The 253,184-nt window shown below is 41.6% G+C and overlaps 3 protein-coding genes, 1 long non-coding RNA gene and 1 pseudogene across 15 annotated transcripts; 3 read left to right on the plus strand and 2 right to left on the minus strand.

Moving 5' to 3' along the window:
* Positions 1 to 6,040: 6,040 nt before the first annotated feature.
* PPIL4 (peptidylprolyl isomerase like 4) lies at positions 6,041 to 41,213 on the plus strand. Of its 2 annotated transcripts, XR_011434487.1 has the most exons (14): positions 6,041 to 6,208; positions 10,955 to 11,022; positions 11,109 to 11,173; positions 11,669 to 11,786; positions 12,428 to 12,570; positions 13,354 to 13,450; positions 14,167 to 14,283; positions 18,841 to 18,965; positions 20,560 to 20,626; positions 24,709 to 24,820; positions 28,787 to 28,883; positions 33,512 to 33,659; positions 37,404 to 38,436; positions 39,909 to 41,213. XR_011434487.1 is itself a non-coding variant. In XM_001915626.5 (13 exons), the coding sequence occupies exons 1-13, from the start codon at positions 6,139 to 6,141 to the stop codon at positions 37,653 to 37,655; spliced, it is 1,479 nt and encodes a 492-aa protein (XP_001915661.2). In that variant the 5' UTR covers positions 6,041 to 6,138; the 3' UTR covers positions 37,656 to 41,213. The 2 variants fall into 2 exon arrangements, 1 of the variants encoding a protein (XP_001915661.2); XM_001915626.5 differs by having other exon boundaries at positions 37,404 to 41,213.
* A 6,632-nt stretch (positions 41,214 to 47,845) lies between these two features.
* On the minus strand, positions 47,846 to 49,838 carry LOC102150643 (uncharacterized). The gene is made up of 3 exons (XR_289998.3): positions 49,702 to 49,838; positions 48,729 to 48,966; positions 47,846 to 47,916 (listed from the first exon to the last, which is right to left on the minus strand). It is a non-coding gene; the product is annotated as an uncharacterized lncRNA (long non-coding RNA).
* Positions 49,839 to 54,318: 4,480 nt separating this feature from the next.
* Positions 54,319 to 85,615, plus strand: ZC3H12D (zinc finger CCCH-type containing 12D). Of its 8 annotated transcripts, none has more exons than XM_023633065.2 (6): positions 54,319 to 54,624; positions 62,689 to 63,064; positions 73,767 to 73,906; positions 78,446 to 78,680; positions 81,693 to 81,799; positions 82,833 to 85,615. In XM_023633065.2, exons 2-6 carry the CDS (start codon positions 62,760 to 62,762, stop codon positions 83,672 to 83,674), a joined length of 1,629 nt encoding a protein of 542 aa, XP_023488833.2. In that variant the 5' UTR covers positions 54,319 to 54,624; positions 62,689 to 62,759; the 3' UTR covers positions 83,675 to 85,615. The 8 variants fall into 8 exon arrangements, with proteins under 8 accessions (XP_023488833.2, XP_070112616.1, XP_023488838.1 ...); XM_070256515.1 differs by having other exon boundaries at positions 78,451 to 78,680; XM_023633068.2 differs by lacking the exon at positions 54,319 to 54,624 and adding an exon at positions 56,070 to 56,329.
* Positions 85,616 to 115,849: 30,234 nt separating this feature from the next.
* Positions 115,850 to 194,678, minus strand: TAB2 (TGF-beta activated kinase 1 (MAP3K7) binding protein 2). Of its 4 annotated transcripts, XM_023632981.2 has the most exons (9): positions 194,541 to 194,677; positions 169,029 to 169,177; positions 163,323 to 163,431; positions 151,005 to 151,195; positions 142,173 to 143,673; positions 123,047 to 123,207; positions 122,746 to 122,839; positions 121,368 to 121,448; positions 115,850 to 117,884 (listed from the first exon to the last, which is right to left on the minus strand). In XM_023632981.2, the coding sequence occupies exons 4-9, from the start codon at positions 151,104 to 151,106 to the stop codon at positions 117,742 to 117,744; spliced, it is 2,082 nt and encodes a 693-aa protein (XP_023488749.1). In that variant the 5' UTR covers positions 151,107 to 151,195; positions 163,323 to 163,431; positions 169,029 to 169,177; positions 194,541 to 194,677; the 3' UTR covers positions 115,850 to 117,741. The 4 variants fall into 4 exon arrangements, with proteins under 4 accessions (XP_023488749.1, XP_001502204.1, XP_070112510.1 ...); XM_001502154.7 differs by lacking the exon at positions 163,323 to 163,431; XM_070256409.1 differs by lacking the exons at positions 163,323 to 163,431; positions 169,029 to 169,177 and having other exon boundaries at positions 194,541 to 194,678.
* LOC102150805 (large ribosomal subunit protein eL30 pseudogene) lies at positions 155,847 to 156,179 on the plus strand (annotated as a pseudogene).
* Positions 194,679 to 253,184: the final 58,506 nt, after the last annotated feature.

The raw sequence follows: 253,184 nt of genomic DNA on the forward strand, positions 1-253,184 counted from the left end.
ATGGAGAAAAGGTGTACAAAGAAAAATAAAAATGAGAGTGATGTCAGGATCTTGGCAAAGTGAGCTATTCCCTTAGTCTCTTCCCCTAAGCTACAACCAAATGGACATTCATTAACCAACAGAGGATTCCCTACAAAGCACAATAGGATGTCTGAGTGATCCATGCAACCATACATCTGAAGGTGGGGGTACTGGGGCACCAGATCTGCCAGTCCCTGGCCAAGACAGCGGTTCTGCACCAGAGCACATGCATGTGCATGTGTGACCCACCTGGCGGCTGCAGCCAATAAACAAACACAGATGAGACCTATCAGCACAACTTTCAGCATACAGGGCGGGTTCAGAAAACACAGCCCCTCCATGACCACCAGAGGTAGCAGGTGGAATCTGTGACCTGATACTACCACCATGCGCCAGCAAAGGATCACTTCTTCAAACAACATGATGAACTACATTAACACTCCAGAGCAGAAGGAAAATGACAAGTCTCCAGAAACCAATCCTGAACTCACAGAAATTTACAATCTAAATGACAGAGAATTCAAAATAGTTGTCATAAAGAAAATCAATGAATTACAAGAAAACTGAGAAAGACTGTTCAATGAAATCAGGAATAAAATTAACGAGCAGAAGGAATTCTTTACCAAAGAGATTGAAACTCTAAAAAAACCCAGAGAAATTCTAGAGATGAAGGACACAATGAATGAGATAAAAAAACAATCCAGAAACCTTAAAAAACAGCCAACATTATGAAGGACAGAATTAGTAATTTAGAAGACAAAAATAGAGAAATGCTTCAGGAGGAGGAGGAGAGAGAACTAAGATTTTTAAAAAATGAAGAAACACTTCAAGAAATATCTGACTTGATTAGGAAATGCAACATAAGGATTATAGGTATTCAAGAGGAAGAAGAGAGGGAGAAAGGAGCAGAAAGCTTGTTTAAAGAAAAAATACCTGAGAACTTCCCAAATCTGGGGAAAGAATTGGACTTATAAGTATATGAAACGATAGAACTCCTAATTACATCAATGCAAAAAGACCTTCTCCAAGGCATATAATACTAAAACTGGCAAAAGTCAATGACAAGGAAAAAATATTAAGGGCAGCAAGGCAGAAGAGAAGAATCCACAAAGGAACCCCTATCAGGCTTTCAGTGGATTTATCAGCAGAAACCTTACAGGCTAGGAGAGATTAGAATGATATATTCAAAATACTGAAAGACAAAAACCTTCAGCCAAGAATACTCTATCCAGCAAAATTATCCTTCAGATACGGTGGAGAAATAAAAGGTTTCCCAGATAAACAAAAGCTAAAGGAGTTCATCGCCACTAGACCTCCCTTACAAGAAATGATCAAGGATGCCCTCACACCTGAAACAAAAAGGCAAACGTTTACAAAGCATTAAGCAAGGGGATAAATAGACAGACAAAAATCAGAAAATTGCAGCTCTCTATCAGAACAGGTTAGCAAACAATAATAACATAAAAGATAAAGGGAAGGAAAGCATCAAAAATAACTATCAACACTTGATTTTAATCACAAACTCGCAACACAAAACAGAACAGTAACTTAGAAGGGGAAGAGGAAAGGGATGGAAACTACTTAGGCTAAGGAGATAAAGAGGCTATCAGAAAATGGACTATCTCATCTAGGAGGTCTTTTATACACACCTCACAGTAACCACTAAACGAAGAATCAGGAGAGAGACACAAATGATAAATAATGAGAAAACCATGATAGAAAGTCACCAAACTGAAATGGCAGTTGGAAAAACCTGGGAGGAGAAACAAGGGAAATATAGAACAACCGGAAAGCAAGAGATAAAATGGAAGTATTAAGTCCTAATATATCAATAATCACTCTAAATGTAAATATGGATTGAATTCTCCAATCAAAAGACACAGAGTAGTTGGATGGATTAGAAAACAAGATCCAACAATATGCTACCTCCAGGAAACACTTTTCAGCTTTAAAAGACAAACACAGGCTCAGAGTGAAGGGATGGAAGATGATACTCCAAGCAAAGGCAAGCAAAAGAAAGTAGGCGTCACCATCCTTATATCAGACAAAGCAGACTTCAAGATAAAAAAGGCAATGAGAGACATAGAGGGGCAGTATATAAGGATAAAAGGGACATTCCAACAAGAGGGCATAACACTTAATATATATGCACCTAACACAGGAGCACCAAAGTACACAAAGCAACTATTAACAGATCTAAAAGGAGAAATTAACAGCAACACAATAATAGTAGGGGACCTCAGCACCCAACTTACATCAATGATAGATCATCCAGACAGAAAGTCAAGAAGGAAATGGTGGACTTAAATGAAACGCTTGATCAGATGGACTTAATAGATAAATGTGGAACATTCTATCCCCAAACAGCAGAGTACACATTCTTCTCAGGTGCACATGGAACATTCTCATAGACCATATGTTGGGAAACAAGGCAAGCCTCAATAAATTTAAGAAGACTGAAATCATATCAAACATCATTTCCAAACACAATGCTATGAAACTAGAAATCAACTACAAGAGAAAAGCTGGGAAAGTGACAAATATATGGAGACTAAGGAACATGCTACTGAACAACCATTGGGTCAGTAAAGAAATCAAAAAATACCTGGAGACAAATGAAAATAAAAATACATCATACCAACTCGTACAGGATGCAGCAAAAGTGGTTCTAAGAGGGAAATTCATAGCAATAGAGGCCCACTTCAACAAACAAGAAAAATCTCAAATAAGTAGTCAAACGACACCTAACAGAACTGGAAAAATAAGAACAAACAAGGCCCAAAGTCAGCAGAAGGAGGGAAATAATAAAAATTAGAGCAGAAATAAATGCAATAGACATAATAAAAAAAAAAAAAAACCGGTAGAAAGCATCAATGGAACTAAGAGCTGGTCCTTTGGGAAGATAAACAACATTGACAAACTCTTAGCCAAACTCACTAAGAAAAAAAGAGAGAAGGCGCAAATAAATAAAATCAGAAATCAAAGAGGGGAAATTAGAATGGATACCACAGAAATACAAAAGATTATAAGAGAAAATTATGAAAGACTATATGCCCACAAATTGGAAAACCTAGAAGAAATGGATAAATTATTAGACTCATATAACTTCCCAAAAGTGAATCAAGAAGTAGAGAATGTGAATAGACCAATCACAAGAGATTAAAAGAGTAATCAAAAACTTACGAAAAAACGAAAGTCCAGGACCAGATTGCTTCTCTAGAGAATTTTACCAAACATTCAAAGAAGATTTAATACCTATCCTTCTCAAAGTATTCCACAAAATTCAAGAAGATGGAATGCTTCCTAACTCATTCCATGAGGCCAACATCAAACTGATATTAAAACCACAAAAGGACAACACAAGGAAGGAAAATTACAGGCCAATATTGCTGATGAACACATACAAAAATCCTCAACAAAATATTGGCAAACCGAATACAGCAATATGTTAGAAGGATCATACACCATGATTAAGTGGGACTTATACCAGGGACGCAGGGATGATTCAATATCCTCAAGTCGATCAATGTGATATACCACATTAAAAAAATGAAGAATAAAAACCACATGATCATCTTAACAGATGCAGAGAAAGCATTTGACGTGATCCAAAATCCATTTATGATAAAACTCTCAATAAAATGGGTATAGAAGGAAAGTACCTCAACATAATAAAGGCCATATATGACAAACCCACAGCCAACATTATATTCAGTGGTGAAAAGTTGAAAGCCATTCCTCTGAGAACAGGAACAAGACAAGGGTGCTCACTCTTGCCACTCCTATTCAACATAGAGGTTTTAGTCAGAGCAATTAGGCAAGAAAAAGAAATAAAAAGTATCCAAATTGGAAAGGAAGAAATGGAACTTTTGCTCTTTGCAGATGACATAATCCTATATATAGAAAACCCTAAAGAATCCACCAAAAAACTATTAGAAATAGCCAACTATAGCAAAGTTGCAAGGTACAAAATCAACTTAGAAAAATCAGTTCCATTTCTATACGCTAACAACAAAGTAGCAGAAAGAGAACTCAAGAGTACAATCCCATTTACCATCACAACAAAAAGAATAAAATATCTAGGAATAAATTTAACCAAGGAGGTGAAAGACCTATACAATGAAAACTATAAGATATTATTGAAAGAAACTGAAGAAGACATAAAGAAATGGAAAGATATTCCATGCACATGGATTGGAAGAATGAACATAATTAAAATGTTCATATTACTTAAAGCAATCTACACATTCAATGCAATATCAATCAAAATCCCAGTGACATTCTTTACGGAACTAGAACAAAGAATCCTAAAATTCATATGGAACAGCAAAAAACCCTGAAAAGCTAAAGCAATCCTGAGAAAAACAGAACAAAGCTGGAGGCATCACAATCCCTGACTTCAAAATATACCACAAAGCTATGGTAATCAAAACAATATGATATTGGCACAAAAACAGACACACAGTTCAATGATACAGAATTGAAAGCACAGAAATAAAACCATGCATCTATGGACAGCTAATCTTTGACAAAGGAGCTGAGAACATACAATGGAGAAAGGAAAATCTCTTCAATAAATGGTGTTGGGAAAACTGGACAGTTACATGCAAAAGAATGAAAGTAGACCCTTATCTTAACCATACACAAAAATTAACTAAAAATGGATTAAAGACTTGAATGTAAGACCTGAAACCATAAAACTACCAGAAGAAAATATAGGCAGTACACTCTTTGACATCGGTCTTAGCAGCATCTTTTTGAATACCATGTCTACTCAGGCATGGGAAACAAAGGAAAAAATAAACAAATGGGACTACATCAAACTAAAGAGCTTCTGCAAGGCAAAGGTTACCATGAACAAAATGAAAAAATAACCCGCCAACGGGGAGGAAATATTTGCAAATCATATATCCGACAAGGGGTTAATTTCCAAAGTATATAAAGAACTTGTACAACTTAATATCAAAAAACCAAACAACCTGATCAAAAATGGGCAGATGATATGAACATTTGTCCAAAGAAGATATATAGATGGCCAACAGGCACAAGAAAAGATGTCCTACATCACTAATCATCAAGGAAATGCAAATCAAAAACTACACTAAACTATCACCTTACACCTGTTAGAATGGCTATAATCACCAAGAAAAAAATAACAAACATTGGAGACATTGTGGGGAAAAGGAAACACTCATTCACTGCTGGTGGGAATGCAAACTGGTGCAGCCACTATGGAAAACAGTATGGAGATTTCTCAAAAAATTGAAAATAGAAATACCATACAATCCAGCTATCCCACTACTGGATATTTAACCAGAGAATATGAAATCAATGATTCAAAGAGGTTTATGCATCCCTACGTTCATTGCAGCATTATTCGCAATAGCCGGACTGAAGCAACCCAAGTGCCCCCAGCTGATGAATGGATAAAGAAGGTGTGGTATATACACAATGGACTACTACTCAACTATTGAAAAAAAGATGAAATCTTGCCATTTGCGACAGCATGGATTGTGCTTGAGGGTATTATGCTAAGCGAAATAAGTCAGGGAGAAAGATAAGCACTTCATGACTTCACTCACACGTGTAAGATAAGCACATAAGATAGGAGAACAGATTGTTGGTTACAGAGGGGAAGGGGCGGAAGGAGTAAGGAGGCACATATGTATGGTGAAGGATCCCAACTAGGCTTCTGGTGGCGAAAATGATGCAGTCGATGCGGAAGTCAAAATAAAATGATATACACCTGAAATTTATATAACGTTATAAACCAACGTGACCTCAATAAATTAAACTCAATAAAAAGTAAAAAAAGACAGGGCCTCTCCGTGCTCGAGATGGAGACCAAACGCTTTACAGAAGCCCTAACGAGCGCTAGGCTTCCGCGCCATCGCCCAGGGCGGAGGAGGATTTTTCAAAAGGGCCGCGCCCGACCTCCCACAACAGCGGGGCGGGCCGTGGCGCCAACCAGGGCGGCCCGCCGAAGCAACCCGGAAGAGGGCGGTGTCGCAGGAGGGATGATGTAAAAAGGCGTCGCGCCGAGCGTGACGCGTGGCGTCGACGTCTAGGAGCTGCGCCTGTCAGCCCGGCGCTGGTTGCGGGGGAGGAGCAGGCGCCATGGCGGTCCTGTTGGAGACCACTTTGGGCGACGTCGTCATCGACCTGTACACGGAGGAGCGGCCGCGCGGTGAGCCCCGGGCCCCTCTTGCCTCTTGCCGAGGCCGCCATCTCCCTTCCCCGCTCTCCCTTTCGCTGCCCAGTCGCCGGCGTCGACCGCTTCCAGCTCGGGGCTGCCGGTGCCCGCGACCTGGCTGTTTTATTCGCGGGCCTTGGTTAGAAAAGTTTTTGCGAGGAGCAGCCCTTCTCCGGTATCTGCTGCTGGCCGTTCGGGTGGCGGGTGCTTGTTGTCATTAAATGACTCTGTGTGTGTGTGTGTGTGAGTGTGTGAGTGTGTGAGCGATGCAGGTTGAATATACAATTCCCGTAGCTTTTCTTGCTTGTTGCACTTTACTCCTGGGAGGACCACAACTAGTATTCCTTGGTGTGTAATCAGTAAGACGTGATGAAAGCAGGGAGGATGTGCTTGGAGCAGCGAGGTGGGCATCCCGCCTGGATGGAGGAGGGGCTGTCTGGCGGCGTGCACCGAGCTCTGGCAAACACTCATCGATCGCCTGCTATGCAATCAAGACTCGGTGCCAGGCCCTGATAGGCGTCTTGCCTTTGAGAGTCTGATTTTCCATTGGGAGAAACAAACGCGGGAACCCGTTTCACTTTTCGAGTGTTGTGTTAGAAGAGTGTGTAAGTTGCCATGGAAACCAGAGGAGGGAGTAATTCTTCCTGGTTGGGGCCGGGGAGAAGGGAAGCAAGCGAAGAATGTGGAACACGAGCTAGCTCTTTCAAAGATGAGCGGGAATAAGTGTTTACTTAACAGCTTGCTTGGAATTTTCTGGAAACAGCAAGAAGTTCGGCGTGGCTTGACGGAATGGGATGTGACTTGGAATGGCAGACTGCGAGTCTGGTCGTATACGTTATATAGGTTGGGTCAGATGGTGAGTAGTCTTGTGTGCCCTACTGATGACCAGGGTCTTTGAAGGTTTGAAAAGCAGATTGAGGCATGGCACACCTGTTTTAGGAATAATAGGCAATAGTGTGGAGAATGTATCAGAGTAGGGAGAAACAGGAGGCCAGGAGAGATTAGTTATGATCAGGGTCCTCCTCCCGTGGAATGCAGAGTCTGCCAAAAAGGATGAAACAAATTACAATACCATACCGTGAGTGCCTCCTGCCAGAGTACACTTTCTTCCATACTCAGCTACACCCCACCCCAGACACTTACATCCATACCTTTCTCATACTGTTGCCTCTGCCCCACATTTCTCTCCACTGTTGTCCTTCTGCAGACTTCCTGCTTAACTATTCAAACTCAGATAAGCACGACCTCCTCCCTGAAGCTCTCCTTTCCTCCCTAAGCAGAGTTAGATATGTTTCTTCTGCTCTGTTTCATGTCTTTTTATAAATCACACACACATACTTTGTTATTGTCCTGGAGTTATTTGCAAGTCTTGTTTCCTCTCCAGAATGTAAACTCCAATAGAACAGGGACTGTGCCTTAATTATCTCTGTATCCTGAGCACCTCGTGCAATGGATCCACTCTGAGGGCTCACACTAAGGGCTTACTGTATTGACTAAAGCATATATATGCATTGTATTAGGACTCCTTGTGCAAGTGAAACTCAACTCGAACTGGCTTAAACCAAGAAAATAATTGATTGCCTCATGTTACTGGGGTAAGCTTGGCTTTAAGGTTGGCGGCATCTACAGATTCAAAAGATGATATAAGGAATTGTATTTTGCATCTCTTGGATTTGACACTGTCTCCACAGTGGAGCAGCACCTGGCAAATGAGTGGGCCTCTGTCTCCAGAGCTGTGAGGAACTAAACGGGAGGTAGGGTTATGCCGCCTGATTAACACAGACAGAATGGGCAAGCAGCGTTTCTGCAAAGAGAGTTTGGAACACTGAAAACAGAAGTCCACCTTGTTTGTGTATATTTGTAAGCCTGTGAGTGGATATCTATTTACATGCATAACTGCTTATCAGACTTATTTTCCTTCCTTCTTTCCTCTCTCTCTTCCTTATTTTTCTTCCCTTTTTTTTTTACTTTTTATTATAGAAAACTTGAAACCTATACAGAAGTAGAAAGAATCATGTAAATGAACCCTCATGTGCTGATGACCAGCTTCATTTAACAGTTGTCAACACTTAACCGATTTGTTTCAGTTATACCCCTGCCTCTGCTGGATTTTTTGTAATAAATCCCTTATCTGGGATTTATTTACTCTGCACTTACTTCAGTTTGTGTCTCTAAAAGATACTTAAAAATACCCCACAAATCATTATCACATCTGAAAAAATTAGCAATAATTCCTTAGTATCCTTCATATTTCCCTAATGTCTCATAAACATTTAAAAAATATTTGGTAATTTAAATTAGGATCCAGACAAGGGTCATATATTACATAATTTGGTATATCTCTTAAATATCTTTTAATCTGTAGATTCTCCCCCTCCCCTTTTTTGATTAAGACTTTATTTTTTTAGAGCAGTTTAAGGTTCATAGCAAAACTGAGGGGAAAGTACAGATATTTCCCATACTCTCCCTACCCCTACATGTGCACAGCCTCCCCCCATTGTCAGTATCCCCCATCAGAGTGGTACATTTGTTGTGCATTTGTATTGAGTGACATTGTACATGTTGACAATTGTCACTACACTGGTACATTTGATCAGTCTCCATTGACACAGCATCATCACCTAAAGTCCATGGTTTACATTAGGGTACATTCCTGTTGTACATTCTGTGGTTTTGGACAAATGTATAATGACATGTATCCACCATTACAGTATCATACAAAGTAGGTTTACTGTCCTGAAAGTCCCCTGTGCTCTGCCTGTTCATCCCTCCCACCCCTTAATTTCTGGTAACCAGTGATCTTTTACTGTCTCCATAGTTTTGCCTTTTCCAGAATGTTATATATTGCAGTCATACAGTATGTAGCCTTTTCAGATTGGCTTCTTTCACTTAGTAAGGCATTTGTTTCCTCCACATGTTTTCATGGCTTGATAGCTCATTTCTTTTCATGATTGAATAATATTCCATTTTCTGGATGTACCACAGTTTATTTATCTGTTCACGTACTGAAGGACATCTTGGCTGATGCCAAATTTTGGTAATTATGAATAAAGCTGCCATAAACATCCATGTGCAAGTTTTTGTGTGGGCATGTTTTCAACTCCTTTGATCATGATTGTTAGATTGTATGGTAAGGGTGTGTTTAGTTTTGTAAGAAACTGCCAAAGTCCATATATTATATTGGTTGGTAAATCTCTTAAATATCTTTTAATCTATAGGTTCTCCCTTCTCCCCTCTTTTTTCCTTGAAAATTTTTTGAAAAATAATATGGATCATTTATAGAATTCTCATTTTGGATTTGACTGATTTTATCCATGTTGTATCTTTTAATACATTCTTCTCTCTCTTCTTTTTCTCATAAATTGCTACTTAGATCTAGAGCCTTGATCAGGTTCAGGTTTAATGTTTTTGACAAGAGTATTTCATCTGAGGTCGTTTGTACTTTCAGCTGCATCACATTCAGGAGGCACTTGGTGTCTGGTTGGATCTTTTTGTGACATTAAAGTTGCTCGTGGGTTCAGGCTTGTCTACCTGATGTATCTGTTATAGTGTTCCCATTAGCTTTTCACCTAAAGAGTTTGGCGGCCATTGGTGATCACTGCTTAGATCCTTCTAGTTAAAAGACTACTCCTGTATGTTTAACTTTAAGCCCACAAATACATTTTTCTAGAAAAATTCTCGAAAGCCTGGTATTGAAGACCCTCTCCTAGCTTGGGGCCATCTTACCTCTCCAGCCTTTGTATCCTCTGTTCCTCTGTAGTGTTCCTCTGTAGTACTGGAGTATTACACAACTTAGCCTGGTCTTTTGGACCTCTCCAGAAGCATTTAAATTCCCACTTCCAAACTTTTTCATAATGTCCTCCTAGCTTGAGACGTTCACTCTCTACTCGCTGCCACTCCAACTCTTTTAATGCTCACCTTAAGCCTCCACAGGGTTTTCTAATTTCCCCAGCCAGAAACAATCTCTTTTTTCAACTCTTGAGGGGGTTTATTTAAGTGGCACAAAGGTGTCATGCCCAGTACCCTAACTCTTTGTGTTCAGGGTGAGGACCCTAGTTTGGTGTGAGCTCCTTGAGGGCAGGGGCAGCCCTATGTATCTTTCTGTCTGTCTGGTTTCTATTTTGGTGCCTTGAGAACTGGTTAACATGTCTCTCCACACGTATATTATCGACTTGTTGAGGGAAGGGACTATGGTTTAATGGCATTTGTGACAGCAGTGCCAAGTACCTAGAAGATAGTCATTGTTTATTGGGTGTGTAAGTGAATTTATGTGAGAAAGCTGGTACATGATGAGTTTATGGATTTTTGTGAAGTGCTATTTAATCATTAAAAAAAACAATCGTCACAGATATTTGGTTTTCCCTAATTAATAGAATCTGTACTCATTTTCAGATACTCTGCTAGATCCTTTCCCATTATGGTATCCTCTTTTTCTTTTTTGTCTCCTACAAAATCAATCCATCAGTAAATGATTGTTTATCCCAGATAAGTGTCAGTTTGCTGCATTAGCTCAGAGGCCCAAGAAATCCTAAGAAAAAGAGAATAAAAAGATAATTTAAACTTTATTGCCTTTTTCTGGGCTCACTACCTTTTTTTCTTTTTCTTTATGGCTTTGGACATTTGACCATTTTGGGGAGTTTTTGTATGGTAATTTAGAAATTAATTATACTAACTGCTTTTACTTGCTTAAAAATATATTCGTGAACTACTGTGATAAATTTAGCATTTACTTTCTTTCAGCCTGCTTGAATTTCCTGAAGTTGTGCAAAATAAAATATTACAATTATTGCCTTATTCACAATGTACAGGTGAGTTGGTGGATGTTAGTCTTTTTCTTTGTTATTGGAATCATCTGCCACAATTCTGAATTAACAAAGTATCTTATATATTATAGAGGGATTTTATCATACAAACGGGTGATCCTACAGGGACTGGTCGTGGAGGAGAGTCTGTTTTTGGGTAAGTTTTTTAATTTTTTTTTTTTAGATTTTTAAATTTATTTCCTTTTTCTCTCCAAAGCCCCCCGGTACATAGTTATATATTCTCAGTCGTGGATCCTTCTAGTTGTGGCATGTGGGATGCCACCTCACCATGACTTGATGAGTGGTGCCATGTCCGAGCCCAGGATCCCAACCGGCCAAACCCCGCGCCTCCCCAGCAGTGCGCGCGAACTCAACCACTCGGCCACGGGGCCGGCCCTAGTTCTTTTATTTTTAAAGGAGTAAAATAGAATTGCCTCTTAATGATGTTAACTACCATATTTCAATCTGCATTTTAAAATATGTTTCAAATATAGATTTTTTCCAAGTTCCTTAAATGTCTGTAGCAAAAAAAGAGGAATATTTTGAATCATAGCAGCATTTCTATAAAGAAATGGTAACCCTTTATATTACTAGAACTTCTATATTTCATGTTGAGAGTACTTATATTTTATAACCTTATTTGTATTTTCAGTCAACTGTATGGTGATCAAGCAAGCTTTTTCGAGGCAGAAAAAGTGCCAAGAATTAAGCATAAGAAGAAAGGCACTGTGTCCATGGTGAACAATGGCAGTGATCAGCATGGATCTCAGGTTAGGAAATGAGTGAGAAGATATTTTGCTTTGAAATGAAGGACTGGAAGGATACGATAAAGTTATCTTTTTAAACTATACAGTAAGAGAATTTCAGTCAAAAATATTGGTTAGAAGAAGAAAATTACACAGTTTTTTCTATATAGAAAAATTAATTTGTTCTCTTAAATGTAAGTCATGTCTATGTGAAGAATTTGAAAAATACACAAAAGTATGAAGAAGAAAACATTACAGCCATCCATGGATTGTCACTGCTCATGTTGTAGCCCATTTGCTTTCTGTGTTTATGACTTATTTCAGAACAGGTCACGTGCAGCGTCTTTCAGTCATTGCCTTGTTTAATCCTCTCTAAAACCCCATTTGGGGTAGTTGTGTTTTTTTCTCACAGTTTACATGTGAAGAAACTGAACCTTGGCTTGTCTAATATTTTAAACAGTCAGGGGAGCATCTGTGTATGTGTTGATGTTTTATGTATAAGCTTTGTACATTTTACTTAGTGCCAGCAACAAGTGGGTAAGAATCCATGCAGTTAAGGTAGAGTCTTTCTTTTGTGTGTTTTTGTCACTCTGTAACTGATTGCAGTATGAATTATATATATGTATGTATATATATTTGTGTTTATTCTGTACCTTTCTATATAGTTTCTTATCACCACAGGAGATAATCTAGATTACCTTGACGGTGTTCATACAGTTTTTGGTGAGGTGACAGAAGGCATGGATATAATTAAGAAAATTAATGAGACCTTTGTTGACAAGGACTTTGTACCATATCAGGATATCAGGTATGGTTCCAATTTACTATCTGAATGTACTAGAATCTTTTAATACGGTGATGTTTGACGTGTAGTGGTGATAGCACGAGTAGAATTGGTTTTTGGATGATTCCAAAATGTGAAGTAATACAAGATTAGAAGAATCCTTATGATTAAAAAAAGAACTTTTGTATTTTTACACCAATGCTAACCATTTGTTACTGCATATGTTGGGAAGAATTATTAATCCTTTAATTTAGTTCTTTTAAAAAGTGGAGATTAAGAAATGTGGCAAAAGTACTAAGATTTAGACATATGTATTTTACATCTTATTTATTTATTTATTTTTTGAGTAAGATTAGCCCTGAGCTAACTACTGCTAATCCTCCTCTTTTTGCTGAGGAAGACTGGCCCTGAGCTAACATCCATCCCCATCTTTCTCTACTTTATACATGGGACGCCTACCACAGCATGGCTTGCCAAGTGGTGCCATGTCTGCACCCAGGATCCAAACCGGTGAAACCCGGGCCGCCGAGAAGCGGAACGTGCGAACTTCACCGCTGCGCCACCGGGCCAGCCCCTATTTTACATCTTAGAGTAATGCAGAGTAATAAGTATAATATCAAACAATGAAAAACAGTAACACTAATTGTGAAAGTATGCTCTAGTAATATCTTTGTGCTATAAAATTTAACAGCTTATTTTTTTTGGCATTAGAAATACTTAAGACACTTGTTATAATCTTTATAAAAAGTAAAACATGAATTCTGAAATAACATAAATGTAACATTTGACTTGGATTTATTTTGTTAGGATAAATCATACAGTGATTTTAGATGATCCATTTGATGACCCTCCTGATTTATTAATTCCTGATCGATCACCAGAACCTACAAGGGAACAACTAGATGTAAGTAGAGTCCTCTGGTGATTGAATGTACATGCATATTTCAGTTGATCAATTATATGAGGACAGTTTAGAGTTCTTTCTCTCTTCCCTGGAGATAGTTATTTTTCTAGCTATCTTTTTATTTTCCTAATAGGCTTTCTTCAGTTTTGGTTCCACCGAAACGGCCTTACCTCTGGAAGCTTAAATGAACACCTTGGGAAAATGTTTTTCTTATCTTCTGACTCTAGATGGGAGTCTAGCTTTAAGGCTAAATTAAATTGTCATCTTGTGAGGGAACTTTTCACCTGGGGGTACTCGGGAGTCCAGTAATTTCTGTGGAATAATGCAGACTTTTCCATCAGATATTTTAAGATATAAATTTCTGCTTATGAGGCTTCCTCAAAGCTGAATTTATCTTTATAGTTGGGATCTGGTGCTTAATTTCTAAGATTATTTATCTTCTGGATTCAGCATTTAGTTGAATACCAGATAGTTTGTTTATAAACGTTTATTTTGATTTAACAATAAATTAGAAACCTAATCTGGCTAATATTATTGAATTAATTTAAATCGATTTTCAGAGGTTTGTAAGTTTGTTTCACATTTGTGACTTGTGTTCAAACACATTTTGGTGGAACAAAGAATAAAGCATAATGTGTCTCCCATGTTTCTCAGATTTTTCTGTTCTTTAAATACGCGTATGTGTATATATATGTGAGTGAATTTCTGCCTTACAGAGTGGTCGAATAGGAGCAGATGAAGAAATCGATGATTTCAAAGGAAGATCAGCTGAAGAAGTAGAAGAAATAAAGGCAGAAAAAGAGGCCAAAACTCAAGCTATTCTACTAGAAATGGTAAGATAATTATCTTGTTCACATAGTTGTTCAGCGATATATTTAGTACATACTTATTGTGAGTTTATCTATTTCTGGCTTTCTAGTAGTCTTAAAATATTAAAAATTTAGCTGAGGGTTCTTTTCTGGATTAAATTTTGTATGACATAATACATGAAAGTAAACAAATTTGATTCCATTATCAATATAGTGCCAAGTGCCTTTTTTTAGAAATGGGAAGTGGATATCCAAGTTACAAATGTTAATTTGATTTTGATTGTTTATTTTTGTTTCATTTTTAAAGCATGTTTCTTGGACTGAATTTTATGTATATTAAAGAATAATTCTTTGTACAACTCAAGTATTGAAATTAAAGAGCAGAATAGTAGTTACAGGATAAAATAAACCTGGGTAGAAATTGAGCACTCATCCTCTGTATTACTAACGATATAAAGCCATTTGGGGAGCAGTTATTCAGTAGATTATTAGTTGACCTACTAAGCATTTTTTCCATTTCTTTTCTTTGTGGAATGAGGATACCTTTCACACAGTACACCGTCAATAAATATTTGGATGGATAATAATCAAGTTTTTATTATTATAATTATTTTGTATAGTAGAGCTTTCAGATCCCTGGTCTGTTTTAAAATTTATGTTAGTATCACCAGTCTGAAGGAACAAATATTAAAAACTATAGTTTCAGAAAACTTTACTGAATTAAAAAAAAATGAAAATGCGCCTTTTAATGAGCACACTGTGTATCTGACAATATTGATGCAAAACAACCAACACCAAGACAAATTCTAAGAAAATTACTGGACTTAAAAGAGAACAAGTAAATGACTTAGTAGGGAAAGAACATTAGATTATCATCAGAATTTTCAACAGCAAAAGTACAGGAAGTTTATGCCAGAAGAAAATGGATTAACTTGTTTTTTAAACTTTTTACTTTCTGATAATAAAAAAATTTATGGAAAAATTACAAAATAGTGCAGAGAACTTCTATATACCTTTTACCTAGATTCACCAGTTTTTAACGTTTTGCCACATCTGCTTCATCAGTCGCTCTCTCTCTCTCTCTTTCTCTCTCCTCCCTGTCACCTCTCCTTCTCTTCTCTTTCCCTCTCTCTGTCTCTGATTATACGTGCACATGCACACACGTGTTCTCTGGACCGTTTGAAATTAAGTTGCAGACATCTTTCTTCTTTGCCTCTTAGATCAGGGTGCATTTCCTAGAGCAACAGCATTACTCTACGTAGTCACAGTACAGTTACCAAAACAGGAAATCTAAAACTGATGGAAATTACATCCATATTCCAATTTTGCTAGTTATTTCAATATCTTTTATAGCTTCCCCCCTACCCGCCCCCCCAGTCTAGAACCTAGCTCTTGATTGATTGCCTTTGCGTTTATTTGTCACGTTTCTCTAGTCTCTTTGATCTGGGAGAATTCCTTAACCTGTCTCTATTTTTCGTGACATTAACATTTTTGTGGAATACAGGTCATTTATTCTATAGAATGTTCTTCAGTTTAGGCTTATCTACTGTTGCCTCGTGAGTGGATTCAGGTTATGCACCCACAGCTGGAATGCTACATCACTGATGCATCCTCCTCAGATGTCACATCTGGAGGTATACAATAGCCAGCTGCCCCACATTAAAAAGTGGTTGTTTTGGTCACTTGGTCAAGGTAATCCACTGCCTGGTAATCCATTGCCTACTTTCTGTTATCCCCTTGCAACTAATAAGCAATCTGTAGCAAGACACTTTGAGACCTTTCATATATTTTATTCCTTATCAGACCGTCCCTCTAGATTTCTCAGCTGTTCATGGTTCTTTCGGAACCAGTCTTGACTCTGATGCCTGCAAGATGGTGATTTTCCAACTCTACCACTCCTCCCACGCTTCTCAGCCTGCGTTCTTGTAAGGAAGAGCCTTCCTTTATTCTCTACTTAGTGATTCATCATCACTATGGACTCATGGATTCCATGTTTGTTTTGTTTTTAATAAGTAGACTATTTTTTTTTCCTTTTTGTCCCCAAAGCCCCCTGGTACATAGTTGTATACTCTTCATTGTGGGCCCTTCTAGTTGTGGCATGTGGGACGCTGCCTCAGCGTGGTCTGATGAGCAGTGCCATGTCTGCGCCCAGGATTCCAACCAACGAAATACTGGGCCGCCTGCAGCGGAGCGCTCGAACTTAACCACTCGGCCATGGGGCCAGCCCCATAAGTAGACTCTTTTTTAAGAGCAGTTTTAGGTTTACAGCAAAATTGAACGGGAAGTAGAGAGTTCCTGTGTACCTCCTGCCCCCTCCACAACACTTTCTCTTTTTAATTAACATCTTGCATTAGTGTGATACATTGTTTCCAATTGATGAGCCAATATGGATACATTATTATTAACTAAAGTTCATAATTTACATTAGTATTCACTCTTTGTGGTGTTCTTCCTGTGGATTTTGACAAATGCCATGTATCCACCATTACAGTATCGTGTAGAATAGTTTCACTGCCCCCAAAATCTTCTGTGCTCCACCTGTCCGTAATACCCTCCCTCCCCTAACCCCTGGCAACCACTGATCTTTTTTAGTTGTCTGTATAGTTTTACCTTTTCCAGAGTGTCATTTGGTTGGAATCATACAGTATGTAGCCTTTTCACATTGGTTTCTTTCACTTAACAATATGCATTTAATGTTGCTCGTCTTTTTGTGGCTTGATAGCTCATGTCTTTTGATTGCTAGATAATATTCCATTGTACAGATGTACCACAGTTTGTTCATTCACCTATTAAAAAGAATCTTGGTTGCTTCCAAGTTTTGACAAGTATGAATAAAGTTGCCGTAAACATTTGTGTACAGATTTTTGTGTGGACATAGGTTTTTAACTTACTTGAGCAAAATACCTAGGAGTACAGTTGCTGGATTGTATGGTTTGGCTTTGTAAGAAACTACCAAATTGTCTTCCAACATTTTGCATTCCCACCAGCAATGAATGAGTTCCTGTTGTTCTTCATCCTTGTCAGCATTTGGTGGTGTCAGCGTTTTGGATTTTAGCCATTCTGATAGGTGATCCTGTGTCCTTTGGATTCTCACTATTAACAGGTTTCATCTTCTGTTTTCTAAGAACATCCATTTCTTTTGCTTTATTTCTGTGTAATATAATGATAATTCAACTTGTGTTTTGCATTATCAACTAGTGTTTTGAACCTTATAGCAGTTAGGAGTATTTTAAGTTTCCCTGTAGTATTTTAAGGTTATCTTTGACAAGTAGTATAGCAAGTTCTTTTTTAACTCAGCTTTTTTTCTCATTTGTGCTTCCTTTAGATGCAGTGTTTCTACCATTGTAGGTGCTTTTAGGGATTTTTACTGATTTGGTCTTTCCCTATGTGTTGTAATATTGCTTATTGGACATAGGTTATTGTCTTTTGATAGGCTTCAGAAACACTGAGCAGCTCTTAATGGCACTGTTGCTTCTTAATATTTCTGATTTTCAAGATTTCTTTTTTTTTTCCCAGCGTGTTTATCCAAGAGGAGATACTTTGTATGATAATCTTACCAGAAATCATCTCTGAGAGTTTTCGAACATAAGTGTAAAGGAATATTGTTTCCACCTCTAAAGGCCCATGGGAAATAAAGTTTTCCCACAGTGACACCAGTACCGTCATCGTGGTTTTCTCTCACTGTCGCTGTCTCTAGTTCTTTAGTAGGAAGCCGTGTGCTTTACTCGGTGCACTAGTTGACTGTGAAGTTTACTTCAGTTTGGCTGAAGTAGGTGATAGAGTAAAAAGCTGGAAACATTATGCAGGAACTGTTGCTTTTCTGTATTGAATAATAATGTGGAAAGAATTGGGTGTTACAAATCACAGAAGACTACATTCAGTATGATAATATTTTTCAAAAGTTTACAAACAAGCAGAACTAAACAATATATTGCTTAGGGATGCACATCTATGTGGTAACACTCTAAAGATATGGAAGGAAATGGCTAAAAAGGAAAGCCCAAAGGTAGGATATTTGTTATTTCTGGTGAGAGAGACAGAGGGATAGTGGGATGAGGGGACATTTTAGTTCTTAAGCCAATTGGTGACATCGTGGGTGTTTTTTATTTTCATGCTTCATAACTTAGATGTATTTTACATAAATTCTTTTTTTAATATATCAGATACTTGAAAAATGAAAAATTGGTGATAAAATTGGGGCTTTGAAGCCAGTTTCCAATCCCACCTCTGTTGTTTACTACTGTGTGGCCTTGGGCAAGTTAGTTATTTGAGCTTTTTGAATTCACTTTACTCATCTTTAAAACAGAAATTGCAGATTTATTTTAAGAATTGACAGTAATGTATATGAAGTGTAAAGCATGGTGTTCACACACAGTAGGAGTCAGGTAAATATTAACTATGAATATTGTTATTGCCAGGAACAATGTGGTGGCAAATTTTGAAATCTCATTTCTTTTCCTGAGGCTGTAGTTTATAATAGAAATTTAGATATTTTAGGGAAATCAGCGTTGTGGGTTGGATGGGGCATTTATAATGGAAACTAAAGGAACTGATTTATATTCTGGTTTGTTTATAATTTAGGTTGGAGATCTACCTGATGCAGATATTAAACCTCCAGAAAATGTGCTATTTGTGTGTAAATTGAATCCAGTGACCACAGATGAGGATCTGGAGATAATCTTCTCAAGATTTGGGCCAATAAGAAGGTAATTTCTAGAATTAGTGAGCAATTCAGAAAAACTCGGTATTGGTGGTTTTCTAATGACAAATTTTTGGTGAGTCTGTGAACTTTTTCTTGGTGAATTACAATATATACACAGACACACATACTTACATACAATTGAATGGTTCTCCCGCTCCCGACACGAACATCGTCACTCTGAAACAGGCAGTGATGGGGCATTTGTCTCGTTCTGTGGTGTACTCAGGAACCTTCTGTAATGTTTAAGATGTTTATCTCATTTAAGTTCTCCCTAGAATTACCAGCAATCTGTATTAATTTAATTTTGACTCTAAATTTTCCAGAATTTTTCTTTTGGCTAATTTCTCCTGCATTATTAATACAAAAGTTTAAGAAGCTAGTATTTCTGTGAGAAAGGGGAATATTTTGTAATTGATTAAAAAGTATTATTTTATGTTTAGAATTTCCTTTTACTTCATGTTTTTTTCCCACGAAGCCATTCTTTTTTTTTTTTTGGTTGTTTGTTTTTCTTTTTTCTTTTTTCTTTTTTAAAGATTTTATTTTTTTCCTTTTTCTCCCCAAAGCCCCCCGGTACATAGTTGTATATTCTTAGTTGTGGGTCCTTCTCGTTGTGGCATGTGGGACCACTCGGCCACGGGGCCAGCCCCCGATGAAGCCATTCTTTGTTATTCCTATTGAAAGAAATATCTTTCTGTAAATGGCTACCCAACTTTCTTACTCCACCCACTTATGTTAGATCATTTTTATAAAAAACACTTCTATACTGTTTTTTATTTTTGAATTTTAGACATTTTATACTGGCTTCCTGCTAAGGAAGTCAAGGGTTTACCTTTATTACTATCCTCCTCTCTTCATTCTCCCCTCCTGTTGCTTTGGTTGTGTCATAATTTTGGTTAGATCGTTGTTTAATATTTACATTTTAATGTAGATGTAAATATTGTAACAACTGAATCATGTGTTATAATGTGATTGCTTTTCTTGTACAATGTTTTATTTCCCTGTTGCATTTCATGTTTTTAAAATGAGGCTCATGATACATGAGGAAAGCGACAGGCAAGGGCTTTCAGCTCCACCGTATTGGCTTTTTCACTTGGTTCTTAAGATAGACTAGTTCTGTATAATAGATATTCTTAATGGGGTCAAATTTGAGCTTGGTTTATATTAAAATTCAAAAACTCCAAAGCATAAACTTAATAAACATCTATATATGTATGAATATGTATACATTATTCCACAGTAACATTAGATATTATATAATTCATCTATATTTGGGGTAGAAATTATGATTAAGACATTTTTTAGCAGTAGTTTACTTTTGCAAAAAGAAAATTAAACATTTTATCTTATTCTTCCTTCAGTACTTTGGGAATTTGGGATTGTAGGCCAAGATAGAAGATTTAGAGTAGAATCTAGAAAAATTGAATTACTAGATTGTGGACTATTTTTAAAAAAGAATTGTCATTGAAGAAATTTGGAGAAATATAGTTCCATGAGTTTAACTTTGCCTTTTAATAACTGCCTTATTCTCTTCTTCGCTTGTGAAGAGTGAGAGTGAATGCGTTTTCTTTAAAGTCACTTTTTTCCAAACTTTCTTTCAGTTGTGAAGTTATCCGGGATTGGAAGACAGGAGAATCCCTCTGTTATGCTTTTATTGAATTTGAAAAGGTAGGTCATAATATAGATGTATTAAGTTTGATATTTATTTTGTTCTTGTATGGTATTAAAATGTGAAAAATTATAGAACGTTTTCTAGTCTCTAAGATTAGAAAATTAGTTTGCCCTTTCTTTAGGCACCCAAGAAAAATAGCTGTTATATTCAAATAGGATAAATTCAACACCTGTTAATGTTAATATACATACCTTTACTTTAGATTCAAATGCCATCTGCACGAATGTATCTTTAAAACTTTAAAGTTTTAGGTAAGGTCCCTCAAGTTCTAGAAATGATTTTTCAGTGTTTTTAGGTAGGAATATAACTGAGTAATAGAGAGAACTGGACTGGAGTAAGATCTAGATGATAATCCAAGCTCTGTCACTGACCAGCCGTTAGATGATATTTAGTAGTTTATTTAGAACTGTTCTTTCTAGGCGTTACCTTATAAATAAAACTTGAGTATTGGATTAGATGGTACCTTCTAGATCTATGATAATAATGATAGTTTATGTTACTCAGATAGCTTTCTTTAAGCCAGGTGTTAGGTTAGTCGACCTGCATTTAATCCTCGCAGCTCTGAGAGAGGGACCGTCCTCCTGTTCCAGATAAGTGGACTGAGGCACGTAGTGGTGATGTGTCCTGTTTAAACTATGCGTCTAGTGAGTCTCCCGGCTGGGATTTGAGCTTAGACATGTCTGATTCTGTTCCCATTTCTTTTAGCCACTATGCTGGGCTGTGCTGTTTCGTCATGCAGCTTTGGGCTTATATGTATTCAGTAGTGGCTCATTCTGAGTTATGGTTGTTCTGAAGCATTTATCAGACACCTTCTATATTTCAGACACTGCGATAAGTCCTAGGGATACAAGATGAATAATGGAGGGTTGAGGAAGACAGACACATATCACATTTTACCTGGACACCGGGTCAGGTGTACCAGAAATGATATTTACAAGGTACATTGGTGCTAGCAAAAAGGAGATCTTTACCTTTAGTTTGCTATGAATACTTTTTGTAGACTCGACAGTGTCATTCCATCATTGACACTACAGGATATGTAGTTTATTTGCTCACAGATACAATTTCATCTTGTTTATAGCATATAGACTATGACTGCCCGTGTTTCTCAGACTTCTGCAGGTATACCATTTGCCATGAATACGTAGTTCAGTTCAACTTCAGAGCATAGGGTGGTTCTGGAATCTATGGCTTCTTTATCATGATTCAGTGATTTTTAGGTGGATCTTTTGAAGCTTTTCTCTTTTCTTGAAAATCATTAAGCTACCTTAGTCCACTTTATAATTCTCGTGGGTGGTAGCCTCTTTGTAAGTGTTCATCACTGAGTCTGTATTTTTTGCATGTTAGGCAAGTTTTGCATGTTTTGCATATCTATGCTTTGGATAATCTGATCCAAAATTTTTTTAAAACTGAAGAATAAAATACATAAAGAAAATGTATAGCTCCTGAGTGAACAGCTTGAAGAATTATCACAGTTAATACACTCATGTAAATCACCACCCAGGTCAAGAAATAAAATATTAATAGAAGAAAAAATTACTAGAATCCCAGAGGTCCTCCCTGTATCCCCTTCCAATAATTTCCCCATCACCACTACTTGTGACGTTACAGATTAGTTTTGTCTCATTTTAAACTTGATGTAAATGTAAACACAGTGTGTTTTTTTTTCATCTAGCTTCTTTTGCTCAGTGCTATATTTATAAGATGTATAGATGTTACTACAGGTGACTTGTTAACTTTTTTGTTAATTTTCAGTGACATACGGTATTTCATTGTGTGTATGTAAATTTTCATTGACATGTATTTCACTGTGTGTATGTAAAACAATTTAGATTTCCATTCTGCTGTTGATGGCCGCTTGGATCCTTTCCCAGTTTTTGGCTATTGTGAATGGTTCTACTGTGAATCATTTCGGTCATGTCTTTTGGTGTACATACGTATGCGTTTCTGTTGGGTATATATCCGGAATGATTTTATGTGTTATAGGGTAGGTGTAGCTTTAGAAGATAATTCCAATAACTTTACCAAAGTGGTTATACCAATTTTTACTTCCACTAGCAGTGTGTGGAATGGAATCCCTGTTATTTCATATCTCTATGAACTCTACCAGTCTTTTACATTTTATCCATTCTCATGGGCGCATAGTGGTATCTTATTGTGGTTTTATTTTGCATTTCCCTGGTTGAGCCCCTTTTCATATGTTTATTGCCATTTGAATGTCCATTTTTTATGTGTAACTGTTCAAGACTTGCACACTTTTTGATTGGCTGCCTTTTTATTGACTTGTAAGAATTCTTTACATTTTCTGGATACAAGCTCGTTTTTGATTATATATGTTGCAGCTATCTTCTCCTCTGTGTATTGCCTTTTCCCTTGTTTTAATGATGTCTTTGATAAGCAGAAATTTCTCACTTTTAGTTCAGTTTGTCAGTATTTTCCTTCCTTATTATCGTCTGTTTGAAAAATCTTTGCCGGGGGCTGGCCCAGTGGTGCAGGGGTTAAGTTCGCCCATTCTGCTTCGGCGGCCCGGGATTTGCCAGTTCGGATCCCAGATGTGGACCTACACACCACTTGTCAAGCCACGCTGTTATAGGCGTCCCACATAAAAAGTAGAGGAAGATGAGCATGAATGTTAGCTCAGGGCCAGTCTTCCTCAGCAAAAAGAGGAAGATTGGCGGAAGATGTTAGCTCAGGGTTAATCTTCCTCAAAAAAGAAAAAAAAAAATCTTTGCTTATGGCAAAGTCATGAAAATATTCTCCTGTGTTATCTTTAGAAGCTTTGTTGTGAAATTATCTTTCCCTTGTAGATCTGTAATTTCATTTTTGTGTGTTATGTGTATCATGTTAAATTTCATTTTTCTTATGTTGGATAGCCAGGTGACCCAACACACTTTACTAAAAAGTTGTCCTATCTGTACAGTCCTGAAGTGCCACCTTTGTCATAAATCAGGTGTCTACGTATGTGTAAAGTATCTGGGAACTTTTTCTTTGGGGAAATGGCACAGTGATAGAATTATGCCTGCCCAAGTGTAATCACTCAGATTCATCAAATGTAATGTTAATTGCCTACCATGCGCCAGATGATGTTCTAAATGATGTAGATAAAAGGATGAATAAAGCTTTGTCTATATCTTCATGGAGTCTATAATTCATTTAATTCTTGACATACATGGTAAATAAATAAGATTATAACTAGTTCTTTTATCTGTTTCTCTTTGAATGGTCTTTAGTGAGTAGTGAGCAGACTAAAGATTAAGTTTGTAGGAATATCAGAGAAAATTTATCAGTGCTGGATTGAAATCTGTCACTTCTAGTCTTCAGGTGTCAGCAATGGAGAGACAGGGTTTGTGAAGTTGCTGACAGGAAAAATCCTTACACAGCACAGACGTTGGTATCACAGTCCTGCAGTCTCTTATTCAAAACCCTTGGGAATAGCTGTGCTTCCAAATTCAGGCTTTTTCAGAATTTAGAAAGGTAATACTGTGTGTGTGTGTGTATACATATATATAAATACCTGTGGATTATGTAATACTCCTCTGGGTCAGGGTTCCATAATCAGTCACAAAAATATTTCTGCAGTGAAACAAATGAATATTCATACTAGGTGAGCAGATTAAGGCCGTAGCCTCCCATTAGGTCAGGTTTTGCTGTCAAATGGATTTTAACACCAAACTTATAAAGACAACTTTGAATTTTCAGGATATTTTTGAGTCTTGAGTAAAAGGGACTGTGGACTCCTACACCACGATTGATAAGTGTATCTACGTCCACTGCTATCAGACTGGCTTAGTTCGAATCCTGGCCCTCACCCTTGCCACCTGCGGGACCCTTGGCAACTTCTGTACCTTTCCAACTTCTGTTTTCTCTTTGAGAAAATGGAGACAATAATAGATAGTACCTCATAGGTATCAGAGTTAATTAAGGTAATAGATGCAAAACATTTAACAGCATTTGGTGCATAATAAGCATACAAATAATAGTTTAGTAACGATAAACTTTTTGTATTTTCAGTATTTATTCTAGCTGCAGTAATCTTTTACATAAAGATTTATGCTTGAGTTTTTATAATTACTGTCAGGAAGAAGATTGTGAGAAAGCATTCTTCAAAATGGACAACGTACTTATAGATGACAGAAGAATACATGTGGATTTTAGCCAGTCTGTTGCAAAGGTTAAGTGGAAAGGAAAAGGTATGTTGGTTCATCTTCCTTTGTTTCTGTTCTGCTTTGCATGCTTCTGTGTGTGTGTGTGTATCTCCTTTGACCTAGTGTTGTTAATTAGGAGAAATGTTCATTGATGTCATTCCTGCCATTTCTGGTTTTATGTAGCTGCCACCTAGAATATAAGATAGAGGGGTGGGTGTGTGAGTGTGTATATGTGTATTTTAAACTGATGATGAATATATTTTATATGTTTGACTGTGTTATAAATTACTTAGAATTACCCACTGCAGACATGACATGTGTCCAAAGTCATTATTATAAGGTTTGTGGTGGTTTGGTTCTTCTAGATGGGAAACTCTTAGCAAACTTTTTTTGAAAGTTTGTTTTAGTTGTCGTATTGTACAGGTTTGAAAGGTCCATGAAAAGGTGGTGGAAGAAAGTGTCCCTTCCACTCCTGCCCCTCGTCTACCCAATTCCCCTACTCAGAGGTAACCACTGTCACCTGTTTCTTTTATGACTTCCACCTACATTGTTTGAATATACATACGTATGTATTTGTTTTATCTTTAGAATTTCCTTTCATTTCATGTTTTTTTCCCATATATATTTTCTGTATATATGTTGTTTTCTCCTTTGGAAAAAGAAAGCACAACTGGATGCAGTCTCTACATACCGTTTCTGTTTGTCTTTTTTGTTTAATGATGTTTCTAAGAGATAGTTCATATCAGTATATAAAATGACAGTTTATTCTTTTCAGTGGCTGCACAGTGTTCTGTTGAACGTATGTATCATAATTTACTGAACCAGTCCTATTAATGCACAGTTGAGTTTCTAATCATTTATTCTTCTGTGTATTATCCCTGTACATACGACGTTTCCCACATATGTATATGTATGCGTCACATAAATCCCTGGTAGTAGCATGCCAAAACTAAGGTTGAATCTGTGGTATGCTGATTGAAATAATAGGGGTTTTGATTTTTGCTACAGTGTTTTTAAAAAGTTTCACTTTGGCAGTTATTCACCATGTGATGCTAAATTTTGCTAGCAATTCTAGGATTACTTTCTTTTTATATACCACTTTTCTTTATTTCCCATGAATTTTATGAACTCTTTCTTTTTTTTTCCACATGTGATAATTGCAACTGTGGGAATGAAAGAATCAAAGAAGTATATTCAGGGACTACAGACGAGCTGCTGGCTTAGTGCAACGCAGTTCTGGTCCTGTAGTCCTGCCAAGCAGTTGTGTGGGGCTCTCCTAGAGAGCTAACTTAGTGTTAGCATTTGGGTTATATGTGAAACAGACACTATTTTAATTCCTCATTACAGGGAAGGAACTTGACACATAATCTTATGAACTGATTTTCCCAGGGTCACATAAACTGATGATTTAAACAGGCCCTAAATCTAGTTTTTTTTTCCCTCTGGGTTCTGTCTTCCTAAGCCGTCTACTTACTGAAGAAATGATACTGCCTTCCTAAGCAGTTTCAATGTAGTTTATCTACAAGATGACTTTTAAGTGAATTTCTTCATGTTTTCTTCTAAAATAAAGTGTCACACAGGAGATATGCTTCAGTTTCACATATGCCATCATAAACATATAGTATTTTTTATTGCAGTAGCATTGGATTATAACATTATATGGCTTTCAGATGTAAATAGTTTGTTTTTAATCTCAGTTAATTTTGAGATTATTTTATATATTATGGATTCATGTTTAGTAAATTGAATATGTACTGTGTACCGTTCATAGTGCTAAGTACTTTCCCTTATAGCCTTATTTAATGATTCCAGCAGCTCTGTGAAATCTTGCTATTATTTTCAGTTCATAAATGAAGACAATGACTTTCAGAGAAATGAAATAAATGTCTTACCTGGGATTTTCCACTAGAGCCAGGATTTGAATCCAGAACTTCTCACTTTAATCCATTGTTCTTTCTGTCATACCGTAACTCCCTCATCCCTAGAGAGACTCCTAATGGCAAGCACATGGCAAATATTTTTTTTGTGATGGAATGATGTCTGTTTGTTACAGTTAAAAGTATTTTAACTCTTACAGTAGTTTATTTCACATTTATATGAAACATTGTCTATTGGCCATTTTTGTTCCCAGAGCCTCTGGTATTGCCAAGTAGATTCTTCTCATCTTTGATGCTTGCCCCCTTTTTTATTCCTGTTTTCTTCTTTCTTTAAAGGCCCCGATGACAAGATGTCTCTAGGATTCACAATCGAAACACCTCTCTGTCATAATGCTAATTTCAGTGAATAAATGACATTCATGCTGCAACTAAAACAAAAGCACAGCTCCTCTCTGTGTCCCTCCAGTTTGCTTTACTTGTGCATTCAGTCTTGGACTTTTCCCGCTAGAAGCATTTCCTCGTGGCAGCTGAGGGGAGAGGAAAGGCGGGTCAGTCAGCAGGTTCGGGACGTGGATAGGAACTGAGTCCTCATCTGGTCGGAGACCAGGCTTGAGAGTAGAGAGGGCACGTGAGTGCTCTCTCCTTTCCTGGCCCTGCCATTGGAGGCTAGCTAGGTATAACAGTAGGTCCTATTTTTCTGAAGGGATTGTTGATTTCATTTTTGGCACTTAGGAGGAATAAAGGTGCTCGTAAGCCAGAATTTCAGAGTAGAGACAGTTTATCTTTGGTGCTCTCACAGCCCTCCCCTCCCACGTCTCTTTAGTGAGCTTCTGCGCGCATCCTCCTCCCTTCAGTGAGCCTCTGCGCGCATCCTCCTCCCTTCAGTGAGCCTCTGCGCGCATGCTCCTCCCTTCAGTGAGCCTCTGCGCGCATCCTCCTCCCTTCAGTGAGCCTCTGCGCGCATGCTCCTCCCTTCAGTGAGCCTCTGCGCGCATCCTCCTCCCTTCAGTGAGCCTCTGCGCGCATGCTCCTCCCTTCAGTGAGCCTCTGCGCGCATGCTCCTCCCTTCAGTGAGCCTCTGCGCGCATGCTCCTCCCTTCAGTGAGCCTCTGCGCGCATCCTCCTCCCTTCAGTGAGCCTCTGCGCGCATCCTCCTCCCTTCAGTGAGCCTCTGCGCGCATCCTCCTCCCTTCAGTGAGCCTCTGCGCGCATGCTCCTCCCTTCAGTGAGCCTCTGCGCGCATCCTCCTCCCTTCAGTGAGCCTCTGCGCGCATGCTCCTCCCTTCAGTGAGCTTCTGCATCCTCCTCCCTTCAGTGAGCCTCTGCGCGCATGCTCCTCCCTTCAGTAAGCTTCTGCGCGCATGCTCCTCCCTTCAGTGAGCCTCTGCGCGCATGCTCCTCCCTTCAGTGAGCTTCTGCGCGCATCCTCCTCCCTTCAGTGAGCCTCTGCGCGCATGCTCCTCCCTTCAGTGAGCCTCTGCGCGCATGCTCCTCCCTTCAGTGAGCCTCTGCGCGCATCCTCCTCCCTTCAGTGAGCTTCTGCGCGCATCCTCCTCCCTTCAGTGAGCCTCTGCGCGCATGCTCCTCCCTTCAGTGAGCTTCTGCATGCATCCTCCTCCCTTTAGTGAGCTTCTGCACGCATCCTGCTCCCCTCTCTGCTTGGTGCTCTATTGAGATTTTGGGCAGTGTCTTTTTTGACAGATCACAGGTCGTTGAAGCCTCACTTCTTCCAAACTTACAAGCCTCTCAGATCTCAGACTCAGGTCCCAGGCCCTCAATTTCCCTTGAGCCTAATGTTCTCATGGACTTAGTGGCTCTGCTTCAACACTGCATTATTTTCCAGTGAATGGATTCACTGTGTAATTTGGGATTTGAAAGTCGGGTTGTAATATTCATGTATATCGTTAGGTGGCAGCATATAGCTACCTAACAAAATGGATATCTATTTCAGTTAAAATAATAATGGAGAATGCATTACTATGATTCTTTTGTTCTCTTCTCAGCCTTTTTCTATCCCCGGATATATATGTCACTTATAAAATAGCTCTTATATTACACCTCTTATAAAATAATGTTCTTGATTAATTAGATATTTTTCTTAACTAAATTTTTTTGTTCTTTTTTTAATAAATAGGTGGGAAATACACCAAGAGTGATTTCAAGGAGTATGAGAAGGAACAAGATAAACCATCTAATTTGGTTCTGAAAGATAAAGTAAAGCCCAAACAAGAGTATCCTTCACAAGAACCAGTCAGTCAGGCAGTATGCATTACCCCTGCGCTCTGTGTAGAGTCCTGTGTGATATGTTAGAACAAGGCACAAAGGCTGTAGGAGACGAAGTTCCTGAATCCAGACGGTTTGTGGAAAAATCATGTAGTTTATTGTTACCTTTTTTCATCGTCTCATGTTTACTTTGCTTTTTCAGTATCTTCTCTGTTGTGTGGAGAAAGTTAGGGCTGAAAGAATCTTTAGCCTAATTCTTTTACCTCCTTACTCTTAGGTTAAGGTTAACGTTTATTCTCAAAAGATCTTCAGGTAAGATTTGTATTTTCTGTACGTAATTGTAATGTCTTAAATTCCTCATAGTCAGAAATTTCTTGGTTATAGCTAAGATAAATCCTTTGTGCTAACCCTCCTCGAAGTTTTAACTTCTTTCAAGACGGTGAGTATGTAGATAACAAAATCCTGTCGTTCTCCTACGTGATTAGGTTGTTTCTTTCTGCATAATATGTTGTCAGTCTAGCAACAAATATTTCTTGGGCTCCTATTGTGTGCCAGAGTTGACTTTTATAGGATTAGAAAGAAATCAGTTGACTTGATCATTTTATTTAGGTTCTTCCGAGGTTTAGGTTGAGACAAGAAGCATTGAAACATACTGTTCATATTATATCATTTTAATTTGTTCATTGATATTCTCATCATAAATCTATCACTCCACACCTTGCAGAGGTTCTTTCTTTTGTGATTCTTTCTGGTAAATGGTTTCTTTGTTCCCTAGTTTCTGTTGGTGTTTTTGGGATTCTCTTTTCCCATACTGTATGGACATTTCTTTTCCAGGTGCTCATTAAGGAAAGGTGATATCGGGTTGACCTGTTACATACTCATTTTTTAAAATGTGTTGACTGTCTGCATTGCCTAAAGCATTGTAGGCTGTTAGAGCTGGATAAGTTCTGAAGGACACTGCCATAATCATCCTGAGAAGAGGCTTTCACATGCAGACAGACTGAGCAGTAAGCTAAGATTTAGTCTGAAAAGGTGAACATTAGGAAAAGATATGATTGAAATCTTATTATTTCTTTTTTGTTTTTTTAAGATTTTATTTTTTTTCCTTTTTCTCCCCAAAGCCCCCCAGTACATAGTTGTATATTCTTCGTCGTGGGTCCTTCTAGTTGTGGCATGTGGGACGCTGCCTCAGCGTGGTTTGATGAGCAGTGCCATGTCCGCGCCCAGGATTCGAACCAACGAAACACTGGGCTGCCTGCAGCGGAGCACACGAACTTAACTACTCGGCCACAGGGCCAACCCCTGATTGAAATCTTAAAATCATAAAAGGTGCGGGTGGAATATATGTGAGGTTTATTTACCAAAGCTTTGAAATGAAATTTAGGCTAACTACTAGTAACTGCAGCTGGAACAAGGGGAGTATGTTGGACAAGTAAAAAGAAGTACAGTGGTAGAGTATAAAGTAGAAGGAGGCGCCATTTCCCCATAGAGGTCGTTCAGGCTGAAAAGAAAGAATACGTAGGATTACACTGTTCTAAATTCAAAAGGATAGGTTACTAAGAATTAAGAAGGGAAACTAGGCATGTTTGAGAATCAGTGTCTGGCCCACTACTGTCCAATAGAACTTTCTGCAGTGATGGAAATCTGTATCTCCACTGTCCAGTATAGTTACTAATCACATGTGGTTTTGAGCATATGAGATGAACTGAGGAACTGAATTTTAAATTTTGCTTAATTTTAATGCATTTAAATTTAAACAAGCACATGTAGGTAGTATTGAACACTGCTTTTAGTCTTTTGAAGTTGATGGAGAAGACAGACATGTCCTGGTGCAAGTCACTGTTAACCATTCTCAAATAGAACCTTGAACGGGAGAAAGTAAATTCATGAATCTGATCCAGTAGCATAGTCTTTGTGTTCTTGGTAATTGATAGATTTCATCTTATCAAGGCATTTATAATCTCAGGTACAATGATAGAGGGATAGAACATGTGTTTATAATATGTAAGATACCTACCTACCTACCTACATACATACATACATATATATATATATTTCCCCATTGTATGTTATGTTACTTTGTAACTCTGGCAAGGGACGGGGATTCAGAAGATAAGCCAGTGTGTGTGTGAATTATCTTAAGTCAGTTCAAAAGTCATGGGGGGATATGCTTTATGGATCTTGAGAGAAAGAGAAATTGCTGTAAATGTAGACTACTAATAAGATTCAAAAATAGAAGTAGAAAGAGAGTCAAGTTTAACTTAGCTAGGCTAGACCTTGGGGAAGAAACTGGGGAAAAGAGGTCAGGGAGATCACAAATCTGTGTTTAATTCAAAGGATTTTGGAGAGATTTGACAGGTTCTGAAAGTGTTGATTGTAGTGGTGAGTAGAAGAGAGTGGCTAAGAGAGGAAGAAGAGAGATGCTGTAACAGGTATAGTGCTATATTCTTGGTGGTGCAACAGTGATCAACAGATACTAATTTGGCATCTGTGGCGTACCAAGTTTAGCAGTGAACCATGGCCCCTGCCTACATGGACCTTAGGTGTTATTGTTGGAGTCGGGGGAAGAACACGCATTAAATACTTACCATTGGTTCAATATGTCTAGAGTGTTGCAAAGTACATTTGTGGGATGTAAGACTTATCATGGAAGTGAGGGGTCAGGGAGGACTCAGGAGTAACACTAACGGAAGTGACATTAAAGCCGCAGCTTGAATATGGGGAGAGGCGGGCTGGGGTGGGGTGCTGTTTTCTTCCGCTGTGATGCGTCATTGAAGAAATACAGTTTAGGGGCCGGCCCCGTGGCCGAGTGATTAAGTTCGTGTGCTTCGCCTTCGGTGGCCCAGGGTTTCACCGGTTCGCATCCTGGGCGTGGACATGGCACCGATCATCAGGCCACATTGAGGCGGCATCCTACATGCCACAACTAGGAGGACCCACAACTAGAAGTATACAACTATGTACGGGGGGGATTGGGGGAGGAAAAAGCAGGGGGAAAAAAATACAGTTTATATCTTGGCTAAGCACAATCCCAGTGTAACCATTGCCATGCACGCATAACTGAAACAAAAATGTCATGGTATTTTTATTAGGTGCCATGCACTCCATTTTTTATCCTGTGTTGTTAAAAATGCTAGCTGAGACACAATAAATGGATTTTGCACCCCATTGAGGGATTATGATCAGCACTTTGAAAAAAACTGCTCCGAAGCATTTTGGACAGAGGGAGCAGCTTGTATAAAGCGCACACTAGGTGAGGGCTCTTGAATTTGTATCTGAAAAAGGAAGATCCAGAAGCTACTCTGGAAACTGGGTGACATGTTATCAGGAAGAAAAGAAGTTAGAGATAATGGAGTAATAAGAAGATGGAACAGGCTGACTAGCCTTGTAAAAAGCCAGAAGGTACAGTGTTTTCCTGTTTAATCTTATGTAGAGGCGAGACATCCCTGAGGAAAGCATAGAGCTTCAGCATCCTGAAAACAGACGTGAAACTCCAGTCCCGAGGGAAGTGTGTCTGCGATTACTCTAGTCCCACGTGCACTAAAATAGCCCTGCGTGTTGGGCTTCCTCATCAGCTTTCTTTTGAAAACCACTGTTCTAGCCCTTGTCAGCCTTCCGCAAAATCTATTTTAGAATTTGAGATTATTTTCAGCAGAGATTGTAATAGTGTTACATTCACTCTTATTCTAAGACAATAGTCTATTAGAGAAAATACTTAGCTCTTTGAGTCAAAATACATCACAATTTTTATAACACATTTATGTGAAATTAAAAAAAGATGCACCCATGGATCTACCACCTGGACAAACGATACTTTTTATTTCTCCTTATTCCTTTGAAGCCTTGATCTTTTCTAAAGTTTTCTAAAGTTATAATCAGTGTATGGTATATAACAGTTTTTGCTTCAAACTTTTTTCACTTTTAATTTCTCATAAACACCTTTCCAGGTTTTCCATAGCATTCGTCTATCATTATTAATAACTTCCTTTATAATATATTATGTTGAAGTACTACACTGTTTTTAAATACATCTTCATTATTGGGCTTTTGTTCTCAGTTTCTGTTATTAAAAATAATTCTATTCTGTATACCTTTGTCATTTAACTTATTTTAATGTTTTATAAATTCTTCAATTTAAACATAACTGTTAATATGCATTGCTAAATTTCCTCCTATAAGGGTGAGCTAATTTGCACTTCAAAAGAGTCAGTCCCATGAATGTACCTTTTACCTTATATACCTTCTCAGGCATTGGGGTTTGTAATAACTTAATTTTTTCTAGTTAAAGATATGCCTCATTTTCTAAGTTTAAGTTTCTTCATTATTGATAAATATGTTTCCTTATTTTTTATGCTACTTACATTTTCATGTATGGATAGAGTCCCCCCCTCCATATTTTTTGCACACTTAGTGATTGTTAACTGTTTATTTAAGATCAGGGTTCTTTCCATTTTTCCTCACTATGTAATGAAAAAAAATATGAGTTAGTTTTGTCTTAGAAATAAACCTCTGTTTGTGAGATGCTTTTTGCTTTAAAAAGTTACCTTTAGCCTCATGGTCTTTGTCTACCAGAATCTTATGTTTTGATGTGTTACCAGTATCACTTCTCACATTTGTCCTTAACTAGCTGCTGCAGTACAAAATATGATCTTGTACTAGATGAGCAGGCAGAAGATTCAAAATCAAGTCACTCCCATACAAGTAAAAAACACAAGAAGAAAACCCGTCACTGCTCTGAAGAAAAAGAAGATGAAGACTACATGCCAATCAAAAATACTAACCAGGTACTTCTAACGTCCAGCCTTAGCTGTGGAGGAATAAATATGTTATCCCTTTGTCAGTTACACCTCAGCAGTGTAATTTAGGGGGTAAGGTAGAGTTCTGAAGAGGGGTGGTGTGTTCCTAACTCTAAAACATGAGTGCTTTCACTGAGGTAATGAACTTTAATTTTCAAGAATGTGTATCAAATTGTAAAAGATTCTTTTTGAAATAACTTCATATATCATAAAGTTCCACATTGTGAAGCAAGAGTGATTTCCATACCTGTAGACAGTCACTTATTCCCATCAAAAACAAGTGTGGTTTTACTGAAAAAGTTCTTCTCGTTTATCATTTTACTTTATCACCAAGTGTTATGTACAGCACTTACAGCTCTTGAGGTTTTAAGACCTGTAAAACATTTATGCCTTCCATATTGTATATATGAAATAAAAACAGCACTCATAATTAACTTGATCATCCCGAAAGCTTTCCTGAACAATACATTTTCTAAGACAATGATAATAAAAATTCCCCAAAGAAAGTTGATTATAAAGAGAAGAAATCATTTCCAGCCTGCATTTTGGTTCTCAGTTAAATGCAAAGCAGGTTGCATTACAGCCCTTTGCTTTTTTGTTTTCCCACATGAGGACGTTTGAGCTGGGCCCTGCTGAATGCGGAGGATGTCAGTAGGCAGGGGTGAGAAGGAACTCAGGACGAGCATGTCAAGCAGAGACACAGATGGAGAGTATATAGCTGTACCAGTTTTCTCGTCTTTCTAATAGAACAGCATCCGTATTTAAGATTTCAGTGGGCCGAAATTTTTCCTATTACTCTGATTTTTATCCTTTTGATTTCATTCTCAAAAATAGAATCATTAAATGGAATTTTCAGCACTAGGTAATTTTCAGGTGTAGCTCAAATTTTCCTATTTCTTGGTATTTTGCTTAGTGAGCATAGTTTCCTAAGAACGTTTTAACTTATTTCTTCAAGTTCGTTGTTTCTTATTGAGTGACAGCCTTACTGTTCAATTCGAAAACTTCTCTGTTTAGTTTTTCCACCTCATGTCTTAATTCCAAAGATGGTTACTATGTTGTTGAGGTTTGGGTTTTACTGAGGTTACAGGAAATGAGTGCTCAGCTGTGGGTTGCCTGGCTGAGAAGCACTCGTACTGATTGTCAGTAATCCTCTGTGGTTTTCATGGGTGTTTAGTATTCTTATAATTTGAGACTCTCTTTTTGCTGTCATTTTAATCATTTAATGTTATTTGAGTGATTTAGATTTAACTAAATCTTTGATTTAGTCCCAGAGGCCTGAGCAAGGATAGCTTCTAGTTAGATTAGACTTTTTTTTGAGTGCTTTGTATGAAATCATTGGCTAGGTTAGGTTCATTGCTTTCAATTGGCTATTTCATGGTGTCTTTTTTCTTTCCTTTTTAGCCACATGCTAGTTTAATCATCTTATGTCTTACATGTGTAAAATGATAGAATTTTTAAGAGTTCATACTGGGAAGGACTGAGAGCTCATCTGATTCATTTCTTTCACCTTTGATATGAAGTTGTCCTGACCCCACAGGCCTGTGGGCTTTATAGTTTAGTGGGAGAGCTGGAACTTTAACGTTTATTTTGATTCAGTCAGGTGTGTGTTTTCTTTCCCCATTATTCTATACCACCTCCCTTTTGATTTTATGTGTCAAGTTACTCATCAACTAAATAATTATCTCCAGCCTGTGTAGGTTTCCTGAGTCTCAGTTTCCTTATTTTTAGAATGAGGATAGTTTTGTACTCCAGCAGCGCTCAGCACTGTGCTCGCACGTCCTCAGAGGCTCTCTTCTCCTATGGCTCAGTCCAGCCCCCTGAACTTTCCTCCTCCGTGCACACAGGGCTACTTCTTCCTGCTTTTCAGTTTTCACTTACGCTCCTCGCATTAGCCTTCTTACAGCTAATCCAAACCCAAAGCCACTCATTCTTTGAGGCTCACCTCAAGTCCTGACTTCTCTATGAAACCTTCCCTGATCGATCCAACCTCAAGAGTATTTCTTATTTGACACGTCTCCTAAAGGACAAAGACCATTTGAACCTAGAGCTGCCCAACTTCAAAGCTTGTGTAGCTTTGAAAACTACTCCAAGTAGGAGAGATTTTAAGGTTTCAGTCTATTTCAGATTTTCAGCTTCCTCAGTATTTTCAAAGAATTACGTTCTGCATAACCCTTTTATCTCTCTTATTTCAAACACTCAAGCACTCAAGTGCCTATTTGTATAGTAATGTGCTGAAGATTTTATAGAGTTACACATCAGCTAACAGTCTCTCCATTTTAAAAGTTTATTAAATGTGCTGGAGATTTTATAGAGTTATACATCAGCCTACAATCATTTTATGAGTTTATTATCTCAACTAATACAGAAATGAGTACTAGGTGTATAGACAGAATAGTGCATGGATATTTACATTTTGTGTATGTTCTAGGATGCACAAAAAATTCTTTTATCTAGGGATGTCATATTTTGCCAGAAAATAGTAAAGGGTTAAACTAAAATACTACTTTTTCTATGTCTAGGACTCTTATAGAATGACAAGAACTATTGGGATTGTGTGGGAAATCATGAGTCAGTTTATAATGTTGTATTCCACAAATACTGTGCTTATAACGGTCATGTTGTATCTGTTTTCACATACTGCAGTCTCTGCCAGCTATGATGTATAGTAGCTAGACAGTATATGGAACAATTACCAATCATTTGCTTCAAACCCAGTCCTTAACCATGGGTATCCATCACTCTGGATTTTAAACCTTGACATTTACATCTACTATAATAATGTCTGTGGTGGTAGAGTTGGAGCCTTGGGAGTTGAGTCCTTAGGATTTTGTCTTTCCTCTGAGAAATCTTTTAAGAAAGTTGAACTTTATAAACTATCTCTTGAAAGAGCATTAGCTCTGGTCTCCTTAGATTTTAGCCACTTGCTGAGATAGTCATTTTAATTAGGGATAGGACATGGGCAGAAATAGAATTGTTGTAACTAGCCCTCTTCTATGTGGGAAAATTACTACAGCTATTTAATTATTAAGAATGAAATTAAATGTACCCACTTTATTGTCTTTGGGGCAGTGGATTATTCCAGTGTTTCATAACTAGTTTTTAAGAAATATATAATTATTTAAGTAAAAACATATGTCAGCCTAAAGAAAGAAAATCTATTTGAAGATTTGGAGACGAGCTGTTATAAAATAAAACCTTTAAAAATTGTTGCTCAGACAAAAGTCTGCAGTTTGTGTTTTCTTTTCTTTTTAGACTAATTGAAATGTCTAAGACCTCTTTCAGCTATGTTATTTAAGTGATGTCTTTATAGGATTCTTACGGGACTTTTAGTAGTTTCATTGCAGCTCAGTGATGGGACCATAGTTTGGGGGCTCTGGAGAGGGGGGAGGTGGAAAGGTGACCACATACCACCAGAATTCTTAGTATTGCCATTTTTCTCTAAAGACTTGTTCTCATCTGCTTTGGGCTATTTTAGTTCCTTGTTTGGGGGTCTGATCTTCAGTTCAGCTGAAATAATAGATACAAAGCAGTGAGATTGATAAGAAAAATGCTTAAACCTTTTTCTGAATTATTTTTGCTTTGTAATTTATGAGATTCTTGGCGTTAGTGGTAGTGTTCAAATTTGAGCTGTTTCGACTGCTTGCTAATGGTGGACTAAGTTTTATTAATTGACAGGTGCCCACAAAATGATGATTTTACCAATTCACTTGTAACTCTCCATTCCTTTGACAGGATATCTACAGGGAGATGGGGTTTGGTCACTATGAAGAAGAAGAAAGCTGTTGGGAGAAACAAAAGAGTGAAAAGAGGGACCGACCTCAAAACCGAAGTCGTAGCCGATCTCGAGAAAGGGATGGTCACTATAGTAATAGTCACAAATCTAAATACCAGACTGATCCGTATGAACGAGAAAGGAGTAAGAAGAGAGACCGAAGCAGGAGTCCCAAGAAATCCAAAGATAAAGAAAAATCTAAGTACAGATGAACGATGAAGAATCAGACATGCGTGGCTAACAGATTCACCCTTGTCTGATTTAGAGTACCAGAAGTTCAGAGTTTGTGTCAAAGCAGTCAAAGACTCTGCTTGTTATTTTTTTCACACTAGGATTCTGGCCTTTTTAGATTAATATTGATTGTATAGGGAGCAGAAAGACAATAAAGAATCGAACATTTTCTTTGTATACTTTTTTATGCTAATTTTATTGTTATACATAAACAGTAGTCTTCATTTTTAAAGTCTTTCACATTTTCCACTCTTCTTTTTTTAAATGAAGTATTTCATAGCTACGAAAATATACAAATGTGTATATAAGGTATAAAGAAGAAGAACTGTCTGTGCATCCATCATCCAGCTTAGGAAATGAATGTTCCCTGCCTTTTAGAAGTCCCCCATGTGCCCTCTCCTTCTCAAGTAATTATTATTATGAATTTTGTGTTTGTTATTCTCTTGTTTATTGTAGTTTTACAACGTATGTGTGTATCCCTAAATGAAATGTTAAGTTTTGTATGTTTTGAATTTTATATAAATGATGTAAGGTATGTTTACCTCTATGACTTACTTTTTTCAACTTAGTATTTTTTGAGACTCACTCATTTTTATTGCTCTGTAGTTTTGTGAATAGACCGCAGTTTATCTGTTGCTCTGCTGATGGACTTGGGGGTTTATTTGTTTTATTTTTGCTGTTGCAAACGATGCTGCTGTGAACATTCTGTATCTAGGAGTGATGTGCTTGGTCCTGTGGTGTGGACATCTTCATCTTTACCAGGTACAGCCAAATTATAGTCTACGCTTTATACGCCTCCTGGCACTGTGTGGTTACCTCTGTTTCCCATCATCTCCAACACTTCTTAATTTTAGACTTTTTAATTTTGACAGTCTAGTGGATGTTAAGTGGTATTTTATTGTGGTTTCCAGCAAGAGGACTGCTATTATTCTTATCTTTATTCTTCTAAATGTGTTCTTTTTCTCTGGCTGCTTTTAAGGTTTTCTCTTTATCACTGCCTTTAAGCAATTTGATTATAATGTTTATGGTGTAGTTTTTTTCATGTTTCTTCTGCTGGGGCTGATTACCCGTGATTATGTGGTTTTCATCAAATCTGGAAAATTTTTGCCTAACATTTTTTCTGTCTCTCCTTTCCTCTCCCTCCTTTCCCTCTGGGACTCCAACTGGATGTTAGGCCACTTGAAATTGTCTCACAGCATGCTGATGCTCTGTTTGTTTTTTTAAGTCTCTTTTTCTCTCTGTGTTCCAAATGGGATAGTTTCCATTGCTATGTCCTCAAGTTCATTAATCCTTTGTCCTGAGGTATCTAATCTCCTGTTAATCCCGTCCAGGGTATTTTTCACCTCAGGCATTATGTTTTTAATCTTTAGACTTTCCATTTGGGTGTTTTCAATATCTTCCATGTCTTTCCTTACCATGCTCACACTTTTCTCTATTTTTTTGAACACCTGGAGTATATTTATAGTAGCTGTTTTAATGTGCTTGACTGTTCGGTCATCTGTGTCATTTTTGGTTTGTTTCTGTTGATTGACTTTTTTCCCCTCGTTATTGGGTTGTAATTTCCTTCTTTGCGTGTCTGGTAATTTTTAGATTTTACATTCTTGGGTGCTGGAGTTTCTTCTGTTCCTTTAAATATGTTGAGCTTTGTTCTGGGACATGATTAAGTTACTTGGAAGCGGTTTGATCCTTTCATAGCTTGCTTTTAAGCTTAATGAGATAGGACCAGAACAGCCTTTAATTGGGGCTCATTTGGCCCACTACTGAGGTAATGCCTTCTGAATAATCTTCCCTGTGTCTGGTCTGTTGTGAGATTTCTCCACTCTGGCTGTTGGGAAGACGTCTTCTGTGCCCTATGTGAACTCCCAAATTGTCCCGCCTGTTCCTTTCTGGTGGTTCGTTCTCACTCTTGGGCTGTCTCCTCATGTGCATACGCTGATTGGTATTTAGCTGACGACCTGGGGAACCCTGTGTAGATCTGGAACTCTTCCTCTGTGGCTCCCTCCTCGCTAGTACTCTGCCCTGTGGGTTTTACCGTGGCTCCCTCAGCTCTCTACACAGGGAGACTCCCAGGCTCTTTGGATTCATGTCCCTGTCCTAGTGCTACAGCCTGGAAACTGCACAGAGAGCTCGGGCAGCTGTAGGACTCTCCTTTGTTTTCCTTCTCTCAAGAGGCGCTGTCTTGCACTGGCTGTTGGCCAATGTCTGAAAAACTTTGTTGTGTGTCTTTTGTACAGGTGTTCAGTTGTTCAAGACGGGGAAGGTGGATCCTGCCTGTGTCACTCCATTTGGGCCAGAGTGGCAGTCCCATTGTTTGAATTTCCTAAATGCTAAGAAGATTGAGCATCTTTTCATATGCATTGTATTCATTCTTGAATGCTCTCTGTGAAAAGTTTGTTTCCTGTCTTTTGCCCATTTTATATTGTCTTTTTCTTACAGATATCTTTAAGGAGTTGTTTTATAGATTGTGAATGTCAGTCTGTTTTTACTATTAGATGTTGCAGACATCTCTTGGTTTATGGCTGTTTTTTCACCTTTCTGTTGATGACCTTGGAAGAGCACAAGTTTTAAATCCTCCCTTCCCTTTTTTTTTTTTTTTGAGGAGGATTAGCCCTGAGCTAACATCTGCTGCCAGTCCTCCTCTTTTTGCTGAGGAAGACTGGCCCTGAGCTCACATCCGTGCCCATCTTCCTCAACTTTATATGTGGGACGCCTACCACACCATGGCTTGCTAAGCAGTGCCATGTCTACACCCAGGATCTGAACCAGCGAACCCCAGCCTGCCAAAGAGGAAAGTGTGCACTTAACTGCTGCACCACCAGGCCAGCCCCTCCCTCAACTTTTTAATATGAAAATTTTCATACATATGTAGAAACACACAAAAACATAACCAACATCCGTATACACTCCATCCAGATTTAACAGTTAATAACAGTTTGTTGAAAAATTTGAAAGTAAATTGGAAACATCATTTCACCTTTCAATATTTTACCATGCATTTCCTAAAAAGCAAATGTCCTATATAACCACAATACTCTTATCACACTTAAGAAAATTAACAATAATTCCATAATATGTAATATATAGTCTATATTCAAATTTCCCTGATTGTCCTAATAATGTCGTTTTTAGGTGTTGATTTGTTTTTAAACCCAGACTCAATCAAGGTACATGCATTGTCTGTTGTTTTTTCATTTTATTCTCTTAATCTAGAAGAGTTTTCTACCCATCCATCCACCTCCACCCCCCCTTTTTTTGTGACATTGACTTTTGAAGAGTTCAGGTCAGTTGCTTTGTAGAATGTTCCACATTCTGGAATTATTTGATGGTATCTTCATGGTATCCTCCAGCCTCTCTGTTTCCTGTGAACGGGAAGCTAGGTCTAGACCATTGATTAGAATTAGATTATGCATTTTAGCCAGACATTTTTCAATTTAATGTCGAATTTATTAGCCTTTCCCTTTGTGTTTTGTGCTTTTTGTATTTTGTTTAAGAAATGCTTAATAAAGATATTCTCCTATATTCTAAAAGCTATAAATAAAGCTTTGTTTTTTAGATTTAAATCTTTAATCCGTATTCAGATGTATGTGTGTATGTATGTGTGTATGTATATGTGTATGATATAAAATCATCTCAACTTTATATTTCCTTTGTGAGAAAACTTAACTAATGATTAGATTTTCAGTGACTATAGAATTATTAGTCTTTCTGGTTCTCTTGAGTGTTTAGTCATTTTGTTATTACATTTTTCTTGGAATTTGTCATTTTAATTGAAGTTTGTTAATTTATTGACGTGAAGTTGCTCATGGAGTATCTAGTGCGTCTCTTACTGTCCTCTTAATTCTGTCTGACTCAGCGCTTAGGCTTTAGTGTGTCTCAGAAACAGCATCTAGTATAATGGATTATTTTCAATCCTAACTTTGATGGTTTAGTGCTGATTGTTTACTGATCTATTTGGATTTATTCCTGCCGTTTTATTTTGTGCTTTTTGTTTTGTTTTGTTCCCCCTCATTTTCTTTTGAATCAACTCAAAACATTTTTTAAAAATTCTACTCCACCATCTTTTTTGTTTTGGGGAATTGGCTTTGAATTTTACCGTCCATACTTACAATGCAGTGTCGGTATCTTCACTTTCCTCTCTAATTGAAGGTCTCGGAAACCTTTAGGTGTAAGTCACCCCCTTCCAACTTTTGTGCTGTAATCTTCCAATGTTTTAGTCTTAGCTTGTGATTTTTAACCTTATAACTTAGACTTTATTGTCATTATCGTTTTTATACGGTAATTGTTTAGATTTACCCACGCGTTAACCAGTTTCTGTACTCACCGTCCTTCTTGTACCTTGGATCTTCCACCTACGATAATTCTTCTTCCTGAAACGTGACCTTTGATGTTCCTTTAGTGACAGTCTGTTCAGGGTAAATCCTTAGTTTTTGTTTATCAAAAATGTTTTTAATTCACCCATGTTTTTTAAAGTTGGTTTTCTATGTATGCCATTCTAAGGTGACAGTCATTTTTCCTCAACACTTGGAAGCTGTTCCATCTTTTGACTTTGGTTACTGCCATGGAGAAGTCTATTGTCAATCCAGATGTCATTCCTTTGCAGGTAATGTATCTTTTCTTTTTGGTTGTTTTTTGGTTGTTGTTTCTGTTTTTTAGTATAAATAGGCTTTATTGAAGTTTATTGAGGTACTGAGACAGAAGATGTGTCCACATAAGCACAAGTTGTAACATTTCATAGTTCTGAAAGGAATGTCAACAGTTACAAAGACCATGCATGCCATGGGTTATAGTCACATTTTAGAAGAGTTTTCAACCATTTCTAAAGACATGCTTGTAACATTGTTGTGGTTTTTGTTGTTACACTTTTAATTTTGAAGATAATTGTAAATTCACATGCAATTGTAAGAAATAAGCAGAGAGAGCCCGTGTACCCTTTGCCCAGTTTGTCCCAGTGGTAACATCTTGTAGAACTGTAGCACAGTATCACAACCAGGATAGTGACACTGACACAGTGAGGACACAGAGCAGTCCCATCGCTACAAGTTGCACACGCACTTCCCTGCCTCTCCTGTTCCCTCCTAGTCTCTGGCGGCCAATTAATCTGGTCTCCATTTCTATAATGTTGTCATTTAAAGAATTTTATATGGATGGAAATACATAATATGTAGCCTTTTGAGATTGGCTTTTTTGTCACTCAGCTTGATTCTCTGGAGATTTTTCCAGGTTGTTACTCGTATCAATAGTTCATTTGTTTTTTTGTTTGTTTTTTGGGGATTTTTAAAGATTTTATTTTTCCTTTTTCTCCCCAAAGCCCCCAGTACATAGTTGTGTAGTTTTAGCTGTAGGTCCTTCTAGTTGTGGCATGTGGGATGTCACCTCAGTATGGCTTGCTGAGTGGTGCCATGAGTGGCCCGGGATCTGAACCAGTGAAACCCTGGGCCACTGACGCAGAGCGTGCGAACTTAACTATTTGGCCATGGGGCCGGCCTCAGTTCATTTGCTTCTATGGCTGAGTAGTATTTCATGGTATGAGCGTAGCACAGTTTAACTGTTCATCCATTGAAGGACACCTGGGTTGTTCAAGTTTGGGGCTAGCATGCATAAAGCAGCTACTGACTTTTGTGTGAACATACATCTTAATTTCTCTTGGTTAAATGCCCAGGAGTATAATTACTGAGTCAAATGATAATTGCATGTTTAGATTTTTAAGAATCTGCCAGACTGTGTTCCAGAGTGGTCATAATGTTTTACCTTCCCACCAGCAATGAATGAGTGATCCAGTTTCTCCACGTCCTTGCCAGTATGGTGTTTTCACTATGCTTTGTTGTGATAGATGTAGAGTGGTATCTCACTGTGGTTTTAATTTCCTCTATGCTAATTGTTAATGATGTTGAACATCTTTTCATGTCTTCATTTTGCCATCTTCATATCCTGTTTGGTAAAATGTCTCTTCATGTTCTTTGCCCATTTCTAATTGGATTTTTTTGTTTTTACTTTTGAGGTTTTTTTTTTTTAAAGATTTTATTTTATTTTTTTCCTTTTTCCTCCCCAAAGACCTCCAGTACATAGTTGTGTATTTTTAGTTGTAGGTCCCTCTAGTTGTGGTATGTGGGACGCCGCCTCAGCATGGCCTGATGAGCGGTGCCATGTCCATGCCCGGGATTTGAACCGGCGAAACCCTGGGCTGCCAAAGCCGAGTGCACGAACTTAACCACTCAGCCACGGGGCTGGCCCCCTTTACTTTTGAGTTTTGAGAGTTCTTTATATATTCTAGATACTAGTTCTTTGCTGGATATATTGTTTGCAAATATTTTCTGCCAGTGTGTAGCTTGTCTTTTCTTCTTCTTAACTGGGTCTTTGCAGGGCAAAAGATTTTACGAAAGTTCACTTCCTTTTATGGACCAAGCTTTTGGGGTCAAAAGTAAGAACACTTTGTCTAGTCCTAGATCCTGAAGTTTTTCTCCTACTTTTCTTTTTCGAAACTTTTTCTAAAAGTTTCGTAGTTTTCCATTTCAGGCTGTGATCCATTTTGAGTTACTTTTTGAGTAAGATGTGATACATAGGTCAAGGTTCTTTTTTTTTTTTTTTTCGCTTATGGACATCACTTGCTCTCACACCATTTGTTGAAAAGGCTCTAGCTGCTTTTAAGTTTTCTTAGTCTTTGGTGTTCTAGCATTGTTCTATGATGTATCTAAATATGGGTTTATTTCTCTTTCTTGGTATATCATTTCCTATGTCGACAGCCTCATATTTTTCGTTATTCTAGAACTTTCTCTACCATTTTCGCTTCAAATATTGCCTCTCCCCTATCCATTTTATTCTTTCCTTTTGCAGTCCTGATCAGTTTTATGTTAGGCCTCCCTCTTTATTCTGTTCTTTGTGTCTTCACTCTCCTGTTTTCCATATGGTGCATTCTGAATAATTCCTTCAGGTCTGTAGTCCAAGTCACCATTCTTTCTTTCTTCATATAAGCCCAATTTACTATTTAACCCATCCACTGAGTTTTTAATTTCAGTGATTCATTTTTAGCAGTTCTCTTTGATTCTTTGTCAAATTTATTTGGTTATTTTGATTTTCTTTTGTTCCTTGCTCATTTATTTCCACTCAATTTACATGGTTACTTTATGCAGTCATGCATCGCTGAACGACAGGGCTACATTCTGAGAAATGTTTTGTTAGGCAATTTTGTCATTGTGCAAAAATCACAGAATGCACTTACACAAACCTAGATCATATAGCCTACTACACATCTAGGCTGCATGGTACTAGTCTTATGGGACCGCTGTCGTACCTGTGGTCCATCGTTGACCAATACATCCTTATGTGGCACATGACTGTATTGTATTTTTTTTTTTTTTTAAAGATTTATTTTTTCCTTTTTCTCCCCAAAGCCCCCCCCTCCGGCACATAGTTGTATATTCTTCGTTGTGGGTCCTTCCAGTTGTGGCATGTGGGACGCTGCCTCAGCGTGGTCTGATGAGTAGTGCCATGTCCGCGCCCAGGATTCGAACCAATGAAACACTGGGCCGCCTGCAGCGGAGCGCGCGAACTTAACCACTCGGCCACGGGGCCAGCCCCGACTGTATTGTATTTTTAACAATTAAAATACCTTAATTCCTTTAGAATTAAAATCTTTAAATTTTTTTCTGCTAACTCTCGTGCATGGTGGCTTTTCTTCTTGTGTGTTTCTGATTTTTTTTTTTAATTGGGAATATATAATTTGGGACTCCTAAGGTACCTAAATTGAGGAGGCTTTTCTCCGAAGAGGATTTGTATTTGCCTTTCAGCTCCAGGTGGTGCTATCACTTGTGGCTACTTTGGTTTCTTGGCCGGGAGTTTCCATGTGCATGCACAGTGTACTTCTGAATCATAGGCCACAGTGAGGGTTAACAAGATATCGGGGGCACAAGTCTGTTAGTAAGTGGCCGTCTCCATTGCAGGCTGGGAAGATGCCCGCAGATGTGTTTTTCTAACCTCGTCTTTCTCTGATGGTGAGCGCTTATAGTCTCCTAGCTTCATGGGAAATCTTAGATTCAGCTTCCCAACTCTCAGGCTCAAAGTCTAGTCTTGAGCAACACCTCTTGTCACTGTGGCCTGAGACCCTCAGTCTGCAAAGCTTTATATTCAGGGCTGGTGGTTTGTTTACCATTTTATTAATGCATTGTTGGGTCTTGAGGAATTTCCCTAACTGTCTTGCAGTCTCATCAGTGCATAAAGTCATCGAACGTGTCTCTCAGTCATAAAGTAGTGACTGCTGTTATCTACCTGTCATGTGGATGTTTTACAGGGAGCCGGGTGGGGGATGGGAATGGTCACAATTCAGAATATCCAGTCCACCATACTGCTAAGAGCAGATGTCTCTCTACTGTTGTGCATAATTCTTAGCCATCCACAGGAAAAATTGTAATGGCATAAGAAACTCTCGCCCTGAACATAGACAAACAAGTATTGTCCATACAGATGATTCTAAAACGTGGTCTGAAAGAATGAATGAGCAAGAGAGAAATGATGGTTGAATGTGATAGGAATAATGAGAAGAAATTACCTACTGATAACAAACTTGAATGCAGTAGGTTCAGCGGGAAAAATAGAAGTCGTAGAAAGTTCTGAACCTAGCATTTCAAGGAAAAGATATCCTTAATTGCAAAAGCTGATATTTTAGGTATGAGAGACTGTAGTTTTAACAAAGGTGTGTGAATGGAAGCATGAGTTCTGTTAATCAGAAAGTCATCTTAAAGGCAGTGACCTCTGGTCTCAGTGTCCCTCAAGTGTCTTTGACTAGATCCAGGGCGGCCGTGGGGCTCTTACTGACATCTAGGGTAAATGGCCCTGTTTCCTGTGTCTTCTGTTTCGCTTCTCTGGGTTTTAGGTGACCTCTGAAAACCAGGCTCCAGTAATATGTCCTACCCACTTTTGCTCAAACTGAAAAATATTGAGTGAGCTGTAGATAGGTATTTTTGTATTAAAAGGAAAAGAATAGTTATTTTGAGACTAAAATTGCTCATTCATTATAACTTTATTTTAAAGTCTCAGGCGGACCTCTCTTACCAGTTGAATTTTCAAAGAGTTCGATCAGAACTCTTAAAGGCTCAAAGTAGAGAACTTTTAATAGATCCATACTTGTACTAATGTCTTTTAATAAATTGGTTACTTTTTACTTACTGAAAGATATATTTCATATCCGTGTTTTTCACTCCTCATAAAAACATTTTAATCTCCAGTTTGACATTTCTTACCCATCTAGATTGAGTCACAAAGAATGAATCATAGACAGTAAAATCGAAATCACTCCCCTTTCAGTAGTTGTTGCTATGAAACCGTGTTTTGATGGGAAATTTCAGAGAAGCTTTTGCTTCCTGTTGTTAAATGATAGAATATGGAGATCCCCTTAATTTTCAGAATTGCCTTTTTTTTAAAGCAAGTGATCTCAAGTATTCTTTCTAATGGGGCAATCTTTATTCTTCCCCTATCTCGCTCATATAGGACCACTAATTAGGTTGAATTTTGTGTTTGCCTCCTGTGCTATTCCTTGTGCATTGAATGGGCAGATGGGCAGTTTTTGAGAGATGTTTTTTGTGCAATTAAGAAGTTGTATTGCTGTTATTTATTTTGCCTAGGATACTAGGAATCTCGAGACTGATAAAGGATTGCAAATGCTGTAACATACTAGCAAGAGGGCTTGTGTAAAAAGAGAAGTTACAGAAATGCTGCTTTGTTGTCGTGAAACCAGAGCAAGACCGCAATGACCTCTGGTTCCTGAAAAAGGGAAAATTTTGTTTTGTTGCCTCCAAAGGCAGTTTGGTCTGGTGGGGAGAGCTTGGGATTCCTAGTCGGAAAACTCAAGTCAAGAACACAGGCAAGATATAGACGGGAGAGCAACATGATGGTCCAAGTAGAGCAGAGGACTATGAAGAGTAACGGGCATTGAAAGGGAGGAGCAAATGAGGAGAGGAGAGCGCTGGATGCAAAACCGAGGGGCTTGGATTTGATGTGCCAGGCAGCAGAAAGTTAGAACATATTCCTAAGAAGGAAGTGGCACTGGAGTAGTTGAGAAAAGTTACTCTGGGAGTTGTGTGTAAGATCTTCACCAAGGGTAGGCACCAAAGTCTTCAGATGGCATTGCATGCAATTCATTCAATACCTGTTGCACACGCAGCCCCAAATCCAGACTTACATTGAAGTAGGCTTCCTAGAGGAGATGATGTATAAGCCGAAACCTGCCCTTGATATCCACCTTGGTGCAGTCTAGAACAGAGAATGAGTATCACAACACTAAAAATTTTAAAAAGTCACATCATCCTTGCTACATAATCCCTCATTTGACATTACTGAAAATAACTCAAGTACCTTTGGAAAGGCCATGGATGGACATGCTTTTAGTAAAACTTTGATATGGTGTAGGTTCGGAATGGAGACCAGACCACCTGGTTACAGGTGCTCACCTTGTACTGTGTTGGTGGGACGTATGGCACAGGGCCAGCCTGGAATCATGCTGAGAGCAGGCTCCTTGTCTGATTCATCTTTGCACATTGGGCAGGCAGGAGGGTACCAGCCTCCCAAATTCTGCAATCTCAGCAGATGACAGTATTGTAGTTTTAACTTTATCATAAATGTTTCTTACGTTGATAATTATCTACCACTCATTCTCTGAAAACAAATCAAAGGCACACATTTGTGGCCTTTTCCCCTAGCATATGCTTATGGGAAATAATGTGATGGGCCTCAGCGTCAAACCTGCTTCATCTTCAGGTCTGTCCTAGACGTCTTGGTGCTGTCCAGCCTCCCGCATGTGTATATCTACAGCCCCACGCTGTTATCAAGTGCAGACAGCTGCTTCTTGGTCTGCCGCCCGACCCCCAGGCCACGGACTCCCTCTGTGGCTCCTCTTCCTGTCTTCTCATGCTGTAGTAGAGTGCGCTTAGCTGAGCAAATGCTTACCACAACTACGAGCTCTGAGGGGAGAAGGTTTCGGGGTTGGGAGGTATGTCAGTTTCCTAGGGCTGCCCTTAGAAATGACCACAAACTGGGGAGCTTAAAACAGCGGAAATTTGTCTCACAATTCTGGAGGCCGGAAGTCCAAAATCAACGTGGCGGCAGGGCCGGACCCTCACAGGCACAGGGAAGAATCCTCCCTAGCCTCTTCTGAGCTTCTGGGGTGTCCTGGGCCTACAGCTGCGTCACTGCAGTCGGCCTCCCCGTGCCTGGCCTTCTTCCCTTTGGCTCCTCGCTGTCTCTGTATCCACATCTTTCTCTCCTTTCTCGCATGAAGACACCAGTATTGGATTCAGGGCCCACCTGAAAACAATATGACAGCATCTTAGCTTGATTACACATGCAAAGACCCTATTTCCAAAAAAGGTCACCTTCACAGATACAGGAAGTTAGGACGTGAGCATGTCTTTTTGGAGGGCACAATTCAACCCACTACAAGGGGGAGGTGTTTGCAAAGTTCAAGAAAAGTCTCTGCAGCACTTTGGCCAGAGGCCAGCAGAGATGCTGTTGAAAGAATACTGAGTTGGGCCTTAGAGCCCCAGTTTCTAGACATAGGGTGTTGCACGTGCTCAACAGTGACACTTCGAATCCTCTGTCGTTAGCCCAGGAGTAGGCGCTTTACGTGATCATCACTCGTTCTTTGCCCTCAGCCTGGGTTCCTCTACCTGTTTCCCATAGCCCTCACGCCTTTAATTCATAGTCTTTCTTCCTAGCCACGGCTAGAGTGTTAGACCATCCTCTGTCTCCCTCGGGGCCTTTCGTGAGAGAACTGCAGACTCCAGAGAAGGTGGGTTCCCCCGAGTCAACTCCATAAGAGCTGTGTGTTGCAGCAGCTTCAGGGAGATTTTCCAAAATGCCCATGTATTTCGGTTATATGGACGGAACCTTACTATGTGAGTAGAGAATGTCTCCAGGAGCAAACACAAGGGCATCTGAGCCCTGGATTAGCAACTCAGATGCTGAACAATAGGGCAACAAATTCAGCAGCCAAGCTTGGAGAGAGAATAGAGCAAGTTGGAGGGTGCCCACTTTTCTTACCGTTAATTGATTGGAGAGTCTGAGATTCTTCAAAAGTTAGACACCTTTGGAAGGCCAGGCCCGTCCCTTGACTGGGGCCAGTTCATCAGCCTGGAGCACACTGAGACAGTGGGTTTTCCCAACCAGGTAGCTTCCTGGTGGCCCAGAAACAGAAATTGTTTTGTTTAAACAAACACCAGCCTGTGTGTGAAAGAAATATTAATGAATGATTCAATTAATTCTACTTTTAAAATGAAAATGCTTCTTTAAAAAAAGCTTTTTAAGTTTTTCCTGAGCTAATTTCACCTTGAGGTGGTGTCCCAGCCATGTGGACCATGTCACGCATCCGTGTGCCTCTGAATCTGTGCCTAGATTTTCCCTCCACCTGGAACGTCCCCGAGCCCCAGACTTCTCCTGGAACACGCCAACCTGTCCTCCAAAGTCAGCTGAGCCACCATTGCCTTCACAAGACCTCCCCTTCCTCTCACACAGAGTCGGTCCTTCCTCTTTGATGGAACCTCTAGTCTGGCGGTCCTCAATCGGGGACACTTGACAAGGTCTGGGAACATTTTTAGTTGTCACATTGTGGGGAGTTGTGCTACTGGTATCTAGTGAGTAGAGACCAGCGATGCTGCTGACCATCCTACTTTGCCCAGGACAGCTCCACAGCAAAGAATCGTCTGGCCCCAAATGTCAATAGAGCCGAGGTTAGGAAGCCCTGTGTCAGTCTCACATTTACTGTGTGGCTGTAACTTTGTTTATAATCATATCTCCACTCACTCAGGGGCAGAAACTTCATTCAGTTGGTGCTTATGTTCTCAGCCCAATACCTGGTGTGAAATGAAATTGAAATGTACTTGACATAGTTTTTATTGCCTTAATCCCTGTAGCTTTCTAAGACGGCGTCTCAGGTGGAACTCAGAGGAAGCGACACATAGATTTTGTTTAACAAACTAAAATTGTTATTTTAAATTAGATAATTGGGCTAAGCCAATAGCAACTGTGGTTTGATTATTGACTAGGCCAATATAACAGTGACAACTACTTCCCCACTTGCTTCTCTGTGTATCATGGGTGCACACATTCCTATCGATGACCGAGAGGGTTGTTTGGCTTGTCTCTAGAGCCCTCTTTTTCATTGTTTCCTGGGTGCTAGACTTTCCACAATAAATTTTAGTAATCTTGTCTTCATTTAAGTTTGTGCTTGTAATAATAATAGCCGTCTAATATATGCCAAGCCCTGATCAAAGCACCTTATATGCAGTGATTAATTTAATTTTCATAATCTCCTTATGAGATAGAGATGATGATTATCCCCATTTTACATAGGACACTGGGGCCCAGAGAGGTTAAATAATTTGCTCAAGGTTGCACAGCTAATAAGTGGTAGGGCAGACTGAACTTGAGTTATGACACCAAACTCCCTATCATAATAAGCTTAGATCTTTTCTCATACCATTCATTAAAATAAATTCCAGATGATGATTAAAGACCATAGTATAAAAAATAAAAACAACTTTAGGGAAAATATGGGAAAAGATCTTTACAATTTCAGGATGGGCAAGCGTTTCTTAAACAAGATTCAAAAAGCACAAATGATGAAGGAAAAACCAATAGTTTTGATGACACAAATGTAAAAACATTTGCAGGCCCCAAAACGTCATAAACCAAGCTAAAAGACAAGTGTTAGACTGGGAGAAGGTAGTACAAAACATAAAGGATTAGTATGAAGAATATATAAAGATTAATACTGATCAATAAGAAAAAGACTACACATAGGGAAATGGACTGTGGAGGAAACAAGGAGGAAAACTGTGCAGAAAATAAACATGAAAAGATCCTCAAGTTCACCAGTAATCAGGGCAATGAAAGTTACAATCACTAGGAGAATTGATATACAATTTCTCACGCATGGGCTTGGCAAAAAGCAAAATGTGTCGCACACATGAATGTTGGTGAGGAGACAGGAACAAGCACTCCCACCAGCTGCTGGTGCAAGAATCAGTGGAAAGCAACTGAGCTGCCCCTTCGCGTGTCCACACCACACTACAAATGCCAACACTGTTTTAGCTCACTGAGAACACAGATTATTCAATAGAAGTCTGTTGTTGGTGCTCACTGATGCTGTAGATGGAGGGGAGGCAGCCAAGCCAGGGGGCTGATGTGGGTCCACCCACGGGCTTCCAGGGCTCCATGAACCACTGAGACAGGAGCATGTGTCATCCGTCTCCACGTCTGTGCATTCCTCCCTGGGGAGGGTCTGGTCTCACATGTTTAGGTTCCACTGTTTCTACACCTCCAGGCCGCTTCCTGAAAACCCAGACCTCTGTCCCACCACAAGGGCCAGTGTGGGCAAGAATAGCCTCCGGGCAGATGCGACGCCAGTTTTAAACAGAGTGGAAGAGGGAAATGTGCAGGCCTGCGGTCCCTCTCTTTTCTCAGTACTCGATTGTTTTTTAGAGATGTGTGGACGTGTGCCAATTTCACGGCAAGCTGGGAGCTGCTGCCTTCTCCCAAGTCTCGTAGGTGGAGTCCAGCTTTGGGTCAGTGATAGTGTAACTACAGTTGTTACCTCTGGCAGACCTTACTTCTTGTTCAATTGGGAATAAATAGCTAACTAGGGCTTTCGTTCTTCCTGGTCCTGAGTCATAGCAGCTCAGTCAGTTTAGCTGAGGAGGAATCAGGATGAGGTTTCTCTCAACCAGATACTGTACAGGCACCACATGAGGGTTCTTTTCTTTGGGAGACAGCTGGGGAACAGTTTTTCTGGTCTAAATAATGTCTCTAAGATTTCAGACACAGAATTCTGGGGCCTCTGTCAAATCCTTACTTCTCTGATAGTTGAGCAGATTCAAACGCCTTTTTTGTGAAACAGCTTGGTGCTGGCCACCGAGGTCCTGTCCTGCACACAGGAGGTGCTAGTCGCCTGGGGCTGAACCCAAGGTGTAAGTTTAGCTAAGATTCATTGCTCAGGTTCGTCGTATGTTAGGTGCACAGCGTGGTGGCCCTCGGCAGTCTCCTCAGAGAATTCCTCCCTTGGTTGGGTGCTATTCTAGACCTAAAAAAATTGTGGCTCAGTCATCTAGTGTTTGGAAGAGATGGTCCAAAGAGCCGGTTGGCAGTCTGTCCCTCTGAGCTCTGTTGCTTTATTCTTCTAGGCCATCAGGGCACAAGGCTCCTGGACAACGTTGGCTCATTTCCCCGCAGAAACCCTCCCCTGAGTTCAGATGTAACAACTCACTTTTTACTGAGGCTCCTGGTGAAGAAGGGACATTGGAAAACGCCCCCCACCTCCGGCCCATCTTCTATGGGACTAGAGCTGAAGATATTGTCTGCTATATTACTCAACAGAGGATTTAGATTTCTCCTAAAATTTAATACTGGGAAAATATTTCTGTCTCCTAAAAACCTGACATGCTTTATTAGAAATTTGAGAGCTGAGAGGCCCCATGTGACCACGGAAAGAGTGTATTTTGGAGCCCCATGGCCCTGAGTTTCAGTCCTGACTCGACCAGTTACTGAGTGAGCTTGGACAGTATGGTTATCTTTTCTCAACCCTAATGAGCTCATCTCAAAAATGAGATAATATTTCCTATACCATAGACCTGTTATGGGGATCAGAACACTTTGACTGAAAGTACTGGATATACGGGAGGTGCTAAACCGATAGTCATTTTTATTAGAAAATTGGTTGTGCCAGGAAACTCAGAGCTGGAATTAGTGCTCTGATGAGGTGACCATTTTAATCTAGCTTCCAGCACAACATTCTTTTTTCTTCTAATGACTTCTGATTGTACTTCTAATGTTTATTTCAATGATCCCATTCTCTATGTGTTTTGATATTCTAGACTGCCTCCAATTTTCTGTGGGAGACAGATGGGGAATAAAGAAGAGGAGGAAATTCCAGTTAACTTGTATCTTTCTTATTTCCTCAGCACCAACTGCCAGATTCTAAACCAGCCTGACCAGCTGGCTCGCTGCGTGTCCTTGGGTACGTCGCTGTAGAGACACTGTCGTTTGTTGGGACGTGGGCTGCTATGTGGTTTGACTGTTCTTTCCTCTTCTTCTGACCCGAGAGGGATCCCCCAATGCAGGAAATCAGTGCAGAGTTTGGGGACTGTTGTCCATACTCGCTGAGGCTGGCAGCAGGTGGGCGGCAGAAGGCTGTGGTCAGTGGATCTAGGGTCAGGCTCTCTCTGCCACAGGGAGGGAGAAGCAGCCACCAACCCCACGCAGGGCTGCAGCAAGGAGAGCCCAGGGTCATGTTATCCCCAACAGAGGCGAGTGTCCTGGCTCCCCAGCCTGAAGACCTTTGTGACTTGCTTGGGACTCTTTGTAATGGGAGGTACAGGGTTCTCCTCCACGCCCACGCCCCTGTGCAGCCATTTCTGTTCGCTCCCTCCTCCTGAGGCTCTTCTCTCCTGCAGGCTGTGTTTTTGTTTACAAAGTTGGGAGCATCCCCTTAGGAGCATCTGGGGTCAGATGCTCTTCTCGGCTGGCGGCATGAGGGGGAACTTGGGACAGAGGCTTTCTCCTGGATGGTTAATGCTTTCTCTCTCTCTGACTCTCTCTGGCTTTCCTGTGCAGCCAGCCCTCGCCTTCGCGGAGAGGTCGTTTTGCATGTGGTTGTTGAACTTTGATTCGGTGACTCACGCTGAGGCACAGGCTTCAAGTCTCCCACCCTCAGTTGATTGCTTCTTCCTTTCCATTTTTTCAAACCCAAAGCAAAACTACCTTTGCAGCCGAACGTGACTCTGGCATCCAGGAAGTGGAGCGCTGGCATGAAGTGGCTCCTAACGGCCGTGTGGCCAGCCCCGGCTGCGCTCCCTGGCTTTGGTGACACCTGGCTAGCTGGGAGGAGAGCCGTGTGACAGCTGCGGGCAGCCAGGGAGCTGAAGGGAGTCCTGATATCCACTGTGAAGGCCTGAGGCACACGCCCTGCTGGTGAGTGCATGTCCCCTGGTCATTAGTCAGTGTGACAAACACTGTGGAGACTCGGTCCAGGGGTGGGAGGAGAGAGACAGAATATACGGGGGTGGGGGCAGGTCAGGGAGCATTGTGGGATGAGTGGTATCTTGAGCAACCTGATCTCCCACACCTTAAATTATTCGAAGTGCTCAGATAAAAAAAAAAATTAGGTAAGCATCTTTAATTTCCTTTAGGTGAAATCCTTGCTCGTTTTAGCAATGTATTTAATTTCAAGATGGTTTTTGTGGGAGAAGGGTTAAGCAGAGGAAGCACTTCAGTTTAAGTAAAAACTCCTGCTGGGGTCTTTGAAGGTCATTTAGTTTCATGAAATCAGAAGGATCAGGCCCGTGAGGCTCATTTTAAACCTGTCTCCACACTCCTGAAAGCACCTTCTGGACTCGATGTTGATGTGGGGGCGTCTAGTTTCCTGGCAGATCAGGGACATTTGGCAGCCCCCCCAAACACCATCTCTTCTAGAGGCTGGCTCTGTGGGCTTCCAGAAGGTCTATGGGGACATGGAAATCAGTCTTAATCTGATGGCAGTGAAGGCAATTTTGGCAAACTCCCTGCAGCCATTAGAAACCTCCGCCATGCCCCCGAGGGGATGAACTCCCCCCCAAGGCCAGGCGATACCCGCCCGGCCGTGCCAACACTGACATGGGAATAGGGTGGGAGTGGGATACGGCAGACCGTTTTGTTTGTTCCCAACTTTGTTTCACAGTTGCCTGGGATCTGGGCTGTAAATACTTGTATGTGTACCCAAACTAATACATAGCAGGACAGAGCCGGGGACCAGTTCCAAGGAGAAACAAAAGGCCAGGCCAGGCCACCCATGCTCACAGCAACACTGTTCACAACAGCCAAAAGGTGGCAGCAATTCAAGTGTCCGTGGACGTGAATGGATGAACAGAATGTGGTGTATACACCCAATGGAATATTAGTTATTCAGCCTCGCAAAGGAAGGAAGTTCTGACACAGGCCACAGCATGGATGAATCTTGGAGATATTACGCCAGGTGAAATAAGCCAGTCACAAAAGGACAAATACTGTATGATTCCACTTATGTGAGGTCCCTAGAGGAGTCAAATTCTTAGTGACAGAAAGTAGAAAGGTGGTTGTGGGGGGCTGGGGGGTGGGGGCGGGGGAGTGAGTGTTTAATGGGGACAGAGTTTCAGTTTTACAAAATGAAAAAGTTGTGGAAATGGAAGGTGTCAGTGGTTGCTTAATGCTGTTGAACTGCACTCTTAAAAATAGTTCAAATGGTAAATTTTGTTATATTTTACCACAACTTTAGAAATTATAATTCCCTTGAAGAAAAAAAAAGGGCCCGCCAAAAACACAGTCTTCGTGGGCCGAAGCCCTTGCCCCTCAGTGACTTCCCCAAAACCTAACTGTCAGCCCGGCTGAGGCGCTCCAGACCCGAGCTGAAGCAGGGCACTTCTGCACGGACGCTGTTTGGAAGAACTTCCTCCCCATCTCGCTGGGTGACCTCTGGCAGCTGTAACGTGCTGGATTGCTCTGGAGTTGGCAGAGATGACCCAGAACAGATGAGGGGGTCAGGGGCAAGGTGTGGAATGCTCTCGATCGGTGGCCCTGGGTAGCAGCCTCTGGCCTGGGCAACCTCAGGAATCGCCGCCCTTGGGAGTCTAGTCTCTCCCATTCATTAGCTGTGGGCTCCTGGGTAAGTCAGCAAAACCTCTCTTTTCCTCTGTTTTTTCACCTGCAACGTGAGTAATGAGGGAACCCTTTCCACCTCCCAGAGACGTTGGGATTTCCAAAGATGATGTACAAGGAAGCGCCTTACAACCACAGAATCCTGTGTGCTGTGAGCTACTCGGTCTCGCCACATCTTATCCGTCTTACCTTCTCCTCCTTCAGTTTCTCTTATTCTTTTCCTCAGGGGCTCTTCCAGTCAGGGGTTACAGATCTTTTGCCTGGGGGCCCTCAGCCTGGATTGGCTGATTCTAGAAGGACCAGGTCTGATCTGATCCCACCGTTCCATCTGTGAGGTCCGCCTTTCCTCCCCCCTTCCTTCCACGCTGTTGCGTTAGGCTCCCTCCAACTCTGGTTCAACCTGCACACATCTCCAGGTCGCCTTGACTACTAACCATAGCAGAGTGTTGCAATGCTGACCATGGTCAGAGCTCGTGCCGAGACGCTCAAGATTTCAAAGTGTTACTAGTCATCTGTGCTGTTTGTGACTTCCAGTCAAGATTGAGGAAGAAAACTGAAATTGTTCATACTTTCAGGTCTTAAAAATAGAAAGGAAAAAAAAGCTGCTGGCAGTGTTGCAGCTCGAAGGCCTCACATCTGAAAGGGAGGGTTGTGACCTGGGGGCCGGGGGAGGCTCCTGAGAACAGCTCCGCACCCCAGCTTTCTCCCTTATTTAGAACTTTTAAAAGGAAATGAAGTTCATTTTAAAGTCTCAAGGGGGGAAAAATAGCCTGTGAAGTAGGTGAATTCTTTCAGTTAATTTTGTGTAAAAACAGCTCTCCTGTCCCACGCGTAAGCTTTCAGAAGTCTCCTCAGAAAAGGAGCTCTGTCGGAACTTGAGGCTTCTGTGGACACCCGCAGGGGATGGGGGACAGGGCCTCACGCGCCCCCGCGCTCCCTCACCCCAGGTAAGGGCCCCAGGTTGTTTCATTTTGAAAATGTTCACGTTTCTGTCACACCAGGACGCAAAGTTACAAAACAACACAGACTCTCCCTGTAGCTGTTACTTTGTGACCAGAGAAGTCACCTGACCCAGTCGTGTTTTGGTTTTTCCATTCCTGCAATAACAGGACATGGCCTCCGTCCTGAACACAACTCAAGGCAGCACAGTATTTTTGGCGTCCGCTTATCGTCATTTACTAGCTGTATAGCCCTCACTCTGAGCCTTGGTTTCTTCACCTGTGAAGAGAGAATACTTTTATCGACCCTGTCTACCCACCAGTGAGGATAGGAGCTTCCGGTAAGAGTCTCCGGATGAACGATGTGGAAACAATGAAGGGCCCACGTGAACACGGACTCTGTGGTCATGTTGCCTGTGACTGTCTTTCTTCTCCTTCCTTCTCTCTCACTTTAGTTCCCTCTCTTTTCTTTCTCCCACTCCTCCTATCTCTTCCCTTCCCTCTCTTTCTTCCAAACCAAAATAAGTGCCACATAAGTGCGCACATAAGCAGGGAGGGGTGGAGGGGGAGTGGAGCTGGGCCCTCACGACTGGGAAGGCTTCTCGGAAGATGTGACAGTGGGGGTAGGCCTGGTGGAGGAGGGGTAGATGCTTCAGGCAGAGAGAGGAGCCCCCGTGAAGGCCTGCAGATCTTTTGGGGACAGCGAGCAACACCTGGTGTGAGGCTGGCCTGTCAGGCCGCGTAGGTGTCCTCTTCCTCCAAGAAGATTGGACCAAAGCTGGATCTCAGCGCGAGGGGACGACTGTCCTGAGAGAGAAGGCCTGGTCACTAGTCAAGGAGTAGAAGGTGGGGCTGGACTAGAGGCACGTGGCCAGTGAGACTGGAAGGTGGGCCAGGCCCAATGGTTAAAGGCTTTGACTCTCATACTGGAAAGTTGTGACACTTACTCTGCATGGGATGGAGGGACGTGGAAGTCTTTGATCAGTGGACTAACTTGATTAGAGTTGTTGGGGAGGAAATGCGGTGAGGAGGCCCCCAGGAGGCCCCAGGAGAGGTGCCGCCACCCTTCGGCCGCTTGCCCAGGTCTCTGAGGGCCTTTCTGGCCTCTCCTTCCCCCTCAGAGGAAGATAAGTCACTCCTCACCTGTGTTTTGAAAGCACGTTTTTCTAATCAAAAGTACTGTGTTTATCATCATGATTTATGGCTTGTTGTTCACATATTTTGGTCTGTGTTCCTGAATAGGTTGTGAAAGAATTGAAATTGGACTGTGTATTGTTTTGTTTTTTTTAACAGAAGTGAGTCCCAGCACAGTGCCTGGTGGCCAGTAGGTCACCAGTAAGTATTTGCCACACAAGTGAATGAATGAATGAATGAATGAACTAGGGTGGTGGTTGTGTGAGTGCAAAGGGGAGAGTGGTTATGGAAAATGTCCAGAGGGTAGAATTAATGACCAATTCGATGAAGAAGTGAGGGAAAGGGAGGCATCAAAGATGACTTTGCGATTCCTTCCTTGGGCCCTGGGGGATGCCGTTCAATGAGACTGGGAACCTGAGAAAAATGTTAGAGGAGGGAAGATAGTTTCAACTTTGGGTGTTAATTAAAGAAAAACCTATTCAAGTCCTCACATACACCAGGCTCTCTGCTAGGTGCTGGTGATTCCGAGGCAAACAGGTTGGAATGTAGTTCGCAGTTTCTTGAGAAATGGATAAGTGACTATTCAAATGCGTCATGACAGAGGTGTGAACAAAGTGCCGGTGGATGCCGTGACCAAGCTCCTGCTTATAGCTGTGGAGTCGGGGATGACTGCCTTGAGTGGCATTTGAGTTGAATCTTGAAGTTTAGCAAACAAAACAGAACACTACAGGTAGAGAGGAAAGGGTATGTGCACAGTGATAGAATGTTCTGGAATGCCTGGGGAGCCGGGAGAGATTCGGCATGGCTCTAGAAGAAGGGCCGGGAGGGCCTGGGATGGGCGGTGAGGTGGACAGAGGTCAGCCGCATTGTGACAGTTCAGCAGCCTGCTCAGGAATTTGGTCTCGTTCTTGTAGTTAACACAGGGTCAGAGGATATTTCTAAGTGGGGGGTGACATGGTACAACTTGTTCTGGAAATGCAATGCTGGCTACAAATGGGGGCTGGGCCCGATGAGATTGAGGAAGGAGATTCCTTAGGAGCCTGTTGCATTGTTACTACGTGTAGGATGAAGAAGGCGGGACTGGGGCTGGCCCCGTGGCGCGGCGGTTAAGTGGGCACATTCCGCTTCAGTGGCCTGGGCCTCGCCAGTTCAGATCCCGGGTGCGGACATGGCACTGGTTGGCAAGCCATGCTGTGGTAGGCGTCCCACATATAAAGTAGAGGAAGATGGGCACGGATGTTAGCTCAGGGCCAGTCCTCCTCGGCAAAAAGAGGAGGATTGGCAGCAGTTAGCTCAGGGCTCATCTTCCTTAAAAAAAAAGAAAAGAAGAATGTAGGACTGATGCTTGGGTGGGCAAGTGGGTAGTAGGTGATGGGTGTGAGAGGGGCCAGCCTAAGGGGGTGGAAAGACACCAGGCCTCTGTCCTGGGGCCCTGGGTGACACGTCTATAGGCCACATACTCGGAACCATCTACCTGGAAATACCTATTGGAGAGCTCTGGATTTAAGAAGAAACTTCTTGGTTTCAGAACCTCTTTTCACACTTAGAAACTGTTAAGGACCCCAAAGAGCTTTTGCTCATGTAGGTTGTATCTATCGGTATGTATCTTATTAGAAACTAACACTATGAAATTTAAAAATATTCATTTATTTTTAAATGATAATAAGCCAATTATGTTAATATACATGATATATTTTTATGAAAAACATATCCATTTTCAAAACCAAAAAATGTGTAAGAAGACTGGCACCGATTTACATTTTTACAAATCTTTTTAATATCTGGCTTAATAGAGGACAGCTGGATTCTCGTATCTGCTTCTGCATTTTGCAGTATCACGTGGCACGTGGTCTCTGGAATACTTCATGGTATACTCGTGAGAGGAAGAGAGTGAAAAAAAAGCACATTACGCCTTAGTATTATTATGAAAATAGGTTTTACCTTGCAGACTCCCTGAAAGGGTCTTGGGGCTCCCCCAAGTTTCCCTGGACCACACTTTGAGAACCACTGAAGTCGACTCAGCAAATTTCTGGTGAATGACAGCATCTGAGTTCCCATAGCCCTTTATTCAAACAGCTTGCGTGGTGTTCATCCCACGGTTATAACTGTGGGCCGGTGCTTAGCAAATGGTCTGAGCCGGAAGTACACTTGTGGGCTCATGGATACAAGAGCTGGTGGAGGGCGTGAGCAGGAGGGAAGATGGCCCAGGCGGGACCCCATCATTGAACAAAGGAGCAGAGACTAAGGAAAGAGCTGGAAAGACTTAGGAGGAGACTCAGGCCAAGCTGGACAACCTAAGGGAGAATAGAGTTTCAAGAAAGAGGTGATCCAAAATTTTTTGATTGAAAATAACAAGTAAGGGAGTGGTCCACAGTGTTGAAAGCAGCAGAGAGGTTGTATAAGGCGAGGAATGTGGAGATGCTGTTGGATTTGGCAGTTAGGAGGTCACTGGGAGTTTTGGTGTTTCTGCAGGCAGTGGGCCGAGGTGGAGTGGGGGGTGACAAGTGGGGGCTGCAGCAGAGGCCTGTCTCCCTAGAGGGTTGGCTGAGAAATGCCCTTCACCTGCCAGACCCAGTCATTGTTAGTTCTGTTCGGGTGCCAGCACTGTGGAGAGAGGCCCTGCAAGAGAATGGGAAGCCAAGCTGGGAAGCAAGAAGAGAGATGTAAATACTGCAGAAGATTCCAGTAGGAGACTAGGATCTGAAGATAAAGAACCTGTGATAGTGAGAAGGGCCAGAGTGAAGAGACAGGTGTGTAACCAATGTTCGTTGAGCATGATATGTAACAGGGAAAAATGAAAGACAGTCTGAATTTCCATCATCTGGCAAATGGTTAAACAGCACTCATTCATTCAACCAATATGCCTTGAGATTCAGCTGTGCCGGGCACCGTTCTAAAAGCTGGGGATACACTGGGCAGCAGAACAGATAAACTAGTGTGGAAAGATTTCTAAGATGCATTTTTATTAAGAAAAGCCAGTTGCTGAACAATAGATACAGTATGACACTATTTATGTAAAAACAAACCCCCCAAACAATACATGTGTGTATCTATTAGATATGCAAGTGGGTGCATGGAGAAAGCTCTGGAAGGGTGCAAACACTTAGCAATGGAGGCACGTGGGATTTTGGGTACGCATAGAGAGACATTACATCCTTCTATTCTTTACACTTCTGCGTTGTTTCCATTTTTTATAGGAAGTATATTTTCATGATTATTTCTGTAGTTTAAAATGTCTTTTGAAAAATGTAGGTCTTTGTGAGTAGAAAAGAGACAGGGACCCAGGCCGTCCAGGGTGTTCCTGTCGGTTTCATCATCTCTTTGTGAACGTCTGTCAGGCTGCAGCCCCCAGCGCCGCACCCCCCCCCCCCCCCCCCAGCCCCAGGGTGTAGACCAGCCAGTGACGCCCGGCTGGAAAGGATCAAGTCTGGGTTAGGACCTTCTATTTTAGAGGCTCAGTATGGTCTGAATTAATTGCTAGGGAAAGTTGCGCCAGTGCACAGAGCTGAATTTACATCTGAAGGTTGCGCTTCTTGCAATGGAATTCACCGGGGAGCAGTCTTCCCTATTTCAGCCGGGAGCTGTGCTAGTTTCCCAGGGCTGGAACTAGCCAAAACAAAAGACCACAGACTCGGTACTTATTACGTATATTTTTATTTTATTTATTATTGTTGTTGCCTCCCAGTTCTGGAGGCTAGAAGTCTGAGATCGAGGTGCTGGCAGGGTTGGCCTCTCCTTGGCTTGGCGGTGCCGTCTCCTCCCTGTGTCTTCACGTGGTCTCCCCCGTACCCATCTGTGTCCAGACCTCCTCTTCTTATAAAGGACACCGGTCGTATTAGGTCAGAGCCCACCTCAATGGCCTCATTTTAACTTAGTCACCTCTTTAAAGACCTGGCTCCAAATGCAGTCACATCCTGAGCTTGGGGGTTAGGCTTCAACATATGAGTCTGGGGACACAATTCAGCCCCTGACAGAGCGTCAGAAACATTGTTTTGGGCTGTGCACAAATGTCCCGAATTCTGGGTGGCCTGCTCAGCTGTCCTTGGTGCCTCTGGCGGGTGACCCCTGCGGGGCGCATGTCAGGTGAAGGCCTCTGGAGCTAGTAAAAGCAGCATGATTGCATCTGTGGCTCGCCAACCACACTGAGCAATGAAAATCCCCAAGGGGACCAGGCTCCGACACGATTTCCTGACAGATAAGGTGGGGCGGGAGCATGCGTAATTTGCCCACAGTAACCCGACAGCCTCCAGGCCAGGCTGCCAGAAAACACCTGATGGATGCTTTTTCTCTTTAGCTCATGCCAGTGGGGCTCTGCCAGGAGGAAGCCAGGGGCAAGACCCTCGCCAGGGGCCTGGCGGGCACAGCATGGAGCGCTCGAACAAGATGGAGTTCTTCCTGAAGCTGGGCTACCGCCGGGAGGACGTGGTCAAGGTGCTGGGCAAGCTGGGTGAGGATGCCCTGGTCAACGATGCACTGCAGGAGCTGATCCAGACTGGCAGCCGCCCAGGGGCCCAAGAGGCCAGCGCCGCGCCCCTTCTCGTCCCCAGGGGTTCCTGCGGACCCCCAGACTCCGCCCAGTTTGGGCTAGGGGCTGAGGTGGAAGAGGAGTGCGGAGGCCCAGCCAGTTCCTTGCGACCCATAGTGATCGACGGCAGCAACGTGGCAATGAGGTAGCTTTCTTCATCCTGTAGCAGTGGGATGGGAGGAGAACTGTTCCTCTTCTCGGTGGTTTGGTCCAAAGAACTTTGGGGCCAATGATTGGGGCTTTGAATCCCTGTTTCATCACTTAGTAGGCTCTGTGGCCTTAAGTAAGCCACTTAACCTCTCTGAGCCTCCCTTTTTCCAACTGTAATAAAGGTAGTTGTAAGAATTGGAATGGCACAAAATGCCCAGGACGGTGCTGGACACAGAGTAAGGGTTCCACAAGAGGTAGCTATTATCACAGTAACTCAGAGAGAGGCCCTCTCTGCGGAAGGCAGTGGATAATTGGGGAGGAGCCTAGGGTTGGGCCTTGGCAGATGTGGCTTCTTGTCTGGAGGCCGTCCCTGACCAGCTGCGTGACTCTGGAAAAGCCGTGGTATCTCAGTTTCCTCTTCCGTGACACAGCCAAGAGATACAGCTCTTCTACTTCCCTCGAGGTTATGAGAATCAGATGGGAAAGTGTACTTGAACTTGAATGCGCTGGAAGCCCTCTGCTGGGGTTGGTGGGGTTCCCGAGCCAGGTTTGAGAAGTGGGCCTGTGGCGCCCAAGCTGCAGACACAGTTGTAAATGTTTGTGTATTGACATCTTCGTGTGTTTCGGTGACGAGAGCATCGTGCCCCACCTTGTCATCCTTCCTGGCCTGACCGAGTTCAGCTGTGAGAGAATCTCTGCAGCCTCACCCACATGCCCCGCTGGGCGAGGAGAGGGCCTTGCCCAACCAAGGGCATTAATCTCCTACCTGGCTCCATTGCAGCCGAGCAAAGGGCAGCCCACAGGGAGTCGGTCTGTCCCTCACAGCTGTCAGTAGATGTGCTTCCCTTTTCGAAAGCTGAGCCGTGGGTGGCAATGGAGAGAAGCAGTGTTAGCAGCAGTCCTGAATGTGTCAACAGGGTGTCTTTTGGCTGACAGGCCGAGTGGTTTTCCCTGGGCATTTGGCTCACTTTGGATTGGGCACTGAGGGACGGAAGTTTCGGAGTGTTCAACCCAAGATGGCCCAGCCTTGGGGGCTGTTCCTACCTGCCCTGCTTGGTGTGTCCTGAGAGTGTTTGTTCAAGTGTCAGCCAGCTGGGTCTCCCTGGGCTTGATCATGTCAACCTTCCTACTCCCTGGGGCTTAGAGCTGGTCCTCAGGTCTCTACAACATTCTCGCATGTGCTCCAGTGTAGGCACCAGACAGGCCAGCCTATGAAATCCCACTTAATTCAAGATCTCTGGGGGAGTGAAACGGATTTTAAAGAATCCAGTAGGTCCTGAGGGTCCTGGAGAGAAGGTTTAATGGGTGTGAGAGGGAGCCTGTCCTCTATCTGACCTGGACGAGGCACTTCTTCTGGGCGTCAATGGAAAGAGGGCTTTGAATGTAGGATGATGTCGCTTAAATCGAAGACCTTTCCAGCCCTAAGATTATCCGAGGTCTGGGATTCCAGCAAAAGAGCAGATTGGCTGTAGGGTATAAAGACTACTTCAGGTGCTACAGGAAAGTGTAGGCATTCTCTCTTTGGGGACCAGATGCTTTTAAGGAATTGTGATACGATGGTGATGGAGGGTTTTCTTCTGGTGAAAGTCTCTGTTGTTACTTGGAATTCAAACTTAAACCACATCCTCTATTTGCACATGATGTGTTCTGGGTAAATCCATTTAGTCCCCCCTGCCTCCCCCAGCCTCCCACAACTGTAATTAGTTTAATCCCTTCATGCTCAATTTGTATGGGTTACAAATGGAAACCATCACTCAGGCTTATTATGAAGAATGTGCTGGAACATAAATGCTTTCGCACACTTGCTGCCTAAAAATCAGCTCAGTTAACCAGAACACGTGTATCCATGTGTATTCTCAGTGTGGGTGAGCATACATGTATGCATACAAATGTCTACACACACACAAACATCACCACTGCCCCCATCCCCTGGATTCCCCTCGTTAGCAAAAAGAGATGAATGACACAACCACAGCTTGATTGTGGGACTAAATTTGTTCAAGGGCAAGTCTGCAAGGGAGACGGGGTCTGAGGTTCAGCTCCATCCTCTGCTCCTTTGACAGTCATGCCTACTGTGTCCTCCAACCAGTGTTCCAACAGGACCCGTGACCCTCAGGCTCTGCTGGATCCTCCGTTGTGAAGGATGGATCTAAGTGTGGGGCTCACCCTTTAGAGAGGATGGATGGATGAAACCTAATGTGGTATCTAGTTATTATCTGTTGACATCAAAACTCAATTAACCTCAGAAACATGGTTTTAGAAACTCTCCTACGCTGAGGTTTTGTAGTATCGCAGACATTGCTGTTCTCTATTTTGAAGATGATACTGCTTCACGTGCTGTCTCGTCCTGGCAGGGGCAGAGGGGAGCTTGAAAGACAGATTGGGACACATGTCCTTTCTGCCCTGAGCAGGTGACAAGTGTCTTCTGTTGACAGCAGCATCGTCTAGGGTGCCCGTTGCCAACTGTGGCTCTGTCTCCTGGAGCCTGGGGCAGCGTCTGTCTTTGCTCACGGAGAACGACAGCCTGACTTTTCAGCAAATCTTTTCTCGTTGTCTTTGGGAAGCTGTGTTTCGGTGGACCTTTAAAGACCAGAATCTGTATTAGTTTCCTATTGCGGCAGTAACAAATGCCCACAAACACGATGGCTTAGCACAAATGTTATTGTCTCGTGATCCTGGCGATCAGAGTCCAGCATGGTCTTCCTGGGCTAAATCAAGGTGTTGGCAGAGCTGTGTTCCCTTCTGGATGCTCTAGGGGATGATAAGATAGATTCTAGGAGTCACCTGAATTCCTTGGCTCATGGCCCCTTCCGTCTTCAAAGCCTGCAATGGCCTGAAATGATATACAAAATGTGGAATGTGTAGACATATACGTATTTCTCTGGGGAGAAGATTCATAGCTTTCAATAGGTACTTGAAGGGTCTGTGATCTCCCAAATGTTGAGAACCACTGATGCAGAACGAGAAATTCTGTATGGGTAATGTCATGCTCTGTGGGAGGCACTAAGACACGTGTCCTCTGTTAGCTTAGAGAATGTTAGAGCTGGCCGTAGTCCTTGCATCTGACCCTCTTTGTTGAGAGAGGAAGAAGCACAGGAAGGGGCTAGGTGGGCTTGGCCAAGGTCGACACTGGCTCCATCAGACCTTGGCCTCCAGCCCTGTGTTCCCACCGTGCCACCCAGTGTAGAAGTTTCCATGGGCTTCTCTCCCCAGAGCTTCAGAATGTGTAGCCCAGTGCTGTTTGTCGTGGGTGAACCCAGTAGGCCTGGAGTGACTGCTGCTCTCTGGAGCTCACAGCATGGGTCCCTGGCCAAGTGCTTTCTCAAAGAAGTAGGAGGGTACTCGTTGGGAGCACACACGAGTGGGCCTGGGTCATGAGACACATCTGTCCTCAAGGCATTTGAATAGAACCACACCACCAAATTAAAAAAAGCCTTCTGTCTCCTCATTGTGACCTCAAAAGGAGTCCACTGGCTCTTACAAGGAAGACTGATGGCTTCGTTTATCAATTCATAACTGATGGATGCTTCACTGAGAACACTAAGTTGCAATGTGGGGAAATGCATGCTATAGGGACCTGGGGAGCCAGACCTTGGACTTGCCCCGTAGTTTTGCTGAATCTCTTGTTGTATTTCACATAGGAAACCAGGGAGGTCAGGGACAGGAGATGGAATGTGGGGCTTAAAGTCTGAAGTCCTGAGTGCTGACCTTTAGCTGGAGCTGCCCAACAGCGCTCTCTGCGATGATGGAAGGTTCCATCCCTGTGCTGTCCATTGCAGTGGCCACTTGCCATGTGGACCTACCGAGCACTTGAAATGTGGCTGGTGCTCCCGAGGAGTTGAATTTTAAATTGTATTTCTCTTGAATTAATTTGAATTTAAGTGTCAATAGCCACATGTGGTGAGAGTCTGCGTGCTGGTCTGTACAGCTCTACCTTTGCAGCTTACCAGCTGTGTGACCTCGGCGTGAGTCACCTGACTTTTTTGAGCCCCTGTTTATACAATTAAGAGGTTGGACTAAATAACAATGGTCTTAAATGGCTTTCCAAGTCTAACATGCTAGGATTCAAGGTGGTCATTTTATGCATGCATGAAAGAAATAAATGCATTTACTTCTGAAGGGATTTCTCTTCTTCTGCAGATGTTCAGAGAGAGTAACTTGCCCAAGGTCACAGAGCAGTAAGTGCAAGGCTCTGGATTCAGTGCCCTTTTCAAAGCCCTGCATTACCTCCAGCACCACGTACCTCTGAATTTCCCCCCAACCAGCCTTGAAAAGGGTCTCAAGGGGAGACCTGATGCCACATCCTGGGGCCAAAGCCTGCCTGTGCTGACCAGAGCCCTTCCCAAGCAGGATGAGCCCCGAACTTGGACTTGCCTGCTGCAGACAGGATGCGCTGGGCCCGCTCCCTCACCAGGGCCCTGGGTACTCTTTGCAGGACTGGTGCCCAGGATGCGCTCCTGCTGCTGCCAACTCTCAGGGCGTCACAGGTGCATGGAATGGTGGCTCTGATTGACTAGTGGCACAGAGATGATTTCCAAGCACGGTCCCCACACCTTCAAGGTGCATGCATGTGTGTGTGTGTGTGTGTGTACGTGAGAGAGGGAGATGTGAGCTGAATACACTTGGCCTTAAGAAAAAATGTCCAGGAGGTTTTAAACAGAAGGTGGCTCTCACTGAAGGTCGGTTAAAACCTGCATCCTGGTGTCTGGGAAGAACACTGACTCTCATGTGCCAGCTGTGGGCAGCGACCCCTTGCCGGGGGCAGGCGGACTCACCGGCGCCCCCCGTGGTGTGCTTTCTGTAGGCAAATATAGGAAAGGCGTGATTGGAAGGACTTCAGCTTGGGGAAAACCACCTGATAATTTCACATCCTCTTACTGCTCCAAACAAGGGTTTCATTTGAATGTGTCCTCATTTTGGGGTACAGGGGTTTTTGTTTGGGTGATTGTTGTTTACTTTTTAAAGTCTTAGGCACTTCAGCAGAATCTGGCTTATTCTGGGGGAACGGATCTTCAGTGGTGAGGGAGCTCAGGCTTACACTGGGAGTTTTCATCCGGCCCCTCTCAGGGGGTTATGGGCAGGAGGTGACCTCCTGGGATGGGATCAGACCTGCTTCTGAGCCTCTGAACTCCCTGTGACCAATGTTGGCCTTGGGCTCCTGCCCAAGTCAGTACCCATTTCTCCTTTGTAAGATGAGGGTGCCCAGGGCAGCCCCTGCTCACCCTCTCTCTTCCCCCAACTTGAGCTGGGGAGAGATCTCTTGGTGAGAAGGGCTATAAACTCCACTTTTGGAGCATTTGCAACTTAACCCTAAATAAGAAACAGTTGAAACAGTGGTGTCCCTTTATGTCTCAAACCCTGAAGGGGCTGCTTTGTGAGCCGCTAACTTCTGCAGAGACTTCTTGGGCAATAGTGGGGCTCCAATGAGATGGTTTAGTTACCGTAACTGCGGCGGCCCCATGTAGGCAAAATTTGCCTCGGGCACCCACCCACTTCCCCTTACCACCCTCTCTTTATTCAAAACCTCCCACTCCTGTTTCCTTTTCCCAGGGCTCGGTTCTCAGCTTGCTGCTTGATAAACTGGTTCTCAGGGACCGTTAATAAGGTCCCTGCCCAAGCTCGAGCTTTTAACGGCAGGTAACATGCTCCAAAGGAGCTGCCGTCTGGATCCAAGAGGCGGAGACTGGAGAGGAGCAGGAATAAATGGAACAAATGGAGATGAGGAGGGAGAGTTTGCAGCCCAAGAGATCGGGCTCTGCCGTCTGCTGCTGGATCAGCAAGCTGGGCACATTTCTTGGCGTTAGTTTCCTCAAGGGTAAAATGGGACAGAGGTCACTTCCTCAAGGGCTTGTTGTAATGATGAAATGGGGTACATGTACAAAGTGGCCTGGTACCCAGGATTCCAAAAATACGAAAAATGAGCTCCAAGAAGGGTGAGGTCTGCTCGCTGCCTGCTCTCTGAGTACCCAGCACAGAGCTTCACTGAAGCAGCATTCGTAACTTGAGGTCGGGAGATGGAGGGATGTGTGAGGGAAGGGATACATTTGCTTATGTATTTCCCTCCATGTGCCAGAGAGTAGGCTCCCAGGGTGCCCGTGGATGCTTTCTTCCTGGACTGGGAGCTCTGCTGGCCCCCAGAGACAGATCACCATGTGGTGAGGACTACCCCTGCCTGAGGCATCAATCCTGCCATCGCCTGGGGCTTTCTGGGGTCAGAAATGGCAGCCATGATGGGATTTTGAGGTTAGTAAAAAGATAGGACAAGGATTGAAAAAATAGACAATCTTCACATCTCAGAAGAGACTAGAAGGCTCATGAGAAGAGGCCGGGGTTGGATGTGTGGGAATCCAGTCCGGCAAAACAGTAGACCTGAATGAAAATCTTCCATTCTGGAGAGACCACCTTAGCAGTTCTGGGGGTCCGTCCCTGACCGCCCTGTGCCTGGAGTCCAAGCTGGAAGGGAGAGCATTTCTTAGGAAGAGAGGGAGGTATTGATTGTACCGAGGTGCTATGAGTGGTTGTGAGCTTGCTCTATCGTCTCGTCGTCTTAGTGGCACTTATCTCCCTTGGGAGATTCTTGGCCGAGTGTCCGCCACCTTGGAGTCTTGTGTCAGATAAGCCTTGGGGTCTGTTTTGTGTTGCATGAAGCTGATGGAGGCACCATTCCTCAGCTCTTCTTTTCCTGAATACCTGAATTTCCGACCCCCTCCCCTCCACACGCCCCTGGCCAGGGCTACTGCAGGCTGTGGCTCTCACCAGAGTCGTCAGAAGTCATCACCCTGCTCACCTTTGCCCCCTCGCAGGAATTGAGTTCAATTTCCCTCATCACTGAACGTGCTTCCTCTAGCCACACACCCATCAAAGGTCTTTGGGATGGAAAGTTGGCTTTTGAACAGCTAAAAACAGATGTGCAGTCACAGAAAAGAGAGGACTCAAGAAACAATTTTTAAAAGAATTGTGGTATATATATTTATTGAGAACCCCCTTAGGATAGACTTTGCTGCAGCCAAGAGATGCATGTGTTGGGGCGAGGGGTGGAGGTGGGGGTGTCATCCATTTTTCACATTACTGCTTCAACGTGCACAGAAAATAGACCTTATTTTCTAGGATAGATGTAGTCTCTTCCCTACTTTTTAAGGTAGTGGGGAGGGGCAGACCTCAATTTGCCAGTTTGTGGTATCTCAGTGTCTTCTTTCTTCTGGACGACTCCGGGTTCACGTTTCCTCTCCCTTCCCCTGCTCCTCTCCCAAATGGCATCTGGAGGCTTTGAGACCTGCTCTTGGCTGGGAGAGGGGTTCTAGGACCCTCCCTGGGCTCTGCTGCAGAGTGGCTGGGCTGGCCTGGCTTCTGGAATGGTGAACATAGAGGAGTCATTGGTCTCACTTGGCCTTTGAGAAGCCATGCTGGCCTAAAGTTCTGTCCTCCTCATGCGGATGTATTTGTTCATCCCGCGGCCTCAGACAAGCCTCCAGAACTGGGCACGCAAGGGAGCCAGGGCTCTTGCTGTTACCACGCCAGGTTCATTTTTGCTCGCCCCCAGGAAAGCCAAACACCGAGACGACAAGATTGCAGCAGAGAGAGGGTTTACTCACAAGCTAGCCATGCGAGGAAGTGAGAGCATGAGCCTCAAATTTGCTTCCCCAAAAATAGGGACTCAGGGGTATTTATGGGATGGGGGCAAGGTGGTCTGAACTGTGGAGAGAGGTGACTGGAGGTGAGGAGAGGTGAGGGAATTGATGATCTGTACTGCGTTGTCAGACTCCATGCCTCTTCAGAGGACCCGTGTTCACAAAGTGGCGGTGTGAGCATGATCTGAGGGTGCAGTTTTTAGCCTCTTGATGTCAAAAGGTTGCTTATTGGACATCTGTGTGGGCCGGGTTAATGAGCTGGTGGTCTCAACAGGCCTGAAGTGGACAAGGGGTTCTAATTCCTGAAAAACTGCTCACACACCCATTACCGTGGTGACCCAGGCTCCAGGGAGATGTTATCTGTAGGAGCCCAGTGAGAGTCAGAGAACATACTGCCTAAGGAGCACCGTTAACAACGGGCGAGTTAAACAGCTAAAAGCTATAATCAGTAATTGCGAAAAGGAAAAAACCTTTAGTTCCTAGCTACTTAATCATCATTGGCTAACTCTCTGCCGGTTTCATTGCTTCGGGTCACCTGTCTTGTGAGGCAGCCCTGCGGCCTGTGGGATGCTCCGCCCTCTGAAACCAGGATTTCTCTGAGAAGCTTGCAACCCACCCAGGCTGTGTGACGAGGACTCAGCCTCCTCTTCATGCCCATCTTGATGTTCTGCGTCTCCCCTCCCCTTACGGTGGAGCAGGGGTGGCACGCGGGCGACGTGGGGGTGGTGGTGGTAAGGACCCTGGGAATGACCTCCTCATTCTCCCTCCAGCTCCTTTTTTTTTCTGACTTCCACTGGGGAGGAAGGGGCTGGCTTTCCACTTCCTCTTCCTTTTACCACAGACAGCCCCATTGACATTCTCCCCTTCCTGTTTGCATGTGCCTCGCAGGCTCGGCCTCAAGGGCTGGAGGGATATTTTCTCTAAACTGGAAGACACTCCAGATCTGGGTGGCAAGGCCTGGTTCCTGATGGTTACGGAGGCTAAAGGAATTCAGAGTTCTCTTGTAGCCCCACAAAGCCTGGCTTCCAATACTACTCATCAGTGTTTCCCAAAACTCCCTTTTTCTCTTTGTTGACCCGGACCTGTCCTGATCCCCCCTGAGAAAACAGCAGGCGAGGCCACGTACAAAGCACGGTAACGACGATTGGAAGTGTTCTCCCCGGCCACAGGTGGGCCAGTGCTGTAGGCCGGGCTTCCCCAGAGAGGGGGAGTGCCATGGTGATCCCTGGGAGGAATGCCCTGGCCCTCCCACCTCACCTCATACAACTCGCCCCTTTGCTCACTCCACATGCTCCACTCGCACTGTTCTCTGTTTGGTCCCTCCGCACGCCAAGTCTTTCCTGCATCAGGGTCTTTCCAGCCAACTCTTCCCTTTGCTTGGAAAGTTCCTCCTCCAGCTGCTCTCGAGACCACTTTCTTCCCAGTCACTCATTTATTCAACACGTTGTTATTGAGCCCTTGCCTATTAGCAGACACCATGCTAGGTGCTGGGAATTCCGTGGGGAGCAAAAGAAACTTATGATTCAGAGAGAGGGAGACCTGATTCATCCCACAGCGGGTGTAAACATTCAACAGCGATAAGTGCCAGAAAAGAGTAGTCTGGTGTTGTGAGGACTCCGGACAGGGAGATCTGATGGGGTCTACGGGTCAGGGGCTGCTTTCCTGAGGATGTGGAGATGAAGCTGAGATTTGAAGGAGGAGGAGGAGCAGACTCAGCTGAGAGGAGAGGAAATAGCTGGTGCAAAGGCCCTGTGGTGGATGTGGAAGAAGGTGCATGGACAGGGTAAAGGACTGAGGGAAGTTCAGGTGCCTGGGTGGAAGCCGTGAGTGGAAAGATCTAATCTTGAGGCCAGGCTGCATCCCATTGGTGGCTAAGTCCAGTTGATTTTGCCTTCTCAATATCTCAAACCTGACCACTTGTCTCCCTCTCCAGCAAAACACCACCAACCTCCACTGACTAAGCCTGAGGGATGTTTCCAGGCTTCCCGGGTCCCTCAGAGCAGCGTACATGGCTGCTTCTGTGGCTTCCACGATGTAGCAGTCTTCCGGTTTACTTCCTTTTTCCCTGATAGATCCTTTCTGTCTCTTTTGTAAGATTGTGCTCATCCACTCGTAACCAGCTACTGAGTTCCAGAGTTTCCCAGGTCCCTCCTTGGGCCTCCTGCCATCTCCCAGGCAATCAGGCAGTGCTTTCCACACGGTGGGTTTACCCAGCTGACCCACACATTTCCTCACAGACCTCTTTTCTGAACCCTGGCTGTTTACTGAACATTTCTGCGTAGAGGTCACAAAGGCTCCCCAACTCAGTGACTGTCTGCCACCAAACTCGTCTCTTTCCCTCTAAACCCTGTCCTGCTCCAGAATCCCCTGACTCAACGAAGAGCCCACCTTCCAGTTACAGAAGCCGGAGGTCGGGAAGCATCCTCAAAGCTTCTCTTCTATCACCTCTGCATCCAGTCCTCACCATGTGCTGGAGATTTTACCTTCTAAATCTCTCTCAAGTTCAACCAACCTTCTCCCTTGTGCACCACCACCAGCTCCGGCCAGGCCACGGTCAGTTTCCGTCTCGACTACGACAGCTCCTTAACTGGTACCCCATGCCCACTCTTGCTCCCTCCCAATTTATTGTCCTCTGTGCTACCAGATTGAGCTTTTTGAAACCCACGTTGGATCACATCACATCACATCTACCCTCGATCTGAAAATCCGTCTATGGCTTCTCATTCCTCTTACAAGAAAGGAAGAATCTTCAAGAAGGCACTCAAGGCCCTGCCTGGTCCTGAGCCTCCTCTCACACCACACTCTCCTTCCTGTCTCTATGGTTGTCTTTTGTGGAATTTGTGGGGCACGTGGGCCTCCTTTCTTGGACTTGGGAAGCCCAATAACATTTCCCACCCTCTCTTAGAGAGTATTCAGCAGGTAGCTACTTGCCTTCATGTTATGCTGATCCTTATTAACTTGCCTGATTCCCTTTGGTTATGAGACTGTGAGCCAGGATATCCCCAGGGGAAATCACTCTTTGGGCCCCCTTTCTGTGTCTCTACAGATTTGTTTGTTTTCCCTTTGTAGCCATGGAAATAAAGAAGCCTTCTCTTGCCGGGGAATCCAGCTGGCTGTGGACTGGTTCAGGGACAGAGGACACACCTACATCAAAGTTTTTGTCCCCTCCTGGAGGAAAGACCCACCAAGGTCTGATACGCCTATTAGAGGTATGCTGGAGCAGATGCACACTCAAGAGGTACTGGGCACCTGTCCTCGGTCGCACCCCCCCGAGTACAATCAGTTATCTCCTCAGCTATTTGTGTGATGGTGTCTGTCTTCCTCGCTGCAATGTAAGCTCCACGGGGCCCTACGACTATGAATGTTCACTGCCACAGCCCTAGCACCGAGCATGACATCTGGCATGCAGTTGGTGCTCAATAAATAGTTGTTGACTAGATAAATGAGCAAATTACTTCATCCAATCTCTTATTAAAAAAAGGAAAACGTGGGGCTGGTCCAGTGGTGCAGTGGTTAAGTTTGTGTGTTCCACTTCGGTGGCCTGGGATTTGCTGGCTTGGGGTTCGCCAGTTCAGATCCCGGGCGTGGACATACGCACTAGTTGTCAAGCCATGCTGTGGTAGGCGTCCCACATGTAAAGTAGAGGAGGATGGGCACGGATGTTAGCTCAGGGCCAGTCTTCCTCAGCCAAAAAGAGGAGGACTGGTGGCAGATGTTAGCTCAGGGCTGATCTTCCTCAAGGAAAAAAAAAAAAGGAAAAGGAAACTGAGACCCAGGGAATTCTTTTACTTTATTTATTTATGTGTACTGAAGTATAGTTGTCATACAATATTATGTTAGTTTCAGGTGTACAACATAATGATTCGACGTTCATGTTAGTTATGAAATGATCACCGTGGTAAATCTCATAACCATCAATGACCATACAAAGTTATTACAGTATTATTGACTATAATCCCTGTGCTGTATATTACATGCCCATGGCTTATTTATTTTATAACTGGAGGTTTGTACCTTTTAGTCCCCTCACCTATTTCACCCAACCCCCCAGCAACCACCAGTTTGTTCTCTGTATCTATGAGTCTGTTTCTGTTTTGTTTTATTTGTTCATTTGTTTTGTTTTTTAGATTCCACATATAAGTGAAATCATATGGTATTTGTCTTTCTCTGTCTGACTTATTTCATTTAGCGTAATACCCTCTAGGTCCATCCATGTAGTCACGAATGGCAAGATTTCATTCTTTTCTATGGCTGAGTAGTATTCCGTCATTTGTATATACCACTTCTTTTTTATCCACTCATCCATCATTGGGCACTTACATTGTTTCCATATCTTGGCTATTGTAAATAATGCTGCAATGAACATAGGGGTGCATATATCTTTTCAAATCAGTGTTTTTGTTTTCTTTGGGTAAATACCCAGAAGTGGAATTGCTGGATCATATGATAGTTCTTTCTTTAGTTTCTTGTGGAACCTCCATAGTGTTTTCCACAGTGGCTGCACCAATTTACGTTCCCACCAACAGCGCACAAGGGTTCCCTTTTCTCCACGTCCTTGTCAACACTTGTTATGTCTTATCTTTTTGATGATAGCCATTCTGATGGGTGTGAGGTGATATCTCTTTGTGGTTTTGATTTGCATTTCCCTGATGATTAGTGATGTTGAGCATCTTTTCGTGTGCCTATTGGCCATCTGTATGTCTTTGGAAAAATGTCTATTCAGGTCTTCTGCCTATTTTTTAATAGCATTGTTTGTCTTTTTGAGGGATTTTTAAATTTTTAATTCCTGTATCAGCTAAGACTATTTTAAGCTACAAATAATGGAACATCGTGGTTTAAATAAAGAGGATTTTTCAGTTGTTGTTTTTCGTTTTTGCCTTTCTTGTAACAAGAAGTCAGATGCTAAGTCATGGCTGGCATTGTTTCAGCCAAGTCAGTGGTGGTAGGGCTGACCTCTTGGTGATTCTGGGAGATTTCTTTGACTTTTTCTTCCAGCCTTTTTAATCAAAAGTTTTGTTTTTAATTCTATCAGTGGTTACCATTTGCTGCTGCTTCTCTCTCTTTCTGTCTCTTTATTTTTGAAAAAAAAAATGCTATTTTCATCTTATGGATCAGTATCTTCTTGACTATTTCTATATGAATATAGATTTTTTAAAAAAGTTCTCTCAAGTTCCATGAATCATATTTATTTTTCCGAGGGTCAATTCTCTTTTTTAATCTCTCTCCCTCTCTTTTTGTGCTGTTAGATATTACTCTCAAAAGTCTGGTGACCCTTTGGTTGTCAGTTTTTATTTGTGAATAAAGAACTAGATTGGTTAAGTATATGTCTGTGCAATTGCCATGGGGTTTTGCTCCTAGTACGGGGCTCTTTCCCTGACTGGCAGGGCTGACCATTGGTGTTGACCACAAATGTCGCTTCAGCATACCCTGCATGGAGGGGCGGGCAGCTGGGCACCGCTGCCCACCACATATTCCAGTGCCACAAGGTTTTATTCTACGAGGTCAAAGGCCACATGGAAACCTCCTCCTTCCGAGTTCTATCTTCGTTCTCCACATGGGGCAGGAGTAGGAAGAGAGCGGGTGTAGCTGCCCCACGAGCAGCCCTCCCATTAGTCATCCCGCCTTCTGCCAACTTTCCCTCCCTCTCCCCGTGCCTGAATTCCTCGAGGACTTTTCAGGGAAAACGCTGCCACCTCCACTTCAGCCTTGTTCACACATCCTGGACGGTGGCTCCCTCCACACCGTAGGATCAATATGATCCTACCTGTTTCCTGTCTTCCTAAAATTTGTCAGAATCCCGAGTTTGCTGCTATCCCCAAGCCCATTTTAAATGTGATTATGGATCCCCTCCCCATTTTGTACTTCTTTACTGTCATTTCAATGGGATTATGGGAAGGACGGGGGATAGATCTTTGTGTTCAGTTATCCATTCTGAATTGGTTTCCCCAAATAATTCTTTATGGCCTGAACATGGGGAATGGTGGCTTTCAACAGTTGTGTCATGTTTAAATACAGTATGCGTAAAGAGTGGGGACGTCATTACAGGGCAGGGAAGGAATTTTTAAACAAGCCACAGCAAGTACAAATTGATGGGGGAAAGATTCATAAATTTGACTACATTACAATAAAAGCTTCTGTTTGTTAATGGACATGGCAAAGGCAAAAAAATGCAAAGATGAGCCTCAACCTGGGAGAGACTATACATTCCATATTCCTGGTGAAGATTACAGTCCAGAATCTCTAGAGAACCTCCCCAAATTAATAAGACAAAGGGAATGGACCCAGAGAAAGATGAGCTGAGGCATGAATAGGCCTTTCACAGAAGAGAAAGCATAAATGGCCAACAAACATGAAAAGGTGCTCAATCTCATTAGTAACCAGAGAAATGCAAAATAAAACCACTGTAAAAGGCCAGCTGACACCCACCAGATTGACCCAAATTCAAAACCTGAAAATGTCCAATTTATAATGCTGTGCTGCCTAGTAACCACTTAGGAAAACAATTCAGCGTTATCTTATAAAGTGCCTTTCCCCATAACTCAGCAATTGCATTCCTGGAGCTAGGCCCTAGAGAAACCCTTGTGCTTCTGCACCTGGAGACTTACATGCAGAACCACCAGCACTGAGCATCTGGACGTGCCCACCCTCACCAACACAACGTTAAAGAAAGAGAGCAAGTTGCACAAGAATGTGTTCAGTGTGATTCCATTTGTGTAAAGTCTAGAGGTTCATAAGCACATTGAAAATAGTTCTTTTGGGAGATACATACATATGCATTTTAAAAATACAAGCAAGGGAATTATAAATAGAAAATTCTAACAATTGGGTTAACTTAAGGGGAGTGGAGAGAGATGCGAACTGGGAGGGGCAATGGGGACTTCAAAAGTGTAGGCCGTGTTCTATTTCTCAAAGGGAGGGCTGCATACATGGCATTTAAAAAAATGATTCTTAATGCACGTCATCTGTACAGATGAATACGTGTGTGTGTGCACACGCATATAGGTTATACACGTGCACAGAGGCGTGCATATTATCTATACGCATGCACACATGTATCTATACGTATCATATACAGGTGAACACGTACAGGTGTATACGTATCTATACATGTGCACACATATGTGTATGCACATGTATATATGCACATATATACACCTGTATGCGTATATATAGCGGTACATGTGTATGTGTACCTGTATTATCTATACACATGTATATATGTGTGCACATGAGTATATGTGTGCATATTACACGTGTATACGTACATACGGCTATGTATATGCACCCATTAAAACAATGATTCTTTGTACCATCTATGCATTTTGCACTTTTTAAAAGTCTGGAAGCCATGTCATTTAAGAAGGGACTTAGACTGGAGGGAGGGAACAAGGTGTGAAGAGTATGCTAATTGTGGCATGTAACCATCAAAGGGACCAGAGCCCTGGCTTCACTCTTCCTTCTAAAGTGACTCTCCCTGGTTGGGTTCCATTCTCCGGCCTTCTGTCATGACCCAGGCAGGACAGAAACCAAGAGCCCCCTTGCCCTGGGGCTGGGGCAAACGTCTCTGAAGACCTCCCTGCCCCTCACCTGATGGGCGGGGCGGAGGCGGGGAGGTGGGAGTTGGTCCAGAGAAGATCCCTGAGCTGCCAAATGTGCTCCGTGATCTTAGGATGCTTCTTAGGGGCGGGGAGTCCCTCTGAGACAGCCGCTACATGCCGTCCCCCCTTGCCTCCCACTGTGGCCCCCAGAGCAGCACGTGCTGGAGGAGCTGGAGAGGCAGGCGGTGCTTGTGTACACCCCGTCCCGCAAGGTGAACGGCAAGCGGGTGGTCTGCTATGATGACCGCTACATCGTGAAGGTGGCCTATGAGCAGGATGGCATCATTGTCTCCAACGACAACTACCGGGACCTGCAGAGCGAGAACCCCGAGTGGAAGTGGTTCATCGAGCAGAGGCTGCTCATGTTTTCCTTCGTCAACGACCGGTACGTGGTGGCCGAGGGAGGCCCGGCCCGGAGCGTGGGGGGACAGGCAGAAAGCCACCTAACTAGCCTAGGCCACGAGTGCTAGTGGTCATGGCCATGCCATGCCAGAAGCAAAGGACACCCAGCCCTGGAGACAGCTGGCCTGAGGTCACCCTGTCCGCTCCCCCAGGCTGCCCAGTCTCTCTCTGTCCCTCTGAGTCTCCTCTCTTTCGTGACCACCTTTCCCCAACAGGGCTGTTTTGTCCCAACTGTCCTTTCTGTCCCCATGACCTTTCTGTTGCCATGCCCACATCTGGCTGACCCGGCACAGAGTTGCCCAACAGGTGGGGCAAGCACAGGCTTGGGGCACCCTGAACTGTGTTTTTCTTTTTAAAGAATTTAATACGTCAAATAAGAGCACTGAAACAGTCGTCATGGGGAAAATCTGAACATTGTTGCACTTCCTTTCACTTTTTTTTTTTTAGGTTTTGAATTACATATAGGAGTGGGCAACATCATCTTCTCTTTGAGGCTGTAAAGATCTTGGAACTGACAATGTCTCAATCCTTTTGGTTGCAGTTTCTAGGAGAATCTGGTTGGCTCATCTGTCTCCTAGGGTGGTCCCCCTGGATCAGGTCCACCCTGGACCAACCACTACAGCTGAAGGAGGGCGATGTCAGGGTCGCAAGGCACAAACCAGTTAGCCGGTGCTGGGCCAGGGCCCCTAGACGGGGCTAAGGTGGGGAGGAAGCGATGGCTGGTCCATGCCAATGTGCTCAGGCCTGCTGAGGGCAAGGGCTGGGAGCCTGGCAAGGTGGGCGTGGCTCTGAGACCAGCAGAGTGAGGCACAGCAAGCTGGGCATCCCTCCCATTTCAACTTCTGTTCCAGGCAAGGACAGCTCGGTCCTCATTCTGGGATCTCTGACTGGCTTTTAGGAATGTGGTTTGAGACAAGCTCCTCAACTCTGTGAGGGCACGGACTGTATGTGTCCTATCCGCTGTGGCCCCCGCGTGCCTGGCACATCACAGGGGCTCAAAAACTAGTTGTAGATGAGGGAGGGAGGGAGTGAATGGCTGCGGCCCTGGGAAAGGGGGGCATGGGGAGGGGAGGTGACATGTGGGCTGGCTCAGGCCACTTGCACATGGCAGACCAGCTCCTGACCCTGAAGCCCGGGAGGCAGTATGGTGTGGCGGAAAGAGCTGGGGTTTTGAAGGCAGCAGATGAGGTTTCAGACTGAGGCCCTGCCACTTACAGACTGTGTGTGGTGGGGTAATCACTCAACTTCTCTGAGCTGAATGTTCTTCCCCTTGAATTGACCGTACCTGGGTTAATCATACTTACCTCTGAGATGGCTGTAAGGACAAGAGAGAATTGTACCCTGTTCTCCTCAGGCCAGGCCAGGAGGTGGTGTCAGGAGGTACTATTGTCCCCACTTCCATGTGGCCAAAGCCCCAGGCCAGCGGCTCCCCTGCAGTAGCCCCCAGGGACATTTCCACCTACACAAGGCCAGCGGCTCCCTCTTTCTGGCTCAGGCCTGGAGGAATCTGGCAAGTCTGGTGACTGTTGGTTCCAGAAAATCCTCATGGAGGTCTGATGGATCATGGCTGCCTCTGGCCTGGCGATAGCCTTGGGCCGGGGCCAAGGCCTTTTGACGCACTGGCCTTTGCTAAGGGCCAGCCAGAAGGTCCCCTGGCTGCCCGAAGGCAGAGCCTGCCTGTCCGCCCATGGGCGAGATTGCCTCCCCGGTGCCCCGGGCATGTCCGTGGGGCCCTCCTGGCCCAGCTCGTAGTGGAGGCCGGGGAGAGAGTGGGAGGCGAGGCCTCTGGGAACTTCTAACAGCCGCTGTGGGCGGCTCCCCAGATTCTTGGCCAGGGCCCAGCTCTGAGGAACCGGCTGTGTCACTGGGATCTGAGCCACGGAGGCTACCCAGGCCCGGGATCACCCAGCTCTGGGCTGGCCTGGTGGACTTGGTCTGCAGGCTGGGACCTTGGCATGACCCTGGACTCTTGGGGGGAGAGCAACACATACAAATAGGCCTCCCATTTGCAATCCACAACCCCTCCAGCGGAACCTTTGTAAGACCTGGAAGTGCCGCCTGGGAACCAAAGTATTCACATAAAAACGTGGAGTGTGCCCAACAAGGGGTGTTTCCTTCGGAGGAATGTGGTTTTCCCGTTTGGGCCATGGGCACCCTGAGGATGCGTTCCCCTCTGTGTTAGACTTAACGCCAGGGAGAAGGGAAGGGGTAGGGGGCAGGGTAGGGTCAGAGAACACGGCCGGGGTCAGGGAGCCTGGAAGCTGAGACCAAGCCCACCCAGAGCCCCCGGGTCTGCGGAGGAGGGACGAGTGTGCACAGAGCCTCGGTATCCGCTGCTTCTCTGACTCTCCGAGTGGCGTTTCAAACCCTGTTAATATTGATCCCCCACCTGTACGTGCCCAGAGCTGTGGGGCGACACAGGAGAAATGGCATCTGAGCCTCCAGGGAGCCCATGGAGATCTCTAACCTCCTGTCGAGGAGGATGGGAATGCAGCTCAGGTTCCCTTTCAGCCTGGGACCCGGGTGAGTCCTAGGGCGGTTATGCATGAAAATCACCTGGAAAGTTGTTAAAATGTAGATTCCTGAACAATTTGAGATTCCGATTAAGCAGGTCTGGGGTGACGCCCGGAGCCTGCGTTTTTTTCAGGAGTTGCTAGGTGACCCGGGCACTGCTGGCCTGAGCCTCAGGAGGAGAAAGGCTTGAAGAGGCCCAGGCAGCGCTCCTGGATCCGGGCTCGCAGCCGTGTGGTCAGCGCCAAGGAAGGGCTGTGCTGCTTTAAAACGCTCTGACCGCCCCTGGGTGGGAGAAAGAGCCCTGGACGGCAGCCCTGGACGGCAGCCCTGGACGGGAGCCCAGGCCGAGCCTACGCCCGGTGCTGCTGTCCCTTGCTGGGCGGCCCCGTCCTGCCCCCACACAGGTGCCAGCGGCAAGTCCCCGTGGGTCTTGCAGTCACCACCCACTCCCTCTGCCCCGCCCCCCTGTGCTGTTTTGCAGATTCATGCCTCCTGACGACCCCCTGGGCCGCCGGGGACCCACCCTGAGCAACTTCCTGAGCAGGAAGCCGAAGCCCCCGGAGCCGTCCTGGCAGCACTGCCCCTACGGTGGGTAGCAGCACCTGGTGCCATGTGGGCCTGCTCGGGGCCTTGTGTCAGGGCAGCTCGGGGCCGTCAGAAGGGCTGCCCGGGCAGTCAGCAGCCTGGGTGCCAGCCCGGGTGCTGCCCTTAACCAGCTGTGTGACTCTGGGGAGGTAACAACCTCTCTGGACCACCGTTTCCCGACAGAGTCACTGTAAGGATGAGCTGATGTCCTGGACGCCTGCTGCGGGGGAACGTTTGTGAGGGCTGGATGCAGGGGTCACACACAGGGCAGAGTCTGCGTCCTGCCCCGCCATCCCCCACCCTGTGCCCTGATGGACTCTGGTCAGTGTTATCCATGGAGAGTTAAGGATCCTGTCCCAGAGGCCTCCAGGACGCCAGCCTTCTAGCCAGCTCTGTCACTGACTTGCTTTGGCAAGTTATTCAGTGTCCTCAGGTCTGTTTTGAGTCTAAAGAAGTTCAATAAAGCCTTAGGTGACGTTCAAAGTCACGTCCAGCGTGGCTCAGCCTGCTCCCCTTCACTCTCAGAAGTGCCCGAGTTTGGATGACTATTTGCTCACCTCTGTTAGAACCGTCTGTAAGGAGAGGGCCATAGTTAGCACAGGGATGTGGACAATGGGTGGAAACTGAGGCCGCACTGGAGGCGCAGTCCTGTGCCAGGAGCATCCACTCCCCACCTCCAAGGTTGGTCCTGTCCACAGGGCCCCTGGGGAAGTGGAGGCTGAAGGTCATTGGATCCAGAGATTTGGTCCCAGTTCCTAGTGAAAGGGAGTTCGTGCCTGACATCCACCCGCCGACACTGGGGTTACTGTGCCCAGCGCCCCACACCATGGGGTCGGGGGTGTGCCCCCTCGCCCATCCCACCTGCGCCCTAGGGCACTTCTCCTCACCTCGACCCACCCCTATCCTGATAAATCTGCAGCGGGCCTGGAGGCCTTCCTGGAGGAATCTCCACGGAGAGAGGCCGCGCGGGGGGCGGGCACTGCCTCTCTGCGCCCCAGGTCTCAGTCGCGCCCTCTCTCCGCCCTCCCCTTTCCAGGCAAGAAGTGCACCTACGGCATCAAGTGCAAGTACTACCACCCGGAGAGGCCGCCCCACGCGCAGCTCGCGGTGGCCGACGAGCTGCGCGCGCAGACGCGGGCCTGGCGGGGCGCGGGTGCTGACGAGGAGCGGCCGCGGGGCGCGCGGGCGGTGGTCCGGGCGGAGCAGGGGGCTCCCCGGGGCGCCCCCGCCGCAGCCTGGCCCGGCCCCCGGGAGCCTGGCACGCGCAGCCTGCCCGGGGCGCGGCGGGCAGCGGACGTGGCGGCCCTGGAGGGCGGCTTCTCGCGGCTCGCCTTCCGCGACGACACCGGGCCCCGCGGGCCGCCCCCTCCGGGCCCCGGCTGCGCCCTCGCGCCCGGGCCGCGCGGTCCAGACTGGGTGGCGCCCGGAGCCTCGCGGTCCCCGCCGGCCCTGCCCGGCCTCCTGACCCCCCCGAGTGCGTCCGGCCCGCAGGTCGCGCTGCGGGGTGGGGTCGGCCCCGGGGACCCGCAGGGCGACCTGCTCCCCCAGCGCCGGCAGCCCGCCGACCCGTGGGCCCTTCCCCAGGGGGCCGGCCGCTTCCCGGGCCGCTCGGCCTGGGCGGAGTCCCGCTGGGGCGACAACGCCTTCGTGGGACCCTCGGGGTCCGCGCCCCGCGCCGCGGCCGGCGACATGGACGCTCGCGCCCGGACGCGCACCGCGCTCTGCAGCATCTTCCCGCCCCAGGAGGTGGATCGCGTCATGGCCCTGTTCCCCGCGCTCTCCGACGTCACCAAGCTTATCCTCCTCATCCAGAGATTGCAGAGGTCCGGTGCTCCCGTGGGAATCCCCTCAGGGGCTAGTCCAAGCCACCGCAAGTGATGTCTCAATCTTGCAGCTTGGCCGGGCAGGCCCGTGGTTGCCAGCCTGCACCTGGATCGGCCCACCCCGTGGGGCCCCCTGTTTTTGAAAGATGGTCATGGAAGCCAGCTTCCTGACCCTCAACCGTGCCCACGGTGGCACATGGTGACCCCCCACGGATGATGCAGGGCCACCTGCTGAAGTTCCACGTCCTGCAGAATAAGGACCGCTTCCGGGAAGGGAGTGATTTCTCATGCCTGGAAGACTACAGTCTCACTACAGGCTCTAGGAGTTTGTCTGGAACAGTCCACTTGGGATCCACAAGTGGGGCACAAGATCACTTTAGTGGGCACACCCGAAATAGAGTGGAATAGGAAATCTCCGAGCACGCTCCAGATAATCAGGCTAAGAACGAAACTCTTATTTGTTAGCCACACATGGGCCTATGAACCCTTGGTGACCGTGTGAACTTCATGTGGGTCACCGGCACAAGTTTGAGAAATCCTGGTAAACGGCCTTCAATTTCACTGCATCGAATCACGTTTCAAATATGTGGTCACTTGGCTGCTGGAAGGTTTGGCATCTGGAGGTTTCCACACGAGCTCTTTCTAACCTCACGAGGGGAGCCTGGAGCTCTAGACTCCACGCGGAGGCTTCACTTGTCACTCTGAGATTGTGTGGCTGTGCTGGTCTGTGGAGGTGTGGCAGGGGCATGTTGTCCTAAGGGCCTGGCTCCGGGGCCTTCACTCCCTTCACAAGCACACATACACCACACACAAATGTCACACCACACACACACACACACACACACACACATCACCTGACTCAGGGCTAAGTGTCCCGTTTTTGTCAGCCGTCTGTTGTGTCAGTTTCCAGCACAGGCCCCCTACTGGCTGAGCCCTCTAAGCCACAGTCACGCTGAGCCGAGGCCCAGCGAGTCAGGACTTCCGCTCAGAAAGCTCCAGGTGGGTCAGTGGAGAGCTGGACGAGGCTCCGTCGTGGAGGTTCATGGCCACCTTCCACCACTCTGATTCTTCTGGCCAGCCACTGCTTTGAGTTTGGGGGAGAACGGACCCACCTATTTGCAACGGACAAGAAATGAGACAATGCTGCCAGAACACGGACCCCGTGTCCTCAGGGGCCCTGGCATCACCTGTGGCTGCATCCGCCCCTTCACTTGGGGTCACGGGTCCTGCTCTGCAGGTGTGGGCTCATTCGTTCATGAGGGGCTTCGGGGAGAGTGCGAGGCACCTCGCAGTGGAAAACCAGCCCTCAAGCCCCGCAGCTCCCTGGGGACTGGCAAGCTCAGTGGGGAACTTCTCGGGTGTTACTCGGCTGCGGGCGATGTTGGCACAGCCCAGGGTGCGCCCAGAGAGCCTGCTCCAGTCCCTCTAGTTCCTGGTCAGTGCTGCATGGGAGATGCAGGCGCACTGCGATCCTGTTCATCTTTTTAAACCGGATTCTCAGCATGGCTTCAGCCACATCCGTCCTTCACCTCTTTTTTCCAAAGAGGACACTGTACCCACAATTGTACCTATTATTGGGACCTCAGTCCTGAGGGGGGTCCGCTCTTTCTGGATAAATCGAATTTCCCTCATGGTGGTTTTTTTTTGTCTTTTTGCACGACAAGCTTTATGTTAGAGCTGCTTTTGTCTCCAGAATCTGTCTCCCAACGTGGCACCATCGCGTTGCTGATTTACGGTTGGAAACGTTTAAACTGCTTCCTTTGAGGACGAGTTGGAGTTTTAGTAAGCTGTAAAGCTATCTTATTTGGTTCACTGTGATTAAGACAAGAACAAAAACAAGTGAAGAAACAGCACATTTCAGTGTAATCCCCTTTGGAGTTTTTTCCAAAGTCTTGGTATGTCTTTGTGACACAAAACATGGATGGGATGGGCGAATGAGATGTTCCTAGTTGCATAGCTGTTACCGTGCTCCAAAAATAAATCCTTTTTACCCACACCTGGACGGTCCATTGTCACATTGTGTATCAGATTCTCCTGTGTGGGCTTTTCCCCTTAGGCTGGTTTTTCACGTTAAATATTGTGGGTGTGTAGACTGAGGTTGAGGGTGTGAAGGCTGCTTCAGTCAGGGTTATTCCACCCATGGAGGTGATGTGGGGGCTGGAGTCTACCTTTTCAGGAGAAGCTTCGAGGCCCAAGGCAAAGAGGCCTTTGCTGGGTGTTCAGCAGGCTGTTCCCAAGGACACAGGCTGCTTGCCTGTTTGCTAGAGTTTTAAAAATCCTCATTACAGAGCCACGAAGCAGTCCCATGAAAGCCACTCTGCTTGTGCAGCAGCATCCTCATGCTCAGAGCGGAGGAGCCCGGTGCTGCACCATGTTTATGTGGGTGCAGCTTTTCCAGAGGCCTCTGGAAGGTTAGGTATGAGGCAGAATCTTGGGATGTCAGTGGTCGAGGGGCAGAAGCAAGAGAAGCCACTCCTGTCGCATTATTCCAGCTAAAATGAAGCTCAGCTTTCAGGATTTTACACAGAACTCACATGGGGAGCAGGGAGCTGCCTGCCAGCTGGCGCAGTGTGGCTCCCTGCCCCTGGGAGAAAGTCCCCATGGGGCGAAGAGCATGGCGGTGGGCACAGAGGCATGAAGGCGTGGTCATGGGGGAGGGCTCTGGGAACTGGAGCAATGAACTGCCATGTGGAACCCCCCAGGAGGGAATGCATGGGGCCAGGACCAGCTACACCACTTGGGGGGCCCTGTGCAAAATTAAAATGCGGGGCCCCTCGCTCAAAAGTGATCAGGAATTTCAAGACGGTGACAGCAGAGCATTCCCCAAGCACAGGGTCCTTCTAAGCGCAACTGCATGGGTCACAGCCCATGAAGCCACCCTGCGTGGTCACCAAAAGGACAAGCAAGAGAACGTCCTCTGTGCCTAGAGTGTGCTCCTAACAAAACACCGAGGGAAAGGGGTCGGAGCCCCGGATGAGACGCGCAGGTGACAGCCAGGAAAGGCCGCATTCCTCGGGGCGGCGCTGGCCCCTTTGGCTTTCTCTGCCCGCCTCTGGGGCCGGGGGCTAAAGGGAGGTCGAGGGCTTGGGCCAACCATGCGTTGGATCGGCCACTTCCAGCGGGGACAGAGCGCCAGTAGGGGTGACTCGAGCCGGGCGGCAGGATCCTGGTTGGAATTACGCGGGGCTCACAGGCCGCGTGGTGGGGGGCCGGCTGGAGGCGGCTCCGGGCTGACCCGCGTGAGGCCTGCCCCTGGCGGCCTCGCTCCGTTGCCTGTCGCTGGGGGATTATTGTCTTCTGCTGGGGTACCCTCCACAGGGAGAGGCAGGCACGGCCCCCTGCTAAGGGACCTTCGGCCCCAGAGATTCCTGGGGGCGCTCCCGTCGCGGCCCAGACTCTGACTAACAGGCACTGACTGACTAACAGACACCAAGTGATGCTGACTTAGACTGACTGCTAATGACTGAGAGACACTGACCAGCTGACTCTGACTGGCTCTGGCTGACTCTGACTGACTGACTGACTGACACCTACTGACTGACTGACACCCACTGGGTGGCTGACGAGGTTGACATGCGGTCAGCACCTGTGGCCGTTGTCGGTGAGTGCTCACACAGGACTAGCAAACCGCCACAGCTCTGACTTGATCCGAGATCAAGCTCACTCCTGAAAACGTGCATGCACCACGAAACGGGCCGTGCTGAGCCTCGAGGGCCGGCTCCCCGGCCGTTCCCAGGGAGGAGCTTCCGGAGGCGCTTTCCCCACAGGCAGGCTGGGAGCACCGTCGGGGATGAGGTTCCACCCGGCAGCAGGCCGCCGGTCCCTCTGACACTGGCTCCAGCTCTCGTTCTCTCAAAACCCCTGCTTCCCACGAACCCCCTGCTCAGCAGGCCCCTGGGCCCCACGTCTGGATTGGGGCCACCCCTTTGCTCTCCCACCCTCCGCCACCTCTGGCGCCCACCCTGTCCTCCAGTCCCCCAGCCTTCAAAGCCCCCTCTTCACTCTTCCTCCGTGGGGTCTGCCCAGGCCACTCCAGGGCTGTGAGCCGTCCTCCCTCTCAGGTTGCCTCCATGCTGTCCTTTCAGGGCTGAACACTTCCAGACTGTTCCATGGCACCCTTGAAAAGGTTTTGCTCTGAATGTTTTTTTTGTTGTTGTTGAGGAAGATTGGCTCCAAGCTAACATCTGTTGCCAATCATCCTCTTGTTTTTGCTCCCCAAGGCCCCAGTACCTAGTTGTATATCCTAGTTGCAGGTCCTTCTAGTTCTTCTGTGTGGGACGCTGCCACAGTGTGGCTTGATGAGCAGTGCCATGTCTGTGCCCAGGATCTGCAGCTGCAAAACCCAGGCTGCTGAAGTGGAGCGTGTGAACTTAACCACTGCGCCACCAGGCCAGCGCCTGAATGGTTTTTTGCTGTTCTTTATTGATCTCTTTCCTCATGTTCAGGCCTGTATTTAGGCCCTCAGACACTGGGAGGGTGGGGACTGTCTTTAACCTTGACTCTCCATCAGCCCTGAGGCCAGTCGGGCAGGACCAGAGAGGTGATGTTACAGAAACAAAACAGGCCTGAATCCCACTGGCTAGGACCACAGAGCTCGCTTCCCTGGGGCTGTGTGTCCATGGTAGGCTGGCTGGGGCTGCCTGAATCCCACAGGCTAGGACCACAGAGCTCTCTTCCCCGGGGCTGTGTGTCCATGGTAGGCTGGCTTGGGCTGCACATGCGAGACCCAGGCTGCGGGGGGCTCTGTCTCCAGCTTCCCAGTGGAAGGGAGAATGTTCTCAAATGTGCACTGGCTCTTAAAACTTCTGCGCAGATGTCAGCACTGCTCACATTTCATTGGTCAAAACAAGTGACATGGAAACACCCAACTCCCTGGGGGCAGGGAGGTGCGATCCTACTGTGTGTCTGCGTATGGTGGTTACATCCGGAGAAGGGCACTACCACAATTTGCCAGTGGTGGATGAGAGAGAAATATTTACTGATCGAAAACCTCGAAGGAAGGAATAACTTAAAGAAGCAATGAGTTAAAGGAACATCCATTTAATAAAATACCGTAGGCCACTAAAATGATATTGTAGGAGGATGTTAATGACATTGAAGTGTTGGGCATATATTATGAAGTAAAAAAATAGATTATACAAAAGAATGTACCGGTGCTGGCCCCGTGGCCGAGTGGTTAAGTTCACGTGCTCTGCTTTGGCAGCCCAGGCTTCTCTGGTTGGGATCCTGGGTGCGGACCTATGCACCGCTCATCAAGCCAGGCTGAGGCAGCGTCCCACACAGAAGAACTAGAAGGACTTACAACCAGGATATGCAACTATGCACTGGGGCTTTGGGGAGGAAAAAAAAAAAAGAGGAAGATTGGCAACAGATGTTAGCTCAGGATCACTCTTCCTCACCAAAAAGTATACTTAGAAAAAAAAAAAGGATGAACCATATGATCTCTTTTTTGTTAAAAAATGCATATTACATTTATAGAAAAGAACCACAGGAAATTCACTAATGGACCAAGAGAATGCCTCTGGGGAGTGGGGTAATGATTACAGGTGGCCCTCTCCCCTTTTTGGTGTCTATTTTTCCAAATCTTCTACAGTTAATAACTTTGGTAACAAGAAAAAAATGCCTTGCTAAACAGTGCTGGCTTTAAAAAAGTCATAAATACACATTCCTGATAAAAGATTCAGAAAATTCGGACATTTTCAATAGAACTCTGATAACACTGAAGAAAGAGTTTTGGAAAGAGCAGATCTTTCCACACCTGCATGCATATTTAATTGAAAGTGTCCTCATGGAGCGGGGTCTGGGGAGCACCAGGTTGACATCAGTGACGTCACAGTCCAGGTGAGCATCATGCTGTCCCACTGCCAGAAAATCCTGTGCAGGCCCTGGTTCCCGGGCAGGTTGAAGGATCTTGGGAGGCCCCACTACAACTCCAGCTCTGCTGGTTGCAGGGGCTGTTCCATGAAGACCCACAGCCTGGTGGCACCCTGGGCCGTGACACTTACCTCTGGGCTCACGAGAATGCAGAGAAAGGAGGCAGCTCCCACGTGGAGACTGGCCCTGGGGCCTCCCGCCCTCCCGCTTGGAAGAGGAGAGAGATGGACATTCCCCATTCTCTGTCTGCATTCTTTGAGTTGATTCAGCTCCAGGGAGTTTTTCGGCCAAGTCATGTTCAACATAACTCTTCATGAGCTGTTTGGTGCAAATGCACTTGATTTATGGCTCTGCTGACCTCTGATTCCTTGGCAGAGCGCTGCTGGGGCCCTGGGGAGGCTCCGCTCTGCTCCTTTACCCAGAGTCATCGAGGAGCCACCGTGCCAAGAGGGGTCCCCTATTTCTTCCGCCCCAGGACCTGACCTTGAGGCCCCTGCCCTCAGGGTTCACGCTCCAGCTGGCTCAGCCTCATATTTCATCCAGAGTGGCAGTTGTCCTCTGGACGCCCTGGGCCACGTCACTCAGAGTCTCTGGCTTGTAACCCCTTTCCAGACGCCCGCAGGGAAATCCCCCAGGGCGGCTTGTCTCACTGTCCTCATCTCCTCTGGGGCCCCGCTCCTCCACTCCTGGGGGCCGAGGGAGGGCCGCGCCTTGTTATTCTCGATTCCACTGAGTCGGTGAGCGCAGCCGGGGCCTGCAGGATGGCGGAATGAACTCTCGGTGTGCGCAGCACGAGTGAATCTCAAAATCATGATGCTGAGTGGCAGGGGCCGGCCAAGCGAGAGTACAAACTGTATGATGCCATTTCTATCAAACTCCAGAAGACGTAAACTAATCTCTAGTGCCAGGAAGCAGATGAAAAGTGACCCAGACATAAGGGAGGGGGGATCCCCAAAGCGTGGGAGGGAATTTGGGGGGGTTGGAGACGTCAGCATCTTGACTGTGGGTATGGTTTCACGGATGTACGCAGATGCACACTTTAAATATATCATACCTCAGCAGAGCTCTTTAAAAGAAAAAGAAAAAAGAAAACTGGTCTGTGTAACCTCCCGAATCTTCCTGCGTCTCTCAGTGGGGCAAGGATCACACTTTGGAAATCCTTGGCTACAAGAGCTCCGTGGTCCTTTCCGGTTCTGCCATCTCGGGGCTCTTGTTAAAGCTGCACCGTGAGCGAGAGGTGCGTGGGGACCCGCGTGGTGCACGGGGAGGGGACCGGTGGGAGGGAAACCGCTCCGCTTTGTGAGATAAGTGAGCGGCGCCAGCTGTCTGGGAGCCGAAGAGGGCGCAGCCGGGTCTCGCCCAGGACAGAGCCCTTTGGTGGTGACAGTCTGCGCGTGGCTGCAGGTCGTGGGCAGGGTTGGCTTTCTCGGCCCATCTGGGGGGTTATGCCCCACGACAGTATTGTTACCACATCGAGGGCTGCCGAAGCATTGCTGAACGTCGGTCACCACTGAGAACACACATCTGGGATGCGCAGCTGCAGCTGACCTGGCCTCATAGCCATTCCGCCACGAGACCACTGGGCACTTCTGTGGGTCCAGGGCTGAGCCAGGATCTAAATTGAGGGAGGTAAAGAAACTGGAGCCACTCGAAGCCCCTCAGGCAGGGCAGAGATCCTTGGCTGGCCATCATCCAGGTGGCCTAGGACTGTCCTAAATCTAGGATTGAAAGTCCCACATCCCTGGGACACCCTTCAGTCCCAGGCAAACAGGACAGCTGGTCACCGTGATTCCTCTGGGGTCCCTGAAGGCAAATGCCCAGGCCAAAAGGCTCCAGAAAGTCTGCAAGAACTGGCCCCACCCTCCTCCTGCTCCAGTGTCCACCGTGCCCAAGACAGCTCCTGGAGAAGGGAGCGAGAACGGTCTCTCTATACACCTGGCAACCCATGTTCCCAGAATAGAAAACAAGAACCCAGACGGTAGGGAATCAGGCCCTTGGTCAGGGCAGCGAGGCCACTCCAAGGCCTTGGGGAGGGGTCTACAGCACAGGGTCACCTGTGGGGCCCAGAAGGCACTTGCCTCCCTCAGCTCCTACCCTCACCCTCCAGGGGGTTAACTGTCAGATTGTGATGGTTAATTTTGTGTGTCAACTTGACTAGGCCACAGGGTGCCCAGATATTTGGTCAAATATTATTCTGGGTGTGTCTGTAAGGGTGTTTCTGGATGAGATTGACGTTTGAATTGGTAGAATGAGTCAATCAGGTTGCCCTCGGTAATGTGGGTGAGCCTCATCTAATCAGGGGAAGGCCTGAATAGACTGAAAGGGCCGGTCCTCCCCAGAGTTAGAGTTCTTCCTGCCTGACAGCCTTCCAACTGAAACATGGGCTCTTCCTGGATTCCAAGCCTGCCGCCTCTTCCAGTTCTCAGGCCTTTCCAAGCCTGCATAACGGTGAGAGCCGGTGCTGTGTAATAAATCGCTCTCTCTCTCTCCTGTCGGTTCTGTTCCTCTGAAAGCCTCTAATAGAATGATGAAGTTGACTCTCCTGCACTACTCATTTAACGACCTTCATACGAAGATGTTGATTTTCGGTAATTTTTAAAGGCTCAGGCTGGTGATGACTCCAGCGTCGCGGCAAGCAAGCAGTCGGTTTTGTGACTGGCCTGTTATTGTGCAGATTTAGAGAATGGACAGATGGCTGCGGAAGGAGGCGGGTCTGCTCGTCTCGCGGCATGCTGCCTGCCTGGGGAGCCATCCCGTTTCCCTTGTCCTGCCACGTGCAGTGCCGGAAATACTAGCGTCATGGAGTCAGTTTTGTCTGAGTCGCATGGATGCTCTCGGACATTTTAAGACGTCCAAATGCCTGCGGGGAATTGGCAATACGAACTCTAGGGTCTTGTGTGGCCCTGACATTCTACGATTTCTAAAAACTGCCCCACACATTTATGTAGCATCGCTAACCAACTTGCTTTGAAATGAAAAAAGCCTGTGTTCCCACCCCGTGCAATCTTTGCTACCCGTCCACGGAAATATTTCTTCCCCTGAAATCGACTTCAACTGTGGGTTTGAGCCATTATTTTAAAGGCCTTCAGACACCGCCTTGGTGTTGTCGAGGATGCTGGGCGAAGACTTCAGGACACAAAGCTCGGTTCCTTTAACTCCTGGAAGGGAGGAAAAGTACAGTGGAAATTCTCTGGCCTGGGTTCGGTCTTCCGAGGGGGGAGGGTGTCAGCTGCTTCGGTTAATGGAGAAGGGAGCTGATCAACTCCCTTCCAAGGATTCTGGACCACTCCAGGCCAGAGTCCCTCGTTCTCTTTCACGTGAGAGCCGCTGGCAGAACAGGCCGCCAAACGGGGCAGGTGCTGTTCCAGGTCGCTTCCCAGCCTCTCGCCCCTCGAGCGCATGTAAGCACCGACACTGACCATTAGGTGGCACTGTTGCACACGGCATGTGTTGACCGGGGCCCCAGACAATTGACTGCGCTCCGACTTTGTCCGCCCTTGGCTGTCAGCGTCCCCGTGGGGCTCCCCAAAGTCTAGCCGGGCCCAGCCTGGGGCCAGCAACCAGGACGCAGTTGACGATGAGGATAAAATACAGGTAAAACTCGCCTGCACTCGCACCCGGGCAGTTGGAGCTCTTTGTGATGGAAGATGGAAAAGCGGTGGCTATCACCTGTAACTGGAAAGGGAAATAAAATATATTTCCATGTTGCATTTTTAAATTTATAATAAACTATTTCAAGTATATGGAAAATTACAGAGAATATTATAGCAAACACTTGAATTGAATTTTAACATCTTGCCACGTTCGCTTCAGTATTTTGTTTTGTCTTTAATGAGAAGAAACATGTGGTTATAGTTGTGTTTCCATTCCTTGCTCTCCAGAGACAGTCTCTGTCTTGAATTTGGTGCTTATCATTCCTGTGCATATTTGTGTGCCATCGCTGCATTTCCATGTACTCAGAAACATTATATACTCATTATATAGCATTATATAGCATCGTTCTGTATGTTTTTGAACATCATATAAATGTGACCATTTACATTATTTGTATTATTTTGCAAGTTCTTTACTCCCTCAGCTGTTATTTTTCATTTTGGAGGTTTATTCATGTCGATATAAGTAGTTCTGGTTTATTTGTTTGAACCACTGTGTTGTATTCAGTTGAATCTCTTCTGCAATCAGTTTATAAAATTATTGGATGTTTCCAATTTTTTTATTATTGCAGATAAGGCTGCAATGACAATTGTAAAACAATTTTGTTTAGGGGTAACACATACCACATAGTTTACCCACTTTAGGTACACGATTCAATGATTTTTAGCAAATTTACCAAGTTGTGCAACCATGATCACAGTCCAAGTTTCATGCATTTCTATCACTCCAGTAAAATCCAAGTGCCCTTTTTTTGAGGAAGATTAGCCCTGAGTTAACAGCTACTGCTAATCCTCCTCTTTTTTGCTGAGGAGGACTGGCCCTGAGCTAACATCCGTGCCCATCTTCCTCTACTTTATATGTGGGACGCCTACCACAGCATGGCGTGCCAAGCGGTGCCATGTCCACAGCTGGGATCCAAACCGGTGAACCCCGGGCCACCAAAGCGGAACATGCACACTTAACTGCTGTGCCACCGGGCCAGGCCCCAGGTGCCCATTTATAATTAATTCCTGGTCCCAGGGCAGTCTAGGCAACTCCTAATCTACTTTCTGTGCAACGGCTTTCCTTACACAGCTCTCTTTGTGCTCATGTACAGGACAGTTTCCTTCTCCACCTCAGAGGGGAATTGTGACGGCCATGGGCAAGCACATTTCAATGCTCAAATTTTGCCTCATTGCGTTTCCTGTCATTGAATCAATTTACACTCGGCTTTTCTTTAGTCAAATTTGTCAACAATTTTGTAATGGTTTGTGCTTTTCACATCTTATTTCCCTATGTGAAGGTCACAAACATATCCTTCTATCTTTTCTTCTTAAAGTTTTATATTTCACTTTCAGTCTTTCTTCCACCTAGGACTGGTTTTGGGGTGTGGCGAGGAATTTTTTTCTGCATGCGGACATCCTTTTCCTCTATCAGATTGCAGCGCATGTCCAGTTTCTGTTTCTGGGCTCTCTGTTCTGCTCATCTGTGCCTGTGCCCACACCGCAGCATCTCAGTTATTACAGTTTACAGCAAGTCTGGTATTTGGAACAGGACTGAGCTCCACAAGGCAGGGACTGCTGGCCATTTTGTCGGTTCCCAGCACCTAAAGCCACAGCACATGGTACACACTCGGTGTTTGTTGAATGAATGAAAGAATGAATGAATGAATGGTAGGCAAGTCTCTTCTCCCCTTGTTCTTTTTCTTTAGGGATGTCTTAGCTATCACTCGTCCTTAATTGTTCTGGATAAACGGTAGGATCAGCTTGTCAAGTCCCACAAAAAACCATATGGGAAATTTTATTAGAATTGCTTTGAATTTATAGATTTATAGATTAATTTGTGGAAAATTGACATCTTTATAATGTTGAATCTTCCCATCTGGGAACATGACATATCTCTCGATTTCTTTAGGTTGTCTTTTATTTCTTTTAATAATGATTTGCAATTTTCTCTACAAAGGTATGGGTGCCTATGTTACTGAAATTATTCCTGGGAACCTTGTTGTTTTTATTGTTATTATGAATTGGTTCTTTTGTCTTTATACTTTCCCATGGTCTATTATTGGTGAATTTATTTTTGTATGAGTAAATCTTGAATTCCCTGAATGCTTTGTCTACGTCCATTGAGATGATTACATTTTCCCCTTTAATCTGTTAATGTACACTTCTTTTAGAATTTTTCAACGTTGAGCCATCTTTGCAGATGGGAAAAGCCAGTTAATTTTCTCCATTAGTGCTGATTAATAAAAGTTTCTGCGATGATGGAAATGTTCTGCTTTGTCCAAGAGCATAGTCACTACACGTGTGGCTATCAAGCATTTGAAATATGGCGAGCGTGACTGAGGAACCGAACCTTAAATTTTATTCTTTTTTCTTTTTCTTTTTTTTTCTTTTTTGCTGAGGAAGATTCGCCCTGAGCTAACATCTGTGCCTATCTTCCTCTATTTTGTACGTGGGTTGCTGCCATAGCATGGCCACTGATGAGCAGTGCAGGTCCGTGCCCAGGAACCAAACCCATGAACCTGGGCCACTGAAGCGGAGCGTGTCGAGCTTATGTGGCTCGTGGCTGCCGTACTGCACGAAGTCCAGCCGTGCCTGGTGCTGGCCTGTCTGGGACCTTGCTCAGGGTTGATCTCCTGTGCTCTCCTGGCTTGAATGGACTCGTCGGGAGATGTGATAAAGAATGAAGACCATTGCTTTCCCTGGGGAATAACGAAAAAGCAACTGAAGCTGAACCCCAAATGCAATGCACTGAAAGTCACATGGTGGCCAGAACAGCCACGGTCCCAAGCTCTCCGGCTTCATGCTGCTTCTCACACCAGGGGGACTGCCCCCCCCCCCAACATAACCAAACAATGCACAAACCCACATTTTGAGTGAAAAGCCTTACCATTAACTTTTCTTTGGAAAATAAGGTGCTCCATTATTAAAGTATACATTACGGAAAACTCAGGAGATACAGAAAAATGACAAGGAAAAAAATCAACCACTTAACATTTTGGTGTATTTCCTTCTGATGTGCTTTCAAGATATAAGTTTTTTTGGTGGTTGTTGGTTTGCAGATGTACAGCCGAGATCATTCTCCAGCTATAATTAAAAACCCTGGTTTTCTTCTCATATTACAACGTGATCATCTCCTTGTCTTATTACAAACCTTGTAAACGTCATCTGTTAGAACTACATAGTTTCTGCAGTGGAGAGACTATCATTTGCTTGACTTATTGCACATTCTTTCTTTCTCTTTTTTTGCTGCTACAAATGTAACTATCTTTGGCGTAAAGCGTTTTCACCATTCCAGAATTTACCCGAAGTGGAATTACTAGATGCGAGCAGAATTACAGATATCTTAAGGCCTCTGGCGCCTACTGCCGAGCTCCTTCCCAAAAAGGCTGCCGATTTCCGCCTCACAGGAAGGCAGAGGTCCCCCCCTTTACGGCCCCTCCCCGGCCAGAACCGTTAGAGAGAAACCCCAAGGGCCACCAGTGGCGCTGCGCCAGCCGTTGATAGGAGAGCAATCTAAACGCCAAATCTTTGATTGACATTTTTTCCATGTGTTTGCACTCACGTCATTTGCTTTGTTCAAGCAATTTACCTACTGGGTTCAGGGTCTTAGTGCCTTTTATTTATGCATTGTAATAATGCAATCCATATTAAAAATTGTAATCTTCTATTTGTTGCAAACATTTCCCCTCTGTTGGCTTTATAGAATTTGGCTGCTCTGATAGACTGATATTTCAAAATCTCTTTTTTTCTGCCCTTTCTTCTCCTCTGCCTGCCCGTGAGGCGCAGCAGCGCTGGTCGGATGACCCGTTTCCCACTCACGCCCCTCCGGTGGGCGACCTTGCCCCCAACTGAAATCATCACTGCCGGGGAGCTGCCTCTCCAGCCTGGACCACACCTCGGCGTTCAACGCCCCCGACAGCTGTGTTTCCATGACTCCCTGCTGTTGGGACTCAATACGCTCAAACCTGACGCCCTGACCCTCGCCCCACACCCCCTCTCTCCGTGTCCTGTCTCCACCATCTATCTGGTTGTCCCGCCAGAAGCTGGAGGCAGGCAAGGACTGACGCCCCCCTTCTCCACTTTATAACATCAAATATCTGGTCCATTCTGCTGCCCTCATCTCCACTGTGCCTGCTTCTGTGGAATCCCTTTCTGGATTATGTGGAACATTTTTTTCTCCCGAAACAATTTTTTTTTTCCAGGAAGATTAGCCCTGAGCTAACATCCCGCCCATCTTCCTCTTTTTGCTGAGGAAGACTGGCCCTGAGCTAACATCCGTGGCCATCTTCCTCTACTTTATATGTGGGACGCCTGCCACAGCATGGCTTGTCAGGCAGTGCATAGGTCTGCACCTGGGTGCATCTACCACTCAGATTTTATAAATGCTCACGTTAGCCATTAAATGCATCAACATTTTTAAAGGATGAGAATATGATGTGGTGGAAACCCTCTTTATGACTTTCTAAATCCTGTCATCCATCCTCTCTCCCTCAGGGGAACCACTATTCTAAAGCTGGTTCCTTCCCTGCTGTTTTGTATACTTCTGCCACATACATATAAGTCTGACAATACATAGCATTTTGCATTTAAAATGTTATAGAAGTGACACCAAATTTCACGTAGTCCTTCTGCCTGCAGCTAGCTCTTTTCACTTAACGTTCTGTTTTGGGTTGGAGCTCTGCTGGCACAGGTTGTTCCAGTTTATCTTAATTGCTGCACAGACTCCATGGTGTGAACTTACCCCAATTCACACATCTATTCCCTGCTTGATGGGCATTCAGGTTATTTCCTTCTTCTTTTTTTTGCATCACAAGCCATGCTGTGATAAACATTCTTGGACTCGCCTTCTCTGGCATCTGGATGGGCATCCATGGGGCACCCCCCCAGAAGCAGAACTCCTGACAAGACACATCGTCAGCTTCACGAGATCCTGCTAACTTGTCTTCCTGCAGAGTTTGAGAGCTTATTTTCCCACATTCTCACCAAAAAGGTATTGACAGCTTTTCCACTGTTGCTAACTGGATGGGTGTGAATCGCATTTCACTGCGGTTTTAATTTGCACCTTCCTGTTTACAAGCGAGGCATAGCTCCTCTCCCTCTGTTGTGTTCTCCTAGTCTGTGACTTGCCTCTGGGTGACTGTTGTCCCTACAATAGCCTTTTGCCCCCTCCAATCCTTTCTCTACACTTGCTGCCAGAGAGACCTTCTAGAAAAGGCAGCTCTGACTTATTAACAACCCCAGGGCTTCTCAAAGCTCCCCACTCACAACGTGGTCTCAGACGTGCACCCGCCAGCCATTCCATTCCTCTGCATTCAGACGATGCTCCCTTCATCTCTCTGGGCTCCAGGCTGCCTGGACTTTCGTTGTGCCTCAAATATGCCAGATTCTTTCCCACCACAGGGCCTTTGAGTCACAGTTTTTTTTTTTTTAAAGATTTTATTTTTATTTTTATGTACCCCAAGGCCCCCCGGTACATAGTTGTATATTCTTCGTTGTGGGTCCTTCTAGTTGTGGTATGTGGGACGCCGCCTCAGCGTGGTTTGATGAGCAGTGCCATGTCCGCGCCCAGGATTCGAACCAACGAAACACTGGGCCGCCTGCAGCAGAGCACGCGAACTTAACCGCTCAGCCACAAGGCCAGCCCCATGAGTCACAGTTTTTTGTGCTGGTGCCCACCTCCTCTCCAACTCCTGAAATTCTCCAAGCCTGGAGCAGTGTGGAACCCAGGGCCCTCCACCAGGGATGCCTCGCAGCCGGGCCAGTGCGCTCAGCAGCCTCCCTCCCTCAGGCCCTCACATCCCCCTGGAATCCGGGCCCCTGCGTGTCTTGTTTTCCACTGTGTCCACAGAGCCAGGCCCTGGGTGATGCATGAATGTCAACTGAGGAAGAGACTGAGGCTCGAAGCGCGTCCGCGACCTGCATGAGGCCACGTGACCGCCCCTTAGGGGTGAACACAGGAAGGCACCTCTGGACCAGCGTCCCCACCCTTCATGGAGGAGGTGTCCCGGGTGGGCGAGGAGCAGCGCCCCCGCGCTCACTTCCCCCGCAGTAAGGCCACCTTGTATCTGCTTTCCAGACGAGTTTTAGGTAAGATTTTGTTTGGAGAAAGAGTTCAGCTGCTAAGCATTTTTTTTCCTAAAGATTGGCACCTGAGCTAACAACTGTTGCCAATCTTTTTTTTTTTCTGCTTTATCTCCCCAACTGGCCCCCCAACCCCCCCCCCACCCCAGCCCGCCCTCCAGACTTAGTTGCATATCTAGTTGCAGGTCCTTCTAGTTGTGGCATGTGGGATGTCACCTCAATGTGGCCTAACTAGCAGTGCCAAGTCCGCGCCCAGGATCGAAACTAGGGAAACCCTGGGGCTGCGCAGCGGAGCGCGTGAACTTAACCCCTCTGCCACGGGGCCGGCCCCTGCTGAGCGTTTTTTGAAAAGCCCTGCCTTGGGCCACAATTGGCTGCCAACCTGTTCCCCACAAATTTCTAGCCAGTGATGCAGGTGACAGAGGGGCAGGCTCCTCCCAGTGTGGGTGTGCGTCCCTCGGGCCAGAGTCCGCCTACCAAGTAGACCTGGAGTTGAGGGCGGTTGTCTCGGTTGCATAGGGAGGGTGAGCTCGTGGATTCTGGAAGTTTCCTTAGCCTTGGGACTGCCACTTCCTCCCTGTGGAGCACAGATCACGAGTCAATAAGGCTCGGTGCATAGTTTTAGGCAACCCCAGGAAGACTCCGGATGACGGAAAACCAGGAAGAGAGCATCTTAGCGACACGCCATATGGTCCTGAGCAAAGAGGCTGGTGTTGATTTGCATGAGGGAGGAGGGGAAGGGAGGAGTCCGGAGCATTACGTCTTTGCAACCCATCGTAAAGCAGCTTCTAAGACTGAGAACCGAAGGCAGCCGGGTTCAATGACTTGCTCAAAATCCTCTCCCTTTGCAGACACCACAGCTTCCTCTGGATCTAGAACATTCCCATGAAAAGCCAGCCATCCAGCCAGTGCTACATTATGCCTCTTAGGAAGCCGGTCCTTCCTTCCTACTGAATACTCGGGCCCTGGAAACATGGTTGCAGTTAAAGCTGTTACAAGACTACCCGGACTAAGGAATGCACAGGCCTGAACCCCGGCCGAAGGAGGGAGTTCATCTGTGATCCTTTTCATCCTTGGTTTTTCTTGTGCTCTGCGCCCCCACGGCCTGAGAGCACTCAGTGTCCTCTTACTGACCCCGGGTGCTGAGATCCCTCCAGCGTCACCTGGACACACAGCATCCCAGGTGCGCGATCTCTCCACCCCACTTTCCCTCATTAAACTCGTGCACAGCGGCCCCGTCTCATCAGGCCCTTGCTGGATAAAAATGGATCGGAGTTGGGAGGAAAAGATATCAAGTTTCCAAATATGTCAAGGCTGGGAGCTATCACGGGATTTAAAAATACAAATAATGATGAACACCTGCCCCAAAGCTGCCTGCGGCCTCACCCCTCTGGACATTGTCATACCATCCCATACGCTTTTGGGGCTAATGAAGGCCTTTCTCACAATGGAGTTACACACCATATACACTCGGTGGCTTCAGAATGGTAAGAACCAAGTCACGATGCTACATTATTGACACTGGACTAAGAGGGCCTGAAAAAGTGTGGCTTTGCCAACCAGCTCAGGATTTCACCCCCCGGCCTTACTGAGATACTATAACACTGGGCAAGTTTAAGGTATACAGCGTGATGGCTCAGTCCACATGGTATATATCGTGAAATGATTACCACAATAGGGTTGGTTAACACCTCCATCACCTCACATATTTACTTTTGTGTGTGTGGAGTTAACATTTAAGATCTACTCTTTTAGCAACTTTCAAGTATACAATGCAGTATTGTAAATTACTGTCACCGTGCTGTGCATTAGATCCCCAGAACTTAATCATCTCACAGCTGGAAGCTTTTACCCTTAACCAGCATCTCCCCGTTTCCCCCACCCCCAGCCTGGGAACCGCCATTCTGCTGTTTCCCAGCTTGGCTTTTTAGATTCCACATGGAAGAGGACCACACCGTGGTCGTCCTTCTCTGACTTACCTCCCTTAGGCCAGCTGCGTTTTGAGTTGCTTTGCTGCCCCTGGCCAGGAGGAGCGTCCTGTCTCTGCCCGCGTGGAGCCCTCCTGGGGGAGCTTCTCAAGCTGTTCTTCTTTCACAGTCAACCGTCCTTGGAGCCCATGGCGGAGGAGGGAGGGGCCTTTTGCTGACCGCTGTGGAAACGCACCCCTCAGCTCTCTCCCTGCAGGAAGCTCAGCTGACAGAGCCCCCGCTGCTCCCCTCTCTGCATCCACCACTCTGCTGGTGCTGGGGTCACTTTTCCCACGAGCTGCCCCGGCCAATGGCAGCATGGAGCGCTCACTCAGACCCTTTCCCGAGAGACGCGCAGCTCCTGTCCTTCAAGACCACCCATTGGCCTGGCAGAAACTTCCTCAGGATGACCTGCAGTCTGAGACCCTTCCTCTTCGTCCTCCTTCCTGCCCTCTCCCTCAGGCGGAGGCCTGCACCGTGCCTACCTCCTCCTGCTTCTTCCTCCCTGATCCCTCACAGCATCTCCCCCAGCGCATCCCAGGCACATCTGACCCATCGTAGTGTTTCCCTCACAGAGGACGTGAACCAACACAAGTGGCACCAGGAGCGGTCCAAGGAAATAAGACGGGGTGAGGGGCAGGATGGCTCAGGGCCCAGACGGGCGTGCGATGCATGCATCGTGCCTGTGCACGGTGGCAGCCCCGTTGCTACAGATTTCACCAGTGGTGATCAGAGCAAAAGGTCCTGGTGGTGGAAACCATCCTTCAGACGCGGGATTTTAACAGGAATAGAGTGCCTGCAGGGAGCAGGGAGTCCTTGGTGACTGCTAAGCTGTCTTGAGGCCTTGCAGAGGGATAACAGACTACGGGCCCTCATGAGCAGTTAAAGGCCAGGGGAGAGGCAGAGGGCCTCCTTACAAAGAGGCCCGTATTTCCTGCAGTGGGACGACTCACACAGCTGCACACTGGACTGAGGACCTGAGAGTCACAGAACTTCAGAGATGTTTACATATTCAGTCAAGGCAGGTCTGCCACGCTGCTAAGGTCGTTGCCCTGGCTGGGGAAACACGGCCCCCAAGCATGGGATGGGGACATCCGGCTGGAAGATGTCTGAGGATCCTGGCTCTGCAAGACGCCCCTAATCCCTCAGAACTTGCAGAAGTGGCCCTGTCCCTCTGCCGAAACAGACCGCAGGGGCCTCCATCCTGCAAGACAAGGCGTCCCCCTCAGGAGCTGCCAGGCTGAGAACTGGGGCTCCACCCGCACATCATATGGCTGCACACAGACGGCACCTGATCACGGAGGAAACTGACTATATTCCAAAGGAGTTGCCAGAACTAGCCAGCGTGTTCCAGCAGGAGCTAGGAGAGTATCTCTGGGTTTGAATTTTGAGAGGCTTGGTCAAGGGGCCTAGAACATGAGATTGGAAAAGCAAGAACTCCTCTGTTTGGAGCACTTTACGGGACTTAACACCCCGGCGAGGCCTCCGGGGCGGGGGTGGGGGGTGGGTGGCAAACTTCTGCTGAGGTGGCTCTCAGAAGCCAGGAAGCGCCGTAGCCAACGCTGAGGGAGGTGAAAATGCCTGAGTCGCCCCAACAGATGGTCCAGGAAGGAATGAAGAGCCTGAGGGGAATGGTCATGCTGGAAAGTATATCTTTTTTATTTTATTGGGGTCATAATGGTTTATAACATTGTGAAATTTCAGGTGTACATTATTATTAGTTTCCGTATAGATGCATCGTGCTCACCACCAATAGTCTAATTTTTATCCATCACCATATACATGTGCCCTTTTGCCCCTTTTGCCTCCCCCCACCTCCTTCCCCTCTGGTAACCACTAATCTCTTCTCTTTGTTCGTGTGTTAGTTTATCTTCCACATATGAGTGAAATCATGTGGTGTTTGTCTTTCTCTATCTGGCTTATTTCGCTTAACATAATATCCTCAAGGTCCAGCCACGTTGTGGCAAATGGGATGATTTTGTCTTTTCTGTGGCTGGGTAGCATTCCATTGTATGTATATACATATACACACCACATCTTTATCCAGTCATTGGTCGATGGCATTTGGGTTGCTTCCACATTTTGGCTATTGTGAATAATGCTGCAATGAACATAGGGGTGCATATGTCTCTTTGAGTTGTTGATTTCAACTTCTTTGGATAAATACCCAGTAGTGGGGTAGCTGGGTTGTATGGTATTTCTACTTTTAATTTTTTGAGAAATCTCCATCCTGTTTTTCATAGTGGCTGCACCAGTTTGTGTGGAAAGCATATCTGATATGAGGCCAGAAGACCCACCAGAGGTGTTCCAGGGAGGGCCCTGGGATTACACTGAAGGCATCAGGATGCACTGGTGAGAAGCAGCCAGCATCACCAGGAAGCTCAGGGGTGGTTTTCCTCCACAGCCCAGGGCTGATGGTAAAAGGGATGGTCAGAGCCAGGCTCATTAATATTCATTTCCCACCCCATGAGGTAATAGAGGCCAGGTAGCAGTACATGACCACCAGAAACCGGGAGGCTGCAATGACTGTGATGAGCAGCAAGATGCGAGAAGAGACCAGCAAGGAATCGTGGAGATGGTCATTAGAGTGTGGGCACCCAGTAGCGGTGCAGCTTAACATCCACAACAAGCAAGAGGTAAGAATGGAAGAGCGGAAAGCCAAGGGACGTTGACCAAAGAAAGTCATGACCCTTTCCTCAATTCCTGAACCAGAGTCTCTTTCAGATCCGGAACCCCTTAACTGAAGGGTAGCCATGTCGCTAGGGAGAAGGATCCGGAAACACCACAGCAAATGTGTACTGTAATGACTCCCCCAGTCCTTCCTTAAAGAGACGCATGGCCATTTAGTCAGGTGACTGTATACATGGGAAAGGACAATACTCAGGCATTTTGAGGACCACAGACACAGGGTCTGAATTGACATCGATACACGTGATCCAAGGTGTCACTGTGGCCCTCTGTTAGAGATGTGACTCACTGAGGTCAGATAATAAATGAAATTCTTGGCTAAAGCCTGGCTCAAAGTAACCCACTGGGTCCATGGACTCATCCAGTGATCATTGCCCTGGTCACTGAGTCTAATTGGAATTGACATACTTCGTAGCTGAAGTCACCACCACATTAGGTCCTTGGTTTGTGAAACCTTCCCCTCTCACCCCCACCATCCTCCCTCCTTGCTAAGAAAGTAAATTAAAATGATATTGCATGCCAGGGGAAATGACGGAGATTAGTAACCCTGCTAAAGACGTAAAGAGCGCAGAGATGGCGGTCCTTATCACATCTCCATTTAATTTTCAGTCTGGTCCCGGTAGAAACTGGATGGCTCCTGGAGATTGACTCTGGAGAACTCTAGGCCCAACCAAATAATAGTCCTAATTCCAACTGTTGTGTCAGATACAATATTGTATCGTATTAATACAAATTAATACGGCCTCAGTACGTGGTATGCAGCCATTGAATTGGCTAATGCATTCATTTCTATTCCAATTAGAAAAGAGAATCAGAAACAGTTTGCATTAACGTTGGATGGACAATATTCATTTACGGTTTTGCCTCAGGGCTTTGTTAACTCTCCTGCCTTCTGTCATGATCTAGTCCGAAGGGATCTGAACTGCCTGGCCCTCCCACAGAACATCACACTGGTCTCTTACACTGATGATGTCGTGCTGACCAGGTAGGGAGCAGTGTGACTAGCAAGCAGAGGCCTTGTAAGACTTGCTCACCAGAGGTGGGAGGTAAACCGTAGGCAGATCCAGGGACCCCCCACTTCAGGGAAGTTTTAAGAGGTCCAGTGGTCAGGGCCATGCCCAGGTATCTCCTTCAGGATAAAAGACAAATTGCTGTAGCTTGCATCGTCTATCACAAAGAAGAAAACAGCGCCTGCTAGGCCTCTTTGGGTTCTGGAGGCAACACATTTCACATCTACAAAGACTCCTCCTGCTTGTATACCAGGTGACATGAAAGGCTGTCCGCTTTGGGTGGGGTTAGAAGTAGAAAGCGCGTTCTATCAGGCCCAGGCTGCAGTGTAAGCAATCCCGCTGCTTGGACCACAGGATCCATCGGACTCTGGTGTTGAAGATGTTGGTGGCAGAACAAGCTCTGTGGGTGCAAGCTGAAAATGTGTGGTGGCTACATTGGGGGCGACCCTGAAAGGCAGTGGACAGGGACAGTCTTCCCAACGGGTGGAACTGTGAGCAGTGCACCTGGCCATCCATTCTGAGCGGAAGAAGTAGTCTGAGAGACTGTGTACTGATACCTGGGCAGTAGCCAGTGGCCTGGCTGTCTGATCGGGGGCTTGGAATGAAAAGGACTGGAGGGGCCGGCCCCGTGGCCGGGTGGTGAAGTTCACGTGCTCTGCTTTGGTGGCCCAGAGTTTCGCTGGTTTGGATCCTGGGCATGGACATGGCATTGCTCGTCAGGCCATGCTGAGGCAGCGTCCCACATAGCACAACTAGAAGGACCCACAACTAAAATATACAACTACGTACTGGGGGGATTTGGGGAGAAAAAGCAGATAAAAAGAGAAGATTGGCAACAGTTGTTAGTTCAGGGGCTAATCTTTAAAAAAAAAAGAAAGAAAAGGACTGGAAGATGGGAGACAAGGAGGTCTGGGGTAGAGGTGTGTTGTAGACATAAGGGAGCGGGCAGGAAACGAGATTTTTGTACACACGTATGTCTGCCAGAAAGCATCCACTACGGAAGAGGCATTGAACAACCAAGTAGACAAAATGACTTAGCTAAATGACATTGGTCAGCTTTTGTTACTGAGCCCCTGGAACTGGCATGATGGTCGCGTGAATGGAGTGGCCTTGGTGGTGTTGATGGAGGCTACGTATATGTATGCCTAGCATGGACTCTCACTTACCAAGCCCATCTAGCTCCTTACTGCCTCCAACTTTCCAACCGTCAGCACTGGAGACCAACGCTGAGTCTCTGATGTGGGACCCTTCCTCAAGGACAACCACCAACCCCCGAGAGCAAGTCAACCACACTTGGCCCATTCTGTCCTGGAATGGCCAGTGGTTCTTCCTCATAAGGACAGATACTTATTCTTGGTGTGGTTTGCCTTTACTGCCCACAGACCCTCAGCCAGCAGTGCTATCTGGGGGCTTCCTGAATGCCTGAACCATGGGCACGGAATCCCACCCAGCACATCAGGAGACAAGGGGATCCTCTTCAGAGAGAAAGGGGTGCAGGAGTGGGCCCTTGATCCTGAGCTCCACTGGTCCTACCACGTACTGCCCCTTCCGGAAGCTGCTGGCTTCGTGGAGCACTGTGCCTTGTAAAGGCACAGCCGAAACACCAGCTTAGCAGTAAAGCCCAGAAGAGATGGGGGGGCCGTCCTTGGAAACAGTTCAGGCATTAAGTCAGAAACCCTGCGTGGTCCTGTGTCCTCAGTAAGAGTACACGGGGTGGCTCTGGGGCCGTGACCACCCATGACCTAACAATGGATTGTGTGCCTCTCTTTCCTCGCCTTTGGGCTCTGCAGGGTTGCAGACCCCAGCCCAGAGGGGGAGTGCACTTTTGCCAGATGCACAGCAAGTCCCATGAACTACGAGGTACTGTTGCTTAGGGCACTTTGACTCCGTGTCCCCAGCAGCCAGCAGGTGAGGAGTCCCCATCATGATCAGCGGGGGGAGGCAGGGCTGCTTTTTTAAAAGTGGGGCAAGGAAGAATGTGTGTGGAGCCCCTGTGATCCACGTGGTCCCTCCTGGGACTCCCCTGCCTCACCGTCTGCAGCCCCCCAGGCTGTGAGGCTGTGGGAGCCAAGGACTCAGAGCCCTCAGAAAGGTGGTTAGGGGGACACCACCAGGGACCCCCAAGACCTGCCGAGATGACAGCTGAGGCTGAGGGGAACTTAGACAGGATATGGACGAGGGAGAGGCGAGGACCAGTCATGGCTCTGAAACCAACTGCAGTGACGGGGCTGTGGTTTGTCCCACCAACCGCCCTCCCCAGGCAGAGGCCAGCGGGAAGCCTGGAGGCGCTGCTCCCTGGACCCGCGTGAAGAGAGAGAGCTAAAGTGCAAGGCTGGACTGTGACAGCCGTGGAAGCGCCTGCTGGGACCGCCGCCCCAGCTGCCACCCCTGTGGCCCCATCACCATGTTTGTGCTGAGGCTTCCTGCAGGCTGTTCCAGCTGCTGACCCAGCACAGCGGGGCCCTAACTGAAGCCCATTCCACAGGGACATCGGGACCCTCTGACAGACACCACGGCTCGGCCTCCCCACGGCCCCGGCTGGAGCTCTCTCAAGTCCGTGCTGCAGCCCGAGAGTCTGTCTGCCCAGTTCTTGCCCGTCTTCCTTCCCCAGTGGTCAGCCGTGCATCATGCCCTCCGCCTCATCTCTCCTAATCCAGCCTCATCATCTGCTTCTTTGAGGCTGTGAACTAACAGAGATGCTCTTTGGATTTAAAAGCTCTACCGCTGGACCATTTCTCAAGGGGGCGAAGGTCTCTAAAGAAGTTTGAAAATATTAGAACAAAATCGATTTAGCTTTCTGGAAACTCAGTGTGCTGTCCTCATTTTTCTTATTTGCTACAGAGCCCTGAAAGATCCAGTATGGCCTGGGAATAGTTTGATGGCTGGCACTGAGAGCCACAGGCGTAAAAATCGCCCCCCTCACCCGACCCCGGGCTCCCCTGGTCCCCCACATGGACGTCCTCCTTAGGGTGACATCCTCTGAGCCAGTCGAGCTCACACTGCGGTGGTTACTGGGTAGTTTCTCCATCAGTGCTTTGTGAAGAGGGGTGGGGAGGGGTCTTACTCCAGTTTAAACGCCCTAACACAGCCAACACAGGTGGCGGGTGAAAGCCCACCATGGGAGGGACGTCATTCTCATGCAGGAGAAGTGATGGCTTCACGTGGGTTTGCAAACAGTCCCTTCAGAGACGGAGCTGAGAGGTGACAGTGCGGAGGGTCTGGGTGCTGGCCGCTGCCCTGGGGCCCAGAACCCCTCAGTGGGGTCACCCATTTCCTATGAGCACATCAGGGGCTCTGAAGCCCGAGCGTGTCTGTGCTGTCTTTTGGAATTAACCAGAACTTTAGTCCTCCACTCGGATGATTTCTTTTGAACTACGGAAATATCAATGCTGTGAGAAAGTATTTCTGAAGGGAAAAACTGCAAACAGCTTAAACTTTTCTCTGTAAAGTTTTTTCCGGGTGAGCAATGTTTTCAGCTTAAAAAACGTTCCCTTGTAATTATGCCTCTGCGTGTATTCGTGCTTTTCTTGTGCGTTCCTTCCATTCTGTTTACTCAGCAGTCAGGAGCCGGGCCACAGAGGGCTCAGCCCACGAAAGATGCCCTGGCAATGTGCTGAGAAGCAAGAAAGCCTAGCCCAAAGGGAGAGGGCGGGTGTGGGCCGTTCCCGCCGCTCCCCCAACACTCACGGCAGAAGGGGGTCATCTTCACCCTCTGCTCTCTTCCTTATTAATAAGAACATTGAGAGACAGACAGTGAGAAAGAAACAAAAAATGACCTCAGATTTAGGAACCCATCCAACTGTGAGAAAAGAGCCTCGGATGCTGCTAAGCAGCGTCTAGAGCACCACGTACCAGCCTCCGGCGAGCTGACACCCCCAGCTGTTTACCTGCCCACTTCCCCTGCCACCTGCCTCAACCACATCACCCTGGAACCAGCTATGAGAGAGCAGCAGCTACGTTTTCGAGCTTTTAGCAGCGCCCTTGACTAACAAGGTTCTCTCCTATATGGCCAAAGCGGAAGCCAGGAAGGCATTAACATCTATAACCCTCCAGCAAAGGTGATGTTTGCTCACATTTAGACTTTTATTCTTCTGAATTTGAGCAGATACTACTAAAGAGAGAATCGGAAACCAAAATATAACAAGACCACTCTCAGAGCAACTGGGCAACACACAGAGAAGGGACACAACGGGGCAGAGGGCATGACAGGCAGTCCAGGGCCATGAGAGACACTGGGGACAGCTGAGGACAGGGCTAACACTGGGTCTTGTTCACTGTTGTCGCCCCAGAACCCAGAAGAACACTTGGCACATAGAACGGCATTTTTCGAGTGAATAAAAAAGAAATGCATCTCGTGGGGGAACTTGTTCTGTTTCTGCTTTTCCTCATCTGCCTTTCTCATGGGTGCTGGCTCATCAGGATGGGGGAGAAGGAGTGACACATACTAGAGGTTTCCTCTCCTAAAGCTTCTTTTAAAACGAATTTATTTCAATTTATATACAACAAAGCGCACTCACATAAACTGTGTAATTTTTATACAATAAAATGTACCCATTTTTAAATGAGTTTTGACAAATGGATACATCCATGTAACTTTGCCACAATCAAGATGTAGAACGTGTCCATCGCCCCAAAAGTTCCCTTGTGCCCCTTTCAATGATCGCTATGCCACCGCTCTCTGCCTTCGCCGCTATAGATTAGCTTTGCCTTTTCTATCACTTCCTGCCAATGAGATCATGCAGCAGGTGCTGCTGTGTCTGGCTGCCTTCACTCAGCATGATGCACGTGCCATTCATCTGTGTTGCTGTATCAGTATTTCTTCCCTCTTGACGCTGAGCAGCATTCCAGTGCACGGCTAGACCACAGGCTGGTCAGCCCTTCACCTGCTGACGCATTTTGGGCTGTTCCCAGTTTCAGGCTGCTGTGAATAAAGCTGCCATCCACATTCACCTTCAAGTCTTCAGGCGGACTGACATTTTCATTTCTCTTGGGCAAATCACCCAAATTATTTTCACGACTCATTTTTGCCTATCGAATTTAGTGCCCTCTTCATCGTCCTCCACAGAATGGTTCAGATTACCTTCTTGCTTATCTTCCCAGCCTGCACGCCTCCTGCAGCCCAGCCAGGCCACCGCAGACCTCTGCAGGGGCCCCCGAGTCCCCAGACCTCGCCAAGGCTCGCTCTTTTCTGCTGGTGGAGTATCTTCCCAGCCCTGCAGATTCGCACCTACCGTTCGTGTGTCATCTCATCACAAATTGTCCTTGACTCAGGCATTTGAAGCCGTCTCTCCCTCCCTGAACTTCGTGCCTTTGTACGCCCTCGCCTTATGTTGCGTTACAGTCAGTTCTCGTCACTTAAGGTCGTTCTCTTCTCTGAAGCCTCCACGACACTGAACCACGGCTCCCAGGGCAGATACAGGCTTAGGTTCCCACGAGCCTCTGGTCACAACATTTTCATCAATCAATCGATAGTGACCTTCTTTTCTACGTGTCTGTTTAAAGACGCCCTATTCAACATATATGGTTGACTCACTCCATCGAGCCCACAGGCGACGCCAGGGCTCGGCCCGAACGAAGCTCACCCAACACGCGCATCTTCCCCACGAGGCACGTGGCGCCGGCCTGGTCTGGGGACACTGGACCGCACCCCCGCGCTGCGCTTGGGGGTTATTTTAAACAGCAGAATCACCCGGAAAAAGCACAAAAATGTGAAACCGTGGCCCTAAATAGACGGTAAAGAAGGACACTTGTTTACAGGGGAGCGCTGAGACGAGGCCGAGTGCTGCCACCTGGGCTGGGAGCGGGAGTGTCAGGCGACTCAGATTTGTCACTCTCTGTGCCGCCCACAAACGCCTAGGGAGCAGGCAAATCCACCAACTGGGCGGAATCCGGAGTAGTGAAGCTCGCCTGCGCTCTCATACCTACTGCTCATTCTAAGCTCTAAGGGGTGACTTTCCCTCCCATGTACCTAACACTCCGCCTGGCCGATGGGAGCATCGCGATAGTGAGAAGCACCGAGGGAAGGAATAGAAAAAGTTACACGAGGTCACTACATCTATCAGGTACCTTAGGATTTGTTGTGTGCCTGCTACGTGCCAGGCCCGCGCCAGGACCAGGGTATTCAGTGGTGAACAAGACAAGAGAGCCTGTCCTCACGCACAGGAACAAGATCAGGAAGACTAGCAAGAGTTGAAATGTCACATTTCTCTTCAGATGGAAAGATGATTCTGAGGTTGAGAGCTGATAACTCACAATAGCTACCTTGGAATAAACAGGAATAAAAATCAACTTGCAGCCCCTACGAGAGCCTGCAGGCGGCACACTGTGGTGATTAAAAGCAAGACTGGAGTCAGACTGCTCAATTTTATTTCTCATTTAAAATTTTTTTTAAAGGTATGCTTTTTGGTGAGGAAGATTGGCCCTGAGCTAACATCTTCCTCTTCTTCTTTTTCTCCCCAAAGCCCCAGTACATAGTTGTATATCCTAGTTGCAAGTCCGTTCAAGTTCTTCTATGTGGGATGCTGCCACAGCATGGCTTGATGAGCGGTGTGTAGGTCTGTGCCTGGGATCCCAACCCACGAACCCTGGGCCACTGAAGCGGAGTGTGTGAACTTAACCACTATCCACAGGGTCGGCCCCAAGAATGTTCAATTTTGAATTCTGGCCCGCGTCTTACTAGCTGTGTGACCTTGGGTGAGTTAACCTCTCTTTGCCTCAGCTCCTTTTCTGTAAAATGAGAATATTATTTCATCTACCCCTTTGAGCGAGCGCCCCTAACAGGTGACACGCAAGTGTGGGGAACAGCACTAGCCCACTTTCTGAAGGAATCGGGACGCCGAAGGCCTGTGTCCAATTCTAATTCACAGGACATGGTAGAGGAAGCTGGGCCCTAAGGACAGGAAAATAGATGTTATGGGGAAGGACTGAAGTAGTTACTCTGTTTAGAGAAGACAAAGCTGAAATGTTACTAATCTGCATTCTTTAAGAAGGGAAGGGAATTTTTTTTCTCAGTATCATGCCTGGAGAAAACAGAAAATACAATCAATGAGACTTATTACAGTAATAAAATCCTGTTACTTGTGGATGGATGACTATGTCAAAATGCTGTGAAAACAGAGGCCTTCTCCGACCCTAGGGGGTCCTCAGGGCTGCCGCCCGCAGCAGACGTGGACGACGGGGCGGGCAGGCTCAGGGAGGAACTGGCAGCCGGTCCGTGGCTTTCGGGGAGTCCTGCTCATTCTCCAGTTCACTTGTCTTAGAACGGGGGGCCGTTTGCCTCCTGTGACGTGAAGCCAGTGCATTTAACTCTACCATATTAATGGTCACGAACAGTAGAAAAGAGAAAGAGTGTGGTTAACAGAGAGGAATACGGGTGGCAAGTTTCAAAAACTTTGCTGTATGTTTCTGCCGATTGATACTGAATAGAACTACGCTCTGGGGTACTCCACAATCTTAACAAAAATCATCTGTTATCATTCACTGGGATGAAACTGCTCACACTGCCTCTCATTCAGTAGCTCAGCAGAGCCTGGTTGCCTGGGTTAGTTAATGAGCGTTCTAAGATGTGTGTACTGTTGTTCTGTTACAAAAAAACCCTGGCACTTCAGCAAAATGGCTTGTGAAATAATTCTATTAAACGCCAAAAAGGTAGTAATTAAGACTTTAAGCCAATTCACGTACTAAAACGTATGCTTGTTTCATGGCCTCATTACACAGGGGGTGTCTTGGTTACACACCCAATTCACAAACATACAAATAGTGTCTGCTCTCCGCTCTCATCCCTCTGGTCAGAAGCCTGCCTTTCCACCTCTTTCTCGGGAAAGGGGAGGAGAGAGTTCTTACACATTTTGCATTCACTTTCTTCTTTCTTTCTTCTCTTGACTAGTTTTCTCAGGAAAAATATTCTCCCATGTCCCTCTCTGCTTCGAGTGTGAGAAAAAAAAAATCAATCCTCATCATGTCTAAGAAGCAACTCAAACGTCTGCATGCAAAAGGAGGTTTAAGCTTTGAAGCAAAATTGGATTTAACAGAATCAGGAGCCCCAATTTCAAATGCCAAATACTGCATTTTCCAGAATATACACAAAGGGGTATGTCATAAAACCTACCCAAAATGGAGAGGGCAAAATAGCAATGAATGCCAAGCGGGCAGAAAATACAGCAAGTGCCACGAGAAGGTGCAGTTTGCCAAGGTCTCATAACCTTGAAACTTGACCTGATCCCTGAAGGATTAAACTTAAATAGGGAGAGAAGGTAAATGGGATGGACAAAAGCACACTGGCGGGGATGTGCAAGACCTATTAAAGGAAGTGATTAGGCCAACTTAGTGTTAGGTACACCATATAGACAATAGAGTAGTCTGTTGGACAGTAACAAACCATCCCGAAGAGACAGGTAAGGAACAGACTCCAGGAGCTTTTGAGTAAGCCCAGTTGGCAATGCAGAAACAACGCAGCTTTCTGATTGGGACGGCGTGGACACGTGCTCTCTCTCTAGCCGCAGCGTGCAGGGTCAGAGGAAGAGGCTGGAGACAGGAGAGCTGATTAGAGCAGAGTGAACAGGCTCTCAGCTTACGAAGAACCGATGGCCAGGCTCACAGGTGGGAGTGAAAGCTCTTTCTCTCAAAATCTCTAAAAGGCACTTGCATGGTGAGGATACGCCAGGACCGGTTCACTGTGTTCTGAGGATCAATGAACATTTCTGGAATGCACACCAGTAAGTTGTACTGGTTCTGCTATGTGGTTGGGGTCAGAGGAACGATGTACTCCTGCCCTCAAAAGGGGAAAAACAGGGAGCAAGGAAGGAGGGGGGGGTTCTGTAAAAGGAGAGGCTAGAGGGAGGTGAGTGATCCCTGGGTCAATTTTGGGCTTAAAACAAATACGCAGATGTGCAAACGCTGGGTTAAGTCCTCTGAAGAAAGTGTTTATTTCCCTGGAGAAATGATTTGTTATGCTCCATCATAAAACAGACATTCTTTAGAAGGCTGGACATGCATGAGAAATAGAACACACCTGACCTTTGATACTTTCATAATCTTTGCAAAGCAGACCACCTTTTGATAAGGTAAAGAATTTGATTGCAGTGACTGAAATTCCAAATTCTGGTCCGCTGAGATGTCCCTAGACCAATTCAGAGAAATAAATAGCGAACTTACCATTCTGTTCATTAACACTGTGGAGAAAAATGCCTTAAAACTCATTCATGCAAAACCATGACCTACTGCTTTAGGATGATCTGGTTCCTAGCCAGAGACCATCGGCTCAGATAGTTGCACCTTAGTCCCCTTAACACCCCGTGAGCTGGGTTTAACATTAACGTATCATCTTCATTTAACAAGACAAGGAAATAAAAGCAAAGAACTATCCTAGGGTCACAGAGTAAAAATGGGCAGATGCCTGAATTGCACCCAACTGGCCCGACTCTTAAGATTTGAGCAGTCTATCTGGGAAGCAGGTGCCAGAGAGTCCACAATGCAGCCGCTTTCACAACCTTTCTAAGTAGCTAGGTCAATCAACGAACTACTACAATGTTAACACCGCAATTCTATTTTTGAACCCATAAAACAGGAAGAAATTTATAATGGCCAAGACAACGCATTTCCAAGCGTTTTTACATGATTAACTACATCCCCTTAAAACAAACAGCCTACTAGATACCGAGGGGGAGAAAACCCAATCTAACAAATAAAAAGCTAGAAAATTGTGTTTCCTTTAAAAGTTTTTTCTCTTAGTTGCCTAATGTTTTCAGATGGAAGCAGTAAAAATTAAAATGCAGCCCTGAGCCGTTTCACCTTCAAGTAAAATGGATATAACAATTGTAGCGTCTAGACACTGGAGCCAAAGATATGTTCACTTGTCATAGAGAAATAAAAGTATTTTGTATTATTATATGGCAAACTATGGTAATAGTTGGCTTGAGACTTTAAACCTTGAATGGCCTTTGGTGTCACTACAGATTTAATCTTAATTTCTAAGGTAATACAGCTCACTTCAATTACTCATGGGCTGAATATTGTATCTTACACTGTTCAGTAGAATCTCCCATCAACATTAAATCGGGATAGAGGAAACTGATGAAATGTCAGTTAACGTTGCTGTGCATACATGCTTTGATTAAAATACAAGTTTACAGTTAACAGCTCACACGGCTTTGAACTATCTATGGGCAAGACTTTCTGCACAATTCCAATTCTCTAACATGGTCTATTAATACTAGACTGGGCAACACTTTGTGAGAATAAAAGCCCTCCCGAGAAGCCCAGGTCACATGAACCGCTAAGCGCCCCTCCCCTCTGCACACAGCGCACATGAGCCCCCAAGGGCAGTGGGGGACGAGAACCAGAAGCCCATCGCTGTGTTCTAACGCAGTCACCCTCCGGACCAGCACCGTGGGCAGGCCTCTTAGTCCCTGGCACGGAGTACTTCTGTCCCACTGGGTCTACGAGCCCAACCAAGGCAGGGCTTTCCAGTCAGGTCATGAAGAGCAGCACGTGCCGCTTTGCTCTTCTCAAGCTCAGAAAAACGGAAGTCATAATTTTTTTGAAAACTCTTAATATAAAGGCTCTCTTCAAGAGAAGGACTACCATCCTTGGCACCTACATATTATGTGACAGACCAAATACTAACAAAATGACTATTTAGGCTAAATGGCCTAAGAAATCACGTTTTCAACAATGGCGTAAACTTTAAAAACCCAAAAAGAAATGCAAGGAAAAGCCAAAACAAACTATGAAAAAGGAAGTAATATTCATTTGTTCTGGCTCAGCTGAAACATGGCTGCTTTCTTTCCTCACTTAAAAAGAAGCCTGGGGAAACTGATACAAATAATCCAAGAAATGCAGTGAAATGCCATGATGTCATGAGAAGACTCCAGAAAATGAGTTTTCTCTGATTTCAATTAACTGTCAAATGTTCTGCTGGGGTATAAATTATCTCCTGTCCCACAAACTTTAAAAACAAGCCACAAAATCCACATTAGAATATAAGTTTTTTAATTTTTATAAATAACTTATCTGTTACAAAGATAGTTTACCCAGCTAAATCACAAAACCATCAACTCAAGATATCCAAATTACGTTTTATTAATAAAACAAGTAAAAACTGATTGATCAATCTTCACATAGAACTGCAGATGAAGCTGAAAAACAAGGCCTGTTTTTAAAATGAAACGCATCAAATGTAAGGGCTGTGGGTCTATTGTCTCGTTAACTAGGATTGTCGTATTTCTTCCCATATACAAAACTCAAAGCCTGGAAGTCAAGGCTTTGACATTCAGATAGATCACCTGTAATAATCCTGTTTATTTAAAACTATCCATTTGCAGACATTGGCATGGCGGCAGTCCACATCATCTCCTCCCTGGCTGCATTTCAGCACTTCCCTAACCCTTCTAAGCACTGATATAGAATTCCATAGTTCTGTCTCTCTAAATGCATACTGTTATTTCTTTGTCTTGATTTCATTTAGTTATATACATTCCTGATCATCTGAATATTTATTTTCCTTATAAAAATATATCATCAAAATAAAGAGATGCTTGAGGTTGCTTCAGTGTTCAAGTTTGCTTGTTTTTCTTTTTTCCAGCTTTTCTTCAGTTGTCCTAAATACAACTAACCTTGTTTTATAAATACACATGATACTGTCACCAAGTCAGGTTTAGAAACGAATTGCCCCAACAGTAAAGCATTTAAACTTCTCTCCAGAAAAAGGGCTGTAGGTACTGCTGCTGTGGCTGGTTTGGAAACGGGACTTTCCCCATAGAAATCTCCTGTGACAGTTCTGTGGGACACCAGGCAGACGAAGGGAGCTTAACCTTGGTGCTCTGTCGTGGGTTAAAATATCTTTTGTTTTAAGCTTCCCTGTGGAAGATAAAACACTGTGTGGTGTCACTCACCGCTAACGTCAGTATATAGTGTGGCCTACAGACCTAAGTCCCGTAACAGTTTCTGCATTCACTGTGCAGCATCTGTACGTCTTCATAGAACATCGGCACTCAGGAGGGCAAAGTACAGAGTAAGTAGAGGAAAGTTATTTTGTGCATAGTTTCATTTCATTAATGCTTTTTTATTTTAAGGCATTGCTTCTCGCAGGTAAGGCTTAAAAAGGGACATGATCGTGCTTAATCACTAAAAGGAAAAAAGAAAATTAGTTAACAAAAGACTATTACACTATACATATAGAAATATAAGAAAATAATAAAGAAAAGAGATCCCTTAAAGCAGACTTGAGAGATCTGTACAGTAGGAAAAGCTTCGGGATGTTTCACTGCACGTTTGTACAGACAATGCATGCTGCTTTCCTTTCCACCTTCAGACCCTAGATGCTGGCTTCACAGAGCGGAGGCGTTTCAGGGAAGACAAAGACAAGGCCAAGAGTACCACAGACGTGTGAAGTTCTCTCCATCCACTGGCGCTATGCGGCAGCAGAGTTCTAAAGAGTTAAACCTTGCTCCTTTTCTTCATGTTTGTAGTGTTTCACCGAAAGCTTTAAAAAAAACAGCCATCGTTCTAGTCCTTCCTCCTGTCAAAATTCAGTAGTGACATGAGGGGAAGCAGGTACTGGGAACAGCTCGCATTAACAGATCGAGAATTATCCACAACGGGCTACTGGTAACACTGTACATGGTTAGGCAGCGGGCAACCGAGTCTTCCAGCAGATGACTTTTCATGTGATGAATTTCAACTGCCCGTGACATTAGACTGAGGTATTATTAGCTCTGTGGGCTGACATTTAACATTAGCACAACACCATCTTGTCGCACCTTCAATTTGAGAAAATCCTATGTAGCAGTGAAACTTTTCCCCTGATGCCAGCCTAGTTCCTTGAACTTCAGATGTGGTTTCAGAGCAGATACGGGGCCTTTTGGCTCAGAAATGCCTTGGCATCTCACACTGTTCACAGCGGATTAAGGCTGGATGGTTCAAAAAAGTACAGGCAGTACAATTCCACTGAGCCCCCTCGTCATCCTCTGTGTCTTGAGTCTTTGGTGTTTTGATGGTGGACCTTTGATCTGCAAGGAAGCAAAAAAATTATTTTAGAAGCAAAAATCCCAAAGTTATAAATTACTGGCAACTTTAAACACTGTGTACTACACAGCTGCAAGCAGCCTGTTAACTAAATGGAGCGTCTAGCTGAAAATGACATACATGCTTGACCCTCACCAACCTCTTTCAAACTGGTACTTCTCTGCTGGGGAAGAGCAACATGGACATCACATAATCACATCAATATTTCCTTAAAGGGGAAAAGTGCATCATTCTCTACAACTTATAGCAGGAGAAAAGGGAAATCAACTCATATGGTAACTAGTAGCAAAGATTCCCATGTCACCTAAGATTGAGAGCAGGTGTCCTACTACAAAGCAATATGGACAGTGAAATTTATGTCTCCTTAAAATTAAGAGTCTCTTTGCCCAGTAACTTATATTTCTGTTTTATACCAGGAACAAAGTTTTCGTTAAATGTTCTCTCTCTCTTGAAAACATAAGGCTGAACAACACAAATGAAATATAAAGAACTAATTTCCAAAATCTTATTTAACTATATATAAACGATAGACCCTGGAGAAGTAAAAACCAGTGTAAAGATACTACTCTACTTTATTTGTAATTTCATTTTTAAGTCATAGTTATTACGGAGCAGCAGAAAGGATACCAGATTGAGGTTTGGGGGAACGAAGCTCTGCTCTCGGCTCTGCTATTAAGGCCTGATTCCTCTGCTCTGTGATCTTAGAAAAATACCGTATCCTCGAAGTTTAACCTTTCTTACTTATAAATAAAGTCACTGCAGCTTTACAAAGCCAATGTTCTAGAGTGTTTGCATGGATAGAAGTATCTGAAATATAAGAAATAACGATATTCCTCCAAGGTTGTGTCTAAAATAAAATTACACTTATGAAACTTTTTCTCTGGGGGTCCCATTATAAATTGAGCGCAGTCGTCCTAGAACTTATTGGGGACGTGTAAAGTACGAGGAGCGTGAGCTGTGGGCCTCTCGGTCGAGGTTTATAATCTAGAGATTCCAACTACGTTAAAATAATACATGCTGCTTGCGAATTCTACCTCTCTACTGAGTCAGAACTAAATGTTCACTTTTCTGCTATTTTAAAAGACAAACTATTGTATCGAGGAGATGAAAGTACAGAAAGCTTTTATAACAAATTTACAATAATCAAGTGATGCTTGGTACTCTGACACATTTAGCAGCACCCTATTTACTAATTAGTCATAAAGAACATTTTACTGCAAAATTCCAAGCTTTAGGCATTGGTCACAATTTTTAGGCATCATCACAATTTTTGCCAAAAGCATGCACAACTTGAGAGTATTAATTATATAGTAATTCTCTTTAAACAATTATTTTACAACAAATGTCTAATTAAGGCTTATTTAAGTAAAAATATTTGAAAAATTGAGGGTCTGACAATACTAGTTAGTGTCCTCTAAAACACATTAAAACAAATGCAGTAAAAAAAAGTTTCACTTTTTTTTCCATCTAAAATTATTTCACACTCCATACTTGGGAAATTTTTTTTAAAATTTAACAAAACTTTTTATTTTTCCTTCTTCTCCCCAAAACCCCTCAGTACATAGTTGTGTATTCTAGTTGTGGGTCCTTCTAGTTGTGACATGTGGGACGCCACCTCAGCATGGCCTGATGAGTGGGGCCATGTCCGCGCCCAGGATCCGAACCGGCGACACCCTGGGCTGCCCAAGCAGAGTGCACACACTTAACCACTGGGCCATGGGGCTGGCCCCCATACTTGGGAAATATTTTAATGATTGTTTTAATCTGGGCATCCATCCTACTTAACAGAATTTTGGTCTCACTTAAGCATTAGAAAACATTCCCACTTGGTACATTTTTAGTAAAATTCTTGTCTATCCTCTTTGTTTAACTACAGAGGTTTTTTAGGAAGGGGGACCAGTCAATCTCTATTGACATTTCAATCTCTAAAATGCCAGCATCTTCTTCACTAAGTAATACCTAAGGTAACCAATAGGGGACCTAGAATTTTTTTTTTAATGAAAAATCTCCAACCATTTTCTTACATCTGCAAATCTCATTTTGTACTTAGAATTATGAATCTTTTTATTAATGGCATTTCGAAACTAAATAACCACCAGAAGTGAAAAAATAGGAACTTAGATTGCAAAGGATGACTTGTGATTTCTACACTTAATTTTAGCTGTTTAAAAAAACTGCATTGTGAAGTAGAATTGACTTTAAGAACCAAATAAACCTCTCTAAATGAAACTAATAACTCCCTATTTTAGCCTTAAGGCAAAAATGATTGTTTCTTTATTTCTCCCAAAACAGCCAGCATCCAAGCTTCTATCTTTTGTGAGAAAGCTTTTAAGTAATAGATTTTTTTTCTTACTTTTTATCGTGGAAAATTTCAAATATATACCAAAGTAGAGAGAATAGTAAAACGAACCCTCAATATACTTCTCCTGCTTCAGCAATTCTCCAGACCAATCTTACTTCATTTATATTCCATCTCCCTCCCACCCTCAGGATACAAGTACTGGATTATGTTGAAGCAAAACAGGAATCTTTTAATAAGAAAAATTCTAGTTTTTGAAAGAGAGTATCAAGATTACATTAAGGCCACTCATTCAGAGTCTCAAATGCCCACTTCGCGTATTTGAAGGAATTGGGCTACGCCACTGTTTCCTTTACTCAACTAACATCCCAACAGCACCCAGTGTCTGAACGCTCGCTTACTGTGCCAAATGCCCAAATCTCATTTTTGTTCCTCTGTAATGACAGTTCCTTACATTCCAGCTAACTATGTTTAAAAACATTTAAATCAAAAACATATGAAGATACAGCTAGGCCTAATTAAATTATACTTAAAACAAATAAGGGAGTGGAGAGAACAGGATACTTAAAGGGAATGTGAAAATTCTTTAACAAACCAAGGAACTAGTACATACTTGTTCTTTCTCGTTCCTATTTCTATATACTATTACTATATACTTTTAATGCCTGGAGTAAAAAACCCACACATATTCTGATGTTTCTTAATTTGGTATGCATATAGCCTGTAAATATCAATGATGTAAAATGATAGTAGGTAATAATTTTCAAAAATCCTTCATCTAGAATTCAGAGTATTTTGATTATACAGAATTATGCATAAATTAAATAAAATAGGATACTCATGAAAAATAAACTTGCCTAAGGCGTCTTCCTCATTATTTGTCAAAAATTTTTAACACTCATTTTTGCACCTGATTTTTTTTTTTTTTTTGCCGAAACTTGCTACTCTAGGAGTGTATGATGAACTTAAGGCGTGTGACTTTCGAAGAGGTAAGTACACTACACTTCTACATCCTCCCCACCCCCAGCATGTAAGTAAAAAGTACCTTCCTAATGAATCTATCCAAGAATGCCAAAGTTTGAAGCACTTCTGGAGTTGCTAAAAATAAAATTTTCTAAAATCTTGCTTTTCAAAATATAACAGTTTTCACACTAATGGATACACTAACCTTTGGGTTTTGGTGGCACAGGACCTACAAATCCAATATTGTCATAAAAGTTATGAATAGCGCTGGGATTAAAATGTGGTCCTGAAATATATAAAAAGTAAATATATCAATGTTTACAGCTCAAAAATATTTAATTTTATTTTTTAAAAAGCAAATATTTTCCTTCTAAAAATATCACAGTATAAATAGAAGAAATGCTTTTCATTTATTTTGCACCTCTAATCTCAAATTATATGTAAGGATTTCAAAACAGCTGAGGTAGGTATAATACAGTACTCATGACAGAGGTCTAAGTGGTAAACTGGGGAAGAAGCCAAATGCATGCTAGTGCAACAGTAACAGAATTAGAGCACAGACCCCTGTTCTACGCGACAAGTTAAAATAACTTAAAATTTAACAATTTGAAATATAATTTTAAATGATCAAACATGGCCTTTGGCAACTAAATAGCTTGACTCCAAGTAAGTACAAAAATCTTGGACTAACGTAATATAATAGTTCAGATTTTAAACAAAAGAAACAAGTTCAAGGATTATACTTTCTAGACCAGCACTTTTTTTTTCTATAGTTAAATCATGGCATTTTCTATGAATGTTTCAAGATAAACAGCTTACTAACATTAAAAATAAAGCAAATCATCTTCCAGTTTAATGGATTCTGGCACACACTCAAAAGTGTGATTAAGGACTTCTTTTTTGCTGGCTTCCTTCCCTTCCCTGTCTTTTCCGTTTTATATATTTCTATTATTTCCCCAACTTCAGAATTAGGTTTAAGTTATAAAATTCTCTTTTAGTCTATGGAACTGAATTAAATTGTAAATGTATTTTTTACAATAAGCAATTACTGCTTGTCAATAATAGCTCAAGTATAATAAACTACTATTGTCCTAAAATGTGTAAGCTATATTTTTATTCTCTTCTCTATTTTATCAATTAAGATAGTACCATTAGGGTGGGGGTGCCTTTTAAATTACGTTCTTAAAAGCATAATTCTTGAAAGGTAAAAGCAAAAAAGGGAACTAGGAAAAAGGTATATGAGTACATATATTTGAATCTTAATAAACATTATTGTAAGAAATTCTACTAACAGCAATACTTCTGACAATACAGTCAGACATACTAAGCCTCCTCTTTCCTTAACTCGGGACTAAAGCGGATTTGAATGCTATACAATCTATCAAATTACTCCTCAACCAAACAAATAAATTTTGGAGGGAGGGGTAAGAGAAAATAAAGACCCAATAGTTCTTTAGCATTATCTGGCTCCAAAGTCAAAGCTGAGACAGTAAGATTATGATTGATAAGTCTGTTTTCAGCCACAGGAAATGAGTTTGTAAATTAACACAATGAATTTCAGCTGAGTATGCACTGAACTTTACCTCGGGCTTGAAAAAGATCAATTTCTTTGGTTAAGCAGTCAATGTCAATCTGGAGTTGTCTATTACAACTTCTTAACTGCTGCATTTCTTCGAGCTGAAAAATAATTCCACGTGAGAAGGATCTACATTGAATGCTTGTATCATTAGTTAAGAAACAGTCGAGTTTGGTAGGGGAAGGTAAGGACAGAGAAACAAGTATGAATTAAGGGTATTTCTAGAAAACTAGATCAAGCTTTTGTACTCATGACAGACTGCGTATTCTCATGTTCAAGAATAGGGGTCAGAACAGTTATAGACTTACTGAAGGTATCTGGGATATGGAATTTGATCTTTTCAGGCGCCTTCGAGTTAGATTATTTTCCATTTCATTGACCTCAGATTTTAGTTTATCCAGCTTTTTCTTTTGAATCTCAAGTTCTCTTTGAAGTCGTTCCATTCTGGCCTTCTGGTGTACCAACAGAGCTGCAATACATATTAGTAAATATGAGGAGCCATCCACTTTAGTCACTTAACCTTTACACAGCCTTTGGAAAACAAACAAATGAATATTCCTGTGACAAACATGAGTTTGCCAAGAACCCCAAAGATTCATTAAAACAAAATATTGTGAGTTTAAACGTTTAAAATTTCAAAAATTTTAACCTGAAAATTATTTCAATTATTTAAGCAGACAAATGTCACTCGCTTTCATTTTTTTTTAGGGTTTAGATAAACCCACAAAAACAAAACATAGCATTTTTAGCCTACTACTTCTCTAATGGCTCTAGTCCAGTCAATTAACCTATTTACTACTATTTAATTCACCTCTGACCCTCCGAAAGGATAAGCCTCTGCCCTGAAAGTCCACACTATGTTTAAGGGATCCTAACAGGAACATTTCACAGATCTTTAGAAGGGAATGTGGGTTAGGTTAGACCCATTTTGATGTATGCAACACATAACACAGATAGATTTCAATCCACATGAATGTTAACATTAAATTGTTCAAACTGCAAAGTAAAAATGATAACATTCAGAGAAATCAAACACTTATATTTTCTTATATTCCAGTTACATTTTGTGAAGATATTGTCCTAAGATTTTTAAAGAAAGAAAATAAGCAATCAATCTTGGAGCGTGAGACGAACCACTTGGGAAACCTTATTAAGCCATAAAATTTGGTACATGTTCTTGTGATCCATCCCCGAACAATGTGAGTCTCACTTTTTAGGATATTGGACTGGAAGTGAAGACACCTGAATCCATTTCCATAAAAAAGGCAGCTTGGGATGATTCTACCATGAGAAAACAGCTACATTTGGAAAAGTACAATAAACAAGCTCTAAAAATGAAAAACAGTAATTGAGAAAGTCAAGTAGATTAATGTTGAACAGTCAACTTCAATTAAACTCAAATTTCTATGAATCTAAAAAGTAGGGGAAAAGCTATGGCATATCAAGGTACATTTAGGCCATTCAATCCAGCAGTGTATTCTAGAACCAGAATTAGGGTATGGGGTAGGAGAGGCTGTCAGGCTCAAGTACTTCAAAATTAACTTTAAACAGTAGATAATTTTTCCCAACAAAACCCTGACACTAATATAATCCACAGATGTTTCCCTCTGTAATTTTCCTTTCTTTTTATTGGAAGAGTAGTAGGGCATTATGTTTCAAGTTTTTCAAACCATGGCTGAGTCTGATAAACACTAAGATTTCGATGCCTTCTCTTCCATTTTAATATAGGGAGATGCTGTCGGAGGTACACACGTTCCTGGTTGAAAATTCGCAGGGTCTGTGCACATCCCTACCTACCAACTTTGTTTTGTCAGGCTTTTATTAATTTGGTTTATTTTATATGAACTACAAAGTTTTATCCCTCTATTTCCAAAATATAAAAATTCTGCATGAGAGTTTATTTATTCTCCTAAAAGAGGATGACATGGGCTGTTATTTTTTGAGTGGGACAATAAGAGAAGAGAAGACAGAGGCAGGAAGTGGGAATGAAGGGTAAAGCAAAGCTGGGTGTAATATACTTTCCTTCATTTCTAAACTCCAACCATCTACCAACATGTTTCAAATGGCATTAATTAAAAATTTGTTCAGATTAATGACTATTTTATTTAAAAGCAGCATTTCTTAAAATTAATGCTGGAGATTTTCTCCCTAAAAGTTTTCTTTTCAAAATACGTAAAAGAAATGTAGGGGCTGGCCTTGTGGCCGAGTGGTTAAGTTCATGCACTCCACTTTGGTGGGCCAGGGTTTCCCTGGCTTGGCTCCTGGGTGCGGGTCTAGCACCGCTCATCAAGCTGTGCTGAGGCGGCACCCCACAGAGCAGAACTAGAAGGACTTAGAACTAGAACATATGTAACTATGTACTGAGGGGCCTTGGGGAGAAGAAGAAAAAAAATTTAAATACATTTACCTAGTGGTTCTAATGACTAAATGATGGTTTGTTTATGCTGAGATCAGAAAACAAGATATACATTTATGATATTATTCAGTATTATATATGGAGAGGGGATAAGAACAGATTTCCTGAGAAACTGAAACCCAGCTTATACCACACTTGAGCGGTCAAAATCTATACCATAAGGGCAGAGAAAGAACCTCAGGGTGAGACGTTATAACAGTTAATCCCAGGCTGGTGATTTCCTTGGGGTGCCTAGCAGAAGCAAATGCAAACTGCTCTGGCAACCCACTTCCACTAACAGGGAGTTGCTACTATGGCATCCATAGACATCTTCAATGAAGAGAAAACCTCAAAGGAGAAGTATGACCAAACAAGAAACTGACCTAACATGAGAATCAATGGCCCAAGACGGCTGAGCCCCTCAAACTTAAAGATTTTATAATAGTTTGAAAGAAGCTATGGAAAAGTCTGTTTAAGATGATTATAGTGATAACAGAAAAAACAAAGGTATAACAAAAGAATAAGACACTATGAATGAAAGAACAGACAGATTTGGAAAAGTACCATAAACAACCTCTACAAGTGAAAAATAGTCATTGAAATGAAAAAGTCAAATAGAGAAACAGTAGATTAGATATGGTCAGACACTGTTAGTAACCTGAAAGACAGCCCTAAGATTATCACCCAGCACAGAGATAAAGTGATAGAAAAGATGAAAGAGGGGTTAAAAGAGCTCACATAAATCTAAAAAGGAGTTCTAGAGAGAGACAATAGAGAGAATGGAGGAGAGGCAAAATTCAAAGAAATACTTGCTGAAAATTTTCCAAAACTTAAAAAAAGAAATAATAGATTCCTTGGGCCCAGCCCTATGGCCGACTGGTTAAGTTTGTGTGCTCCGCTTCTACAGCTAAGGTTTTCACCAGTTCAGATCCTGGGCGTGGACATGGCACCGCTCATGAAGCCATGCTGAGGCAGTGTTTCACATAGCACAACCAGAGGGACCTACAACTTGAATAGACAACTAGGTACTGGGGGGCTTTGGGGAGAAAAAGGGAAAGAAAAAAAAAGAATAAGATTGGCAACAGATGTTAGCTCAGGTGCAAATCTTAAAAAAAAAGAAAAAAAGAAATAATAGATTCCAGAAGATAATGAAATAATGAGGAGGAATAAAGACATTTCCAGATAAAATCTGGGGGAATTTACCAACCACAGACTACTGCTGAAAGAACTCTAAAGATGTTTTCTGATAAGAAATTAATAAAAAAGGAAGGAATAGGATGAATAAATCTAAAAAAGTTCTAAGTATAAGGCAAATGAAAAAGACCACAGAAGTGGGTGGGGTGACAGAGATTGTTTAAAATAAAGGAAAACTAAAATATTAGAAAAGAGTAACAAGAAACCGGAAAGACGAAGACTAGAGGCGAAGCATCCTAAGGTCTTCAAAGTGTTTAGGAAGAGCACTTTCAAATGCTGCTAAAGCAAATGCACACGCTAAATATTCAGGGATCACCACCAGAGGGAGCCAAACAGAATGCTGTTTCCAAATTAAAAGACAGAACAAAAGAAGAAAGAAAATGTGATCGAACTTAGATGGCAGGAAAGAAGGAATAAAGGGAAAGAATTGGAAGACAAACAAAAACATACGACAGGAATAATTCCAAATATATCGATAATCACAATGACTGCAATCTAATTAATTGTATCTGTTTAGATATAAGAGATCAGCATACTGGATTTTAAAAATTCAGTTATATGCTGTTTATAAGAAACACTTAGAAGCAAATTCACCAATCCAATCTTACGATATAGTGAGAGCCTACTGTGTGTCAGGCACTGTTGTAGGCACTTGGGAAATCAACGAACCAAAGAGGGAAAAATCTCTGCCTTGCAGAGTTTATATTACAGAGGTAGAAGAGATGGGAGGTGGGGGTGGGGGAGGAGCAAGACTCTAAACAGGTTGGCAAACTATGGCTCATGGGCCAAATCTGGCCCACTGCCTGTTTTGTGAAAGTTTTACTGGAATACAGCCAAGCTCACTTGTTTACTTATTGTCTATGGCCGTTTTTGTGTCACGACAGTAGAGTTAGTAGCTGCGAAAGAAACCACGAGGCCTGCAAAATGCTACATAATTTACTATCTGGCCCTTTATCAGATCACATGGAGACCTGCTGGCCACATCAAAGACTGAATAAATGGGGACCCCTGGCAGCACAAAAAGGCTCAAAGTAAAAGGACGAAAGTAAGAGAGACACTTTGCACTTTAGGCACCAGTCTAAGAGACACAAGGTAAGAGCAGGCAACTGCTGGAGATATTTGAAGACTGTGATGCACTCAAGGCAACAACAAACCCCAAATCCAGCTCCACTCCTGACTCAATTGACTCAACCCCTCAAACTAATAACCTGACAGAAAAAGAGGTGTTCTCGTTGTTTCTGGGTGTAAATATTATTTATACTATTACATTATAGTATATAATACTACTTAGTCTCTTCTGTTTTTTTAAACATGATATTTGGCATTCAATAAAAAATTATGAGACAGAAATGCAAGAGCAAAAGCCAATTTATCATCAAGAGAAAACAATCAATAGAACGATGCTTAAAGATGACCCAGATGCTGGAACTACCTGATAGGGAATTTAGAAATACTGACTATGACTAATATATTAAAAGATCTAGTTAAAAAGTGAACAACATGCAGGGACTGATGGATCATTTGAGGAGATGTAAATTACTTTAAAAAAAAAAGCATCAAATGCTAGACATAAAATACTGTATCAGAGATAAAGAATTCCTTCAACAGGCTTACCAGCACACTGGACACAGAACAATCAGTGAACTGAAGACAGAAATTACCCAAACTGCCTACAAAGAAAAGAGTGGAAAAAATAACAAAGCATCCAAGAGGTGCAGGACACTACCAAGTAGTCTAATATACATGTAATTGGTGAAGAAGAAGAGAAAAACAGGGCAGAAGAAATATTTGAGGAGATAATGGCCACATATTTTTCCAAAATTAATGAAAGACCATAAACCACAGATCCAAGAAGCCTAGGGATCTCCAAGTAGTATTAAAACAAAACAAAAAACCTACGCACAGGGGCTGGCCTGGTTGCACAGTGGTTAAGTTTGCATGCTCTGTGTCAGCAGCCCAGGGCTTGCCAGTTTGGATCCCAGGCACAGACCTACACACCGCTCATCAAGCCATGCTGGGGCAGGTGTCCCACGCAGAAAAGTAGAGGAAGATGGGCACGGATGTTAGCTCAGGGCCAACCTTCCTCAGCAAAAAGAGGAGGATTGGTGGCAGATGTTAGCTCAGGGCTAATCTTCCTCAAAGAAACAAACAAACAAAACACCAAACCTATACACATCATAGTCAAACTGCTGAAAACCAAAGGTACAGAGAAAATCTTGAAGGCAGCTAGGGAAATTTTGAAATTACTATGCGAGGCAAATATAAAACTGAAATAAAGCCAGTGTAGCAATATTCATTTCAGAAAAAGAAAGACTTTGGGGCAAAATATTGGAGATAAAGGGGTTCTCAATGATAAAAGGGGAAAAAAATGCTAGTGTAGAACTCTTATCCTTATGGAAAACCATAAAAGAATATTCTAATTTATTTTCCAATTAATGGATGTCAGAACATACATTCCAGGACAGGAGCTGAACATTCTCCTCGTCACAGACAGCTCCATCAGTAATCCTCAATATGGTACTTCTTAATGTTTCTATCAAAACAGGAGTGTAAACCAGAGTTGAGAGCTACACAGAAGGCCAATATTAGCAGAAGACAGCTTTCAGCAATGGGTAGAAATCTGATTCAAAAAAGATTTAGGAGACATAAAGGAGCCACGGTTACTGAAGGTATTGTTGTGGGGCTGTTTTGAAATTAAATGTTTCTAAAATAGAAAAAATATTACATCCTGAGGAATTCACAAAGAAAGCAGTTTCTGCAATAGCTAAAGATTTGCCTTGCCTTTGGGAGTAAAGGCAAGATTCTCTCCTATGATCAGACTGAAGCCCTAAAGTAAAATACCGTGAATCCATTGTCTTAGAATGTGTTCGAGATTTCTTTCTAGTGAAAACAAACTTCTTAGAGCAGTTATAACGACTATATTACTTAGAAAAGACAAACCTAGTTTGAGACTACTCAGGATCTCTGAAGTATGTCTGTTAACTATAAACAAGCTAAAAAATGCTCTGAACATAGTAGGAAAGAGATATGATCTTTATTTCTCAGCAATTCTTTCTTCTAACTGCCTGGATTTTATATGTCTAGTTCACTTTTCACTTGTGGTTGAGGATTTTTAGATAGGAATCTGAGAAAGATGAATTACAAAGAAAACAGGGGTGTCAGGGTGAATTTCTAAAAATTACTATGAAAATTCAGCTAAAGCTAAACTTTTTTCTCTAGTTGTGGTTTTTGTCTGCAATTTTAACATTCAGTGTACAATACATATCCATTAAGAAACAACATTAATTCATAATGAAGAATAATAATTACACTATTTATAAAGATGCTTTTGCTCTGATCAGCCTCCACTAAATGAAAAAAGGTTAGGTGTTGACAGGGGAGAAAGAAACATAATTATACTTCCAGGGTCCAAAAGAAGGGGAGAGCTTGCAAAGAGAGATGCAGTTGTGGGGTAAGGCTAGAAAATTTCACCTCTGCTATGGGAATGACTGTGAGGAGGGATTTGAGGAAATCCCTAAGACTGGCTTTTGGGGTTTTGTTTTTATGTTTTGGCATATGAAGAAACTGTTACAAACAAAATCATACCAACCACACACACACATGCAGTAGGCTCACACGCCATCTAGTAAGATGTGGTTACACAGGAGGAGGGGTGATTTGTTATACAGAATCCAGTGAGCAGGCTGAAGGAACAATCCTCTCCCTTCCTGTCATTTATTTACATACAGACTAAGAGGGACTTAAAAAGCCAAATGATGAAGAATCAATCATATTAGCTAGGATTTTCATTTAAAAAAGGTTGACTGAGATTCTATTTATACAATCTTCCGCCTCCTGAAACCCCATGAAAATGACAGAGGAATAAAACTGGTACAATTCCACAATGATAAACAGCAGGAAGAAGGCAGTTAATAAACAAGAGATTTCACCAAGTTTCCAGAAGACTGAAAGGAGATGAAACGGCGCCGACTACGGCAGGAGAGCGGAGGAAGCTACAGGCTCAGGGACAAGGAAAGCGCTGCAGACGAACAGGCAGCTGACTCGCCCTGCAGAAACCGAGAGGCTTCAGACGTTGGAGAAGGCAGTAACAGGAGGCAGAGGTGTGGAACGGCACAGAAAAGAGCGGCTTAACTGGATGTCTTTCTGGAACCGTCCACCCCTCCGCATGCTGTGGAAGGGCAGGTAGCTATGTTTACTCTTAGGGCCCATCCAAACACACATCTCTCAAGCTGGTCCACATACACAAAGAATGCTAGCTAGTGGCGGTGAAGCGCTCTCTTGCAGCAGCTGGCTCCTCACTTATGCATCACAAAGCAAAGTCGGCCAAGCGACAAGTCTCACTTTCTTACACAGCGCTTTTGGTTAGCCTTCATAGTTCTTCACTCTTAAATATGAACCAAAAGCCAAGGATCACCATACATTTAAGGAACATCTGACATACGAAAGATCTAGATAAACAAAGAGAAAGATTAAACCCAGATTAAGCAGAGATAATTAAAGAGAGAGCTGAGAACTTAAATTCTAATTGACACAATTGACACCATTAAGAGATGTGAGGCAATAACGCACCCATAAAACAATAATCTGCTATGAAAAAGGAATCAGAGAACTAGCTCTTGGCAATTAAAAACATCACAGCTGAAATGAAAACTTCATACATGAGTTGGAACAAAAACTGATGAAATCTCCTAAACTAGAGAATAGAAAGACGAGGAAGTACAATATACTGAGGATATGACAATGAGAAATAAGTAAAAGGTTGGTCCAGGATGTTAGATAGTTGAGTAAGAGAAATTCTAGAAAGAGACAATGGAGAAACTGGGAATAAGAACATTTCCAGGGCTGAAGAGAGATACTAGCCTTTAAACTGGAGGGTCTACTCAACGTGGAACAAGGACGACTTAAAAAAAAAAAAGACCTACACCTAGACACACCGTTATGTCTGTATACAGAAGGAATATACATATAACATATATAAATATATGCACACAAATATGGATATCTTGATGAAATTAAAATAATATCGTTACATACAAGTAGCTAAACCACAATAAGGCCTGGGTAAAAACTGTGCTGCGGCTTCATTTGTGGTATTTGCGCTGTAATATTTTAGTTATTCAGCCAAAAACACACGAATTAAAATTTTACTATTCTGGAATCCAAGATAATCTGAATAGTAATGGAGCTTAATTTTGTACTACCTGTTCAAAGGGCATTAAATAAATTAATACCCCGAGTGAAGTGTGAAGGAAGGAAACAAGGTCAAGGGGAGAAACCATTTGAAGAGCTTACATATTATTACTTGGTATTTATAAATCATCATCACACTAATGGAGAAGTTTTTTCCGTTAGATGAATTCGTTTCATTTTGTACTTGAAAAAATTCAGCATTTTAGATTTTTCAATATCAAGTACATCTCAATTACACCCCAAGCTCCTTGAGGGTAAACACTGAATTCAACTTTGTACCACATGGTATCCAGCATTAAACTTTGAAAACTGTAGCCATTTGATAAACATCTATTAAATGTAAAATAATGACAATTTGACTTTTAATGGATAGTAGAGTAAAATACTAACTTTAAGTCCAAGAAATAGAAATCCTGATAAAACAAAAACTTGAGTTTTAAAGTCTCACTGAATGTTTAGTTTTAATATTTTCACTGAGCAAGAGTTAATACATTTTGAAATACGGCAAGACTTAGGTCGCTGCCATCACAGAAGGTGGCTTTTCTATATGCTCGTTCTACCAAGGAAATAAGTGACATATTCAACATCTCCATCACACATTGACTCCGTTGGTTTTCTAAACTTACCTATCTACTTCGTTATCTTAAACAGACAAAAAAGGAGAGGGAATGATGGGTAGAGAACAAGTTTTCAGTACCTTTTAAATCCGCTTTCAAAATTAAATTTTAATGGATAAAGGTAACTTAAGCGTGCAACTCCCTCTGGTGGCTGTTAAAAAAACTGACAGTTAATTCAAATACTAGGGCTCTTAAACCACTCCCATGGGCATACTAGATATTTTAGATATTTTATATAGCAATTTCAGAAAGCTTAGTCTTTACCCAACTTTTGTAAGCTTTTGATGAGCAATAGAGACAATTTTTTAGCCACCTTTATTTGTAATTGGAAAAATAAACACGAAGTTCCAAATGGTGTAAGAGTGTTACTAATTTTAGGCATTCTGCAGTGTAAATAATGTCTAATTTCTCCAGAAGTTACAAAAAAAAAGAAAGAGAATGGAATGTGAATATTAAAAAAGTACCTTTGCCATTGGAAAACGTACAATGGACCTTATAAAGACCTTATAAGACCCTATGCTTATTTTTAAAAAAAGAGAGAAATTTTGCCATTGGAAATATAATACGTACTTACTTCTGGTGTCTTTTAAATTTTTGTCTGTCATGACAATTTTATATGCCTAAGTCAGGTACACGCCTAAGTCATGCACCCAGAAAAGTACAATGTCAGCTTGCAAACTAAATGAAGATTTCCTAGACCGTAACTGCTGGCAGCAGGGGCACCTGCTTCACACATCACTGTATAGTTACAGTCACTTATTTGGTGATTGAGTCATGAAGGATTCAGAGATGGCAATTATCCTTTAAAATAAAGCATCCTGATATTTTCATCTATTTTGCCATTTTTTTTAAAAGATTTTATTTTTTCCTTTTTCTCCCCAAAGCCCCCCAGTACATAGTTGTATATTCTTCGTTGTAGGTCCTTCTAGTTGTGGCATGTGGGACGCCGCCTCAGCATGGCTTGAAAAGCAGCGCCATGTCTGTGCCAGGATTCGAACCAAGGAAACACTGGGCCGCCTGCAGCGGAGCGCGCGAACTTAACCACTCGGCCACGGGGCCAGCCCCTATTTTGCCATTTTTAAGGACAGACTGAAATCAGATCTTGCAACAGTGCTGCAACTGGGTCTGTAATTTAGCTAACAGATACAACAACAAAACCATGAGGAATGATGCTTAACCTCTGCAATTCTTTTTAAGAAATTTAAATTACTTATACATTAGTATTAATAACAGATGAATGTGGGGCCTCTGCTAGATAAAATTTTGTTTGGCATTTATTTGTATATAATTAAGACTCTGCGTGTAATCTTATAGTATTAAGATACAGACATTGTCCAAAACTTTTGTTTTAGAGACAAAGAAAACTGGGGCCTAGAGATACCGAAAGAGCCTCAAAAAATACAGCTGGACAAACCATTATAGGAACTGGGGGATGTTTCTAGCTGAAAAAGGTTTATACTTTAAAAGGGGATACGGTAGCCATTTTCAAGCTCTTGCAGGAATGCCATGAAAGAGAAATGAGGCCAGTCCAATACAGTTTCGAGAAATCTCATTACAATTAAAGAGAAGATACGTACAAGCTTTCTGTTCTTCTTTTTCAAAATCCTAGAATGGAGAAGGATTTCCTAAATAAGACATGAACAAAACCCACAAGCCAGAAGGAAAAAAGACTGAGATGTTTGAATACATAAAAGTAAGAAAATTCATAAAACAAAAAAAATTTACTGACCAAGTAATAACAGATTAGAAAAAATAGAGTAGGCATCCTACAGAAACCGGCAAGTTCACAAAATAAGAAATACAAATGGCTTAAAAATTAATACATGAAAAGATGCTCAACCTTACTCATATTTAAAGATAGAAAATTTAAAAAACCAAAACAATACATTTTTACCTACCAGACAGACTGACAAAGATGTATGTTTTTCAATCACTTACACATTGATGGATGAGGCAAGGAAGGAGGAAAAGAACATTCTAAGAAAAGTTGCCAAAAATGTCCCCCATTTATAAACATGGGGAAAAAATAAATATTCTACTAGCTTACACTCTGGTAAAATTTCTTTAGAGAGAGTCTAAAAATTAAAATTGGCAACCTGCGCTGTGGTAGTCATCAGTACCCTTCACCAAGTATTTCTGGCTCCTCGCCTTCCAGATACATGGCAGAACTGCACCTTCTCATTCTCTTTGAATTAGGTGTGGTTACGTGACTTGTTTTAGCTAAAGAGCAACGTGTGCTGGGGGAGGAGCCTAAGAAGTCAGTGCTGATTCGCCGTATTGCCTGAACAATCATGGAAGCACGGAGAGGGAGCTTCCCTCAGCCTGGGTCCCTGAGTGAGGAGGATGTAGAGCTGCCCACCAGCTAATCTATAATGGTAACTGAGCTAGAAATAAACCTCTGTTGTTTTAAAGATAGTTTGGTATTGCAGCATAACCAAGCCTAAACATCTATCAAAATTAAAAATATACATATCCTGTGACACAGCAGTTACACTCCTAGTAATCTCTTCTGCCAACATACCTGGGCATGGGCACAAATACGTATATATAAGATTTTTACTACAGCAGTTTGTAAAAGGAAGACCTTGGGGTCTATCAAGAAAGGCCTGGTTAGAGATTACAGTACATAATACTATGCAGCCATTTTGTAAAAAAGCAGATCTACACTTCCTGACATGGAATACTCTCAAAGAGATAAAGATAAAAAAATTGATAAAGACAAAAAGCAAAATAATATGTTCTATTTATATTAAAAGGAGGTATAAATATATATATGCTTGGTATACAATTTCAATTTCTAGAAGAATACAAAATGAACTGTTTGTGATAGTTATTGGTTGTCTTTGATGAGGTGACCTTCTTATCATATACCCTTTTGCTCTGCTTGCATTTTTTAAAAAAAATCAAGTATATGTAGAAAAATATTTTAGTGCAATCCCTATTAGAATCCCAGCTGACTTCTTTGTAGAAATTGACAAGCTGATTCTAAAATTTATATGGAATAGCAAGAGACCCCAAACAGCCAAATAATCTTGAAAAAGAACAAAGCAGAACTTACATGCTCCAATTTCAAAACTTATTACAAAATAATAATAACCAAGACAGTGTAGTACTGGCATAAGGACAGACATAGAGATCAATGAAAAAGAACTGTTAGTCCAGAAATAAACCCACGTGTTCATGGTCAACAATTTCCTGCAAGAGTGCCAAGACCATTTAATGTGGAAAGAAGTCTTTTCAACAAACAGTGCAGGGACATCTGGACAGCCATATGCAAAAGAATGAAGTTGGATCCTTAACTCATACCATTATTCAGAAATTTAACTCAAAATGAATGAAAGACCAAAATACAAGCATGAAAACTATAAAACTGAAACACTGGGGGCAAATCCTCATGACCTTGGATTTTGCAACTGATACTTAGAAATGACACCAAAAACATGAGGAATGAAAGGAAAAGCAGATAAAATGGACTTGAGCAAAATTCAAAACTTTTGTGCTTCAAAGGACACTATCAAGAAAGTGAAAAGAGAACTCATGGACTGGGAGAAAATAATTGCAAATCATATTAGGGACTTACATCTAGAATATTCAAAGAACTCATACAACTCAATAATAAAAAGGCAAATAATCTAATTAAAAATAGGTGAAGAATATAAATAGGCGTTTCTCCAAAGAAAATATACAAATGGCCACTAAGTACACGAAATGATTCCTGAGGTCACTGGCCATCAGAGAAATGCAAATCAAAAGAACAATGAGACACCACTTTATGGCCACTAGGACGGCAAGAATCACAGTCAGGCAACAGCAAGTGTTGCTGAGGATGTGGAGAAATCAAAACCCTCATACACTGTTGGTGGGAATGCAAAATGGTGCAGCCACTTTGGAAAACGGTTTCACAGTTTCTCAATGGTTAGACGTAGAATTCCTACATGACCCAGCAATTCCACTCTTAGGTATATACTCAACAGAAATAAAAACAAATGTCCACAAAAAGTGTACATGAATGTTTATAGCAGCATTATACATAATAGCCAAAAGGCAGAAACAGCTTAAATGTCCATGAACTGATGAAGGAATAAACAAAACGTAGAGTATCTATACAATGGCATATTATTTGGCCATAAAAAAGAAGGAAGCACTAAGATATGCTACAACATGGATGAACTCTTCAAACATCATGCTAAGTGAAAAACGTCAGTCACAAAAGACTACATATGGGGCAGGCCCCGTGGCCAAGTGGTTAAGTTTGCGTGCGTTGGCGGCCCAGGGTCTCGCAGGTTTGGATCCCGGGCGCCACATGGCACAGCTCATCAGGCCATGTTGAGGCGATGTCCCACATAGCACCAGAGGCACTCACAACTAGAATATACAACTATGTACTGGGGGACTTTGGGGAGAAGAAGAAGAGAGAGAAAAGAAGAAGATTGGCAACAGTTTTTAGCTCAGGTGCCAATCTTTAAAACAAAGATTACATATTATGTAATTCCATTTATATGAAGTGTCCAGAATATGTAAATCTACAGAGACAGAAAGCAGATTAGTGGCTGCTTAGGGCTGAGGGTGCGGGTAATGGGATAGGAGGGGACAGTAAAGGGTAGAGTAGTCTCTTTCTGAGGTGCTCAAAATGCTCTACTATTCGCTGTGGTGATGGCTGCACATATGTGACTATACTAAAAATCACTGACTTGCATACTATAAATAAGTGAACCACATGGGATGTTAACTCTTTCTCAATAAAGCTAAAATTCTCAATAAAGTTAAAATGATGACTAAAAATTTTTAAAAGTAAATTAGATGAAATAGATTTGCACATCCTTAACACAATAATCTTAAATATGTTAAGTAAATATGTGTAAAGGATATCCCCACAGTATATTTATGTTATATATACTTAGAGTATGTATAGATTATATAACCCACATATATGGTATATTTATATATACTCCTATATGTACAGTGTGTTCCCATTAAAAAAAAAAGTGTGTGAGTGTGTATATGTAATTATACAGGGAAGGAGGATAAAGAACCACCAATGGAGATTACTTCTGATAGTTAAATGGTGGGAGGGTTGGGGGGAAGGGATACGTCAGGGGTTGAAAGGAGACACACTTTTATTCTATCTTCCCTTTTCTGGGTTAGAATTTTTTTTACCATATGCATATATTATTTTCAAAATACTTTTTAAAAAGATCAGTCTAATACAGGAAATAACTTGCGAGTAGGCAGAGCCCTTCAAAAATGGAACATGCTGCCTTAGGCGGCAGCGTGTCTCTCAGAAAGCCTCCAAGTATTGAATGGACGCACACTTGACGGGGATCCTGTGGGACCAAGCGTTGGACAGGTATACACATATACACATATTTTACACAATGCAGTTTACCAGCTACATCGACACTATGGATGGATTTTTGCACAGATAATAGAGAATGAGAAATCCTTTTTGGCAGGAATGTTAGTTTGGTAAGAGCCTCTGGCTATTGTAACAAAATACAGAAAGTAGGTCTGTTTTTCCTCTGCCGTGAAAATTGGTTTGAATGAGTGAAGCATTTGTCCTCCACACCTACAGAAGCTGCCAGTGTTACAAAAAGCATACTTCCATGAATGTGAGAGAACACCAGAAAGTCTCAGAATACAGTGAATTATGAAGTATTTATCAGTACTTTTCAGAAGTTAGGTAGAGTCAAGTGGTATGACTCAAGGGGAAAAATGCCGCGCTCTGGCCAGTAACCTTACCACCAGTAAGCAATTTCACTTCAGTATTTGTTCTTCTTTGTAGGTAAAGTAAGAGCCTTCATCTCTATAGGCTTTAAACTGAAATTTCTAACTTGAATCTGTTGTTTCTGTTTGGCACTCATCTTCGCCTCTCAGTCCTGCAGCACCTTGAGGACTCGAGTGTACTTTATGTCCTTTAGCGGGTGGTGGTGGTGGCAGACTTGGTGCTGAGACGAGCAGGGCTCTGGTGGAAGTGTGATTAATTTACCTCTTTCTCTTCTGCTCATTATACAGCAGAGGGAATATCAAACAATGTGTTTTTTATAAACATAAATTCTCACTTTTGAAATTTTTACTATAGTATTTTTAGATTTCAAATGTTAGACAAAACATAAAAACTCCACAAATTTTGATTACCAAATTGATTTATGTATGTTCCCTTCTCAATGTGAGAAAAGTACTTTCCTATGACTCTAGTACCTGGCTCAACTTATTTTTCTACTCTGAAAGTGTGTTCCAGGAGCTTTAGAAAGATCAACTTCACTGCAGGAGGCAGAGACATTTCTTTTCTCTTTATTACCCACACCATACAAATTAGAGCTCAGAAAAGACCCTTGCTTAAAGATTGGCACTGTTGGGCTCACCTCACTTTGTACTGTAACGAGCGCTGTGGAAACTGTAAAGCCTCACACCCATGTAAGTTAACATCAAAAAAGATACATTTTTCAGAAAGGAACAATTCTTTGATTTGACTAGAACCAAGTTACAGAAATACTAGAACGAGATTCTGTCACTGGCTGATATGTAAGTGTGGGTCCACAGCGGTAAGCAGAAGGAAACGAGAGGAAAGGCTGCAGAAGAGCACCCAGCCCGCCACAGGGCGCACACAGATAATGCAAGGGGACAAAGCCACACGGATGCTCAGAATTCCACAGGTATGCACGTGTGTTTACTGAAAGCGAGCATGGCTGTTACAGCTATCTGAAGGCCGTCAGTGAAGAGTAGCAATTTGAGTGGCAGATTCTGAGGAATCCCGCTTTTATGGTAGGCTTTGAATTCTCAAAGCAGAGCCTCACTCATCAGCAATTTTTTTTCTTTTATCTTCAGGTGCCTTTAGAAGGTGCTCCCTACAGCTACCCAGGTATTACTTCATTGTTTCAAGTTATTTCTAATTATATCTATATACGGTGATTTCTTTCCCTATAGCTCCCTGTTGGTTTCATTTATTTTGAGTGATCTTTTAGCTCCACATTTCTCAAACTGAGGCACACGCGGCCCCCACAGCAGTGTACCAGGGGTTATATGAAACTGCAGGATAAACTTGAAGCATCTTTCCAGAGGGTTTATCTTGAAAATCTGGAAAGACATTAGAGGGTTGTGGTTAAGAGTATGGGCTCTGTTGTCAACTTCATAGGTTAGAATCTTGACTCTGTGACTTGTCCTTTGGCAAGGAATTAACCTATCTGGTTCCTAAGCATTTTAATCTGAAAATTAGACTACTACTAGTGGCCTATTTTAAAGTCAGTTGCGAGAAATAAACAGGCATTCAGGACAGGGCCTAGCACATAGAGAGCGCTCAGGAGGTATTGCTTATTATATATCTTAATATTAGATTATTCATCTTTTCCCCCTCTGAGCAAATATAAGCAAGGATGGAGCAGTAAGCAATGCTGAGGGTGGATTCAGATAGGGACACCAGGGATAGTCTCATTGAAAAGGTGACTCGATATAGACCAGAAGAAACTGAGGGAGGTAACTGGATTCTGGGAGAAGAGACTTTCAGACAGAGGGAACAGCAGGTACAAAGGCCCTAGGGTGTGCCTTCTATACTGAAAGGAACAGCAAGAAGGCCAGGAGGGCTGGAACAGAGTGAGAGAGGTGGCGAGTACAAGGAAAAGAGATGGAGGAGGGGCAGCGGATGACATAAGGCTTTGTAGCTTTTACTCTGAAGGAAACAGACAGCCATCACGTGTAGAGGAGTGGTCTGATCTGACTCAGGTTTTTAACCACATCTCTCTGGCTGCTGAGCTGAAAGACCATAAAGAAGCAAGGGTGAAAGCAGGCAGGCTACAGTAACAGTCCATTTGAGAGATGATGGTGGCTCAGACCAAAGTGGTGAGACAATGGGGGTGATGAGAAAAGACAGGATTCTCGATATACTTTGAAGGTTAGAGTGGCCAGGATTTACTATCGAATTAGATGTGAAATGTGAGAGAAAGGAGTCCAAAGCTTCTGGCTTAATCACCAAAAAAATAAGCTGCCATTAACGGATATGGGAAGATTGATCACAGGAAGAGTAAGTCGGAGGGAACATCAGAAGCTGTTTCAGACACAGTAAACTGGAGGTGCCCAGTAAATATACAAATGGAGATGTTAAATAGGTAGATGTTAAATAGGTAGTAATGGCCTGGAATTCAGGGGTTAAGCCCAGGTTAGAGTTACAAATCTGGGAGTCATTAGCATATAATGATATTTATAGCCAAAGAGTCCAAGGATTGAGCTCTGAGGCTTTGATCTCACTTCTCTGAACAAAGGAGTGGAAGAACAAAGAGATGAAAGATGAGGAACATGAGGGAGAACCAGCAAATAAAAGGAGAAGTGGAAATCCTAGGAGTCAAATGAACAAAATGCTTCACAGAGAAGAAGGTGCCCCACTGTGGCAAATGCTGATCAAGGGAGATGAGAGCTGAGAGACGGCTGCTGGGCTTGGTAACAATGCTGCCACCGATGATCTTGACAAGAGCAAATTTGGTTGACTGTAGTGGGAAAAATCCTGACTGGAGCAGATTCTAGAGAATGGGAGAGAAACTGGAGATAGTAAGTTCAAAGTAACACTTTATTTTCACACTCCAGTTAAATGTGAATACTTTTGTCTACTTCAAGAGAAAATTCCCCATATCAAATTATCTTCATAAAAAAATTTACTCTCCATTTAAGAACAACTATCCAAACACAGGAAATCTGTTACTTTGATGAAAGGAGAGTAAGAAAAGAAAGAGGACTTTAGGGGAAGAACAGGAATTAAATACCAGTGGAATAAATAATGGTATATTAAAATTCACACACTGCTGAAACTGAACAAAAATGGTTCCAGTTTAGTCATAGATATATGGAAAATAAAAAGTTCCAGAACAATTTCTAGTGGAATAGACTTTTAAACACACACACACACGCACACCTGGGCTTCATCACTCAGAGATTCTAAATGAGTAAGTTTGGGCCAAGCCCTGGGCATTTTCATTTTTTGAAAGCTCCATAGGGGATTACAAAATTTCAGCACTACAGCCCACCTTGGGTTGAGAATCGCTAGAATACAACTGTTTAAAACACAAAATAAGCCAAAACAACCAGGCTCCTCTAAGAAGTTCAGCAGTAAAATCACTACTTCAGAAATTTTTAAAAGGACACGTAGTACTAGTAGCAGCAGGGGCTGCGTGCTGCCTGCGGCCGACGATACAGGATTTTCCAACCTACATTACTTGGAACAATTCACTGGGGACACAGAGATGACTAAGACGTCATTACCCTAAAGGACTCACAGCTGGTCCACAAACTTGCATCGATATTCAGGAAAACAAACACTTATCCTCTACTTTCTTATCTGAATGAATTTAAGTTTCCTATGGAAGATTAAGTAACTTAAGGGGTCAGACAAAATATATGACGGAAATTATCTCTACCAATATCAACTAGTCGATTTCAGAAAAGGATAATCAAGTGAGAGAGATTTAAAACTAACATTCTTATTCACAACTCCAAACAGAAAGGTTGCATTAACTGATGTTTAAGGGAGGCTGAAAGAGACAAGTATCAGAAATAGGATTCAAATTTCTCTTTGAGTTGGATTATTCTAGCACTCACACCAATTTAGACTTTGATACGAAATAAGACTAACAACGTCGATTAGAAAAATGAGAAGAGAATTCTTTTGGTCAAAGAAGGCAGATTTACTATATTAGTTGGTTCACTCATCTCTTATTAAAATGTTTTTTTATGAATTTTTATTTGCAGAAATTTTAAAGGGAAAGTCAACAACACCAGTGCTAAGACAATAACTGAAAAGAAAGTGTTATAAACATTAAGAAAACAAAAACACAAACCAGCACTGATTATTCTGAAGATCTGACAACTCTATTATCAAACGTCAAGTTATACAATAACAAAACTGAAATTTACATGAATTCTCTAAAAGGTTCTTAAGATAGTAGTATTTGAGGCAACGTTTAAAGGATGAAATAATAATGCTGATACCCAGTGAAATCAAACGCACAGCACTAAGGCCAGCACGGCAAACGACCCCAGCTTCAGCATCGTTATTACCTTGTGTGTAGGCAGCATCATCAGATCCCATACTCAACTTCCGTGCTTCACTTATTCTATCCACATGCGCTAAGGCAGGGTCCGTGAGGTGCTGAATATTCTCCGTTTCTACATAATGATCAGGATGATTTAGAAGATTTGCAAGTTCAAAGGTAGGGGACACTACCCCTGGTGAAACTGCAGGGGGTTTATTGGGAGAAACTGTAATTTTGAAAGTATATTTTGTATTGGGTTGAGTGACCACCACTCGAGGAGAGGTTGCAGAGTTATTACCTACTGCTCGACTTTTGGGAGGGTGGTGATGAATAAAGGCAGGACCCATGCTCACTTGCCCGGACATATTCCTGGAGGCAGCAGATGCTCCAGAGTTTGTGGATATGAAGAGGGTGGGCTGATTCCGCATGACCTGCTCATCTCCTGCGGTGGCATTAGCGGAAATATAGACCTTAGGTTGACTACGGGCCATCACCTCATCAGTATTTGGGGGACTGGCAGCTATGTAAACAGTGGGCTGATTTCTATTTAAGGTCTGGCTGTTGACTGAAGGGGAACTGCTGGAGGCTCGAGGTCCAGAAGAACGCAACTTTGAAGAACTGTTTCTTTGTGGGGGTTCAAGTTTGATTTCGATCTGGTTTTTTCGAGGTCCTGTTGAAATATTCTGAATGTTATACTGGCTATGAGCAGAAGACTGTGAGCTACCAGATGAATGAATTGTTGGCGGTTGTGGAGTAGTGGGTGAACTGATGGGCATGTAGACGTGAGAGGTCTGGTGGCCTTGCTGATTTGGCTGCTGGGCTGAGGTATGTGACAGAGGATTAGATGCAGGATAAGTAGTCCAGGGACCAGGTTGTGAAGGTTGATAGACTTGTTGAGGGTTCATGGGATTAAATTGAGATACCCAGCCAGAATGCTGTTGTGTCTGCCGAGCTGTACCACTAGGAGGTGTAATGTAAGGCCTAATATAGATAGAATTTCCCTGTGGACTGTTAAGTACAGGTGGAGGTACACCATGTATGTGCAAAGATGTAGGAGTATTACGACCAGTCTGGATATTTGGGGCTAACGTTACCATAATGGGATTAAATCTGGGAGTTTGTTGAGAAAGGTTAGATGTTCCTTTGCTGCCTAAGTGAAATCCAAGATGTGGTGTCGAATTTGAAGCACCAGACGTACTGGACATTCCAAAAACATTAAAACCTTGAGGAACTTGAGCTGGTGCTGTCTGTGGCTCCTGCTGAAATAGCTCATTATTGGACTGACCACCTTGAAGTTGTCCATCACTAATGCTGTGCGTTAGAGTCCTACTTCCATTCATTCTATTTCCTTCTCTTCCATGGTGGTAAACATTCTGTGACTGCAAGTCCAAGTTGAGAGAAGTCATGTGATTGCGTAGACCAGAAATTCCAGAATCATCTGAAAAATTCAAGTCTCCTTCACCATAAAGATACCTTGTACTCTCCTGGGAGAGAACTGCACAGCAGGCATCCAGGTTATTATTATTCTATAAAACAAAACAAAAACAGCTTGACGTTAACAACCAGAAGCTAATGTTTATACTCTTATCACTACTAAGATATTATGTGATTAACAAGTGATTAGTTAATACAATTATAACAGATATATTTGAACCTTCTCATTTGAGAAGAACTACTTTTTATGCAAATGGATGAATTAGAAATCCTCACTACTAATGCAATGTAAAAGTTCTCTGCCTAGCAATAGCTAAGTAAACCAAGTCATTTTGCTGTTTTAGGAACTATTTTATAGTAAAATAGATTCATGCAAATACAGTAAAATTACAACCTAATTAACTATGCAATTTGAATGTTGAACAAAATATAACTATTCAACTTATGCATACAATACTGTGTAATTAAATATTTTGCACATTCAAGCACTATATAAATTCTTTCAAACTAATCATCTTTTAAAAAATTATATTCGTAGCATTTAAACAAAAGTTAAAGGTTTATATTAGAAATTTTGTGGAAGACACTGTTACAAAAGCAGATTGGGATTAAATAATTGAAGATTTTGAAAAATGAGTCACACTGGAGTTTGGACTTTAATATAGGCAATGGGGAGAGGCCCTGAACGTAAATGAACAGTGAAGTGAAGACCAAAGGGTGTTTTGGGAAGAGAAGTCTATTGATACTTAAGATGAATAGAAAAAGAAAAATTTTTTGACAAGAAGACCAGTTAGAAGATATGAAATAATAATGTCTGATAGTAGAAACAAATTATGAAAAACTACAAATAGTCAACACAATTTGGCCACAAGAGGGAAAGAGAATTCAAAGAGAGCTGGAGGCTTACGAATATGACAGAAAGGGGACGTTTTTAGACATAAAAAAGATGAATAACCAGGTTAAAATGTCTGCAGGTGGGTTTGATATAAGATAAAATCTTAGTAGAGAAAACTGAACTAAAAACGCATCGTGAAGTCTTGTTAAGAAATGACAGTCCACAGTTTGAACAGGTAATGCAAAAGAGAAGGTTAGTGAGAAAGGTTCGATGCTTTTCCTCCCCAAACCAATAGTTCAAATTTCTAATGCTATAAAAACCCTTTTACCCTACTCATATTCTGAATTGATATATATTAATTTTTCAAATAAAATTTAAAAATTCACCACAATCTTTATCAACTGATTAATCCTTATTATAGTTAGACGTTATTTTTTGCCAAACCTAATTGGTGCTTTTAGCTTCAAGCTAATTTTATTGCTATTCCTAGTAAATTCTTCTCCCCTTTGAGCTAAAACTCACAAAGACATCATCTTCTTCTCATCTCCTTTCTGCCAATCCTCCCAAATTAAAATGTATGTTCCCCACCAAATCCAAGTCCACATTTCCTTTTGAAAAGCTGATACTTATATTTACAAAGTCTTCCTCTCTAATTCTCGAGTGCTCATAAATCCCTTCAATCCTTTATAATCTCTGATTATTTAATATGTTCTAGTCCTGGCTATGCCATAACTCACATGCCCCTAGGTTATTTACCCTCTGCAGACATCATTTTCTTATCAGCAAAACATAAAAGAACTTACAGGGATTTTATAAGGCTGTGATAGACTAAAAGGAAATGTACTCTTTATTAAACTTTTATTTCAGAAAATTTTTAAAATATGCAAAAATAAGAAGTAAATATGATAATCTCCCCTATATTTATCATCCATCTTTAACAATACCAATATATGGCAAATCTTTTTTCATCCCATGTGTATGCCCCAGCTACTCCCCCCATCAAGCTAGATCAAGTCTCAGATATTTTGTTTTCATCTGTAAATACTTCAATACGTATCTTTAAAAAAACAGAGACTAAAAAAAATAACCATAGTGCCATTATCATACCTTAATCAATACTTAATATCACCCAATATCCAAACAGTGTTAAAGTCCCCTGATTGTTTCTTAAAACTCTTTTTAATTTAAATCGGGAAATAAGCAAGGTCCACATATCTCATTTGGTTGATATGCCTCTTAGGTTTCTTTTAATAATTAACCCTCCTCTCTTTTAAAAATTTTCTAGCCATTTGTTTGTTGAAGTACTTTGTCCAGTAGAATTTCCCATATGGACTGGGTGACTGCACCCCGTGGTGTCAATATCCCCTGTAACTCATTGTGAACTAGCAGTTATATATAGAAGAGTGAGCAGGTGCACATATGAATTGTTGTCAAGACTCTTCAATAGGGTCTATTTCTTATTGCATCACACAAGGAGGCACAACAATGTCTGCCTGTCTTTTTGTGATCTTAAAGCTGAGTGGTGGATTCTGACATTGTTAGCTTGATCCACCTAATGATTTTTAGTAATTACTGATGATCACTGTTTTGAAATTTTATTTCATTAGGGGTTGCAAAATGGTGATACTGGTGATATCCCAATGATAAGATTCTTTCTTCATGTATTAGATGCACTTGTTCCTCAAAGAACTTGCTCTCTTCAACTATTTGGTTAGTCTTTGCACAGAAGAGGCAGGATAAATAAATTCTTTCTTTTTACTGGTTTTTAGAATAATGAATTGGTACCTTAGCAACTTCTAAAGGTAACTAAGACATTTTTAGTATCACTATAAATTCCTGTATCTTTAACATTTTGTTGTGTGTCAACCGATTGTGGTCATCATATCCTATCCTTCGGCTAGTGGAAATGACTTCAAGGTGGCTCCTGTGTACACACGACATGAACCCAGTAGTCTTTCACAGCTTCCTTGCTTCCTGATATGACAAGGTGTCCAAGACCATCTTGTAGACTTCCTATCCCAGACCTGGAATCACCTATTTCTCAAGGAAGCCCTGGGTACTTTTAGGGGGAAACTGTAGAGGACTTCCTTAAAGTGTATCAAAAAGGGGAGGATGAGTTTTTAAAAAGTTGACAATCACTGCTTTTTTGTATATTCACAAATCTGCACTCTCTCCAAAGCTATGAAAGCGTCTGAATCATTATTTCCAGTTTTTCCTTCATTTTTCCCCAAGCTTCTTGCACAGACACAGAGACTATAGATAGCATCAAAGTATACACTATGATCATCTTTCTCAAACTCTGATTCATTTGCTCCTTCAAGCAGTATTTACTGAGCATCCATTAGACAAGTATAAAGGAATACAATTGCTGCTTTAAAGACTCTCACAGTGCAGTAGAGTAGATCTACGTGTTCACAAATATAATGCAGAATGGTAGGTGTTTTAAGAGAAATATGGATAAGGACTATGGGTGGAGGTCATCTGAGAAGGCTTCAACAAAGGATACGGTACGTACACACTAAGTCTTACAAATACTAAATAAACAATATTTAATGCATTACTTTGGAAAGAGCAATTTTAAACTTACAGATTCAATCATCATATTAAGAAAATTAAAAAATGATGAAAAATTCAGCTAAAAAAGAAAAAGCCCAAAGCGTCAGCTATGCAACATTTTCACATTATTCTAAGATTTAATTACCAAATATAAGTAAATGTTAAAGATATGAATTACAACTGCTGACGATATAGCTATCTTTTTTTTTTTTTTTTAAGGATTTTAGTTTTCCTTTTTCTCCAAAAGCCCCCTGGTACATAGTTGTGTATTTCAGTTGTGGGTCCTTCCAGTTGCGGCACATGGGACGCCGCCTCAGCATGGCCTGATGAGCGGTGTCATGTCTGCGCCCAGAATTCGAACTGGTGAAATCCTGGGCCGCCAAAGCAGAGTGCGTGAACTCAACCACTCGGCCACAGAGCCGGCCCCTCAATATAGCTATCTTAGAGAACCTCCAGCACAAGGAAATGATGTGAGTAGTTCCAAACGAAGGGATCTGAGCAGTAAAGTCAAGAAGAGAACAGAGTATAGATACTTCTGTTCTCCTCCTAAGAAGGAAGATGGTTAAGAATACGTATACAAAGTAGCAGCGTGGCAAGATCCTTTAACTACGAATTTTTTTTTTTTTTTTAAAGATTTTATTTTTTTCCTTTTTCTCCCCAAAGCCCCCCGGTACATAGTTGTGTATTCTTCGTTGTGGGTTCTTCTAGTTGTGGCATGTGGGACGCTGCCTCAGCGTGGTCTGATGAGCAGTGCCATGTCCGCGCCCAGGATTCGAACCAACGAAACACTGGGCCGCCTGCAGCGGAGCGCGCGAACTTAACCACTCGGCCACGGGGCCAGCCCCTAACTACGAATTTCTTATATTTTGTATTCTATGTTTTTTTTCATCTAGAAAAGTTCTAAACCAGTATACATAGGGAGGATCTCTCTAGAGAAAAGACAGAAGCCTACCCAATTGAAAAAGGGAGACCAGCTCCCAAAAGAAAGGCTATCACCAAATCAGAGATGTCTATACTTACATTTGGAGGTAGCTTAATTTGCCTTTACAGTTTAAAAATATTTCTCCCAATTCGGGAAGACTTACACCCTTCTTTTATCCCCAGAGGAGCCCTCCTCATTCCTTTCTTGTCAAATTTCTTGTTATATCAGCTAAAAAGCACATTACTTGGATGTCCAGACTGATTATCAACTCAGTTTAAAACGGTGTGGTCTGCCTCATGGATAATTTACAAGCAAAACATTTTAGTCATCACTAGGTGCTGGGAAGCACACCGCAGGATTTGTTCTTGTGAAATCAGATTAACATAGTGAAGACAATATTACTGGGTGCCCAAAAGAAATTCAAAATCATCTATTTTCTATTTCTGGGTAAAGTTGAAAACACGTTTTTTTTTTTAAATAGACAATGCATTTACACAGATCAAAACAATATAAAAAGATGTTTGTTTTGAGAAGTCTCACTCCCATCTCCATCCCCATCTTGCCTGTTCCCTCTTGCCCACTATGGATAACCATAACCATCTTTTATTAATTTTGTTTTTAATCCTTCCAGTGCTTCTTTATGGAAACAGGAGCAAATACACATACATGTGTATCTTTATTCCCCCTGCCCTCAACTATATATACTGTTCTGTGTTTTGTTTTCTTAACTTAATATATGCTGAAGATCATACTGTAAGGGTATGTAGAGTTCTTTATTTTATGAAAATATTTTAAATAATTCTATAAAGGGCTTTATATTTTATTCCCATTAAGATATTTCAAAATCTCTACAGCTGGGCTATCAAGAAAGTGTTCTGGACAGTTCTTTCAATACCAGGTCTTAACAAAATTTTACTGAAGAGCCTACAATATTTTTTTCTATTTTTCAATGACTCACTAAAGACTCTCAGTATACGTCTTATTTTATCAGAAAATTCTATTTGAAAAGTTAGAAGAGGTACCTGAGTTCTAAGGGGAGACACCTTCCTCCCAGTATCTCTGCTCCTCCCCATAATTTCTTTAGCTTCTGACTCCACCCTCACTTTTTCTTTGCTCTTTCATTTTTTTCTTTCACAGTCTATGTCGACAAGTGTGGACTATTAATTCATTCACCAAATATTTATTATGGTTCTTCTACTATTATTACTGTTATTAGTACTGGCTACTAACATTTGTTGAGCACTCAGAATCAGAATCAGGTATCCTACTAGTGGCTTTACCTGCATTATCATATTTAATTCCCTGTGACTTTTTTTATTCCCACTGTACAGCTGAGAAAAATAAGGGTCAGATAGGTTAATTAAATTACTGCTAGTAACTGTCAAAACTTGAACTCAATCTGCTTATCATCAAAACATATGCTATTTATTATTATTTTTAAATTTTATTTTTATTTATTTCCCTCCAGCTTTACTGAGGTATGAATGACAAATAAAAACTGTATATATTTAGGTTGCACAGTGTGATTTTTTAAAGGTGTATGATGAGATGATTTAATATATGTATACAATGTTAAATGATTACCATAATCAAGTTAATTAACACATATACTACTTCACATAGTCAACATTTTTTTGGGTGGTAAGAACAATTAGGATCTACTCTTTTAGCAAATTTCAAGTATATAATACAGTATTACTAACTCAAAACATATGCTCTTAAACACTGTACTATAGAAGGAGCCAGGCAAGTTCAGAGAATTCCCATCAGCTAAGGATGACTACAGAATAGTGTGTGAGGAGGAAGACCTGGGAAGCAGTTAAGGCTGTAGAAGGCAGGACTCCAGATCACTGTGTGCTCTAGACAAGATATATGGACTTTATTCTGAAGGGTATGGGCAACAATCATGAGGTTTTCTCTTCTTTCTTCTTCTTTTTTTTTCCTGAAGAAGGTTAGCTCTGAGCTAATGTCTGTGCCAATCTTCCTCTATTTTATAAGTGGGTCACCACCACAGCATGGCTGACGAATGGTGTAGGTCCATGCCCAGGATCCAAACCTGCAAACCCAGACTGCTGAAGCAGGACACGCTGAACTTAACCACTAGGCCACAGGGCTGGCCTATATCATGAGTTTTTTAAGCAGGTAAATATACAATGAAATCTGCATTTAGAAAGACATTTTCGCAGAAATGAGGAGGATGGATTGGGGAGACCAAAACTGGGTTAGACTAAAGGGAGGTAGACCAGTTAAATGTACAGATAAATGGTGAGAAAGGTGTGAACAAAATGTAATCACTCGATATCAAGTACAGATATTGAGCCTTTTAAAATTTCATACAATTTCAAACTTAAAAAATCATTTGTCAAGAGTAAACATGTCTGAGCCCAAATTATTTTTTTACATCTTTATTTTAATAAGCTTAAAATAGTTTTTGATAGAAAGATTTCCAGTTTAATCAAATGAGAACGCACAACTGTCACGAGACATTTAGAATTATAGATTTCTAAAACTGAACTTTTGAAGAAGAATGGAAAAATTTATTAGATGTTTACAGATATTAATTGGAAAATTTAGATTAAATCAAAAAATATAAAAACAGGCTTTTTTCTTTAGCATTGAGACGTTAGGGACTGCCTAATCAAATTCCTTCACTTAAAAGATAAGAACACTAAAGAATAAGAAGGCATACTACTTGCCAAGTATGCTCGGGGTGCCCATTTAAAATTAGAACTCAGGTTTTCTAACTCCTTATTTAACGATTTTTTCACTTCCATAAAGATCTGGAATTTGAAAAAGTTCTCCTGGCAAAACAGGAGGGGGAAAAGTGATGCAAGCTCATGGTAAGTAAGTATGGACCATGTATCAGTGCTTTATATTGGGATCGCACTTAATCCTCACATCTACTCTATAAAGCAGGCATTAGCCACACTATAGACGGGGCACAGAGAGCCTAAGTAACTTACTAAAGGCCACATGACTATCGGACATCAAAGCTCATCTCTTTTCATCACAGTACACTAACGTCAACAAGAAGATAAGAGTTTTCTTCCACTGTTTAAAAAAAAACACCAGGTTTGTATGAATAAATTCAGAAATTGTTGAACACTGACCTGTAACATGCACCTGGATACAACAACTTCAGGTACTTCAGGGAATTTTTGTCGCAGGTCATGTAAAACCTGAAAATCAATTTGGTGGCTTCCTTGGGCCATTCGTATATTGCCTGATCAGGACTATTTGTACAGTAGGCAATTCTAGGCCTTAGTGGAAATAGGACTCATCTCTTCTGTCCAAGCATTTTCTGTGAAAGAAAGAAAAAAAATTTTAATGAGAACTTATTATAGAATGAATATTGCTGTGGATTTAAAAATTTCAATACAAAAGGGTATGGTGCCTTAGTATCTAACATTTAATATAAACTATAAAAATATTATTTAGTTCTATAATGTTTTCCATATACTTATACTGTCTTTTCAGTTTACAACTCCTGATGGCAAACTTCTAGACTGTGTAATTACTACGTATCTGCATGCTTTATAACCGCTGTGCCAAAGAGCATTCAAGTAAGACATTATTGTCAAGCTTGTCTTCCCTCATTCTTTTAAAAGGGGACAATGAGTAACTAACTATACAGATTTTTTTCGTAATGACTAGAGGACGGCCTGAGGTAAGTAATCTTATTTACTCTTATTAAAGTTCTTCAAGTTTGGATTCTGAAAAAGTTTGCTTCTACAAAGGACTTTGCATGCCTTGCCTAGAAACGATCTATAACCCAATACATCTGGCATTTTGTCTTAATTATCAGATATACTTAATCCTTAAGTACGTAATCAACTCCTTCTCAGGGGCTTAGGAGCATTTATTCCCTCTGCCTCTATTAAATCAGTATTGAAAAAATACTAACGCTTGGGCCCCAACCCCAGAGGTTCTGATTTAATTGGCTGGGGAGCATCCTGGGCACACGGATTTTTAAAAGTTCCCCAAGTGATTCTAATGTGTGGCCAAAGTGGAGATCTACTTTATTTTTATTCCTAATATTCCTAACAAAAACCATGCTTAATTTTGAAAGCCTCTTTGGGATATAAATAGTATGTGTGTATATTAAACCTACATAACATATTAAAATATCTAAAATCATGCCATTTGCTTAATAATTAAAACACATTTCATTTCAGGATAAATTTAACAACAAGACGATCTGTTTAAAACAAGTTTCTTAGCTGTCATATTTCTCTTTTAACCTCGCTAACATAAGCTTAAAAAAATACAAGTGTGTAAACTCCATGAATACAGGAATTAGGCCTCTTCTGTCAATCATCCTGTACCCAGTACTCTGTACACAGCTTTCAGCAGAACAGTGGATATTAAACTATTCTTGTGTAAACTGAGTTTTGATAGAACTTCTGAGTCTTTAACAGAATAAAAGCTCATTTAGATATCATACATAGTCAAGTCTTTCAGGTTTTTATTATCCTTTGATTAAATGATAATTCTTTTGTTTATGTGACTTAAGCTTAGTTACAACTCATAGGTAAAAGCACTGCCAAACCAAGTTATTTGCATTACAGATTTCCCAAATCTACCTCTATGTAAAATACACACACACACACGCATAGACACACACAATTTTAGCTCTCAAAGTAGTATTTCTACAAGCGGGTTGCAGAATAAAAGAGGAAAAGTACTGGAATTTAGTAAATGATATTTAAAAATAATCTAAGGGGAGATAAATATGCTACAGTGGTGCTCATCTTGAGAAAGCCTCCCTTGACTTCACTCTGGCTCTCAGCTCATTTCTCTGTCCCTTCCCTCTTTTGGGATAAAACTCCTTGAAAGGGTTGTTTACATCTATGTGTTTTCATTTCCTTCCTCCTAATCTCTTGTAAATCTGCTCCAATCAGGCTTTCATAGTTTCTCTCCGCTGAAACTGCACTTAGAGCCATCACAGACCTTCAGGTTGTCAAACCCAATGGCCAGTCCTCAGTCCTCATCTTACTAGACCTCTCTGCAGATCCCCCCGCCACTGTGGCTTTCCCCCTCCCCACCGGAAGCTCCTTCTCAGGTTTCTTTGTCAGATCCTCTTCCTTTTCTGAACATCTAAATCTTGGTGGGCTATGGAGTTCAGATCTAGGGTTCCCTTTCAACTGTACCTACATTCCTCTTCAAGGTAATCTCATCCAAACACACTGCTTTACACAGAGGCTTTGCAAATTTATATCTCCAGCTCTAAAGGAGCTCTCTCCTTTGAGTTCCAGACTAACATAGCCATGGCCTGCCTGACATCTCTTTTTGGATATCTAAAACCCACTTCAAACTTAATATGTCCCATATTGAACTTGTAACTTCCTCCCATCTAAACCAACCCTTTCCCAGTCTTTTTCATCTCAGTAAATAGTACCAACACACGTCCAACTGGTCCTTCTCTCACATCCCACATGTAATCCATCATCAAGTCTTGTTGGCTTTATCTGAAAAAATACATTCTCAACCTGACCACTTTTCCCCGCCTCTGTTGCTGCTCTTGTCCAAGCTGCCATCATCATTCACCTAGACGACTACTGCAAAGACCTCCCAGCTGGTCTCCTCCCTCCCCGGTGCCCATTCTATCGAGCGCAGTGCTCTTTGTGAACAGTCAGTCAGAGCAGTTCCTCCTCCTGCTCAAGCTCCTACAACATAAGGCCCCAGGGAAACTACCACCCCCCAGACTTCATCTCCCACTATTCTTGTTTCTTGAGTTCCCTCGGCCCTGGCTATTTCTCAAAGAAGCCAATTTCATTCCTCTAGTAAGGCTTTTGGACTTGCTGCTCTCCTGTCTGGAATACTTTTCCCTCAGATACTTGCATGGCTTCTGCTCTTATTTCTGTTTTTTTTTTTTTAAAGATTTTATCTTTTCCTTTTTCTCCCCAAAGCCCCCTGGTACATAGTTGTATATTCTTTGTTGTGGGTCCTTCTAGTTGTGGCATGTGGGACGCTGCCTCAGGGTGGTTTGATGAGCAGTGCCATGTCCGCGCCCAGGATTCAAACCAACGAAACACTGGGCCGCCTGCAGTGGAGCGCGCGAACTTAACCACTCGGCCACGGGGCCAGCCCCGCTTCTGCTCTTATTTCATTAAGATTTCTGATCAAATGTCACTTCCTCAGAGACATCTTTCCCAACCAATCTCTCTATCTAAAATAATACCACACTGTCTCCCCATCACATCTCATACCCTGCTTTTTCTTTATAGCATTTATCACTACCTGACATGTATTTATCTATCTACCCTGAAAATGTCAGTTCCACAAGATCAAGAACTTTGAAGTTCACTGCTGTTTCCCCAGGATCCAGATCAAAGACGCAACATTTGTTGGACGAAATGAAGGTTTTAATATATGGTTTCTTCATATTACTTTGCTTCCAAAACACATTTCAAATGATCTAAATTTGGAAATTTATACACAATTTAAGGAAGGGGCAAATATATAGTCAGTCTAATTCAGGACCACCTTTATTATTTAGAAGGATGAATCATGAAAATAAATTTCAACTTGCTCCATTATTAAAACATATATACAGAAATCTCTAACGTTCTCTGAAAAACTCTTATCATACTTGCCTGCTTTTCTACTAAAGACCATCAAGTACACAAATAAGAAAATTGTTCAAACGTACAACTGTATTTCAGGGGCCTCACTTCCTGTAATGGCTGAGCAGCTCTTACCGGACCAACTCTCTCACGAACAACAACTACAAATACTAGAGCAGTATAAAAACCAACTACTTGAAGGCAGGAGGCAGAGGGGCGCTGGACTGGGCGGGGGTGGCGTGGTGGTGCTGGGGCTGGGAGGAGAAGAAGGGAGTCAGTACTTCGAAGAATGGAATAGTGTGGGGTGACTTTCCTTTTTTTTTTTTCAAAGTGCTTTTAGCCAGAGAACAGGCCCTAGTTGGTTTGGGTAGCTAAAACCCAGACAGAAAACCTGCAGTCTTACTTGCTTAATGAACCAAATGACTTTGGCATAACCACAACAGCTGAAAACCTGGTTGAGTAAATCACAGAAAGGAGAAAAGCACTAAATTCTATGTATAAATTCTGCACAGATCTCTGATCCCTAAATTATACCTATGTGATAGATTCCACACAGCCAGGCTAAGGCTAAAATAACTGAACCAAAATTTCAGAGTTTATAGTTTGAGTCCAGCTAAGTTAACTGCCTAACAAAACAAAGAAAGAAGCAAGCAAACCAACCAACCAAACATCAATACTCACTGGAGGAACACAATAGAATCTAGAGTCTCTACAATGTATCATTCACAATGTCCAGGATACAATCCAAAATTATTTCACATAAGAAACAGGAAAAACTGACCCATATTCAAGAGAAAAGGCAACCAAAGGAGATCAAGCCCAAATGACCCAGATGCTAGAATTTGCACATAATGATTTTACAGCAACTATTTTAACTACGTAGGCTCAAGGATGTAAGGGCAAATATGCTTGAGTCTCTCAGCTAAAAAAAAAAAATAAAAGAGAAAGAAACCATTAAAAAAGGGAAACAAATGCAAATTTAAGAAGTGAAAAATAAAACATCTAAAATAAAAAATTCACTGGATGGATTTAACCTCAGAATGGGAATGACAGAAGAGAGAGTCAGTGAACTTGAAGAAAAAGCAATAAAAATTATTCCAACCTGAAGGATGGAGGAAAAAAATAATGGTAGTGGTGGTGAGGGAGGGAACCAAACCTCAGACACCTGTGGGAAAGTATCAAAAACCTTAACACACCTGTAATTGGAGATCCTTTAGAAGGAAAGGGAGAAAGAATGGGGTAGAAAAAAGTATTTGAAGAAACAGTGGCCGAAAATTTCCCCAAGTTAGTAAACGATATAAATTTACAGATGAAGATGTTGATTGGCTCCCTAGCCCCCTGGTAGTTACTCTTGTTTCGGGGCCATCCCACACCTAAGGCAGGAAAATGGTGGCTGCAAAGAAGACAAAGAAGTTGCTGGAGCTGATCAACTCTAGGCTCCCATTCCTTACGAAAAGTGCAAAGTATGTGCTGGGGGTACAAGCAGACTCTGAAAATGATCAGACAAAGTAAAGCAAAATTGGGTCATCCTCACAAAGTGCCTAGCCTTGAGGAAATCTGGCTATGTTGGCCAAAACTGGTGTCCATCACTACAGTGGCAATAATATTGAATTTGGCACAGTGTGTGGAAAACACTACAGAGTATACACACCGGCTATCATTGATCCAGGTGATCCCCACATCATTAAAAGCATGCCAGGACAGACTGGCGAAAAGTAAATCACGCAAAGTTTTTCTTTAATAAAAGTGGCCAAAGATTGTCTTAAAAAAACAAAATAAAACAAAAACAAACAAAAAGAAGATCTTGATTAAGAAGATCAACAAATCTTGAACAGGAAAAGCCAAAGAAAACCATGCATAGGCATAACAGTCAGACTGCTGAAACCAAAGAAAAAGACAATCTTGAAAGCAGCCAAAGAAAATGACACACGGGGAACAACAATTTGAATGAAGGCTGACTTCTCATCAGAAACAATGGAGGCCAGAAGATAGTAAAATGAGATGATATAAGTGCTGGATCAGAAAACACACAATCAACCCACATTCTACATCCAGCAAAAGTAAACTTTAAGAACAAAGTAAGATGATAATTTTTAAATGTAGCCTTTGTGGTGAGTAAACAAGTTTTACAACTAAACACATTACTGAAACAAACAGGCATTTACTTAATTTCAGAAGGAAAATCAAGAACTACCCTATAACTTAATCTGGAAAATTATTTCTAATAATAAACAGAAACATACTTTCTATGGTAGATGCAAAATGACTGCTCTTCTGAGAAAAGAATAAAGAAATCATACTTTACAAAAATGTTTCTAGCATTAGGTACAAAGTTTTGGCTCCTACACTGCCGCCAGCTCAAATGATCTAGGAGGACTCCACTACAGAATCTAACAGTAAATACATTGAAAAGGTTTATAAAATGTGCCATATTTTCCTTTTTTTTTTTTGAGGAAGATTAGCTCAGAGCTAACATCTACCACCAACCCTTCTCTTTTTGCTGAGGAAGACTGGCCCTGAGCTAACATCCGTACCCAACTTCCTCTACTTTATATGTGGGACGCCTGCCACAGCATGGCTTGATAAGCAGTGTGTAGGTCCATACCAGGGATCCGAACCGGCAAACCCCAGGCCAACCCCTATTCTTTCCTTTCTTAAAGAGTATGTAAACAATTTATTTCTGACCTCTCAATAATTATTATGACAGTGCAGAGTACTAGGTATCACTTAATGGCTCACTCAGACCTTGAGCTATGATAGCAAGTCTTCAAATTTACCATCATTTATCATGGTGAATTTCCAGGACTCTTTGAGAGTATAACCCAGCTAACTATACCCACAAGAAGAGACCATGGTCTCCAGATTAAAAAAAAACAACAAAGAAAAGCAATGGGACTTATAGGTCCAATCAAAATTTGGGAATTTAGGAGGCAACTGAATAAGAGTATTTAAAATTGGACTATCATCATCTATTTATCCAAGACTCATGAATTTAAGGAGTGCCATATGCAGCAGATACTGTGCTGGAGATATAAGTATTGGAGTCAATGTCCTTGCTCTCCAGGTCACAGAAATTCCTGGATTAAAGGCACATCAATGTGAGTTCGTAATTTAGGTAACTATTTTATCTTCTGCCTGGCTCCTCCTGCTACCAGATGTGCTGTCTGCCATCTCAGTCTTTCTTGTTACTATCATGGCCATTTTTTCTCATCTCTTTTGCACCGTTCAAAAACATAGATTGGAAGGGAGCATAGTACATGAGGAAAAACTGTCAGGAGCAGAGAGCAAGAAAAAGGGCCCATATCATGAATTGCTTTATAGGCCATTAAAATTTGGAGGTTTTATCTTCAGAGTAACGGAAAGCTATTGAAGGATTTAAGCTCAGAGGCAGGGAAGGTGACATGGTCAGGAAAACACATTATATATGAAGAATGGCTATAGTATGGAGAAAAGGGCAAAAGAATATATGAGAAGACCAGTTAGAAAACTACCGCTATAGTCCAGCCAGGAAGAAGTAATAGCTTATATTGCAGAGACAGCAATGGAGACTGAGTAGAAGGGAAAACAAGGGATATTTAGGAAATAATAATTAACAGAACTTGGTGATGGATTAGATATTGGGGTGAAGTAGGAGGTGTCAAGGTTGATTTCTGATTTGCTCAACTGGATGGCAGTCGCATATATGAACTAGGGAACAACGGAAAAGGTCCAAGAAAACAAAGGGGCAGATGACAGGTTTGGTTTTGAACATGTTACATCTAGGGTACCTTTAAAACCTCAAAATAGAGATATCATGCAAGGAGTTGGGATACATGGGGCTGGAGCTGAGACAAGTGGTCTGGGCTGCAGACAAAACATTTGAAAGGCATCTTTGGTACTGGCATTAATTAAAATCTGACTGGAGATGAGATAATCCTACCATACAATTTAAGAACACCTGAAGAAAAATATTCTTGGTTACATTATGTATAAAACATTACACAGTCACTATTAATTTTCTCCCTGAAGGCCAACATTCCTTCCAGCCCAAACAACTGAACAGCACCTACATACAAAAGTTGACTTTCAAATACCTTAATTTTCTGTTCAGGAAATATTTTAACATGGCACATCCTATATAATGAAACATTTAAATAAAATTTTAAAGAAGAAAACATGTACATAGTTTTAAAAGCCAAAGCATACTATAAAGTTTATCAGGGACACCAGCAATTTCCCTGCCTTGTGCCTCCCCACTCTCTTCCTATTCCATGGAGGTAACCACTGTCAACTCTTGAGCTGTTTCTCCACATTCCTGAACAAGATGATTATAGGGTTATTTCTTGATTTTTCAATTTTACACATTATCTACAGATTTCCAACTGTGGAAAATGAAGGTTTAGTTTTAAGACTCAGTTCCTATCCCATATGTATAGACCATGCTTCTCCACTCCTATGCCTATCTGCCCAATTACTTATTTCACAATTTTTGCTTAAATCCATATTCAGTGTTTAAATTGCCTTTATAGCCTAGCCACTCAGTCTATTACGAAGGATGGACTGTATCTCCAAGGTCCTTTCCCATACTAGCATTTTGGGAAGAAAAGTGTGCACGTCCTTAATAAAAAAACTGTAGAATATTAATATGACACACACACACATATGTAATATTATATTAATGTGACATACAATAGTCAATAACATATGTGACCAAAACCTGGATTTTTATCAAGTCAAATAAAACAGCAAAGCTCTTGCAATTCTAATCCCAGGGGACACAGGGAGAAAGGGAGGAGGGGGCAAGGGGGACATACCATCATTCTCCCAGTGAAGTGACAGATTTAGATGAGACCGTTACTTTCTAACAAACACAATGCCTTGACAACACATTAAAAAACAAACAAAACCCCAAAACAATGACTATAAAGATATGGAAAAGTCTGTCAATGTTAGCAGCTGACTGCTCCTGACCAGGAGGTACCATACAAAGTAAACGATGGAGCAAAGTTAAATTCCCAGAGATCCAACTTCTAAAACAAATGGAGTAACTGGCAATGTACCTTGTATAAACCACTTAGATTATATAGTTTAAACTTGACAGTTGAAGTACTGGCCTTTACTATTAAAGGGTTATCAAAAAAAGAAATCAATGAATAAATTAAATGTCACTCTGAGACAGGCTTAAAAACTTTCCTAAAGAGTACAATTTCCTAAGAGCAGAATTTCTAGAAAAAGTATTCTACTTTAGCCATTTGTTTCTAAAATTTTCTGGCAAAAGAACAGTTAACAGTTAAAAACAGAGATAACCTAACATTGCTTAATATTTTGATCTCAATTCTATACTAGTGAGCATTGTCTCATTTAATGAGACAATTAAATGAGATAATGTATATAAAGTGCACAGTATTTGACACAGTCGCGATTGGTTACATACAAATTCTAGGATTCTACAATTTGTGCTCATTTATTTATGAAATTTAATTTGCCACTTACTTGCAGTGTCTTCTTGGGCAAATCATTTAAAATCTGTGCCTGGTTCCTCATTTATAAAGTGGTGATGACAGAGTAACTCTCTCATATGATTACGAGAATTAAATGAGTTATACACATAAGATAATAAAAAAGAGCACATACTAAGCACATAAGTAAATAAAATAGCTTATATGAGTGTTATCTATTAATACTATCATTCCTTCTTTGTAAAATGGCGGTAACTCAAAGAATTTCAAGGATTAGTGGTAAGATAGTGAAAATTAATTGTATTGCACCTGCCTGGCCTGTAGCAAAAAATACAAACACTAACAGTAATAATTATTTGTTCTAAATATCATGAATTTCCACAAAGTACAAAGGAACAAAACCTAGCAAACAGGTCTGCATGCTACTCTGGCTGCAGAATACTGAAGGAGTTGACTGAACCTGTGAGGTCTTCCTTTCCCAAGTATATGGGACAAATAACTTGTCTAACTGGGGAACCTGGACAAAGCTACCTGAAAAACCAAATAATAGTAGGTTGTACGTAAGTGCCAGATAAGTGGTAAACACTGTGCTATCGGTGTTTAAAGGGCTCTCTGGGCTGAGGGAGGGAGCAAAAGGGTTTGAATCACGGGCACGTAAATGAGAGGGCTAAAGTATGAAGCAAGGCAACCAAAATACTAGGCAGGTTCTGGAGACAGTGAGTCAGTCACCTGTCCGGCTAAAAGAAGAAATGAGGGACAGGAGGAAAGAAGGGGATTATGAAGAAGGAGTTGGAGGTGGGGAGCAGTTAGAGGAGATGAGAGAGGTCACTGAAGGCTGTGCGTATATGGCAGCCTTTATTACAGAAGGCCTAGAGATACACTAACACGAAAGTTCCAGCATTACTCGGTCAAGCTATATACATACATCATTTTATCTTTGCCCCATTCTTACATGGTTGAGTTTTACTGAAACAAATTTAATTATTCTAACAAAGAAAAATATAGTTCATGTTGAATATCAAAGAGAAATAGGATAAAATATACAAAACTAAAATTCACTTCTCAACTGCATTGGGATCCTCCTTTAGCTTATGGACAAGAAGGTAAGGAGGTCTTCCCATTTTAACATATATACCATCCTAAAATTTAATTCTGGTTTCCACAGTAATCTCTAGAGATGATAATTTTCTTTGTAAACAATGGAATCTTGAGTTGGACAGGACCCCAGGAAATCATCTTGTAGAAGTATACAGTTTAAGAGATTAGAGAAAAGCCTTGTTGCCCAGCAGATTCCCTGCTAAACTGCCTCTCCCATCCACCTATCCGATTTTACTTCTTAAAACCAACCCTCGACAACAAACAAAATTCTCTACACACGTAATGTTCGTTCCAAAGTGGAGAGATGCCCTTGCTCACTGCTGCATGCTAAATACTTAGAGAGCATATGGCAAGCGGGAGATGCTCAGTACATCATCTGCTTCAATAAATCTCTAAAGATGCATCAGAATACATCTAGATTTTACAGACTGCTATAAAAAGAGGTATCTATTCCTCCAAAATAAACTGTTTCCCTTACCCTCAGCTATCCTATAATACTTGTTTCGAAGCTGCAAACTTGTTCCAATGCAATATTAGGGAACAATATGAGTGTTAAGTGAATTTTGTTATGATTTCATCTGTGAAACACTAGGAAACCTAGGTGAATACGCAGCTGAAACAAGCTGCAGATGAATACACAAAACATAAATATGAACACACCTCAAACATCTGCCAGCTACCTCCGCTCACCACATCTGTCTGCAATTGGTCACAGCCACCCACATCTTGCGTTACAACTTTCTTTTTGATTTCAGAAAACTCTTCGACCACTTCATAACAACAAGCTGCCACATCTACGCCCACTTCCAAAAGCAAACTTCAGGTCTTTTTCAAAGCAAAGCATGGTATTTATTTCTATTAATATTGTATAAATATTTATATGTTTTTTAACCACTTAACGTGTAAAATCATACTACCATATTTTTTTAGGTTCCTATCTTTCATGTTCACTCATGAAGTTTTTGACTGTTGTACCCTGAATTCCATTTTCTCCATAAGCCCTTTGGATTTTTTTTTCTGCATGATTTGCATAGCATGGAACACATATGTCAAATTTTAATAGAACTGTCTGTACTGCAAAGCCCTTGTGACCTTAACAATCGTTAACACTAACTTCCCCAGGATTCCTAATGAGAAGGCAAAATGTTTCAGCTTACCTATTTGGTTGTTAGTATGATGTTAATAATTTCTTATTACTAATCATAATTTGTTATCTCTTCTGTGGACTGGCTGACATGATCAGATTGTGCAGTGAGTTAAACAATATCTTCACACCATAGACAGAAGCACTGACGTACAGTAAGAATAAATGAATGATGCTATAATTTTTAAAATTAAAGCTAAAGCAAATTTTGAAACCTTTTCGTCTCAAGGAAAATTTGAGAATTAAACCTAAAAAAAATCCTATTATCTGCTATTTTAACACCTTTTACATTACTGATGTCTTACGTAAGTATTACATCAAAAGCCAGTTAGGTAACAGTTGACGCACTTCACATCCCATTAACTTAAAAGAACCTACAAATGTCATTAATTGAATATAAAATATTTCAAAATTATTTTTAACAGCAAATTATTAGAATTATATTTCTCGTAGCATGATGTTACAACTCTACTAAGGCAAAGCAAACTTCTTCCCAAAATCTCTATCATCAAGTTACTTTCCTGAGTTAAAACTTAAGAATTATAGCTATGCAATCAAAAATCTAAAATTCAAATACTATCACCATTTAAGATTAAAAACAAGATAATTATAATCCATCTTTAGCATAAGCCTTAGCATAAAACAGCTGTAATACGAAATCATTTTACATAGATGAGTTATTTGCAAAAAAAACAAAAACATCCCAAATTAGTCATCTAAATGCTACTTACTTTAAGTTAGCTATTATGTTCAGATTTAGTGTTATTTAAAAGCTTGAAGGGAGCAAAGGATTATGTTACCAGAAAATGGATTTCTCATCCTTATAAGCCCACAATAATTTACTTTCTAAAGAAAAACAATAAACATTGATAGTTGAAGTAACACAATGATCTGTACTACCTCCTCTTAAAAGGAAAACGTCCCAATTTTCTCATTTACTACATTGCCTCAAGTCCATGAATGCTGACCATTTCTTATGGTTAAAAGGCTTCCTAGTTATAAGTTTTTCTAAAAGGAATGTGCAAGTCAGCCACACTTGGCAATTTATGTATTGTGGTTTGTGGTGAGTGCTACCATTTTCTAAAGATCAAGAAAAGTGCAACAAATCTAAGACAGAATGGTTATAATTCATAAAAACATATTATATAACTAACTACCCTGTGTGTATTTTCCAATTCATACCTCATTATTATTTTCCAATACATGAGGGCTTTCCGATGGAAACAAAGTTACTTCAGTGCCCCTTTTCTACTATAATTTTTGGGTAATCCATCCTGTGCATAAATATCACCTTTAAAAGAAAATGATATAAATATGTGCTATGAGAATAAGTTCCTATTTATGAGTAAAAGGGAAAAAAAGAGGAGGAAAGGAAACGAAGGCATTTGCAAGAAACAGTTTTCATCTTACCTCAAACATAAACATCTGTGATGAACCAATGAACTCAACGATGTGAAAATTGTAATAATTTGGTTAAAATATTCATCTAAAATGGCACCTTAATACGAAGATGCAGAAAAAGTTATGAGAAGTTTCACCAAGTGGTCCCCTTGCAGTTTCAATCCCTTACTTGGGCCCATGTTTTCCTGTTCATCTCATATAATTTGCTCATCTTCTTTCTAATGTCACGGCCCTCAGGTGACTTCTCCCCAGAGTGGACTGCTGGGCAGCTGCCAGTGGGTATGTGTGTGTTATGGCATTGGCAGTGTGATGATTAAGTTCATGAGCTAGACAGAGCGTAGTGTAAATGGATAGTTATTACTGCTCTCTTACAACCTTTACTAATTAACAAAAAGTTAAAGCAGCAATTTTTAAATTACACACATACACTTGATTGGTAATTTGACAACTGCAGTGAATCATGAGACCGCTAAATCTGCTAAGGGAGAAAATATATAAAAATCTATGTGCAAAAAGAAAACATTGAAACAAGATTTCATTACTATAATAGTATTCAGAATCTTAAAAAGAAATTATAGAGAATTCAAGATGAGCAACGTTAAAACAATATTAAGTTGAATCAAGTCTCTAAAATACAATATAATAATTTTGTTCAGTGTTTAAAATCTAACACTGAAGCTGTTGTACACTTGGCTATTAGTTTCGTTATAGTTATGGTGAATGAGTTTTATGTTAGATGGTCAAGAACAATCTCAGAACTCTACAGAAATTTCTACCTCAGCAGACTTATTATATATAAATCTATTTCATAATTCTCTAATTTAATAATATCGTTAATTGTATAATATAATTGAACAAAGAAATGTCACCCTAAAATACTTCTCTATTAATCAATAAGGACTTTCCTAATGAAATCTGAACCATAAGAACATATGAAAGTGATCATCTACTTAATTTGATTTATGAAATACATTTTCTGATGTATTATTTTTATATATTCTATTTTCATATGAACTATATATATTGCTTACTCAGTAAAACTTTTGTTGAGTCCTACTACTTACTTTCTACTATAATGAGTGCTGAAAATATGAAAATTAATAAAGGCACAGTTGTCTACGTTCAAGAAATTGACCTTTTAGTAAGGGAAGGCAAACACAACAACAAAATATGTCATAAGTGAGTTGTCACACAGGGGAAACAAAGGAGGGCCCAGTCAGTTGTGAGGGAAGGGCAGGAGCTAAAGAAAGGATTCATTAAAGAAGGTGGCACCTAAGAAGTGGGGGAGGTAGGGGTATATCCTAGAAGATTTTAATTGCCCTCCTCTGCACCATACATGCTGCATCCCACAGGTCAGCAACAGCAACATGGCTCTCACTTTCTCGATTCAGATAATTTATCTCTGAAGCTCCAGGCCCTGCTTCGTTCTGTGACATTTCACTGAGACCCAGAGGTGGGCAGGCATTCATTCAGCAACATTTACTCTGTGCCATTTAGGTGTATAAGCTGCAATGGAGGTCAAGAGGAAGAAGTGCCTAAAACTTAGGAATTGAGGAAAGGGTGGAGAAACCTCTCAAAGAATGCTGCGCTCGAGCCTAGCCATCAGAGATTAAGAATCGAAGTCTTGCAGACAATGGTTTGTGTTGGGGAAAAGGCCATAAAGGACCATGATAAACTTGAAGCATTAGGCTGTAGTGCAGCAGGGAAGCGAGAAGGCTGGAAAGGTGGGAAATCTGCAGTGAAAAATGTACAGATTCCAGATAATATAAAGGATACATCTAAGAAAATTCTACTTGTCTGGAACTTTCTCAGAGGTATGATCCACTTTTTGGTTCACCTTCATTTCTGGGATCCATTCTACAAACATTGCCCACTATAGGCCAGGCAATGTGCTCTAAATATGCAAAGATGAATAAAATGTAGTTCTTGCTTTTGAGAAGATTATAATTTCAGAGAATTCAGCTTTACATTGGATTTCTTAAAGCACACATCTATTATCTCACTTTATCTTCCCCACATGTGAAGCAGAGAGGACAACTATTATACCATTTTTTTTAACTGAAGAGATTCATGGAAAGACATATTAAGAGATATCCACAGTTCCAACTAAGTCAGCAGCCCTCAGCATTCTCAGCCAGCAGTATGCAACTGTGGTGTCACCACTCACTGCTACTGTGAGGTGGGCCCAATGAAATTTGTTACTAATAATAAAGTACCAGAGTTCTATCTCTCTATCTGTATCTATATAAATTAAAGCAACTAATTTAGAAACAGTGTCTACAGAGGAGCATACAAGGGTGGTTACCTCAGTGTATTACTAAAAACCTAAATGTCCATGGAGGAATGAAGAAGTAAATTACCGTATAGCAATACTAAGGAATACCAGGAAGCTGGTTATCTGTTTTTTTTTGTGAGAAAGACTGTCTCTGAGCTAACATCTGTGTTAGTCTTCCTCTATTTTGTATGTGGGACAATGTCATAGCATGGCTTGATGAGTGGCATGTAGGTCCGAGCCTGGGATCTGAATCCACCAATCCTGTGCCGCCGAAGCTGAACACACAAACTTAACCACTATGTCACTGGGCTGGCCCCTAAGTGGTGTTTTTTTTTTTTAAAGTGGAGTAAAATATTCAAATAATTATACGGAAAGACCTATAAGACATTACCAAATTAAAAAGAAGACGTAGAATCCATGTATCGTGATACCCTTTGTGTTAAAAAAAGACAAGCTTACAAAAAATATATTTTTTAAACAGATATTTTATATGAGTGCATAGAAAAGGTTCTGAAAGGATACGTACTAATTAATTATTTTGCAGAGGGGGCTGGGTAAATGACACATGGATGGAAGATGGTCCAAGGAGATTTAGTCATCTCTGTTGTGCTATAATTTTTTCTAAGCATATATATTCATGTATTACTTGTAAAATTAAGCCTAAACAACTGAGAATATTTCCCCTGTAAAATTATTTCCTATATATTTCCCGATAACATAACTTGTATTTCTGATATGAGGGTAGGAGAGTAAGAACAGAATAGAATGAGTTATTTGAAAGTACATGTACTCAGCCAACTACATATACTATCAAATAACTCAAACCCTATGTTATCTATGTGGAAACTGTTACTGATACAGTTAACAGCTGCAACAATTATCAATTACCAGGATGCTTGCCAGATAAGGCATACAGCTACGTTTTGACTTAAATGTTACCTATGGACTTACAGTTTAGGTACATGACTATTTCTATGCTTAGTCTCCTAATTTACAACCCACTGTTAAAACATAAAAGCCAGCTCCCTTTTTGTTCACCCAAGGCTAATTCAATGTGAACTAATAAGCAGCCCTCAAACTGAGTAAGCAGTACTCATTCACCAATGAGATGGTTTTAATTGTTTAAAAGAAAGAGGTAGGGGGTAGTAGAAAAAGAAGTTTATTGTTACTATTTTAAGCTTAAAGAGTCCTCCAACTAGCAATACCCTTACAGAAAGTTATCATACATAAAGGTGGACAAGAACACTTCTCTCTGAGCTTACAGTATAATCACTCTGGTCAACAGTTACTATGGGCCAGGTCCTGTGCTAAATGGTTAACATGTATCATTTCAGTTACTTCTCAGAACATTCCTGTAGTAAAGATTTAACAAGGAACTGCAGGTAAAACTCTTCACAATATTACACATGCCTCTTCACAACATAATAATGCGTCACATATATAACAATAAATGTTGTCCATTATTAGGGAGCGCTACTGCTGAATCTTAATTTCATCAAGTTAACCCTCACTGTACTGCAGTCAGCTTTTCAAAAAACTCATTGACTTAAGTGTGCCAATGCTAAGAAATCTTTAACGGATTTCCAATATCTACTGAGTTAAGTCCGAACTCCTTCACCTGACATTTGAAAGCATGTATGACATAGCTCCATTTCCTGTGATATCTGTCTGAACTCCATTATTCTTGAGGCACACTAGTCTGCTCACAACTTCCAGAACTGATTATATACTTTACTTCCATAACTTAGAAATACTCTTGCCCCTCTCTCTAAAGAATTCTATCTATCCTTCAAGGCTCAGTAGAAATATTATCTTCCCTACAAAGTTGATTCTCTTTGGTACACTCAAGTATATTGTTTGTACCTCTATTATGATATTTTTGGGTATTACTTGTCTGTAAACTCAATGAAAGCAAAGTTTACTCATTTCTACATCCTTACTGTGCCTTGGAGAGTGTTTTATACACAATTTGCATTCAATGATGTAGAAAAATTTTAGCATTACTAATAGTCCCCATGACAACTAATAAGACTTGGAATTCAGATGCAATTCTCTCTTTAATTTCCCCTTCAATTCACCTAACAGTGGTAATGATCCTATAACAACTCTGGTAGTAGCTCCCTTTCCAGTCTTAATTCTATACTCAGTGAGACCTTATTCTTTCAATACCAAATAAATAATGTGGCACATAATCAAAGACCTAATGCTGACTAGCTTGGCTGACATTAAATTCACTATGCAGTAACAGTGAAGGAAGGAATATAAAGCACAGCTAGAATATTAGCATCACCTTTTAAAATCACAATTGGGATATAAAATTCTTCTGCTCAATTGTGGGTAATCTCTAATCTATCTGAATTAAACTTTAAAATCAAAAACATGTATGGTTATCCACCCATTTAGTAAATAAAGTCACCTTTTATGGATTAATTCCGTTTCTAAACCTATACAAATTGGTAAAAGCAATAAGTGTCCTTAAAAGTTAACTGACCTCAGCCCTCTAACTATTCCTAAGTAATTGTCTCTTGGTTAAAATCTAAGGCAGGAGGAAACCTTAGCTTTTCGTTTTGTTGTTACATTCCAGGACAATTCCAATTACTCATGACTTTGTCTGGTTTCTTTTTTAATCAAGTAAAAATACAGCAAATATTAGTTACATATTTACATTTAAAACATAGTTACATTCTCCAGGCAAAAGTACTACATAACACGTTATTTGGTTCTATCCAGAAATCTTACTAAAGACTTCCGATTACTGAAGACTACATTGACTCCTGATGCATTCGTAGCGTAGAAAAGTTGAGGATCTCAGGACAGAGGACTAGTTTCATTTATTTACTCCCCTAAGCTACTTATAATATACGTGAACCTTTTAAACAAATAACAGTCTCATTGCTAACGTTTACTTTTCAATGAAGACAGGAGTACTGTTTGTACATTTACAGGGCTTAACTCAATAGCATTTCAAATTTGTTTTTCTTAAACTTTCTGCATTAGTTTGCTACTACTAGCAAACAAGTTAAATAAGAAATATTCAGGCAAAAGGTATGTTAAAGTCAACACTAGCCGCATGTTACCTAGATGTTAGGGATGTTACTACACTTTAAAGCAAGATAACCACAAGTTTTGAAAGTAAAGTTTTGGTTATTATAGATTTCATAGTAAGGCAGTTACATAGGCTAAGCTTGACTGGTGCCATGGACTTTGCATACCTGGAAATAGAAAAATTCAAATTGTAGCTGTCCTTGGTTGGCCCATTGCCATTTTTGCAGCTTACAAATTTTTAATTAAGTAACTGCAGTGAGCTCATCTCTACTGGATACTTCTTTTCCAGGGCAGGTCCAGGAACTGGGTCTGGAGCCTTGAAAGCAGAAGAGAAACTAGAGTAAACTAGAGGTAGGCAGAACAAGAAATGTGACCAGATAACATAATGAGAGCTAACAGCAGTGAGGTATCCCCAGTGTCTCTCACATAAAATATTCTGAAGTGGAAAAAGGGTTTCTTAAATTACAAGTTACCAAAAGATGCTATTTACACTAGGTATGTCATTGTCTCAATCTATCCAACTCTATGCTAGACTCCCAATTCTAGAAACAGTAGCCTTTATGCAATCTCTAATGGCTTTTAGCAAGACTGCCCAATATGGGACCACACAGTGTAACAGAAAGAGAAAAACAATAGATTCATTTTCATTGGTAAAACTGGAATTGCAAAGTCCTCATTTTCAGGTCATTTTGTTCTTCTCTTTTGCTATCTTATTTCCAATCGTCTTCTAAATGCTCGTGTAATTTCGTACAACCAATTCTCAGAGGTTTCTTAAATGCTTTAGATACATCCAAGCGATGAATTGAATTTCAAGTTCCAATTTTTAAAAATACATGGCAATTCTTAGAGGAGGAGGCAAGGGACAGCTCACAAGTCGCGGTTCTTAACCACACTGGAAAGTTTTTCCATTACCAAAATAGAGTCAATGATTTTTTTCCTTAAATTTGTTAGGCCCATATTTAAAAAAACAAGAAAAACAAAAAAATGTGCAACTACAAAGTTACAGGAATGGCAGGATGCTAAAAACGGTAGACTGCTGTACTAATTGATTACTAGGGCCTGGAAACAATGTCCTTATGCTTGGTGAGCTGGCACTCCTAGGAGTTTCTCTAAGAAATGAAACCCACAGAAGTCAAAATAAATTGAATTCTCTGCTGCTGTCAAACGATGGCAGATTCTGAGAATTTAACAAGACAGAAAAAAAGTGGAGACAAGGATTCAATAAGAACTTAACTCCCTGCATTTCTAGTAACCAGCAACATAATAAAGCAAAACAGAAAAAGAGTGTTTTAAAAAACGTGAATTTTCCATCTTTCATGATGGTATGTTGTAGGTGAAACAATTCCGAGACAGACAGATCTAGGTTCAAATCTGGTTTCCGTATGGCCTTGGACTTAAACTCTCTGAGGAAGTTTCCTAACAACCTGGCACATAGGAAGTATTTGATACATTTTTCTGCATTACTAAAGAACAAAATACATTTTTTTGTTCTAAACATACGGGTATACTTAAGTTTTTTTTTTTTCTTTTTTAAAGATTTTATTTTTTCCTTTTTCTCCCCAAAGCCCCCCAGTACATAGTTGTGTATTCTTCGTTGTGGGTCCTTCTAGTTGTGGCATGTGGGACGCCGCCTCAGTGTGGTCTGACGAGCAGTGCCATGTCCACGCCCAGGATTCGAACCAACGAAACACTGGGCCGCTTGCAGCGGAGCGCGCGAACTCAACCACTCGGCCACGGGGCCAGCCCCATATGGGTATACTTAAGTTTTTGTTTTCATAAATACTAAAGCAATAGCTGCATTAACAAACAAGTTTAAACAACTCCATCACATCCTAAGAGATATAACTCATGTAGCAACACTGATTTCAGAACAGCTATAAAGCAAATGTATCAATACAAATACAACAATATACTTTTAGGATAAAGGAAATTCATGGTAAACGAGAAGACAAGTTATTTTTCTCCCTCCAAGTAAAGCAGAAAATACTTCTGTCAACACACCTCTTGTTAAAAGGTTATAGATCTGGAATACAGTGCTTTTAAAAAACAAAGGGAATCAATGCATGATATAACTTGGTCTTAAGTCAGGAAATGCTTTAAGGTCAAAGAAAAGCCTTACATTTGAGCAATAATTTTCCTCTTACTGATAGAACAGTGGGTTCCACACGAAATTATTATTTACCAAATATGGCTCACAGATCAGATTACACCTTCCCTGGCATTACCAAGTAATACAGCAAGTATCACAAGCCACAAGGAATTAAAAAAAAAAAAAAAAAAAAGGATTTCCTTAAAGTCATTCTAAATGTATTCACTGCTGCAGCTTTAATTCAAAAGTTTTAAAAAGTTAACATAGACTATGTCTTATTCAAAACAGATTTGATTTATTTGGAGATGATAAGATTAAATTAAGTCTGTGTATTCCCCAGATGCAAAAAAAGAGTATTTAAGAATGAGGATTCCGTTCATTTTAACCCATATGGATAGGCCTTCAGTTTAAAGACCATCAAGAAAACACTTTAGATAAACCATTAATATTTGTTTTTATTTTATAACTAGCTGTCATATTGAAATCTCACTACTCACAGTAATGTTTCAGTTGATTCTTTTGGCTTTTCCAGTTACACAATGTCATCTACAAACAATAAATTTGCTGCCTCCCTTTCAATAATTACAACTCCTATTTTGTTTTTTGGTCTAATTACATTGGCCAGCATTCCCAAGACAATGTTACGTAACAGTAATGCTAGCCAGACCTTTTTGATTCATGACTTTTTAAAAGGAATTTAGTATTTCACTGAATACTAAAATACGAATTCTAGTATTTAACCATTTCTAGCAACAAAATGCCGTGGTAACTGAATTGACCACCGCAGGTCTGGTGCCTTTTGCTGGGAATAGTCTCTTAGCAGTAAGACTATCACCTTCATTTGTGGCTCCAGATCCTATCCCCTTCTTTCACATTTCCTTGAGGAAACAAATGCTTTTTCAATTTCCCTTCAATCTATGAACATGTTTAAGTCTTTACCATCTTAAATAGACATCCATGTACACACTTGTATCACAAAATTTTTCCTTACCAGTTAAGTCTTGTTCAGTAAGTTTGAATTCACAAAGCTATTTATTAAAACTGGTACTTTATTCAAGGCCCTGAGAAAACAGAATGAGCTGCAGGCCTTGCTCTCTACCTACTCCTAATCCAGTAAGAAACACAACTGTGCATACAAAACTGCAATAGCGATGAAATGCATCTGTTATGCTAGCCCACCTCTCTTTTACCACTCAGGCCTTGCCAAACTTTTCTACTGAATATTATACGAGGGCCTCTACTTTGTTTTAGTCTGCCTTCAAGTTTCCTCCCTTGATAATAGTTTTACTCAAATCATCAAATCCAATAACCCTTTCAGGACCCTCATCCACCATTTTGCAATAACTTAAGTTTTTAAGAATATTTTAAGTTTTATTAGGTACTTTCTAACTCATCATGTGATCCTCTTGAAAAACCATTAAGGAAGGCAAGGTAGTTATTACTCTCATTTTGCAAGGTTCAGAAAATTAAGTAATTTACTGATTATCAAGCTCCAATAAAGCAGCAGAGTCAGGGCCAGAAATGTACTCATGGCTTTCTAACTCCAGGTCCCAGGTTCCTTCCTCTATGTTCTATTAACTTGAGTGATTACTAATTTGAATGATTACTTATCATTCTCTTATTGGAAACATTTCTGGTCAACGCCGTGCATGTTCTTCTATTTCCCACAATCCTTATTTCCGTGCTTCTTAGCGTCTGTCTAAAGGGTGTAGGTGCAAACTTATGACATTCATTCTCTCACTTCTTCCTCTGGCATCTTATCTACATTCACAGCATAATCTAAAAAGAATCTCCTTTAAGTTGTAGTTTGAGCTTTCTCTTCGACTTGATGAAACAAACATTCAGAATCACAGAATTTGATGTTGAAAGGAACCTTACAGATTATCTAGTCGAATATCCTTATAATAATAGAAGAAAAACATAAAGTTCAAACCATACAAGTCAGTAGCGGAATTTGAATGAAAGTTTAAGAGAAAATTTGCTTTTAAACTTATGAATCATAAAATAAAAGCACATATTCATATATAGTAAATATAAAGTAATTAAACTAATTTTTAGAATAATTATTGGACCTTATTTCATTTTTGTTAAAAAAAAGACTTGTCCCTATTTCTAAGAGATTTTACTTGTATGACAATACTAATGTATAAGTCCATTTATCGAAGTAGATTTTTTAAAAAAATTACAGAACAGCAATAAAGTTAAAACCTACTCAATTCTTCACATTCATGCATTAATTATTATATTCCAGATTTTTAAAGTGAACTGAGAATCAAATCACACAGGTACCTAGGGTAATGCTTCCCACCTTGTGTGACGCCATGACCCAGTCCACAGGCAGAAACAGACACACTAGACTGCTTGCAGAACAGGGCCTGGCACAGGGTAAGCCTTCAAAACATGTCAGCTACCACTGCTGCTGCGACAATGACCACTTCCGAATCTACTCATATCATTATCAATATGGCCCCAGCAACGACTCAACCATACAGAAAAGAATGCTGCTAGGGGACAAGTACCTTACTCCACTCCTTTCAGTCTAGTTTCCAGGTTTTGCTCCAGTGAGCAGGGCCACAACTCTTAGTTATCTGGCAACACCCTTCCCATTGGTCCCACGGAGAACTACTTCAGTATCTCAACATCAGTCCGTAGGCTCTGGAAATTCAGAGCTCACTTTAAGCGGAAATTCTCTACTCCAACACTTCTAAACTTTCACGTTCACTTACCCATGATATGGAATACAAGAAAAGCAAAAGGGAATCTCGTGAGAAGCAAGTTTAAACTTAACCTTTCCCCCAAACTCGCTTCCTTCCTCAACTTCCCGTTTTTAGCAGAAGTAGTGATTCTCTTTTTAGCCTGAAAACTAAAGTTACCTAGACCTGCCTCTCCCCTTTCTCCACCTTTCTCAACTTCTTCAAATCTCCCCCATCTCATAATTAACATTCCTTAAAACGCAACTCCTAGGACTCTCCTCACTGGACGTGACCGTCAATACAGTCCACAGTCACTTCCGCAGTTCTAAGATCTAAAATGTTCTGAAAACAATTTTTCCATGAAACTTCATCTCAAAACTCATCTGGTAGTGGCAAAAATCTGCTCTGAACTGATGTGAGACTATTTACAGGCTTTATTTAGCCTACCTACTGTGAATATTTCCATGTTTCACTGCAGAAATATTCGTTTTTAATTACTGGGTGATGCCTCAAACCTTGCTGGGGGTATTATAATAATATATAATATATACACTGCATTACCCTTCTAAAACTCAAACAATTTTGAATTCCAAAACACAGTTGGCCTCAGGGTTTCAGATAAGGTGTTGTGGACCTATACAGTATTATTCCAGGAATCCTAATTTAGGCACCCTATTCTTAACTATCTTTTTGATATTTTTCCTTATACTACTCCATGCACTTCAGACCCCATATTTACCACCAAGTCCTCTAAGTTCTTTCAATATACGTCTTGGAATTGCCAATTCTACTCCAACCACACTATCCCAATCATCCAACATCTAAATGACCAGATCCATAGCTTACTTCCCTGCCCTCAAGGTCTCCCCACTTGACCTCTCAAGTATAGTACAGCAGATTAAGAAATGCTCCTATATAACCACTGAATATTTCACTTCTTTGCGCAAGAACTGAATAAACTGGAACAGACAGATAATAATAGGGTAAGGACAGTGATTGTGAGATAACAGACAGAGTTTCTATTACCTTTTAAACCTTAGTTTATCTATAGTTATGAGCTAAGAAGAAGTCTTCCCTCTCTCTTTTTAAACTTAATGAAATTTAGAATTTTTCTAGTGGCCGGCCTGGTGGCGTATTGGTTAAGTTTGCGCGCTCCACTTTGGGGGCCTGGGGTTTGCAGGTTCAGATCCCGGGTGCAGATCTGGCACTGATAGTCAAGCTGTGATGTGGTGGCATCCCACGTAAAATAGAGGAAGACTGACACAGATGTTAGCTCAATGGCAATCTTCCTCAAGCAAAAAGAGAGGACCGGCAACAGATGTTAGCTCAGGGACAATCTTCCTCCCAAAAAAACCCCACAAAAATTCTAAATTAACTTCATTTATTCTGTAATTAAAACAAAACAAATGAAACATTTACTAGGCTTCTCCCCTGCTTATCACCTCAGCTAAACAAAACTCCTTGGTGTGTTTTCAAAGCCTTCTCCAGTTTGGTTCCACTAGATTCAGTGTCATGGACGCCTTTGGCAGTCTGGGAAAAGCTACAGATTCGTCTCAGAATGGTTTTAAATACATGAAATACAGTACATATGATTACAAAGAAAGCCAATTTTACTGAAATATAGTTAATTATTTTTAAAAAATATGAATGGTTTTAGATGTATGAAATAAAATACATGATTACGAAGAAAACTAATTATACTGAAACACAGTTACCAAGTGTTTTTTAAAACACCTATTTGTAATATATTACAAACGCCTCTTTACTAACACTCAACACAATAAAACTAGCAGGGATCTAGTAACAACTATAATTTTGAAGTAGTAATCTGCATAAATTATATTCACAATTGTAAAGTAATATGAAAATATCAGTGCTTTTTCTATTAGTAACAAAATCACAGGCACTGCTAATAATACTGTGATTTACTGCTTAAAATCATGATAGAAGGAAATGCTAAATTTCAGTTAGAGTTTATTGCTAGTGAAAATATAAAGGTATGATTTTTTTTCTCGTCTAAATGCATGGACTCCTCTAAATTCTATCCTCGGACCCCTCAGGGTCATGGAGCCTGGAGTAATAAGACTTCTCTACTAAATGCACCTACTTTGATCTCCCACTAGTCCCCACACGCACAGGAATCCAGTCAGGCTTGTCTGAACATGTTCAACCCCATTTTATTCCTGACCGTACTACTGCCCTTGCTTACAATGTCATTTCTCTATCTTGATGTTTATCAAAATCTTAACTACCTCTTCAAAACCAATTCAAGTTTCATCTCCTTCCTGACTCTCTTTTCTACTGGTTCAGCCCACATGGATCTCTCTATTCCTAGAACTCCTACTGCACCTGTGGGTCAATGCTTCACGACCCAACATGTAATTCTCCCCTTAGAGTTCCACTTCTGTGTCTCTTCACCTAAAGTATAAGATCCCTGGGACACGGGCTACATGCTTATATATAGGACCCTGGCTACACATAATACAGGCACACAGAATGTATTCAATAAAGAAACAACTTTCAATAAATCAAGTATTCGAAGATCATTTGTTTGGCAACTTTAAGTACCAGAAAATACCTCATGAGAAGGCCAAAAATTCCACTAAGCAGCTGAAACAGACATCATAAATTAAGCTTAACAGTTCACTTCCATCAGACCCTAGATACTCCTATTATATTAAAAACTCAGCAGCTTATTTGCTAGGCAGTAATAAATTCCAAGTACTGGGGTTGGCCCAGTGGAGCAGCAGTTAAGTGCGCACGTTCCGCTTCAGCGGCCCGGGGTTCGCCGGTTCGGATCCTGCGTGCGGACATGGCACCTCTTGGCAAGCCATGATGTGGTAGGCGTCCCATATATAAAGTAGAGGAAGATGGGCATGGATGTTAGCTCAGGGCCAGTCTTCCTCAGCCAAAAGAGGAGGATTGGCAGCAGATGTTAGCTCAGGGCTAATCTTCCTCAAAAAAAAAAAAAAAAAAAAAAAAAAATTCCAAGTAATGAATCAGGAAAGGAGTGCTAAAGTAGGCATAAAACAATGATTCACTCCAAAAATATTTGCTAAGCACCTACTACATGCCAGGCACTATTCCAGATTCCACAGATTCAATGGTAAAAAACCTAAAACATCTCATGCAGGAATTTATTGTTAGACCCTGGACTAGAACCTGGGGCTCCTGACTCTCATTTTGAAGCCCTGAAACAAAAAGTTGTTTCTATTTCTCAGAAAAGGTGAAGTATGGGTCAGGGGGAATGTTCCCTATTTCAGAAGGCAGTTAAATCATATAAAACATCATAAAGAAATAGATGTAGAATTACTTAAAAAATACAGAAAATTTACATAGCATATATATGTAATATAAAAATCTCTATACATCAAATCTATAAAGAAATAAATTTTGAGATGTTTCAATTATCTGATGTAGAATATTTACTACCTAATGATACTAGATGAATAAGGTATTACTCTACTCATTGACTAATATTCTATTCACAAACACTTCATAAAGTTTTGTTTTTCTTCAAAAAGTACTGCCAAGTTGCTTCATGTATTTCATATAAAATATAAAAACTTATCTACCAATATCTCAGAGGTGGGGTGGGGTGGTAGCAGTGATTCTAAATATTATTCTAAGTGATCTTTTTTCATTAGAGGGAAGGGTCGAAAAGAGGAGGATTATGGGAATGTGGGTAGGAAACATGGAACTGCTCTCCACACATTTCAATCTCTACTGCTGATGATGACCAAAAAGAAATTACTTTTCCCAAAGTTCTTAGACTAATAGCAATGGAATTCAGACAGAGAGTGAGTGAGGGGAAGAGCAGAATGGGTGGGACTGGAACAAGTAAACCAATAGCCTGACAATGTCATGCTAGCAACCTAAAGTCATCTTGTCGAAACTCAGCTCACCCCCTCCCACCTAATAATGGATCTCTATGTTGACTATTAATAATAGAGCACGATGCTGAAGCTAGAAATCTTAGTCTTCAATTCTTCCTTTCCTTGCCGTATATAATCAACGGCAAAGTTCCACTGATTACTCCCACAAATACTTCACCTTCTCTACTTCCATAATATCCTTGTGCAGGTATCTGTTAGCTGGACACAATCATCTCTTATCTGATGGGTTATTCCACTCATAGGCCCTTCTAAGATACATCTCACAGTGGTAACAAACTCTCTAGCTCCTAAAACATAGCCAGATCATGTCACTTTCCTCCCCAAGAGAGGTAAGAGATTTTGCAGAATTATGCTATACTGAGTTTCAGCAGAAGGTGGTGACAATGACCTAAGGAATGGAAAAAAGGCTAGGCAGGAAGAGAGGAGACTTCAAGACCAAGATCTAACAAAGGAGTTAGAAAAGTTAGACAAAATGCAGGAAAGAATGTGATCAAGAAAACCAAATGAAAAGAGGTGTAACAATAATTATTATAAAATTTTAAGTTTATTATGCTTGTAATAATTTTATAACAAATAGTTTTCTAAGAATAGCTAAAATTTACTGGACATTCATTACGTACTAGGCACTGGCCAAATGATTTATAATTCATTCATTCATGTAATGCTCCCCAAAATTATGCGAGGTAGGTACCTCTATTTCTTTTCTACTTCTTTTTTTCTTGAGGAAGATTAGCCCTGAGCTAACTGCTGCCAATCCTCCTCTTTTTGCTGAGGAAGACTGGCCCTGAGCTCACATCCATGCCCATCTTCCTCTACTTTATATGTGGGACACCTACCACAGCATGGCTTTTTCCAAGCAGTGCCATGTCTGCACCCGGGATCCGAACTGGTGAACCCCGGGCCGCCGAGAAGCAGAACATGCGGACTTAACCGCTGCGCCACTGGGCTGGCGCCTAAGGACCTCTATGTCAGACTCAGTTTACTACACATCATTCTCTCCCAGAGAGAATAAGGATTATTTTATACAGCGCCCCCTGCCTTATTCCCCATGACGCCTAAAACAGAGCACTGACAATTTACATTGTTACTGTTAATAATACCAGAGAAAGCCATTGTTCCTATAAACTTTATTAACTAGTCATAGACTAACAAGATATATACATGTATATACAGATATACATATAAACATATACATACATACACATACAAACACACTATGAATCTGGAAATAAAATATTATGGCTTTCAAAAATAATTATTCTCCTGGTGCTTCAATCTGCACTGGAACAGAAACGCTCAGGGTAATTTTGCCTTGTCAAGGTCAAAGGGGAAAGGAATGTGAAAATGCTTTGTAAAGTACAGTGTTGACTGAGAAGAAACTTGGCCTATACCTCTACCATCTACCTGAAAATGGGGAGAAGGACTAGGTAGAAGACAGACAGATGGACATCACTTTCTTTAAAATGTGCACAGGGGATTTCCTATGAGACAGGCTACTACAGACGAAACTCTAAGCCCAGTCTACCACCTGCAATGTGTGCTCCGTTCGATACAAGAAGTCTGAGCCAAAGTTTAGATGATTTTGCATAAACCCATTACCACTAGGGAAAAAAGAACAAATAATGAAAGGCAAAATGTGTGCCTCACTGACCTCGGGTTAGTAATGTTGCTATGAATGAGAGCATTTGGTTGGAGTGGAATGTTTGTTTGAAAGCATCAAGGTACTACTTGGAAAAGACATTGGACCATAACCCATACTCAGGAATCTCAAAAACTCATTTACTTTCAAAAACAAGCAAGTCTTCCAGCTTTAAACTTTAGTAGTGTGCATGTGTGTTCACTCATTCATTCACAAATATTTACAGAGAGCTTAAGTGCCAGGGCATTGTACTAATGCTATAAAAACTTACATTTAGTGGGAGAAACTGAAAAGTATATAGAATATTAGAACACAATATGGTAACTCATGCAATATGGGAAATAAAGTGATAGAGATATATAAACTATCAATAAGAAAATATCATTAATCAGTTACAGCAGAAACGATTATAGCATTTACAAAATATTTTCCAGAATATCTTAATATGAAGTAAACATATCTGAATGGAACTCAGAAAATCTGTCTTTTCACCAATTCTGTAAATTGAGGCTTACACTCTCTCTTTACCAATTTATTTCTGGCTGTAAGTCAGAAATCTAAGTCTCTCCTTGCTAGCTATTTAGCATTTCTGTTTTTAATTGTTACTTTTGATCTGTCTCTCTGGCTGTCCTGTCTGTTTTATCTACAAGAGAAATGGTGCCACAGAAAGCCATTCAGGCACTCAATAATAGTTTCAAACACTTTTCACAATACACATAGAGCTAATTCATTTTATGAAGACTTAAGACAAAGCTCTGAAAATTAGTAAGACTCATGTGTCTACACTACTATCATAGCCATCTACCTATCAAACATGTATAGTGAAACATATATTATAGTAAATATATATCCCCCAAATTGTCTCCCAACCATATAATTTCTGGTACACTTAATGTCAGATACACAACAGTCTGTTGATAAACAGAACCAATCTAAATTTTCATAAAGTTCTGCACATGCTGGGAGAATCTGTTTTTTTGTTAATAAACCTTAAATACATGACAGTAAAAACAAAAAAGGTTGGGCCCGCTCCAGTGGCCTAGTGGTGAAGTTTGGTGTGCTGCGCTTTGGTGGCCCAGGTTTGGTTTCTGGGTGTGGACCTACACCAATCTGCTAGTGGCCATGCTGTGTTGGCAGCCCATATACTTAAAAAAAACCCCCAACAAAACAGAGGAAGATTGGCACAGATGTTAGCTCAGGGTGAATCTTCCTCAGCCAAAAAACAAACAGAAACAAAAAAGTTAAAGATACTGTTTTTAATAAATATCACTATAATTTCTCATACATCAACTTGACTGGTGACTCTCAAACTTCTATTTCTAGCCTGAACCTCTTGCCTGAATTCCATTTCATATATCAAATCGTCTATCTGATATCTCCAGTTATATGTCTAACAGGCCTTTCAAAGTTAACATGTCCAAAACCGAACTCTTGATTGCCCAGCCCAAACTTGCTACTTCACCATCTTCCTCAACTCAGTTAACAGTGACTCCCTACCTCCAAGTGCTTGGGCCAAAAATCTTGGAGTCATCCTCAACTTCTCTTTTATGCCTCAGATCTAATTCATCAGCAATTCCTGCCCACAGAGGAAATGAAACATATCCAAAATCTGACCTATTCTCACCCTTTCCTGTTACTGCCTCTGGCCAAGCCACTATCATCTCTCATTTGGATTACTGCAATAATTTCCAATATGGATTCCCTGATTATATCTTTGCCTCACTCCCATAGTTTATTCCACACAGAGCAGCCAGAGTGAATCTTAAAAAAGGAAAGTTACTATCACTTAACAGTTTAAAGAAAAGCCATAGATCATACCAACTGATGTAGAAAAAGCAACTGACAAAATTCAATATCCAATTATGACAAAAACTCTTAAACTAGGACTAGAAAGGGAACTTTCAACCCGATAAACAGCATCTACAAAGAACCTACAGCTAACATACTTAATGGTGAAAAACTGAACGCTTTCCCCTAAGATCAGGAACAAGACAACCTTATCTGATCTCACCATTCCTAGTAAACAAAGTACTGGAAATACTAGCCACAGCAGTAAGGCAAGAAAAGGAAATAAAAGACATACAGATTGGAAAGGAAGAAATAAAACTGTCTCTATTCAGAGACACATTAGAAAACTCTGAAAGCTACCGAAAAACACTCCTAGAATTGATTAGTTTAGCAAGATCTCAGGACACAGGGTCAACTCACAGAAATCAATCATATGGCTATAAACTGGCAACAAACAACTGGAAAGCAAAATCAAAACCAAAATCACTTATAAGTGCCCCCCAAAAATGTATCTAGGTATAAATCTAAACAAAACACATATAGGATTTGTGTGCTGGAAACTACATGTCTGATGAAAGAAATCAAGACGACCTAAATATAAGGAGAGAGACACTGTGTTCACGGATTGAAAGACTCAACAAAATAAAGCTGTCAATTTTCCTCAAATTGATCTATGTGTGTAATGCAGTTCCTACCAAAATCTCTGCAGGATTTTTTGTAGATTCCAAATTTTGCATGGAAAGAAACTGGAATAGCTAAAACAATTCTGAAAAAGGAGAATTAAAGTGGAGAAATTTCACTACATGACTTTAAGACTTTATATAGCTACAGTAATCAAGACAGTGTAGTAGTGTTGGAGGGACAGAGACAAAGATCAGTGGAACAGAACAGAGAACCCAGAAACAGACCCTCACAAGTACAGCCAACTGATTTTGACAAAGGTACAAAAGCAATTCAAGGGAGAAAGGCTAATTTTTTCAACAAATCATGTTGTAACAACTGGACATCAACAGAAAAAAAATGAACCTCAATCTAAACTTCACAGCTTTATATAAAAATTAAGTGAAAATGGATCATACAAGACATAAAGCTTTTAAAAAACTTTTAGAAGAAAATCTTTGGGACCTAAGATTAAGCAAAGAGTTTTTAGACTTGACAACAAAGGTATAATCCATAAAAGAAAAGATGAATAAATTAGACTTTAACAAAATTAAAATTAAATTTCTTTGCTCTGCAAAAGCCCCTGTTAAGAGGATGAAAAGATAAGCCACAGACCAACAGAAAATATGTGCAAATCAGATACTTAACAAAGGACTTGTATCCATAATAAAGAACTCACTAAACTCAACAAGAAAACAAACAATTCCATTAGAATATGAGCAAAAGACTTGAACAGACACTTCACTACAGAGAATATACAGCCAGCAAAGAAGCACATGAAAATATGCTCAATATCATTGGCCATTAGGGAAATGCAAACTAATGCTATGATGAGCTGTCACTTCACACCTGTATTAGCATGGCTGAAAAAAAAATACTGACAATACCAAATGTCGACAAGGATGCAGAGAAACAAGATCTCTCATATATTGCTGGTGGGAATGTAAAATGGTGCAGCCACTCTGGAAAAGTGAAAGTTTCTTATAAAGTTAAACATACATTTATCATACAACCTAACAATTGCACTCTTGGGGATTTATCCTAGAAAGATGAAAATGTATTTTCATATAAAAACCTGTACAAAACTGTTCACAGCAGTTTTATTTGTATAGCCCAAAACTGGGAACCCAAAACTCCTTCAATCAGTCAAGAAGCAAATCATGGTACATGTATACAACAGTATACCTCTTAACATTAAAATGGAATGAACTATTGACACCCGCAACAACTGGGATGCATAACGATGAGTTAAAAAAGTCAATCCCCAAAGAAAACATAATGTATGATTCCACTTATGTAACACCTCTAAGTGATAAAATTATAGTGATAGAGAACAGACCAGTGGTTGCCAGGGTGTAAGGTTGGGGAAAAGATAGGACTTTATGGGGGTAACACAAAGAAGTTTCTTTGTGGTAATGGAACAGTTCTAGCTTTATATCCTGACTAGGAAGGTTACACGAATCTATACACATGATAAATTATACAGAACTATACACAGACAGAAAAATCATGTTCTATAAAGTAAGGGGGGAAAAGGCTAATAGATCATGTCCTAAAACCGCTCAGTGGATTCCTATCTCACTCTGAATAAAATTTGAAGTCCTTACTACCATCCAAAGATGCTACATGAAAAGCACATCCACACTCGGACCTCATCTACCCTTCCCCCCTCTCTCAATCTAACTACACTGGCCTTCCTGCTCTTGGAACATGGCAAGCCTGCTCCCACGTAAAGGCCTCTGCATTTGCTATTGCCTCCATTTGGAAAGCGCTTCCCCTTTATCACTTCATTCAGATACCTGCTCAAAAGTCATCTAATCAGAGAAGTTTTCCCTGTCTCCCCCCATATAAAGTGATGGCTTCTTCCTCTTTCTCTCTCCACAGGAACCTTAAAACCAACAAAGAGAACTCAAATATCTTCCTTACGTGTTACTGTCCCTGGTATGTTCTTGTACTGCTGAATGGCAGGCATACAGGATGCACCCAGGTACTCAAGCTAGGGCACATGTGATCCCTACCTTGCCTTACCTCACACTTGGTATTCTCTTCTCAAATTCATCATCTACTCTTCTCCTTAAAAACAGCCTTAATTCAGATCCATATCAACTCACAAACAGGTTATAAGGCCTGTCCTCCCTCCCAAGCCTGGCTCTTTAAATTTCTCTACAATGCAGCCAGAGAAATCTTTCTAGAACGTTAATTTAAGCATTTGTCTTCCATCATTTGTAGTCAAATCTACTTTACAGAGCATACAAGTATCCTCATGTTCTATCTTCTAATTTTCACTTCACTTCCTATTAACCCACCATGGTGGAACTCGTCATAGTTACTTGAATACATGTGGACTTTCCTACCTCCACGTTGTTTTCTCTGACAGAAATGGGCTCTCTTCTCCCAACCTGTACTTCTCTTTCTTGTCCATCTGACACACATTCAGATTAAGTATCACCTTTCCTATGAAGATTTCCCTGGTGTATCCCTCCATCTCTCACTGAGTCAGACACTCTCTCCTGTAGATTCCTAAAGTGTTTTATGTTTAACCCTATCACTGCATTTGTTACAGAACAGCATACTAGTTTGTATACATCTCCCTTGGGGGCAAGAACTGTATCTTACTGATCTTCCCATCCCCAACACCTAGCAAAGAACCTGGGACACAACAGGAACTCAAAACTAACTCACAACTATTGGATAAGTGAATTAGATTGACCAAAAAAGAATGTAGAGATGAGACATAGTGGAAGAATGAGTCAGGTCAGATTTCCTGGGTCAGCCAGCTCTTTTGCACAGGTGTGTCATAGATGGCATATCAAACAAACTCTGTGGAGTTTCTTTCCATTCTTTTGATCACGTGATAGCCTATAAAAGCTGAAGTACTGAAGCTTGATCCTGACGCTTGGTTTGGCTAAGATCACCAGTTCAACTTTCCTATGAACCAGTTACCATCCCCCAAAGAGAACTTCTTATTCTATCTGCAGAGCTGGAGCAATGGCTCTCAGTAGTAAATTCAAACTCAGCTCTCATCCTGTAACTCAAGCCACTGTCCATGAGGGGAAAATCTCATGAACAGAATGAGGATGTCTCACTCAGGCCAACCTCAGCTACAAAAAAAATCTCAAAACGGGGAAAAAAAGAAAGAAAAAGTAAGTCCAACCAATATGTGTCAATATTTTTATATGTAAAGAAGCAGAATTGTCAACATGGAAATGAGAATTTTTTTTGAAACCTTCATTTCCATGTGTTTATCTTCCCATTTCCTTAGAAAATCATCAAGTGGCAAACAGCACTTAGTCAAGTACAGTTCAGATACACGCTAGTCACAAGGTAAACAGTAAGTTACTGTCAATGCAAATATACAGTGCCTATATGTCCACCAACTTTTGTTTGACAATGATCTCTTACATATCTCCTTGAATACTTTTTCCCTTCAATTCTAGTAACTACTTAACTATGATGCCTGCATACATCTGCTTAAGTTCCAGAGTAGACGCCCATGTTTATCAGGTCACTAATTGCCTTTTAAAAATTAACCAAGCAACTATAGCACAATTTGAGCTCAGTGGATTAAAAAAGAACACAGTCTATTCTGAATTCTTTTTAAAAAGCAAGTTTTCTTGCTTATATTGCTATCTTCTCTGTAACTATTTTCTAGTGACGACTTAGCACGAATAAAAACCTATGATCAGAAAATGCTAGTATAAAAAGGAAAGAATAAAATACAGAATAGTCCACAGAATGTCAAGAATATGGAAGCAAATATCAATCTTTATCCCACAGATTTGAATATTATTAATTTTTAAAGGGCGGTTTCTTTAATTTAAATTTTCATACAATTGATTATTGGTTTATTTGCTGCATATAAGACAGACTCTTGCAAATGACAAAAGGCAAAATTAGCTTGCTGACCTAATTATTACTGGCATTAAGTGACCCGCCCTGAAAAGATATGAAAATGTTAGGTTTTCAAAATAATCGTATTTGATGAAAACAAAAATGAAACTTCTGTGTATATACATATACTCTTTCATACTACATGTTGACTTTGCTAACAGCAAAACTATTCAGCTATAAAAACTAGACTGAAAAGACCAATATGTACCTCACAATTCTTTCTGCAATAATAATGCTATTTATCTGATGATTAATGGCTGAGTCTCCATCACTCTTTCTGCTTCTGGCTTTATTTCACAGACTGCACAAAATCTGCACATGTATAAGACTAATGAGTACGCATTACCTCTAGGATTAGAGATTTCATGTATACGCTACAAAATGTTCTAAACATACTTATTAAAATGCAGGGGTTTTTTGTTTGTTTATTTGTTTTTACCGTTTCAACAGTAACTACAGCAACTGTATTTATATTTCAGTAAAAAGTTATTTGTGCTATAGGCCCAGGAAGAGTTCTGAAGTTTACTGAGTGATTGATGAAGAAACAGTATTATCAATATGCTAAAATATTATTTATACAAACAGCATTTAATACTAATTAGTAGAGCAAAATATTCTACAACAATCACACCAGGTCACTCAATGTATTAAGACAAAAAAACCTTTAGGAAAAAGATCAAAGCAAAAAAAATCCACAGTTAATCCAGTAACAAACATCAGAAAATTTAACACTATACTCCTTCTGAATGTAAATATGGACATAGAAAAGAGTATTATCAAAATAACGAGAATACATTAAACAGTAATTTAAAACAGAGAAAGTGTAAACATTATTTTACACAGATAAAGTGGTACAAGTTTTGTAGTATTATATTTAACCTCATTTTGAGGTGTTTTCAAAATATGATCCATGCCAATTTTCTAGTGCTTTCCATACAAAAGAACTAAATTGTGGGTTGTAGACTATTTTCAAATTGAAAACATAGGCTTTTTCACAGGAACGGGTAAGAAAAATACAAAAAATTAGTAATTCGCATGTTTATTTTGTGATTAAGAAAGTAACGGTATGCTTTATTTCATCCTTGGTTTAAATAGTTACAGTAAATTAAACATTATAGAAATTATTTCCTTTTCGTTCTCTTTGTTGAGGGAAAATGAAGTGAACAGGTACCCTGAAGGAAAAACCTAACAAAGCAACATTCCAAATGTAAAATTACTTCCCATGATTTAAGCTACGTCTAATGTAACCAGAACAAGAACTTGCCTTGTTCCATTTGAAAGCTTCATACTTTTAAAAATTAAACTTTACTAAATAGAAGGTACTCAAAATGAAGCTAATACAAGAGAGTTACAGGGAAGAAAAGTTGTCCTGAAAAGCACAGGACATCATAGGACATATTTTACACTTTGACTACTTCCTGCTTACTGATGCCCACTAAGTTCCAGGTAGGTACTGTGTTAGGTAACATGAGAAATACAAATATAATGAAACCACCATGCAGAGTAGGTATTACTATACATATGCATTTTTCTAAAGGAAAGTTCTAGGCTCAAAGAGTTTGAGTGATTAGCCTAAGACCACGAAGCTATAGTTAGAAACAGAACTCGATTTTAACTTGGACTCATCTGACTTTAAAGCCCAGGCCTTTTCTTATTATACCTCACTGACTCCCAAAATGGTAAAATTAAGCTACTTAGTTAAAGCGGTGGAGGTTGACAAGTTAACAGATACCAACTCAAAGTCAAAAGTACTATTTTCTTCAGTTGCTGAGAGAATTAAAACTAGGTAAACTCCCTTCTACTCCTAAATCCCCAGTTCATGTCGGAATTATGGTTTTTGTTGATTTCTCTGACTAAACAAAACTTGCCCATGTTCTGCAAGGTCAAGTTGCTGATTTCAAGATTTTCTTTGTATTGCCAAGTATCTTCTCTCATTGACAGGGAATGGAAAAGCAGTGCACCGAATTGCCATTGGCTCTATACTGATGAAACAAGCAGTATCTTTGGCCTGCCTGCCTGGCAAACTGACAGGAAGCAAACTGGTGATATGCTCAATTTTGCTAACACTAAAAATGGTTAACATTAAGATATTAAAGGTCAAAAGAAATTTTCCTTAATATAAATGTCACAGTAAAATGTTAAGCTAAATCTCAAAGTAAGACTACTATTTAATAATTTAGATCAAAGCATAATTAATAAACCAGGGAATAAGCAGAATTTACTAACCAGAAATTACTTTTATACCTTCCCCACCTTTTTGGCAAAAAGTCACTGTCATTCCCCCAGAATCTGTCTTCTCCACCAGGCAAAAAGGCAAGTTACATGGTCAGAATTACCCCCTGGAAACGTTCAAGTGCCTGACATAGCACTATCTCTGTAAGACACCCAGGAGCGTGGCAGTGCTTTCACCTTGGTGTTTCAGAGCAAGGCTGGGTGAGGGCTGGGTGCAGGGATCACACACTTCAACGGATTAATTCTTTTGAATAATTCTACTAATAACAATCAGAGTTCATATATTTCCACCAAAATTTCTGTTAAATTCTATATATCTTTATTCTTGCTTCTCCTCTCTGTCTCTCTCTGTAGGACCTTTCCAACCTCCACTTTATTATCTGGCTTCTGTGACTTGTACTAGGACTGTTTTTATTTTTCTTCTTAAGTGAAACAAGAATGCCATTTCCTTTACCAAGGCAATTAAAAGACTATAAATTTTTATAATGCCCTCATCTATGTTTTACCTGTTTGTGGATAAATTAGACTTTCTTTCTGAAGCCACTCAAATTGACACTCTGGAACAGTCTCTCTTCCCAGTGGTAGGTTGTCACAGTTCAAAACAAGCAAACAAACAAAAAACTCACTAGAGTATCAAAATGTTCAATTGGGGGCCAGCCCGGTGGTGTAGTGGTTAAGTTTGCACGCTCCACTTGAGCCACCTGGGGCTCGCAGGTTCGGATCCTGGGTGCAGATCTACACACAGCTCATCAAGCCATGGTACGGCAGTATCCCATATACAAAACAAAGGAAGACTGGCACAGATGTTAGCTCAGGGACAATCTTCCTTAAGTAAAAGGAACAAGATTGGCAACGGATGTTAGCTCAGGACCCATCTTCCTCACCAAAAAAAAATAATAATAAAATATTTAATTGCATGTATTTCTATCTCATTTCTAAAATAGTATTGTGGCACAACAAACTTCAATATAAAGCAACTTGTTCCTATACATCTTCGTGGGGAATTTTTTATAAAGCCAAGAAATATTTTGTGTAAATGACTAAAGGTCTCAGAAGTTAAGGGAAGTCTTAAGTTTTAGAAAAGCTACAATTATTATTCATCAGGTAGAGGATAACTTGCCACAGAACAGGAATAAGCTGACTGCTGCTAAGATGTAAACATCTGAAAAATGTAAAGCAGGGTGGGGCAGGGTGGGATGTTCTGCCGTTTCTGTGAAAACACCAATATTCCCCACATCACAGGAATGTAAGAAAGTGAGCCATTTAATTCATAAAGCCAGTATAAATCTACAGTTTCTTTGAAATTGCCTTAAAGAGATAAGATAAACTTGTCTTTTAACAGTTAAGAGGATATAATTATGCGTGGATTATTTCTTCTACCTTGCTTTTTAAAACTGATACTCACTTTTTTACTTTACTGTCAACAACTTCATAGGATAGGTTAACGAATACTAATCTAGCTGGAAATAATCAATTTCTTCCTTTCAATTTCTAGGATATTTTTCAGATTCTTGGCTAGATTAAAAAAAAAAATGGCATTCAGAAGACTTCATATCTTAGTCTGCGCCTAAAACTAGCGATTCAAAGACTTAAGTCCGGTGTAGCTACTTTTGAAACTCAGAAGGTGCTTATGACCAAAAAGAGTTGCAATACACAGAAAAACTATCAGTGAGAACCAGGCAACACTTAACACACAGAACTACTTCTTGAGCTCCTAAATACAGGCCAACCACTGAAGATATGGTGAAGTCAAGACTGAAAGGAAAATCAGACATGATGTGTCCTTGACAAACTCAATTTAGTGACTGTCCAGTCTAAATATGAAAAACAAATACGGCAATTTGATTGGCTATTCCACTCTTCCTTCAGAAAACCCATCCAGAATTTGCATTATTTTCTTTTATCTTCGTAAAAGTTTTCCTTAATATTTGCTAATTTTTTGGATTACCCCTCTTCACACAATAAAGGAGTAATAAATAATGACAAAAGCAAACATTTATTTACTACTTACAATATGCCAGGCACTATACTAAATGTTTTATAAGTATTTCCATGCGTTAGAATCTTACACAACGCTTGTATCTACTTATCAAAATGTTGAGATCCAACTCATCAACCTATATGCCAAGATATGTCACAACGTTCTTTCACTAGAAAAAGACTGCAGGTTTACTCCTGATAGCAGTGACCAGGTAACACGTACAAACTCCCCAGAAAGCACCAGTGATCTGAAGTTACAGTTGCGTGTTAATTGCCCTTATGCTCTCAGACAAGACTGCTTTAGTGGTTAACAAATGTCTATCAAACAGTGTCCCACACAGCGCTACGACAGGTTCTTGGAAGGCTCACCAACTTCAACTGTGCTTTATACAACTCCAGATAAGCAACAAAAAACTTGCAATCTACTAAGCCCCTTGTATATATCAGATAATTTACACAAAATGAATAATTTATCATCACAACAGCCTTATAGATATTATATTCATTTCACAGAGAAAAAAACAAGCTCAGAGAGGCTGAGAAATTGTAACTGGCCTCAAATCACAAAGCTAATGAGTGGCAAAACCCTGATTCAAACCAGGATAGCAGACTCCAAATTTTCTGTTGAGCCACAAAGCAGCTTTCTGCTGCTTTTCTGCTTTTAAACTCTGTAACTGAAGTACAAACACAATTGTGTTCCCAAGTTATGAGGTGTATTCTTAACCAAAGAAAAAATTTATGTATGGGACAGTTGTTTTTGAAATCAAGAGTAATATCCATTATGCAGGTTTTAAATGAGTAAATATGCAGTCTATTCCCCAACCCCTTTTTCGTTTTACTTTTCTCCACAGTACTTTTTCTCCCAGACACACTACATTTTACTCATTTATGATGTGTTCCACTACTAAAATGTAAACTACATACATGAGGACAGAAATTGTGTCTCCTATTCACTGCTGCCAGCTCCAGCATCTTCACGGTCCCTGGCACAGACGAAGTGCTCAATAAATATTTGTGAAATGAATGAAAGATTGGCACCCAGCAGGCATTCAGTAAATGCTGGTTTCTTTTTCTTTCCTTTACTATGCAGGAAACACTAAAAAGGCTACCATTAAGATATTAAAGGTCAAAAGAAATGTACCACTCCCTGGATTTTCAACTGGAAGAGATGATTAGAGATGCATTAGAATTTCTTATTAAACTTCTACATTAAAAATGTTAAGAGGCAAATCAAAAAGATACATTCAGCAAAGCCTCATTTATCAAGCATCATCAGGAGATAGAGGGGTCTACATAAGCTATATTTTGAAGGAATGCACTTTTAAGTGCCAAAGCTTTAATCCATTTTCATACAGATCTTTTACTGATATTAATATACACAATTTTACTTTGTGGCAATTCTGACTTGGCTCTCCTTCTGAAACATCAACTTGTCAGCTGACACCTCTTACTGGGTTTTTAACAGTAGTTCATTCCTTTTCTGAGGATTAAGAAATTAGAAATTAGGCATATTCGGTAAAATGAGTCAACGAAAACCAAAGTGAAAAGTCAAGTGAAATGTATAACTTCATTGCTAGAAGGCTAGCAGTAAGTACTACTTAGTACTAAACATTGTGTTCTGAGGGACAGAATACATAGAAAACAGAGAAGACGACAGTCATTCTTAATCCCTGACTATCAAGATCATAGTCAAGTTGAGTGGTTAAAGAGAAGGTAAAAAGTACAGAACTGCTACCCCTCAGAGCACTTACTCAAGTATTTTTAGCTTTCTGATTCAGCAACAATCTTTGATTATTTAGGATCAGAATCATAATAAATGAAATGTTAAAATACTATAAGTATTTTGGAAATATGAGCCAGAGGTAAATATATCTGAGCACACACAGAAATTTCATACAATTTCAATGTCTCCAGATCCTTACCATCTTAATACAGAAGGTTCAAAATACAATGACACGTAGATTGTTAGAGTCTATCAAAAGATTCAGAGCAATTCTCCTTAGTGCCATTCAGCCCGATCATCTTCCTATGCTTGGCAGCCACCACTACGCACATCTGCACATTCCTAGCTGCCTAAAACTGTTCATCTAATCCTTTACCAGCATCTAATCCCCATCTTCTCCTCCTTACTACTGTTTTGCCCCAACATTCACATTTGCCTCTGCTATTACCTCATAATCCTTCTACTATAGAGTCCTAATCTTAGATGGATCAAATAAAGATGACATAAGTGAAACAAAGGAAAAGGGCTATTACTCTTCTCCTCTGGGTCATGGGAGTCTGACCAGGTAGAGAATGGACTTCAAGTCTTTCTGAATTATATTTAATTTACAAAATCTATATATTGTAAAAATTATCAGGAATTTATTTTCAAAACATCTATAACAAGCAAAAAATCCCCCTTTAAAGGATGCTACCATTAAAGAATAAACTTTTAGTCTTGATCAGTTTATATAACTAAAATTTTTAGAAAATTCAGACATTCCTCAAGCACTTTTTGGCCTGAAACTCAAGTTTCATGAAAATGGTCTACATTACACCTATTTTTCAAAGTGCAGCATGTCCAAAGACACATATGTACATTTCATCCTAAATAGTATTTTGAGAAAAGAATTTTCCTTACAGGGAAAACTACAGAAGTAGAATAAACTTTCATTTTTGTCCAGATACAAGACTAATCATGTCAAGACATTTACCCAAGAGTAATGTGTTACCAATACTAAAGGAGCAACACTCAGTAATGACCTAATTGGGGATGTGGGTAGTGTCTACTTAACTCTGCAGAGTTTAAAAACCTCATTTCATTAGATGTACTAATTGGATGCAAGTCTTAAACAATATCCTTAGCTGAAGGTGAGCATTCTTTCCACTAGACAGAAGACCAAATATAGGTGCTATTTCAATCAAATGGGATTGATTTAAGTTAAAATTTATTTTTTCAGGAAATCTGTATCAGATGAAACTCTGATCCTTTACCCACTTCTTAATGAGTTACAAAAGCACAGGTTCTACTTATGTGACAGTTCACTAAAGAGGGCTGAATGGCTACATTTCATCAGTGTCTTTTGAGAATACTTTTAAACTCAGGAAAAGTTATTCCACACACCCCAGAGAAAGATGAAATAATGAAGTATGTTCAGTGGATGACTTACTCATCTAATTAACACATTCAACTTTCAGTTGATCCTTTAAAGATTTAAACCTTAGGCACCCCCTATTAGAAACTGATTCGATTTAAGGGGGAAAAACCCCCACAGAAGTTCTGAATCACTGGAATTTTTGTTCTATTTCCTGTTAACACACTGATAGTAACATCATTCAATATACTCGTTCCACACACAGTTTTTAAAAGCTATAAGATCCCTTTTAAACTAGCTTGGCCCTAATTTAATTTGTAGCTTATTTATCTGACAATTCCTTCCATTGTTTCTAATTTAAGTGCTTAGCCAAAGCTTACACTAAGATGAACAGCGTGTCTTCCTTTATTACAAAATGCAATGGTTTCAAAATCTAGAGTTTCAAACTGTCAGGGTTTAAAATGAATCACGATTTCACTGTCACAAAGAATTTAAAGGTATTTTAAAAAATACTCTGCTACTGTACGAAGAGTGTGGTAAGCAGCAGTACTGTAAAAACTGAAAGCAAAAACTGGATTCTATGCCCACCAAAATTCCAGGCCAAATCTGAAACTGCATAATGAGCAACATACCCTTCCGAGTGAGCTAAAACACAAACTAATTCCTTTTATAAAATGTGAATCAATCCGACCCTAAAACTTGACACTTTCCAAACTTACCTAAAACCAGACAAAATGGATGCAAAATTACACTGCCTCCCTGTTGCCTCGAATATGACTTTAGTGTTCAAGAACTTTCCAATGAATAAAGGCACTGAAAACAGCCTCGCACTGGGGACCTTGATTTCACGAACTCTTGAGAAACCTCGGTGAAGCCGCAAACTCCCTCCGCTCTCCTGGAAACCCCTCTTATCAGAAGCATTTGAAGAATTTCTCCCCGACAATTAAGATGACTTGAAGAATGGAAACCTAACATCTCAAATATACTATATATGGAAGGAAACATGGCCAAACACATAAATACAAACTCACACGGTCTCTGACACTTTGGTATACCACTCTGCCCGGGCAACCCCACAGCATCAGCAGCAGAAAGATACACCTGTCACCTGTTCAGCCCGACCCAGACCCTTTCAGCCTCCCTGCCACAATCACAATCTCCGAGTCGGAGGTCGATGGGACCAGAAAACTGGAATGAGCCTGTGAGATCTAGGGGGCCGCCTAGTCACAGCGGGGCTTGCTCCCCACTTCCAGGTGGCTGCAGAAAAGCAGCGCTGGAAAGGGAACGACCATCTCTTCCCTGACCCCCACACACCTCGCTCGGTCTGTCCTCCCACTGCCCTCGCCCCTAAGGCATCTTCATCCGACCACGGCTCCCCAAAAGGAGTCTTCCTTCCCCCACCCCCCTCGCACACATGCCAGAGGGGCGGGCCGGGGGCACCGGTGCAGGCAGGGGCCCTCCCCCACCCGGCTCTCCCCCTCCCCCTCCACACACGCTCCCCGGAGCCCAGGCCCGGCCCGATGCTCCCCACCCCCACGCGGCTGGAGGACTTGGGGGGCCTCCCTCTCCGCCTCGCACTGGGGGAAGGAAGGAGGCGGAGGGAGGAAGAGCGAGAGGAAGAAGCGGACGCCCCGCAGGGGCCTCGCGCGGCGGCAGAGCCCCTTCCAGACGGAGGGGGTGCGGGGAGAGCCGGGACGGGGGCGCCGCCGCGGCCCGGCAGCGCTGTCCGCTTACCCTTCGCCGCCGCCGCCGCTTCCCCCTCCTCCTCCTCGGCCGCCGCCGCCGCCTCTCCCACTAGGGCAGCCGTCTCCACCGTCGCCGCCGCCTCCACCACCACGGCCGCCGCCAGCGCCGCCGCCGCCTCCGATTCCGCCCGGCAGGGGGGACACCTCAGCCCGCCCGCCCTCCCCGCTCAGCCCCTCCGCTCGGCCGCCGCCGCCACCTCCCTCCGGCCGCCGCCGCCGCCGCCGCCGCCGCTCGTGGCTGAGGGGGAGGGGTGGGGGTCGGGCTGGGGCGCCCCGCCGGCGGCTGCTGCGGCTCCCGAACGCGGGCTGGGTGGCTCCTCGGCCGCCGCTCGCTCGGCCTCCCGCCCTCCCTCGGCCCCCACCCCCCTCGCGCTCGCCTGCCCTCCCCCCACCCCCCCAGCTCTCGCTCGCTCTCGCCGCCGCTCCGCCAGCCCAGTGCAAATCAAAATACTGTCACACAATATGGCGGCGCGACGGCCGGCAAACACCGCGAGATCTGCGGCCGCGGCCGAGGCGGCGGCTGTGACGAGGCCTCCCCCGGCCGGGCGGCGGCGGCGGCGGTGGCGCGGGGATGCTCTGCCTCCGCCTCGCCCCCTCCCCCGGCGCGCTCCCTCGCTCGCAGGCTCCCCGCCCGCGCGCGGAGCTGGAGGGAAGGCGCGGACCGGCGCGGACCGGCGCGCGAGCGGGGGCGCGGGGCCGAAGCCCGGGAGCGCCTGGGAGCCTGCTTTTGTCTGCCCCGGGCCGCCGGCGCTCGGAGGGGGCGTGGGCGCAGGAGAGGGGCAGGTTGTCCCCGCCGCGGGGCCGATCGCGGTGTGGCCCGCGGGGAGGAAGCAGCTGGAGCTCCCGTCGCTCGGCCCGTCCGGAAGCGGGCGGCGGGTCCCCGGGGCGGGGGCCTCGTGCTCGGGCGGGGGGCGGACTCGACCCCGCGGGGCTGCGGCCGCCTCCGGGCCGGGCCGCGCGGCGAGGGCAGCAGGTGGGCCCGCGGCGGCGGCGAGTGTCGGGCCGCGGCGGGGCGGGGACACACCCCCTTGGAGGCCGGCGGCGCGGCGGCCGCCAGCCCCGGGGGGACCGTGGAGGAGCCCAGAGTCGCCCCCGGCGTGTGCGGGAGGCGTCCTGGCAGCCTCGCAGCTCGCAGCTCCCAGACTGGAGAAAAGCGTCGGGCTCTGAGTTTTTCTGGAGCGCTTGGGAAAAAAGATCTAAATGCTGCAAGGGTTTTGTTGTTTCGATTTTATTTTAATTGCACGTTCCTAGAAGTCTTCGAAGCAGAGCCAAAGACACTTTAACTTGGTGGGGGGGGGAGAAGGAGAGCCTTCTGTTTCTATCTTCTTAAAGAAATATTTGTTGAATTGCCCCCGAGAAAAAAACGTGTGTAACCCTTAGACATTTCTCACAGTGTAAAATATTTGTTTAAACATTCTGGCACTTTCATGGTGTCCAAAAGACTACGGCATTTTTCTGTCCCTGTCCAAAATGTCCATATCGCTGCCAGTTTCTTCCTTGAAACAATTCTTCCTTACTCCCCAGAAAAGTCCTGAAGGACCATTTTTGTTCTGTTTCCAATGTGAGCGCTCTAGCTACAGTGACAGCCTTTTTTTTTTTTTAAGTATCTTTTCAGAAGTACGGGCTTCTCTACAGTTAAGGAACTTAATTCTGTTCTTTTTCCCTCACTCATCATCTAAAAATACCTGAAATCTTGGGATATAGCACCAATTCAAAAGCTTTATCACTTCTAAAGCCTAAAGTACTTATTAATTACAATATCAGAATTTAAGTATTTTCTCTCCGTTGTCAATATGAGAGATAAATTAAATTAGAATTTAAAAAATGGAAAGTCTATGGTTTTAATTTACTCCCTGGTTGGTAATAAGAAATGACTAAACCTTAAAACTTTACAGTAGTCCTGTCTGAGGAATTATTTCCAGACTCAATGTTAAAATAATTGATGAAATGAGTTTAGGGAAATTGAATTCATCATTAAGTAAATTTCACTTGTCTTTGAAAGCATTATAAAGCACAGAGCCAACAATTGCTTTTGAAATGGTAGAAGTTTGTATAGTATACAGAAATATTTTTAGAAATTTATTTAATGATATGTATATGTACACATTTTAATAGAAGTATCATGCTTTATAAACTTACGAATATGATAGCTGTGAATAGGTCAAGTCTAAGAACCAGAGAAAGTATGGATAATGATATATTCTTGCATCAATACCGAAGATCTTTAACCTGAATCTAATGAGGAAGCATCAGATAAACCCAAATACAGGAAAATTGTATAAAATAACTGGCCTGTATTCTTAAAACACTGTCAGTGTCATAAAAGACAAAACAAAACTGCAGATTAAAGGCAACTAAAGAGATATGATGAGTTAATGCAACATGTAGCCCTGAACTGGGTCCTTTATTGGAGGAAAAGAATGCTATCGAGGACATTATTGGGATAATTGATACAGTTGGCATATGGACTATGGGTAAAACTATTGTATCCATGTTAAATTTCCTGAATATGTTATGTGTGAGAATATCCATGTTCACTACAAAACATACTGAAATATTAAGGGTTAAGGAGATACTACGTATGCAATTTTCTCCCAGATGGTTCAGAAAAAATAAATTATACACACACACATGCACATCTTTCACATCTCCCATGTACATATACAGAGAGATTGATAAAATTTAAAAATTGGTGAATCTAGATTGTTATTTATTGAAGAATCAGTTTTACTTCTATTGAGGTTGGAATATGTTGGAAAAGGGGTTATCTTATAAAATAAGGAATTTAAAATGAGCCATAAGGAAGGATTCTAAAAAGTAAGGTTTCAAAAATATAAGAATAGATTGATTCCTAGAAGAATAATTCACAGGACAAAAAAGAAGATATTTTCTTTTTTGGAGTCTACAACGAAATTTTAGCTTATTTTTCCAAGATGGCTTAACTGTTCTCGTGTTTGAATGTGGTGGTATGTATTTTTTTTTTTAATTGTGGTAAAAAAATATAACATTAAATTTACCACCTTAACCATTTTTAAGTGTACACTTCGGTAACGTTAACTATATTCACATTATTTTGCAACAGATCTCTAGAACTTTTTCATCTTGCAACACTGAAACTCTATACCCACTAAACACTAATTCCCTCTCTCCCCTCCTCCCAGCCCTTGGCAACCCCAGGGTTATTTTTAAATTAAAAAATCTTTAAATATTTGGGGCCGGCCCGGTGGCATAGCGGTTAAGTTCACATGCTCTGCTTTGGCAGCTGGGGGTTCCCAGGTTTGGATCCTGGGGACAGACCTAGCACCACTCGTCAAGCCACACTGGTGGCATCCTACATAAAATAGAGGAGGACTGGCACGGATGTTAGCTCAGCAACAATCTTCCTCAAGCGAAAAGAGGAAGACTGGCAACAGATGTTAGCTCAGGGCCAATCTTCCTCACCAAAAAACAAACAAAAAATCTTTAAATATTTTAAAAACTCAGTGAATATGGAAATTTCTGTACTATTCTTACAATTTTTCACTGTTTGAAATTATTACAAAATAAAAGGTTTTAAAAAACAGAGAGCTTTAAACTGCAGAGAGTTCCCCTACTTGCCTAAGAGGAGGAATGCTATGAGATAGACAGGTAGAGACAGAGTGATCCTTTACGATGGAACTAGCCACCTGCTTCTTAGTAACAGATGGGAGTTTTGGTCATTCAGCTCTTCCTTCTTCTCTCCTATTTAATCTACTTGAATTTGGAACAAAAATAGTTAGGAACCCATACTTACATATTTGGTAAAATGTGATTTCCGTATTTAATGATCCAATAAATAAATAAATAATATAATAAATATATTAAATAAATATTTAATGATCCAAGTGGAGTTTCTTGTCTACTGTCCACAAGCCCCTGCAGAGAAAATAAGAATAAAATAGGCTGCGCCTTTCAAAGAAGTTCTCTGTAGTGATTACAGAGATAAAATAAGAGATAATCCCTGTACGACGTTCAAGAGCCTTTTAGTCTAATACTGTGCTGTCTGATACTACCTGTAGCTATTTACATTTAAGTTAATTAAACAAAATGAAAAACCCAGATCCTCCGTTACACTAGCCGCATTTCAAGTGCTCATTAACTTTCTTCACAGAAAGTTCTATTGAACAGTGCTGGTAGTAGAAGAGATTACACTGTATAAATAACATCAATACAAAGTAGACGGAAATAGACACCATGGAAGTTCAGAGGAAGGAGAGATTACTTTGCAGTGGGTGGTTGTAGGGGAAACATCAGGGACAGTTTCAAGAAGAAGACTGCATATGGGCAGGAGGAGGTGGGGCGAGACTACTCCAGGCAGAGAAAAGGCGAACAGTGGGGAAGAGAGAGGCATATTCGGGGAATAGCACTTAATTCTATGTGTCTTCAACACTTGATTATTTGTATCTAGGCATGTAAAGGAGGGTAGAGCTGTATAAAACCACAAATGCTGAGCTGCTGAGCCTAGACTAGGTAATAGGAAGTTACTAACGGTCTTTGGACAAGACGAAAGATATGGTAAAATAGTTCTTTAGGAAGGATAATCTAGCAGCAGGTGTATGAAATAGGTTAGGTTTGAAGGCATAAAGACCACATAGCATTGCAATAGCCCAAATGAGACATAATGAGGAGTTGATATAAAGTGGTCTATCTGTAAGGATGCTTTCAATGGCACGTAACAAATCCCAATTTAAAATGGCATAACCATATGGAAATTTATATCTCACAAATTTGGAAATTACAAAGTAGAGTAATCTACAGGGTTGAATGATTCAGAGGCTTGATAATGTTGACAAAGATCAGGTTCTTGACATTTTTGCTCTGATGTCTTGAATGTTGGCATCATTCTCCTGCTAACAGGAAGACGGTAATGGCAGTTCCAGGTATCATATCCTGAAGTCATAAGGTCCAGAGGAGGAAGAGAGATCTTCTTAAGAGAGAGAAAATGTCTCCCAGAACCACTTAACCCACCCCCTGTTTGACTTCCCTCCTGTCTCCTAGGCCGTAGTTAAATCATATGCCCATTACTGAAGCAGTCCCTGGTTTCCATGATGGAACAAGCGTTGAGGAGTCAAAGACGGAGAGGTGAGAGTCAAAGACAGCTCTAGGGTTTAAGCCTCGATGATGAGGGTACACAGGAAAAGGAGACGTTGTGGAAGGAAAGATGATGATTTCTGTGATAATCCTTCTGAATTTGAGATGTCAAAGACATATCTAGGTGGAGATGATTAGCATGTGAAAACATGGGACTGGAGTTCAGAGTGAAGGTCAAAGTTGGATTTCATCTGCAGAGAGAAAATAAACGAAGTCACAAGATTGCAAAAGGAGATGAGGAGGGATGGAGAGAATCTGCCACATGGTCCTGGAAGAAGGCAGAAGAAGTCCAACCTGGGCCATAAATGGTACAGAAGTCAAGAGGAACAGGTGGAGTTTCAAGAAGGCCAACTGTGTTAAGTGCAATGGAGTGATTCAGGATGCTGCAGACTTAGAAACATTGGGTTGCCAACTAGAAGGTCATTGTGACCTTTAAGACAGTTGTTTCATAGTAAGGTAGGAGATTTCAGGAGGCAAGGGGATGTCAGGAGGTAAAGGATGAGCAGATATGTAGGTAGAGGTATGAAATATAGACTATTCATTCAAAAAGTTTGGTAGTCATGAAAGGGAAAGCTGTATGATGAGGATGTTTATAGCAATATTTGTAAGACTAAAATTTGGAAGCAACTGAAATTTCTTAATATATTATTGTTTAAAAATTAGGATTTGTTTACTCAATTGCATGCAAAGCAGTCATTTAAAATAATTATTAAGATTATGGAGCAGTATGGAAAAATCTTTATAATAGGTAAAGGAATAAGATAGAAACTTAAAAAAAAACCCACATGGATTATAACATCTCTCTCTATATATACATACATATAAAGATACTATAAAAATATATAAAATGATCATAATTCTCTTGGAGTGGTTGGACAATGGGTTCTTTTCCCTCTATTTTCCACATTTTGTATAATGTTAAAGAAACTTTATAATGAAAATGTATATACATATATTTTAAAATATTAGAAGGCAAAGAGAAGATGGTAATCTGAGGGAATTATAATGTTGAAAAACATTTGTTTTGTTTGTTTTGCTTTGGCAGGAAATAAAAGACATTTGCCTGTGTTTATGGGGTGAGGGGAAAAATTCAAAGTAGAGTGAAAGATTGAACGGGCAAGCCTGAGGTGCTGAGTCTTAAGCTTCCAAAAGAAGCATATGGGAATAACATTGAAGGCTCAAAAGGAAAGTTTAACTTTTTAAGAGAATGGACATTTTTCTGAGACAAAATATATAAGAAAGGAAGAAAATCCCAAACTATTTGTGTGTGTGTGCTTGTGCATGTTTGCGTGTGTGCAAATTTAAAGTTGATTTAAAAATTTATGTGGAAATGTAAGGGCCTGGAATAACCAAGACAATTTTGAAGAAGAACAAAGTTAAAAGACTTACACTACCAAATTTAAAGGCTTATTATAAGACCCAGTAATTAAGACAGTGTGGTATTGGCACAAGGATAGATGAATACACCAAAGGAACATAATAGAGAATCCAGAAATAGAACTTGATTTATGACAAAGGCACTGTTGCAATTCAGTGAGGAAAGGATAATATTTGCAACAAATGGTGCTGGAGCGATTGGCTACTCATGTGGAAAAAGGATACTTGACTCCTACCTCACACCATATACAAAAATTAATTCAAGATGGAGCATAGACCTAAATGGGACATTAAAAAATATATAGCTTCAGGGCCTGGCTCGGTGGTATAGTGGTTGGGTTCACACACTCTGCTTTGGTGGTCTGGGGTTCACAGGTTCAGATCCCCAGTGTGGACCTAGCACAGCTTGTCAAGCCACGTTGTGGCAGCATCCCACATAAAATAGAGGAAGATTGGCACAGATGTTTGTTCAGTGACTATCTTCCTCAAGCAACAAGAGGAAGATTGGCAACAGATGTTAGCTCAGGGCCAATCTCCCTCACAAAAAAGAAAAAAGAAAAAATATACATAGCTTCTGTTAAATAATAGATATTATCAAGAGAATGGGTAGAGAAGAAAGAATATATTTCAATACATATATGTGACAATGGACTCATAGTCAGAATATGTGAAAAACATCTATAAATCGATAAGAAAAACCAAACAACACAATTTTTTAAATGGGGGAAAACTCTTGAAGAAGTACCCTACAATGATGATTTCCAAATGGCCAATAAGTTCATGGAAAAGTGTTCAACATAATTTCTTATCAGGAAAAGGCAAATTATAAACACAAGCACATATCACTACCTACCTACCAGAATGGCTAAAATTAAAAAGACTGACAGTGTCAAGTGTTGGCAAAGAAAGATGTAGAGCAACCTGAACTCTCACTAACCACATTGGAAAACTCTTTGGCAGTATCTACTACAGCTAAACATATGCCCACTCTATGACCCAACTGTGTTGATTTATTTTATATCTCAACTTGCGTGGGCCGTGGTGCCCAGACAGTCGGTCAAACATTATTCTGGGTGTTTCTGTGTGTGTATCTTGGTATAAGATTAATGTTTAAATTGGTAGACTTTGAGGAAAGCAGATTGCCCTCCATTATGTGGGTGGACCTCATTCAATCATTGAAGGCTTGCATAGAACAAAAGAACAACTTTCCCCCAGGTAGGAGGAATTCTCCAGCAGATGGCTTTCTGACTTGAACTGGAACATAGGCTGTTCTTGGTTCTCCAACCTGATGGCCTTTGAACTGGAACATCAGCCTGATGGTTTTTGAACCGAAACTATAGTACTGGCTTTCCCTGGGTCTCCAGCCTGCCAGCTCATCTTGTAGATTTTGGACTTACCAACCTCCACAATCACATGAGCCAATTGCTTATAATCAATCTATCTGTCTGTCTGCCTCTCTCCCTATATCTATATCTATCTATATCTATATCTATATCTGAATCTATATCCTATTGATTCTGTTTCTCTGAAGAACCCTGTCTAATACACCAACAATTTCACTCCTGAGTATATACCCAGAAGAAATAAGGGCAAATGTCCGTCAAAAAACATGTACGTGAATATTCATAACATATTTATTCATACCAGCCCAAACCTAAATATTCATAGCAGCTTTATTCTTAAAAACCCCAAACTGGCAACAAATCAAATGTCTATCAAGAAAAGGATGAATAAATTGTAGTATATTCATACAATGGAATATTACTTAGCAATAAAAAATGAACTAACCCTTTTGTTTATGGTCAATTGATTTTCAGTAGGAGTGCCTAGACAATTCAAGATGAGGAAAGAATAGTTGTTTCAACAAATGGTACTGGGACAATTGGCTATCTGTCTGCAAAAGTCTGAAGTTGAAACTGTACCTCATACCATATACAAAAATTAACCCAAAATGGACTATAGACATAAATGTAGGAGCTAAAACTTAAGAAGTCAGAAGAAAATACAGGAATAAATTTTTATGCTCTTGGGTTAGGCAATGGTTTTTTTAGATATGACATCAAAAGCATAAGGGAAAAGAAAAAAGAGAGAAATTAGACTTCATCGAAATTTAAAACTTAGTTATATAAGCAAGAGAAATGAGAACATATGTCCACACAAAAACTTTTACATAAGTATTTATAGCAGCATTATTTGTAAAAGCCAAAAGTAGAAACAACCCAAATGTCCATCAACTGATACATAAATAAACAAATGTAGGATATCCATCAGTGGAATATTATCAGCAGTAAAAAGGAATGAAGTATTGACACATGCTACAACATCGATGAACCTTGAACACGTTATGCTAACTGAAAGGAACTAGTCACAAAAGACCACATATCGTATGATTCCGTTTATATGAAGAGTTCAGAATAGACAAATCCATAGAGACAGAAAGTAGATTAGTGGTTCCCAGGGGCTGGAGGAAGGGGAGGGATCAGGAGTGAGTTTGACTTGGTTTCTTTCTGGGATGATGAAAATGTTCTAAAATTGTATATTGGTGATGATTTTATAACTCTGGATATACTAAAACACACTGAATTTTGCACTTTGAAAGAGTACACTTTAGAGCACGTGAATTATGTCTTAATAAAGCTGTTACATATTAAAAAGAATGAATTAACAAAATAGACGAATCTCATGACATTCTGAGAGGAGGAAAAAACCTAGATACGAGAGTACATATTGTTTGAGTCCATATATATGAAGTTCAAGAACAGGCAAAACTAATCGATGGTGACACAAATCAGAATAGTGGTTACCTCTGGGGGGTACAGGGTGAGGAGTTTTGATTAGGAGGAGTCGTGAGGAAGCCTAATGAGTTTCTGGAAATGTTCTCCATCTTGATCTGGCGGGTGGTGGTTTGGATTTACACATAGGCAATAATTCATTGAGCTATAGACTAAAGTTAAGTGTGATTTAGGGACTTTACTGAAGATATTTTGTACTTCAATAAAAATGTAAATTCAAAAAAAAAAAAAGGAGAAAGGTGGATGACAATGTAGAGAAATTTAAGCTTAGAAAAAAAGGGACAGGGGCTGGCCCCGTGGCCGAGTGGTTAAGTCTGTGCTCTCTGCTTCAGCAGCCCAGGGTTTTGCCAGTTTGGATCCTGGGTGAGGACATGGCACCGCTCATCAGTCCATGCTGAGGCCTTGTCCCACACAGCATAACCAGAAGGACCCACAGCTAGAATATACAACTATGAACTGGGGCGCTTTGGGGAGAAGAAGGGAAAGAAAAAAAATGATTGGCAACAGATGTTAGCTCAGGGCCAATCTTTAGAAAAAAGAAAAAGTAGGATAGTAAAGAGATTGTGGGAGCCTGCAACCTTTCAGCTACATGGAAAGCAAGGTCTTTTGCTCAGAATAAGAGTGTTGGGAAGGACTAAAAACTTATGGAAAAGAGATAGTGATAAAGAAGAGAGTCACTCACTCATTCTTGTTTTATTTCTCTCGAGGATAGATAAGGTGATTTAGGTGCACATGCTCTTACGTGTATAAAACCTGGTATGTATGTGGTGTGTGATGCCACTGTGGGGAGAAGCACCAGAAGTTGTTATGAATAATTTTAAAACTTATTTCAGGAGAATAATAACAGTAAGGTCCATGAGAAATCACAAATCCTCTCAACTACTCAGCTATTCTTTGCTTCAAGACTAGACTTGAAAACAGGAAGAATGAGAATGGTGAATCTTCTCACCTTTGTCTCTTCCTTCACCAGACATCATAGGCTCTTTAATAAGGATCCATTTCACTCAGAACGGTTTCTGTCAGCATAATTAGTTGCATAAGTCAAAGCAATGTCACCTATGTTTAAGATCGACTTGGGTGCTCAGTACTTTTAAGGCTCTTCTTCACTTTTACATGACTATAAAACCATTGTTTAAAAGTTCCGTTATGTTCTCAACCAACAATAATGATGGATTTTCATTTTTGAGACTAGATCATGATGCAAGATCTTCTCAGGAAATATTTCTACTGTCTAATGTAGAATATAGGCACACTGATACACTGGCGTGATGCACAAATGTGATAGGAACTCAGGGCATAAACAATTGACCAATTGTCAATGAATGTTTATTATACGGTGCTTTACAATTTCAAAGTTTGTTCACACACATTACATTCTTTGTTCTTCACAGGTTCTTTTGTTATATACATTATTACTGCCACCACTAGCACTGCAACCACAACCAACTCACAACTCTTAGGGTTTAAGAGGTTAAATGACTTACCCAATCTAAAACAGTTAGTAAGTGAACAGGGGGGGGCTTTGAGCAGATCCTGTGACCACATATTCCAGGTCCTTTTCACCATGCCATCATGCAAGACATATTCTGTTTGCTTAAACAATTTCCAATGGGATAATGATAGGGTGTACACAAAGTTACTCTGTGAGTTCAGAAAAGGAGGAGATGGCAGGAAACGTTTCTTGGAGATGATATTCCAGATGAGCCTTAAAGAACGGCTGGAATTGCAAAAGACAAAGAGGAAAAAAAAAGAGAGGTCATTCCAGGTTCATGTGATAGCAAGAGCAAAGGCATAGAGTTAGAAAAGCATAGAGCATATTTTGGGAACATGAAGTAGTTTGGTTCTGCTGAACTGTAGGAAAAATGTAGGATAGTCGCGGGAGACAAGACAGAAAAATGTAGCAACGTGAACTGAATTTGATAGGCAGTAGGGTACCATTCAGGTTTATAAACAGTGGAATATAATTGGACCCGGGCTTCATCTATCCTCTGTTTGGGTAGAGAAGGAAGATAGAGGAGGTGGCCACCATTACTAGGCAAAGGTATGGAGATCCTGAAGAAACTTGTGGCAATAAAAAGGAAGAGTCAGAGCAAGGGAAGTTTTGATGGTAGGTTTTTTATTTTTGATCACTTTAGGCAAATGAAAGAAAGTAAGGGGTGAGGGAGATAAAAATTGTCAAAGAGAACAATATGATTTTGAGGCTGAATAATGGAGAATTGCGATCCTATTGACAGAAACAGAGAAGGTGGAGAAATTGCTTTTGGTGGGAATGATAAATTAGATTTTTAATGTGTTGAACAATTTTAGTTGTCCTGAGGGCCTTCTCAAGCCTTCTCTGTCACTCAGATGTGTAAGGATGAGAGGTTGAACTTACAGAGAATACAGATGGCCGATAAATGTATGAAGATATATTACCTCACCGGTAATAACATAAATGCCAGTTAAAAAAACAAAGATCCATCTTATCAAATAGAGAAAGACTGAAAAGACCAACTATTCAGAAATAAACTTAAGAAATACACAGGATTTATAAGAAGAAAACTCAAAGCTCTACTGAAGGACACAAAGAAAGCTAGAAAAAAATAGAAATACTATGCTCTTGGGTGGAAGGACAATATTTTAAAGATGAAATTGTCCCCAAGTTTATGAATTTAACTCAATCACAATCAAAAGTTGACAAAGTGACTTTAAAGATCATCTGGATATTGTATTAAGTGAGATAAAATAGGCAGGTTGAAGAAGAGTGTGTATAGCATGCTGCAATTTGTGTAATCACACACACACAAGCACAAACACACACACAGGTGGGAAACAGGCAGCTGAGATGAGGGGGAGAGTGTGAGACATCTCCTTTTATTCGCTTTCCTCTTGATTGAGAAAATGTGAAAGCATTACATATTAAAATTAAGCAAATCAATTGAGAGGAACGGTGGGAAGGGTTTTTTAAAGAAGGAATAATTGGGATGGGGTGGGTTGGGTTTGGGATGACGTATTCTGCTAGAGAAAAGGCTTGTTACAAGGATGAAATGAGCGAACGTAAAGTGTTTGCAACAGTTTTTGGCACACGTAGTGTATGTTGTTATTGTTCTTATTTATATGTAAGTTATTATTATAATTTTTATGATCTTGATATGGGAGCTACATGACTCAAATGTCATCTGTCATAAAGGAATATATGAATAGACTTTTACTACCTGGAATTTAAAAACTTTTGGATGGGGAAAAAATGTTTTAAAGGATTAAGATAAATATAAATTGAGAAAATATACTCGTAATATATATAATGGACAAAGTAAGTTATTCTACAAATATTTTTTGTGTATCTGCCCTGGGTCAGGCATTTCACTAGAGGGTTGGCTATGTGGTGATGAAGAAGATGGTCTCGGCTCTCATGGAGTATATAATCTGTGTAGACTCAGATTACTGTCCCTAATATACAAATGGTCATTAAAAATCATAAGGTTAAAAACCCACAGGCCAACAGGAGATGGACAAGGACACAAACTGATTATTTTAAAAAGTATTGCTAATGCTCAATAAACATAGGAACATAAATTCATTCTCAATAGTCAATTTCGTTAAAAAACAATGAGATTTAATTTTTTTGTTTATTAATGGTTAAGATTAATAAAAGACAAACCTCTACGTTGGCATAGAGGAGAGAGGCCTTTTTCTATCCTGGAAGTGGGAGTAGAATTGGTGTTGTCTTCCCACAAGGGTATTAACAACATGTATTGGAATTTTAAATATGCAAACTGTTGACCCAGTAACGCCACTCTGAGGAAGAAATAATTGGACATATATTTGAAAGCGTGTGTTCAGGGATGTTTACTTCAACCTTCCTTATAATAGTAAAAAACAGAAAACAACTTGAACATATCTTAAGAAGTAATGAGCTAAATTATGGTGCGTTAATACAAAAGAAAATGATGCAATGATTATAAAGGATAATGCAGATCTATATACATTGACATGAAAAGATGCCACAATATTATATTAAGTGAAGAAGGTAGATTGCGTGACAGATTATAAAAAATAGTCCAATCACATTTAAAACTGTGGGTGTAAAAAATAAATATAAATAAATAAAACTGTGGGTGCGGGTCTGAATGTGGGTATGTATAGAAAAAAGTCTGTAAAGATAGATTCCAAAACATAACATTGGTTGGTGACATTAGGGGTGATCTTTGTTTTATTCTTTATACTTTTTTTGGTGGTATTTTCTGAATTTTTGGCAATGAATATGTTATACATCAGTAAAAAAAATCTTCAACAAAATAAAACTACGTTTCTTAAATGTTTTCTTTCATAAGTCCTTTAAGAATAGTCTTTTTTTTAGCTAAAGCCATGACAATTGAAATTTTTATTATTAGGACTCCCAGGTTTTGCACATTCATATTTTTTCCTGTCCTAAGTCAGTAGGGAAATCTTTTTTAAATAATAAAATATTTCAAGAATTTGGAATGAGATGACAATCACAGAGGACTGACCTCATTTCCACAATGGTTAAAAGAATTGCAGAAAAAGAAACCTTGACAGGGCAGCAGACAAAATATCTGAGCCACATTGGCCGTAGGTTTGCAGCAGCTTCCTTGGCAGGGGTGGGGTGCGGGGGAACAGAGGAGAGCCGTGGAGCTTGTCTATTCCTTGGTTTGCCATCCTGCCTGACTCTTCCCCAAACTGTAAATTTCCATGTACGTACAACTCTAGGTTGCAAGAGAGCCCTTCCCCTTTTCTTTGTCAGTCCTCTCCCATCCTTGTTGGACTTGATCTTATTCGCACTGTTATCTGGGCAGTAAGTCCTCTTGGCTCTGCAGCTGTGATTGCGCTAAGATGGCTGAAAATCCTTAGTTCAACCCACTCTTTTGTGGGACTCAGGGCCCTAATGCTTATCATGTTTTCCACAGAATCACTCTGGACTCACGACACTGCCCGTCTCTGAATAGAAAAGAACTGGGGCTCAGCCTCAGATCTTGGGGCGGGAGGAGAGGTCTGACTCCAGAGACTGTGGGGTTATTGTAAGGAGTCAGTGATTTCTTATAGGTCCCAAGCACAGTCTGAAAATGACATAGAGAGCCACATTTTAAGACACGTGGATTAAGGAGCAGTTCTTATTCTCAAAAAGTGTACAAACTACAAAATTAAGATAATAAGGTTTGTATGGTCTTCCACACCTTCACATCTCTGTATATGCAGAGCCCACCTTCTCTCTCCCACTTTCTTGCCCTGGTGATCCCAGTAGGAGCATCAAGCCATCAGCACACAGTAAGTTTTCAAAAAGACTGTTTAGTCCTGATTTTATAGACCTGTGGAATAGCACCCTCTCTTCTCTTTTCCTTCCTCCTATTTTTCTCAGAACAAAATTCCTATATGAATAAAGAAAAAGAAAACGAACTTTGATGGTTTGGAGGGAGGAAGGGGTAAGAAGCGTTGGATGATCTTTGTGTTCCTAGACCTAATTATTGGTTTCCTTACAAGAAAAATTCACAAAATCTTCTAAACATTTTTTTTCCAAAATAAATGTTGAAATGCTTGCTATTATAAAATGGAAAACCTTATGAAGTCTGAGGAACTTTATAATAATAAGTCTATGTATCTGAACTGGAGGAAAAAATGACATGTTAAGGAAACACTTGCAGACTCCAGTTTCAGCTACTATAGCATTTCTTTAAATAAAATTGAAAAGAATGTTACCTCAGATTTATGAATAACTGCTTTGTCCACGTTACCCTCCAAGTCAGCATTTCACTGAAGAACTTTGTGTTCTATTGTTTTTTCTTCGAACTACTTTTCTTTCCTCGTGATAATGTCGGGATTTTTAGTTTCTAACAGCTCATCTATTGACAGCAAAGTACAGCAGGACTTCTGAGATAATAAAATGATTGGGAGGTGCTTTCACAGGATTAATGGTTCCTGTGTCTGAACAGTCTTGTGAGTTGGATAGGGCCCTTAGAAAAAGGAAATGTATTTAAAGTGACAAGATTTTGCAGTATGTGAATTTCAAGCTTATGGTGAGCCCGGTGACATTATGGGCTCATGTAGCAGAATTTGACAAGAGATTATGATAATGCACACTCCCACCCCAACTCTACCCCATTTATACTAATAATCAACATATCAGAAAGATATTTGAATAGGAAGAAAGATGTTCTATTTATGACAAAATAATTTTCAACATTTTTCGAGTGATGTTTCCAAATTTGGAAAGATTGCAGTACTAAGCCCCTTTTTTTTAATAGTAATGTTTTCTTCTTTTTGGCTGGGAAAGTTTCACCTTAAGCTAACATCTGTTGCTGATCTTCCTCTTTTTTTTCCCCTCCCCAAAGCCCCAGTACGGAGTTGGATATTCTAGTTGTAAGTCCTTCTAGATTTTCTATGTGAGCCACTGCCACTCATGGCTACTTACAGACAAGTGGTGTGGTTCTGTGCCCAGAAACTGAACCTGGGCTGCTGAAGTGGAGCATGTCAAACTTTAACCACTAGGCCATCAGGGCTGGCTCAGTACTAAGTCACTTTTAAACAAATGAGTTTAGTCCTTTAAGTGAAATGATAAGAGATCCTGTGAGAGCCTGATCATGGTGCAACTCTGCTGTTTGCTATAGATAAACCAGGTGTGTGTTATTCATTTGTAAAGTCCACTGCTTTCTGAACTGAAGGCAGAGCATTGAGACCCAGCCTTTTGCCATTGCACCTGCCATTTTTCCCACCTTTACTTATCGAAACGTGACCTGTTCCATAACATGTCTATGTCTGATGAGCCAGGACATGCTCCATATCTGAAGCTGCAGAAAGAGAGTTGATCTGACTAAAACAGACACTTGAAGATTGGATTCCCAGACTTCTGTAACTGAAGGAATAGGAAGAGCTGGCAGGAAACCAGGCTGTCTCGCAAACCCACTGAACCCAACAGCACAAATGGAGATGTGATTGCTGTAAAAACCAAAAGCATCTTTAAAATTAATGAGATCTCCTTTAAGTGGAGAGGAGAATTTGAGGAAACCATAGCAGGTGGCCACAAAATCAAGAGCACGGTAACTTTAGGTAATGACTCCTTGATTCAGGTTCAGGACCAGGTTGGCAAGGAGCCCCCGGTAAAGGGAAAGTCAGTGGATGGAAAATGGGGCAGGGAAGTGCTGTGAACAATGTGACCTGCACCGGGACATATGAGAGTATAAACAGACCCAGTCTCAAACTCTGAAGCACTCCCAAACTGTGGTTCAAACTGCTAAAGCTGTTTCAATAGAATTCTAAAGTTAAAAAAAAAGTTACCTGTTCCTCCAGGGTCTAGCTGAAACGCCACCGCTGCACCGACTTCCTGGTCCTCCAAACAGGTGCCGTCTCTCCATCTTTTGGACCTTAACTGTACTTGCTTTGTCCCTTTCTCAGGATACTTCCCGGAGTCCACTCCTCTCCATTCAGATTCCTGCCTCCTTGACGTCACTGATTCATCTTTATCTTCACATCCGCCATGGTCCCTAGCACAGGGCTCGCATGTAACAGGCATAGCAAATGTTTCCGTGAAGAAATGAATGAATGGATATAGTCTTTATCCAATCTGGTAAAATATAAAATTAAGTATAAACAAATCTGTCACAGATTGAACTAAATTAGTATTATGTAAATGTTTACTTTTTTTATTACCTGGTAATACATATTACTGTAGAAATTTAAGAAAATACAGAGAAACCAAAAATGACATACTTTTTCTATCCAGAGAGAGCCGCTCTTGTGTGTTTTTTTTTGTATTTGAAAATGTACATAGATATATGTGTATATACATAATGTAAAAAACACGTGGGAGGGCCAGTCCCATGGCGTAGTGGTTAAGTTCAGTGTGTTCGGCCTTGGTGGCCCGGGTTTGGTTCCCATGTATGGACCTATAGCACTCATGAGCAGCCAAGCTGTGGCAGCACCCCACATACAAGATAGAATAAGACTGGTACAGACGTTAGCTCCGGGCAAATCTTCCTCAGAAAAAACAACAACAAAAAACACGTGCACACACTCCCCCACATATTTTTTCTCCAACCAAAATACAATAACGTGCTATAGTGCTTTGTAGCTTCTGTTATTTCACTTTTTCCGGGAAGCAGACACCAAAATAGGATTAAATGCATATGAATTTCATTAGGAAAACACCTGTGAGAGAAAATGGGGAGGGAGCTGGGAGAGGCTGGGAGAGGCATCGGACTATAAACTAAGTGTGATGTCAGGGAGAGGAGGGAGGCACGGAGGTTGGGTGGTGGCATCCTGCAGTGGCATGTAGTCTAGAGAACGTTCAGCAAGGCCCTGGGCGGTCCTGGAGTAAAAATCAGCCATCAGAAGAGTCCCATGTCACCCAGGAAAGAGCATGCCTTAGTCACTCTATCTGTCATTGACTGGGGGCAGACGTAAGAGGAGTGGCCTTGGCGCAGGTGATTTTGGGGCACAGCAGCTGAGCCCTTGGTCAGTTACACCCCTGAAGTTGGAAGTCTGCTGCCAAATAGCCACCTTTTGTTAGGAACATCTTTCCAAGCCATAAAATATTCATCTGTATTTTTTTTTTTTTAAGATTGGCACCTGAGCCAGAAGCTGTTGCCAATCTTTTTTTTCTTCTCCCCAACCTCCCCCAGCACATAGTTGTATATTCTAGTTGGGAGTGCCTCTGGTTGTGCTATGTGGGACGCCGCCTCAGCATGGCCTGATGAGTGGTACCATGTCCACACCCAGGATCCGAACTGGTAAAACCCTGGGCCGCCAAAGCGGAGTGTGCTAACTTAACCACTCCGCCTTGGGGCCGGCCCCTGTAGTGTTTTAATAGATACTTCTATTTCACAAGTAATATATAGTCATTTTAGGAAAACTGGAAGATAAATAGAAAGAACATAAAACTCACTAATAATTCCAAACCTAGAATTACCCATTATTGGCATTTTGATATATGCCTTTTCAGATTAAAAAATTTGTATATATGTATACATTTGTATATAAAACTTATGCTTACATATTTGTATGTGTGTGTGTATGTGCATACATATATATGATCACAATTTTCTAGCATTTGTGAGAATGATGGCATCTGCTCCTGAGCCTCTCTTGGGCATATTTTCAAGTGACCACATGAAGCAGAACAGGCTGTAAGTTCATACAATCTGACTGAGAGGTTTATAGCATACAGAACTTTAAGACTTTCTATACGTTGAAATGATTTCCTTCTTGGATTTGAAAATAGGTTTAATTTTATACCTCTTAGGCAAAACTGTTTTACAAAGGGCAGGTATAATTTTGAATTACTTAATATAAGAATATAATGGGAAAATAATGGCTTAATCCTTTAAAGTTTCTTTCTTTTCTCCAAAATGGTGGCTCAGTGACTCCAGAGTCAATAGCTTTATAAAAGTGATTTATTTTGAAATCATAAAGATAAGATTTTAGAGGATGTTAACATCTTCAGTAAATAATGTTTGTTGACAAGTCCTCCTTGAATACACAGCAGTCTTTTTAGTCACAATATACATGACTCAAGATGGAATATTATATGGAAACATTCAAGTGAAGATATAGTTTTTTATGTCACCAAACAACTTTCCTACGGATAAAACAAACAAATAATCAAAAAGCTTTTAAAATTTGGACTGGCATTCATTCAGTTAAGATTTATAAATATGAATTCTTGTTTCTCCTGACCATGTTTCCTTGATGAATGTTTCAGTGTAATATGCAGAAATGACCATTTCATACTCTTATTAACTCCCTGCTGGCCTTCATTTTAAGAAATTTTCATATTGAAAACAATCTCTATAGTGCAGGCTTCAACAACATTAATGTATAAATAAGATTACAATTACCTTAATACTCTTAATCATAATGGCCCCAAGATCTCATAACTTGATTAGCAAGCTTTCCAGTTTTTTCCTAGGATTATTGTAGTTCTCCTGTTACTACAGGCTCTTAGAGGAGACAGAACTCAAATGTCCCTTGAGGTTAAACTCTGTAACTGTTGGCTCCTTTCCCTGTCTTCTGCTTTTAGTTGTCCCAAGTGCCAGAGATTTGCCACTGGTGTCACCGATGATGTTCTATGGCTGCTGACCATGACGTCAAGAGCCCCTACTCTACCACAGAGATGTGGCTCTGGCCAACCCCGCTGTGGACCTCTGCCAGTTAGCCCAGTTCTTGATGATTCCAAGGGTAAGAGGGGAGGTGGCCTCTTGTCATCACTCAGTCTCTACCCAGGTTATCTCATAGCAAAACTCCCCAAGCCCTGAAGAGTATGGCACCTGATATAGCATTTCAATTGACATGTGGGTTCATTTTTGCCAAGGTACATCCAATGCACTTGGGTAAGTGAGTCAGGATCCTCTCTTTCTATGCAGCAGGATGCAAAGTCTAGAAATCCCCTTCCAATGACTTAGGCCTAGAAGCTAAGGATCCTTGGTATAGACTCCCCCCAACCTCTCTCAGCCTTCAGGCCACCTCTCCCTGTCACTGCCTCCTTAATTCCCCCTGCAGCCTCTGGTCCTTCCCTCAGTCTGACATTGGGTCTGTCTTTTAACCACAGTGGAGTGTGTCGGGGTGGGTACAGGGTTGGGGGTGGGGGGAGAAATGATTCCAGACACTTGACTGACAAAAAGTTCTGTTGTGGGGCGGCCCCGTGGCCCAGTGTTTAAGCTCTCCGGCTCTGCTTAGGCGGCCCAGGGTTTCGCTGGTTGGGATCCTGGGCGGGGACATGGCACCACTCATCAGGCCATGCTGAGGTGGCATCCCACATAGCACGACCAGAGGCACTCACAACTAGAATAAACAACTACGTACTGGGGGGCTTTGGGGAGAAAAAGAAGGAGGAAAAAAGAGAATATTGGCAGCAGATGTTAGCTCAGGTGCCAATCTTTAGAAAAAAAAAGTTCTGTTGCATAACACGAAACTATTCTCAAGGACTCACATTCGACACAGAAAAGGTTGAAGGAAAGAGAATGATCCTAAAGAATCCCTTTCAGTACTATATTGAATATTAAAATAATCCACAGAACTGCAGAATTTTACAACTGGAAGGGATTTCACGCAACTTTCTCATTTTTCCTGTGTGGAAACTAAGCAGTTTGCTCAAGGTCAGAGTTATTGGCAGAACCAGTTCCAGATTCAAGATTACCTGACTCCAGTCAATCTTGTACCCATGATTCAGCAAACGGGTCTTATTCATCAAAACCATTCTGTCCCATTTTTCCTTTTATGTGAGGGAAATAGGACATTTTAGGTCTCTCGAGTCAAACATACAAATACAGGCTTAAAAAGTTAATCAGAGTAATTATGAACAGCATATAGACATTTAGGATGGGTGCTTTCACCTGGATTCACTCACAAATTTTCAGGATTACCGAGTCATCCTCAATTTACCATCTTCCTAGTCCTATACGAGACACTGTTCCTATATTGTTAAGAGAGACCAAAATTCTTCAATGGCAGTAAGAAAAATTTCTTCTATCTTCATCCAGAAGCTTCCTGTTTATCTAGAAAAAACAATGTCTAGTTTATCTAGCTTCATTTTCATCTAGCAAAAGCCTGGGTATAGGAAAAATAGATTTCCTCTAATTTGCACTGCATTTTTGACTTATTAATTTTCTTTCTGACGTGAATAATAATGGCAGCTGACTAATGTAATTACTATAGTCTCTTAAGCAGAATTAAATATTTTAAACCAATGTTATATCCACAGATGAAAATTTCCACTAAAATCAGATGGATTCTTGAGATAGTGTTTTTCTCTTCCACTGTAATAATTTTCGTTTTCTGTTATATGTGAAATATATAAAAATGTTCATAGTTAGCTGGCCAGTCAAGGAAAAAAAAAATCCCCATATTCATTTAGCATGGAAAAGATTCTTTAGGCAAATCTTCTATGAAAAGTTGCAGTTGATAATAATAATGGAGCTAGGCATATTTTTTACAATTCAAAAACAACGTAAGGAGAAAGAATGTACTTAGCCAGTTATGGAATTAATTCCTCTATCTGAGATTATCTTCAAAATTCTCCAACAGATTCTGTCAGGTGGGAGAATATAACATCATTTTATGGGATTTGCTTGTGATGTGAGAAAAATAATGTTTCTCTGTGTGTTTGTGTGTGCCCTAGACTTTGTAAAATGTCTTCCATATTTTAATTCTTCCTTAGAATAACCTTGAAGAGTAAATACTATAATCTCCAATTTATAAATGAGAAAACTGTAGTTAAAGAGCTTAAGTGACACACGCAGTAAGCAGTAGCTTCAAGGTTACACACGCAGTAAGCAGTAGCTTCTTGATTTAAAATCATGTCTTCCAATCTTAAAACTATAAGTCTTTCCCCTAAGAAATTTCACTTCCATATGCCCAATGCATTCCAAATGCATGTATATTTTCAAAGATATCTAGAACATAGCCACGTCAGTACAAAATGCTAGAGTATCTACAGATATAATCCCCTAAAATTGTTTAATTTTATCTTTCAACTAAATTGTGATTTAGTACCAATGGCTTCTTTGGGTGTTTTAAATTGGTGGCCCACCTTTTTAGGCAAAACAGAGTAAAGTGATAATCACATTGTGAAAGATAAAATAATTTTTTTCAGAATTTCCATAATCCAATGTATTGTCACATAAAGCCACATATTTTTAAATAAATAGGGAACCTGCAGTATAGTAAGAAAAAATACTAAGCAGAAATATCATGCATTTCATGAACATCATAAATTATTTAAAAATGTAGTCCTTCATTAAAAAATATATTGGTTTAAAAATTATGTAAGTTGTACATTTTCATTGAAAAAAATTGAAACAATGCAGCAGGGTATAAACTAAAAAGTTTGCGTTCCTCCTCCCACCCCAAATCATTATTTGTGTGTCTATGTCTGGTCAGGTCCTTTTCTAATCATTCATTTTTAAAATAAGAAGGCAGAGACATGACAACTAAATGAAATGCATGATCCTTTATTGGATCCTAGATAAGAAAAACACAGCTATAAAGGATATTATTGGGACAATTGGGAATTTAAAATTGATTCTATATTTGATAATGGTATATCAATATTAACTTTCTTCAGAGTGATATTCTGGATGTAGAAGAAAGTCCTTGTTTTTAGGAGCTATGTAATGAAGTCATAGATGTCATAAGTCATAAGTCATAAGATGTCTTAACCTAACCATCAAATGGTAGATGAAGGGAAAGTAGAAGAGAGAGAAGGAGGGAGGAAACAAGGAGGAAGAGGAGCCAGAGAGAGAGAGAGAAAGCATCTATGTGGGAATTTTACCAATGGATGAATCTTGTGAAGGATATCTAAATGTTTATTACATAGACATATTCTTCATGCAACTTCTCCGACAGTTTGAAAAATTTTCAAAACAAAAAAGAACAAAGGGGCAAAAATAGAAGACATTCTAACAACATGCTCTAATGAAAATGACCATTTGGTACCGGAAATATCTGTGTCCAACTCTGGGCTCCATCAATTACTTAATAGTCAAGTGACTTTGGTATAGTTAGTTAACCTCTTAACGATTCAGTTTTACCTGCTTAAAATAAAGATACTGTCTACCTTAAAGCACTCTTATAAGAATTATGTGAGAGAATATATACAGAAGGCCTGACATATAACATTCTCAACACATATTCGATCTCCTTCCTTCATAACTAACACCCACTTTCTTTAATAATAACTTTGTGATACCTCTTGTTTACAGTACTGGTGAGCTGAATTATTCAAATAAGACCCCCACTGCCCAGCTGAAAACAACTAAAAAGGCTGGATACTAGATTTTAAAAATCTGCTGGAAACATTGAAGAGATGACAGGACAGTGAGAAACTGTTAGGCCAAACATGGAAAGAAAATGAAAGGAAAGCAAGAGAGAAGTCAGATTTGCCTTGAGGTCATTTTGTCATCCTGGAAAATTAGAACTTTCGTTTTAACAGACTTGAAGGCCTGGAGGACAAATATCAAAATTCAGAGCTTGCTCAAGGTGGGAAGCCCAACCAGTGATGGTCCCCACAAAAATCTGAGACCTCAAATTTCTAGTGAACTCCAGATGAGACAACCAGCTCTGTTTAAATCCTCTAGTCAGCTTGAATTCCTTTGGATCTTTAGGAATGTCAAACCTTGAATTTGGTGTAAGGTGGTTGTGGGGTGGTAGCATGCCATACCCGGCAGAAGCAAGCACAAGTCCTCTCTGGAGGAAAGTGCCTTCACTGTAAGCCTCAAATTATTCCTATAAATATTTCTGCTAATGCAATGTGCAGTGCATGGTCAAAGATAACCAAGCATGAAGATAACTGAGAAGAGCAATCATGGCAGATTTGAAACCATCAAATGTAACGACCAGAAGTAGATGAATGCATAGGTGAAAATTTTAAACTTAGTGGGTGGGTTTTTACAGCAGATCAGAGGCAGCTGAAGAGAACTGGTGAACTACATAAGAGATAAGGAGAAATTATCCTGACCATGACATAGAGAAACAAGAAGAAAGAGGATTAGGAACACAGAAGATACTGAGAGAAGATCTAGCATATGTTTAATTGGGGTTCCAGAAGGAGAGGAGAGAGACAATGGTAAAGAGTAATGTTTGAAGAGGTAATAGTTGAGAATTTTCCAGAAATGATGAAAGATACCAATCCACAGATTACAGATTCTTCAGCCAGGTAAATTAAAAGCAGCAGCAACCCTACTCATGGTAGTGAAACAGCAGAAAACTGGTGACAAAAATAAAGTCATAAAAGCAAGCACAGAAAAGACAGACAGATTATCTTCAAAGGAGAGACAGTTGGGCTAACTAAAGGCTTAGATGGCTTCACTGACAGCTCTACTAAATATGTAGGGAAGAAATAAATCAAATCTTTCACAAATTCTTTCAGAGAATCTTGAGTCTATTTTAAGAGTCTATTACAACATCCATTCATGATGAAAACTCTATTCAACGTTGTTCTGGAAATTTTGGCAGTGCAGTAAGGTGAGAAGGAAAAATAGGAGTATAATTGACTGGAAAGGAAGAAAGGAAACTGTAATTTAGGTGATAGGATTATGCACTTTTCTATATCTGTGTTGTTTTTCACTCTGAAAAGGTTAAGAAATACCATATATTTGTATAGAGCACTTTATGGTTTTTAACGCTCTCTTACATTAATGATCATATTTGATCATCACAATTCTGTGAGGATACTAAGGTTCAGAGAAGGTAGGTCACACAGTAGAACCTGCACTTGAACCCAGGTCTATCCCCAAAGGTCTGCTGACTCTTCAAGAGCATTTCCAGTTCATAGGTATTTTTACCATGGCATACGCTTTCATAACAATTGTCCATAAAGCAATCCATATATTTGGGAATACAATTTACATTATGTGGGGTGCTATTGGTTATAAAGTGATACTAAACTACACATGACCCTGGAATTAAACAGGAGGAAGAGGCTACAAATTGACCAACGCAGTTGCTTTGAGTGTCTTCGCTTCTCAAAAGAGCAGGTGCTAAAAATTTGTTAGAAGCCATTGACAATGTTAATATTATCAGTTGAATTGTGTCCCCCAAAATTTATATGTTGAAGTCCTAATCCTCAGTACTTGTATTTGGAAATAAGTTCTGTAAAGAGGTACAGCTAAAATGAGGTCATTAGGATGGGCCCTAGTCCCATATGACTGATGTCTTTTTAAGAAGAGGAAATTTGGACACAGATGGGTACAGAAGGAAGACGTGAAAATGTAAGGAGAAGATAGCCATCTACAAGCCAAGGAGAAAGGCACGGAACAGACCCTTCTCTCAAGACTCCTAGACAGCTTCGAGAACTGTTTGAAAACACATTTCTATTGTTTGTTATGCCAGTCTGCAGCCCTAGAAAACTAATACAGCTAGTGACTTCAAAAAAAGGCCATTACTCTTGAGCAAAAACCAGATGTAAGTAGATGCTGGATTTGCGCAGTGATGCTTAGGTTTCTACAGCTGTTCACTTAGAGCCCTAAAAACTTTCTATTAATTAAGATTTTTCAGGGAAAATAACTTTGCTATTGAGTGTTTGACTTTGTAGTATCTATCTGCCTTTTAACCCTTGAAACAATTGTTTTTATAACATTGGATTGGTTTAATAGAGGTTTCGTAGTCATTAAATTATCATATTCTAGCAGAACAATCACTTTTATGATGACTCGGTATTATCAGATGATATAAATGGAACCATATTGTCTGAAATGATCTTAGAGCATTTTGCAAGATATCATAAATTTCTCTAACACAACATGTTAAGCTTATATTGAGGGGATGACACTTTTGAAGAGTTGACGTGAAGACTAATTTATTAACTATTTGGAAAGGCACTGAGGGCCTGTCACGTATGCCCTTCTTAACCAGGCTGAACGTACCTGGAACATCTGATCTTTCATTCATTATATTCAACATTCCAGTGGAAAATGCTATTGGAATGTGCAAAGTTTCAGACAACAAGCCAGGACAGCTGCATGGGAGACCAGCTTTATTTTGAAACCAGAAAATGCATGCAAGTAAACAACAGCAACACACATAAGAAGTGAATTAATGACAGCTTGCTGGAGATGAGTCAAAAAGAAAAATTTCAATTGCTGTTTCCAGACTTCTCTCCAGGATTAAAAGAGATGTGTTACTAATCACCCTGAGTGAGATGGTAGATTTATATAAAATAAATTTATTCTACATTACATATAAGAAAATATTTCAGAGCATTTTATACTCAACGATTTTTCTAAATAAAACAATTCCATTTACCCTTCATCCAAAATTTCTCTCCCCCAATCCACTCTGTCTCCAATCCTAGACTACAAAGAAGAAAGGCAATTCAAAAGCGTTCTGATGTTGTAGTGTCATTATTAAGCTCCCTAAACGAAAGCCTGCAGTCCTGAAGCTTGGCCTGAGAAGCCATTTCTGGAGTTCACATGGTTGTTTTCATTGGGAAGCATAACAGAGTTGGAAACTGCCAACTTGCCAACTTTTCAATCAGGGGAAGTAATGAAGGTATGTGCCTGGAAAAATTAATTTATTCATCTGGTCAAAAAATTTCACTTGAATCCTCATATATTGAATAACAATGAAAACTTTTAGAATTAGCTTGAGTTATATGATACTTTTATTAAAGAAAAACAAAAGAATTTAATTAAGATTAAGAATGTTCAGGAAGTAGGTCAAATGATTAGCTATGAAATAAATTTAACTTTTGAATAAGGTCATTGTTGCTTAATTAAGATATACTGATTTGCAGAAACTTCAGGGGTGTTTTTGCTCCAAATGAGAAATACACTGGATTTCTTAACACATAATTTTTATGTTTCTTAATTTACTTTTTGGAACATTGTCAATAACATAGTTTAGTGTTTTTTCAAAAATAAATTTAATGATTGGTTCTTCCTCTGTTTAAGAAAATCTATTTAGTTTATTTTGTGCTCTTTCTTAAAGTCAGTAAAAATTCTAGAAATTCTACCTGGCCTAGTCTCATTGTTTAAACTTGCTACTTTTCAGCCACGCCCTTACTTACTAGTAACTTTAATTGCATCAATCGCTCATTCTAAAACTGTGCTTTTTATCTTAACTCGTTCAGTTCTCATGGACTCCTGATTAAGAGACAGTTTTCTGATGCCAACATTCATAGAATTCAATCTGTCGTCCAAGGCACAGGGAAATGAGGTTAGTCTATGTGGTCAAAAATTTGCTGAAATACTCACTCTCTACAGAGTATTGTCCTAATCAGAAATACCGTACCTCTGCCTGGTGAAATCAATCTGCTGGCCACGCCCACCTGTATTCTGCAAAATCCAGTCACCAGTCCTCCTGGGAGGCTGCAAAGATTACCCATTCATGTTCATAATTTATGTTCTTCACTTGTGTAAGTTTAATGACTATTCAGGTATGTTGCCTCATAGGGTTTTCTAACGAGTTAGTTCTTATGATGTGTCTTCATAGTTAGACTGTAAACCCTTGAGGCCAGGCACTGTCTTCTATGGCTTGGATGACCAGCAACATCACCCAGATTAGCACTTACCTAGACAGCTCAAATAATAATTTCCTAATGGTGACATCCAGTTACCATAAAATTCTGAAGCGGTTTCTGAATAATCAAAGAAAGTTTAAACTGAGCTTCATACCGTTCTCTAATTCTTTGAAATGTGACAATATCTGAGTGGTAAATGTACGCAGTCACTCTAGTTCCCAGAGCATGTGAACTGAATACTGCCGATCATTCTGGATAAACAGGGGTTTCCTCTGTGGTGTTCTGCATAGAGCAGGAACTCAGGGACTGTGCTCACTTTTAACAAAATGGAACAAAACCCCCTAGAGAGGAAAAAAATCTTTTTAATTTGGATCCCATTATTTTAGAGTTTGTGATAAATTGTCCAACAAGGCTGAGGCTGAAGCATATTTTTCTTTTTGCTATGAAAATGGGATTTGCCTAGTAAATTACTTATGTAAAGAAGGTGAGGGAATTTTCAACATTCATTTCAATCATTCAACAGCTATTTATTTAGCACCTACTGAGTATCATATACTCTTCTAGGCTCTTGGGATATATAAGAAGGAAAAACAGTCAAGTATTCCTGCCCTTATGGAGTTTACATTCTACTGGAGAGGAGTAGGGAATGGCAATACAATTAAAAATTGGTAAATATATTGGATAGTGACAATGGCTGTAGAGGAAAAGGAAGCAAGGAGGGACGATAGAGAAGAGGAGGGGAGAGGATACGGAGGGTGGTTAGGTAAGTGTGCTCTGAAAAGGTGATGTCTGAACAAAGACCTGCAGGAGTGATGGCTGAGCTGTGGGTAAACTGTAGGTACAAAAGCAGTGTGCTGCCAGGCACAAGCACCAGTAGGCAGCCCAGCGGCCTGGAGTGGGTTTGGTGCATTGCTTTATGGACAATTGTTATGAAAACGTATGCCATGGTAAAAATACCTATGAACTGGAAATGCTCTTGAAGAGTCAGCAGACCTTTGGGGATAGACCTGGGTTCAAGCGCAGGTTCTACTGTGTGACCCAACTTCTCTGAACCTTAGTATCCTCAGAATTGTGATGATCAAATATGATCATTAATGTAAGAGAGCGTTAAAAACCATAAAGCACTCTTTGTAAATAATACACCCCATGCATGGATTCTCAGGCCTTTTGTTGACTAATCCACTTTACAAAGTGGATTACTAACCTGCCTTTTCCTGAATTTCTCTCTACAGGGAATAGTGTCATGTGGCAATTTAAGCCAGCACAGTGTCTTTATTCTAACACATATAAAAAAATAAAACCAGACACTGTACCACGTTGAAAACAAGTCCAGAAACGGGCTGACTGAGAGGGCCCTATGCTTTGTGGGCTGGCTAGGAAGTTAATATATATATCAGCAGTTTGCACCAAAAGAAATGCCTTTACAACTTTTTTTGTTGAGGAAGATTGTCCCTGAGCTAACATCTGTGCCCATCTTCCTCTATTTTATGTGGGATGCCGCCACAGCATGGCCTGACAAGCAGTGCCAGGTCTGCGCCTGGGATCCAAACCCGAAAACCCAGGGTCACCAAAGCCAAGTGCATGAACCTAACCACTATGACACAGGGCTGGCCCCTCTTTACAATAAGTTTTAAAAACCAGATTTCATTTTCCATTGGAAAAAGACACAATTTCCTACTATTCTCTTAAAAAACAAACTCAGAAAACAAAGTTTGCTTGTACTATTCCTGCGTCTCTATATGTGTAGGGGAAACATTATTTCTACCCATTAATATTTCTGGAAGCATTTCAAGTTTGGGCATAAATTTACACATTTCAGGAACTTCTCCAGTTTTAGTGACTTGTTTTTAAAACATTGTTTATTGTTTTTCTATGTATAAAATTAAGATGTGCTCAATGTAGGAAAATACAAAGAAGAAAAGAAAAATCAACTGTAATCCTTTCATCTAGAGATAACTCATGTCAATAGTTGTGTTTTGCTTTCAGTCTTTTAAAAAATACACTCTTTTATCGTTAAATAGTTGAAGTTAGATGATATATACAATTTTTTAACCTGCTTTGTTCCCTTAACATTATATTGTAAACGTTTCTTATGCTACTAAAAAGTCTTCCTTTTTAAGGGGTACCAAATATACTGGTGGATGAATGTATCATGGTTTATTCACCTAGACCCCTATTGCGATAGTTGAGTCTCAAATTTTTGCTATCGTAAATAATGTAGTGGTGAATATTTTTATGCATAAGGCTTTTGTCAGGTTATTTCCTCAAGATTGGTTTCTGAAAGAGTAATTAATGGGTCAAAATATGTGAAAACTTCTAGGGGTTGTGATATACACTGGAAAAATTCTTTCCAGAAAGATTGAACCAGTTTGCCCTTGATGGGACTTCAAGGCATGATGGGCTTGCTGACGTGTTTTTTTAATTAGAATTTTTTTTCTTTTTTTACTTTCTTAGAGGGATTTAAAAAATGCTATTCACATCCTGTTTGCAAAACTAAGGTAGAGTAACACCAAATATTAGTAATAACTTAAAAAACTGAAAACAGCCATAAAAAGCAAATTATTGTCTTGGGTATACAGAAATAATTTGTAAGAGATGTGCACCATATAATAATATTTGAAAATTACTTTTTCATGATCTGTGCATATGCCAAGTATGAAAGTCCGTTGATAGCAACTAGAATATTTCCCAGCTCTAAGATTTAAGACCAGGACATTGGGAAAAATTAAATAGTAGTGTGTAATTAAGTTTGAGAAATTGATTAAAACTACTTGATTATTAAAAAGAGATTTTTTTGGGTAATATATACCTCATTGAAAAAAATAATAAGTTATTTTAAAGAATACTAAAAGAGTTTATGAAATATATTTTTGGTGCCTTTCTTTCCCTGAAAGCAAAACTGAGTTGTTTTAAACCCTATGCTCTATTGTTTGGAGCAGTGGTTCTCAAAATGGAGTCCCCAGGCCAGTAGCAGGAGCATCACCTGGGAACTTTCTAGAAATGAAAATACTAGGGCTCCGGGCTCCGAGACCAGATGAATTGGAAACTCTGAGGGTAGTTCCCAGCAAAGTGTTTTAAGAAGCTCGCCAGGTGATTGTGATGCATCCCCAAGTATGAGAACCACTGATTGAGGGTTTAAAAGCAAATAGATTTGCTGACCCTCCCAACCACCACCGCCTGAGGCTGTACAGCCACCAGTTAGCCGTAGGCACGGGAGGTCTCCGCCTCACGAGGTTTGCTTATCTACAAGTGCTTGCAGAAGTCACTCAGTGTGCTCAGTACATGACTGTGTGTGGTGAAGACGGTATGGAAATGCATTAAGATCCGTGTTTCAGAACCTCTCCCTATTTCTTACTTTATAAGAAGGAAGGATTCTTTATTGCTCCCAGACTTCATGGGGTTAGTAGGGATACTAGGTAGATATGCAGAAAAAGTTCAGAGGAGGAAGGAGATCACTATGAGATAAGCCTCCTACTGCTCCCGGGAGATTGGGGAAACTTTTCTCCTTCAAAGAGAGCCTGGCAAATATACACGACTCTAGGCTCCAGGCGCAATTGTGAAATATTTGAGAGCTGTCTGTAGTGCCCTCTGGCTTTCTCTCCCAGGGGTCTCTGTGCTTTTGGTCTATCCATCATGGTGGTGTGGGCGATAGCTAACATTCACTGAGAGCCTATCCTGTACCCTGCTGAAGAGCTCAAAGGGCATTGCATCCATTGTATCATTTAATCCCGCAAGTACACCAGGAGAATGTGGCCTCTTAAAAACACCTAAGGCTCAGAGAGGTAAAATAACTGCCTAACGTCACAGAGCTATAAGAGTCAGAGGCAAGTCAAACCAGACCTGCCTGATTCCAGAAGTTCTGCTCTTCACCTCTGTGTGACAGTGTCCCAGAAGGGATATCTTTCAGCGGAGCCCCAGATTCCAGAACAGCGCCTTCCTCTGCCCTTCAGCCAACTCCCACTCTCTCGGGTTGTATCTTAGATGCTCCTGGCTCTGCGTGGGCTGTGAGGGTGGGGACATGATTCAGGGTAACCTCTTTCTTGAGAACCATCTCGTTCTCAAGAGACAGTTCTTTCGATGTTAACTCTTTGGAGTGGCCTTTCCAGCAGCGGAGTAGCTAATGGATAAGGTAATTGGGACTGGGTTAAGGGGAACTTTCCAGCAACTTTTCAAATCATGCCCTTCAGGCAACTGCCTACCCTCCCCACAAGTAAGGACAGGTTGTTTATGTATTTTGGGTGTGTGTGTATGTGTGTGTATGTGAAGGGATCATTCTGCGGCAGATGCAGAATAACCCAGACTGAAAACTGGATCTAATTTTTTGCTAGATGCTTCCTCCTCTTAGTCCTAGTGAGATTAGCATTCTCAGAACTAACTAAAAAAGGACTTAATGAGCATTTGCTATGCATTCAGTGATAAGCATTGGGATATACAAGGACTGACTTCTAGAAACAATCTAGTGGGGGAGCTAGAGATATAATGCTATGTAGCATTGTTGTTGGAACTGTTCACAATCATGGAAAAGAGGAGAGGCACCCCGCTCAGCTTGGGGGACGTCAGAGAAGGGTTCCTGGTGGTGGAAGTAGCTCAGTACTTATTCTCAAAGGATGGATACAGTCAGAAGCGAGAGCATGGCTGGAGGCCCTCGGGCTGGGTATGTGGGGAAACAAATTTTGGTGTTGCTTCAGCCTGAAGCTAGTGGGGATGCAGCATGTGGCGAGAGACTTCACAGGAGAGGGATGAAGTTCTTAAACACTGTGTTTAAGAGCTTTGCCTTTCTGCTGGGGGCCGTGGGATGCGACTTACTGCTCTAAGAAGACAAATGACTTAGGTCAATTTGCATTTTAGGTGTATGATGTGGCAAATGAGTGTTAAGTTTGAGGAAACCAAATGGGAGGGAGGGATGTCGCTGGTTATCATCGGTGGTTAGGTCCTAGTGACAACACACCTACAAGATTATCATTATTTGTGCCCTGAAATCTTGAACTATTCACACCATTAATTTTAATGCCTTTTATTATACTTTAAAACTGTTTTTTTACAGTCAAAGACACACACACAGATACAAGCCACAGTCGCCTGCCCTCCCGCCTTCAACTCTAGTGCTATTCTGCAAAAGCCACCGCTTCTTGTAGTTACTTCTACATCTCCAAATGATATTCTTCTGCTCCTACTTTGTGCTTCTTTAATTATAGATACTATCAATTGACTTCCTATCATATTATGTAAAGATACAACATACCCCCAACTCTCCTCCCACGTTCCCAATATACCTATATCACTTTTTTAATGCCTCTGTTGGTTGCCAATCCGTTTATATAGGTCATGACCTGAAATCCACAGTTTCTATGTCTATACCCACTCAGCATCAACCAAGTGGTGCCAACAGACCATAGTGGGAGAGGAGAAGGGGACAGGTATAAAGTTTCAGCCAGAGAGCCTCCCACAATAGAACCGGTCAGCCAACTAACTGGAGAAATGTTTAATTTATGAAATAAATGTCAAATCAACCTTTCTAGGTGGCCACTTGTCAACTCTTTGTTTATTAAGGTAGGAAATAAAATCTCTACAAAGGATTTTTTTCCTTGTTTTTTTCCCCATAACACATCCCCTATGCTGTCCCTGTCAGTTGTGACTTATTTATGAACCAGCAGCCAAGAATGCTTTTCTCTGATGTATTATGGCCTTAGGTGGGTGGGAAGAGATTTTTTTTTTTAATGCAGGCAATAATTTTTTTCTCTGTACACGGCAAGAGCTGCTTCAGCGTCTGGCTAATTCAGGTGACTCGGTCCTAGTCTTGGGCTTTGTTGTGGAAGGAGAGCCAATTCCTGCTGAATTCGTATCTGTTCTGCCATGAAATATGATCTGAAAATGCAATGAATAACATTTTTAATCACACATCTTTCTTCAATTATTTCTCATCCCATTCCCTTAATTTCTAATTTAATTCCATTGTAGTCAGAGAATATACTTTGTATGACTTGAATCCTTTAACGTCTTTCGAGATTCGTTTTATGGCTCAGATTATCATCTAACTTGGCAAATGTTCCATGTGCATTTCAAAAGGATGTCTGTTTTATTGTTGTTGGGGGAAATACTCTATACATGTCAATTAGGTCAATTGGTGGATTGTCTTCTGTATTCTTACTGATTTTCTGTCTATTCGTTCTATCAATTATTGAGAAGGGCTACTGAATTCTTCGACTGTAATTATGGGTTTGTCTATTTCTTCTTGCAGTCGTATCATTTTTTGCTTCATATATTTGAAAGCTTGGTTATAAGATGCATAAACATTTAGGATTATTATATTCTCCTGATGAATTGGCACCTTTATTATTATGAAATGACTTTTAAAAAAATCTCTGGTAAAATTCTTTGTTCTGCAATCTACCTTGTAGGATAATAACACAGCTTCTCCAGCCTTTTTTTGATTAGTGTTAGCATGGTATATTTTTCCATCCTTCCGCTTTTAATCTCTTTGTGTCTTTATATATAAAATGTGTTTCTTGTAGGAAATATGTAGTTGAGTCTTGCTTTTTCATCCATTCTAAACAATCTTTGCTTTTTAGTTGGGGTCTTTGGACCCTGCTTACATTAATACGATTACTGATAAGGTTAGGTTTAAATTGCTCACCTTGTTTTCTGTTTGTCCCGTCTGTTCTTTATTCCTTCTTCTTTCCCTTTTTCTGCCTTATTTTGAATTAATCAAGTATTTTTATGATCCTGTTTCGTCTCCTTTGTTGACTTATTAGTTATAACTCTTTGCTTTATGATTATAGCGGTTGCTTTAGGGCTTATGGTCAGCATCTTTAGCTTATCACAGTCGACCTTCAAGTGCTGTTTTGCCACTTCAGATGTAGTATGAGAGCCTTATAATAGTACACTTTCATTTCCGGCCCTCCCTCTTTTTGTGCTACTATTGTTACGTATTTTTACACAACTTTCCATCTACTTTTAATCTACATTGTTATTACTTTTATTCAAACAGTAAGTTAATTTCCTTTTAAGGAGATTTAAACCATAATAATAGAAAAAAATCTTATATATTTACTCAAGCAGTTACCATTTCCGGTGATCTTCACTCCTCTGTGTAGGTCTGTATTTCCACTTGTTATCATTTAACTTTATGTTATTAAGATATTTTTGAAGAATGTTGTAATTAGGACTAACTGTATCACAAATCATGTCTCTAAAACTGCCTTTAGGCCATTTGCAGGTAAAAACTATGGCAAATACTAAAATCATGTATGTCATGTCTTTAATTCTGATGTCTCTGTTATGACTCATTTCAAGGAAATAAAAAATATACTATGTATACCATATGGTAAGTGTATTTAGAGTCTGCTATCCAAGTAAGAATTCTGTATCACAGACAGCAGGCTTCTATTTCTTACAAAGTAGAGCTTTAAAACTTATTTGATTTTTGTATAGGGATTATATTTATGTAGCTCTAACATCAAAAGGCATAAAAAGGTATTCAGTGGAAATCTCCTGCCTCTGTCTCCTATTTGCCCAGTTCTTGTTTCTTACCCCCTTTGTCTATCCCCAACTAGGTAATCCTCTTATTAATATTTGGTTTATCTTTCCAAGGACTTAAAAAAATGCATTTACAAGCCAATTCCCATCTTCTTTTATATATAAATGATATATTCACTGCTCTGCATCTTGTTTTCTTAATATATTTTGAAGATTTTCTATATCAATATATAAAGAGCCTGCTTATTCTTAAAAAAAACAGCTATACTGTAGTATTCCATTGTAGGGACGCACCTTACTTTATTTAATCAGACCTTTAATTTATAGACCTTTCAAATATTTTGCTATTACCCACAATGCTGTGATGAACAAACTTGTACTAGTGTTATTTGCATGGGTGTGAGTGTATCTGTAGGATAAGTTCCAAGAAACAGAATTGTTGGATCAAAGGTGTAACCATTTGTAATTTTGATACTGGAAAATTCCCCTCCTTTGGGGTTTTACCAATTTACATTCCCAGTAGCATTGTCTGAAGGTGACTGTCTCCTCGGAGCTCTGCCAACACAGTGCACTTTCAGATTTTTGTATGTGTGATAAAAATGCTATTTCAGTTTCAAATTATGTATCTCTTATTGTAAGTGAGGTTGAACAGCTTTTCAAATGCTTAAAACCTGAGGGTAGAATTAAAAAAATATATACATATGATTGATTTATCGAACTCCCAGAAAATACTTTGGAGAAAGCAGGGAAATTGAAAAAAGGAAACATTCAAATCATTTAAACATAATTTTAACCATAAATTCCGGTTAAAGACCATAGATGTTTCTCAGAATCACTGAATACCACTTCACACATCTACCACTGTTAATATCTCACGTTACATAACATTATCTTTGGTTCCCAGTAGAATACAAACCAGTTTACAAATGTGCAAACTGATGAACATTATGAATACTCTTTCCAGAGATTATCACCGCTAAGCTATACTTATCTTTGTGATAAAATGTCCATGTTTCAGTCCATTATATTCATTTCTTGTGGACTAAAATAAACCTGAGAGTCTTTTATATATTATTATTTTTAGTAAACTTGACTTTTTAGGAAAGTTTTAGGTTTCCAGAAAAATTATGAAGATAGTATAGAGTTCCCGCGTGCCACACACCCAGTTCCCCTATTGTTAATACCTTACATTACTATCCTATATTTGTTACAATTAATGAACGAATATTGAAACATTATTATTATTACCTATAGTCCGTACTTTGTTTAGATTCCTTTAGATTTTCCCAATGTCCTTTTTCTTTTTCAGGAACCCACCCAGGATACCACATTACATTTAGTTATATTGTTTCCTCAGGCTCCTCTTGGCTATGAAAGTTCTCAGACTTTCTTTGTTTTTGATGACCTTAGTTTTGAGGAGGACTGGGCAGATATTTTGTAGAGTATTCCTCTGTTGGGATTTGTCTGATGTTTTTCTCATGATCAGGCTGGGGTTCTGAGTATTTAGGAGGAAGACCGCAGAGGCAATGTGACAGTCTCCTCACATCATATCAAGGGAACATAGCATCAACCTGACTCTTCACTGTTGATACTGAACTTGAACACTTGGCTGAGGTGGTGTCTACCAGGTTTCTTTACTGTAAAGGTACTTTTCTCCCTCCTTTCCGTGGTGGCCTCTTTGAAAGCAAGTCACTCTGCAAGCCCATACTTCATGAGTGGGGAGTTATGTTCCACCTCCTTGGGGTGGAGAATACCCCGAAATTATTTGCAATTCTTCTGTACTGGAGATTTGTCTCTTCTCCTCCATTTATGTATTTATTCAATAATTCATTTATATCAGTATGGACTCACGGATATTTATTTTATACTTTGCGTTATCATCCAATCCTACTTTATTTATTTTGTTGTTTGAATTGTTCCAGCTTTGGCCATTGGGAGCTCTTTCAGTTGGCTTCTGTGTCCCTTGAACATACCCGCATCATTGTGTGTGTGTGTGTGTGTGTGTGTGTGTGTTTTAACACTCTTTACTTTCTGGTCCTACATGATGCTCTGGACTCATCTTGTATATTTCCTGCCCTGGGTCTAGAATCAGACATTTCTCCAAGGGGCTCTAGTTCATTTTCTGGACAATGGTACTAGAAACCAAGATCTAGGTGCTAGGTGTATTCCTTGCTACCGAGATGTTGTAGCTTTCAGGTCCTCTCAGCTGACAGAGTTAGGAAATATATATGTGTATACTAACCCAAGTATATACATATATCTGTAAATATTTTTATGTGTAACCATCTGTATCTATGTTAAACTAAATATGAATTCATACTGATGTCTCCAACTCGAATCCACTATCTCACACGTCATTCTAACCTCTTCAAGGGTAGGATTTTAAAAATAGAAAATGATCATTATAATTATGTGACTTCAGAATATAAACTTCTGTTGAAAATTGGGGAGCTGTGTGTGGTATGAATATCAGTCCAAAACTCAAGTTTTTTGTTTTCCTTTAAATTAACTTATATCTAACTCTGAGCCCTTATCCTGTGGGGGTAGCAAACAATTCCATTTCAAACATACTTGGGGTCCCATGCCTCAGGGCTCTGCAAATGTCCTGGGGTCTGGAGGAGGCCCCGGGCCCTGGAGCGGGTCCTCTTTCTGCCCTGTTACTCCTGAGATGCCTGTGATTGTGGCCCGCATGGGTCCTAAGGCTCCATGACGGTGCCACACATGAGGTGGGGTGCTCATTGGTAAGGAGGGGGTCCAGCTCTGGATACAGTGCCGCCCCGAGGTCTGGCACCTCCTGGGGCCCTCCATAAGCATTGTCCTGGTCCTCACTTTCTTTGGAACCCCAACCTCCTTCCCTTTTCCCATCAAGGCCCAAATCTCCACTCTTTCTTTATCACTTCTCAAAGGCCCTTTCCCTCCAGGACAATAAGTAAAGCTTCTTTAAAAGACTAGGTCTCTTTCAAAAGCAAGAAAGGAAACTATCTTTTTGGACAACTTTTGCTTTTGGCTCTGTAACTTCTTAGACATCCCATTATCACAGGGCACAAAACTATCTGGCTACCTGCTTGAAATGGTGGAAGGAGAAAAATGTAGGGAGAGCAAAGAGAAGCTAATATTTCAACACATTTTCTCCCATAAGGAAATAATGGGGGGTTTGAAAAACCAGGGTAATAAACTGCTTTCAATTAGAGTCACGAGACAAAAGAGACACTTTCTACTTTGAGGTTGTAGACTCTATGATTTTACTCCTAAGAGCGAAATGCTCAGGTCATATCCATACACTTTAGCACTGGGAGCCCTTAACTAGGTCATTTGTCCCATGAGACGTCTAGATGACTGAAGGCAAGACCACCCAGCCATAGTGTTACTGAACCAAAGTGGCTCCGCTTCTTGGTGAGTGGAAATCAAAGGCTTCACCAGAAGGAGCTGTCACGCAAACTAAGATTTATTTGCAGCGAATAAGGAGCCTATGGGGAGTTGTTTACAAAGCCGTGGCTTCCCGAGCAAGGGAAAGCAGGTACCTTTTATTTCAGATGGGGAATGAATATTCTAAAGGGAGGTTTCATCATCACATGTCAAGGTGGGTGTTTGCTCATGCAGCGCACTTTGAAAGCATGCCTCCACATACATCACGTGTTATGGTAATAAGGCCCAAGCTCCTCCTGGGATGGAGAACTTAACATTAAAAGGAAGCCAAGGTGACTCTTGGGTACTTCTGGGTCCATCTGCGCAGGTGTCACTCTCATGGTGGGGTTTGGACTGTTCAGGACCATTGGTGATTGTATCTCTTAACTGACAGAGAAACAGGTAAGTGCTTCTGAGACCTCCCTTAAGCTACTCCGGGAAGTTTGTCAGTGACAATGGCAATTCTAATGCACTGCTATTTATGCCCCACAGAAAACTGTTGGTTCTGGGCCCTGGGCGCAAGATTCCACCACACTTTTGAGTTTGGGACTGAGGTCTTTCTGTATTTCCAGCACTGGTACTGGTCAATGGAAATATGACACTTTTAAGACATAAAACAAGATTATTAAAGGAGATTTATCTCAGTGAGGTGCAAGCATACAATTTTATTTTCTCCCGTCACTGCTTTCAATTGCCCTCTGTCCATTCCTCTTGTTCTAATAGGTAGCAGATTTTTAAGACATCTATGACTGATCCTCTTACTTTATAGTCACTTCTGATTTATTGAAATTAGTTCAATTTAAACTCTAATCGCATATCTCATTCAAAACCTTCCCTCTCCCCCAATATGGTCAGACTTTTGACTTAATGGTCTTTAAGCAAGGAAGCTGTGTGGTCTGCCCTTCTGCTCCCTTTCCTCATTTCATTTTGAGGCATTAGGGACAGAGGGGAGGGGAGGTGCACAACTGCCATCACCTTATGTTGATTGTTGCTGCTGCCTTTGCTATAACTGAAGGGCTGTGGACGCTGTCTTTGTGCCAGGCAGCCAAAGGCGGTTTCTCTCGTGGAATACATAAATCAGTTCTTAGGGGGCCACGTGAAGCTTCCCCACAGCACAATTCCCTTCTGGAAAGTCTGGCCCCGGCCAACCCCTTCCAGCCTCCTTTGGCACCCGCCCCTGGCAGTCTGCCCTTGCTGGTAGCATTCACTCACTTGGTAGACAGATCTTCAGAGTACATCACTACAGGACAGATTCCTCTCAACCCCCTTCCACAAGAGTGACTCCACACCCAGGAAAGTCGGGTATCCATTCCATGCCAAGAGTAGAAATTCATGCTGCTCGCTGCCACCTCTTCTCTAAGATCTACCGTTTCCTCCATTTTCTTCTTCCCTGCTTGGGTAGACAGAGAGAAAAATCATCAATTTCACCACTAAGGATGCCATTCTTGACTTTGTAGGTACCTCTAATCCAGAGTTTCTCAACCTTGGCACAATTGACATTTTGGGCTGGACATTCTTTGTTGTGAGAGACCATCCTGTGTGTTGTAGGATGTTTAGCAGCATCCCTGGCCTCTATCCACTAGTGACAGTTATGACAATTAAAAATGTCCCCAGATATTGCCAAATGTCACCTGGTGATAGGGTGACCAATTTACCTTGTGCTGGGCCTGAAGGTCCTGTGTCTTGGTATGGTACACAGAATACTGGCCCCCCAAAGCTATCCACATGCAAATCCTCCAAACCTGTGAATGTATTACCTTCCATGGCAAAAGGCACTTTGCAGATGTGATTAGGTAGGTATTCTGAGATGGGAAGATTATCCTGGATGATTTGGGTGGGCCCACTGTAATCACAAGGGTCCTTATAAGAGGGAGGCAGGAGTGCCAAGAGTCTGAGAGGGAGAGGTGACGACGAGAGCAGAGATCAGAGTGGTGCAATTGCTGGCTTTGAAGATGGATGGGGGCCATGAGCTGAGGAGTGCTGTCAGCCTCTAGAAGGTGGAAGAGGCGAGAAACGAGTTCTCCCTGAGAACCTCCAGAAGGAACACCGTCCTCTCAACATCTTGATTTTAGTCTAGGGAGACCTCTGACCCCCCCCAACTGTAAGATAATAAGTTTGCATCATTTAAGGCACTAAGTTTATGCTTATTTGGTATGGCATCAACGGGAAACTAAAACACCCTAAAACTCCTCAGTCCCAGCCCAAACCAGGGTGGTTGGTCACCCCACGTGGGAGGCAAAATTGCCCTGGATGAGAAATACTGCTCTAAGTTTTAAGAGTGGTTTTCTTGAAGCTTGCTTACTTAGCTTCCTGAAGGGATGTGTCCTTTTCCCTTCTCCTAGGATGAGGAAGGAATTATCTCTTACCGCAGAAACTTACACTCCCCACAGGGCGATTACTCAACGACTTCCTCTTACCTCTCCACCAGCTCAGTCTTCGGGAGGTTGGGAGTGGGGCTGGAGGTGTGGTGTCGGTTTTGTGGAGGCGTATGACACAAAGATGTTTGGCTCCCTTTCAGGCCTCAGCTTTTGCCAGCTTCTTTTGCTAATCCTAAGGCAAAAGGAAAATTACATTCGGCTTTCTATTAACTTCAAGCGGCTATGGACAAAGCCTTTTGTAGCTTGCAAAAGCAACTTCTGCTTTCTGGTTGTTTATGAGTATGAGTAAGAAGATTTGATTTTAGGTACCACAGCTCCATGTCCTATCTCTGGTAGATTACTGCTTGTCACCCAATATATGCTCTTCCACAGTAATAGAGTTTTTAAGGAGAGCACTTGACTCTCCAGCTAATGAGTTTATTTTCAAGCCTTCCTAGCAGCTAGTTATGGATAAATGACTAAGCCCTAGCCAAAAGGATGTTAGTAACTTCTGGGTCATGTCCTAAAAAGGAAGTGGTTTGCACTGCACTTCCTCTTTTTCCTAGGGTAGGAATGCAAATAAAACGATGATGAATTAGCTTCAACCAAGTAGATGAGGACAATATGCCAGAGAATGATGGAGCCACAAGATAGAAAGAACCTGGGTCCCTGGATGATCTCCTGGAGTAGCACTGCCTACCCATCTCTGTATGATGTTAAGTTCTGTATGTACTAGCTCACTAGCAAGATTATTCACATCCCTGTCCATTATTTTCTGTGTTCCACATAGTAAGGATCCCCAAACACTGTCATGCCAATGACATTCTTGACAATATCTTCAACTATCCAAGTCGAAATGAAAAAATAAGAATAACGCAGCGGTTAAGAGAATGAAAAAAAGGCCACAGACTGGGAGATCATATTTGCAAAGCATATATCTGACAAAGGACTTGTTTCCAGAATGTGTAAAAAACTCTCAAAAATCAATAATAGAAAAACCAAAGAAGCTAATGAAAAAATGGGCAAAAGAATTAAACTGACATTTCATTAAGGATACGTAGATGGCAAATAAGTAAATAAAATGATGGTTAACATCACTAATCATTAGGGAAATACAAATCAAAACTACAAATATGGTCAAACACCTATTAGAGTAGCTAAAATAAACAAAAGTGACCTTATCAAGCACTGGCTAGGATGGGAGCAGTTGGAACTCTCATCTCTTGCTGGTGTGATGCAAAATGGCACGGCCACTTTGGAAGACAGTTTGGCAGTTTCTTGTAAAGTTAAATATACACTTACCGTATGACCCAGCATTTCCTCTCCCAGGTGTTTACCCAAGTGAAATGAGAACCTGTGTCCACACAAAAACCTGTATGTGAATGTTTATAGTCACTTTGTTCACAATCACCAAAATTGGAAAAAAACCAAATGTCTCTCAACTGAGTAACAGATAAACAAAATGTGGTACATTCATGTAATGGAATACTACCCAGCAATCAAAGGAATGAATTACTGACCCGTGCAAGAACATGGCTAACTCTCAAATACATTATACTAAGCGAAGGAAGTCAGACTCAAAAGTCTACACACTATATGACCACTTATATGACAATCTTGCAAAGGTGAAACTACAATGACAAAAACCAGCTCAGTGATTCCCAGTGGTTCGGGGCGGGGATAAGAGGGGACTGCAAAAGGGCACAAGGGAATTTTTTGTAGTAATTGGACTATTCTATTTAACTGTTCCATTGTGATGGGGTTATACAACTCTATAGAGTCAAAACTTGAAGAACTGTATACTAAAAAGGGCGAAATTTACTACGTGTAAATTGCACTTTAATGAAAAAATGGGAAAAAAGAATAATGCAGTGTGTTCAATAAAACTATTCAATTAAAAATGCTATATGTGACACGTGCACTGTAATTTGTAGCACTACGTGGATGATAGTGCAGTGTGACATCTCTCATTTCTTGTTCGGCAGAATAAGAAGCTGGCAACTTTATTTCCTGCTTCTCAGATTTTCGGTGGACGTCTTCCTGTTGTTTGTAATCTTAATCTAGGATTGCCTGCCTTAGAAGGCCAGGCTCTTTAGATTTAATCAGGGCAATAAAATAAAACCCACTCACATCGTATTGAGAAAGGAGTTTACTAAGGAGACACAGAGGACTCTTGCAGAACCCAGATGCAGAGCACTCCGGGACCTGCGGAAACACTAAAGCCCCGGCAGCTTTCTCGCCACTCATTCCCTCATATTCTCTCTCCTTGGTTACAAGGTCTCTCTTCTCTGCTGCTCTCTCCATACATGCTCCTCAGCCCTGGCTGCACCCCAGGTTGTTCTGCTTGTACACGGCCCAACATGGCGACCACTCCCGAGTTCAAGTGACCCCGACACCCCGACTCAACCTCAGTTCATAGGAGACAGAATCCGCCCGGCTCAGTTCATCATGGGTCAGTTCTTTACTTCAGTTCAGTCAGCTGGGGTGGAGAGAGGTCGGCTTACGAAGCACAGAGACGCCAGGGCTGTGGGCGTACATCAGCTTATTTCAGAGGGGGGATGGGGACGCGATGGCTGGTACCTTTACTACAATTGAGTTGTGTTCACAGTCTGTTCTTATTAAACGCTTGGCAAGTGAGTAAAGAAAACCAAGGAATGTTTCCAATCTTCTCTCTCCATGTCAACCAAATCAGGTCCTGAATTGTGAGACTTTGGCCTACTCGAACTCTGATGTTGACAGTATACTCAAAGGATGTACCGTTTTTTCACAGCATGGAGACTAATGAAAGCAGCTCTTATCTAAGTGCTATGTCTCTGACTCAATTCTCGACCATCTTAAATGAAAATACTGTTATGTCTTTACAGACGTAGTAAACACTAGTCAGTTGAACTTCCCAGTAATCCTGAGTATCCTTCTTTATTGAAAAAGGAACCTAAGATTCAGAGAGGTTAAAGGAATTGCACAGGCTACCCAGCAAGGGACTCGCGGTGCTTTGATAAGGTCTTGGAAGTTTCTAGCTCCCAGACTCATGCTCCGTCTACTAGGTCACCCTCTGAAAAAAATTTTGACATTAAAAAGATTGACTCATTCTGTAACCATGAGAATTGGAAACAACTACTGTACTGTGCTTTTTAAAAAAGTCTTTATTACTCAAGCAATACACGTCCATTATAAAGAAATTAGAAATTATGGATAACCAGACAGAAGAAATTGCAGACATATATATTTTATTTTAATGCAGAAGGAAGGATTTGTTTTTATAATCACTGTGGCAGATTATCCTCTCTCATTCAGAACAGTAACAGCAAATTCTTTTTTCAGAGATGAAGAAGTGAACGTTTTCCTCCTCTTCCCACATGGATCCTCCCCTTTGGCCCATCAGAGAGGGAGAATCACTCCTCAGCCAGTGGCAGCCAACGTGCTTCCGGTCTAGGAGCTTTCCAATGTCTTCATGGAGATAAAGCAAAACCATGGCTGAAGTCCAGAGGAGGCCTGGAGCGAGTACCATGAAAAATGTACTCCGTCCTTGAAAATATAAAACTCAGCTCAGTTCAACACATGTAATCAGATTCAATGTACCGCATGCTGGAGAATAATAATAACAGCCTTCCTCTCTGCCAGATACTTGCCATAACAATACTACATGGAAAGACAAATCTGTTTTATTTATGAGGACACTGAGGATTTTGAGAGGTTGGGTAACTCGCCTAAGGAACCACAGCTAGTGAATTATATAGACAGAATTTGAACCCAGACAGTCAGACTCCAGAGTCTGCTATCTTAACCAGTTACTATCTGAAGAGACAAAATTCTTAGACTCATTAAACAAAAATTTGGGGAGTGAGAGCAGGAATTTAAAAACCACAAAAAGTACAAGGGAGAAATTAAAATCATCCATATTTCTACCACTCAGAATTAACCAGGTACCATGTTTGTTTTCAGGATTGTTTTAAAAAAAGAAAAATCACAAGCTTACAATAAGTAAACAATGCAGAGATACGCAAAATAGAAAGTGAAAAAGGATCACCCAAGGTTCCTGCCACATTGGATAAACATCACTGCAGACATCTTTCTATCTATTCAGATAGGGTGGCAGACGCTTTACTCAGTGTCCCTAAACTCATTCTGAAGCCCTGTTCAGTGATAGAGCATCATGGGAGATGTTTTTCCTACCTCTTTCCCCATTCCTCTTCTTAAATTTATGTTGGGCCCATTTAGGGTAGGGTCACATTCCAACTATCCATCCATCCATCCATCCTTCCATCCATCCATCTATCCTTCTATCCATTATCCATCTATCCATCCTTCCACTATCCATCCATGCATCCATCCATCCTTCCATCCTTCCATCCATGTATCCATCCATCCTTCTTTCCATCATCTATGCATCTATTCAGTGGTTATTATGTACCAGGCATTGTACTAGGTGCTTGGGATAAAAAGTTTCTGGTACTTTGTAGAAGAAAGCCTGGTGGGAAAAACAGACATTTGAGAACAGTTACAAGAATTTAATAGTATTCTAATAAAATATAAGGTACTCTGTAAATACAGGGGTAAAATGACAATAATAAAAATTTACAGCCATTGAGAAGTTACCATGTCAGGTACTATTCTAAGCTCATTACTTATATTAACTCATTTGCATCTGGGAAGTCAAAGAAGGCTTCCTGGAGGAAGTGACATTTGAATTGAATCATGAAAGGTGGGGAATCACTTAACAGAGATTCAGGTGAAGAAAAGGTATCTCAGGCAGAGGGAACAAATTGTTCAAAACCAGAAGGAGTGTGCTCTGAGAACTGTAAGTGTTTTGTTGGGACTTAGCGAGATTTGTCAGTGGGGAAGTGGCGACAGATGAGGCCAAAAAGGTCAGGTCATGAAGGGGCATCAGGGAGAATTTCAAGAACTCAAGAATTTCAAGGCATGATCAGATATATATGTTATAAAGATTTCTCTGGCTATAAGTGGGGAGAGCAGACTGCAGGCAAATAAGGATGAAGAAAAGAGGACCATGAAGAAGGACCTGTGAGTTTTGATCCAGCTGAGAATCAATAAGGGTCTGAAAGAAAGATGTACCTATGTGAATGGAGAGGAGGGAGGTGATTTGAGAGATATCCAAGGGGTCAGAACTGTCAGTGAGAAATTATAATAATGAGAAACACGTATTGAGCACTCAGCCACTGCTCACCAATCTCCACCATAGCCTCCATGGTGTCACCATAGTAGACACCATCATTAGCCCCATTTTTCAAATGAGGAAACAGAGCTGTCAAGTAACCTGCTCAAGGTTCTACAGTCATCAAGTGCTGGGGCCTGCTATTGAACCCAGGTTTTCTGACTCCAGAGCCCATGCATTTGACCCCGTGCTCTCCAGATGCCTAGCATTTTCATCAACTCCCTTTAGAGAAGGAGATCAAAACGGAGATTCAAAGAACAACTGGATGTAGAAGTAACAGGGTGACATCTATGGTAACTTCCAGATTTCTGCATTGGACAAATCCTGGCAACAGCTAGAATCAGTGTAGCCTTCTAACATAATAACGTGAATGTGTCTTAGCATACGTGGAGGACCTCTGCTTAGCAGATCATATTTACTTTCCTCCTTTCATATATGTGACAGAGAGAAGAATTTTTCAGTGCTCACTGTGGCAGAGAACGTGGGTTATCTCTCAAATCCATTCTCACCTTCTTCTTTAATGAACGGGAGCCATGATTTTCAGCTGAGCTCATGACGACCTAGAATATTGTTTTTCAGGTGGGCTCAAGACCACCTAGAATATACTCCCTAGAATATTATATGCGGGCCACAAGACTAAATGTAAAAGGAGGAAGGGTGAGCAATTTCTGAGAAGCACCCCTAAAGAGAAAGGGCAGCACTTCTTCTTGCCTTTCTTCTTTTTCCTGGTTGGAATGCTGACATGATGGCTGGAGCTGGAGCAGCCATATTGAACCATGACATGGAGCTGGGGATGGCAGAACAATGACACAGAAGGAGAGTGGGTCCTTAGCACCACAGAGCGCTACGTCAGCCCTGGACTGATAACTGTTTTTGTGAGTGGATGCCTTCTTGTTTAATCCACTACCAACTTGATTTTTCTGATAGTTAAATTCAACCTAATCCCAACTAATGCATTGATTATGATGTACTTTGGACAGTATATTTCGCTTTAGCCTTTGTTTTGGGTGATGATACTAATTCACTTAGTCAGTTGTCCTGTATTTATTGAGTTCTTGCTATTTGTAAGAGACTATTCTAGACATGGCGGTATAGCAGTGACAAAAAAAAAAAAAAAAAAAAATCCCTACCCTGTGGGAGCTTCCTTTCAAGTGGAAAAGAGACATGAACAAAAATCTATATATACAACATGATGTCAGTTATTAGGCTACTGTCTTCATTCCAAACCATCCTTCCTCTGCTTTACGATGCTGGAGCTGGGCCTCAGCAAACCTCTTTTGTGCTTTGCCTGCTGGATCTTTGTTAGGTTCTACCGATAGGGGGCACCAGAGAGAACTCAGACTGCAGCGAGAGGAGGAAGGACTGTGCACGCTCTTTGCTGTTTGCCTTGCAGCACCAGCCTCATCACTTTCCCTCAGAAACATCAGTACCAGCAGCAGCTGCCTCCTTCCTGGCTGTCTGAGTCCCAGCTTTGCAGGAATCCCCCCTCCCTACTTGTATTAGTTTGCTGGGACTGCCCTAGCAAAGTATACAGACAGATGGGTGACTTAAACTACAGGAATTTGTTTTCTCAGAGTTCGGGAGGCTGGAAGACTGAGATCAAGGTGTCAGCAGGGTTGGTTTCCTCTGAGGCCTCTCTCCTTGGTTTGTAGATGGCTGTCATGGTCTTTCATCTGTACCCATCTCTGTCCAAATGCCCTCCTCCTACATGGACACCAGTCACATTGGACTAGGGCCCACCTAATGGCCTTATTTTAACTTTACTTCTTTAAAGGCCCTATCTCCAAATATAGTCACATTCTGAGATACCGGACTTCAACATATGAATATTGGAGGGGACACAATTTAGCCCATAACATTACCCCAACCTCCTAAACTTTAATCACTCCAATCTCTTTCCTTTGCTACCCCAGCCCTAGAGGTGGAAGCTACTTCTGGCAGTTGTCCCATCCATGAAACTTTGGTGTTCTCTCTTTGCATTGCTAGTTCCTCAATACCTAGCGCCCAATTCTTTATATTAAATTCTCTCTGCTAAGATGACTGGTGTGGGTTCTCACTCCTAACCAGACCCGGACTGGTGCAAGGGGAGACTGTATGTCAGTTATAAAGACAGTAAGGTGATGTCCCGGAATTCAGGCTGGCCTCCCACATAGGACGCATCGCCTCTAAGAGTTACCACATTTGTGCTCTGGCTCTTTGCTTGTGAGGTTCACAAACTCTATTTGGTCAATGTGCCTCGAATTGGCCAGGTTCTCAGTGATGGTTTCCAGTAAAACAAACTCATGGGAGGTGAAGTTACGGAGTACAAACCCAGTGACCATTTATTAGATAACATAGGTTTGGGGTATTCATGCTCTCCAGTTAGCCCTTCTCTTTCTTAAGAAAACCTACGTAGGAATCCAAATGTGACCAAAGGTGCTTGGTGAGCACATCTGAGCCAAGGTAGAGAGTGAGGTGGTTTCCGCAGTGAGAGGACAAGACTGTGATATTCTCGCGAGTTCATCTCTGTTAAGGGACAGTCTGCCAGGTGGATGAGAACACCTGTGTTGACCAGAGAGCATGCCTTCACTCCTGGAGAGTGACACAGACACATAGATGATCTGGGGCCCGTTGGGCAATCTTGGGCTCCCTTTTTCTAGATTTCATGGAGGCCCATCCTTTTTGTTCATATATCCTTTCTGCATGCGGATTTGACTACTGCTCTCTTTCATGTTCAGTTAACACCAGATGATGTTTTCAGTTCCTTTTATTCTTTTGACTTTACGGTCTTTGAAGGTGACTTTTACTGAAAGCTAATATCACTTAATACATCCCACTTTGAGCGTGCAACCTTATTTCCAAGTCTGAGTGTGTTACCCCACCGGAACACCCAGGAACAGGCTTCAGGTCAATAGGACCTCTGTGGGGATGGACGTGCCTGGCATTGTCCTCCAGTGGAGCTCAGAGCAAAGCACAGAGAGCAGGGGTCAGCATGCCTTGCTGGGGAGTGACTTCCCAGTTGGCCAGAGAGGAGAATTTGTGTGGGTACTGTGGTAGGATGCAGATGCGGGTCATCGTCAGATTGGGGAAAACTTGGAATTCCAGGCTAAGGATTTTGTACCTTATATAGACATCAGGGAACCCTTGAAGATTTTTGTGTGGGGCTTGGAGGGTTAGCATTAAACCCTGGCCTGATGACTCCAAGTTCAGTGCCCTGTAGACGACCAGCCTCTAGGCATAAGCCCTTGTCATATTCTCTTTATCTTACTCTCCATAAAGCTTGACTTTCAGTAAAGCTGCTGGGTGGAGCAGTGCTTGAAGGGGTGAGTGGTTGGGGAGGAGGGGCACTGAGGAAGCCCAAGGAAGCAGGAGCAAAAGCACAAACATAAACCGCAGAGGAGGAAAGTGAGCGATTGGCTATTATTTCCATTCCTGTGGATATGAAATACTATCCCAATTGTGGGAAGCTGAGAACGGCCACAGCAAAATAAAAGAGAAGGAGTGCATTAACAGTGATGTTCAGATGTTGGAAAACAGCTAAGGTGTAGACTTACGTTATGGAAATATCCTTAACCTCAACCGAATTCCAAGAACATTCTAAAAGAGAATGCTGGCAAAGCTGGATTTGCTTTGTAGGGTCTTCGCCATCAGAGACCCACAAAATTGTAAACCTTGGAAACTGCTGTGTTTTTAAAAAAGGGTTCTGAACCCTTGTCATTTAAAATGCATTTTTCCAGCATCACTTCAAATGAGTCAAACATCTCCCTCTTTTTTTTTTTTAGGCTCCAACTCACTAAATTTGTCTAAATCAGATTTAGAAAGGATACAGTTCTAAAGATAAGCATATCCTAAATTCCCAAGCCGCTCTAGTCTGCACTGGTGCAAAATGTTTGGATGCAAACAATAGAATAGAACCAACTGGGCTTTCTAACTTTTCTACCATGGCAGTCACTGGAACTGTGGCTTGCCTGCAATGGCTCACGCCTTCTCGTTAGTCATTAAGTTCTTCTCTGAGGCCAATGCCACTCATACCTGGCCCACTGCTCTTGGCCTCTGCAGTTTTCTGCCGCGGCTCGTCTTGCTGTGTCATGGGATATGGTTGCCGTGCGAACGTCATTCCTGTGACCGTGTCCTCAAGGTCACTGATGCTATGCCATTCTGTGCTTTCCCGCTCTGCTTTCTGGTCCCCTGATTCTTCAGCAGTTACTGCCCTGGGATGGAGTAACAACCTCCTCCCCTACCAGGGTTACAGTAATTTATTAGGCCCCCGATGAAGAAGGCTTTGCTCCTTCTCGTAGTCACAAATATGAGTCACAAATTATTAGGCATTAATGTCAGAACTCTCACTTGACTTGGTCTTTGTTTTCATAAAACACCTCTGCTGGCGACCCTGGCATGCATTCTGTCAGGGAATGGGCAGATATTGCCTCTTCCCAGGAGAGACTGTTCTCCCTCACTGATGGTCACTGGGTCCCTGTTCCAAGCATGGGCACTTAATTCCCGCCTCACTGAAAGGCCAGGGAATTCCCAGGCCCGCAGGCCCTGCCAAGGAGGCTAACATGCGGCCTGTGTGCCCCTTCCTGGTTGAAGAGAGTCACACCAAGTGCTACCTGCCCCTTCCGCTGGGCCGTTGGCCAGTGCAACCCACAGCAGCCTGCCTGCGAATTTCTGAATTCCCGTGATGGGCATGCCTACGAGGGATCGCCTTCAGCATAAACTGAAAAACATTCACTTGATCCTCCCTTGAAGTTGGCAAGAGGCAGGCTGGGACTATGCCATGGAAAGAAGAAAATGACCCTGCCAGGATTCTTTGGTTGCCAAAGTCAAGAAGAGAGCTGGTTGGTGCCCCAGAACTGACCGCCTATCAAACAGGCCGCAGAGATGGCTCCGTGCGCGAGGTGTGTCCACTACGGAATGCTCCGGAGAACTCCTGGGTATGAATTACCACTGGCCCGCCCCATGGTAGCTGTCAGCAATTCCTTTTAGGGAAATTGTATGCCTGGGGTTATAGAAGTGAAGAAGCCTATTAAGTTACTCTGTATTTTCAGGGCAGACGAGGGACTATTTTTCACCATTTAGGGGAAACTTTCTTCATGCCATTCATCTGGAATATTCTGTCAATCTCCACATGTTGATATCCTACCAACCCTTTGGTTTGGTTAAAATGACACTTCTTCCTTGACCCCATTCCTGCTGACCTCAACCCCCGGCACACAGGTTCCTTCTGTAAGTTCCTCTGGGGTGGTGACTAGTAAATCTTGGCTCCCCAACAACATTAGCATAATGTTTTGTGCCTACTAGGGAGCCAAATTAAATGGAGGTTTCTGTGTCTGGATAGTAATAGGAATTTGTTAAATTTAAGTAAAAAAATGTGTTTTGATGTAGATAACTACACATTTATTTCTAATTAAAAACATCTGGGTTTTTTTTTTCTGTAACAGCTATGACATGACTGCTTTTCCCCAATAAGTAACAATATTTGAACAGCTCTGAAAATTAGACACCATTTTCAAAATTTCTCAGCATTTGTGCTTTGGCTAAATCCTGGAGAAAAATACATAATGAAAATTGGATTGGTTAAGTATTTGTTCCACAAAAGAATATTTAACTCTTAAGAAGAGTTAAGAGAACATTAAGTTAAATATTAAATTCAGCTTTTTTTCCTTCTCCGGCTTATTTTTACACATGGGACAAATTCATGCTGGGAGCTGCTGGTTGGTGCTGAAAATGATGTTCAGCGATGTGGGTTTGCTGCTTCTTGATGTGCTGTTGTTTTCCTTAAATGGCAGGGATTTTCGTTCTCTCCAGTTCTCTCCATTAGCTCCAGAATTTATTTTACCAGGTGACAAATTAGCGTTTGAAATTTTTACCTTGAAAAGCAGACCTTATCATGGCTGACTTTGATGTTTGGCATATGAATGAGGCCATCAGTTTGAACCTAATCATCTTTTCTGCTTAGGCACATATTAAATTTCTCTGTTGAAAGTTTAGACACCCTTAAACATCCACAGCCTTCCACCAGACCTAGTTTCCTTAGCTCCCAGTTTCCTGGTAAATGTTACGTTTCTTCAAGGAACAGGGGTTTCTCTGAGCTTCAACGGATACTCAATACTACATTTAAATTGCCTTTGACAAGCAAAGTTCCACCTGCTTAGAGACAAGAGTCCTGACCTGAACTGGTGCCTCAGGAATTTGGATCCAGAGCTCCTGTTGGGGTGCTAAATTTACTCCCCACACACTGATAAAGTGGCCTGGGTTGTGCATACAAGGGAGGACCTGGCTGGATGCTTGTAGCTGATTAGAATAGAAGAAGTTCTTTTCCCCTGAAACCTACTGTGTCTCAGCTGAGTCAGTTTCACTCAGCTGTTCTCTGCAGGAGACACGATCTGTCATGTCTCTTTTCCCTTTTTTGTCCACAGTCAGACATCCTTGGGCTCTCATCCCCCCAGACGTCAGTTAGCTATCATTAAATATAATTGGGAGCTTTAACAATGCTGTCGATACGTAGTGGTATTTTGTCATTGCCTTACTATTGGTTATAACTCCTTTTACTTCTCTCCCTTTCATCTTTGTGGTTGCCAGACTTGTAATTTGTTTTTCTGTTTAATAGAAACCTTAGAATCATTGGTATAAAGTAAAGTATGCTATGAAAAACACATGCTTTTTTAAAATAGCTCTTTTCATCTTTAAAAATTAAAATATTATATTTTCATCCGTTCCAGTACCAGTAAATGCATATTTTATATTATCTCCTCTAAACTCTTCAAAAAGGTAATTAAAAAGTGTTTTGTATACCACAGTCACTCTCTGAAATGACCTTTATATGCCTCTTCATTTCCCTTTACATAGAAGAGATGTAGGACCTATAATTTTCCTATGTGTGCAGCAAAGAGGACACTGGAAACGCTCGAATGCTGGCAAAGCTTTTGGCTTTGTATAGACAAAAATATGGAAGAACCAAAGTGTGGCAACTCATTTAAAATGTGTAATTCTTGCCTTGCCTTTCCTCAAACCAAAAAAGTCCCTTTTGGGGAAAGCGGACGACATAGGGCCTCTCTATCGATCTTTCTAATTAGGAAGAAAATTTAAGTGGAGAATTATAATCAAACATGACAAATGAAATACTTTTCAACCTAATCGAAAGTAAATATAGCTTCTAAATTTCTAATTTTAAGGATTCCAAAGCTCTAAAAATAGAAATACACCTTCATTTGCAGAATTATTTGGTTCTTATGCATTTTATGTGGGAAACAAGGATTTTGTTTTAAATGAGGAGTGGCATAAGTAAAGTTCACAACTCTTAATCACGGGTCAATAAATGTCTTTCGTGTGTATACACCTGCATACTACTACTCGGATCAAGATAGCGCGCCTTTTCAGCGCTGCAGAAGGCCCCCCGTGCCTCTTCTCAGTCCCTCTCCACTCCCTCCACCCCTTCCCTGGTAGCCACTATTCTGACATCAATCACCATGGATTAGTTTTGGCTCTTCTTGATTTTCCTCTACTTGGAAACACATTGTACAAACATTGTGTCTGGCTTCTTCCGGTCAACATAAGGTCTGTAGAATAATCTGTCTACATGTGTGTAGAAATAGCTCATTCAAAAGTCAGCGTTACTTTGCTATTAGCTGTGCAAGTGGCCAGGCAGACCTCTTACCCACATGTCCACTCCAAAGCAGAGGTCTGACAAGTCTGAGCTGGAGCTCAGGGCAGGTCCAGCCTCTAGCTCACTTTCCTCCTCCATCCCAAACCCACATCTTGGATTTGCCATCACCTGGTAGCCATGGGGTACCATGACTGGAATGGAGAGTGATATTGGGGCCTGTTTCAATGAAGAGGTGGGTCCCGGGCTCGTTACTTTTTCCTTCATATGGAAAAGAAAACATAATAGAAAGTAACCATGCCTGACATTTTAAAATCCATTGCTGCCGTCCCCAGGACAAACGTGGCCTGGTCAGGGTTGCATTTGAAAGCCTTCTTAGTATTTCCTCTTCTTGAGGGAAGATTGAGAAAGAGGGTAGGTAAGGAGGCCAGACTAAGGTGTTTGGGGGCTGGGGGTCCGTCCCTCTCTTATGTAAGCCTATATAATTTACACTTATTTTTCAAAAGAGTCTGTATCCATTCTGTGACTCTCGAGTGTAAAATGAAATCTTACCTCCTCTTTCTCAGAATCCAAGTCACGGGCTGTGGTGGAGAAACCAAGGGCTGAGAGGAAGGGCCAGGCTGTGAGTCTTGGTTCGGACGCCAGTGAACTCAAGGGGTGACCGTGGGTCATTCACTTCTTCTCTCTTATTTCGCATGTACAAAATATGGAAGTTTGGGCTAATGAGCCTCTTACACCATGGGGAATTTTTAAAGGCAGCAAATTAGAGACTTCAAGAGACTGTATTTATATCTCAAGGCTTTCCCACCCTTGTCTGAATAAGCATCTGGAAGACAGGCTGCCTGATTCCTCTGGAGGTTTCTGAATGTCCTGCGTTTGGCCAGGGAGGGCGGAGCTAAGCTCTGACTGACGGTGCAGGTGTTAACCTCAGGTGAAGGATCTTGTTGCAGGTATCTAAGTGACATAATGTCGCGATGAAATGCTTACTCTGAGAGGACAGCTGAGAGCAAGCGGAGGGCGTAAGCTCCCTGGTTTCTTACATATTTCCTCAGAGACTCAAACTGCTTCTTTAGACTTTCAGAGCCCCCACCCTCTGTGTGTGTGTGTGTGTATGGGGAGCACAATGGACAGCTTTTCCCTGTCTGCACAATGGGCAAACGTGTCAGCAATTCTAAGGCCATTTATGACTTCCTAGTTGTACATTTTTCTTTCTTTTGCCTCTTTTCTGAAAAACAGGCCATGTTAGTTTGCTATTGCTGCTGTCCAAAATTACCTCAAACTTAGTGGCTTAAAACAACACAGATTTATTATCTTACTAAGTTCTGAAGGTCAGACGTCCAAAATGGGTCTCATTGGGCCAACGTCAAGGTGCCAGCAGCTCTGTGTTCCTCTCTGGACGATTTGGGGGAGAGTCTGTCTTCTCCCCTTTCCCAGCTTCTAGAGGGGGCCCACATCCCTTGGCTCATGGCCCCTTCTTCCATCTTCAAAACCAGCAAGACTCTCTTGAATCTTTTCTATATCACATGACTCTGACGCTGACTCTTCCATCTCCTGCTTCCACGTTTAAGGACCTTCATGATAACACTGGGCCCATCTAGATAATCTGGGATAATCTCCCTATCGTAAAATCAGATAGTTAGCAAATTTAAACCATCTTCCACTTTAATTCCCCTTTGCCATGTAATTCAACACGTTTGGGTTAACATCACAGGTTCTAGGGTTAGGCTGTGGACAGCTTGTGGACGAGCATTATTCTGCCTATCGCACAGGCGCAGGGTAATTTCTTTATCAGGTTAAAAAGAGATAGGTTAACTGTGATTAACAGTTTCCAGATTCGATCTTTAATTAGGGAAACATCATCTTTTGCATAAAAATGGATACCTTCTCAAAATGTGCATTACTAGCAAAGCATAGTTATATGTTCAATTATAGGACAGGAGGGAGATTTTTTTCTCTTAGATACAGGAGTGTGAGAAGGACAGAATTGTATATAGGTGACGAGTGTCTTTATGTAAGAAGTCTGTGTGTGTGCACGTGTTGAGGCAGTTGTGTGCTGGAGCTCACGTGGCTTATGTGAGCCGTTGTGTGCCTATTTTCCTAAATCCACATTCAGTGACATCACATTAAATGGCTTGAAATTAGCCATGTTGGGAGAATTTACACCATGGAAATAGGCAAATGCTACAAGTTGGGGTTTTATTTTTTCTGGAGACCTGTTGTTAAACATTAACAGCACACCCCTGGCGTAGAGGCCCACTGCCTTCAGTTTGTGTCCACAGCAACACCGTGGGCAATACCATACCTGAGGGATCCCCAGGCCCTGTAGGTGGAGAAGGGGCAAATTCCACGGGCATCAGGACCAGCTGGCAGTCTTCCCAACACTGTCTAGACTGCCCTAATTGCCGTTGTGTGCTATTTGAACCTCTCTCTGTCTGGCCTTCGTTTAGGTGTTTTGCTGGATCATCCAATGCCCTGTCATCACTCCGTCATTTGCACCCCACCCTCACTGGGCCCCAGCTCCTTTCTCTGAGTTGCTTGAGCTCGCCCTCACTGCGTTTCTTCTGCTCCTCCCGTAGCTATGAGATCAGTGGCACTCAAGCTTTAGGGGCCTTGTCAGGGGAGCTAGTTAAAAGGCAGATTCCAAGGCTCTGCCCCCAGAGATTCGGACTGTGAAGGTCTGGGGTGAGGCCCAAAGAGCTGCATTGTTGACAAGCACCAGGGGATTCTGAGCAGGAGGTTCGTGGCCACACGGGCTGCCCCCGCCTGGAAGCTCCTCCAAGACCTGGCAGGCCAGCCCCCTTCGCTCCGTTCTGTCCACACACTGGGTTCTCAGTGGGGAATGAGCAGGGTCATTCTAAAGAAACACAGATCCTAGTGTCTAGGAAGTTTTTTCCCATCTGTCCTACAAAGCCGATGATGATTATGCATGCAAGTGGGTGCGGAGTGCGCGTTCCCAGCTTCCCAGAGGGGAGGACACTTTTGTCAAGAACGTTATCAGCTGGAAATGTGAAAAATTCACGTAATGACCAAGATTGATCCTCAAGAGCCCAAATATTCTGAGTATTTGAAACCGTCTGAATGGTTTATTGAACTTTTCACTTTCCACGGATGTGTTTACTGTTGGTTGGGCAGACATAAACCTCGCGGCCACAGACAGTGTCTGTTGCAAGGAGGATTCAGTCTTCACCAAACCCAACCCAAATGGTTTTTTAGCAGCAAACCACTCTGACTGTGGCAATTTTCTTAGCAGGAACATTTTGGGATGGCTGTGTGGTTTCTAACTATACTCTTTTTCTTTTCACATGTGAACTATTGGGATCAGATTGGTTTGCTTTAAAAATATGGTCCAAATTAATTTCTAAGGGTTGATTAAAAGAGAGAGAGAGAGAAATTACTACCTTAGGAGACTTTGGCCTCAAGTCTTTTGATATTTGAGATAATTTTTTTTTTTTGTCCCCCAGGATGCAATCTTTCAGTAGCGTGTAGGCAAGTTTCAAGTGAAGGAAAGAGTAATGAAAATCTAATATAAAGCCTATAATTTTCTAAAGAAATCTGTTCCTTGTTAAGATCAAGTGCGTGTCAGTTATCTTGTATTTTTGGAATATCAGCTGAATGTGGGGACTGTGCTGGGTGCTTCCATGTGTGGAAAACTTTATCCAGTGTAATCAAATTTTCTAGTTCAATAAGCAGATTAAAAAGGAGGCCAATGAGATATTTGTTATAGGTATTTTCTATATCTCATCAGCAGAATAAATATATCTGAGTTGCTTAGTGGAAAAGATCCCTGACCATATAAGACTTGGGCCCTCTGGGTCTCATTTATAGGAAGCCTATAAAGGGTGGTAAGAAGAACATTCATGCTGAGTCCTACCTAGGGAGGCTGTGAGAATCAAATGCAATGATGTATGTGAAAGAGTTTCAGAAAAGAGTAAGAGTAAAGTAATGTTGTTTATAATAATAATACAACATAGTTTTTGAATATCATTTACAAATATTAAATTCTATATGCAAGTAGAACATTCCAGCCTTAATAACCCCAATTTTTTTCTTTTATTCCAATTCCCTCCAGTAGTACAATAGAACGATTGTATTATCATTTGGAGATGAATTACCGTATTATATTTTAAGACGAATAATTATATTGTCATTGAAATCATAAAATTTTTCCCTCTTCCTTTCCACTTCTCTTTCTTTTTAAAAATTTCTTTCTTTTAAATAGTAACCAGCCTGCCCGTGGAAGTGTCTCAGCATAATGTGGGTTTTCCCCATGCTGGTCCGCCAGGGAGTGAAGGATAGTCAGCTGCTTCCTGGTGGCTGGCAAGGAAGAAGTGAGTTGCACCCGCTTGTCAGACCCGGAGAGCTGGGTCTCATGACACTCCCTGCGTTTCTCCTTTTTCCTGCCCCCCTTGGAAGTGTACCCAGTCTTGAGGAGGCCTGAGCAATAAGCATGGTCTGCACAGCCTGTCTGGTTCTTCCTACCCTTCCCAAATTTCAAATGTGACATGAAAAGAGAGGCGCTTCTAAACGTAGCTATGACTTTTCGATTACTTAAAAACAGTCTTTTTCTTTCTCCTGTCTCTAGTTCATACACAGCAACCTTGTGTGAATGTATATTAAACATCGAGGCTCACCGAAAGAACAAAGTAATGTTAATAAATTGAAATAATGAACACTGTATGATTTATTAAAATTTTCAAGGATATTAGCATAATTTCCTTCCTTGGGTATCTTTCCTGTTTACAGAAGTAATAAAAGTTAATCATAGGAAATGTGATAAACATGGAAAAGCACAAAGAAGAAACAAATTGTCTGTTATTCTACTGTTCAGAGATGGTCTTTATTAATATTTTTAGAATATCTTTCCAGTCTACTTTTCTTTGTAGGTGTGTGTACATATATATACACACTTCTTTTTTCACATATTTAAAATCATACTGTAATTATATTATATAGCCTGATTTTTTTTATAGTCTATATTTAACATTTCTCCATATCATCAAGTATTTTTCCAGGACACGGTCCCTGGAACAGAGTAAGTGTTGAGTAGATATTTGCTAAATTAATAAATAAACTATTTTTAATGGATGCATAATATTCTATCATATGAAAATACCATAATTGATTTTATCAGTTCCTTCTCATTCCTTTTAAAGTAGAAGTGCTGTGAGGAGGTGAGAAGTTCTTTGTGTAATTATGGCCATCGAAGGAGGAGGAGAAACCACCTGCAGTGAAAGCGGCTAGGCATGTGAAGCTCTTTGTGGGGGAAGGCCGGAGCAAAGGATGCTGGAACTTTCTAGAACAACAATCAACTTTGCGCTTGGACTTTATTTCATCTCACTCAGCGGCTTCACCTATTAAACCAGAAATAATGGGGAGAGAGGGTCCTAGAGTGAGTTCAGAAACAGTCATAGGCAACAC

This window comes from Equus caballus, chromosome 31 (assembly GCF_041296265.1).
Source record: "Equus caballus isolate H_3958 breed thoroughbred chromosome 31, TB-T2T, whole genome shotgun sequence".
Taxonomy (NCBI): Eukaryota; Metazoa; Chordata; class Mammalia; order Perissodactyla; family Equidae; genus Equus; species Equus caballus.

Excerpts from the sequence above, each read along its gene's own strand:
- PPIL4 (XM_001915626.5), top strand. The coding sequence starts at position 6,139 with ATGGCGGTCCTGTTGGAGACCACTTTGGGCGACGTCGTCATCGACCTG. Across the intron at positions 14,284-18,840 it reads AAGCTATTCTACTAGAAATG|GTTGGAGATCTACCTGATGC; the intron begins GTAAGATAATTA and ends TTTATAATTTAG. Across the intron at positions 24,821-28,786 it reads GGTTAAGTGGAAAGGAAAAG|GTGGGAAATACACCAAGAGT; the intron begins GTATGTTGGTTC and ends TTTAATAAATAG.
- ZC3H12D (XM_023633065.2), top strand. The coding sequence starts at position 62,760 with ATGGAGCGCTCGAACAAGATGGAGTTCTTCCTGAAGCTGGGCTACCGC. Across the intron at positions 63,065-73,766 it reads GGCAGCAACGTGGCAATGAG|CCATGGAAATAAAGAAGCCT; the intron begins GTAGCTTTCTTC and ends TTCCCTTTGTAG. Across the intron at positions 73,907-78,445 it reads GTCTGATACGCCTATTAGAG|AGCAGCACGTGCTGGAGGAG; the intron begins GTATGCTGGAGC and ends TGTGGCCCCCAG.
- TAB2 (XM_070256409.1), bottom strand. The coding sequence starts at position 151,106 with ATGGCCCAAGGAAGCCACCAAATTGATTTTCAGGTTTTACATGACCTG. Across the intron at positions 123,208-142,172 it reads TGATGCTGCCTACACACAAG|CTCTGTTGGTACACCAGAAG; the intron begins GTAATAACGATG and ends TATGTATTGCAG. Across the intron at positions 122,840-123,046 it reads CCATATCCCAGATACCTTCA|CTCGAAGAAATGCAGCAGTT; the intron begins GTAAGTCTATAA and ends ATTATTTTTCAG.